At 40.1% G+C, this 286,545-nt stretch overlaps 2 protein-coding genes and 1 non-coding gene across 8 annotated transcripts; 2 read left to right on the forward strand and 1 right to left on the reverse strand.

Annotated features, from left to right (window-relative positions):
• Positions 1-15,110: 15,110 nt before the first annotated feature.
• Positions 15,111-110,467, reverse strand: RELCH (RAB11 binding and LisH domain, coiled-coil and HEAT repeat containing). Of its 5 annotated transcripts, none has more exons than XM_066246283.1 (29): positions 109,710-110,467; positions 87,671-87,760; positions 80,596-80,667; positions 80,430-80,485; positions 80,217-80,330; positions 75,119-75,322; positions 74,922-75,013; positions 74,212-74,508; positions 71,277-71,352; positions 69,808-69,903; positions 59,573-59,685; positions 54,519-54,609; positions 51,477-51,548; positions 47,832-47,972; positions 47,251-47,415; positions 45,676-45,823; positions 43,161-43,317; positions 42,443-42,566; positions 40,040-40,088; positions 38,174-38,244; positions 35,395-35,501; positions 34,414-34,513; positions 30,906-30,988; positions 30,059-30,122; positions 28,455-28,593; positions 25,825-25,941; positions 20,723-20,811; positions 18,453-18,523; positions 15,111-16,817 (listed from the first exon to the last, which is right to left on the reverse strand). In XM_066246283.1, the coding sequence occupies exons 1-29, from the start codon at positions 110,239-110,241 to the stop codon at positions 16,697-16,699; spliced, it is 3,651 nt and encodes a 1,216-aa protein (XP_066102380.1). In that variant the 5' UTR covers positions 110,242-110,467; the 3' UTR covers positions 15,111-16,696. The 5 variants fall into 5 exon arrangements, 4 of the variants coding, with proteins under 4 accessions (XP_066102380.1, XP_066102379.1, XP_066102378.1 ...); XM_066246282.1 differs by lacking the exon at positions 30,906-30,988 and adding an exon at positions 30,316-30,398 and having other exon boundaries at positions 38,174-38,253; XM_066246281.1 differs by having other exon boundaries at positions 38,174-38,253.
• Positions 99,748-99,893, forward strand: LOC136315762 (U12 minor spliceosomal RNA). The gene has a single exon (XR_010727562.1). It is a non-coding gene; the product is annotated as a U12 minor spliceosomal RNA (small nuclear RNA).
• Positions 110,468-110,702: 235 nt separating the features above from the next.
• PIGN (phosphatidylinositol glycan anchor biosynthesis class N) lies at positions 110,703-212,214 on the forward strand. Of its 2 annotated transcripts, none has more exons than XM_066246813.1 (30): positions 110,703-110,876; positions 114,954-115,026; positions 115,497-115,749; positions 117,042-117,163; positions 117,629-117,727; positions 120,805-120,911; positions 124,025-124,149; positions 125,682-125,812; positions 126,928-127,044; positions 128,857-128,897; positions 132,335-132,394; positions 134,090-134,182; positions 135,080-135,135; positions 153,593-153,671; positions 154,597-154,779; positions 157,347-157,486; positions 159,531-159,630; positions 159,730-159,822; positions 161,440-161,531; positions 164,409-164,517; positions 167,769-167,877; positions 170,484-170,586; positions 175,975-176,077; positions 177,718-177,804; positions 179,849-179,904; positions 180,186-180,261; positions 182,395-182,468; positions 187,408-187,450; positions 193,042-193,094; positions 210,832-212,214. In XM_066246813.1, exons 3-30 carry the CDS (start codon positions 115,529-115,531, stop codon positions 210,953-210,955), a joined length of 2,796 nt encoding a protein of 931 aa, XP_066102910.1. In that variant the 5' UTR covers positions 110,703-110,876; positions 114,954-115,026; positions 115,497-115,528; the 3' UTR covers positions 210,956-212,214. The 2 variants fall into 2 exon arrangements, with proteins under 2 accessions (XP_066102910.1, XP_066102912.1); XM_066246815.1 differs by lacking the exon at positions 110,703-110,876 and adding an exon at positions 114,024-114,216.
• Positions 212,215-286,545: the final 74,331 nt, after the last annotated feature.

Consider the following 286,545-nt stretch of genomic DNA (forward strand, 5'->3'; position numbering starts at 1 on the left):
TGAACCTGTGTGCATGGCTCCCACACAGAATGGCTGGAGTTCCATCTGACAAGCTTTGACATTTTGAATTTTTATTATTTAATAAAAACATTTCCTAATTTTCATTGTCATTTCTTCTTTTTGAAGCACAATGCTTACATTTCCAACGTATTTTAGTTTCTAGTCACCTTTTGGTTATTTTTGTAATTGTACTGTGGTCAGAGAACATATTCTGTAGGATTCATGACCTCATACCAGAACCAGACAGAGACATGAAGGAAAACGACAGACCAGCGTCCTTCATGAACAGGGACGCAGAAACCCTCCACACAATACTAGCAGGTGGAATCCAACAGTGTATAGAAAGAAGCATATTCTGGGACCAAGTGGGGTTCATTCTAAGTCTGTGAGGCTGATTCAACACTCAAAACGCAACTCATGCAACACACAAATGGACTAAAGAAGAAAAATCACGTGACCACATCAACAGATGCAGAAAAAGCATTCGGCCAAATCCAACACCCATTTCACAGTAAAAATTCTGGGTTAACTAGGAATTGAGTGGAATATTCTCAACTTGATCAAGGACTACAGAAACCCTACTGCCAAAATCGTACTTGTTCAAAGTTGGGCAGATTTTTAGAGATGCCCAAAGGACCCAATGCCTCGTCAGAACACTGGCTTTCTCAGGGGGCACCAGCCTGGTGCCATCATTGCAACCCTGCTTACCTCACTCACCAGAAGCCCAAGTGTTTGATCTGAGTTCTTAGCTGTGAGTACTCTGAACGTTCCTTAATGTGACTTAATCCCTAACCCTTCACCACGCCCTGGGCCCATGGGAACTCAGTCTGTCCTTGGATGTACCTCGTATATCCTCAACCTTGTCTCTAAGGGTCTGTCCTTCACCTCACACGCATTGAAGCCTGGCTACCCCTAACACACCCCTCTCCCTGCTAAGCTTCTCAAGCGGAGGGACTTTACTTTTGTTCTCACAAACCTCTGTGCCTAGAGCTTGCGGTAGAACAGGTGCCTGATATTTGCCTTTCATTTCTACTCCCCCAAAAAATCCATTCACTGACTTGAATTTTCTCACCCAAAATATATTTTTGCCTTTTTTGAGACCCGTCCTCAACTATTCCCTGCCTCACCTCCATACCTTTCCCTCTTGCCCAGGTTAGAGTCTGTGGCCTATTCCTTTGCTGGCAGCTTTAATATCCTTGTCCTTTCTCCTCTCCTTAAGCCTCTGAAAAGCCCCAGCCCTGGGTATACTTTATTCTCTGTATACTCTACATTTGCTCCTGAATCGCTGATCCCAGCTAGAGAGAAAAAAGAAAACATACACACACACTTGTTAACTGGCTCTCCTGAAATGCGTAACGCCTCTTCCCAGCGGGGCTTGGGAGACTGCCTGGCCATCCTGACGCCCCCAGCAATTCACTCTGCCATTCTTGGAGGCAGCCATACCCACCTCCCTTTTCCTCAGTCCTTTCAATATGCCAGCCAAGTTCACGTCTGCTTCATACTTCACTGAGAGAATAGAAGCAAATGGAAATCCCCTAACCTTCCCACCGCTGAATCTACCACCTTACCTCCAAATCCATCTATTCTCTGCTTTCTCCTCTATTACACAGGAGTCCCCCTTGGTCCCTGCGGTGACAGTGATGGCTGTCGCACCACGCCTGCCGTCCCCCCTGCCCTCCAGGACCATCCTAGCAAAATCATGCCTGGCACAGCTACCTAGCCATTTGCCAGAAAACAAACACATGTGGCGGAGTCATCCAGTTATCTCTGCTTTAGTAAGTCAGTGCCTTCAAAATGTTAATTCCACTTTCAACTTTCCTAACACTTTTTAAATGCTAAACCGCTTTCAGGTTTACTATCCTGTAGCGCTCATCCAGCCCTGTGAGAAACAGAGAGCATGTGAGACAAAAGAATTCGTTAGAAAAGGTGGTTGCATTGATAAAATCCATATAAAAAAATAAATGACTTACATTATGAAAACTATTCACCTTAGGTTTAATATTTAACACAGGACAGAAAGGCTTATGAACACTGAGAGCTCAACATTAAAAAAGTGTCAAGTAATTATCAGGAATGTAGATAATGCATGTAGGAAATAAAAGTCAATTAGATTTACTACTTAGCAATGTTTATTTTATGTATAGAAATATATAATATGTGCAGCTTCACTGAAAATGCATATCCTAAACATAGGATATGCCAACAGTTCAAGAAAGGGTTACTTTTCAATAAGATAGTTTGTTAAAAATGTAAAAAGCTTACTGCTATCAACAAACGACAATTATAAATAGCATCACTGGCAAAGAATTTAATACCTAAAATACACAAGACAAAATGCCTGTTTATGCACATCAAGACACCTATTTATGCAATGATCTAATTGAAATAACTATAATGGATTTATCTTTAATGGAATAAAAGGAACTAAAACAGTATTTAGTCTTCTATATAGACATGCTTTGGGTAGAATTTTTTCTTGATATTATAGAAGATGCTTTGGAAAAAGCTAATACTGTAATTTATATTCCTCACCACACCGAACCAAAGGAATGATTTATATAATTATCAAAAACACATAACAAAGGTAAAAAAAATTTAAATTTATTGATTTTAGAGGGAGAGGAGGAGAGAAACATTGATTTGTCATTCCACTTATGTATGTATCAACTCATTGGTTGGTTCTGGTATGTGCCCTGACCTGGGATGGAACCCACAGTCTTGGTGTATTGGGGACAACATTCTAATCAACTGAGCTACCCAGCCAGGGCAATACAACTTTTTTTTATATTGTGTTGTTTACATGAACAGTTGTGTACTTCATAATTGATAGGTCTTATACTGAAAAGGAATTTTTATTGAAATATTTTTCTTAAACGTGCAAAGAAAATCATGAAGAAGGCAATCAAAGCAAAGTTTCCAGCCGTTAGTCCTGAAGGGAAACTATGAATGACCAGACGCGCCCCTGAGATTACGACTGAAGCGCCACCCACAGCTGAAAGGCACGTGCTGCCCTGGTGGGGCATGAAATGTCTAAAATCCAATCATTCGGTCAATGTGCAGAGATCTCCCAGATGCATTTATTAGTTTTGATTAATAGCATATATCTTTAATCTGTTATTTTTTAAAATGCACTGAAATAAAATATATAGTAACAAAAACAAGGGGCACTGTAAAGTTACGAGAACTTTCGAACACATCTACTCACAGGAAAGGTTAAATTTTTCGTAGTTTGCTTATAAGAGAGTTAACATCCAACATAAAGATGTAAATATTTTTCCCATGTGGAGAATTTCAGAAATTAAAAGCTAGTTATAAAGCTCTTTAAATATACATCCCTTACACACACACACACACACACACACACACACACACACACACACTAGTTAAGAAATCAGTAACCAGCACAAAAGGTTAGCTGTAGTTAGCTATTGCAGACTATCTAGAGCGGTGTTTCCCAACATGGGGCCCACGCCCCACAGGGGGGCAATTCGATAGTTAAGGGGGGCAATTTGAAAATGGACTCGACATGACTTTAACTCCTTCGCCCCGGGCCATTTAAATGCAATGCTAGATATCGGTGCCAAATTTAACAAAAAATGCAATTCTTAAATAATTGCGGTAAATAATTATTAAGTATAATTTTGTTTGACGAGACCAAAATATAAACTGGATGATTGGCGTCGTCAAGTAAACTTCATCCTGGGTTCACTGTGGAGTGTGCCGTCTGCCGCAGGGAACCATGGACGTTTTAAAAACTCGCTAAACAACGCAGTTATTCTCACCTAATTGGCCCATCGCAACTTATGTAGTGTTTCACATCATTCAGTTGGTGTTAATTTGAAATAAGTGTCAGTCAAAATTGTTGTAAAAGCTCATTGATTTAATAAATATACATATATATATTGTATAGATATAATTGGTAAGTATTTGATTTTATTTTTATCAATATTAAACTATTAAGTACTTCTTGCATCGGGGCTCGAAAGCACTAATATTTTATAAATATTATTGGGGCTATAATAGTGCATGCACGACAATTTTAATTTTAGAAGCATAACTTTCCAGAAAATTCTGTCAAGTGGAAAAAATATAGATACCTTTTGATTTGCGGTGGTAGTGTAGTAAATGTTATATACATTTAAATAAATATGAATTTTTAGTATACGTTTACTCTATGTCACATTGAATATATTTTAACACATATTTTAATATTAGTTTTTAATTGATCTTATTTTTATTTCTTATAGCCCATAGTAAAATGAGTGCAAGCAAGAAAAAAACTCGTCAATATTTGGAGGAATATTTAAAATTTGGGTTCATACCCGCTGTTCACGATGAGCGGATTCCTTTTTGTCTTTTATGCCAGCAATACTTGACCAGCGAATCAATGAAACGAGGTCGCCTTGAGGCGCATTTGAAGGCGAAACATAGTGCTCATATTAATTCAGATTTGAGTTACTTTAAAACTTTAAAGAAAAATTTTGAAAAAAGAACATTAAAGTCTCTATTTAATGCTCATACCTCAACTAATAATCGTGTTCTTGAGGCTAGTTATCAAATTTCTTTATTCATCACTAAAACTGGAGAAAATCACACTATAGGAGAGAATTTAATAAAACCATCAATATCAGCATTTCTTAAAACGGTTCTTGAAAAAGATGACAAAGATGTAAAAGCTATGCCACTCAGTGACAATACTGTTAGCAGAAGAATAGATGAAATGAGTGAGGATATTGAAAAACAACTTATTGAAAAGCTGAAAACAAGAAAATTCTCCTTGCAAATGGATGAATCAACTTTGAGAGACAGTGAGGCAGTATTGATAACTTACGTAAGATATATTGATAAAGAACATTTTGCTGAAGAAATGTTGTTCTGTAAAAGATTAGAAAGCACCACTACCTCCAAAGATATATATAATAAGCTAAAAAAACTACTTAGATGTCAATGATATACCAATGAAAAATATAACATCTTGTGCTGCAGATGGTGCTCCCAATATGATGGGCAAGAAAAATGGCTGCTTAAAATTGATGAAAGATGCGAATCCAGAAATGATTCTTGTGCATTGTGTTATTCATAGGGAAAACTTGGTAGCTAAAAACATCTCGCCTGTTCTGAATGAAGTATTATATACAATAATAAAGTGTGTTAATGTTATTAAAGCTAGTGCCAAATGTGAGCGTCTTTTCAAGCTATTTTGTGAAGAATAAAATGAAGACCATGTGAGACTTTTACTTCATACTGAAGTAAGAGGCTATCTAAAGGAAACTGTTTGAAAAGATTTATGGAACTGTTTGATACTCTTAGTGATTTTTTAAGCGACAAACCTGAAATGAAGTATCTGTTAGGTAAAGCTGATGGTAAAGCATTTGAGTTTAGCCGATACCTTTGAAAAACTAAATATATTAAATAAGCAACTTCAAGGAACAAATAAAACTCTTGTCGATGCAAAAGTAAAGATACTTGGTTTCATTACCAATATTGAGTTATGTCAGAAACATATTAACAACAAAAACTTGAAACAGTTTCATTGGCTCCAAAAATGTGAAGTAACTGATACCGCTTTACTTGTTATTGTCAATCATTTGAATATTCTATCGGCTGATTTAAAAGAAAGATTTTCTGATTTAAAACAAATTGATTTCCCAACATGGATGATGCAGCCAATGTTAGTGGATTTGTCTGATATATCAAATATGCAGTATCAAGAACTCGCAGAATTGCAAAATGATGAGTCAGTTAAAGCTTTATTTAATATCAAAGGAGCGATGGCATGGCTTTGTGAGGAAACAGAAATCAAATACCCAAATTCAACCAAATGTGCAAGAAAACTATTGCTACCGTTTCCATCTTCATTTTTAGCTGAATGTGGATTTAGTGCTGTAAATGATTTACTGGTAAAAAAAAGAAATCGGCTGGATATAACACAACGTGGAGACTTGAGACTAAAGCTAACCAAATTGGAACCTAATATAAAATCTCTGTGCAGCAAGCATCAAGCGCAAGGATCACACTAAATTAAAATAATAGGAGTGACGTCATGGAAATGGCGCCGTGAGCAGCGCGTCCGACAGATCTCCCCTAAATCACAACAAATTTATCAACTAGAAACAGAAAAATTTATCCTCGGAGCATTCCGGAGTTCCACACAAACTGAAAGCGAAAGGACTGTTATCACTTGAATCTGAGAGACGAGGGTATGGAGGAAGCTACCGCAGGGACGTTCATTCAAGCCGCCAGGGAGTGCGCCTGTGGTGAGTCAGCCCACACTCAGGAGCCGCGAGCAGCCGCTGGCACGCACCCGGTACGGTTGCAGAGCGAGCACCGCCCACACTCGGGAACCGCGAGCAGCCGCCGGCGCGCCCGGTACAGTTGCAGAGCGAGCACCGCTAACGTTCCCAGCGGCCCGCGCACTGCGAGTGAGAGTCGCCAGCCACCGGTGCCTGGAGCACCCCATTCGCGCGCGTGCCCTGGGAATTCCACAAGCCCAGAGCGCCCTACTGGCCCGCACACCCAGGGTGCCCCATTATCCTGCGCCTGGTGCGATCCAGCCGCCAGCGGGAGAGGCACCAGGGTGGTCTTCTACTTGGGAGATTCTCTCCGTGGGCGGGGCACCTCACCCAGCCATTCAAGCTAACAATCAAGCGTTGGGGGAGGGGTGCGCGCAGGCAGCCTAAAATACCTTCGGGAGCACAGCTGTGACCCAATCACTGAAATTAGCTTAACCCATGAAATCTGCGCACCCTCGGTTCTAATTGATAAGATCTCTCTCAGTTCAGTGACCCAAGACAAGAGGCGTGATATTTTTTAGTGCCTCTCGCTAAAGGGGTGGGGGCAACTTCTGATTGATAGAGCCTCCATATTCAGGGATAAACGCTAACAAGAAGGACTTGGCAGATAATAAGATCTATACTACACTAGTCGCAAGCAGAGACTAGTGCCTCTTCTTCCCAGCCAAAACAGGCTACAAAGTGTGGAAAGCCTGGGTTGAGAGGTCCAACTGAATGCTAGGCGCTGAACAGTCACCTTGACAACAATTGACTCCCACCCCCGCCTGATTACACTGGAGGCCCTGACTGCCAGAGCCTTTCCCAAAGCCTTGCACTGAGTGGGGATAGAGTGGGGATTTCCCAGCTCTTTGAGCCTCTTACTCCCCAGGCAGAAGCAGTTGCAGCCTTATAGCTGGATCACCAGGCTGCTAATTCAGGAAGGGGGGACTAGGAGAGAGAATCCAGGAAAGCAATCTCTCTCATCGTTGGACCCTGCAAACGCCAACAAGCCTTGACTACCAGCAAGACTAAAGCCAATTATATGACATTGCCATAGAATCCCATCAACTGCAAATCCCTACCTAAGTGTGACACCGGGGCAGAGCCTGGGGTACAGAATCACCGACCAGGAAGAGGGAGAGAAAAGAAAAAGGAAGAAGTTAACCTCTCAAAATCAAGAAAAATCCACAGACTTTACAACTTGTTCCACTAATTTTGTTGTTGTTGTTTCTTCTTATTGCCTTTATTTCCTCCACCTCGGTCCTTCTATTCTCTGCCCATCTTATGCTTCCCTTTTCTTGAACTACACTACCCATAAGTGTTACATTTTATTTCTCTTCTTCATCCTCATCCTCCTTTAAGGTTATACTCCAAAACACTTAACTCTCACTCTCTTCTCTTTTGTTTTTTTTTTTGATTTGCTTTATTTTGTTTTTTTTCTCTTCCTTTTTTATTTCTTCCTTCGTTTTTCTCTTTTTCTTATTTTTTCCTTTCTATTCGTTTTTTCTTTTCTCGTTTTACTTTCCTCCCATTTAATCCTCAATCACGAACAAATTAGTTAATTTGGGACTCAAGGCTTTTTTTGGCTTTATTTTTCTTTTTTGCTTTTTTGTTTTTTTCTTGTTTGTTTATTATTGTGGCATTTTGGGTCCTCCCAACCCAAGGTCTCCATTGTATTTAGTCTTCGCTCCACTTAATACAACAGATTTTTACTTATTATTTTTATTTTTTTTCTTCTTTATTATTCTTTTTTTGGTCCTTTTTTCTGGTTCCCTCTTATCCCTCTCATTATATCTCTTAGTTGACCATCACTTACAAGCAAATCATCTTATGCTTGTCTAAAATTTTCTTCCTTTTTTTTTTTTTTTTTGCATTTAGTAGGTCCCTACTCCCTTTTTTTGCCCCTTGAACTCTTCACCCCAAATCAGGCCCTCCATTATAGGCACGATATTTCCCTGAGGAGGGGAGAGGAGGGAAAGAGAAGAAAGAAAAAAAGGGGGAAATAATAAATTATTACTGTTTTTTTTTGTGGGGTGTTTTACCTTTTTTTTATTTTTTATTTTTATTTTATTTTATTTTTTACTTTTTACTCTTTATTAATTCTAATTAGTGCTATCAACAAGACCACCCTCAGATGCCAATAAGAAAGAGGAAATTGAATATTATGGATACAAAAGAAAGAGAGGTAACACAAATAGATGTGGAAAAATCTATGGAGAAAAGACTTAACATATTGGAAGCCTTGGAGCTAAATGACAGAGAATTTAAAATAGAAATCTTAAAAATACTCAGAGATATACAAGAAAACACAGAAAGGCAATATAGGGAGATCAGAAAACAACTCAATGAACACAAAGAATATATTACCAAGGAAATTGAAACTATTAAAACAAATCAAACAGAAATGAAAAACTCAATTCACGAGCTGAAAAACGAGGTAACAAGCTTAGCTAACAGAACAGCCTAGATTGAGGATAGGATTAGTGAAATAGAAGACAAACAACTTGAGGCACAACAGAGAGAAGAAGAAAGAGACTCAAAAATAATAAAAAACAAGAAAGCCCTAGAGGAATTGTCTGACTCCATCAGAAAGAATAACATAAGAATAATAGGTATATCAGAGGGAGAAGAGAAAGAAAATGGAACGGAGAATATACTCAAACAAATAATAGACGAGAACTTCCCAAGCCTGTGGAAAGAACTAAAGCCTCAAATTCAAGAAGCAAACAGAACACCGAGTTTTCTTAACCCCAACAAACCCACTCCAAGGCACATCATAATAAAGATGACACAAACCAATGACAAAGAAAAAATTCTCAAGGCAGCCAGGGAAAAGAAGAGTACAACATATAAAGGAAGGCCTATTAGATTATCATCAGATTTCTCAGCAGAAACTCAACAAGCTAGAAGAGAGTGGACCCCAATATTTAAAGCCCTGAAAGAGAGAAACTTTCAGCCAAGAATACTATACCCATCAAAGCTATCCTTCAAGTATGAAGGAGATATAAAAACATTCACAAATACAGAAAAGATGAGAGAATTTATCAACAGAAAGCCCCCACTCCAGGAAATACTAAAGGGGGTTTTCCAACCAGATTCAGAGAACAAAAGAAAACAACACCACAAGTAACAGCTCCACCAAGAACACAATAAAACCAAACTTAAACTGTGACAACAAAGGAAAAAAAGGGGGGAGAGGATGGAGATTAACAGTAGCAAAGGACGATGAAGCGCAGAAATACTCACAAGAAAGGGTACTACAATGAATATGGTAGGTACCCTTTTCATTACTTAATGGTAACCACCCTTGAAAAAACCACCACAAAAACACTTGACTTAAAAAAGGTAGCAACAGAGGAAAGAAGTATGGAACACAAACAAACAAAAACAAATGATAGAAAAACAAAAGAGAAGAATCAAACTAGATACAAAACTAACAGAAAGCAATTTATAAAATGGCAGTAGGGAACCCACAAGTGTCAATAATTACACTAAATGTAAATGGATTAAACTTACCAATAAAAAGACACAGAGTAGCAGAATGGATTAAAAAAGAAAATCCAACCAAATGCTGCCTACAAGAAACATATCTAAGCAACAAGGATAAAAACAAATTCAAAGTGAAAGGCTGGAAAACAATACTCCAAGCAAACAACACCCCAAAAAAAGCAGGCGTAGCAATACTCATATCTAATAATGCTGACTACAAGACAGAAAAAGTACTCAGAGACAAAAATGGTCATTTCATAATGATTAAGGGGAAGTTGAATCAAGAAGACATAACAATCCTTAATATATATGCACCAAACCAAGGAGCACCAAAATATATAAGACAGCTACTTATTGACCTTAAAACAAAAACTAACGAAAATACAATCATACTTGGAGACCTCAATACACCGCTGACGGCTCTAGATTGGTCATCCAAACAGAGAATCAATAAAGATATAGTGGCCTTAAACGAAATACTAGAACACCTGGATATGATAGACATCTACAGGACACTTCATCCCAAAGCGACAGAGTATACATTTTTCTCTAGTGTACATGGAACATTCTCAAGAATTGACCATATGTTGGGCCACAAAGACAATATCAGCAAATTTAGAAAAACTGAAATTGTACCAAGCATATTTTCTGATCATAAAGCCTTGAAACTAGAATTCAACTGCAAAAAAGAGGGGGAAAAACCCACAAAAATGTGAAAACTAAACAACATACTTCTAAAAAATGAATGGGTCAAAGAAGAAATAAGCGCAGAGATCAAAAGATATATACAGACTAATGAAAATGAAAATACGACATATCAGAATCTCTGGGATGCAGCAAAAGCAGTAATAAGAGGAAAGTTCATATCACTTCAGGCCTATATGAACAAACAAGAGAGAGCCGAAGTAAACCACTTAACTTCGCACCTTAAGGAACTAGAAAAAGAAGAACAAAGACAACCCAAAACCAGCCGAAGAAAGGAGATAATAAAAATCAGAGCAGAAATAAATGAAATAGAGAACAGAAAAACTATAGAAAAAATCAATAAAACAAGGAGCTGGTTCTTTGAAAAGATCAACAAAATTGACAAACCCTTGGCAAGACTCACCAAGGAAAAAAGGCACAGGACTCAAATAAATAAAATCCAAAATGAAAGAGGAGAGATCACCACAGACATCATAGATATACAAAGAATTATTGTAGAATACTATGAAAAATTATATGCCACCAAATACAACAATCTAGAAGAAATGGATAAATTCCTAGAACAATACAACCTTCCTAGACTGAGTCATGAAGAAGCAGAAAGCCTAAACAGACCAATCAGCAGGGAGGAAATAGAAAAAACTATTAAAAACCTCCCCCAAAATAAAAGTCCAGGCCCAGACGGTTATACTAGTGAATTCTATCAAACATTCAAAGAAGACTTGGTTCCTATTCTACTCAAAGTCTTCCAAAAAATTGAAGAAGAAGCAATACTTCCAAACACATTTTATGAGGCCAACATAACCCTCATACCAAAACCTGGCAAGGATGGCACAAAGAAAGAAAACTACAGACCAATATCTCTAATGAATACAGATGCTAAAATACTGAACAAAATACTGGCAAACCGAATACAACAACATATTAAAAAAATAATACATCATGATCAAGTGGGATTCATCCCAGAATCTCAAGGATGGTTCAACATACGTAAAACGGTTAACGTAATACACCATATCAACAAAACAAAGAACAAAAACCACATGATCTTATCAATAGATGCAGAAAAGGCTTTTGATAAAATACAACACAATTTTATGTTTAAGACTCTCAACAAAATGGGTATAGAAGGAAAATATCTCAACATGATAAAGGCCATATATGATAAACCATCAGCCAACATCATATTAAACGGCATAAAACTGAGGACTTTCTACCTTAAATCAGGAACAAGACAGGGTTGTCCACTCTCTCCACTCTTATTTAACGTGGTGCTAGAAGTTCTGGCCAGAGCAATCAGACAAGACAAAGAAATAAAAGGCATCCATATCGGAAAAGAAGAAGTAAAGCTATCACTTTTTGCTGATGATATGATCCTATACATCAAAAACCCGAAGGACTCCACAAAAAGATTATTAGAAACAATAAACCAATACAGTAAGGTCGCAGGATACAAAATTAACATACAAAAGTCCATAGCCTTTCTATATGCCAACAATGAAATATTAGAAAACGAACTCAAAAAAATAATCCCCTTCACGATTGCAACAAAAAAAATAAAATACCTAGGAATAAACATAACAAAGAATGTAAAGGACCTATATAATGAAAATTACAAAGCATTGTTAAGGGAAATCGAAAAAGATACAATGAGATGGAAAAATATTCCTTGTTCTTGGATAGGAAGAATAAATATAATCAAAATGGCCATATTACCCAAAGCAATATACAAATTTAATGCAATTCCCATCAAAATCCCAATGAGATTTTTTAAAGAAATGGAACAAAAAATCATCAGATTTATATGGAACTATAAAAAACCCCGAATAGCCAAAACAATCCTAAGGAAAAAGAATGAAGCTGGGGGCATTACAATACCTGACTTCAAACTATATTATAGGGCCATGATAATCAAAACAGCATGGTATTGGCAGAAAAATAGACACTCAGACCAATGGAACAGAATAGAAAGCCCAGAAATAAAACCACATATATATGGTCAAATAATCTGATAAAGGGGCCAACAACATACAATGGAGAAAAGAAAGCCTCTTCAACAAATGGTGTTGGGAAAACTGGAAAGCTACATGCAAAAGAATGAAACTCGACTACAGCCTGTCCCCGTGTACTAAAATTAATTCAAAATGGATCAAAGACCTAAATATAAGACCTGAAACAATAAAGTACATAGAAGAAGACATAGGTACTAAAATCATGGACCTGGGTTTTAAAGAACATTTTATGAACTTGACTCCAATGGCAAGAGAAGTGAAGGCAAAGATAAATGAATGGGACTACATCAGAATAAAAAGTTTTTGCTCAGCAAGAGAAACTGATATCAAAATAAACAGACAACCAACTAAATGGGAAATGATATTTTCAAACAACAGCTCAGATAAGGGCCTAATATCCAAAATTTACAAAGAACTCATAAAACTCAACAACAAACAAACAATCCCAGAAAAAAATGGGAAGAGGACATGAACAGACACTTCTCCCAGGAAGAGATACAAATGGCCAACAGATATATGAAAAGATGCTCAGTTTCATTAGTTATTAGAGAAATGCAAATCAAAACTACAATGAGATACCACCTCACCCCTGTTAGATTAGCTATTATCAACAAGACTGGTAATAGCAAATGTTGGAGAGGCTGTGGAGAAAAAGGAACCCTCATTCACTGTTGGTGGGACTGTAAAGTAGTACAACCATTATGGAGGAAAGTATGGTGGTTCCTCAAAAAACTGCAAATAGAACTACCTTATGACCCAGCAATCCCTCTACTGGGTATATACCCCAAAACCTCAGAAACATTGATACGTGAAGACACATGTAGCCCCATGTTCATTACAGCACTGTTCACAGTGGCCAAGACATGGAAACAACCAAAAAGCCCTTCAATAGAAGACTGGATAAAGAAGATGTGGCACATATACACTATGGAATACTACTCAGCCATAAGAAATGATGACATCAGATCATTTACAGCAAAATGGTGGGATCTTGATAACATTATAAGGAGTGAAATAAGTAAATCAGAAAAAAACAAGAACTACATGATTCCATACATTGGTGGAACATAAAAATGAGACTAAGAGACATGGACAAGAGTGTGGTGGTTACCAGGGGTGGGGGGAGGGAGGACATGGGAGGGAGGGAGGGAGAGAGTTAGGGGGAGGGGGAGGGGCACAGAGAACTAGATAGAGGGTGGCGGAGAACAATCTGACTTTGGGCGAGGGGTACGCAACATAATTTAATGACAAAATAACCTAGACATGTTTTCTTTGAATATATGTACCCTGATTTATTAATGTCATCCCATTACCATTAATAAAAATTTATTAAAAAAATAAATAAATTAATTAAAATAATAAATTAATATAGAAAAATCTGTATTAAAATTATTTGGAATTTAAATGTTTTTCATTATATGTTTTGAAATTTTACTTACTGTGTTTTGTTAACAATTTCATAGTGATTTCTTCCTAGAACCTATCATTTATGTTTATTAAGTGAACAAATCAATTTTTTAATGTTAAAAATTATGTATGTTACATGGGAGGGGACATAAAAATTTTAGAAAGGTTAATGTGGGGCATGGCACAAAAAAGGTTGGGAAACACTGATCTAGAGAAAGTTATCTACTTAAGAGTTCAAATCATGGTCAAAAATAGATTCTCTTAAAAATCAGGGTTATGAAAAGAGTTCAATACATACTAATCTCACCATTTATTTGAATCCATTTTTTATTTCTGGAAGAAGAATCATAGCACCTTGAATTGAATAAAATTACCTGCTCACAATATCATTCAGGCTGTAAGTCAATTTGATGTTTGGCAAAAGTATCTTTCCGAAGCAGTGACTCATACAATCAAAGAGAGGTCACACACACTCATGTATGGGGACAGTGCTGCGGTTCAAGTGTCATTCATGGACTCATTCAGAAAAATTGGTGACTATGGGACTTCTGGGTTTTTGAGAAACTTAAAATCTCTGGATTGCCTTTGAAACACAGGCATAATTTCCGACTAGCCTTTCATTATTTTGCAAATAGTTTCCTGTTAAATTGTATACTTAAATGAGGACCATTTTAATTTCTGTTTAAAAAGAGTTAGTATGGGAGTTTATGGCCTCTTTTGGAAGAACACACTCAGTCTTAGTGAGTAGTGTCTGTCTTGTCTTTAAAGATTCCATATTTTAGTACAAAAATCAATATGAAAATGAAAATTAATGCGAAGTCTTACTGACAGATATTTAATGACACGAGGGAGACTCACTTGAAAGATATTGTAAATTCTCCCTAGCTGTTGCCTTTTGAAAACATCATTAGAGATTGGATAAATGGATTCACAAATTAATAAAATACATTTATTTACCTGGTAACAAACATACTTATTCTACTAGAGTTCAAAGTGAATAAGAACTTAAACATTTTTTCTTTAAATTATCACTAAAAATATATTAATTTTATAGCAACAATATTTTTTTAGTAAAGGTAAGTTAGAACAGGTAATTCATATAGATTGCATTCCTAAAATAACACATTAGTACATTTTAATAAATATATGCCTTCTCATTTCCTTTTTTCTGGATCTAGTGTTTCAAAATGAAAGTAATACACATAGCCAAAACCAAAACAAAAACAAGTATGCAAAAAACATTTTATTTATAATCTTGTTGACATGAAAGGTAGCCACTTTCAATTTCTCAGGAATGCCTAGAATCCACCAGTTTTCAGAAAGACTAGTTTGTTAACAATTATTTCACTGCAGGTCAAAGATATGATTTCAGAGTGAACTTTTTAAATGGCTTTGCCTACAGCAACTTGTTTTATGAGCTTGGATGGGCAATAAGGTAGCTTTCACAGGGAGTGAACGTAATCCAGCATGTTCCCAGTGCATAAAACAGTTTATACAACAAACATGAGAATCACTTAGTTGCATCAACTGTGCTCAAATGAGAATTCTCTTTATTAAAATATTCATTTTTTCAAAAAGGCCTCACATTATCCCCTCAAACTAGTCACCCCCCTTCTATGTCCAGTTTTCCTCTTTTCTACTTCAATTTGTGTTACTTTACAGACAATGGTCAAGTCAGGGGCCCTTCGGTGCACACTGACCTCAGACTCTATGTAATAGACATCCCACACAGACATCACCCACAGTCACTGACTTTAAGAGACAAGGTGTGAACCAACCAGTCACAATTCAGCCACTGCCATTTGTAATTTAGAGGGAAAAGAGGACCCCCAAGCGTCTTTAACTTATAGGTGCTTCTCTGTAACACGTAGAATGAAGAGACAATCTCTAAAAATAAAGTCATTAGAAAATTTCTTAAATTAAATGTCTTACATAAATAAGTGTTAAATTTCAGATTCGAACCATATTTTCTTCTGCTTTCAATTTGGGAAAAATTTTCATCATTATTAGCTCTTCTTTCTTATATTTATTTTTGAGGATTTAAATCTGCGACACCCAGTTTGTGACGTCACCTTGTTACCACTCCCCATGTTTGTGGGCTGTCTCGGCTCAGGTGAGTCCATTAGGTGCAGATGAGCGTTGGGGAGGTTTTAATAGCACTTAAAGAATATTCGTGAAAGCTCTGAAATGTTGGAGGTTTCACTATTACCTACCCACTGTGGGATCTGCATTTCCAATTCATCACAGCACAGTAACCACTGTGTGAACAGAATGCACGTAGTTCCCAGACACACAAACTGAGGTCCAGAAGGCACAGGGTAATGCTGGTGGCTCTTTCTCGTCAGTTAACAAACAATAAAAAGTTTGCATTATTCTTTCATAATTTAAATACTTAAGGAATCTCCACTTTTATTACTTTAAAACAATGACTTCAAAATTACATTATTTTAAGTACCACTGTAATAGCTTAGTGTATAATACAGATATTTACTAATATCCCATCCAAAAATTAAAAAAAAAACACAACTCTCCACTATATATATATATAAAAAATAATCTGAAAGACAAGAACACAGAAGAGGGACTTCCTTGATACAGACTATCAACTCGATTTCATATTACCACAGTTGTAACTCCAAAATTAACAGCTATACAGCAATAATCAAAAGCAGTGCAAATATCTTTGGAGGTTAGGACAAAATTATAATTCAAGAACATAAAAAAAAGAAATAAAATGGGCAAGTACTTCAAGTACAAGGAAGCAGTCTGCGTAAGGTCCATCATAGTGTCTTCTGGGGCTTCCTCCTGCTTTTACTTCTTTCTCTGAAACACGTTGGCCAACATGGCGCCTGACGTTGTCAACTGGCCCATTTTGTTCAAAAACTTGGTCTTTGTATCTTCGCTCACTAAGCTTGCAGCAATTGACATTGAGCTAAAGGAGAAATTTTAAAATTCATGTAAAGCAAATAAAAAATGAAAAGGTCCATTTTCCTCCCATTTTTTTGGTAAACACATTCTGAACTGGTATCACAGAAGGGAAACTGACCTTTATGGGGAGAAGGTTTTGTGTGCTATGCTAGGGTGGGAGGTTTCGTGTTCCCCCTTTCTAATAGCGGAAGCAGGGTTGTGTAGTGGTGCACAGCAAGCAGGGAGTGAGACTGAACCTTGGCTCTGTCATTTACCGGCTGTGTGACCTTCAGCAAGTCATTTAATCTCATCTGTAATAGAATCCTCAATTGTAAAATACAGTGTGTCCATTAAGTCATGGTGCACTTTTGACCGGTCACAGGAAAGCAACAAAAGACAACAGAAATGTGAAATCTGCACCAAATAAAAGGAAAACTCTCCCAGTTTCATACCTATTCAGTGCAGTTCGATGTGGGCTCACGCACAGATTCTTTAGGGCTCCTTAGGTAGCTATTCCGTATAGCTTCTACAGACTCGTCACTGACTGATGGCCTACCAGAATGGGGTTTCTCCACCAAACTGCCGTTTCCTTCAACTGCTTATCCCACCGAGTAATGTTATTCCTATGTGGTGGTGCTTCGTTATAACGCGCCGATATTCACGTTGCATTTTGGTCATGGACTCGAATTTAGCGAGCCACAGAACACACTGAACTTTCCTCTGTACTGTCCACATCTCGACTGGCATGGCTGTGGGCTGCTCTACTTTATACACGGTGTTAGGTCATCATCTGTGCATGCGCACATGCTGCCACATCATCCTACAGAAACTGGGAAGGTTTTCCTTTTATTTGGTGCAAATTTCACATTTCTATCATCTTTTGTTACTTTCCTGTGACCGGTCAAAAGTGACCATGACTTTATGGACACACTGTAGAAATGATTTTATTACCTAACTCATTGGGCTGTGTGTCTGCTGGGGTTGTGGAAGAGTGTGTGTGTGTGCGTGCGCGCACCTATCCCAAGAAGATGAAACACTTATTCCTGGTAGTCAGCTTTATCAAGCGAACACCTTTGAACTTTTGACATAACTGAGTCCATTTAAGATTAACTACTCAAGGTTACTGCAGCAAGAGCTAGGAGTACATAGTCTATTTGTAAATTACTTCCTCTCCTCAATGCCAAACTTCATTCTTTCACATCTATGCTCATATTCTAATTTCACCAGGTCTCTGAATTCTGATTAGTTTGGTTAGAAGCATGTGACTGGAACATTCACACGGTGACAATGCTTTACACAGTGCATCAAGTTTCAGCTTACAAACTCCTGTCACAAATTTTGAAGAAATCATTTGACTGGTGAATGCCAAATCTAGCATGTACCAGAACCGCTCTGGAAGCTTCTAAACATGCAGGTCTGTGGGCTGAATCGGAATGCTCAGAGGAGGCCACAGAGAATTGGGGAGCCCTAAATTTCTAATTCCCCAGTTACATTCTGATGCAGATGTTTGATGGACTAGCATCTGAGAACTGTGACTATAAAGAACTTTCTTGTCTTCCAAATAAATGACAACACAAAATAAAACACCATTATAGCGTATAGAAAAATTAAAAGAAATCAAGGTTAACATGAAGTCTTTTAAAAAGAACAAATGTCTTACCCTTGGGGCTCCTGGACAGCCTTATTCTCCACTTTTTGTTCACATTCTTTAATCATGGAACTTAAAATAACCTGATTAAAAAAATAATTAGTGAAATATCACTGACATAGAGAAATGCTATGGTTAAAGTTCTTAATTTAATTTTTAATACTCCCATAAGCTAGTATGTTCATTAAAATTTTAAAGTTTTGACAGTGACTTTGTTAAAGAATTCACATTAGATTGATTACTAGATCAGGTAAAGACAAAGCATTAAAAAGATCTCAATCTTGTAACTTAACAATAATTCATTTTGATTTTCACTAACCTTCCTTCTAAGTCTGATTCCCATTCTCCTGTAGTTTTCTCCACTATCTAATGTTAAAAGTAAACTTTGTATACATCTACACATTTAACAGATACATATACCGTGGCCACATCTGTTTTCCCAGTAAAAGTTGTTTTGTCTCCTATACTTTGCTTCCTCCAGGGTTACAAAAAGCAAGGTGCTCTACTTGATGTTGACAGCAGAGACCAGGCCCAGGGCTGGGCTACTCTAGTCTGGGATACCACCTGCTGGGTGTCTAAGAGTTAACATCGTTTTTGCAGGGAGACTGAGTGAGTTATGGAATGGACAGAGGGGTCGCAGAAGCTGCCGCTCCCAGGGCTAGCAATCATACCAGACAAATGGTTTTCCTGAATATTCTTGGCCTGTGTTTGGGCACAGACATCACTAAACAACAAATATCTGTCACCTACTATGGGCCAGGCACTTTTATAACCATGGAGAGTGCAGCAAATAAAAGATAACAGGCCCTGGCCGGTTGGCTCAGTGGCTGAGCGTCGGCCTGGCGTGCAGGAGTCCTGGGTTCGATTCCCGGCCAGGGCACTCAAGAGAAGTGCCCATCTGCTTCTCCACCCCCCCCTCCTTCCTCTCTGTCTCTCTCTTCCCCTCCCACAGCTGAGGCTCCATTGGAGCAAAGTTGGCCAGGCACTGGGGATGGCTCTGTGGTCTCTGCCTCAGGCGCTAGAATGGCTCTGGTTGTGACAGAGCATCACCCCTTGGTAGGCATGCCGGGTGGATCCCAGTCGGGCGCATGTGGGAGTCTGTCTGACTGCCTCCCCGTTTCCAACTTCAGAAAAATACAAAAAAAAAAAAAAAGGTAACACTCCCTCCTCGTGAACAGCTTATTCCTAGGTTCTAGACCAGGGGTCTCAAACTCAACTCAGCATGTGGGCCGCAGAGCAAGGGCACAGCCGTTTGGCGGGCCGCACTAGGTCTACAAAAGGCAACTGTTACGCAACACTTTTCTGGTCGTTACAAAACGACCAGAAACTGTAGTTCGTGGATTAGTCTGCGGGCTGCACAAAATTGTTCGGCAGGCCGCATGTGGCCCGTGGGCCGCGAATTTGAGACCTCTGTTCTAGACAATACACACAAAAGAACAGATTAAACAGATCGTACATGCAGAGGTGCTAAGGGCTTTGGCAAGAACGCTGAGTAAGATATGGAGTACTAGCAAGCCAAGGTAAAGAATGTCATGATTTACATGGAGGTTTTCTGAGTAGCCCTAAATTCATGGGTTAGAAATAAAGAAAAGTTAAACATAAATAAGTTACATTTAAAAAAGTAAAAAGTAAAGCTTCCTCCTTAAGAAACTAAGAAAATATAAACGAATTGAACGTAAAGAAAGCAGAAGGACATAAAGATAAAAATAAGACAATGAAATGGAAAATGAATACAGAAAAACCAACACAGCCAAAAGTTCAATATTAGAAAAGATTAATAAAAGTCAATAAATCCCTATCAAAAGTATTTTAAAAAGAAAGCAAGGAACAAGTTAACAATATCAGAAGTGAAAAAGAATAAGAAACAAATGATAGTGTTTTGGAGGAAATAGGGAGACACAGAATAGAATTTATGAGGAAGAGGAGACAGAAAATAGAAATCTCTCTTCTAAGAAAGCTGATGATCAGAGATAACACTACAGCATTTTAGAGATTAAAAGCATTTCATGCACATTTCTCAAATTCTAATCATAGTCAGTAAAGAGAGTAGGTTATCCCTACTTTAGAGAACAGGCTCAAAAATGTTAAAGCATTGGCTCAAGATCTCAAAACTAATGAATACATCCATAAAATGACATTGAACCAGATTTAAAGGACTGTATGATATATGGCACATCATAATCATGGCTCACATAATGAGGAATAAAATATCAATACAGGAGACACTGAAACACGAATGTGCGTCTGATGATCCCAGTGGCTCCATCATCAGGGTAGCTTACCTCGTGCTCTGGGGAAAGGTGCTCCATGTCTGTCCGTAAACATCTGAGACCAGGTAAGAAGTGATTGACCATTAAATCCTCTGAAATGACTTGAGACAACATAGTTAAGGAAATAAACTCACACACACACAGATGGTACGTATGACAGAACAGCAGAAGAGTATAAAAGCAGTAGCTCTCTTAAATGACGCGTATGGCATGCAGACCACCTGGAGTAATCCTCAAGTGTGATTCTTATTTGTTGAATTAGTCACTTACCAACGGTAAATTGATTTTTATCCCCATATGTGTCAGTGATATTCATTATTGTAACATTACATAATTATATGCTATGTCAACATATGAAATAACGTGAAAATTAAAACATGTTAATTTAATTGGATGTTTAAATGAGCAAAGTGGGGCTAAAAAGAAAATATTTCCATGACAACTAAGTTGAAAATAAATTTTTAGAAAAAATTTGATGGTCAATTGCTTAAAACAGTGCTGTTTAATTATGTATGTACAAGACAACTGCAAAAGATTAGTGAAGACACATAAAACTAGAAAAATTCTATATCCAGTATAATTAGTGTTTCCTGATCCTTTTTGAAAAAAACAAAACAAAACTGGAATTTATAATCATAGACAATGACATTACAGATGTGGTTTGTCTAAGACAGATGGTGACATTTAGCTCTAACCAGCAGACTCACACAAAAGAAATGGCTCAACTCTGCATCAAGACAGGTAAAATACATTTGTGTACTTGAGGTTAAAATAAGTCATTTTAGGTATATAACATTCTCTTTGTTTCTTGTTTTAATAATCCTATTAAATTGATCTACCATTGGTCCTAATTGAACTGGGTAAGACGGCTTTTACAGTAGTATTAGTACCAGTGATATTTCCTGGTTGCCTTTGAGTTTTCATTAATTATCTTGACATTCAAAGGAATCAGGAAAGTAGATGCATTTTTCAAGAAAACAATTCTCCTTTGTATTCACGTCAATGCAAACACATTCTCACTTTATTACAGTTGGCAGCCATTTAAAAAGTTATTTTAAATATTATATCATATTAAAAGTAAACAACACAGTATATGAGTTCCCTTGTAAAGAGGAGTCTTTTTGGCCCTGACCAGTTGGTTCGGTGGTAGAGCACACGCCCAGCATTTTGATGTCCTGGGTTCCATTCCTGATCAGCACACACAGAAGCAACCATATGCTTCTTCACTCCTCCCCCCTTTCCTTCCCCCAGCCATGGCTTGGTTTGAGTGAATTGGCTTGGTCACTGTGGCTGGCTCCTTGGCCTCCACCTCAGGTGCTAAAAAATAGCTCAGTTGCTGAGCAATGGAGAAACGGCCCCAGATGGGCAGGGCATGGCCCAGTATAGGGGGTTTGCCAGGTGGATCCTGGTTGGGGTGCATGTGGGAGTCTGTCTCTGCCTTCCCACCTCTCAATAATAAAAAAGCAAACATATAAATAAATAAAGAGGAGTCTTTTTGGAAAAAAATTATAATGAATTTCATTAAGTAGAAAGAAATCAGTATAATATATGTATATTATATAATTATGGCCTTAAAAAGTTATAAATAAAAATTGTTTTTAAACAAGGTTCCTATAAACCAAACCTATGGAGACACAGAGAAGGCTGCAGCTTACAGTCATGCTCATGCAGTCTTGTGTTCTAGATGCGGGGAAAGGACCACCAAGACGTGACTGAGCAACCTCTGGGGTAGTGGCGGAGAGTCTAAAAGTGCGTGCTGAAGCCGGCCTTTTATAGAGGTAAGAGGGAATTCACTCTCTTTTTCTACTTGCTGTTTGGTTCTTTTCTCCATGGAATGAAACAACTTTTCTTAAGGCTTTAAGACTTAGAGGTCACTTAGTCTCATATTAGGAACCAATTCTATCTCATCTGTGAATGATGGTCACGAGACCTCTGAACACTAACAATGACAGGCCATCACAGTTTCATAAGAGAGATCATTGCATTTTTAGATAGCTCAATTAGGAAGTTTTTCTAATACACAAAACCGGCCTGTCTGTGACCTCTGCTTGTTTGTGTTGCTTCCGCACCTTAGTTACAGTGTGCCTAACCTTTCTTCTACAATAACAACCTTTAAAATAATTTTTGAATTACCTTTTTATCTCCAAGCCATTTCTTATCCAGGTTAAATGAATTCAAATGTCTTTAAAAAATTTTTGAAGAATGATTTCTAGTAATGCTGAATGTTAAACATTCTAGTTTCTCTATGTCCCTATTAAAATATCATGTCAGTGTTGAGTGGAATAACTGTGTTCTATTAGCTCCCAATGCAATGGAGCAGAACAGATTCGGACAATGTGATTATCCAAACTGTTGAGTCAACTGCCGCTGACTCAAGTACAAGCTCTGTGACTCATGCAGAACTCACAATTTTAGTATTTGAACAGGGTCCACTGCTAAGATGGTTCTTCTCCTTACTGCACTGGTGTAAATAACTTCTATTGTATTTACTCTAGTAATATTGTGTGCATACTTAACCCATGATAACAGTCCTTCTATGCTCTTTAGAAACCACTGCCTTGCCCACTGGAGAATTTAGCTTTACAGAGCTATCACATCTGATCTTTTGACTTTCCCATTTTCCTTGAGGCATGTTCCTTTAGAAACTCTCTGCTATTTAAAAATACACATGACATCACTTCAGTTTTTAAACATTTACTTTTACAAAGTTCAGGGAACAGGTATAAACACACCAATATTTTCTTTCTTTGAAACGCAAACGCTGACATGCCTAAATGATGACTTTCTTATAAAGGTTCTGTCACTTCTCCATTACTAGAGTTCTTCCTTGCTAATTCAGAATGTTGCTTCCTCTTTTTGCTTCCTCTATCTTTAATAAGTTGAAAATGCCAACAAAATAAATCAAGAACAATAGTAAGTTCTCCTTTTAGTGAAACTGAACTGATAGAAAATGGACTAATGGATAGTTGAAGCACAAAATTATCAAACTATGGTGTCTCCACCCACTTTATAATCTGTTTAAAAAAAAGCTTATACCATCCATGTGAATAACCTGTAGTAGATTCCCAAAATAAAATGCTGTCAAGCATGGACCCAACTTCAAGTTTTAACATTTCCAAAAGTTCAAATAGCGCCTCAACAAATAGCTGTTTCTACTTTCTCCATTTGATTTATTCAGAACAAAGATAATCTCCCACTGGAACATTCCAGCCAAGAATTCAGTGCCAATGAGTTTCACTGGATTCTGAAACATTACTTCTCTTATTTACAGTGATCTATTAACTTGTTTATTGCTTCAACCTGGTCTAGAACAATATGAAATAGTGAGTTCTAGTCCTGAAACCCTTCATTTGTCCTGGCTCCTCTGAACCACTAAAAACCTCTCTCTACCGTCGTTTCTTTTCTGCCAGTCAAGTTCTCTGATTACGTTGTCCAGCGAGCACTTTTGCAGTTTTGCTTGAGAATCAGGTCTTCAATGCCCTTTTCAATCTCTTACCTCTTTTTATTTTTAAAAAGATTTTATTTATTGATTTTACAGAAGGGAGGGGGAGGGGGTTAGAAGTATCACTCATATTTGCCTCTGACTGACTGCCTGACTGGGTAAGGGTTTCACACTGGAGACTGGAGGCTGCAGACCGCACTGTTCCAGGTCGCTCTCAGTGCTACACACTGTGCCACCTCAAGCCGGGCTCTGACCTCCCCTTCCTTGAATTCACCTGCCTTCCAATGGGAAAGCCTAGAAGATGGAGTTCACCTTGCTCATTTTTATCTTTGCTTCCTTCTTAGCTTTATTTTCCTACGACTACAAGAGTAAAGAGAACACTTAAGAGGACAGCTCAGGTTTTCTGTTCTAGTTACAGTTTTGCTTTTTAATTATAAAAACAAGAAGTTACTAACATAAACTTTATTTTAATCGTTCATACAGTGCAGGGGTCGGTACGGCCTAGGCGATCTCTGAGTTCTCCTGTCCCACCTCTACAGGAGCCGAGCACCATGCTGGCTCCGCCCTCTCCAGAGAGGTGGCCCTCACGGGACACAGACGCAGATGGTGAAACGTTCACTGAAAACCCCAATGCCAGGACACAAACAAGGCTTTCTTCTGATTAACAGAAGCCTCAGCTAAGATTCATTTCTTGCTCAGTTACACAGCTGATTAACATAAATAAAAGTTAAGTCAGTGTTTTTAAAACTATAAAAGCACACAGGACTTAAAATTATCATGTAAAACTATGAGATGGTTAGAATAAGGAGTACAGCAAGTCAAATCAGTTTTTTCTTTTTTGACAGAGACAGAGAGAGTCAGAGAGAGAGGGACAGATAGGGACAGACAGGAAGGGAGAGAGATGAGAAGCATCAATTCTTTGTTGTGGCACCTTGGTTATTCATTGATTGCTCTCTCATATGTGCCTTGACTGGGAGGTTACAGCAGACCAAGTGACCCCTTGCTCAAGCCAGCAACCCCACGCTCAAGCTGGTGAGCCTTGCTCAAACAAGATGAGCTCACACTCAAGCTGGCGACCTCGGGGTCTTGAACCTGGACCCTCTGCATCCCAGTTCGATGCTCTATCCAGTGTGACACCGTCTGGTTAGGCAAATCAAATCAGTTTTAATTTTCTGCAATCCTCGTGTAAGGTGGAGAAAAAATATCCTACTTCTTTTTTTAAAAATTTATTTATTTATTTATTTTTTACAGAGACAGAGAGTGAGTCAGAGATAGGGATAGACAGGGACAGACAGACAGGAACGGAGAGAGATGAGAAGCATCAATCATTAGTTTTGTTTTTTTTTTCATTGCGCATTACAACACCTTAGTTGTTCATTGATTGCTTTCTCATATGTGCCTTGACCGCGGGCCTTCAGCAGACCGAGTAACCCCTTGCTGGAACCAGGGACCTTGGGTTCAAGCTGGTTGACTTTTTTTTTTTGCTCAAACCAGATGAGCCCGTGCTCAAGCTGGCGACCTCGGGGGTCTCGAACCTGGGTCCTCTGCATCCCAGCCTGATGCTCTATCCACTGCGCCACCACCTGGTCAGGCAAAAATATCCTACTTCTTAGAATCTTTGCTAACTTTAAGGTTGGTTATCTATACATAGAGACACATGAGTCAAGGATACAACAACAGGAAAGTGCACTGTAGGCTTCGAAAAGATGGGTAGCAATATCCAGTCTTTTGGAATCCACAATTTGTAAGTTGTTCACCAATGCTAACTTATGCAAATGTGGTATAACAACTAAAAAAAAGAAAAGAAAATTTTTACATTTTTATCCAAAACATGTACATAGAGCACTCATACATCTTTAAAATAAATTTTCATTTTAACTAATAAAATGTCATTTTACTTCTATGTGATATTCAAAAGATTAGCCACATGCTATGCTTGCGCTCTCTTACCAGGAAAGAGAGCATATTTTTCAGAATAAAGATTGATCTGGGGCTTAGGGGAATAGACCCAATGTCCTCTATTCTCTAAGAAATAGAGAAACAAACACCAGCTATACAATGTCCTTCTTCTAAGTGCCTGAAGGGAATTGTCTACAAATACAGATGGATAACACGTAGCATCCTTATTAATATCTACTTTCATCTTCCTCTACCTTATTAATATGACATTACGTTTCTCAGGGTAAAGTTTCGAAGTAAAAGGGAAGCCACTTGACTAGGTAGTAAGTACTAAAAAAAAAAAATTATCTTAAAAAAATAGTCTGGCCCTGGCCAGATAGATGGCTTGGTCCCCAAGTGCTGAGGTTGCTGGTTTGATCCCAGGTGAGGGCACACGTAGGAGCAGAGCAGATCAATGTTCCCGTGTCTCTCCCCTCTCATCCTTCCTATCCCTCTAAAAATCAATAAAAGAAACATTAAACAAAATGAAGCCTAGGTATGCCAGAATGGGAAAAAGACTACGTGAGATAGGCCTGTTGGGTGTATAGGGAGTTGAAGAGGTGACAGGGAGGACAGTTAACTACACCTATTCAAGCAGTGAAAACTTCTGTGTTTGGTCTTTTCCCAACCCAACCTTTCATTGCTCTTTTGGAACTATTATAAAAAGAAATTTGTTTCTTCTCTGTGATGCATAAATCTTTCTTTTGAATGTATGCAAAAGGTTAGATCATGCTTAGAGACTTATTAACTCAACAGGATGGTGCACAGCCAAGGCCCCTGCTGGGCTCACCAGCCCTGCTCTCCAGCCGAGACTTGCTCTCCTCACTGCAAGGCACCCACGGCCCGCACAGTCTGCCGGGGCGCCTCTGAGTCCTTCCTGCGGTCCTGCAGGGCGACCACGGCCCGGCCCGGACAGTCTGCCGGGGCGCCTCTGAGTCCTTCCTGCGGTCCTGCAGGGCGACCACGGTCCGGCCCGGACAGTCTGCCGGGGCGCCTCTGAGTCCTTCCTGCGGTCCTGCAGGGCGACCACGGCCCGGACAGTCTGCCAGGGCGCCTCTGAGTCCTTCCTGCGGTCCCCTGTATATCACTGTGACCCTGCATGGAGCCATTCTTCCCACAAACTGAAATACCAACCCTGCCTTGCTAACAAATGGAATAGTGTTATTTTCTCCTCATGCCGCCCAATGAAAAATAATCTTGTATGTGTGTTTCTGTATCACAGTAAGTGTTCATGACCTTGAAAGGCTTTCTGGACACTGAAGTCCAAATTCTGACAATATTTTCTGTTGACTCTTATCTTAGAAAATACCAGGTTGGATATGTAATAACCAGTCTGTGGGAAAATCCAATGTTGTACTAGAAAGCAAACTGACTTAAGAAGCCAAACTTGTGGTTCTCTTTAGAGCAGTGGTCCCTAACCTTTTTTGGGCCACGGACCGGTTTAATGTCAGAAAATATTTTCACGGACCGGCCTTTAGGGTGGGATAGATAAATGTATCACATGACCGAGACAAGTGTCAAGACTGAGTCTTAGACAGATGTAACAGAGGGAATCTGGTCATTTTTTAAAAATAAAACATTGTTCAGACTTTAATATAAATAAAATGGAAATAATGTAAGTTATTTATTCTTTCTCTGTGGACCGGTACTAAATGGTCCATGAACCAGTACCGGTTCGTGGCCTGGGGGTTGGGGACCACTGCTCTAGAGCATGTCAGACATCTAAGAATAAGAGGACTGAAGAACAGCAGCGGTGGCGGACGTGCGTCTGCAGGACCGGTTCCTGCAGCTCTGAGGCCTCCCAGAGGAAGGCGGAGGCCTCAGGAAAGAGATGCTACAGAAACATGAAAAAATGCTGCAGCAGATAACCCTGCAGATCGCTTACCCAGTCAACAAGGTATGGCTTGATGTAACGTATCTTAGCTAAATGCCACGCTAAGTGTTCGTAAGAATGTATCTAGAAACACAAAAATATTATTCTTTAACAATTTATTAATTTGAGAGCGAGAGGGAGAGAGAGAGACAGAAACGTCCATCTGTTCCCATGTGTGTCCTGACAGGGGATCGAACCCACAACCTTTGTGTTCAGGAGCAAGCTCTAAACACCGAGCTATCCAGCCAGGGCTACAAAAATTTCTTTAAAAATAAGAATTAAATAATAAGCTTTAAATATAAGGTAGTACAGTATTTTGAAATTAAGTTATTAATAAATGTTTTCAAAATAACCTGAAATTGAGTTACTTTTCATATTTGTCGGAATCATGAGTCCAGAGTACAAGAAGCCACCCAGACTGACTGCAGAGGAGCTTCTGGCTTTGAGCTGACATGGAAATTGAGGGAAAAAGGTAGGAAAATGCAACTTACACTCATCTCGGAACCTGGGTTCAGCATTCGGCCCAACTCGACCGAATGTTTTTATGATCTCAGTATGCAGAGAGTACTGGTCTTGATACTGCGGATCTTCCAGGAAAGAAGCCAACTGCATTTTCACTCTTTCCAGCAACTTAGATGGGATATCGCAGTCATTTTGTAGAATATCAAACATTTTTAAAGAGAAAGAGACACAGTGAGAATGACTTAAATGGGATATTGTAGTCATTTCATAGAATATTCAATACTGTTAAAGAGAAAGAGACATAGTGAGCATGACTTGCAGCGTTGGGGTCAAATGTCTTACATAGACATGGCAGGGGACACTTGAAAGTAAGTTCTTATTTAGCCCTTTGACTCAGATAAGGTTTTACATTTTTATGCTTATTAATTTGTTTTTGTTTTAGAAAATAAAAAATATTACCTGAAAAATTTGTTAAAAGACTCCACAATATTTAGTGAAAAAGAGACAAATGATGTTTTGTATCTAAATTATCATTCTTAAAACAAATCACAGTGTAAATTACCCAATTATTCTCCTTCCGAAAGCAATGAGTCACTAATGACTTACATCTTACTCACATTTCCCTAAAAGTCATTTTTATTTTAGGATTTAGGAACATGTTGAAATTCTGCCCAAACTGCAAGCTTGGCAGAACGCTGCCCTGCTGTGTGTTGCTTCAGCAGTGGGGTACTTCAGTGAGGAATGGAAGGCAGTCTTTCCACCACTCACAGAGTTATTTAATTTTTGTTATCAAAATATCCACACGACGAAGGAATTTTACATAACAGCTTTTTTTTCCTTGCAAATGTCTAGTAGATAGAAAATTTGTTTTGCATTTAGGTGGCTAAAAACAGGCCCACAAATAATTTATCTTCTAATCTACAGGGTTTTTCATTAATATAAGTACATGTTCAATTTGATGATAAAAAATGAAATTTAACACTAACTGAGAAGTGTCTTAGAGTCAATGTTGCAGATAGAACCTAACAAGCTTGAAATTAAATCATAAGTTTCTAAATCAAAATAAAATCTGAGGGAGGAAGACTTGGGTGGTATGTGGCCAGGCTGAGGATGGGCACCGTGGTGTGTGGGGCATGGAGATACTGGTCTACCAGATAACTTGCAGCTTTGCTCTCAATAACACGGCTAGGAGGATGCAGGTGCTCTCTAGCCTTCATTTGTGACACCACGGTAGGTTTGTGGTCCCAAAATGATGTGACAAAATAGGATTCACATCTGTACAAACTGACAATCAGGAGCTTATGTAGACTGTCCAGAAGTCCAGTGGGTAAGAGAAGGCTTTGGAAGTAGATCTGGTTTGAAGGATTATCCAAAACTGCGATTACCAACTAGTCTTAGAACATCTGAGAGTTGGTTTATATCATACTTAATTTTCTAAATGAGAAGAAAGACTACAGGTTTTCTTAGGCTATGACAATATACTTTGGGCAGACTATTATGTTTTCAAATACTGATCTTCTCCTCTGGCTACAACTAAAACATAGCAGGAAAGGAATGAAGGAACAGGTGTTGGTAATGTGTTATCACCGTCTCAGCAACACAGAGATAGAAATAAATCTCAATCATTTCCTACCTCTCTTTGAATAACTGTTTCCATAATAGTGCCAAAGGCTGGAATGGTGGCGATCCTGACAGAGCTGTTTGAAGTGAAAGAGAAAGAAACTGAAGTGATGAAAAACTATTATTAAAATGTATATCAAAGTAAGTACAATGTAAATATACTGTATTAGTCTCTAGCAATGACAAATTAAATTTTAAAAAAAAGCAGACCAAGAAGAATGCTCAAAAAGGCAGACAGGATAACTTAAGGTCGCAGTCTGTGAAACTCACAATTCAGGATCACTGGACAAGGTAACAAGGGCCGGAGCAACCCGCTTGTCAACTAACGCTCCACTCATGCCTCGAAGAGTCAGCTGTAAACCAGTCAACATGCAATAAAAAATGGTTTGGTAAACTGGAATGAGAACTGGGTTAGCTGTGACTGAGGATGGGCAGGCAGACTGGCCTTTCCTGGTTAAGGCACCCACTCGAGACATTAAAATGTTAAGCCTTGGTTCATGCCACTATACTTACTGGTAACAACATGTTAGTGAGATTAGCAAAGCATCCCTTCTTGGCTTGGAAGAAATAGTCCATCAGCATGTTTTCAGCTTTGGAAATGTTTATTGAGAACTAATACAACTAATATATCTTTTTAAATATATGGCCTTCATATTCAGCTTACTGTGAAGGCTGATTTAAAAGATACATAAATATCTTGAGCATGATAAAGTTGAAAATCTGTAAGCATACTCCAATACTATATACTCCAATATAAAGAGATTAGAACATTCTTCAGTGAATTTGAAAGCTGATGATTACTTCTTGACAGGCGCGGTAGGGAAGGGATGCTGAGTGTAAAAGGCAGGGACCACACTTACATTTCAGGGTCACTGGAGAGAGTAATGAGAGCAGGAACCACTCTCTGAGCTACCAGAGTCTCATTCACCCCCTTCACCAACAGCTGATTGGTCGGCGCAGGGGGTGTTCACAGGTGATGCATGTTAAGAGCAAACACAAGGCCACGGGAGCAAGAAAGAAATAACCAAGAGAAAGAGAGAAAACACAAAAGCAAAAACAAAATTAGAAGCTAAGCAAATATCGCTACCAGAGTGCTTTATAAAGGCAGAGAGTGCTTAGGAGGAAAATAAAGTTTAAATAGCCTGGCAGTCCACAAAAACAGTTTATCAATTCAACAGCAGTTTGTACTTTTGGTCAAATAGTCTATGCCATTTCCATGTTTGATTAAAATGCAATTGCAAAGAGAAAGATTTACTTTAAAGGGAAAAAAAAAGCTGAAAAGAAGACATGTACTGGGTTTTATGGTTAAAATTCTTTAAGTAAATCTGGTGTGATTTTTTTCTTATGACCAACAAGGTACAAACTGGCCTAGTTTTAAACAAAACTCAAATGGCTAGCAGCCACTACTAAATTGCTTCTGACTGTTCCATAGCAAGTAAATTTAAAAACAGCATAGGAAACCCCCAACCTTCTGCATAACGTAGCTTCTTCTGTTGAGGTGGAGTGATAGGGTACAGCCTATGGCATGTGGGAGTACAGCCTGGGTTCCGACTCGAGTTCCCCACTCATTAGCCATGTGGCCTTAGACACAGTTCTACATCAGCTCCTGAAACTCAAGTTTTCTCATCTGAAAATGGTGCTGCTGTCATTTGCCTTAAAGGACAGTTATGCTACTAATTACACATAATATACCTAATACATTAGTATATATAAGTATATGCTATTAATTCCACATATTATGCCTGACAAAGACTACACATTTAAGAAACATGAGTTTAATGCTAATCAATCTGTTCTCTTGCAATGCAACTAGTTCTCTTGCAGGATAAAAAGATGGCATGGGATTTTTAGTGAGAAAATGCCAACACTTTGTGCGTATGATAACACATGTCTCCTACACAACACATCAGAGGCAGCAGAGTTCACTTATGTGCAGATTCTTAATTGCATAATAATCTGTTACCACTTAACTGATTCACTTTAGAATCTACTTCAATATTCTGAAATATTTTTTATAGAAAAGCATGGATACTTAGGCAGGAATAAAATGGCATAAGGACTTTTTATACTACCTTAAACTTTAATGATATCAGCTACAGAAAAAGAGAAAAAGAAGTTAAAATACTGTTAAATAAAACTTATCTTTGTACTGTTTTAACTAAGTAGCTTAGATTTGAATCAGTCAAGTATCTTAAAATGTCTGCTAGCTTGTGCCAGTCAAAAAGTATAAAAAAGGACAATCTAGGGACAAGTTAATTTTTCATGCTCTGGGTTTTTAAGTCTAATTTCTCTGTTAAGCTAGAACATCAGAAAGGAAAATTTAAGAGCTATGAATTATTACATACTTTATATATACTATCTCATTTGATTTCTGAACCTGATAAGGTAAGTACAATTATTATCAATGTTCTTACAGATGAAGGAATGAGCTTTAGAGAAGGTAAGTAACCTAATTTTCTGGAGGGAAGCAGGCATAATTGGAAATGATAAGCTATTAGTATTCATTTGTTACTTTAATACAATTTTGTTTAAGGGTCGGTCATTGACAAAAAAAGTAATTTTTTCCTACTGGTGACTTTCACTAGCATGCTCCATCAACATCTGTTATCATAAATGAACATAGAGAAACACTGAAAGTCTCTCCAATTAGACTGAGCTCCCGACCGCGCTGAGGGGACCCCATGCTGAATAAACACAGGTACAGTTTCCAGAGCAGCGCAGACAGCAGACACAGAGCGCGCCTGACAGAGCCACACGTGAGGAACACGGCAGACTGGACTCAGAAACAAAGAGAGGATGCTTTGTTTTATGTATTTATTTCCAGTTATATTATCTGCTTCACCAGTGTCTACGTAATGTTTTAGAAACAAATGGGTTTAAAAGCAATAGCTTTTATAGTCTCAGAATAAAATCATATGAAGAGAGTATATTAAAGACATAGCTCTCTGTTTAATAGGATGCTTTTTTGTTTGTTTGAAAGATTTTCTTCTTTCATGGTAATGACTTTTTTCCAGCATACTGAATAATCAAAAATTATTTACACCCAGGAGGAACTTATACTAGACATCAAACTGACTTTTTAATTTGGCATTCACCTTGATGGAGAACACTTGATTACAGTTTTTTAAAAAACAAATATGTATAACTGAGGGAATAACATGGACAGAGAATTTCAACCTCCAGATAACAATGAAATTTTCTTTAAATATCACACATCTATTTTATATATTTAAATGTTTCAGAAGGTATATATTTTAAACATATCAGAGGCTCTATCTTTCAATTGCAATGTATCTTAAACTGGAAAAATTCCCAAAATCAGGAAGAAAAGAATTATCCAATTCTTGTTATGGAAATGTTTTAAGAAATTTTAAGAATGACATGCATATTTGGGACACTAGTTTGGACAAACATATGTTCCCTAACTATATTATTTTGTGAAGTAATAGCATAAATTAAAATTACTAAATAAGAATAATGATAGTTAACATTCGTTAAACTCTTATGCCATAACACGGTTTTAAAGGCTTTATAATATGAATTCTTAAATTAACATTAACAATATCAATCAGCATCTTCATTTTGTAGCTGAGGAAACTGAGGCACAGAGAAGCTAGAACTTGTCACTCAGTGGCAGAGACAGACACTGAACCCAGGTAGTCTAGTTCCATGGCAAAACTCAATCAATAACAGGAAGAAATACTCTAAACCAATTTTAGTACTCTAATACTAGTTCTAGAAATATATATATCTCTCTCTCCTTTATGATGGGTACAGAAGATAGGTATTTCAATTTTCATAGTTACCATAACTTGGGTAGGTGGCGATTTAAGAAAATGTGGTTAAATTATTTGAACAGTCTATTCTCTCTTATAAATCTTTGGGCAGATGATCTAGAGGGATGTTATTACAGATATGGTACATGAGGGCACAGTGAAGTAGGAATAATCAATAAAATAAATATTTCTATAACTGCAACAACTGATTTCTTTTAGTGCTACTCATGAATGCAACTATATTTTACAACTTTAAAAATGTCCTATATTGCTTTAGAATATTTTAGTAGCCATATACCTCAGTAAATAGAAAAGTACTGTCAGGAAGATTTACATAGGATGGAAATTAATATTTAAAAGAAATTTGAGAAATGGAGCTGATCAAGGAACCATTAGGCTAGAAAATATCCTTAGACATGTCAAAGGTAAATCTCTGCCCCATCACACAGCACACAACTAGACACTCATCAATATCATAAATTCACATCAACATTATATAGTATGCAAAGCCTTTTTTGTTTAATCATTCCCTCTTCCCTCTTCCAGAGAAAATCATTCTACCCTGATGCGACAGACGCATTTGTTTACACACCTCGAACATTCTGGCAGCGGTGCACCTCACGAGTGCTGAGGTGTGGACAACACCGTACCATAAAACCGTTAACAACAGCTCATGGTAGGCTGGATTTGCACTAAAAGAAAGAAATTAGTGTTAAAAGCCACAGCCACAGTTGCCTTACAGGTGTACTGAAAAATACTACAATTATAGTAAGCAACATTAACGATAAAACTATTGGTAAAACATGAAATTACCTTTAATAGATTATTCTAAGGCTTTTTTTAAAAAAGTAGTCACTATAAAACTTTCAGCATACTCAAAATTATACTTTTCGCCTCCTTAAGCTAACATTATGTATAAATTTCAATTCTTTAATAGCATAAAAGTTAAAACTGTTTAAAAAAATAAAAAAATAAAATTTGCCTATGAGGAAAAAAAAAGGAAGAGCACTGAACTAGGAATCAGATGGGTAACTTACAGCCTCTGTGGGTCTAAATTTCTATATCTGCCAGAACTGGAGAAGCAACACGTCCCATTTCTGTCATTTGGTTGTCGTAGAACCAAATAACAGCAGCTCGAATCATCTATACGGAAGGGTAGGTTGGTAGTGAAACCCATCATGATGCATGATAGTATTAGAGAATGCACAGGCTGTTTTCAGCGAAGGTGGGAATAACATCCCAGCAGCAGATGGTGTGATCATGACCTGGACTTCAAGTCAGATGGAATAGAAACAGGAGCCTGGCTTGTAACAGGGCTTTTTCAGTTTGGGGAACACTAAATTTTGTTCAAATCTGTATTTGATTTTTTCCCTCCCTTTCTCCACTCTATTAAATGAATTGATTATAAAATATTAAGAATACATAAATAAGCAAAAACAAAAACAAAAACATCTTAAGTCTCAAAACCAACAGAGCTGGCATGTCTGCCAATACTTTTAGACTGAAAATATGTACTCTATAAATCCAATGTCAAAACTTTATGTGACTGTAGAAAACCTGTGACTGTTTTTACCCCAGCTCCACAAAGGAAGCCTTCAGGCTATCGAGGGGAGCATGAGACAGTGAAAGCAGGGTCATGACATCTTCTAAGAAGCCAACCAACAGTTTCCGGTCTTCTTCCTACAGAGGAAAAAGACCGACAATGAATTTCTAAGCAATTCAGTATAACTAAAACCGTAACTTCCTATCTATCATAAGGAAATTTTACCAAATAAGGGAAAACACCCAATGTGGAAGCATTTAATTAAAGGTATTTATTAAGCATATCTATAATCAAAATGACATGAGGACAAAGACTATCTTAATTCATAGGTTTAGATCTGTGCTGTCCAATAAAATAGCCATAAAACATGAGTGTATTTATTTTTAATTTAAAAGAAAAATTAAGTAAAATAAAAGATTCAGTTCCTCAGCTGCATGAGCTACAATTCACATGCTTAACAGTCACATGTCACTGGCAGCTACCTTACTGGACAGCTCAGCTATAGCTTCTTTTCTTTTTTAAAATTTTTAAAAATTTATTCACTTTTAGAGAGAGAGGAGAGAGAAAGAGGGGGAAGGAGCAGGAAGCATCAACTCCTATATGTGCCTTGACCAGGCAAGCCCAGGTTTTCGAACCGGTGACCTCAGCATTTGAGGTCGATGCTCTCTACCCACTGTGCCACCACAGGTCAGGCAAGGTATAGCTTCTTTCTTTCTTTTTTTTTTTTTTTTAATAATTTTATTTTTTTTAATGGGGTGACATCAATAAATTAGGATACATATATTCAAAGATAACAAGTCCAGGTTATCTTGTCGTTCAATTATGTTGCATACCCACCACCCAAAGTCAGATTGTCCTCTGTCACCTTCTTTCTATCTTGTTTTCTTTGTGCCCCTCCCCACCCCCTATCCCTCTCCCATTCCCCCCTCCCCCCGTAACCACCACACTCTTATCAATGTCTCTTAGTTTCAGGTATAGCTTCTTTCAATCACTGCAGAAAGTTTTACTAGTCTGGGTTTAGAACATAAAAAGGTATATTCTCTCATTAAAATTTACTTTGTCAATTTTAGTTGCCATTAATTTTAGCTCTAAATCCTTGCATACAAACGACTAAAACAGCTATCCTCCTGACAGTAGAATATCCTATCTGTGACACCTCCATGATGAGAAACTGCACACCTGCCAGACTGTAGACAATAGCGATCTTAAAAGAAATGGCGGTACCCTGACTGAAAAGAACCTGGTACGTGCCTCCTAAAGCAGGCAACTCTGCAACCTGAGACAGCTACCTCAATGCACATTTCTAACAAACTGAACAGATATTTGGACTTCTACAGTGACTCAAAAGGCATATCCTTATGCATTTATTCACCAGATCTATACTGAGAGCCTACCATGAAGCCAACCGCATACCTGGCACATTAGTAAGCTTTAGAATATTATTTGTGGTCAAATCAACGTACAGACGTGCTGGGGCTATACAAGAGAGAGAAAAGTATTGATAGCATACTTGATATCACGCTGGAACAAGTTCCAAAATTAAAGGGAGAGGAGAGTATTCTATATACTATTGTGCTTGGCATGTGTGAGGACTTAATCTCCTGAATTGAAGAACAGTACACACTGTATTAGGAGATAGTCTTAAGAAACTAGTGCAGAAAACAGTTTAAAATAATACCATATTAGTTTAACAGAGTTGGAGCTTCTACTGCAAGATATTGGGTGATAATGTAGAACTCTATCTTAATATTATAAGATGTTTCAAACCTGTTTTGGAAGAGGAGTGCAATCAATATGAATTGCTGAACTCTGAATTCAAAGGGCAAAGGAAGTGCTACTAAAAAATAAGGAAAAAATCAGGAGAAAAGGTCTTCCTTTTTGATCCCCACACTCTAATTTCCAAAAAAGCTTTTATTTATCCTGAGTCAATATTTTCACCTTACAGGTGGGACTTACCTTACACTTAAAAATGACTGATATGCCTTAATACACAGCATGTGTTATTGACTTAACCAATGTGAGGTCGTCTGTTACATCGGTGACCATCAGTGAACCACACTCCCGCCTCACTGCCTTGTCTAGTTCTCTCCTCTCAAACCTGGGCAGGCCCGTGACTGCTTCAACCAACAGAATGGGGTCAGTCTAGTGATGCGCGAAGTCAGCCTAAGCCTTAGCCTAGCAGATTCTGCTCCTGCCCTCTGGAAGTCCTGAGCTACCATGTAATAGCTGTCCCTGCTGTCCCAGGGGCCGTAAGGCCCCATGAAGACTGATCAGCCGGCCACTCTGAGACCCTGCTGCTGAGCCAACCAACTGAATGCTGGAACACAAGTGACCACCAGCAAGACCAGCAGAGAGGACTCCTAGCTGAGCAAAGCCCATGGGCAAACAAACAGGTTACAATAAGCCATTATGTTTTGGGATAATTATGCAGTAACAATTAAGAAAAATAAAGTATGATTGAAAAGTATGTACTATGCTAAAATTGAGGAGAGTAGGCTACAGCATTCTGTGGTCTGCTTCACCTAACCATGCGCTTTCTCTGTTTATGAAAAAACTCATCATGAAACACAAGAAAACTTAAATATGTAATCTAACACTTCCAACAAAGTAACAACAAGTACACCATCTCTAAATTTATTTGTTCAACAAAGATTTTACTCAGACTAATTATTCAAATATGCTCTCCACTATAAATAATTTATTGAATGAAGTAAACTTTGTTTTTCCATACGGGTAACATTTTCACTCACACACACACACTAAGAAAACGACACTTTCCCATTTTCCAGTAGAAGGGTGTTTCCCTTACCTGAATGTAACACGTAAGGACTCCGGTTGCATAAATGGGGACCGTGGCTTTAGTGAGGACCCCATTGCCTGCTGAGGAATCTAAAATTATTAAAATCATTTTAAAAATTTGAGCATATTTTTAAATGTAAAGCAAAAAGTCATAATGCAAATTATATTTAACACAACTGGTTACAATGCTTATGAATAAAGATGATCTTTACTTTGCAAATTTTTGATTAAAGCACATATATACTGGTCATTGTAAAAATATAACTTAATACTTTTTACAGAGCCATTAGCTTAAACATTGTTGACAGAAAAGCTTTAAAACCAAAATGAGATGCTATACTCCTATTTCCATGATCAAGGCTTCCTTTACGAGCCTCCCACGTGACCAAATGGGCAGCTCTTCATGAATCTTTACGCTTTCAATCTGTAGTATTTCATAAATTCTGTAGTATTGCACTCAGCTGCAAGGAAGCACCTAGATATATATTATTTAATCTTCATATCTTCGTCCAGGTCTGAGATGTACCTAGCTTCCAGTACTAGCCTAGGTCCGGAGCCCTTTCTGCATCTGCTACTGGGGTTCTCAGCCAGACAGACGCTGGGCAAATTCACAGAGGAGAGAGGATTCAGGCTAAACAAGGCAGGGCAGGGGAAAGCACCCCACCGCTGATGAATGGCGTGTGAGCACTGTAAAGTAAGATTTTTTTTGTATCAGCTGTACATAATTCCAAAGAAAGGTTCCAGATATGATAACAGTTATTTATAGCAAACAGCTCTCGCTTACTGACCTTCAGGCACCATCTTAAGTGCTTTATATGTGCTTTCATGTACTAAGAATACTCTAATTACTTTTTACCTATTTTTTATATGGTTTTAAATCCTCTTCAGAAAGAAAATGAGTTGAAAAGGTATATTACCTAACCTCTCTGAAGGAATTCTAGCAAAAAAGTAAGTTTCATTTTCACATCAATTAGTATTTGAGATTTATTCTCTCGGTAAGAGTAATTTCTTTCTTTGGGGGAGTATGGATATGGCTGGGTGTGACTATGGCAGTTAAGAGGTAAATCTAAGCTAGGACCCTAAGCTCAGTTGACATAGGTATGGACAGTGTATACAGGGGTTAGTACTCACTTCTCATATCAACAGCTGAACACTTATAGCTAACTAATAATTATAAAAACTGTGAGTTTCTAAAATATGTAAACATTCTTCATTAATTTATCATCAGAATTGAGAATTAACAAAAGGTAATACCAACTATTAGGCATTCCAAGTGTTAATTCTTTATAAGCTATTAAATATACACTTTGGGAAGCATTTGACAAAAATAAACAAAAAAACAAGAACAACTCATCAATATTTTCAAAGTAAAAAAAATAGGATTTATTTATTCATTCTCTAACTACATCAGAGACAGCCATATGGAGTTCTCTAGGTCATTCAAATCTAATCACTAAGGTAGGACTAGAGGTAAGAATTATCTATACATTCTTCAAAAAAGGGGGGGGGCACGCTATACATATTCTTCCCTAACATTTTCCACAATGTATTCCTAAAAACTAGAGAAATGTGTAAGGACCTAAGCATCAGATCCACACACACATACAAGTTTGTCGGCCAACGGTTCTCTAACAAGATGTCCTAAGACAGATGGGTGAAGAGGGCCACCAGAGGGCCTGGGCGGCCCTGCCAGGACTGTCAGCACCTCTTGGGAAGGGCAGCAGATGCAACACCATGGTCAAAGCAAGAGCTTCATGGCATAAGTTTTTCTTTTCAATTGTACTTGTTAGTTCATTTATAAAATTTGCATATGATGAATATAATATTCTTCTTGAATAAAGAGACCGATTGTTTCTAAAAGTAGTAACAGACTTACCAATGTTTTCTTCAGAGAGTCTTAAAATCTCCTGGAACTGAGGTTTTACCTGAGCAAACCAAAGGAAAGATTGGTTCATGGACCAAATGATTAGTAAATAAATAAAATGTCTACTACTACTATTTATTTACTTATTTTGCTTTATAGACCGATTGTTCAACTGGTCAGAAATGTAATAATTCTTAAGAGGCTTAGGATAAAAAATGAGTCAAGTTACTAAAAATAACACCTTAGGAGAGCAAATATTTTAAAAATCCATTCAAGTCAGCAAGTATTTTCTGAAGAGCCTTTGGTTTCCTTCGCTAAATTAAATTCCAAGATGATTTTAAATGCTTGAAATGATTACCTCTTTAAACTGAACTTGACAGAAAGGTTATTAAGGTAGATATGATATGATCAGAATTATTTTTAAAAATTCGCTGTATTTAAAAGAAATGAAAAGGAAATTGAAGCCCTGGCTGGATAGCTTGGTTGGTTAGGAAGCACTGTCTGAAAGGTTGCCAGTTTGATTCCCAGTCAGGGCACATGCAGGAGCAGATCCATGTTCCTGTCTTTCTCTCACTCTTTCCCTTCCTCTAAAATCAATAAAATAAACATATATATATTAAATATATATATATAAAGGAAATCGAATTCATTCGGGGTATGCAATAAGTAACACAATCATTATGTGACATCCATTTGTTTAGACTAGTCCTTTATTTTAACTTCCTTAAAATTCAAGTGTAAATATCAAATACTAAATTTCACTTAAATATTTTAAGTTCGAGCAAATTGTTGTTTCAATATTTTGTTATTAATGTAGTCACAGACCTCAGTTTTCAGGCCACTAAAGCCAATTATTTACTCTTAAGTGCAAAGTGAGATCATACTTGCTTTTGTTAAAAAAAAATAAAAAAATGGTATCCACTTCTTTTGGAGATACCAAATAATTATTGCCACTACTGATAAAAGTAAAGTCAAATTATATTTGTTTAATAATTAAATGTTAGTGAAAAATGTAAAATTATCTTGTTTCTTTTATAGTAAGATTTGGTTTCTCCCTCCTAATGGCGGTTCATCCGTATTAATTTACATATTCAAATTAAACTGAGGTGAAGAACACTGCTGAAAGATTAATCTACAAAACCATACTTATAGAACGAAAAGACACCGTGGCAACTTCTTCATTTCACAAACATATTATTCTTGGTCACAAACATAACCCACTCTCCGAATTTTGTCCAGCCCACTATACCAAACTGTTTTTGCTTTAAATGTTCCAGTAGCTAGATTTAACAGCAAAGAGCTGCATAAAACATCTTCCTTTTTATTTTTTATTTATTTATTATTTTTTTCTTTTTTTTCCCCATTTTTCTGAAGCTGGAAACAGGGAGAGACAGTCAGACAGACTCCCGCATGCCCACCAGGGGCGACGCTCTGCCCACCAGGGGGCGATGCTCATCCTGGGCGTCGCCATGTTGCGACCAGAGCCACTCTAGCGCCTGGGGCAGAGGCCACAGAGCCATCCCCAGCGCCCGGGCCATCTTTGCTCCAATGGAGCCTTGGCTGCGGGAGGGGAAGAGAGAGACAGAGAGGGAAAGCGCGGCGGAGGGGTGGAGAAGCAAATGGGCGCTTCTCCTGTGTGCCCTGGCCGGAATCAAACCCGGGTCCTCAGCACGCTAGGCCGACGCTCTACCGCTGAGCCAACCGGCCAGGGCCTAAACATCTTCCTTTTTAAATGTCTTGTTTAACATTTGGTTATAGTAACTACCTATTTTTATGTTTCTAGGGGGTCTCTAAAAAACTGGCTTACCAATATGCCATAAAGACAAATGGATTAACAGGATTAAAGAAGAAATTAGGATCTAAGGACATCAAAGCTTTAATATCTAAAACTATAAAATCATCTGGGTAGGAAAATGTGACAAATGACACTTTTGGCAGTGACTGAAAATGCAGCATTTATCTCAGGTTTCCATGATGTTCTAAGAGTTGGTGTCCTTGAAGCAAGTCTTCCACAAAACCTCAGTCACCTGAGGTTTTGACTAAAGTGCGCTGAGCAGACACCTGCTTCCCAAGTCTGTGGCCGACGGTCAAGTACCAGCTGCGTATTAAGAGGACTGCAGCTAACTCCCCTACCTGGCGCTTTCGACGCTGAAACAGAGAGCAGATCTTCTACCAGATCTCATATCCAAACTTGGATACAAACTAAGTTTAGTCTACATCATCTTCTGAAAATCGGATATAAAGATAAGAATATTATTGACTAGAATTTTCTCTTACTAGCACAGTTTTCTAAGATATTAAAATAAATAGAATACAGGAAGAGCTTATGCTCTTATTCACTGTTGTAGCATTAATTCACACATTACATTTTTATGGATCTTGCATATAAGAAAACATGGAATACAAGTTTTTTACCTTAGTGTTTGTAAAAATTTTGCCAAATGTCCGGCAAAGGCGCCAGAAAAATCTGGAGAATTCATGGACACAGGCAGTTGAAGTAACATTAATTTTGCCAACTATTTCTATAAGTTGTGGCAACCTGAATATGAAAGGAAAGAAAAATAGGCAGGGGATACATGTAAATTACTGCTTCCTTGCCAACTTCTGAAACAATGCAAATCTAACAACCTCTTCTGCTTTGCTTTTCATAGACAGTGAAACCAGAAAACAAAGAAGCTGTTTGAGACTCTCTGAAAAGGTCTTCAAATAAATTTTAACTGCTTGCCAGAAAACATACGGAACTTTAATGGTACAATTCTGAGTATGGAGTTAGCGAGACTCAAACCAATCACTTCTGATGCTGACACAAGAGCTCGGCTAACAAGGCATCCATTCCAGGCTCAAAACTGAGAAGTCTGGATGTAGTTTAAAATCCATCATCACAATTAGTCAACAAGGCAACAGACAGATTTTTTTGACATAATGTAACAGCAGCATCTTCAAGGTTAAATCACTACATGTTCAGTGGTGTAAATCTCTCCTCCTAAATTTTATCAGAGATGACCCCACGTTGTTTTGTTCTATTTTTTATACTGGGTTACATTTTGTCCCTTAGGGCCAGGCTAAGTAGGGTGAGCTATCTTCCATTCAACCGATGGAGATGTACCAAATGATTCTGAAGGTGGAAACTTACAATTGATTGACAACCCACAGTAAACTCTCCCAGCCTGTGGTACCCTCGTGTTCCAGCTGGTAATCATAAAGTTGTAGTAGCACTGCTAACTGCTCACGGCTTCCAATAATCGTAGACACATCCTGAAGGGGTGACAAAGGCCGTGGGAACCTCGTCACTAGGAATAAGAAAAGCAAAAGACGTCATGTGGAAAATGGCAATTTGGAAAGTTAGGTACTGCGTCAAAAGTAAAATAAGGTTCGGCTTCCTAATCTTTGTTTAGCTTGTTATAAACTTTAAATATAACATTGAGATAAGCTAATCAAATCATTTTTAGAAAAAAGATAAATTGTTGTCACGTTTAAAATTCAAAAAGAAGATTTTCTAAGACTAAATAGTTATCAACAAATACCATAATAAATTAGTTTGCTAATAGAGTAAAATTTCATTCAGATTAAATTAAAATTGGCCCAGAGATAAGATCTTAGCTAAATATAAATTTAAATTTGGTTTTAAAAAACAGAAATAATTGTAATTCTATCAGACTGTTTCAGTCAATAAAACAGTAGACAGGTTAAAATGTTTCCTTTGGATAATAATAAATAAATACGTTACTAGCAGGGAAAGAAACTGTTTACTATCAGAGAATAGTGATATAAAATACAGTAAAGCTTGAGCTGAACAGATTTCTTAAGTATTTAATCTCTAATACTAAATGCTTTATTTAAAAACTTTTTCATACTTGATAAACATTAAGTTAACAGAAGGTACTAAAACCAGTAACCAGTACGATAAAGCATAATGTACTATAAATACTATAACTAGGGTCTCATGTATATAATTTCAAACTTACTTTTAAAATTATGTAAATAAAACATGAACACACATGATGATATTCTAAAGTTCAGACTTAGGGTCCTGCAGACCATGATTAGATCCTAGGTTACTAAGGAAACACTTCCGGGAAGGCTGGTTAATGACTAATGCATGCCCATAGCTCATATAGGCCCAACAACTCCTGCATGGAGGCTCACACCTTATAAAGACACAAATAAGGATGCAGCATTCTCAAAACATATTAATGGTTAACAATAACTATTAAAATTAAGGAAACATGAAATACACTTACTTTTAAAAATACTCAAAGACAATCTTAAAATGTGATTGTCTGCCCATGGTGTGCAAGGCTTTTACACAATCCACTGAATATAGTTAAAGGTTATCCCTTGCCAACCGAACACTGATATTTGTTACCATAATATACAAACAAACAAATAAATAAACTTGGGTAACATGGTACCCTCGCTGTCAGGTTTCTAGGTTTCTGCTCTAAGTCTCACCACCTCAACCAGGAATCAACTGGATTTGGATGGTGAGGAATATTTGCACTTCATACTTCTATATCATGTCAAAGCGTATCTGATATAATTTCAATCTACTGGTTACAATCTGCTACACTATGATGGAATTGTTATTTCTTCAAATGGTGGTAAATTATTTAGAAATAACGGAATAGTTTGATATGTCAAGATTAACTGCAGGGAGTGTGAAGTCCAAAGGTTCAAACCTAGGTCCAAAGGAAGGAAACAATGTCAGAGAGAAGCAATTACTCGGATAATTCAGTTATGACAGAGAAGCAGCCAGAGCGGCTCAGGGCCTTCAGCACATTATTCCATACAACAGACTTCCTAAAAAAATGTGAGCACCTAACAGAAAACAAAATAACCACAATTATCCAGCAAAGTAATAGCTATTGTGACTCTAATGTATTCTCTGTCATGAGAATGTAAGCTTGATGTTACAATCTCTTTGCCTCCCAGAGGGGGGGGGGGGGGAGACAGGGACAACTGCACAAATCTGGAAAAGCTGCGAAGGGACCCCACACATAGGAACAGCTTGTCCATGACCATCCATCCAGGGGACAGATGCACCAGGATGACCAACGGCCACAGACCAATGGTCACTCACTGGTTAGGTGGCATTGAGATAAGGAAATACTAGCTTTTGCTATCAATTTTACTTATTTCCAAAAATAAGTCATATTTCTTCTTTGGAAAAAAGAAAATTCTGTCGCATACGCTTATATTCTTTTCAAGAACACAGTAACAAAAAGTAGTACATTTATCTCCCTCTAAATATGATGCAAAAGCCAGGGAAGAAAAAAAGATCAAAAGAAAATGGAAAGCTTCAGAAACTGGCACTAGTAAGTAATGAGTAGATGTTTTTATTGAGTCAGCTTTATTAATGAAAGAAAACACTTACTTCAGCCACTGAAAGAAAGGTTACAAAAAGACCACAGATTAAGAATGGAAAGAAAGTCTCAAACTGTAAAATACTGCCATGCAGTTTATCCATAAAGGAAGAAGCAACACATTTCACCTTGGGTCCACGGCCACAAAATTCCACACATACGTGTTATATGTGTTAGTAATGATGCTGCCAGATAGAGTGACTTTTAAAATTTTAGTCAAAAACAATTCTTCAGGAAGCTGAGCTGCTCGTCCTGGCCCTCCCTCCCAGGACGTCCGCCCAGTACCTTCTATCTGCGGCACGTCGCCGTGGAGCCGGGCTTGGCTGGAGAAAGGCGCGTTCTGCAGCACCAGCGCGAAGAGGGCGGGGACCAGGGACTGCAAGGCGGACAGGTGCACGTGCAGCTTGTGCTCGTCCAGCCCGTGCTCGCCCTCCTGAAACACAAGGGGCGAGGGCTTGTGTCAGTCTCCTGAGATGGTGTGTCTCGACGCTCTTCCCTCCTGCGGCAACCACATGGCAGGGCCTGTCTGCCGGCCTCTAGCCTTACACCTAACGGGATGCCTATGAGTCTCCATGTCTGAGTGTGCGCCAACGTGCGGGGGCTCTAACGTTCCGCGGAAGTGACAGGAAGTTTTACAGGGGCAACTCTGGGTGAACAGAATCATTTCCAATGGTATGGAACTTCTTTCAGTTTGGTTCTTTGAAGGGGGCCTTATAAATCAGGATAAAGAAATGAAAAGGAGCTCGCCAAGGGGCTGCTGTAAATGCTCAGTGGCCAACCTGGCAGCAGAGCTTGGCCCTTTCCCTCCCACTTCCTGTAGAGTTCTGGTGACAGCTGCATTTGACAGACAGCTGCATTTGACAGACAGCTGTATCTGACAGACAGCTGTATTTGACAGCACTGAAAGTACTTTAAAACAATTCAATGCACAGATAAAATATGGAAAAAATTTCAAACAAAAACAAAACAGAAAGGAAACAAAAAAGTATGGTGCACAGAAATCAAATGTTAAAATAAAAACATAATCATTAGAGATAAAAGCATTTACTGCTGTTGAAATCTACTTGAGATGCCCTTACTATATTAGAAAGTAGCTGCTGTCGGATACGAGTTATTTACTACCAACAACGAAACTGGTTTCCTCACGGAAGCAGCACTGTCTGTGATGCACACGGCAGGGAGGTTCAGTAGCAACGTGGCGCCAGCCGTGCTGGGAAATGGAGCGAGGAAAGCCAGGGATGGATAACTCTTGGTAGAAGGAATGTCAACATTAAAAAAAAGTATTTAAAAAGGAACATTCTACTCTAGTTGTCTATTTATAGTTTTGCTTCAATACTCCTTCAAATATTTCTAGTAAAAAGTTAAAAATTTTTTTTCAAATTAGAAAAATTTATTTAGAAAGTTAGAGGTAGTAGAAAAAATGAGCCACAGAAAAAACAGCTCAGGAAACCAGTTAGAGAGGGAAAAGAAAGGCCCTTGTAGCTTAGCAGAGAGAAGGACAAAGGCAACATGCCTGGGGGGGGGGGGACGACTGGGGGATGGGGGAGCAGGGAGGAGGACAGGAAAGGTGCAGGTGTCCTCCTGAGAGGGAGAGTGCTGACAAAAACAGCTAGCTCAGGTTTTAGTTTATATATGTCTACTTCTTACTCTGGACATTCAGACCACGCCCCTCTCCTGGGGCATCAGCCAAGCAGGACGTGCTCAGACCTCCTGGCTCCAGCCCAGAAGAACCCTGATCTGGTCGCTTATCAGGATGTGCAGCTAAGGGGTGCTTCCTGCCTGTTCCTCAGTGTCCTGTGCTGATGCCTAGAACACACCTTTCGGACTCCTATTCCCTGCATAAGCAGGGGAAGCATTTACCCTGAGAAGCTTCTCGATCTTGCTCAGCAACGTAGGGATGAGGTGGGACTGCAAGTTTCCAAGCTCTGTTGTCCAGGCGGCGTAGGCTGGTAAAAACACCTGGTGTGTTGCGTTAACCACTCTTTCTGAGGGGTCGCCCAAGGCTGACAGCAACAATTCAAAACCCTGCCAAAACACCAATAAAAAAGAAAAAAAGAAAAAATGTAGATTTTTAATAAACTTTTAAAAAGTCCATGAAAAGTAATCAATATACATAACAGTACATTTAGAAAACATTTTAAGAAAGGCCATCCCTAAGCCCACAAAGAACAGGTCAGGTATGAACCGATGATGAGACAGAAAGGTGGCCAGCAGGCGTGCTTGTCGCCAGCTTCCAGCTACAGAACCATGGCAGATGCTGGAGGTGAATCATCGCGTCCTGTCCCCTGAATTGCACAATTGAAACCAGGCAGCCAACTGCGACTGGGTCAAGTCGACACAACTGCGACCCCTACTACCGATTACAGGGTACCTGCACCAGGTTTGGAAGACCAGCTGGAATTTTACAAGGAAAGAAATGGGGTTCATTCTGAAAAACGCACCTGTTGGTACTTGTCTGGATCATCAATGTATCCCATAATGATGCCCAGGCTTTTGATCACAGCTTCTCTTACCAAATCTGCCTTATCCTCCATTAACATCTGTTGTAACATTGAAAGAACCAAGGAGCTACGGATTTCTTTCTGAAAATACGTAAGAACAGGTTTTTGCTATTTATTGACATCAGCAGGAGAAAAACAGAAAATATGGCAGATATACACGTACTCAAAACGTAGATTCTACATACATTCACACTTTCCTATGTTTTTGCATCAGGTCTTCATTTTCAGAGACATAGAACATCACGAGGACAGCTCAACTTGACTCTCCTCCACCCTCTCCCACTTCCACCCTCCCTCTCTACAGGTAGTAACATCTACCCGGCACTAACTCAGTATTAATCATCTCCCAGCATGCTTCACATCTTCACTAAACATGTGTAAACCCTTACAGTGCACAGTAGCAGGCGCTTCTGGAAAACCCCGAGCCAACACTCTGCTATAAACGGACAATGACTCTGCCATCACTACCTGTTCAACTGAGGGAAAAGTGCCGAGAGTGAACCCAACAGGCAGGATTACAGAAATCACTCTGGCAACCAGGACATTCGCTTGGGGCAGGAATGTAGAAACATTATAAAATCCTAGTGTGTTCTTATTTTTTGAAAAACTGAGAAAAAAAAATTAAAACACAATGGTAAAATATGAGAGTCAACTTAAAAAGTACTTTAAGAAGAATTGCATTGTTATTTTCAGATGCTACTATTTACTATAATGTCAACTTCTGCGGTGTCTAAATTTCACACAATTTTTTTCAATTAAAGAATGTTCCTAGTTTAGCCTGGTTAATAGCTGAGTTTTGAATGAAGAGTTATCATTATACAAAGTTCTGCCCCTCCCTTTGCTGCTTTGTACCATTATTGTAACTTGATTAATTTAGAACAATTCTGTAAACCTACACTTGTTTAGGTCTTTTTTTTTTTACATATAATGGTTAGAAAAAAATAAAAATAGAAGATGTGACCATTTTCATAAATTTACAATTTACAGTGTGACTTCCTATACAGAGCAAGGTCTGACATTTTTAAATTTTTTATTTTATTTATTCATTTTAGAGAGGTGAGAGAGAGGGAGAGAGAGAGACAGAGAGAGAGAGGAGAGAGAGGAGAGAGAGAAGGAGGGGAGGAGCTGGAAGCATCAACTCCCATATGTGCCTTGACCAGGCAAGCCCAGGGTTTCGAACCGGCGACCTCAGCATTTCCAGGTCGACGCTTTATCCACTGCACCACCACAGGTCAGGCCTAAGTCTGACATTTTTAAATGATCTAGTTTTTGTTTTGACTTTTTAGAAACAAAAAATATATGTAATTTTAGCAAGGTCAGCGAATATACCTTCAGGTACAGCCTTGTTGATTTATCCTTTAGGCTAAAAACTGCTCCACCCCAAATACCTTAAAGTATCGTAACTTTGAGAGTGAGAGTGAGAGAGAGAGAGAGAGAGGGAGAGATTTGTTGCTCTACTTGTTTATGCATTCACTGGTTGATTCTTGTATGTGCCTTCAACAGAGATCAAACCTGCAACCTTGGCATGCCAGGACGATGCTCTAACCAACTGAGCTACCAGACAGGGCTTAACTTTAAGATTACTTTAAATATTAGTTTAACTATTGGTTTAATGAAAATAACTTCATAAAACAAAAAACTAGCAAGAAGGATGGTGTTGTTTTACATTTTTTTTTAAAATTTTATTTATTGACTTTAGAGAGAGGAAAGAGGAAGAGGGGAGGAGCAGGAAGCATCAACTCATAGTAGTTGCTTTTCATATGTGCCTTAATCTGGCAAGCCCAGGATTGTGAACTAGTGACCTCAGCATTCCAGGTCGACGTTTTATCCACTGTGCCACTACAGGTCAGGCGTTTTACATTTTCTTGAAAAATCTCTTTAATGTCTTTAAAATACGTAGATTTTCTTATCTGCTCTGCCTTTAATTACTGTGATATGTTGTTTTGGTTGAAGTATTTTTAAACAATATGGCCTCACACAGATACATAACTGAAAAAGGAAAGAGTATTACAATAGCTTTTCCTGATAAAAATGGACATGTTGAGTGATTCTATACTCAAAATGGCAAGTGGTAGTTTCAATGTGGAATCTGAAACCATGATGTAGGTCACTGCTAATAAGTTTTATAAACTCTGATACATTAAATTTCATCGGTCTACTTTTTTTTTTTTGTATTTTTCTGAAGTGAGGAGAAGCAGAGAGACAGACTCCCACATGTGCCCGACTGGGACCCACCAGGCATGCCCACCAGGGGGCGATGCTCTGCCCATCCAGGGCATTGCTCCGTTGAGACCAGCCATTCTAGTGCCTGAGGCAGAGGTCACAGAGCCGTCCTCAGCACCCGGGCCAACTTTGCTCCAATGGAGCCCCGGCTGCGGGAGGGGAAGAGAGAGATAGAGAGGAAGGAGAGGGGGAGGGTGGAGAAGCAGATGGGTGCTCTTCCTGTGTGCCCTGGCTGGCAATCGATCCCGGGACTTCCACACACCAGGTTGACGCTCTACCACTGAGCCAACCAGCCAAGGCCCGTTGGTCTGTCTTGAACTCTGCCTTTATCTTTTTACCCACACATGAGTATTATGCTGGTCATCTGAGAAAGCATGAACCCGTTATACAGATGCTCTTCAAGGCTGACACCTCTGAAATTACATTTGTTAGCATCACTACTGTCAAGCTCACAGTGGCAGATACTAGCTTTCCAAAATTCTTGTTCTCACTTAAAAAGTTCCAATTTTATCACAGGCAATAAATGCTGTCTGTTTGTTTTCCTGGAAGTGACAGACTCACTTAACTCATATTCATGGAAATGTTTGCCAAATCCCAAAGTATGAGTCACCACCGTCATGCCTGTCAATCAGTGCTCTGTCAATAAGACCAGCATCCCATGGGAAAGAGCTGCTCGTTCAGCTCACAGCTTAGACTGCTCGGGACACTTTTCATGAAAACAGACACTGAGCTCCTGTCTGCAGCATCAAGTCTTATATCAGTACTTCACATTTTATCACAAAGAATATTAAAAACATGACACACAAAAGTAAGATTTGGTAGAATTAATAATTTAACCGATTCATCCCAGTTATTTTTCGGAGACACGGGCTTTTCCTGCGAGTGCAAGGCCGCGAGGACGCCCGCATTCTGTGCACCTGGGCGCCACAACCGATCGGTGCTGATGCCCGGGCGTCAGCTGCCATTACAGTGTCTGCACTGACAGGGCAAAGGTCAACATGGAGACACAGACACAGCATGCTTTCACATTACTATAAAAGTAATTTTCACTTGATGGAGCTCTTTGAAAGAATGTCAAGGGACCGACTCTTCAGGGTCCTCAGACCACACTCTGAGAACTGCTGATACAACTGAATATATTTACACTCTTGCAAAATAAATGGTGAGTATACCTCACAGTATGCAAGTTTGCAAGGCCATCATCTTCTATCAATGTGACCCTTTCTTTTCTACTCATCTTTTTCTGCTATTAGGACAGCATGCCCTGGGAGAATTTGGATTAAAATGTGTAAGACACTTGAAAAACGGTTTCTCTATTATTAAAAAGGAAAAAAGTCTCTAAGAAAAAGTGACAGTTCTTACAGGAAGGTAGGGCGCCAAGGCTCCGCAGGACTCCGCCACAAGCAGTCGTCTCTCGGGGTATTTGTGATTAATCTAGAGTAAAAAGTATATCAAACATAAGCAACGCACTCTCCCTCTAACAGAGCACCCTTTTCCACCACAAATCCTGTTAACGGCTACAGAAGGCTTCTTCCTTCCCCACTGCTGGGAGTCCCGGGACACCTGGAGCAGGACTAAGGGGTCAGGGAAAGCCTACACTGAGACCACAGGAGTCATCTGTCAAAGAAAGAATGATTGAGCCAAGTTGGAAACCTGGTAAGGTGTCACTGTGCGCTGGCCCAAGACTAGGCTTTCCTGAGGATGTTGGGGACCACTTTCTCCTTCCCTAAAAACATTAGTATATTTCTATATTTGGAAAACACAGCTTCTGAAAATGACAGCTATGGTTTATAATATGCGACAGGAATAACTCACGAGTCCTTTTTTTACCTAACTGAGAAGGCAGTTAATTAACGACTTAACCAGAGCCCTTGACGAGTGATGGGATTTTGTTCTGAGCAGGCAGACCTCAAGCTGTTTGTCTGCAGGTGCATGATGAAGGGGCTCCGCCACTGTGGTGGCTACACTGCACCGTAACAAATACCAGCGACGAAAACTGACACATACAGGCGTTTGTTCCCATGTCTTCTTCACAGAATGTAAGTTTTCCTTTGACTGGGAAAAAAGTATATCTGTTCTCAAGTTCCTACACAGAAGGTGATACAATTCATTAATGTATTGGATGCCTAAAATTAAGAAATTATATAGCACTCTATGGGCAAAAAACTGGAGGTAGGCAGAGAGAAAGATCCCCGACATTCAAGTTTACTCAGGTTACAGAGGAGGTGGCGCACAGACGTTTATGACTGACACCTTTGAATTAAATTCAGAAATAGTAACCTCAGTGTAGAATGATTTGCATGTCAAAGTATGCTCTACGTAAATTTTCATTGTGTTTTTCTTTAGCTTAGTGAGTCTCAAAATTATATGTGCATACAAAAGTCAAATGTACTTGTATATATTAGCAACAAACAAAATTAAATTTTAAAAATTTTATTTATACTCATGTCGAAAAGAAAATGCTTAGGAATAAGTTAAACAAAAAAGTACATATATTCTGAAAACTATAAAACATTATTGAAAGAAATTTAAAAAGACCTAAGTAAGTGGAAGAACATCCTAAGCTCGTGGACTAGAAGACTTACAATTGTTAGGATGGCCACACTCTCTACAGTGATCTACAGATATAACGCAACCCTTATGAGCATCCCACCTGGATCCGTGCAGAAAGTGGCAGGTCGATCCTAAAATTCATACGAAAATTCAAGGGACCCAGAAGAGGCAAAGCAATCCTGAACGATGAAAAGCAAGTGTGAGAGGTCGGGGTTTCTGTCTGGGGTGATAAAGTTGTTCTGAGATTGACTGCGGTGAGGGCTGGTGACTCTGAGAATACACCAACACCCACTGCACTGTGTACTTCCAACGGGTGAACATATGGGATATGAACTGTTCCTCAACAAAGCTTAAAAAGAGAGAATGGAAAAATACTATAAAAAATTAACTGTATTTATGAATAATTGTACAGAATTGTATGTGTTGTTTTCAGGTTAATTTGACTTTTAGTGATTAAAGTTTCACCCTAAATTAGTATATACCAGGGGTCTCAAACTCAACTCAGCATGGGGGCCACAGAGCAAGATCACAGCTGTTCGGCAGGCCGCACTAGGTCTACAAAAGGCAACTGTTACGCAACACTTTTCTCACTGCAGTTGAAAACAAAAAAAAATCAGTACAACAAGCACAATCGTACATGCAGTTTACTCAGTGTCACAAAACGACCAGAAACTGTAGTTCGCATCACAACTGCTGTTAACTAAGCTAATATCTAGCTAGGATGCTAGAGAAATGAAAAATACAAGTAGGCCCCTAGGCTTACTTAATTTTATCCAAAATATTTTGAACTTCGTGGATTAGTCTGCGGGCCGCACAAAATTGTTCGGCGGGCCGCGTTTGAGACCCCTGGTATATACCATAATCTATAAGTGACACAAAAAAGTCAAATAATTATGACTATATGTACCATTCACTTTACATACTGAATCCAGGTATGGCTCCATTGGATTTTAAAGAAAAACTGTACTCAAAGAAATCAGAACAGAATTCTGAAAGACCATACACTTTATTGATATTCCAGAGACCAACATCTTTTTACGAATATTTATATGTACTATAAATAAGGCCATAAAATTTACCTTCATATGTAAAAAAATCCATTTTTTAAGATGGAAAAATAAGCTGCTTAATGACCTAAACATCAGGTGTAGAAAGTCAAGATTCTGAGTTCCACTGAGAACCGGAATATTAACTCAGTAAAACTAAAAGTATTGTTCATAAATAGGGAGTTGAATTATAAACACAAAAACCTCCTCCATCAAAGGTTTACACTTTATAGCCTCTCTGTGCTTTAATATACAGATATATACTATACCCAGAAGACATTATTCCCATTCCCTACCTACACACACACACACACACACACCCTTCCTGCTCTCCCAGCTCATCAGCACAGGCCCGTCTCAGGGCGTCTGTACCTGCAGTATCTCACTTCATCCAGACCTGTGCCTCCACCACGTGCGCAGTCCCCTCTCTGAAACAGCATCCCCTTCCCTCCCTGACCCTTTCCTGCTTTATAGCTTTATAGCTTGTAACATTACAAAATGTCGTCTCGTCGCTTTGTTAACTCTTATCTCCCCACTAGGATGTTGGTTTTATTCCCTGCTGTATCCCTAGTGACTGACTACCACAGTGCCCGGTGCTGGAACTAGTGTTTTCTAAGTATTCGACGGAGAATGAATAACCAGAGCATCCCAGAGCATTCTTAAGCACTAGTAAATAACAGTGACGGGCTACACAAGCAGGGGCATAATGCGCATCCCTCATGTTTCCTAATGGCATTTAAGAAGATAGGAACAGTTATGATAAACTAGAAGACAACAGCTAGAGGAAAAACCCAAAGGCATTTACCTGTTCCCAACACTGTGGTAAAAGTTCAGCTTCTACACGCGTTGGTCCAACATGACGTGCAAATGCCACACAACCCGTCAGTATCATTTGCCTGAAAATAAAAACAAGTGAATCAAGACTTGTATTTGGTTTGGAAAGTAGAACTAGTGGTTAAAAAGAGTTAGCTCTGTAGTTCACGTGAAGTACAGTATTTTTGTAAAATCAAAACAGACATTTCCAACAATAGACTAGACTCCAAGAGAGGGCGTTCCTTAAGCCGAGTCCCCAGAAGCAGCACGGCACCTGTGAGATATGTTGTGATGCGCTCTCTGCTGGCGGGGAGCTGAGAGTCAAGCCTCCTGAATGAACCTCCCACACGGGTGCTGCGAGAGTTCATGTCTAGTGCTTCAGCTGCCACTGAAACTATCCATTATCCCCCAGTATGTCTAGAATTTAAACCTATGGTGTCATATTAGTAAAATGGTATTTCTTAAATCAGAACTTTTGGCATTGCACCCAAGATAACTGGTAGGTAGCTCTCATGGCTCCCAAAGATGTCCATCTCCCAACATCCATGTCCTTGTGTGACACCATCTCCTTGCGTATAGACTGCATCTAAGGATTTGCTTTTAATGGACAGAACAATGCCAAAGTGATGGACACCACTTCAGAGATTAGGTTACAGAAGTCTGTGGTGTCCACCCTGTGGGCCTCCCCCCACTGCCTTCTTAGCGGGCATGCCTGATGAAGCACGCCACAGCTGGAGGCCTGTATGGCATGACTGAAGGCCGCCTCTGACCAAGAGCCCGTGAGGACCCAAGGCCCTTGGGCCACAGGGCCCAGAACTCTGAATCCTGCCAATGACCAGGCACGGGGCGAGCTTAGGAGCAGATCCTTTCTCAGCTGAGACTCGAGATGACTGTAGCTCCAGCCAGCACATTGACTACAGCTTCGTAATAGACCTTGAAGCAGAGGACCCACATTAAGTAACCCTCACAAGTTATATTATAAAACTAAGTTTATTTTATTTTATTTGTATTTTTCTGAAGTGAGAAGCGGGGAGGCAGAGAGAGAGACCCCTGCATGCACTCGACTGGGATCCACCCGGCAAGCCCACCAGGGGGTGATGCTCTGCCCATCTGGGGCATTGCTCCGTTGCAACCAGAGACATTCTAGCGCCTGAGGCAGAGGCCATGGAGCTGTCCTCAGCGCCCTGGCCAACTTTGCTCCAATGAAGCCTTGGCTGCAGGAGGGTGAGAAAGAGAGAGAGAGAGACAGAGAGAGACAGAGAGAGAGAGGAAGGAGAGGGGGTGGGGTGGAGAAGCAGATGGGCGCTTCTCCTGTGTCCTGGCTGGGAATCAAACCCAGGGCTTCCACACGCCAGGCTGACACTCTACCACTGAACCAATTGGTCAGGGCCAAAAATAACTTTATTTTATACCACTTTCTTTTGGGGTAATTTTTTTTTAACAGCAATATCTATCTATCTATCTATCTATCTATCTATCTATCTATCTATCTATCACAACTTCACTTGAATTGATAGACTTGTAACTTAAAAAGAGTATAAAATTTTAAATACAATTTTTGTCCTCAGAATGAAGTTCCATTTAAAATAACTTTAGGCCCTGGCTGGTTGGCTCAGCGGTAGAGCGTCGGCCTAGCGTGCGGAGGACCCGGGTTCGATTCCCGGCCAGGGCACATAGGAGAAGCGCCCATTTGCTTCTCCACCCCTCCGCCGCGCTTTCCTCTCTGTCTCTCTCTTCCCCTCCCGCAGCCAAGGCTCCATTGGAGCAAGGATGGCCCGGGCGCTGGGCATGGCTCTGTGGCCTCTGCCTCAGGCGCTAGAGTGGCTTTGGTCGCAATATGGCGACGCCCAGGATGGGCAGAGCATGGCCCCCTGGTGGGCAGAGCGTTTCCCCTGGTGGGCGTGCCGGGTGGATCCCGGTCGGGCGCATGCGGGAGTCTGTCTGACTATCTCTCCCTGTTTCCAGCTTCAGAAAAATGAAAAAAAAAAAAAAAAAAAAAAAATAACTTTAAATGAAGAATTGTGAACTTGTTCACTTTTGATTGCTAAGCCTTCAAAACAAAACCTGGTGGAAATAAAGGATATGTTCAATAAATGCCTAAAGTATCCAACCTCGAGGAAAACAAAAATAGAATGTTTCATTCATATTAACTATACAATCAGCACATTAAGCCCAAGCACTGCTCCCTGCTATTTCTCAAAATATGTCAATTTAACTCAAACTGCAGAATGACTTTAAATTTCTCTTCCATAGCCAAACCAGCTCTTCCTCTCAGGTGAGGGCAATGCGGACAGAGGCCACCTGGACGAGAACAGAGCACTGTAGGGCCGATGTGTCTTCAGTGCACACCGCAGCTCCTTCTCCCTTACTGTAGCCTGGTGACAGTCGGACTCCTTCTATAGGGTATCACTGTCTTCTGTGCCTAGTTCTCACTTCTCTTGTGCTTTTCGTTTCCGTCCACTTTAGGAGGGCAAATAAAGTGAGAGAAAGGAAAGTGGGGAAATAAATCCCCAAGCTTTACACACAGTGCCTCAGCTTCCTGCCCCCAGGGAGAATTTCCTGACCCCCATCACTGCTTCTCCCTACTAGTGTCTGAAAATAATGAGGAGGCATACATGCACAAACACAGGTTCCATAAATGTTTGATGATTACAATAAACAAACCTGGGTGAAACTTAAGCATTTCAAACACTTGTAAGAACTACACACTGTACAAGACCCTCATGAGAAACGAGTCACCATAGCTACACTGGAGATGTACAAACTTGCTGAAGTTATGTAAGGCCTCCCAAAACAAACTGCTTAGTCAGAACAGTGAAAAGTCACAATTCCAACACTGATGACTACTTTGAAATACGCCTGAAAGTGGACAAGGGCAGGTGGCCGGCAGGTTACCCGCAGCAGAAACAGGCTCCTGCGGCGGCCAAAATGAATGGTGTTCCTGCTTGTGGAAAACACAGGAAGGAGACTTTGTCTGGTTTCGACAAAGCTAAAAATGTGGTGTCAATTATGGTTGTTAGCAAAGAGCTGGCCCAAAGCACCATTATTAAGTTTTTCTTTGGATCCGATGAAAGAAGCCTGAAGTTCATCAAGGAAACGTGACAACTGATTATATGTCAAAGATATGATAACTTAAAAATTTTGATTTTTAAATTTCTTATTCCCATTATATATAGTTAATCAATTAATTATACTATTCTAATAAATAATTATGTTTCTGTAAAACGGAAGATTTAGTGTGGACACAGGGGCTTAATTTCTGACATAGCTCAACCATGGTCCTTTTGGCCACCAGGTGGCAGCTGTGAGTTTTACAAGGTGAGGATGAAAATGGGCTCTAGATCAAGAGGTTTTGCTCCTGCAAATCTAAAAATGACAATGTAATAAATGGTATTTAATTGTTAAGTTACCAAGATAGAAAATAATATTTTTCAAGGAGAAACTATATTAACTTCATGTACAGCATCAACAGTCCTTGAAAAATTTCAGTTTGCAATGCATGATACTAATCCAGCAAATTAATTTCCCTCATTTCTTTCTATTTGACTAGCACGTGTGCAATGCTGGTACAGATAAACCCTGACTGGATCCTGCAAGGAGATGTGTTTCTCTACTTGCTCAGATACACTGTGGAAGGAGCAGGAAAGAGAGAGATACTTCTAGTTATGATTTTCCAACATTCTCAGAGGAGGTAAAAACAAGTATTGAAATTACACAAACTTATTTAATCATAAATTCTACTGTTTTGCAAAAGTATAAGAAAAAACTCTTTTTAAATTAAGATTAAAAATTACAACAGAAAAACACTCAACTGCCCAATTTTATCCACCTGGTGCCTAGTCCACCTACCCACCCAGATGTTTTGTCCATGTTCACACTTATGCAGCTTCCCTTAGTATTTCTTTAAACATTTTTTATTTATCTGAGAGAGTGAGAGATGTCAATTTTTGTGGTTCCAGTTATTTATGCAATCATTAGTTGATTCTTGTATGTGCCCTGACCGGGGTTTTGAACCTGTGGCCTTGGTAGAGCAGGACAATGCTCTAACCCACTGCGCTACCTGGCCAGGACAGCTTCACGTATTATTTAAAGGTGCTACTATCTGAGGTCGACATCTATCATTGTTACTTGATCAGATTCCATTCCCCTCTGGAAAGTCACCTTGACGTGTGCGTCTTCCCCTCATCACACTCTGATAGCTCATGTCTCCACTCAGGCATCCCTGGTGTGGGCATCGGACACACGACTAAGCAAAACAAAACAATCACTTTAGCCACACAGTGACTGGTTTACAGAGAGCCCAGTGATGCAGAAACATGTAGTAAATATTGTATTTCGTGTAAAGCATAACTATTAAGAAGTGTGATATTTAGGCCTTTTTAGAGGTCTAATTATCACAAATTTGAAAAATAAAGGCAAAGAAACATTTGAATTAGAAGTTAAAAGCCTGATCAGGCGGTAGCACAGTGGATAGAGCGTTGGCCTGGGACACAGAAGACCCAGGTTTGAAACCCTGAGGTCGCAGGTTTGAGTCCAAGGTCGCTGGCTTGAGTGTGGAATCAGACATGATCCCACGGTACCCAGCTTGAGCGCAAAGGTCACTGGCTGGAAACCCAAGATCGCTGGCTTGAGTCATTGGCTCGGTTGAAGCCCATTACCCCCAGCCCAATCAAGGCACATATGAGAAAGCAATCAATGAACAAATAAGGGATCACAACAAAGAATTGAGGCTTCTCATCTCTCTCCCTTCCTGTCTGTCTGTCTGTCCCAATCTATCCCTCTTTGTCTCTCTTGCTTAAAAAAAAAAAAGTCCAAAGGTAACTGACATAAAAGTGTACAAATTCATGAGTAATTGGAGTAACAAGAGTGAAAACTGTAGAGCTTTGTGAATAGGCAGTGTTTCTTCTGTTTATTAAAGCAGTTATTAGAAAGAAGGCATTCAGACCAAAAAAAAAAAAAAAAAAAAAAAAAAAGGCTAATTTTGATGCCAAATTAGTAAAATTAATAGGTCAGCATTTTATTTCCCAAAGAAGCAGTCCTACCCACCTTTGCTCGTCATCAGGCCTCTTGATCAAGTTGAAAAGAATGTGGAGAAGCTGGTCTCTCTCCTTGGGCTCAGGGTGCAGGCAGGCTGTGCACAGTATGAGGGGGATCAACTCCTACAGAGACAGCAAGGCGGGAAGCGTCAGGGTAAAAAGGAAGTGCGCAGCAGCCTTCCTGCTCCCCAGAGCTCCTAAATGGACACTTCAGTGAAATCAACCTCAATACACAGGGCAATTTTAGTCTTGTAAGGTTTTATTATTCAGTAGAAAACAAAACATTTATATGTTGGCTGTGCAGAGGGTGCAAATCACAATGTAATCAAGTTTAAGATTCAACTAACTTTGATTGCTTATCTAGTACACTTTCCAAGAGTCTACTACTTTCTACATTAGCTAACACTCCGTCTAACTACAATTTGGTAAAGTAATTTTAAATTAAAGTGTGCCTGACCTGTGTATGGTGGGGCAGTGGATGGAGTGCCGCCCTAGAATGCTGAGGTCTCCAGTTCAAAGCCCTGGACTTGCCTGATCAAGGCACATATGAGTAGCAACTACTATGAGATGATGTTTCCGCCTCCTTTCCCCCCCCCCTTTTGTTTCTAAAATCAACAAAAATCTTTAAAAAAAATTTGAAAAGCCCTGTTCAGTTGGCTCCACGGCAGAGCGTCGGCCCAGTGTGTGGAAGTCCCAGGTTCAATTCCCGGTCATGGCACACAAGAGAAGCAAACATTTGCTTCTCCACAGCCTCCTTCTCTCTCTCTTTCTCTCTCTCTCCCCCACTCCCACACCCATGGTTTGAATAGTCTAAGCAAGTTGGCCGCAGGCACTGAGGATGGCTTCATGGCCTCACCTCAGGTACTGAAATAGCTCAGTTGCTAAACAATGGAGTAGTGGCCCCAAATGGGCAGAGCTTCACCTGTAGGGGGCGTGCCGGGTAGATCCTGGTCAGCGTGTATGTGGGAGTCTGTCTCTCTGCCTCCTTGCCTCTCACTTAATTAAAAAAAAAAATTGAAAGTGTTTTTTAAAAAACTTGCAAGCATTAACTATATTCTAAAACTTTTAAAGACAACTCTTCCCACTTCCTAAATATAATATAATCTGTCTTTATTAAGATTACATGTAAGAAATAATTCTGTATCCTTGGCACCTAACTGGTGACTAATTAAAAAAATAAAGGCCATTTCCATAGCTGTTAATGTTTTATGTTGAAATTGAAAAATTTAAACAATATTTTGTTTGTGGCACGTTCAACATGCAGAGGTAAATTCAGTATTTTGTAGGAAAGTATACTTAAAATTTCTCTCTTCCAAAGAAATATCTGAAAATTAAAGTTGTTTCATTCATTTATTTATTCACACCTTCTATTTGTACTACCCTTGAAATAATGAATTCTGTAAGTACGCATCTGCTGTGTATTCACAATTATGGATCGTGAATTCTATCTTGTTCAAGCATCTGAAGTAATACATTCACATCAGAATTTATTAAGTCCATATTTTCCATTTTCAAACTATTCATAAATTTATAAAGTTGAATCAATATTCTCCCTTTGGTATCATTGCTCCAGTTAAAGAAGTGTAGTGTTTTCAAAACTTAATAATTTTTAATAAAAGAGTTAAAAAGTGGTGGCTGAATTTCCTTCAGAAGACAAAGTGATAGTGGTTGTAAAAATATCTTTGAATGATTAAATATAAAAGAAATGTATTGAGAATAATCCAGCAATGTTAGAGATTACATCTAAAGCTTAAGAATTTTTCATGTGAAAAAATCCTTAAGCATATTCAATTTAGTATTGCATGTTAATAATAGCCATAGTAAAAATTAAAAAAACTGGCTTTGGTATTCCCCCGACCCCAATATAAAAAGTTACTGTGTCCATTATTTAAAAGCAACAGGAATCTCAAATACTTTAGAGCAGTGGTAGTCAACCTGGTCCCTACCGCCCACTACTGGGCGTTCCAGCTTTCATGGTGGGCAGTAGCGGAGCAACCAAAGTAGAAATAAAAAGATAGATTTAACTATAGTAAGTCATTTTATAAAGATTTATTCTGCCAAACTTAGCGAAAATCTGACATAAAGTACTTGGTAAGTAATTATTATTATATGCTTTAACTTGCTGTAACTCTGTAACTTTATAAATTTTATAAAGTTACTTTCCTACTTTATAAATCACCACTACTGTGGAACCAGTGGATGGTTAGAAAATTGTACTACTAACAGAGATACAAAAGTGAGCAGCAGGTATAAAAAGGTTGACTACCCCTGCTTTAGAACATGCTGTAGCACTTGACAGTACTCAATAAAGGCTGAGTGAAAAATAAAGTTAATTTCCTACTGATCATTAGAGAGGAAATCAGTGAAGTAATTACATTGTAGGAGATATTTCAATACTTCATTTCCATGTTGAAAAAGATAAACTTAAGGCTTTTAAAATTCATTCATCTAAAAGGCTTAGTAATTTGCACTTTACCTAAGTAAATGACTTTTGGTTTAACTATTTTGATTTTTGCAATTTTAATTACAAAACTAGTTCTCTTGACTCTCTCACCCCTTACAATTTAGATTACCCGTGGAATTTTGTACAGAATTAAATAGGAAAGGCTTTCCGGATTTTAATTCTCTTTTCCATTTCACAAGTAAAACAAAATTACTTTTGATGATAATTAATCATTTTAGAGATAGTAAATGTCATGAGATTTGATTTTATAAACACTTTTACTCAACTTTCTCAGTCCTGTAAAGATTAGTGTGCATTCAGATTACAAAAACATTGGGAAAAAAGTACCTTCAAGGGTCTAAAACAATGTGATTACAAGTTAAGGAGGCAGAAAAAGTAGGAAATGAGATGGAGTAAATTTTAACAGTTAAACAAGCAAGGAAATGTTGCTGAGATAATGGCTCCAAGATCAGAAAGGAATGTAAAACCAAAGGAAACATTACATTTAGCTCAGATACCAAAGGGAAATGTTTTGAGTATTTCAAGTCAAGAGGCAAAATTCTCCAGTTCTGGCAAGGTAACACATTAATCCAATAAATTATGGTTCACTGCTTACCCTCCCTGTTCCACTAAAATTATTTCGTGTAACTCAAACTTTGGTTCAAAATTTTAGATAGTTGTTATTTTAAATGTTTTCATCTAGTTTTTTTGCCTAGGAATTAAGCAATAATGAGTTATAATTTAAAATCAAGTATGACATTCTTTTTTTTTTTTTTAATTTATTCATTTTAGAGAGGAGAGAGAGGGAGAGAGAGAGACAGAGAGGGCGGGGGAGGAGCTGGAAGCATCAACTCCCATATGTGCCTTGACCAGGTAAGCCCAGGGTTTCGAACCGGCGACCTCAGCATTTCCAGGTTGACGTTTTATCCACTGCACCACCACAGGTCAGGCAAGTATGACATTCTTTGATTTAGATTTTCAGTTGAAACTTGTCAGGATATTGATGGTAACATGTAAAGAAAAAATGAACACTGGAAAGATTCACATAAGGAAGAAACAAGATTACTCACCTCTGGAAAAGTGCTAAACTTCAAGGGTGCTAAAATATCTATTCTCAGAATTATTAATATCTATAGTTGCTGGGGCTTGACCTTTAGGAGGCTTAACTGAAATACTTAGAAGATTTTAAAGCTGATACTGCTAAAAGCATGTGATTTACACACACACACACATTTCACAACAGGTAAGAATAGAGACCAAGTTTTTCGACTTTATAACTATCTGGGGCCATTATTATCATAAGTTAAAAAATTTACCACGGGGCAAATAGGACTGACAAGGTAAAAGAGCAAAGTCTGGATTCCCAGAAGATGGGCAGGTCTTTGGAGGGACGGTACTATTAAAACTTTCAGAGAATTGGTTCTCTCCTTTGCCCTTTCCTTTTTTTTACAGCTTTATAAGATATAATATATAAAATTCACACTTTCAGTATACTTTCAGTAATTTTTAGTAATTCAGAGTTGTGCAAACATCACTAATCTAACTGTGAAACACTTTCAGCATTCCAAAAAGAAAGCTTGGGCACAGTCACCATTTCCTCTGGCCCCACCCCCAGTGGAGCCCCCCCCCCCCCTTACTTTTCCAACTTAGCTAGCTGATGGCATACATTTCCTCGGCTTAAAATAAAAATAAAAGTTAAATTTAGATGTATCATTATAAAAATACTTTTAGAAGTAATCTTTTCTGAAATCTTTCTTTTAAATGATAGAATTTCCCCTTCAAATGCATGTAGAGATTTTAAAAAAATCAATGTATTTGGCCTATTTACTCTATACATATATCAAATGACAAATGTATTTATTCTGTAATTTGGTTTGAAAGATTCAAGATCCTCGACCACCCCAAGAAAGCGAACTACTATATAAGCCACATAAAAAAAATTAGTTCATCATATTATTTTTTTTCTTCCAAAATGAATAGGCAAGGAAGTCTTTTTAAATATAAGTTGGTAATAAGTGATTATAATTACTTCAAAGAACATAAAAAAAATAGTTTTGACTTTTTATCATCTCTAAAATTAGTATCTTAGTTTGGGAAGCATGTCATAATTTATCTGAAGTTCTTTGTCTTTCTTAAAGGAACATTAATTGATCATCAATAGACATCTTAGACTTGAAATATAGTATGCTGAATTTAGAAAATGTTATAATTGTGACCTGAAGGTTGAGTGAGGTTGTTAGTTTTATTTTAAAAGACTCAAACCGATAACACTAATATCTATATTCACTGTACCTTTCACTTTTATAAAAAAATAGAAAACTTAATTTATTAGACAGGTCTAATTAACCTTATGTCATTCCCTTTAAAACACTGGGTCACAAAATCAGTTGAATGGGTCAAGAAAAGCATTTTTTTATTGTTTATTTAGGTATAGTCTTTATTGTTTTAAAATATTTATAAAATTTTTGACTCTACCCTTTAATGTTTATTTATAATTAGTAAAAACAACATTTGATTTGTAAAACATTTATATTAATTATATATGTAATTACATGCTAGCACACAATGTAAAATGTCTTTCCTAAAGAGAGGATACATGATCAATAAAGTTTGAAAAACACTAATTTAAAAGACTAGCTGTTAGGCAGTCTTAAGAATGAAAAAGTTCTTTATATATTGATATAGAAAGAAACAAAAAGATAATATTACATAGAAAAATGCAAAGTGGAGAATAGTGCACACAGTATGGTATTACATATGGTAAAGTCATAAGAAAAGATCATATATTTGAGTTTGTTTATATATGCATAAAGTATCTCTGAAAATACAGTTCTACTATAATAGTTGAAGACATCAATATCCAGGTTCAATGACAGATAGAACATCTAGACAGAATATCAGTCAGAAAATACTGAACAACATAAAACGACTAGAACTAATAGACACACACACATATATATACACAGAAGAGTCTACCTAACAACAGCAGAATATACATTCTTCTGAAGTGCACATGAAACATTCAAGGATAGACTATGTTAAGCTACAGACAATTCCCATAAATTATAAAAAGACTGAAATCACACAAAGTATCTTCTTTAACCACAATGAAATTAAATATTAATAACACAAGGAAAACTTAAAAATTCACAAGTATGCAGATATTAAACAACACACTCTTTAATAATCAATGGGTCACAAAGAAGAAATCAGTAAGGAAACCAGAAAATATTTTAAGACAAATGAAAAGAAAACCACAACATACCAAAACTTATGAGATGCAGCAAAAGTAGCACTCAGAGGCAAATTTATAGCTATAAATGCATATATTAAAAAGAACTGAGATCCCAACTCAGTAACCTTGCTTTTTAACTTAAGAAACTAGATAAAAAGCAAAATAATGCAATGTCAGCAGAGAGAAGGATATAAAATATAAAAATTAGAGCAAAGGTAAGTGAAAAGCAATAGAGAAAATCAATAAAATCAAAAGTTCTTTGAAAAGATCAACAAAATTAAAAAAAAACTTTAGCTAGACTAATAATAAAGAGAAAAGATGCAAAAAACTACAATCAGAAATGGAGGAGACATTAGTATAAATCTTATAAAAATTAAAAGGATTATAAGTGAATACCACAAATAATAGCTCACCAATAAACAGATAATCAAGATAAAATGAACTAATTCTTTCAACAGACCTGTAACAAGCAATGAGACTGTATTATTAATAAAAAGCTTCTCAACAAAGAAAAGTTCCAGGATCAGATGACTTCACTAGTGAATTCTAAAACACATTAAAAGAAGAAGTACTAGTCCTACTCAAATACTTCCAAAAAAAAATTGAAGAGGAATGAACAATCCCAAACACAATCTATGAGGCCAGCATTAGCCTGTTATCAAAACCAGACAAAGACAGCATAACAAAAGAAAGCTATAGCTGATATCCTTTATAAGTTTAAACCCTAAGATGCACAATAAAATACTGCCAAATCCAATTACACATCTAAAGGATTATACACTGTGACCAAGTGGGATTTATCCCATGAATGCAAGGGTGGTTCAACATATCAAAACCAATCAATTTATTATACTACACATCAATAAGAAAAGAATATCTCAACCAATGCAGAAAAAACATTTCACAAAATTCAACACTCTATCATGACAAAAAACACTCAGTAAACTAGGGGAGAAAAAACCAAAAGCTTCCTTAATATGATAAAGGGCATTTAAGAAAAACCCACAACCAGCACCATACCTGATGGAAAGACTTAAACCTTTCCCCTTAAGATCAGGAACAGGACAAGGACATCTGCTTTCTTAAAACATTGCTATTCAATACTGAACTGGAAGTGCTGTCCACACCACATAAGCATGATAAAGAAAGAGAAGCATTCCGAATTGGAAAAGAAGAGGCCAAACTATCCTTATTTACAGATAACCTGATTCTCTATATAGAAAATCTCATAGAATTCACAAAAAACCTACTAGAGTTAATAAGCAAAATCAAAGTTGCAAGGCACAAGATCAATACACAATTATCAATTTTGTTTCTATATACCAGCAATGAGAACCCTGAAAAGGAAATTAAGGAAACAATTTCATTTATAATAGCATCCAAAATAATAAAATACATAGAAATAAATTTAAACAAGAAAAGTGAAAAATGTGTGCACTGAAAGCTATAAACATTGCCAAAAGAAATTAAAGATATTCATAAGTGAAAAAAATCCCATGTTCACTTAATGTTGTTAGAAAGGCAATACTCCCCAGAGTGATCTACAGACTTAGTACAATCTGTATCAAAACTCCAATGACCTTTAATGCAGAAAGGAAAGGTGAGCATCAAATTCATGTGGAACTGCAAAGGCCCTGAATAGCTCAACAATATTGAAAAAGAAGACAAAGTTAGAGGATTCATACTTCCCAATTTCAAAACTTACCACAAAGCTATAATAAACAAAAGTAAAGGACAGACATACAGATAAACACCAAGACCGATGGAAAAGAACTCTGATAGTCAGAAACAAATGCAAACATTGGTACAGCCAACTGATTTTTAACATAGGAGCCACGACCACTTCAACAAATGGTGTTGGGACAGCTGGACAAGCGGATGAAAGAAGAAAGCTGGACCTGTGCCTAACTGCTTATACGAAAAATAACCAAAATTGATCAATGACCCACATTTGAGATCTAAAGCTGTAAAACTATTAGAAGAAAACATAAAATTAGGTAAGTATCCTGACCTCAGATTTGTCAATTTTTAGATTTGACATCAAAGACACAAGCAACAAAAAGTATGAAAAAACAACCTACAAGATGGTAGGAAATATTTGCAAATCATTTATGTGGTATGGGTTCAATTTCCAGAATTGTAAGAATTCTTACAACTCAAAATAAAGACAATCCAATTTAAAAAATGGGCAAAGGACTGATAAAAATAAACTAGAAGCTAATAAAATTTATTGTCTGTGGAACGATATCTCAAGGACAGAAGAATAGAGTTTTTCTTGTGTATCATTTTATGTTTAAAAAAATGCTAAACCATGTGAACATATTACATAATCAAAACTTAAAACCTGCCTGACCTGTGGTGGCGCAGTGGATAAAGCGTCGACCTGGAAATGCTGAGGTCGCCGGTTCGAAACCCTGGGCTTGCCTGGTCAAGGCACATATGGGAGTTGATGCTTCCAGCTCCTTCCCCCCCTTCTCTCTCTCTCTCTCTCTCCTCTCTCTCTCCTCTCTCTCTCTCTCTCTCTCTCTCTCTCTCTCTCTCTCCCTCCCTCCCTCCCCTCTCTAAAAATGAATAAAAACAAAAACTTAAAACCCTGTTTCCAATGCTTTACTTATTTTATTAGCTAGGATATTATTCTGACCAATCAGTTTACTGAAGGACTTTTTAATTGTATTTCCATACCAATAAAAAGACTTATACTGATAAGAGAATATATAAAACTTGAGGAATTAAAAAAAAATCAAAATATGAACCCTTCACTCACAAGACCTTTTAAAAAATATAGATTTAAAAATCCAGGGTAAAATATTAAATAAAAGTAACTAAATATCAAAGGATCAAGTGAAATAAAAGTTTGGTCCTTTTATGCCCTGGCATAGGGTTTCAAAGCAAACCAAAGTTATAGTTCATTATTTACCAATTTAATTTCAAGGGAATACAACTTTGGTATACTATAAATGATAAATTTTCTGATAAAAGAGAATAGGGTACAACTAATACAATAAATAAAAGATAAATGATCAATTCTTCATGAAATTATATCATTTTTAAACATAAAAAAATTAAAATCAGCCAGAAGAGTAACTACAAATAAAATACTTGTATACATGAATGTATGTGTACATATGTTTTTATATATATTTATATATAATGTATCTGATTGTTGATGATGCAAGTTTATAAATACTTCGTGCAGTACAATCAGGTTTTAGTGAAGGTTTTAAAGATAAAAAATGGAAAAATGAAAATAAAGAAGCTTATACTGCATCTCATAACAACTAGGTTTCTGTGATAGTTTAAAGATTGTGTTAAGGACACACAGGGAAAGGGATGCAAACATTAATGCACTGCATGGATTACGTTACAAGCTGAAGGAGGAAGAGCAGCTCAAACACCATTCTGCCAGGCAGAACTGCAGAACAATCTGAAATTGGACACTGATCCTTCAAGACATAGAAAATGTTCCACACTTATTAAAATCTCATGACTATATTTGAATAAAATAGGTAAAATAAAACCACTAGTAAGAAAAGTCACTTTTATTATTTTTTAATTAAAAATGCCTATTGGAATAAAACTTTTAAAAGCTCTACATATCTTTTCTTGAGGATCAGTACAAATTTCTTGTGCTAAACAGATAAGGATAAGCTTTATATGGGTTTGCCAATGCATTGTGTACCTATCATACTGTAGGTCCTAAAACTTATGACTGAAATCAATGGCAAATATTGAGATAACAGAAGAAACTTATATGGTACATTTAAAAATATTCCTAACCCATTTTTTATAAAAAATTATGTGAACTAGAAGTTGATTTTATAAACTAAATAATTCAAAAAAACAAATTTATCTATTGTCATTTAAATGAAGTTAAATAACTTTTCATTAATCTTTTATTGGCTAAATATAATTGTAAAAAGAACTTTCTACAATACTTATGGCTCATAACAAAAGCTATGTGTACTACATATATTTGCTACTATATTTTGGATATTTAAATCATCTGTCAGTAATAGGTTCACTATAAGAAAAACAAAACAGCTACTTTCAAATGTTATTGTAGTCAATATTATAACTATTCTATCATCATATGACAAGTATGGTTATTTCCAAACAAATATAATAAAACTAACATTTATAACAGGTAACTATAAGTACATTTAAGAAAAGTTACATTTTTAGTCCCTGTTAATTTTCAGTACAGAGTGTCTATTTCTATAGACATATCAAGCATATCATAACAAGAGCAGACATAAATTAGTAACTCATAGTGTAAAAAACGAAGGGTGTTCATGGCACAGAGATGGACCTACAGTCATAGTTAGTGTTGCAGAAGCTCGTGATGCTTAAGCAAACTTGAAACAACATGAACACCATGCAGTCGTACTGAACTCACCTGACAGAGGTGCAAAACCATTCTCTAGGAGCAGAGATGCATGCATAAAAGTAAGAATATGATTGCAAGTAATAGACTTTAACAAAATAAAAACATAACACTAAACTTCAAAATGACAAGAATGGAGAACATGATGAGATTACTGGGATGAAATGCTCTTACATGTCTTACCTCTCGCTTTGCTAATAGCACATTAGGAACAATGTGTGGCAGGCAGCGTCCCAGCATCAACATGACACTTTTCTCACTGTCTGCAATCCGAGACACCTAGGAAACCAAAGAATTAATAAATGATGCCAGAGCGAACTTCGGTACATGATGGTTCAGGCTTTAAACCCTGCCGCCTCTGCTCCAAACACACATCTGAAATCACAGCTTAGGGTGACCACGATGGTAACAACAGCAGCATTGACAGCTGTGTTCCCAAACAAGAGAAACATTTCTGTAGGCCAGAAATGGATTAGAACCGAGTAAGAAGGAAGGATGAAGACAGAGAGGCCCACCACGCTTCAGTTCCGAGAACAGGGAGGGTAAGACCGGACTGGGGCAGCTTCACTAGTTCTTTTCTTTTTTTTTTTTTACAGAGACAGAGAGAGAGTCAGAGAGAGGGATAGACAGGGACAGACAGACAGGAACGGAGAGATGAGAAGCATCAATCATTACTTTTTCGTTGCGTGTTGCGACACCTTAGTTGTTCATTGATTGCTTTCTCACATGTGCCTTGACCGTGGGCCTTCAGCAGACCAAGTAACCCCTTGCTTGAGCCAGCGACCTTCGGTCCAAGCTGGTGAGCTCTGCTCAAACCAGATGAACCCATGCTCAAGCTGGTGACCTCGGGGTCTCGAACCTGGGTCCTCGGCACCCTAGTCCGACGCTCTATCCATTGCGCCACCGCCTGGTCAGGCTCACTAGTTTGTTCTTGAAAAGATGCCACAAAGCTACAATCTCACGTGAGGAGACAGTCTGTATAAGAAAGCTGCACGCACGAGGGCGATGGAGGCTCCCCCAGCTTCACAGTGGCGACTGCCAGAACCGCACCCAAACCACCCTGCGGGGCTTTCCCACCCTCAGGGGCACGGTGGGACAGAGTCCAGGGAGAGTAAGTGGAATCAACCATGAACAGCTAGAAAGGGATGTGTAAGTATTAAGAGGTGAAAAAAACTAAAAAATAAAAATACCCTCTCAAGATGACTCTGCAACAATTACAAAGCACTTGAGGAAAACAAATCTGAGAACAAACTCAGAAAAGACAACCATTCCGAATGAAATAAAAATAATGGAGAAGTCTAAACATAACAGAAATATAAACAATATGTACAGAAATATAAACAATATGTACAGTTACACTGGTTTTCTGAATTATACCTGAGAGAGGCATAGAACCATGTTAGTAGACATTACAAATGGACTGCAAAAGGTCACTTTAATACTAAACAAAGCTTTAATCTGAAGAATAGGAAAAATCAACTACCTTCTTTAAAAGTTAAATATTTTAGAAACTATGTCTTAGAGCATCATTTTAGATAACATTTAGATAACATTTGCATCTCAAATAGTCTTATCACAGCTGTTTTTTGAATGGGACATTAAGAAAAACCGATTATTTTAAGAAAGTTGCAAGAATATCTGGTATAATTTACCTCTGATCCTAAACGACTATCTGCAGACATCCGACAAAAAGAGAGCAGCGCTTGGTGGAAAGCAGGGGACAGTTTCCTGGAAGAAAACATGGGGTGAAAAGGGGACAATGCCAGGCAATGAGCACAGTGCTGAAGGAGGAAGCACGTCACGTGCCATCACCCCCACTCCTGCATCGATCCCGCCCCAGTGCTAACTGGATTTCTCAGCCACACTGAGGACCCGAAGGACCTCTCTCCAGAATTATCCTGGGAAAAATCAGCAGGAACGGCTGATCTGACAACAGCCCGAGGGTAAGTGAGTTACCAGTCTATAAACAACAGTGGATCAAACCTGACTTTAGAAAGTATCTGAAAAATCTGAAATGAGAACGTTTTTCTCCCCAGTTCTCCACGATCCCAGAATGGTAAACAGTGGAGACAAAGTGGTATGAGGCTGATAGGAATTCAAGTTTTGCAGATCTCTATGACAATAACGGTAATTTATCCTTCATGTTAGAGACTCATATAAAGGAAGAAAAATTCAAGGTAAGTGAAGGAGATGCTCATTCAACATTCCTGGTGTAATTTAAAGTAGTTTTCATAAATGAAATTATTAGCCTATCTATATTTCTAAAACAACACTCATCTCTCCATGTAGTAGTATTTGTAAACTGTGACTATGACTTGTACTTGACGTGCTCAGTCTACACAGAGGAGAGCTAAGACCTGAGTCCCATAGGCGAGGTTCCTGAGCGCACAGCACGGCGGCACTCGGGAGCCTTATGGTTAGAGTCAGAGCACAGCGCTGAAGCCCGGGCCTGCTCACTCACGGATGTCTCCTCCCATATTCTTTTTTTGGGGGGGCGCGCCCTCAGAGTCCACCCAACTGCCCAAGCCAGAAATCTCAGATCAGCCTTTACCTCCCTTTCTTTTAACCCTAAATCAAACCAATCTCTACCTTCTCACTATTTGAAAATCTATCCACTTCTTTCCAATACAGAACAGGCCTCAATCATTTTTTATTCCAACAGCTGCTGTCTCAGTCTCCTTTCCTCCTGTTTGCTACCCTCCAACTCCCTCCCCCCAGGAGTACTCTTTCTAAAACTGAGACACCGCCCTGTCCTAACTCATTCATGCGTCAACACGGCTTACGGAGTTCGTCTTTGCTTAATTCTCCAACTTCATCTCCTGTCATTCTTCTGACCGGCATGCTTTGTTGAAACCCTGTTCCCCAAATGCACTGCCGTCCTCTGGCACGGGCTGCTTCACCTCTTACCTCTGCCTGGTTAACCTGTGCTTACTAGGCAGGTCTCAGGAGGGAGGACACTTCTTCCCTGAAACCGTTCCTGCTGAGGACTAGGTCAGGTGCACTGACTGTTCCCACCGCAAGTTGAACTTCCTTCATATTAACCGGTTTCATACATCATTATAATTGTCTGGTTGTCATTCTTTCTCACACTGTTAAGTTCATGACTAAAGAGATTTCCACATATTTTGCTTTACATTCCTTGTTAACACTGTCTGATACATAGTTAAGAGCTGAAACAATTAGCTGAACAAATTTAACGATCATCTTGCTCCAGAGAGTGGCTTTTGAATATCAAAGGAAGTACTCCTAACACTAAAGAACTACTACAAATGCCATTATTGTTGAATCAGAACATAGATTATTTTATGACTAAATCTTATCCGTATTAAAGTAAATGCATTAGTTCAACTCTGTAAACTGCATAATACCTAAAAAATATAATATACCTCGTAGACACACTAAAAGTTGTGGTTCATGAGTGGAAAGCTTTGCTTAAAAACCATCCAACCAAACACCTCTCACTGACAATGAGTTCCTGTAAGTCAGGGATCGGGAACCTTTTTGGCTGAGAGAGCCATGAACACCACATATTTTAAAATATAATTCCATGAGAGCCATACAACGACCCATGTCCGTTAGGCATTATCCAATAAAAATTTGGTGTTGTCCCGGAAGACAGCTGTGATTGGCTCCAGCCACCCGCAACCATGAACATGAGTGGTAGGAAATGAATGGATTGTAATACATGAGAATGTTTTATATTTTTAACATTATTTTTTTAATTAAAGATTTGTCTGCGAGCCAGATGCAGCCATCAAAAGAGCCACATCTGGCTAGTGAGCCACAGGTTCCCGACCCCTGCTGTAAGTTGTGCTTTCCCACTCTATCCCAACACTGGGTACACTGTCTCTCTGTTTAAAGGAGAAGGAAGCATTACTTTGTGGCTCACATGACAGCACAGGATATTTGTGAGGATTAAAGATGTTGGTATATATACATAAAACATTTAGAACTGTGCCTGACATATTAAAGAGTTAAGTAAATAATCCTTCCTTAAAATGTTTTCACATTATAATGTAAATTATTTTTAAATTATAGTTTGTCTCCTTCACCAAAAAACATGATCATGAAGGGCAGGGCCCACGCTTTCGCCATCTGAGTTCAATAGCTGCGAGCCAATAAAAATCCAATCCATGAAGTAAAGAGACAACTAAGGATACGCTATTAGTAATGGTAGCAGACACAGGAAAAAGGACGAGGAGTAAAACCACTCCCTCTTTACCACAGGCAACCACATAGTCGCAAAACCACTGAGTCGGACAAGAACCAAGAAACAGCGGAAAGGAAGGGAGCTGGGGGAAACGTGTTTGCCATCCGTAGCAACATACACATTATTCATGGCTTTAAGTACTTAGCTGAGATAGACCCCGGCCCACTGATGGTTTATGCCTCTTAACGCAATTTAACTTAGCAATTAGTTTGCAATAACCCTTTCTGGGACATGTACTTTGCTATGTGTCAATGTCCACGTAAAACTTAGTGCATCTAATCGGCAAAAGCAGTTCAAGAAAGAACTGAAGCTCTTCCTGTCTGACAAAGTACTAAACGGCTGGAAGACACATTTCAGACTATAGGGCGCGTGCTCACCTGTTGGGTTTATCAAAATGGACTGCGTTTTTACTTGATGGAGAAGATGACGGCATTCTTTCTCTCTCTCTCCTGGGTAAAGAGTTTGGAAAATTCTCTTTAGGGGCAGTGGAATCAACTTCATCTGATTTTGAAAGATGGATATCATTGTTTCTTCCCTCGTCTGAACTGTTTCTAACTGGTTTCTGTCCACTGTCTTCAGGGTCTTTGTGCGGCGGAGACTGGTCCAAAGTAGGTTGAACAGAGTCACAAATGACAGGAATAGCAAAGTGTTCATTTTTGAGAAAGTCCATTTCACTGTAGAAGAAAAGAGAAATTATCAGGCAACTGTACCTTTAAAAATATGGGCAATAGCATCAGCCTTATAATGGGTTTCATGCCTTAACCACGTATAATAACAGAAAATGGTTTGGCAACTGAGCAATCTTTTCTGTGGCATATACACTGATGCTTCATGTCCCAAAAAGCAGCATAAAAATGCCCTTATAAACTCTGCTCTGGACTGACATGTCACTTGGTTCCTTTATTTGCAAAACAGGGTTAATTCCATCTACCCACAGGATCAAATATATAAAGCAATTATAAGACATTCTTTCAGAAGTATTACAATGTGAAAATTTATGTCTGACAACTGAAATGTTATGCTCTGTATTTATACAATCTTATATAATAAAGTTAGAATGTTTTAGAAATGATGAGTAAGTACTAACCTTTCAAGTCTTCGGATTTGTTCCATCAAAGACCATTTCTCACTATTTAATAAACTAACTTTATCTTCTAATTTCTGTACTAGCAAGGAGTTCTAAAATCAAAATGGGAGAGAAAGAGAAACTCAAGATCTCACAGTATGCCTTTCTGTAGTTTAAACACTTTCTGTGGACTGGCTGAGCTAGTTAACATCTCTCACCTCTACAGTCTGAGGACCTTCAAGGGTTGAAGGAAGGCTGCCTAAAATTGGCGTCAGGGCCTCTAATTCATCTTCTTCTACACCACTGGCCACGTCCACAAGGTCTTTCCCGGTCACCTGGTGGTTTCCAAAATCTCGGTAGAGTTGCAGTAAGTCTGGAGGTTTTGGAATGTTTAACCCTACATCATCCCATAGTTCAAAATCCTAAAAGATTAACAACATAAAAACACTCTATAAAGCAAGTTTGTCCTGCGTTTTTGAGATTTTACCCTTTAAGGTGATTATCCTGAAAACTGAACATCATTGTAATTTTGTTACAATGTTAAAGAGTTTTCTAAAGTTCCGGAGTCATCAATCACATGCAAATATACCGTCCTACCATTCTCTCATCCACTAATTCATCAGAATTTAGTATTAATTTGATATCTTCTAACTTATTTATAATTTGCATTCATTTGAATGTTCTAAATGTGATACCCTCAAATCTTTGAGGGCTTAATGAATAATGGGAATATCTATTATTGAGGGTTGAATCTGAAATAGGTATAAAATAGGTATTAAAAAACTAGACTCAAGCATAAAATTCATATCTGTCTCCACTTTTTATTATTGTTATAAATTAATTTGAAACTTGAACAGGTTATCTATCCAATGAGTATAGTACTTATCTCTCAGGGCTTTATTAAGGATTAAATAAAAGACACATTAACGCATTAACATAGTGTTTGGTTTACAAGAACAAAACAAATTTAATCTTTTAAAAAAGTATGAGATGACTATTACATATATTATTCAAATGTCCATTTATCCATCTATATTCATCCAATATTTATTAGCTATCTACCCTCTGCTTAGAACCAGGGATAAAATAGTCACCATTCAGGGAATTTGACAGTTCAATAGTAGAGACATAAAGATATAAGTAGATCTAAAGAATCGCATATTATGACGGAAGAACTGTCAAGAATTCAGAGAAAGGAGCCAATTCTGTCCTGAGGTGGGCGTAAGGAGAGGTTTCTGGAAGTTGATGACCTACACATCTTCTCAGAAAAGGGTCAGGTATTTCTGAGGCAGATGGAAACGAAAGCAGAGGGGACCTAATTATTTCAGAGCAGAAGGGACTTAATTATTTCAGAGACAAAGCTCCGAAGAAACCATTATGTTCGGGGAAAAGCAAGCCCTTGTTTATATCTGATTTAATGAATAGGCAAAAATGTGAAGAGGATAGGCTAAAAAAGCTGAGTGTAAATTTAGAATTGATAAGGAAGAAAAGCAGAAAGCAAGAGAGATGATGATGGGAGATACAGGGAGAGGTCAGGGAAGACGACAACGAGGCGGAACAGATGCGGTGGGAACGAGAGTGCCGTGGAGCACCGCCACTTCCTGCGGGGGGGGGGGGGGGGGCGGAGCACTGCCACAGGGCGGGGTCGGGAGCAACCACCATTAGACTGCGAAATGCGCCACCTCCTACTTGAAAGAGAAGAAACAGGGCCTTCAGCAAACAGACACGTCTTATTTAATGCAAAAAAGGGCATTCTCAGGAGAAGCTGAAAATATACTAAGTTTATTGAGGATTAGTAAGTTTCAAATAGCACATAGAAAGAGAGGATGGGAAGGAAGTCAGTCATAAAAGAAAGAGCACAGTGCTTGCCTTACAACAAGAACAAAAATTTAATCTAAGCAAAGAGCAGCATGAAAATGATGTATGCAGATGAAACTGTAAGAAAACTACCAGTAAGTATTTACTGAGTGTGTTACATGAGCACATACAGAGACGAACAAGAGGTTATTTTAGCTTCAAGGGCTTACAGCCTAGTCAGGGAGACATGGGATAATTTCAGGCAATTGAAAGTGCCTTTAAGAGGGTAAGATGGGAGTCTATGATAGAAAACAAAATAGGGTGAAGTCTCAATTTTGGTCAGAATCATAATGGAGAGGAGTGAGGACTTCAGATAGTTCTGATTTCAGGCCAGTTGAAATTAGCAGTAAATGTTGCTTAATGGTTAAAGAACAGTTATTAATAAAAACTTCCATTGCCTTTCTTAACAAAACAAAACACCAGCTTTCTTAAACCACACAAGTTAAATAAATTCACAAGCCAATATAAAATGCACAACTTGCTAAATTTTGACATGTATACATCCCTGAACAGATCACCCCAAACAAGAAAATGAATTTGTTCACTTCCAAAAGTTTTCTTAGACGCCTTTGCAATTCTTCCTTCTTATTCTTTACACCCTCCCTGTTCCTAGGCAAATACTATTCTGTTTTATTTACATTTCTTAGAATTTTATATAAATAGAATTATAAGTAAACACTCCATCTGGGTTCATTCAGATTAATGATTTTCAGATTGATCCATGTCGTATCAATTAGAAGTTCATTCCTTTTTATTGAGTAGTATTCCACTGTAAGGATATAAGAATTTTTTACCCCATCACCTGCTCTTGGATATTTGTGTTGTTTCCTGGATTTCAGTTATTATAAATAAAGCTATTAATATCACATCTTTGAATGAACATATGCTTCATTTCTCTTGGACTGTAAGATCTAGGAATGGAGTGATCAGTTCATATAGGAGGTGAATGTTTTAACTTTTTAAAGAAACTACCAAAATGTGTTCCAAAGTAACCGAACCATTTTTCATTCCCACTAGCAATGATGAGACTTCTAGTTGCTTAACATGCTTGCCAAGACTTGGTACAGTCTTAGTTAGACATTCTAATTAATGTGCTGTGTAATCTCATTGTGATGCAATTTACATTTCCGAAGCGATTAAAGATGCTGAGCATCTTTTTCGTGTGTTCTTTGTCATTTACATAATAAGTTCTTTGTTGAAGCATCTGTTTAAATCTTTTGTCCATCTTTACTGAGTTTACAGACCTTTACATATTCTGGATCTAAGTCTTTTATCAGCTATAGTACTTCTAAATATGTCTCCCAACCTATGGCACATCTTTACATTTGTTTTAGAGGGGCTTTTAAAGAGCAAAAGTTATTAATTTTGATGAGAACAAGTTTGAAATCACTATGGTTTTGGTGTTGTGTCTAATAAATCCTTGTCTACTTTCCAAAGTTGCAATAAATTTTTCCTATGTTTTCTTCTAAAAGCCTTACAGATTTAGAATTCATATTTAAATCTATGATTCCTTTGAATTATTTTTTGAATATGCTGTGAGGTATGGGTTGAAGTTCATTTCAGGGGGCATATAAATATCAAAGTGTTTCAGTACCAACTGTCAAAAGACTATCCTTGCTGCATGGAACTTATTTTGCATTTTGAGAGAAATCAAAAGATGACCCAGTATGAGTCAATCTCTTTACTACCTTATGTTCCATTCATCTATTTCTTTCTTTATGCCAAGAAGACTGTCTCAACTATAGTTGTCTTGAACTATTTTGAAATCAGGTAGTTTAAGTCCTCCAAATTTGTTCTTCTTTGTTAATGTTTTTTGGCCATAGTACTAGGTTCTTTCCATTTCCATATGGACTTTAGAACAAACTAATTAATAGCTACAAAAAATGCCGGTGAAGTTTTGATTGAGAACACACTGAAAATGCAAACTGATTTCGGAAAACTAACAATGTGACATCACGGAATCCTCTGATCTCTGAGCACATCTCCTTTATGTCCTTTAACTTCTCAGCATGTGTAGTAGTTTTCAGTGTACAAGCCTTTGCAGATTTATCCCTAAGTATTTCCTATTTTTTGATACTTTGTAAACAGCATTTAAAAATGTTCATATCTAATTGTTGCTAGCATACAAAGATACAACTGATTTCTGTTTACTGATCCTGTATCCTACAACCGTGCTAAAATCAATGATTAGTTCTAGTATCTTTTTCGGATAGTCTCTTGGATTTCCTTACATACACAACCCTGTCAGCAGTGAATAAAGGCAGTTTTATTTCTTCCTTTCCAAAATGTGTGCCTTTCCTTTCTTTGTCTTGCCCTGTGTTGGCTGGAGTCTTCAGTGTGATGTTCAACAGACGAGTGAAAGCATATACCTTGCCTTTTCCCTCATCTCTCAGCAGTTATGTATGATGTTAGTGATAGTATTTCTGTACAGGTCTTTTATGAGGCTGAGGAAATTCCTCTCTATTCCTAGTTTCTTTAAAGTTTTTATGGGGAATGTATGTTTGATTGTGTCAAATCTTTTCTTTTTGTTATCTTCTGAGATGGTTATTTAATTGTCTTCTCTTTTAGTGTCTTCAAGTAGTAAATCACAGTGACTGATTTTAGATATTAAATCAACCTTATATTCCTTGAATAAACCATTTGGTCATGATGTATAATATTAACCTTTTAATACAGTATTCTTGGATTTGATATCATAAAATGTTATATAGAACTGTTGTATAATGTTATATAAAATAACTGAGTGAGTAATTGAACTGCTGTCTCCATTTGAGAATGTTTATTTTTGTTTAAACTACCCATGGGATATTTTATGGACCAATGTAATATACCTGATTTAAATTGATGGCCTCCTGATTTCTACATAATAAACTCTTTGATATTTACTTTCCTAAGGTGCACGATTAAAACTAACTGATTAGCACTAAGTCAAAATATTACAGAGTTGAGAGCTAACACTAAAACAAGGTATCATTTCTTTGCTTATAATATTTTATCAGGAAAATAATGAGGCTTTAAAATTGGTTCCTATGATAAGAGACACTACTTACATTCATACTCTTGTTCAAAATATTCTTATAATTGCTGTGATCTATTGATCACCTTAATTATTATAGTGCTACTGAAGAGGTTTTTATTACTATATATTGACCTGTACTACAAAGTAAATGTTTAAAGGAAAAACACCCAGCACATTCTATAAACACATGAAAATATGAATAGATTATATAGTTACTGAGAGTTGTAAAATGCTACCTGGAAAGAATGCGAAGTCTTCGTGGAAGGAGAAAATATCTACAAGTCAACAGAATACTAGAATGGGTAGGCAAGTATATGTGTTTGGTAACTAGCCTTATGGAAGTTACTTTATGTACAACTTTAAAAACTTAAAGAAACAAGAGAAAATAAGCACACTTTAAGTTAAAAATGAAAATCACTTGTTAAAATAAGTTACTGTACCTGATCATCGTTTTCATCGGAAAAGGTTATTGATGTAAGCTTGTAGTTATTCTTTAATAAAAATTCATTGACTAAGAAGTTTAGGGCTCTCTTTTCAAGAGGTTTAATTGGCTCCTATAGATAAAATAAGATAAAATACCGTAAGTTCTCCTCCTTCAATACTTGTGCTACCATTTCACGTGGACAACACTTTCAGATCTGTCACTCACCCACCTGAATTTCAGGACTTGATTTGTAATTTTTTCGTTCCTGTAAAGGAACTTCATGTTCTGGTGGAAGAAAATATAAATAATATTTTACTATATTACATTTGAAAATATCTCAGCTACTTCTACATTGTCAAAGAAGGAATAGTTCCAAAAAATTTTATGTACACCACCTGCAGCCTTTGTCAGGTTGGCTCGGAGGGCCTGAATGGTCTCCTTGGCTTTCCGTAGTTCAAACTCCAGGACTGGACAGGGATTTGGAATAAACACACACAGGCATCCAACCAAGAAAAGGGAAACAAAAATAAAAAAATAAAAAGCAAGGATGGGTATGAAAAAAAAATACAATTTGTATTGAAAACAGAAAGCATGCAATCTTTATGAAACTTGTGAACGCATGCAGCAGAGTTGATTTGCAAGCAAACTAGTGAATGTTTTCCATAGTTTTAGAATTCAGGGGACTATCGATAAAATGTTCTAGCTGTCTGACAAGGAATAGGTTCATTTAAAAATAAAATCTATAGCATACTCTCATCTAGGTAAACAAAAATATTAGTTATCATGTCACTCAGTCTAGGTAAAAAAAGTTAATAAAATGTTCTTAGGTAGTATAATTTTAGGAGAAAAGATAAAAATTAGATGAAGTCCAAGCAAATATACTCAAAAAAAGAGAAAAAAACCTTAGGATTAAAAAGAAAAAGGTTTTTATAATTGCATTATCTAGAATAATGTTATAAATCAATACACAAAAATGTTAGTGAATATATTCCTTTATTAAGATGTTGAAGGAATATAGTTTAAATATTTAACAAATGTTGGGAAGTCTATAAAATATCCTACACACCATCATAGATATGTTAAATATTTATCTTTTTAAGAAGTTCCTTAGGGTGGGTTTATTTTAGGTTTCATTTTAAGCCAAAGGGTAGAAATAGTTTGTCTTTCAATTTCTAAATAAGATCATTTTAAAGCAAAAGATTGTGTATAATTCTAAAAGTGTAATTACCTAAGGATACTAACTAAAATTATTTAGAATTTCAAAGTTTCTCATAACTCTTCAAATAGCTATTTGTTAAAGAGGTACAGATGAAACTTGAAAATTTCTCCTTAATCATAATCTGATTATAAAATAAACATTAATATTGAGGAAACATTTTAATAAGCTCTTTAAAATGTTTCTTGATGAGCAAGATTTAACTGTATGTGTCTTAAGTGGAAATGCTCTTTTAAATATACGAACAGTGGTCTAAAATATAAATAAAGCCATTTCAGTAAATTTTCACTAGAAAAATTAAGTCATCTTGTCACAACTAAATATTTAAAAATTATAGTATTTAAATAGTTCTGCATAAAAACTAGCAAATTTAAAAAATTAAATATGCAATTTTTCCTGATTGACTAATAAACAGAAAAAATAAGATGGCAAATGAGATGCTATCTGAGACAACAAAGCTATAAATATATATGGAAAAATTAAGATTCACTCAGTTTGCATATTTTCATTAAAAACTTAGGATGTAACATCTAGTACATGAGGGCCAATTAGTTTGATGCACAGAATTTCACTGCAAAAACACGGAAGCACAACCGAAAATCAGATGCATGTATGAACTATTTCTTTTTTGGTAGTCAGCAATGCTGATCTGCAAACATCTCTGTGCAACAAAGTTAAAATACTTTCTCGAAAATTTATACTTCTGGAAACTCGGAGTTTGTGTTTAAAGTTGAACTGCACCCATTTAGTGTATAAGGTAAGTACAGAGTAGGTTCGCTTTTTTAAAAAATTTTGAAACTCCAGGTAATTAATTTTGATTTAAAAATACTGAACTATATATACCATGAGTACAATGAGTACACATATTACGTTTTCAGTATGACGATTTACTAAGCCATATTACAGAACAATTGCAGATCAGAAGTGCCCTGCACCAGAGACAGAAATATGAAAAAAGAAATGAAATAAATGGTCAAAACACAAACTGTGAAAAACTCAAATTCAACTGGTGAAAATTTAGGTGACCAGGAGCAAAACATTGAATGATCAAGGCACAGAAAGCCAGAAAAACCCATGTCAGACGGCAAGAATTTAGATTTTTATGCACATCTACATATACACTGCCAAATATTAACACTTAATGATTTGAGAAGATAGTGCTTATCAAAATGAATTCACTCTGCTGCATGTTTCTTAATATACAATATAGACTTTAAAAGACAGAGGCATATCTTTGAAGCTATAGCACGTCTCTATAAAGGCACAGTATGGTCAATTAACTGCAGTTATGTGAGAAGTTTCGCAAGAATGGCCTGAACAGCTGTAATTACACATATATGAGTTTGTCTCTTTTTTATTAAAAAATATTGGCTTAAAGCTCAAAATTAATTGTCATGTAAAAAGATACACTGTACCAAACAACATTCAAAATTTTTTCATTCTTGATTCTTCATAAAAATGTTTGAGGATGTGTATATTTTTAAAACACACTGTAGGAACCAAAGACCAATCTGCTCACTCCACTATCCCAACCCTCTAGTCACCCAACACTACTGAATGCAATTTTATTGGAACTAAAGTAACAACTTCCAAGAGGTAGGTATATTCTAATAATGCATGTTACAATCTTACCAAAATACTAATGATTAAGTCGGTATAAGCAACTCCAGATAGGCTGAAACATTATTTCCCAACAGGGTTGGATAATACTGCTATAATAGCAGAGGTACTTGGGTGCTAAAAGATCATGCTCTCATGACTTGGGAGACTGTACAACTGACTGTGGAAACACCAAAGGTGAAGTGTTCAATTTCAAAGCAGAAAAAAATATCAATCCTTTGATGCCCCAACTTAATATACCACTAATATTATCTTGAAATATTTGCTAATCTCAGTTCATTTTGGCACAAAACTCAAAATATTATTTTGGAAGACCTTTTCCATAACATTGATCAGTCAAGTATTTTTTCATTCCTATTCTTGTTAACTAATGAAGAGTTCAAATCAACAAGGTTGAGTCAAGAACCTTGCCATCTCATGGCAGACATAAAATTGCCTTCTTACAAGTCCTGGATGCTGTTTTTCTTATGAATATAAAGTGATCTGACTTGATAATAAAATACCATTTCCCCATCTTAACTACTTATTTTATTGTCCCTTAAACATTTCTAGGAAAAGCAAAGATTCTCTTAAGATTATGAGTTAGAATAAAAATCTGTTCTTAAAATATTAAAATCCTAAGACAATACCATCAGTACCCGTCCTGGGTTTAGAGAATTAGCAAAGGCATGTGCTGTTAGGCATGACTTGGAAGATAGTGAGAAATAAACAAATGAAAGCAAGATGCAATCTCTACAGTTTGTAGACTTTAATCTTCCATATTCATCATAACGGGAGAAAATCATCTTCCCTATGCACTAAAAGAAAACAAATTCTTTCCATTACTGTTTCTCCCACTCAAGTTCTTATATAAATTTCTCTATCACTCATTGCAAAGATGGCACTTCTCAGGGGGTAATTCTTGACCCTTTTCTTACTCTGCATACTCCCCTGGGATGATATTCAGGCTTATAATTTAACTATGAAAATCTCTGAAAATTCAAAAACCTTTATATCTTTTCCCCATGTACAGACTTACCTAATTATCATCTGGACAAGCCCAATTGAATGTCTCATAGGTTTTGAATTCAATCCTCTCTAAATGAATTTCACCCTCTTCCTCTCCAATCTGCTCTGCCTTCCCCTCTGTCATCTCTCTCCATTAATGGCACCACTATCTATGAGCTGCTCAAACAGGAAACCTGGGGGACTCTTCACTTACCCCTGAGCTTATTCCCATATTAATGAAGTGTCCAAGTCATAATGACTGCAACCCTTGAGTAACCCCTAAATAACCACTCATCTCAGTTGTCTCTGGAACTGTCCTAGTTCAGATCTTTATGATTTATCATATAAATTACAACCTATAAACCATATTAAAGGACTGTCACCTTTAAAGCTTTGTTATATACTGCTCACAAAAATTAGGGGATATTTCAAAATAAATATGAAGCAATAAAAAAAGCATTTGATTTTTTTTTATTAAACAAGAACATCAGAAAAGCAAATGACAAGTCAAAAGAAAGTTGTTCAATTATGCAAATGAGATGCAAAACTAACTTTTATTTCATTGGTGAAAATGCACTAGACAAAAGGCTGAAAGTACTGGAGTATCTGCATGTTCCCTGATCCCCTAATTTTTGTGAGCAGTGTGGTATCTATTCTATCTTACATCACACAAGATCATAAGTACAATTTAAGTAAGTTTCAAAATTAAAAAACAAAAGTACTGCTAAAGGAAGTACAAATATGTACTAGGGAAGAAACAGGTAATAGAAGGCAAATAGGGCGATGAATCCTGGCACAGCTGGATGTGTGCTACAGGCCAACAGCTGCTTCTTACCTGGAGCCCGGGGCAGGCCATCCCACAGGCAGACATCTGAATCTTATTTCAGAATGTCTAATAGATCATTTAAGCTTTAGAAAGGCTTCCTATGTCCCTTTTGTTGACCACTGTTCCCAGAACAGCATACTACCTTGAATACAGAGTAAGCACTCAAATACTCATTGAATGAATGAGCATTCTAATGCTTGATGTCACACGTAACAAATCTGAAACATTACTGATCTTACCAGTAATAAGGAGTGTCTTTCCCACACAATAGAAAGCAGTTTTTGGAGTTCTCTAGATCCCAACATAAAAGTTAAGGTGTGAACTAGAGAAGTAATACAGTAACAGGTAGAGCTAGGAGAACTAATACAGTTGGAAACAGATGCTAAAAGATACGAATATGAGAAAAAATTTATTTCATATTAGCATTGTAAGGAATCAAAAATTACTTTATCTCCCCAAAGTTAGAGACCGAGTGCAATCTTTAGATTAAATACATAAGGTGAAAATTACCACGTATTTAAAACAATTCATTCGTAGTTTGCCTGGTCATAACATTTCCTTTTAAATCAGTAATGTTTTCCCTAACTAGAAATGCTAAAATACCTAAATAAGGAGAATAATGATGACCCTCTTAAATTTGACTAAATTTAAAATTTAGATTTGCAAATGTAAAAAAAAAAAAGGAAAGTTATTTTCTAATATGGAACAATTTGAACAATAATACAACATAAAACTAGACATACCTGGTTAGTCTTAATAATCTAAAATATCATGTATTCAATATTTAATATATAACATAAGATATATAATACCTAATACTTACTATATAATTATATATAACATAAAGCTACTTAACATGAAATAATTAGTAGGACAAATTAGTCCTAAAATTATTTCAGAAGTTCCCATTTAATAGTTTTTAGATATTACTGATGTGATTTCCTGTTTTGACACATTTGTCAATAATAATGTTTATAACAAATCATGATTAGAGGGCCACATTAAACTCTTCCACTGACATCCCCATTCAAATGGTATTGCTATTGGTTAAACTTCTAAATCTTCTTTTAGCTTCTAGTGAACTAAAAACAATTACATCATTTTTAACTCAGATAATACTCTCTGAGGTTTTTAAGTATTAAATGTTGTTCTCAAGTAATGAATAAAAGTCAGGGATTAGAATATCACTTTAATCAGGTCAAATCCTCCATAAGAGGCAGCACATGGTACAGTTGTGGGCTCTGCTGCTGGGCTATCAGCATTTAAACCCTAACTCTACCACTGGAGTCCTAAATAATCCATCAGAGCACCTCAATTTCCTAGGGAGGAGGAGGATGATAATTTATAACTCAATGAGTTAATATACATTTAAGGCAGTGTGTACAATGGAGCGAATGCTATGTAAAAATTAGCACTCACTTTTATTCATAATGACCATGACAGGTAAACATTTGGTAGGTTTTAACTAACTTGTCCCAGTACGTGGAAGAAAAATTCAAGAGTTGTTCAAGAGAAGAATCCATATTATGGGTGGTTCCTGACTCCACACTGACTTCACATTGCCTCTGCAGACTCCATCTGTCTCACGTGCATCGCTCTTGTTCAAGGAGTACGCATCACTGTGGTGGATATCAAAACAACTAACTGTTGTCTGTCTGCTATCCCCGTCTACATCTGAGCCAATGTCCTATGAAAACCACAATTCCTACTAGGCATTCAAGAATGACTTCAGTGACAGATAGCTACAACCTTGAGGCACCAGAAGGTTACGAGGTATTTGACACTTAAAGAGCCAGAGCTGCTACAATGGTAATTCCAGGGTGGACCTGCAGCAAAATACAACTGGCTTTGACCCAGCCAATAGGATGGTGATTACCAGAGGAAAATGGGGGGGGGGGGGAGGGGAGAGAAGAGGGTGCAGGGGAGATAAATGGTGATAGAAGGAGACTTGACTTGGGGTGATGAATATACAATATAATTAATATACAGATGATATATTATAGAATTATATACCTGAAAACTAAATAATTCTATTAACCAATGTCACCCCAATAAATTCAATAAAAAACAACAAAAAAGAACACAACTGGCCTCACTTAATATAGGCAGAACATGAGATTCAAATTAGTCTTCTGAAGACTACACACATCCAATGGTGATGCTTAGAAGGCAGAACTGTAGGAGTGTATAGATGGGAAGAAGACTAGAATGAGTAACCAAGCAACCAGAAAAAAATGTTACTGGTCTTCTTATTGGAATGGGCAAGGTGCTGGAGGCCCCTGCTGTATGTACCAAGCATTAACTCTTTGTTTTCTGGATCATAGGGAAGTCAGGAAAAGTTTCTGGAGAGATGCTGGATGGTTAGGAATACTTAAGGAACTCAAGACAAAGTTTTATTCACAACTAGCATGAAAGTATTTCAACCAATTTTAGCAAACAGTAGAGTTGTACTAGTATACAATGCCTGAATTATGAGCCCTGATTTGGAGGATCAAAGGAATGAGAAGGCCAAGGTCCAACTAATTTTGTACTCAACAGTGGCTACCTTAAAGCTGTTTTACACCAATTTTATAACTACATGGTTGTAAACTGTTGGCTCTAAGAACTCAGAAAATTTTAGGTGTGCAAAACCAGGTACTCACAGCACCACTGAAAGTTAGGGTTTGAGATGTTCCCTCTAGCTAGTAAATCAGTCAATTAATTTTGTATAATAACTTTATAATTCTATTAACATACCAAATCACAGAAGGAAAAGAATTCCTTAAGTCACTTTATTATTCCTGAATAGTCAAAGAATCCAGATCTGTCTTCACACTCTTACCTGCGACTCTCTCATCTGTCTCCCTGTTACCATCATCGGAATATCTTGCAAAATCTAAAGAGTCAAGGGTACTGATGCTCCCCGCTCGATCTGCAATAAAGAGAAAAAGATAAGAATTAAACAGATTTTTATTTAATTATCAAAATAAGGGGCTGGAAATTAATTACTTACAATGATTTCCAGTTAATAAAACTATGGTTCTAAGATTTAGGAATTAAAATAATAAAGTAAAAATGCTCACACCAATTAAACTACTACAAAATAACTCAAGTTTCCCTGCCTCAAATCTTGGTTAACTCCTAAACAATGCATACACAGGGCACACTGCAACAAGACAATCCAAAGACAAAAAAAAAAAAAAAAAAAAAAATGAGCTGCTGCCCAAGAGTTTGTAGATTGAGTCCAACAAGATAATTTCTTACTTAAAAAAATAAAGTTTGAAAAAGTAGACTAGAATCCTGTCTCCACAATAATAAACATATACTGTATTGTCTACCATACAGTCCAAAATTACTTGATATAAAAGAATTAGTAAAATGTGACTCAGTCTCAAGAGAAAATACTATCACGAAGGACCAATTCCCAAATAATCCAGATATTAGAATTGGTAGAATAACTTTTCCTTAATTCTTTATTTTACCTCCTCACTAGACATTCACTCCATCTGTAGATGTATTTCCAAAATAAATCACACAACTTCTTACCACGTTCACTGTTAAAACCCAGCCTAAGCCACAACTATTACTAGCTTCAGCCAGGTATAATATCCTAATGGTCTTGGACTAGACAATAGCTAGACTATCATATAAAAATAGATATTATAACTATGCTCAGTGAAGTAAAGGAATATACGAATGAAAGGAGAGGAAATCTCAGCAGAAAAAAATAAAACCCTAGTGGAAATTCTGGAACTGAAAAATATGTCATTAGGCAATGTCACCCCTGTGTGAACATCATAGAGCACACTTACACAAACCTAGAGGATAATTGCTCCTTGGCTACAAGCCTGTACAGCATGTAACTATACAAAACAACATGAGATTAAATCAAGAACAAGAAAATGTGATCAAGAGACATAGTAAGCACAAGATGTAGGAGGCTGCTTGCTTCTGGTGTAACATGGTACACTGTTTTACAGCAAACTTCTTTCGTACATAGAAAAAAATGCCTTTTATTTGTTTTACTTTTTAAATTTTTATATTTATTCATTTTAGAGAGGCAGGGGAAGAGAAAAAGAGAGAAAGAGACAGCAAGACAGAGAGAGAGAGAGAAAGAGAGAATATGGTGGAGGGAGGAGCAGGAAGCATCAACCTTCATATATGCCTTGACCAGGAAAGCCCAGGGTTTTGAACCAGTGACCTCAGCGTTCCAGGTCGACACTTTATGCACTGCGCCACCACAGGTCAGAAAGAGTATATTTTAAAGTAACAATAAAAAACATACAATAAATACACAAACCAGTGACCTAGTCATTTATTATCATTATCAAGTATCCTGCACTGTACATAATTGTATATACTTTTACATGACTACATGACCGATAGCACAGGTTGTTTACACCTGCATCACCAGAAACACGAGTAATGAACTTCTACTTATGACACTGCAGTATCACAAGGAGACAGGAACTTTCAGCTCCATTATAATCTTACTGGACCACTGCTGCATCTGTAGTCTGTCCCCGACTGCCTGTATTCTCAATAACAAAGTACAAACAAATCAAATGCCCATCAATAACAGATGAATGAATAAAATATGGTATGTCCATTCAATGTAATATTATTCAGCCATCAAAAAGAAATAAAGTACTCATACATGATACAACATAAACCTTGAAAACATATTAAATAAAAAACAAAACAAAAACCCAAACACATAAGGTCATATATTGTACGATTCCATTCATATGAAATGTCGAGAATAGGTAAATCCACAGAAACACAAACCAGGTGAGTGCTGGCCAGGGGCTGGTGATAGAGAAGAATGGGTAGTAACTACTGCTGGGCATAGGATTTCTTTTAGGGGTGCTGACAATGTTCTGGATTGAGAGTGATAATGATGGCACAAGTTTGTAAACACATTAAAAACAACTGAATTATACACTTATGGTGAAGTTTTAGTATAAGAATTATATCTCACTTTAATATATAAATGAGAAATTGTTGGCCAGTATGTGTAGAAACTGGAACTCTCACATATTGCTACTGGGGATGTAAAATGGTGCAGCCACTTTAGAAAACAATTGGCAATTCTTCAAAAGGCTAACCAAGGCCCTGGCCAGTTGGCTCAGCGGTAGAGCATCAGTCTGGCATGTGGAAGTCCCAGGTTTGATTCCCGGTCAGGACACACAGGAATCAAACCTGCCTGTCTGGTTCTCCCCCCTCCCCTTTCTTTCTATCTCTCTTTTCCCTTCCTACAACCAAGGCTTCACTGGAGCAAAGTTGGCCCGGGTGCTGACGATGGCTCCATGGCCCCTGTCTCAGGAGCTAGAATGGCTCCAGTTGCAATGGAGCAACGGCCCGGATGAGCAGAACATTGCCCCCTGGTGGGCATGCCAGGTGGATCCTGGTCAGGTGCATGTAGGAGTATGTCTGTCTGCCTCCCTGCTTCTCACTTCAGAAAAAAAAAAAAAAAAAAAAAAAAAAAAAAAGAAAAAAGAAAAGAAAAGGCTAACTATGAGTTACCATATGACCTAACAATTCCTCAAATGTCCATTAACTGATGAATGGAGAAATAAAATAGTGTATAAATCCATACAATTGAACGTTATTCAGCAATTAAAAGGACTGAAATACTGACCCATGCTACAACAGGGATGAAGATAGAGAAGATCTTAAATGAAAGAAGCCAGTCATACTGTATGACTCCATCCATAAGAAATGTACAAAACTGACACATCAATCAAGGCAGAAAGTAGATTGGCAGTTTCCTAGGACTGGAGGGTATGAATGAATGAAGTGTTTGATAAGGGCTGATATTTTTTTTTGAGTGATGAATATAATCTATAATAAATTACATTAGATGATGGTTGTACAACTCTATAAACATACTAGCAAAGAAGCATCTTTAGAATGCAATGAGGAAAACTGCGACTCAAATTTCATATCCAACAAAAATAGCCTTCCAAAACAAAGGCAGAGGCTCCAAGGGGTCAGGCAAGCTAGGGTGTAATGAAGCAGGAAGGACACATGCAGGACTGGTTACTATTTTTTTTTTTTCTTTCCATTTTTCTGAAGCTGGAAACGGGGAGAGACAGTCAAACAGACTCCCGCATGCGCCCAACCGGGATCCACCCGGCACGCCCACCAGGGGCGATGCTCTGCCCACCAGGGGGCGATGCTCTGCCCATCCTGGGCGTCGCCATGTTGCGACCAGAGCCACTCTAGTGCCTGAGGCAGAGGCCACAGAGCCATCCCCAGCGCCCGGGCCATCTTTGCTCCAATGGAGCCTTGGCTGCGGGAGGGGAAGAGAGAGACAGAGAGGAAAGCGCGGCGGAGGGGTGGAGAAGCAAATGGGCGCTTCTCCTATGTGCCCTGGCCGGGAATCGAACCCGGGTCCTCCGCACGCTAGGCCGACGCTCTACCGCTGAGCCAACCGGCTAGGGCTGGTTACTATTGAACACTAAGTTTTTTAAGGTGGTTCCACCCTGGTAAACAATAACTCGGTCTTCTATTCTTTCCAAGATAGTAGATGACTACCTAGCTTTCTTACTCAGGACACACTGTAGGAGTCTGCAAGTGTTTTGGGTTGTTTTTTTAGTGAGAGACAGAAAAGAAGAAGAGAAGCATCAACTCGTAGTTGTGGCACTTGAGTTGTTCAGTGATTGCTTTCTCATACGTTCCTTGACCAGGGGACTCTAGCCAAGCCAGTGACCCCTTGCTCAAGCCAAGTGACCTTGGGCTCAAGCCGACGATCCTGTGCTCAAGCCAGATAAGCCCGTGCTCAAACCACATATTTCAAGCCCTTGACTTTGGGGCTTCAAACAGGGGTCCTCAGCATCCCATGTCAATGCTCTATCCATTGTCTATCCATTCAGTCAGGCTGCAAGTGTTAGGTTGTTATTATAAAAACCTACTGTTGTTTTACCGTATAGAAAACTTAAAAAATAAATTCAATATTCAAATTAAAGACTTATTAAACTGCACTTAATATCTGAAAATACTTACTGCCCTATTACTATTTGTCAGGCACTATTTTAAGTGCAGGGGATTCTGTGTCAGCACAATGACAAGGTTCCCTTTCATAGAGAATATTTTGGTGGAAAACAGCAATAATTAAGTTAGAAAAATCAGATAATGGTCAAAACAATGTAATATATATAGGGTACCTAAAATTTTCAGCTTTTCAAAAAAAAATTTAATCTAACCATATTTCTCCAATGTTTTATGCTATACCATAAAAGAGAACTTTCCCTTCTAATTAAATACACGTTATAAATAATTACAAAAATAAAGGTACACAGAAAACTAAATATCCCAGTCCCACTAAAATTGTGGATAAATCATGTATCATTAAAGTTTCCCCCAGAATTTCTACATATTCTTTTTTGAACTCTTCTTACCATGTCTAAGTATGTATAGATAGTTTTAAAAATATATATATCATACAATTTGTATTTTGCTTTTTAAAAATGAATCTTCTAAAGAAAATGTGCCATATCATTAAGGTTATTGATACGTACTGTTTAAACTGCTTTCCAAAATAAGTAAACATTGTGATCTGAGTTCCATCAGCAGCATGTAACAGCTGTTGTCAGTTATGATTTTTTAAATTTGTTTTAGATTTTATTTTTAGAGAAAGAAAAAACAGACAGAGAAGGAGACAGAGATAGAGAAGGGAGGAGAAGCAGGAAGCATCAACTCCCATATGTGCCTTAACCAGTCAAACTCGGGGTTTCAAACCAGCGACTTCATTATTCCAGGTCAACACTTTATACACTGCGCCATCACAAGTCAGTTAGTCATTACTTTTAGTCTCACCAATTTAACATACTATACAACTGTATCTTAATTAGACATCTGTTTGATTTCTGGTGAACTTGAACATTCCTTGAAAAATATATTGGCCACCTAACATTTTTTAGGGGGGAGGTGAATTTTCTATTCACATTCTTTGAGTATGTATCTAACATCTTGACTTTCCTGATATATTAGTTGTCTGGCCACTGCTGCCCTAACCAGAAACTCCACTTGAGTGCCACACTCTGCTCTTAGTCACATGTCTTAGCTACTCATTAGCCATTCTGATGCCTTTAACCTGTGTATTAAAACATGTACACCGAATAGGATGAACTTCTATCCACCAGTATTCTGGTGTTGTGATACCAGACCTCACCTTTTTAGTCCTGATCTTCATGGCACGTTAAGTTCATGGCATATTAAGTATTGATATTAGCTGTTGATTTCAGATATTTTTTATTATGTTAAATATCCACCTAATGCTAGTTTTCTAAGCATTTCTTTTTATCTATCTATCTATCTATCTATCTATCTATTTATTTATTTTTTACAGAGACAGAGAGAGGGACAGACAGGAACGGAGAGAGACGAGAAGCATCAATCATTAGTTTTTCATTGTGTGTTGCAACACCTTAGTTGTTCACTGATTGCTTTCTCATATGTGCCTTGACCGCAGGCCTTCAGCAGACCGAGTAATCCCTTGCTGGAGCCAGCGACCCTGGGTTCAAGCTGGTGGGCTTTTTTTCTCAAATCAGATGAGCCCGTACTCAAGCTGGCGACCTTGGGGTCTCGAACCCGGGTCCTCTGCATTGCAGTCCGACGCTCTATCCACTGTGCCACCGCCTGGTCAGGCTAGTTTTCTAAGTATTTCTTTTTCTTCCTCCTTCTAATATTTTTATTCTCATATAAAGGCATAGGTTAGAGCCCAGTTGATCACCATTTGTTATTTCTCCATTATACTTAGAAAAAAATCATCTATGCACAAGGAAAAGTCCTTAAAAAAGCACCATTTAATTTTATTAAACAGTTTAATAAAACACAGTACTAGTATGGCCATTGAAAAATCTATGCTAATTATTGGTTTAGTCCCAAGTCCATGACTTAATATTCTCCAAGAAAGAAAGCTCCGATACTTAACATTATGTCATAAAATTGTTAATGTCCCAATTCATTAAAATGTATCCCATCATGTTAGAAAAGATAATTATTTATGGAAGAAAGTAGTTTAAATTTCTATTGGACTAACCTATAACAGATTCTGTAAATAAAATGTACTTTGAATTTTAAAACTATTGGGTTGGGGAATAAGTTCGTAGCGTTTTTATATTTTCTTTTATTTTACAATGATTTGTTTGCTGTTTGGCAAAGGGTAAGTATTCATTCGATAAAACTCTTTCTGCTCCACAAAACTATATTAATTGTATTTTTGAGTTATTTAATTTTTTATTAGTTTTGAGGCTTAGAAATGGAATACCCAGGAGGCAAAATCAACATTTTCGACACCTGCTCTTCTTTGCTTTTCATCGAGGTCAAAAAGCTGCTGAAGCAGCCCGGGACATTTGCGACGTGTATGGAGAGTGTCATAGGCGAGTCTACAGCACGGAAATGGTTTGCAAAGTTCAAAAATGGCGACTTTGACGTCAATGACACGTCCCGCAGCGGAAGGCCTTCTGAATTCGATGAAGAACGTCTCAAATCACTTTTGAAGGAGAACAGTCGCCTAACCAGTCGTGAATTGGCGGAAAAAATGAACTGCGATCATAAAACGATTCTCAATCACCTTCATTCAATGGGATTTACCGAAAAATTGGGAGCCTGGGTGCCTCACGAGCTCAACAAAAAAAACAAAGAAAGTCGCCTTCAAATTGCTTCTCAGCATCTCACCCGCCATCGAGCAACACATGGTCATAAACAGCGCTTTTTGTACCAAATCGTCACGGGAGATGAGAAATGGTGCCTATACATCAATATGAAGCAAAGAAAGGAGTGGGTGGCTCCAGGAGATACGCCAAAGCCGAGAGTCAAACCGGACCTTCATCCAAAGAAGATCATGATATGTGTTTGGTGGGACTGGGAGGGCATGGTGCACTGGGAAATGCTCGAAAAGAATGCCACGGTCAACAAGGAGCTCTACATTGCCCAGCTACACCGCGTGAATGAGGCTATTCGACTGAAAAGACCTGAACGACATGGTCAAACCATACTCCTTCACGACAACGCCAGGCCCCATGTTGCACAAGTTGTCAAAGCCGCACTCCAAGAGCTCAAATGGGAGGTCCTTCAGCATCCGCCATATTCTCCGGACCTTGCACCGACCAATTACCATCTTTTCCGCTCCCTGTCAAACCATATGAAGGGCATTACCTTCGATAACAAAGAGGTCCTTAAAAACTGGCTCAACAACTTCTTTGAGACCAGACCAGGCGATTTTTGGCGGACTGGCATCAACAAATTGGTTGAGGTGGGAGGAGGTTGTAAACAGCAATGGCGAATATATAATTGATTAACTTATTGATATAATTATTGTTTTTTGTTTAAATAAAAGTAAAAACGCTACGAACTTATTCCCCAACCCAATAATATAAGGTAATATATATTATAATTCCAAGATAAATATGCTTCTTTAGATGCAGCCACAACTTTTTTCCAGGGCAAACAAATACCTTTCTAAATACTCTAATATAAAAGATGAGGTGGAAAAAATAACTCTCTTATTAAAAAAGAAGTTACCATATTCTAATATGAAGTATACCAGCATTTCTTCAAACTCCAGGATTGTGTAACTAATTCTTTTTTTTTTTTTGTATTTTTCTGAAGCTGGAAATGGGGAGAGACAGTCAGACAGACTCCCGCATGCGCCCAACCGGGATCCACCCAGCACGCCCACCAGGGGTGATGCTCTGCCCACCAGGGGGCGATGCTCTGCCCCTCCGGGGCGTCGCTCTGCCGCTCTAGCGCCTGGGGCAGAGGCCAAGGAGCCATCCCCAGCGCCTGGGCTATCTTTGCTCCAATGGAGCCTTGGCTGCGGGAGGGGAAGAGAGAGACAGAGAGGAAGGAGGGGAGGGGGGCGGGGGGGGGGCGGAGAAGCAAATGGGCGCTTCTCCTATGTGCCCTGGCCGGGAATCGAACCCGGGTCCCCCGCACGCCAGGCCGACGCTCTACTGCTGAGCCAACCGGCCAGGGCTAATTCTTTTTTTTTTTTAAGAGAAAGAGAGGAAGGAAGAGAGAAATGTCAATTTGTTGTTCCACTTATTTACACCTTCATTGGTTGATTCTTGTATGTGTCCTGACTAGGGATCAAAACCACAACCTTGGCATATCAGGATGATACTCTAACCCTGCGGTCAGCAAACTCATTAGTCAGCAGAGCCAAATATCAACAGTGTAACGATTGAAATTTCTTTTGAGAGTCAAATTTTTTAAACTTAAACTATATAGGTAGGTACATTCCTTATCAAGGTAGTGCCTGCACCTGGTATTTTGTGGAAGAGCCACACTCAAGGGGCCAAAGAGCCGCACTTTGCTGACCAGGGCTCTAACCAACTCAAGTACCGGGCCAGGGCCAACAACTTCTTAATACATAACAATTCACTTTATAACTCAGAAATGGAATGACCAGGACCCTTCATTATAGTTTGCAAACCGGTAAAACCTGTATGAATTTAATAAGTCTGGTAACTAAATGCATTATACACAATGTGACCATAAGACATGCAGAGTGATTTTATAAATCACATTAAGTAGTCTTATTTATACTTACATTGAATACTTTAGTACTGATGACAGAATGAACTTCTACAGTAGTTAAAAAAAAATTAATCTCAGACCCTTGAAAAGGTTATCTTGTATGGAAATTATATAGGACTTTAAAAGCTAAATGCATCAGAAAAACTTAGCAGTTGACTGGCAGAGTATTGGTTAATTCAATTAAACACTTATTGAACAACTACTGTGTACCAGGTTATTGACAGTAAGTACAGTAAAATATCAAAGAATAATTTTTTAAAGGATGTAGATATATGCTATGTTTTTATAAATATGTATAATAAGTTATTAATAGTAATTAACTCTAAGGAGAATCAAAGTTTTCATTACATACTCTGTAGTGTTTGAATTTTTTTGTATGTGTTTGATATTTTTCTTCCAAAGACATTTAATGTTTTATATTAGGGGTATTTTATAATTAAAAAATCTTGAAAGTACCCAATTCACAATTAAAGAATAGGAAGGAAAATAGTATCGAGCAATTAACTTTAAAATTCTATGCAGTAAAGGTCATTTATCAAACCATGCCTAGAAAATCTGTGTCATGGTAAATAATAAAGAACTGTAAAAAAATGTAATAAATAAAAGGTACTAAATTTACTTTACCTTAAAACCTCAGGTTGTATATAAACATTTAAATATGTTATCCACTTAAAAATAAATTTTAGAGTTCTATCAATGGTAAAACTCATGTTTATATTTTCCTATCCTGAATTATTCTCTAATGCTGAGGCTCATTTCACTTATCCCTATATTCAAAATATTTGAGAGTGAGAGGTAACCTTAGAGGTAATTCAACCCTCTCATTTTTACAGATGAGCAAAACTGAGCTATGTATTCATTCAATGAGTATTTTCTAACCCATGGTAGAGGTAGAGATAAAAGTCCTTATCTTAAATAAGCTTCCAAGCCACTAGAATTAAACCATGTACACAGAGAAGAACGACTCAATCAGATCAGTTGATATGAAAGGTTCAAGTACTAATCTGCGAGCAGGCTAGGAGAAGAATTCAAGTCTCCCAGTTTGCTGTCCATCTTTTCTTTGTTACAAGATTCCACCACGAGCTAAACTTCAGAGCCAAACGTTTTAAACTTAGGAAGAGACTTAAACACCAATTTTATTGACAAACTATTCACTTAAATTTCTATAATGCTGGATGATTTTATCATACAAATAGTTGTCAGGTTAATAGGAGGATTATTATTAATAACAACAGTTAATAGAATACTTAATGTTTTTGACCACTTTTCCTGTGCCAGAGACTTTCTGCAAATAATTTAACCTTTGTAACAACCCCCTGTAAGAGGAGTCACAACCGTCAGCATTTTATGGTAAAGGAAACAGACTGTCCACAGTTGTGCAAGCAGGAAGTGTTGGAGCAGAATATGCACTCAAGCTCTCTGGTGCCGAAGCCCAAGCCTGAAACCTTGAGTTCCCTTGAACAACATGTAAGAGCACGCAAGTCTGGATAGAGACTGCACAGAAGTTGGACTTAATTCTGAGAATGGCCTCAGAAAGACTGACTCTGATTCAACTTTGCTCAGAGCTAAGGAAACAGACTACAGAGGAAAAGGCTAATTATTCACAAGGAACATTTCAAGCTTACCTATTTCTAGGACCCTACTACCTAAAGACCATTTATTTAACATAACTTCAACATTTATTGAAAGCTCATATGCCAGGTACAATACTAGGCAGTGGTGACATAGTGTTCTTCTATACTTATGCTAAATAAACATTATAAATTATCTGCTTTAGGCATTTGTGCCATGTATGATAAATGACAAAGATATATGAGACATAAGCTCCAACTAAGTAAGGTCTTTAAAAAGAAATCTAGTCAGCTAATACAGTAACACAAAAATGTTCAATAACTCTAATACAGTCACAAGCCTATAACGAATTTCCATAAGTGGAAGAGACCAAAACACCAATGCAAGTTCAGAGGACATGGAGACAGATCACCATGGGCTGGAGGAGCCCCAGAGGGAAAGAAACATAACCAGGCCGCCCGGTAAGGCTACCCAGGGTCTGGAAAAAAGAAAAGGAGGACGCAGGATAAGCTTTCCAGGAGAAGGAAAAACAACACGAACAAAGGCACCGAGTCAGGAACGTGTAAAACATGTTCCAGGAACACTGAGTAAACCCGTGAGGACAACAAAGGTTTTATACACAGACACGGTTGAAAAGGCACGAAGAGGCAAATTTATTGGGAGAACTTTATTACATATATTCATAATAAAATATCTTAAAGAAATTTTTTCATATACTCCACAAAAATGAGATGAAAATCCCTAAACAGATTTATAAATTCTTTTTTCTGTAATATAGTTTTACTAACAAAAAAGCATTAGAAAAAAGTTGCTTTGAACAGGAGGACACAATTTTATTTTTTAATTTACTTATTTTTTTAATTTAGTGAGAGGAGGGTAGGCAGACAGATTCCTGTATGCGCCCTGACTGGGATCCACCCAGCAAGCCCACTAGGGGGTGATGTTCTGTCCAGCTGGGCTGTCATTGCTCCACTGCTAAGCAACTGAGCTCTTCTTAGTGCCTGAGGTGAGGCCATGGAGCCATCCTCAGCACCCAGGGCAAACTCACTCCAATCAAGCCCTGGCTACAGGAGAGGAAAAGAAAGAGAGAGAGAGAGAAAGAGAGAGAGAGAGAGAGGGGCAGACGGGCGCTTCTCCTGTGTGCCCTGACCGGGAATTGAACCAGGGACATCCACAAACCAGGCCAATGCTCTACCACTGAGCCAATCAGCTAGGGCCTTATTTTATTTTTTATTTACTGATTTGAGAGAGAAACACCAACCTGTTTCTTCACCTATCCATGCATCCACTGGTTGACTCTTGTATGTGCCCTGACTGGGGATCAAACCTGCAACCAGGCGTGCTGGGGTGATGCTTGAACCAACTCAGCTACCCAGCTAGGGCAGGAGGAAATGATTTAAAAGGTTTTAGAGTAACAGGAACAAACAGCTTTTAAAATCAAGTAAGAATACGAATGGAGAGATTAAAGGCACCACTTATTAGACTAAAACTGATGTAAGCTAAAGCTCTGAACTAAGGCAGCACACAAGCACAGAACTTGATAGACAGAAGTAACATAGAAAACATGATATCACTTCTTTGAGCAATCTTATCCACCTACAACAGGACCAGCTGGTTTCAAAAACAAATGTACATCGTTTCTGATTGCTGGGCATTTCTGAAATAATAGGCAGAAAAATCTGGAAGAAGGCTACACCCAAGACTGCACTGTGTGGTCTCCTCCTGAGACGAGTCATGCGCCATGACTGGACTAGAAACTCAGACATAAGCACGCAGCAAAGCTTCAAGACTAGAAAAGAGAAGACTTAAACTTATGAGTGAGAAAAATAGTGACTTGGGGTGACGCACAAGTCCTCACTAATGTGAGACAAAATTTTGAGTGGGCAAAGGTTGCCCCTAAGGTGGAACTCCCCTTTGCAGGATGCCTGGGCATTGTGATCTGCCCACTGGGGCTGGGGGGAGGGTAGAAAGAGAGGGCAAACTAATCCAGCCTTGTAAAATTATTTCATTCAGAAGAACAACTAGTGACTAGATTGGGATCTAATTGCAGGCTCGGTTGGTCCTAGAATCACACGTAGGATACGTATGTCCTGATTCAGATTAAGTTGAGATCTGGCAGTGTGGACACCTTGATGAAATTAAATGACACTTTAGGCAGATTATTCACCTCTGCCTTAGTGTGCTGCTATGGTCTGTCACTTTATTTTTCAAATAATCAATTTTGGACTACCTGACTTGCCTTCTGTGTTTAGAAGATTGGCTATTCTAAAAAGAAAAAAAGAAGATTGGCTACTCCAATTGAGTTAATAAGCTATACATACACTGAATGAATTACAAAAATACTTTGCTGGGTTATATACTAAAACGACCTGAGAATTTTGGCTGAGCTGTGTCTCAAAGTTGACATCAAAGAGTAGTTGTGGTGTGATGGGAAGAGAGCAGATTTTGAAGTTAGTGATCAGGGCTAGAACCCCAGTCCTGCCACTTAGAAGGTGACATGTGATAAAATACACAAGGGCCTACACAGAAAAGTGTCTAATGTAACTCGGTGATCATTCCACATCAGCACATACAGATTATTTAAACTAATTAATCCCTTACTATTAGACATTTCGGTTGTTTTCAATCTTTAATGCCTTTAACTTTAAAATAGTATTTTAGTGAACCTTGGTTTAAGTGTTTCAATGCAAACAAGCATGTCTATAATAAATTATAGAAATGAAATCGTAGATTGAAGAGTACAGAGAGAACATAGATTCATATATCATGTAGCAATACAGGTTACCTTTTTGCTATGGTCATCTTATTTAAAGGTTTAGTAGACAAAAATCAGTATTCTTACTATTGTGACTTAATAAAGGATACAAAATGCAAATATTCATCTCTAAGGACAACGATAACATGTGACTAGAGATTCGGGTGGTGCATTCATAACTCTCATCATTGCACATTACATTCTTTGGTCCACCGTCCTTACTCACACATCTACTCCTAAAAAAAATCAGTTCTCACCATGATTGTAAAAGAATGCTTATATAAGAAGGAGCTCTACTCAGAAACAGAAAAATTAGGAACTTTAAGACTGTTGATAGGTGCTTTACTAACGATAATTCTACTTCCATACTCACACAAAATACAAGTTACCCATACAACGCAATATAAAACTATTGGTATAAAAGTTTTGTTTACTTGAAACATGCTAAATATATTCTAAAACACAGCTGTGTCAACATTATACTAAAAATTATTAACTTATTCTAAGATTTTCCTTCCAAACAGAACTGATCCTCATGGTTACAAATGGTAACAGGAGACTGAGAATAGATAAACTGGTACATATGTAACCATTAGTTTGTGAGCAAAGAGTGACATTTTTTGCTATTTTTTTGGTACAAATTTACTTTATTTAACTTAAGGTACTGATATTTAATATAAGGTAACTGAAAGGGTAGGACACAGCCAGACACTAAGAAATAACTTATGCAAATATAATTTTTGGTTCATACATGAGAATAGATGGTATTTCATGTCCCTAAAACACTAAACTCTTTTCACACTGTACAAATTATAGGATTAGGTGCCCATTAATGGTGGTCTAGTAGAGTCATTTCCCAATACAAAATGTCTGGTTTTGCCATAACTGATCACATGCAAAGTTTGACAAAGCAAGTACATACAGTTTCACTTGCTTTTTAAAAAGGAAAGTGCAGAGGATGACACCATATAACCACCATCCAATTGACCTGGTAACATTTCTTATTTAAACTTCAAACTTTTAAAAGAAATAATACTTTTATGTCCCTAATGTTTCTATCCTCAAAAGCAATCACAATACCCACTGTAATTTAACACAGCAATGTGTGGTGATGGATTTAACTAAACTTGTAGTAATCATTTCACAATATATACATATATCAATCATTATGTTGTACACCTAAAGCTAATGTAATGTTATATAAATTATATGTAAAGAGTTGTAATAATGAAACAAATACCCATATAAGGGAGTTGAGTGAAACAGATTGATCACAGCCTTATGCAAATCCCAAAAAAGTTAATGAAAGAGGCACTGCATGCAAAATATATGCAAGTACCAAAACACTACTTAAGTATCAACAAGTGTATTTTCAGTATCAATGATTTAAGAAATCATAATTCATCATCAATTCCCACGGTAGGTAATGGCAGAAGCCAGTAAAAACAACTAGCTATAAGAAAAAAAGAAGGTTAATATAAAGGTGGGCAAAAATAGGTTTGCAGTTGTTTGTATGGAAAATAATACAATATTAATACATAATAATACAAGAATAAACTGTTCTGCGTACTCACAACTGTAAACCTACTTTTGCCCACCCTATATAAGCCCTTTCTCAGTTGATATTTGTAACTTAGGTTGAACAGTGTATTTTCAGACCAGGGTAAATGTTCTTTTTCAGTTCATCATCATCATACAGCCATGATGTTAAAAGCAATAAAAAACCAAAATTAACCAAACTGAGTTTTGGATCTAAAAATACTAATAAAATAAAAATTATACCCATTTCTGTAAGGCTTGTTTCCAACCAAGGTTTTTAAAAAGCAAATAAGCATACATTTTGGAGACCACCCTTACTTCCTTGTTTGAAAGTCAGAAAGTATCATTTTAACTTTTGACAAAAATAAGGTCTGCTCTCCCTGATTAACACCCCCCTATCTAGCTTCCTTTTAGTCAAAGTACCACAATGGCTTAAAAAACATCAACCTGCATTTTTACAACCATCCAAATGGAAACAATGAAGTGGAGAGCCAGATAACAGTAAACATGTTCTCAAAAGATGTTTCAAACAAGGCAAAATATAAAATAAACATTATCTTTTCTTTAACCTCACTTCCTTTTCCTTTCCTCACTCAGGAAAAAAAGTCTAAATTTGGCCATATAATAAAGATTCTATTTAGTCAAACTTTTGCCCATCCCTTGATGGTCAGATTTAAACTTTACTTTCTCCACAGGGCCATTTCACTTCCATAGTCAAGGATGATGTTTCTGTGTGTGAACGTTTACTCTACCATCTGCACCACAGAAGATGCTCCATAGCTCTTTCATGAACTAGTCTCGCTCCCCAATCAAGAACATGCAATGAACATCTTCTGGATCTCCACAATCCTTAATTACACAAACTAAAAAATGTATTGATCAATATAAAATACTGCACACCAACTATATTCTCAAGTCACTGTGTTAAGCAGTGAAAATATCTGAATAAATTTCCACAACAATTAAAAAGAATTTTGAAAGTACTGGAAAGACACAGGCAAGAAAAATGAGTTATACAACGAATAGATTAAGCAACGTATATAGTCCAGACGGTAGTGCAATGCTTCATTCAGCTAAAAGTAGTGGACCTAATGACTTTTAGAAATATTCTGTTGATATTTTCTCTTTCAGAAGACAGAGAAAGCACGAAGCCCAATGCCAATTAGGAACTATTCTGTAAAGTGGAAGAATTGGGGACTTCAGCAGATTGTAACTATGACACTTAGTACTGGTGATACCAGAAAATGAACATCGAGCACAATGAGATACATACCCTTTGAGAAAAGGTAGGCAGGATCATGAAACAGAAAATTTTAAAAAGGAAGAAGATGACTCAGAAAGATTGTAATCTCACAAGTAAAATTATCACATTCAATCATAAGTGACTGCCTCCAGATAACTTAGTTGATTTACAAAAATTTGAGGGCATGGTAAATACCCTGCCTAAAAGAAATCTATCACTGAAAAGCATACGTTACTTATCTTCCTCATTTGACCACCTACTGTATCTACTGCATAAAAACTAGGCTTAGCCTAAGAAAATACAGCCCCATTTTGATCAGAGCTTTAAGGCTTCATTCAATGGAACCAGCATTCCTGTGGCTAAGATACAGTCTGGTCAGTGCCAATCATCAACATAGCCACAAATTTTATCTGATAATCTAAAGAGAAAGCAAAACAATTACTAAATGGAAGTTATTTTGGCTCAATTGGCAAAAAAATACAGGGGGAAAATATATAAATAATGTATGTGGTATAGTTGAAAAGTAATATTAAAGATTTAATTAGTTCATTAACTAGATCTAGTAAAAACATTGTGATGAAGCTACAACAATTTATCAAACACAGATTTTCTCAGAGAATTCGGTAAAAGTAATTTTATTGAGTTGACAGAAATTCTTCCACTGAAAACATCAAACTTATAAAGCTATAATTCTTTTTAATATTTGAATGTTTTAATAATATGTATTACTCTTCTAGTCAAGCAAAATAATTAAATCCATAAGAAGAGTCCTTAAAGTATTTTAAAAGCACTACTATATAGTATTAAGCTAGGTCAACATACTTTGAGGTAAATAGTTCAATACATCTTGCAAAATTAAATTGTTTAGACACCATTAAATAAAGAGAACTACTCCCAGAAATGGCTCAGCCAGAGAAGTGGGGTGAGGACACAGATGATCCTCAGTTCAATTGGGAGATTTCACCAAAATCAAAACCCATTTACATGTGGGAATCAGGGGAAGGGAGACTGCAGCTTAAAGGAAGATCATCTGAAAACATGCAGATTGTTCTTGTGTTGCATATGTGACTGTTGAAATTCTCCCAATATCGCTTCTCGGCCTTTGGGCTAAGATCAAGTGAAATTCTCCCAATAAAGTTTTACAACTTTCTTAAAAAAAATAATAATAAAATAAACTATTTCTGATTACACATTTATTATTCTGAAGTTTTATAAATTTTCAGATCAGACACACAAAATTTATTGGTATAGATCAGGGGTCGGGAACCTATGGTTCGCGAGCCAGATGTGGCTCTTTTGATGGCTGCATCTGGCTCGCAGACAGATCTTTAATAAAATAAATAATAACGTTAAAAATATAAAACAGGCCTGACCTGTGGTGGCGCAGTGGATAAAGTGTCGACCTGGAAATGCTGAGGTCGCCGGTTCGAAACCCTGGGCTTGCCTGGTCAAGGCACATATGGGAGTTGATGCTTCCAGCTCCTCCCCCCTTCTCTCTGTCTCTCCTCTCTCTCTCTCTCTCTGTCTCTCCCTCTCCTCTCTAAAATGAATAAATAAAAAATTAAAAAAAATAAATTAAAAAAAAGGCAAATGTATGTTTAAAAAAAATATATAAAACATTCTTATGTATTACAATCCATTTCCTACCGCTCATGTTCATGGTTGCGGGTGGCTGGAGCCAATCACAGCTGTCCTCTGGGACGTCAAATTTTTATTGGATAATACCTAACGTACACAGGTCATTGTATGGCTCTCACAGAATTACATTTTAAAATATGTGGCACTCATGGCTCTTTCAGCCAAAAAGGTTCCTGACCCCAACCCCTGATTTAGATAATGCATACTATCAATCTTTTTATTGTTAATAATCAACCAAAAAGTTCTTACTAAGTATAAAATCATAACCCAACTAGCAACAATCAAAATGCTAGATTGAATATAAAGGATCTACAAAACAAGAAGTACTCAAATACTATAGAAAGATTCATCCTTAGAATTTCTTTTCTTTTTCTTTTTTTTTATTAAATGAGAGGCAGGGAGGCAGAGAGGTAGACTCCTACATGTGCCCCACAGGGACCCACCCAGTAAGCCCCCTACTGGATGCTCCGCCCATCTGGGCGGTTGCTTAGTTGCTCAGCAACTGAGCTACAGTATTTTAGTACCTGAGGAGAGGCCATGTAGCTATCCTCAGAGCCCGGGGGGCCAACTTGCTTGAACCAATCAAGCCACAGATATGGGAAGGGAAGAGAGAGAGAGAGAGAGAGAAAGAGAGAGAGAGAGAGAGAGAGAGAGAGAGAGAGAGAGAGAGAAAAGAGGGAGGAGGAGAGGGAGAGAAGCAAATGGTCACTTTTCCTGTGTGCCCTGACTGGGACTCAAATTGGGACTTCCATACACCAGGCCAACGCTCTACCACTGAGCAACCTGCCAGGGCCATTGGAATTTCTAAAGTATAATTTGTGTGATCAAGAGCTTAGTCAAAATCTTCTAAACATGGTATTAAGCATGGTTTTACAGACTCATTTTAGCATCTGTTTTCTAACTGTATTGACATTTATAAGCATTGGTATTTGTAGAACAGTACATTTGCACTGAAACTGTAATCAAGTTTGCTGTAAATGTTTGCATATTTAGTTAGAATATATAAAAATATTTCTTTTTTATGATACCTTTATTAAGAGTCCTGCCATCACAAATATAAATGTAAAAGCTGAAACTATAAAACTTCTATAAGAAAACATACAAAAAATATGCAACATTGGGGTAGGCAAATATTTCTTATACAGAACACAAAGAGCATGAATCATTAAAGAAAAATTTGGTTAATTGGACTTGATGAAATTAAAAACCTTTGTTCTTAAGACATGTTGTCAAAAACTGAGAAGGCAAACCATACTGGGAAAAATATTTACAAAACACATATTGACAAAGGACTTGAGTCCAGAATATATAAATAACTATAACTCAATAACGAAACAAAAACAAAACAAAAAGCATGCTACTTTAAAAAATCAGAGAAAGGACATGAACAGACATTTCGCAAAAGCAGGTAGATTAATGGCAAAAGCTCACAAGGAGCTCAACATCTCTAGTCCTTAGAGAAATGAAAATTAAAACCACATGACATCACAACTCTCTTACTAGAATAAGTTAAAAAGCCTGCAATTACCAAAAAAAAAAAAAAAAAAAAAAAAAAAAAAAAAGAAGCCTTCAATTACCAAGTGTTTGGGGCATATAGTGTATAAATTGGAACTCTCATACACAGGTCATAGGAATTTTAAATGGTTCAATAGTTTCTTATAAATTTAAATACATACTAACTATATAACCCAGCAAGTCTATTTCTAGGTATCACCCAAAAGAAATGAAAACATATGTTCATGCAAAATCTGTACAAGCATGTTCATGACAGCTTAATTCATACAGCCCAAATAAATAAATATGTCTAACAGAGGAATGGATAAATCAAAAAAGGAATGAATTACTAATACACATAAAAACACGGATGAATTTAAAAAATATGCTGAGCAAAAGGCACCATACAGAAAAGAACATATACTCCATGATTCCATTTATAAAATATTTTATTTTTAAATTTTTATTTATTGAGTTTAGAAACAGAAAAGAAGGGGGATAGGGAGAGAGAGAGAAAAACATCAAGTTATTGTTCCATTTATTTACATATTCATTGGTTGATTTTTGTATGTGCTCTGACCTGGGATTGAACTCACAGCCTTGGTGCATCAGGAGAGGTTCTAAACAACTTAGCTACCCAACCAGGGCTCACTTAGATGAAATTTTAGAACAGGCAAAACTTATAGAAATGGTTCTCAGTCAAAAATGTTGACCTCCACTTCCCTGGATGATGTTGGAGACATGTCTGGTTGTCACACTAAGGGGGATGGGATTGGTGGTGGTTGCTATGGCATCTGGAAGACCAAGAGGCCACAGAGCTGTTATGCATTCTTAAATATAGTGCGTGCACGTGTGTGTGTGTGTGTCTGTGTATCACCAGTACTTAAAACAGGTGCAAAGAAATGAGTACAATAGGAAAGCAGAGGTGCACATGAATATTTGATTGTACTTGTTGTTTTTTTTTATCACAGGATTTAAGTCATTTAAAAAACCTATAAAAATGTATAATGCAAAGGCAATTAGAAATAAATTTGTACTCAAACATTGCTACAATATTTAGTCTAAATTATAAACAACTATTTCTACAGAAATTTTCACTATAAACAGGGATATCAAGCCAGAATAAGGTAGAATTAAAAGGTTATGACATTCTTTTTTTTTTCATTAAGTGAAGAGGTGGGGGAGGCAGGCAGACAGGCTCCCACATGGCCCAGAGGAGGATCCACCAGGCAAGCCCCCTACCAAGCGATGTTCTGCTACTCTGTTGCTTAGCAACCAAGCTATTTTAGCACCTGAGGAAAGGCCATGACTGCAGGAGGGGAAGAGAGAGAGAGAGAGAGAGAGAGAGAGAGAGAGAGAGAGATAAGGGGAAGGAAGGGGAGAAGCAGATGGTCACTTCTGTGTGCCTTGAGTGGGAATTGAACTCGGGGCTTCCACACATCAGGCTGATCCTCTACTGCTGAGCCAACCGGCCAGGGCATGGTTATGACAATCTTTTAAATTAAATGAAGTTATAAAGTCAGGATAAGGCAGAACAGCATAGCTGATGCAATTCAATTATGGTCAATTGACTAGGGACTGTACAAAATGTAAATATATAAAGATGTCCCTGAAGAAGTGACTATCTAATCAGACAAAAATGATATTGCAGACGAATCAAATACAAAAGTGTTCAAGGCTGTGGCTGAAGTTTGAAAGAAAAAAGCAACTAAGTAAGCATGAGGAGTCTGAGAAGCATTTACAAAGAAGTCATCTGAGCTGAGTCTTGAGGAAGTAGTGGAATGTGTCATGTGAAAATCATTACTGTATTAGACCATTTAGAAATCTTCAAACAAACCCCAAACCCCAACTACATTGTGTTACACTGTTCTGTTACATTTCATAGTCTTCAAGGCCAGCAATGAGAAATCTCTCAAGAGAAAGATCATCTACATGTTGAGTAAGGAACTTAAACCAACTGAGAAAATTCCATATCCAAGAGGGAAATCGGCTTAGGATTCACCTTGACAGAAAATGTACCCTTTGCACTTTCACTACATCTAAGTGTGACATTGTAAGTCTCTGGCACCATTCAAAAATATGAAGACAAAAAATAATCAACTAGGCTACAATTTAAAAACTGTATATTTAACACTTGTTAGTAAATTCCAGTTGGTGTAAAGTAACAAGAGTAAAATATACTATTAGTAAGAGAAAAGCTAAGATGTCTTCGAAAAGGGGATACTGGGAATCCAGTATACATCCTTGAGAGCACTTCTTAAGCCATAAGAAAAGCTTATAAATACTTTATGATGAATGGGGTAAACGATTCCTTTGTGCTGCTAAAAGTTTTAACAAGGTAAAAAAGCAATTTTCTAACTTACGCAGAATAAAAAGGCTGCGGTGCGGTGGGGCCAAGAGATAGACAGCGGGCAGAACTTTTTCTGCCTACCCTGCACTTAAGACTTCCTGTAATTTTGGAAACTGCTGAAATAAGGCATCGAAATTGAATTAAATTGCCTATATGTAAACAGAACACATTTTAAGCAAATAAAAACCCAGGGTTTTTTCTTTTCTTTTCTTTTCTTTTCTTTTCTTTTCTTTTCTTTTCTTGTTTTTGTGTTACATAGTCATCCCAAAAACAAAGGATCTTTAGTGAATCTGATTTTGAGGACCAAGCAACACTATTTCCTATTCTCTTTCTCCCTGGACTTTCAGTCAAAGGATTACTACGAACAATTCAGGAAACACTATTTCCTAGTAGTGACGATTGAGGAAATCGGAGAAAAAGGAAAAACGATTAAAGCGATGAGCCAGGGTTCAAGGGAGCCAGCCGTCTGGAGTCCCGTAATAGCAAGTGAATTAGAAACGCTGGATATTTTTATAGGTAACCGACACCAACAGGGGAGCCAGAAGCCCGTGCAAGTTCAGCCAGGGGATGGAGGAGGCGGGCGGAGCGAGCAGTCACTGCCAGATCCTTTTGTGCCCCCGCAAAAGACCCCCGCGCCCTGCAACTGTCTCCCTAAAACGTTCACGACACTCAGTCCCCGCCCGGGAACGCCCTCCCCCACAACCAGAACAACCCCACGGGGGAGACCCGCTGCGTTCACTTACTGAGCTGGCCCCCGCCCGACGTCATGCTCGGCTCCCGACCTCCTGTGCCTCCGAGGCCGACGGCCCCCGGGATCCCCGGCGCCCCCATCCCCGGCGGGGTCCCACTCTGCCTCTCGAAGTTGCCGGGATTGGAGAAGTAGTCGCGCAGCCGAGGCAGCTCGCGGCCGCTCTCCAACAGCTCGGTGTGCAGCTCCAGGGCGGTCAGCAAGTATTGATCGCGCAACAGCTGGGCCGCGATCGCATCAATTGACAATCGGGCCGGGGTCTCCCCACTGACCCCTAGGGCCACCGCAGCCGCCGCCGCCGCTTCCCCAGGGAGCCCCGGCCGTGCACTGCTGCCTAAGGCCACGGGATCCTGGGGTGACAGCGAGTCCGCAGAGCCAGGATCGAGGTCGCCCCCGGAACCCAGCCGAAGTCCTGCTCGCCGCTCCTCGGTTGTCGCTACCTCGTCGTCATCCTCGTCCGAGTCACTGAGGAACGGATTCACGCCGCCGCCGCCACTGCCAGTCCCTCCAGGCACCATCGCCGCCATCTTATCCTGGCAGGCGTGTGGGTACCTCCCTGACTGGTTCTGACAGGCCTCAGTCTCAATTCCCCCGAAGCTTCAGCGGGCACTGTGCACTTGCACAGCCCCAGCCTGGCCACGTCCCGCCTCCCCACCTGGAGACCAGGCGTAGGCTCAGAGGCAGAAGGTCCAGATGCAGCAACACCAACTCTTCCAGCCGCTGCTGCACCAGCAGCCCGGCTCTGCAGGCGTCTTCCTGGTCTCCAGTATCGCGAGAAATGTAATTTGTCCTGCCCCCCCCTTCTCCCCGCCCCGTCCTGCGCCCGCCCCGCCCCGGCCCTGGCAGTTCCAAACACCCGCGAGCGAAGCCGCTCTCGGCTCAAAGGCAAAAGCCCGCCCTTACTCCTGCTTGATTGACCAGAACGATAAGAAAGAGGCGGGGTTACGGAGGACGGGTCTTAGAATTATCGCGAGAGCAGTTGCTGACCAGGTAGGTGTTAGGGGGTGTTTCCGGGTGGAGATGAGGTTTACAGCCCTGACTTAGGCACGTCCTTCTGGCTCTACTTTCAGCGGGCAGAGGAGAACTCTGCCAAAGAGTTGGGTACTTCCTTCGGCTGAGGAGGCCTCATTCCTGGATCAGGCCGGGCCGGGATAAGCCTCAGGTAAAATTCGGGAACCGGTGCACAAAAGCTAGGTGGCACCGAAACAGGCCCCCACGCCCGCAGACGCGTCGTTTCTTGAGCTCGCGCTTCACATTTTCATTCTATTTGCTGTTAATCGGTGACATTTTCCGTGCAGTTGCCAAGGGCAGTAGTTAGAATTTGGTCTCGTTTCTCTTCCTTCTCTTCCCAGCCACGTGCCTGCTTGCCTTGGAGGCCTGACAACACTGGGGAGCGCCGCCTCCCCTGGACTTAGTGGCGACGGCAGGTGGGATGGGGCGTGGGTAGCGCCGAGAGAGAATGGAGAAAGGATTTGGTTGGATCTCTGCGTACCCTGATAGCCTCCACTTGGATAACAAACTGTCAGGGGCTCAATAAACACTCAGAACTTAATACATAATTTGCACCACAGGGACCCTTCAAAATAATCCCATGCAGTCCCATCAAGTAGAGAAATAAATTTAAGCCTAGAAACGTTCTTTGACCTGGTCAAGTCAACGCTACTCATAAATATTCAACAGAACTAAAAATCACTTCTCTTAACATCCAGAGCCATTCTTCTCTCCCTGTGCCTTGCAGCCTTTCCATTTCGGCTGGAATTCAGGTACTGACAGTGAAACAATTTCAAAACTTAAATGCTTTAGACAGTTTTGATTTTCTTTGTCAAATGTTAGCATATAAAGTAAGTATAACGAATTTGGAAGTGCAACGTTTATCTTTTATGTCATTCCTTGATTACCATCCGAAGTGTAAAGGAGGGATTAGTTTCTGGCCAACAGTATTAGGTGGTATTCCTAAGTGCTTCTCTTTTCTTCACACATAAAATGCTACTTATGCAGGTTTAAGATTTCCTTTCTTTCTGTATAGCTTCCTTTAAGCACCAAAGTAAATAGGTAGCAGTAATTATGTTATCAGGTAAGTTACATATTACATCCAAGCCGTAAAGTATCCCCTTTAGCTCTGTGGAAAAATTAAAATAGAGCATTCTTAGGTCAGGTTATTGGTTTACATGCAAAGGTATGCCAAGAGTTAAGTGTAGGCTTTAATTTCAGTTTATTCAGGCTTAGTAAACTGAAGTTTTCATTTGAACGAAGCTTTGAGTTTTTCTGTTTCTGCCAGAAGTATTTTTGGACATTGTTGGTGCTAAGAATATGAGATACTTTTTATAAAACTTTAACGCCTAGTGTTTGAATGCTAAATATTTTTCTGTGACATATATTGAAGAAAAACATGGAAAAAAATCTCATCTTAGGAAAATAGTATTAAAAGTAACTATGAAGCTAAAAGTAACTATAAAACAGGATAATGTTGTATCCTGTTACATATTTCTTGGCAAAAGAATTGCTAATTGTTATTGTGATTGAGTTTGCCAGAGGGACTGAAAATGGAACCAATTTCTGGAATGGAGGAATGGGAAGGATTAGGAATGACATGGGAAGGGTGTGGTTAGAAATGGATAGTTTATATACAATCTTCCCATCTCTGTAATGGGGAATGTGAGAAATTTCCTGCACTTAAGGTGCCCGGAGAGGATTGTTCTTGGCAGGTGGAAGAGTCTAAAATCGTATCCCAGTTGTGTTTGCAGTGAGGCCTTTACTTCTCTCCTCTCACTTAATTCCTCTACCTGTCAAGGGGATAATGGAAGTACACAGAATTAGGGGTGTGCTTTTCACCATGCCTGGTGTTTAGTATACGTAAATGTTATTACAATCAGTTATCAATGAATGTAATATTAGTGTATATTGAAAATATTGCAGAGGGTTTTAAAAATAAAACAAATATGCACCAGTTAGAACAATTAAATGAATAGAGCCCCCAAAAACATAGCTTTAATTTAGGGTCTACTTCTAAAATATAAGTTTAACATAGATTTAAAATGTTTCCTCAGAGAGTTGTAAGAAATTATATGTAGGTTCTTCATGACTGGCTTCCTGTGCAAGTCTAGTTTCCTGATGCCACTGTGTACCCTATAACCATTGGCTTGTTTGTGTGACCCTCCCTGCCTTTAGCAAACCAACTAGCCAGACCTCTCCATAAGTACTTGGCTTTTCTACAATATAGAAGTTTACATATCAATTTAAAATGTTTAAGAAGTAGTACATATTAGGTTTTCATAATTGTTGAACTGTACTTAACAGTTTATCGTTACTGCCTTGGGAAATTTTTCTTTCTTTCTTTTTTTTTTTTTTTTTTTTGTATTTTTCTGAAGCTGGAAACGGGGAGAGACAGTCAGACAGACTCCCGCATGCGCCCGACCGGGATCCACCCGGCACGCCCACCAGGGGCGAAGCTCTGCCCACCAGGGGGCGATGCTCTGCCCCTCCAGGGAGTCGCTCTGCCCCGACCAGAGCCACTCTAGCGCCTGGGGCAGAGGCCAAGGAGCCATCCTCAGCGCCAGGCCATCTTTGCTCCAATGGAGCCTTGGCTGCGGGAGGGGAAGAGAGACAGAGAGGAAGGAGGGGGGCGGGGTGGAGAAGCAAATGGGCGCTTCTCCTATGTGCCCTGGCTGGGAATCGAAACCGGGTCCCCTGCACGCCAGGCCGACGCTCTACCACTGAGCCAACCAGCCAGGGCCAAGGGAAATTTTTCTACTTAGCAAGATTTGCATCAGTGTGGGTCCTTACAGCTAATGTTTCATTGAATAATTAGGATAATCATTGAAGTTTGTATCTTAGTAAAGAAAATGTAACAGATTATGTTTTCAGCACTTCAGTCTTTTTTGCATGCAAAAAAAAATATTTTTTTTGGCTTTGATAGTCTTAAAATAACCACAGGTAAAATTTTATATGCAAGTTGTGGTTGACTCAGTTTTAGAAATACCTAACATTTTATTATTTTTAATGTGCAGTAAACATTCCATGGGCATAAACTTTAATTGGTACCTGGATATGTGTCTTTTAACATTTTTAGTAGTTATTCATTTATTTTGACAGGTTTCTAAGTGATTGAAGCATGACAAAGTTTTCTTTTTTAGTATATCTGAATAAAATTTGATTCTGTTTGAAGAGAAATGTTAATAATATTGCTTAATATACATATGCCGGGCAATAATAAAATAAGTAGTATGTGAAGGATGATATTTTGGAGTCACTACAATTTTATGTATAAAAGTTGTATGTGTGCTCTTTTTCTTTTTTTTTTAACTATCCTGAATCTTCACAGTTTCTGTGTCTGTTCTGGAGGAATAAAAAGAGAAGCGAGGCAGCCTCTAGTGGCAGTAGTGCACATTGCATGTACCTTTGAAATGATCATTCTAAACATTTATTCAGTCAACGTTTGAGTTCGTACTAAGTGCCTAAGACAATGATGAGTGCTGGAGAAGCCCTGCTCTGATGAGATTATAGTAAGTGTTAGATGCAGACAGCAATCTAAATAGTCAAAGGTATAGCAAGGTAATTATAAGCTGAAGTAAAAGTTTTGGTTTCTGATTTGAAGAAAATTGTTTGCCTATACAGCATATCAGAGGCCTTAAAGATGCTCATAGCCTTTGACTTTGTGATTGCACTAACTGGCAGTATATTAAACATATCATGTGAAATGTCTAAGAAGTTAAATAAAAACTACATATACATTTAGATTTGTCACGCTGACTTTTAATAGTAAAAAAATGGAAAAAACCTCAATGCTTAACAATATGGGGTGATCAAGAAAATTAAGATTGCTATTATAAATTAAAATTGTTGTTATAGTTGTTTTTAATTTGCAGAGATTCACCAACAAAAGCAAATTTTAGACTGATTTGAAACATTCTGTGGACAGTTTGAGCTTGGCGGTTAATGGCAGACTGTCTTACTGTATTATTTAAATGTTTCATTTCACATTGCTTAGTTTTCCCTCGCTAAGTTACTTGTACACTCATCAGATCATTAGATCTGTGACTGTGTCTTCGTGGCGTTCTCTGTTATATGCCTGCACACAATTATGCACATAATATGTGCACAGAATGTTTTTATTGATTGAATGAATGTAACCTTCTGCTGTCTTGTTTTGGTGTTTAGGGAACCAAAGTGGTCCCTTAATGAATGCAAGTTTTCTGAAGCACAGATGAAATTTAATTACTTTTCCCTTCCTATAATTTAGCTAACTGGAAAAAAATGCATATTGTCTGCTCAACCTGGTGATGGTCGAGAGAAGCTAGAGGTCTCCTGAGCTGGTAAGCAAAACTAAAAAAAATCCACACACATTCAGACGATGTTAAATTCTGAGAATATTGATGGTTGTCAGTTGGGCTGCCAAGGGCACCATGAATTATATTTTCTCTTTTATACAGGATTTGATTTGACTGAACCCTAACTCACTTTAGGACTCATTTAGTTCTATTTTTTTTGATCCAATATTAGTTTTTAGGAGCTTAATGTTCATTTAATTTTAATATGAGTGGTTTGTTGACACTCAAAGTGCTTATTATACTTGAACAGCTTCTTTTTGCTTGAGTGTGCTTCAGCATTTATTTTATTTCGGTGTCATCTCATTATGAAGTAATGTTTATTGTTAGCGCCATAAATGACGTTGTGAGCTACATCATATTTTAAAATATGTTCCATCTACATGTAGTCATCCAGATGTGTGGAAATACATACCTGCAGTAAGGTTTGCCCAAATTTCACTTTGTCCCTCTTTCAGTGTTCCTTGAGGATGAATTAGTTCCACTGGACATGCTTCTCTTCTTTATCGTGGGATTGCTCATACACGTAGTGTTCTTCGCCTCCATCTTTGACATTTATTTTACGTCTCCTCTGGTTCACGGGATGGCTCCTCAGGTCACGCCACTGCCTCCTCCAGCAAGGAGACTGGTGCTCATCGTGGCTGACGGGCTGCGGGCGGACGCGCTCTATGACTTCGAGGACAATGGCAGTCCTAGGGCACCATTCCTCAGGTAAGCGTGTCAGCTGGACCAGAGACACCTCTGGAAAAAGTGTGATCTGAACTGATCAAATCATTTCTCCCTTTATATCTGATTCAATGGTTTTCAGACCTTTTACTTATTATGTATATACTTTACCGAAATTGGTTTTACTATGGGGTAAGTCGATACTAAAAGCATCTAAACCAGTACTTGTACTTTTATGTAGAACATATTGAGAACCCAGCAGTTGTTAGGAAAATGTTACCAGTGCAGCGTTTTCTAGGAGTGGCCCTGCTCGCCTTTCACCTGCGTTGGCAGTGCCGGTTGGTGGGTTTGCTTCCCCAAATTCTTCAAATCACTATTTAAAGAATCATTGAAAGATACCGTTTAAAGATACTATTTAAAGAACCATTTAAAGAACATTGATACATTTTAGCAAAAGAAACTTTCAAGTACAGGAAAGTTAAGGAGATTATATAGTGAACATTTATATACCTAGAGCCTAGATTTAATAGTTTTTAACTTTTTTATATTTACATTCTCTCAATACACACACTCACAGGCTTTTTTCCCCCTGAATCTTTTAAAAGCAAGATATTGTGGACTTCTAGATACAGAGGAAAAAAACTGCTGGTTGCCAGCTGGGATGGGTGTTGTGGGCTGGATGAAGATGGTAAAGGGATTAAGAAGTACAAAATGGTCATGGGATGTAGGATACTGCGTCGGGAATGTGGTTAATAATATTGTAATACCTACGAATGTTGCCGAGTGGGTATTAGACTTATCCGGGGTTCTTTTTGTAAATTCTATAAATGTCTAACCACAATGCTGTACACCTGAAACTAATATAAAATAATACCAGATGTCAACTGTAATTGAAAAGTTTTTAAAAGAATAAAAATTTGTAAAAGACATGCCTAACCACTTCAGCACATATCTATTAGGAACAAGGACTTTCTCCTACATCATCACACCTAATAAAATTTAACATTGATAGTATTTTATTGTGTTTATCAGTTACTTATTATGTAGCAAACCATTTCAGTACTTTGTGGCATAAAACAACAATGGTGTATTTTGTCTCATGAGTTTGTGTAGCGGTTGGGTGGTTCTTGTTCGTTCCTCTGGGCTCGCTATGCTACTGAATCCACTGATAGCAGGACTGGGACTAGGCTAAATTGGGATTAGGAGGATTTGTTTCCTTTTTAAATTCTGACTCACTTTTTTGGTTTTGACTCCTGTAAAAAGTCTTATTTTTCCAAAACCTTGACAGAACATTTCATTGTAGTCTATGTTCACTTCTCTTCTGTAATATCTCTTAGGAATATCATAATGCATGAAGGCAGCTGGGGAATATCTCACACACACGTGCCCACTGAATCCCGGCCCGGTCATGTCGCCCTTATAGCTGGGTTTTATGAAGATGTCAGTGCAGTTGCTAAAGGTATTGTCTCTTTAGACAGTTTTATCACGTGGGAAATTTATTATGTAAATAGTGCTTTTTTAACACTGAATCATGACCCAAAGCAAAGCATGTTTTGAGATACTTTTGACAATATTTCAGCAGTCCTTACATAAACACACAGTGGGATTGATTCAAGAATGAAGCTTTAGTCTTGTATCATCCTGTACTATTAAAAGAATGTGATTGGATGGATCTATGGTTTTTCTAGATGTTAACTCTCTAAAATTCAGAATAATTATTTTCATATGAAGTTACTTATCTGTTGTAAGCTTTGAGAACTTGTGGCATGGTACATGTAACAAAATCTGTTATTACTTTTGCATTTGTTGTGCAGTTAATCCTCATTGTTATTATTTGAAGATTTCTTTAGGGGTTATACTAATGCCTTGCCATGTATATATATTACTATTTTTATTATTTGATTTTTTTCTCAATTACTTGAAGGATGGAAGGAAAACCCTGTAGAATTTGATTCTCTTCTCAATGAAAGCAGGTACACATGGAGCTGGGGAAGTCCTGATATCTTGAATATGTTTGCCAAAGGTAAGAGTCATTGAATTTATTTCTTCAGATAGTAAATAAGTTAATAAATCAATGTGGTAGTTTTATATATACTAACTATATCATTGATTTTGAGATACATGTTTTACCATATTTAATGTTTTGAATATAGAGGTATGCTGCAATGGACAGACACGGCAATTTGATTTTCCCTTTTTAGTTATCCTGGAAAGGTTGGTGTATATAGCTGTTACTGTCTCGGGCTCAGTGAAATGATACATGGCTCTGACATCCAACAGCTTACAGTCGTGAGCAAGTTAGATAATTTCTCTGAACTTTAGTTTGCCTTTTATAAATGTGATTATTTTTATCTCATAGGTTTGTTTTTAGTATCAAATTAGATCATTCATGTGAAACATTTAGTGGAGTGCTTCTGTAGCTCCTTATGATGATGATGTTCATATCTGCTTCATTTTATATTGATAAACTATTAAGAAGTTGATAAATAAAATTGAAAAATGAAGCTAGTAGATCATCATGTAAAGATTCTTTTTTTTTTATTAAGTGAGAGGTGGGGAGGCAGAGACAGACTCCTCCGTGCACCCAGACGGGGATCCACTCAACAAGACCCCTAATAGGCGAGGCTATGCCTGCTGGGCAGCAACTCCATTCCTTGGCAACCAAGCTATTTTAGCACCTGAAGCCAAGGCCATGGAGCCATCCTCAGTGTTTGGGGCCAATTTGCTCATTTGAGCTTTGGCTGTGGGAGGGGAAGAAAGGGGCGGAGGGGTGGAGAAGCAGATAGTCACTTCTCCTGTGTTCCCTGACCGGGAATCGAACTTGGGACTTCCACACGCTAGGCCAACGCTCTACCACTGAGCAGGCTGGCCAGGGCCATAAAGATTCAAATATTAAAATTTATGCATATGATTCCTGTTTTCATATATTCAAGATCTTGCCATTTGGATTTCTTGGCTTTGTTTCTGTGTATGAATCTGCAAGATTTAGAACATCTTTTATTACAAAATTTATTTATATTTCTACTTAAATTTTATGTCATTAAATGCCTTTTAGTGGAAGCAGAATGATTGGTCATTTCCCTTAATGAAAAGGTTTTGTGGCATTATACTTAGCCACAGGTATAATTATAATAATTGGAATTATTATTATTTTTATAATAAGTTTTTATTAATTTTAATAGGGTGACATCAATAAATCAGGGTACATATATTCAAAGAAAACATGTCCAGGTTATCTTGTCATTCAATTATGTTGCATACCCATCACCCAAAGTCATATTGTCCTCCGTCACCTTCTATCCAGTTTTCTTTGTGCCCCTCCCCTCCCCCCTCCCTCCTTCCCTCCCCCCTCCCCCCATAACCACCACTCTCTTGTCCATGTCTCTTAGTCTCGTTTTTATGTCCCACCAATGTTTTTTTCTGATTTACTTATTTCACTCCGTATAATGTTATCAAGATCCCACCATTTTGTTGTAAGTGATCCGATGTCATCATTTCTTATGACTGAATAGTATACCATGGTGTATATGTGCCACATCTTCTTTATCCAGTCTTCTATTTTTTTTTACAGCGATTAAAGCCTTTAAGCAAACTCTTGGCCAATACAGCAAGAATCCATAAAAGAGTAATGTCCTTAACATGTTCACCAAGTCCAAGTTGGCCCCAACACCATGCCAAATCCCTGAAAAATACAACCCAACCCCAGTTCATAATTGGAATTATTGAAGATTATTGTGTCTTGAAAACAAAATACATACTCAGAATTTTACATCTGATATTCATAGAACATTATTATGTAGGGCAGGCCAAAAAACCACAGGCTGCTTGCCATTTCTAGACTCCCTCCTGTGGGCAGCAGTATAGCCTTAGGGAGAACCATTGGTAATGAGGACAGATGAAGTTGCTATGGCCTCCTAAACTGACCTTCCTACTCTGGCTACAGTTGATAGGACTGGACCAATGCCTGAATCAGAGACGGCCCTGTAGGAATGTTCCATTTCTTATGGTGACCAACAGACCACTCAGATCTTTACTTAGGATGGGGGAATTAGAATAGCTGAGCACAGAATACCTGATGTCAGTAGAGCTAAACTGATACTGTAAGCAATCTGCATTGCTAATTTTGATTTCTTCCTTAGGATCTGAAAGAGCCTATCTAACTCAAAAATTCAATAAATTGATTGGATTCTTGATAAAATAATTACAAACATGTAAGATTAATATATTTGTTTACTCTGTCAAACTGGCAATAAGCAATATGTTGATATGTGTATATTATGTTGAGAAATATACACATAGTCTATGAGTAAGAGAAGTGAATATTTGAATTTTTTTGCTTTAGGAAGTTTTTTAAATGACTTCATTTGTTTTAGATTATAACATCCTGACATAGAAATTTCTGAACAGTTTAATCCATATAAGGGAGACAAACTTTGGTGTTTACTTTGTGTATTAGCATTCTCACTTTGGAGACTTAGATAACTTACATGTAATGTATCTGTCAAATTATTTATTTATTTATTTATTTATTTATTTTTTACAGGGACAGAGAGAAAGTCAGAGAGAGGGATAGATAGGGACAGACAGACAGGAACGGAGAGAGAGATGAGAAGCATCAATCATCAGTTTTTCGTGGCAACACCTTAATTGTTCATTGATTGCTTTCTCATATATGCCTTGACCACAGGCCTTCAGCAGACCGAGTAACCCCTTGCTCGAGCCAGTGAACTTGGGTCCAAGCTGGTGAGCTTTTTTTTTTTGCTCAAGCCAGATGAGCCTGTGCTCAAGCTGGCAACCTCGGGGTCTCGAACCTGGGTCCTCACATCCCAGTCTGACGCTCTATCCACTGTGCCACCGCCTGGTCAGGCTATAAGATGTTATTATGAGAACAAAATGCAACAGCATGTGTTAAAGTACAAGCATGGTCCATATTATACAAAATAAATGTTAATTATTTCTCCCATCTTTCTCTTCCCTGTCATTATACAAAATGCTTTGTGAAAAATTCTGGGTATTCACAAAAATTTTTAAATGACTACTTCATCATTATAACAGTTTAAAAGAGTGTTAAAATTTTTTCTCTTCAAATTTTCTTTTCAGGTGCTACAGGAAACCATGTTTTTGCATACAGTTATGATGCTGACAATGAGGATTTTGGTGCCCAGGATGCAACAAAACTGGACACATGGGTTTTCGATAATATTAAGGTGCGTTCTATTGAGTGGTTAATTTACATCACAAATATTGTACCTAAAATACTAGATATTGATTCATCAGTAACTGCATCTTAGTTGCGTTCTATGGGAATGTATTGTAGCACACTATTTTTAAAAGACTGGATTCTAAGAAATTATACATTCTTCAATAACCAATTAATAGAATTTTTAAAAAGATAACCTTTTTATATTATGTGTTTTTAATAGTAAAATGAACCCTAGATTGGAATTTAGTTAACCTGTTTGTTTTTTTTTTCCTTTTCCAAGTGAGAGGAGGGGAGAGAGACAGACTCCCGCATGTGCCCCAACCAGGATCCATCCGGCAACTCCATCTGAGGCTGATGTTCTGCCCATCTGGGGCCATGCTCGTAACTGAGCTACTGTTAGCACCTGAGGCAGACACTCCAGGGAGCCATCCTTAGCTCTAGGGGTTAACATGCTTGATCCAATCAATCCATAGCTACAGGAGGTGAAGAGAGGGAGAAAGTGAGAGAGAAGGGGAAGGGAGGGGTGGAGAAGAACATGGTCACTTCTCCTGTGTGCCCTGACCGAGAATCAAACCCGGCACTTCCTCATGCCAGGCTGATGCTCTACCACTAAGCCAACCGGCCAGGGCACATTTAATCTGTATTTTATTCCTAGGCTACTGAATCGTCCTAGGTGTGACCTTTGACCAGTCTCTTATAGTCTCTTATAGTAGTAGCACCATGTGAGATGAGTAAAGGCCTTTTGAAAAATTTTGTTTAAATGTGATACAATCATAACATAAAGTAGATTATTTTTTTAAAAGCTAATACTTTTAAGAAAAAATAGCTAATTAATCAATAAAATATTAATGCATTTCCTTAAGAAATAAGCAGTTTTTGACTATCTGATAGTGACAGTTACACAGTTTCACCAGGAATCCAACTATATCAAAAATTGTGGGAAAAGCTTATTTGTGGCTATTGTTTCTCTTCTTTCTATCAATCCCTTGTTTCTTCAAATTATAACTTATAATTCATGTTATAGCAAACTTTCATTGATAGACCTCCTATGATTTTTTTGCCAGTGATGTCTTTTAAATTGACTTCTCCATAATGAGTCATTTTTATTAATTTTTGGTAAATAGATTCCTCAGTATGTGTTTGCATTTGTCTTGTATTTACATAGCAGGAATTAAGTGCTCAATATAAACTTTGATAAGTTCTATTTCTTTCATTAGACTCTCTCTTTGAAATTTTCTTATTCATGTAACATAGAGTTTTGTCCAGGGGAAACTTTTGAGTTAAATAAAACTTCTTTAAGAAAATAATTAGTGAATTCTTTTGCTAATCATCACCCTTTGCTATAATCTACTTATTTATAGCCTCTGTTTAAAGGCCCTCAGCTTACATAGCTAAAAATGCTTGAAAATTCTGAATTTGATTTCTTGTAGGTGGTCAGATATAGCTGGTGGCTGGCCTGATTTTATACTTTTTCCCCTTATTTCAACATTGCTAGTGTTAGTGATATGATAGTGAACAGAGAAAATAGATTTGTCTGTTATACTATAAAATTTCGCAGAGATAGATATATATGAATCAAGTAACAACAAAAATATGAAATCATCAACAGTGGTGTAATTAGTGGGAAGGAAAAATACAGGGACTAAGAATATGTCTTTAGAAAACTCTGGTCCGCACTCAACAGTTAGGGGAGGGCTCCCCTGAGAATTTTGGGATCATCCCTGAAGAAATGAGACAAAGGGAAAGGGTGGGTCAGGACCAGGACTGTGGGTAGAGGAGAGTATTCTTAGGCCAGCAGCGTTCTGTAAATCTTGGGCCCTGAGGAAGATCCTGCAGGGACTGGAGGAACTTTGAAGGAAGGGAGGTTAGTACGGCCGGCGGGATCGCCGACTGGGAGCGAGGTTGGAGATACACTAGAGAGAGTCAGATCTCACCTGGACTTTGTTCCCTGGCCAGAGACTCATGCTTAGTTCAAGCCAAACAGTTTACAAATCCCTGTAAATTGTTACCCCCCCCCCTTTCTTTTTTTTAAACTGTGATAAAATGCACACACAGAAATTTTGCCTCCTTAGCCATTTTTAAGTGTACGGGTTCAGTAGTGTTAAGTATGTTTACATTGTTGTGCAACCAATCTCCCGAACTTTCTCATCTTGCAAGGCTGGAATTCCATACCCATTAAACATTGTCCCCCTCGCCCCAGGCCCTGGCAGCACCTGGCAGCACCTGGCAACACCATTCTGCTTCCTTTTTCTTCATATTTGATTGCTCCAGTTACTTCCGTAGAAATGGAGTCCCACAGTATCTGCCTTTTTGTGGCTGGTGCATAATATCTTCAAAGTTCATCCATGTTGAAGCTCTCTGCTTTTTCTTTTTTGGCAGAAACAGAGTCAGAGAGAGGGACAGAATGGGGACAGACAGAAAGGAAGGGAGAGAGATGAGAAACATCAATTCTTTACTGTGGCACCTTAGTTGTTCATTGACCACTTTCTCATATGTGTCTTGACCGGGGGCTACAGCAGAGCGAGTAACCCCTTGCTCGAGTCAGCGACCTTGGGCTCAAGCTGGTGAGCTTTGCTCAAGCCTGATAAGCCTGCGCTCAAGCTGGCGACCTCAGGGTCTCGAATCCGAGTCCTCTGCGTCCCAATCTGACGCTCCATCCACTGCGCCACCGCCTGGTGAGGCAAAATCCTCTGATTTTTAAAACTCAAGTTTGTGCATCATCTCCTCTATCAGGCCTTCCATGCCTTCCTGTTCGACTTCTTTTATTTAGTTGTGCACTCAGTGAGTGCTTCTTGTAGGTGCCTTGACTGGGTGTCAAACCTGCAGACTCTGGTATGCCAGGTCAACACTTTATCCACTAAGCCACCTGGCCAGGACCCATTCGACTTAGATAACTCTTCCATGTTCCCCTCAGGCCACTAGTCCTGTTTATTTTTGGCTTTTGTCAAAATACTTCACAGATGTCTCAGAGGACAAGGACTTTGGGTTGGTAGGCCTGAGGACAAATTTAAAGAAAAAACTTTATAATTTAATGTATAAATTTAAATGTTTTCGTCAGAATTATTTTACAAATAAGATAAATGAACTAAAAATTTTTAACTGATTTGTTACATATAGGAATTCTTTCATGCTGCCAGAAACAATCAATCTTTGTTTTCTAAACTCAATGAAGAGAAAATAGTTTTTTTCTTACATTTATTAGGAATAGATACAAACGGACATGCGCACCGACCGACATCAAGGTAATTTTAATGCTGTGTTTAATTTCTTGTTTTTGTGGGAAACAACCATTCTGTTTGAACTTTTAAAGTAATGTAATATTTTTTTGTGTGTGATTAGTACAGCAGAACTTATATTTTAAGTAATTCTACAATAGAATAAGCTAAAATTACATGTCCTGTGGCCAGGCTGTATATCAGTATAAGTGAAATATATCCTATATTCTTCATTTATCTAGGCAGAGAAAAAAATGGTATAATTTACAAATTCAGTAAATTTTGAAAGAAAAAACATTTTTATGGTGTTAATATTTATATTACAAAATGATATAATTAGCTGGTCCTTACATATTCATTTAATCAGTATTATTTCTAGCAAATAACTGAATAAAGTTGTATACTACATTTCAGTAGCACTCCTTTATATAGAAGAGCAAATATTTTTCTTATTTTTGCCGACCATAAGGAAAAGGAGGAATCCATGCTAATCTTTCGTGCTTTATTTCGAATTTGATTTAGATGATGTAACTGTAAAGCTTGTTGGTTAGCTGCCAGCAAGGGACCCCTCAGGCCCCCGTCCTGCACGTGACACACACACTGTTTCAGATGGTCACTGATAGGGTTCCTCCTGAGCCAGCCTTGTTCAGCCTGCCTTGCCATTCTGGCTATTCTTAAGTGTATCCGTGTGGAAAGCTTCAATATAATTTGTTCCAAACATACTTGATATGGTACAGTATGATATTACGTTATATTGTAATATTTTACATCACAAACAGTCTAAGGGAAAAAAATTCTATACTTGAAACAGGTATATTCACCTATTAATATGGCAAGGACAATATCATTTGCATAACGAAAGACATGAACTCGAAAGGCATCATCACTGCATTTGACACTTAAAAAGCACTCAGCATCTTCTTAAGTCATTTCTGAAAACTGTCTTACATTCTTTCACTTCTTTAAACAGAACATTATTTTTAACAATCTAAAGAGCTCTGGTTTTGGCCCTGGCCGGTTGGCTCAATGGTAGAGCATCGGCTTGGCATGTAGAAGTCCCAGGTTTGATTCCCGGCCAGGGCACACAGAAGCGCCCATCTGCTTCTCCACCCCTCCCCCTCTCCTTCCTCTCTGTTTCTCTCTTCCCCTCCTGCAGCCAAGGCTCCATTGGAGCAAAGATGGCCCGGGCGCTGGGGATGGCTCCTTGGCCTCAGCCCCAGGCGCTAGAGTGGCTCTGGTCGCAGCAGAGCGACGCCCTGGAGGGGCAGAGCATCGCCCCCTGGTGGGCAGAGCGTCGCCCCCTGGTGGGCGTGCCAGGTGGATCCCGGTCGGGCGCATGCGGGAGTCTGTCTGACTGTCTCTCCCCGTTTCTAGCTTCAGAAAAATACAAAAAAAAAAATAATAATAAAAAAATAAAGAGCTCTGATTTTAAAATAATAGCAGTATAAAATCTGAAAGTATTTTAGGAGTTACTGACTTTGAATGTTGTAAGTTTATGTTAAATAAATTTGATTTTTTTTTTCAAATTAATGTAATTTGTTTTGTTTCTTTTTAAACAGGGAATATAAGGACAATATTAAAATAGTTGATGAGGGAGTGCAAAGAATTGTATCCCTGTTTAAAGAGTTTTATGGAAATGATGAGAAAACGGCATTTATCTTTACCTCTGACCATGGAATGACAGACTGGGGTTAGTTGGTCTTCAAGCCATGTGCACTTTATGGTTAAAAGCGGCAAATGGAGCTTGCAGATAAAATGTTGAGGATGATTACATGTCTTAGTGTATGCAGAGTGTCTAGCCCATAATTATATGCTTAGCATGTTAGTGTAAAAAATCCTTATCTGACATAAAGAATCTCCTAACTGTAGAAGGAATATATTCTCAAAATGAGAAATTAAAGACAAGTAGGGAGGGAAAAACAAAAACTACCAACAGCCCTCTGCCTAGGGTTAACTGCACATGATGGCAAAGGAGGCAGATGAAGGTGGTCCTACCGAGGGACCTGGGACCACTGCAGGTCCGCCCTGGCTGGTCCTGTCCTCCCTGTGAGGGTCCCACGGCCGACAGTGTGTGCACAGTGAACAAAGGGAGGCGGAGATGAGGTTCAGGCCCCAGATTACAGTACAGAATTCTCGTGAGCGCGTTCTACAACACTTTGCAAAAGGCTTTTGGCTGCACCGGCCAGAGGCATGGAAGGAAACCATCTAGACACTCGGCCATGCCCTCCAGAACAGACCTGGCCTCGGCCGCTTGCCCCAGACTTGGGTGTCCCTCCCCAAACGTGTCACTGCCCAGAGGCGCTGTCCCCGCTCTTTCTGGCTTCAGAGCTACTCCGGCGGCATCTTCAGGTCTTATGTTACTTTCTTATTCTCCTTTCAGCCAGAGTCACTTGGCAGACATTCTGCTTTTTTGTTTTTTGTTTTGTTTGTTTATGGCTGTTTTTTGTTAATGTTCTGACTTTAGGAATATTTTAAAACATTGTAATATGGTGACAGAACATGATTTGACTTTGGGTGATGGCACACAATGCCATCAACAGTGCAAATACTATAGAGCTGTTCACCTGAAACCTGTGTACTCTTATTGATCAATGTCACCCCATTCCATTTAATTTCAAAATCACAACAAAAACCTAATTGTTACACATAGCTGCAAACGTTTGGGACTGTAGTGGCTAGCATTAACTCTACATGGGTTAACTTTTTTTAAATGGAGTAATTTTAAAACTAAGTATTTAAAAATAAATATTTAGATCTAAGTCAGTTCACGTACACTTGTCTTACTCCTCTTGGTGTCCTCTGCAGGTTCCCATGGTGCTGGCCATCAGTCGGAGACCTTTACTCCCTTCGTCGCGTGGGGAGCTGGAATCAAGTATCCCCAGAAAGTACCAGCTCAGCAGTTTAATGATGCACTTTTGAAAGGTATAAACATTTATCTTTATTGTTTTTATAAATTTAACATTTTAAAATAAAACCAATGTTTAATTTTTAAAAATCACTTTTAAGTTACAATTTTCCTTTTGATATCGTGCCATTCCTGTTTCTGTGCATTACTTTTGTATAGTTCACAGTATTTGGTTTTTAATATTTAGCTTATATAGTATTAGTCATTTGCCTTATCAAAGTTCAAGTATAAATTATACTGTTGCTTTTTTTTCCACATGCCTTATTTTTACAGGGTGTAGATTTAAACCCTGAGACAGATCTTACCCTCAGAGACCATCAGTCAGATAAATCACACAAATGTCATAATTATGGTTCATGACGGCGGACAGATTTTGCCCTGTCTCTAGCACTTTTGAAGGCTCTCTGTGTCTCTCAGGCCTCCCCTGCTTCTCAATACATGAAGAAAAGGAATTCTTTTTTCTTGGAACTCTGCAGGTTTTTCATTTTTTCAGAATTCCAAAGTTGTTACTAGTTAGACAAAACAAATTTCTCTCAAAAGCCTTCCTCTGGCTTAGTTGCATCAGATTCATCTGAAGTTATACAGTGATACCTTGAGATACGAACAGACCAACATACGAATTTTTAAGATATGAGCTGCAACTTGGTCCGTATTTTTGTTCAAGATCCAAGCGAAATTCCAAGATATGAGTTGTGATTCAGGAAGCTGCCGCTAGTTGGCACGTTGGTACACGAGTACAGTATCGGCAGTTTGATACACGACTTGACGGACTTACGAGCTCGGTTACAGAACGAATTAAATTTGTATCAAGGTACCACTGTATTTTGTTAAAAATACCAATTTTTAAAAATATATGTCGACTTCCAGACCTTGTGACTAGGTGTTTTGATTCCATGAGTCTGGGTAAGCCCTAGAAATTTTCATTTGTAAAACCTTTTCCCGGGATTCAGACTCAAGCCATGTTTGAGTATATTTACCTTAGAAGGCTCTTTTTGGTTTGTATATTAAATTTCCTTAGAGGCTGTTCTGTTTTTGAACTTATTTTTTAATTGAGATACAATTCTTATATCATCAAATTCACATTTTAAAATTGTACATTTTATTTTTTTGAGTATATTAACAAGACTGTGCAGTCACCTCTACTATCTAATTACAAAATATTTTATAACACCCCCCCCCAAACAAAGAAACCCATTAATAGTCACTTCTTATTCCTCCCTCTCCCCATCACCTGTCAGCCGTAATCTACTCTATGACTCTGGCTTTGCCTGTTCTGAACATTTCATATAAATGAAATCATGTACTGTGTGGTCTTTCGTGTCTGGCTTCTTCCACACGGCATAATATTTTCAAGTTTGACCTACGTTGTACCATGTTCAAGTGTTACAGCTTTAAGCATTTTGCAAGCAGCTGCCATTACAGAGAAAAGAAAAGCTTAGGTCGACTAACGGACGTCCATGCCTGAATGCCTGGAGCGGATTGTGATGAGCTGTAGTCGTGCTAACAGTCGTTCTCATTGAGCCTTTTCGTCCCGGTGTTCCTTCCTTAGTCTCCTGATGTTTTCAAACAGTTATCTTCAAATGCACATTTTGAAAGTTTAATAAATTATCACAAAAAGCACCAAATGTATACTTTACAGTTATTCATTCAAAAGTTCTCATTTAAAAATATACAGCTCTACCTTTTTCAGCACTCTTTTGTTTCGTACAGATGTAAAACGGACTTTTCCAATCCTGTTTTTTAGTAAGCATTGGCCGCTTGTAATAATGAAATGATCCATTCTTTTTTAACCTTAACATCAGCTTTTGCGTCTAATTTGTGTCTTTCAGAATGGAAACTGGAGTACTGGAAAAGGCAGGATATCAATCAGGTATTTGTCTCAATTTAATCATCTTCAAATTTATCTCCTGTAAGAAGTTTAGACCAAAAAACCCCATGAAAATACATGTATCAAGAATAATGATGATAAATGACCTTTTAATTAACCCAGGGAAGTCCTTTCAGTGCAAATATTTTAACCCAGCTAATCTTTCTTTTGACAAAATATAAAAGCCTCAAGTAAAGCTAAAAGGAAAAGACTCCCTCCAAATAACATGGGCTAATTAAAGATTACATGTAAATTGAAATTTGTGTGTGTGTGAAATTTCTGTGATTTCCTGTCATGGTTGCCTTTAAGCACAGATTTAATAAAGCCTCATTATAGGTTTCTTTCCTGTAGTATGTCAGTTACCATTTCTTTTTTATTAGTACATATTTTGTGTTTAATGCTACCCAAGATCCTTATAAATACAGTGGGAAAAGGTGAAAAAAGTATAGATTACCTAGCTAGAAACCTTATATTACAGGAAAATGCATGGCAAACCTAATCAAGTTAGACTAGTAACATCTTTTGTAAATGGGAAGCATGGAATTTTCTTTTCTTTTTTTAATTGAGAGGCGGGGAGGCAGAGAGACTCCCACATGCACTCCAACTTGGATCTACTCATCAAGCCCCCTCCTGAGCGATGCTCTGCCCATCTGGGGCATTGCTGCATTGCTCAGCAACTGAGCTCTTCTTAGTGCCTGAGGTGAGGCCGTGGAGCTGTCCTCAGTGCCCAGGGCCAGCTTGCTTGAATCCATTTGAGCCTTGGCTGTAGAAGGATGAGAGAGAGAGAAAAGGAGGAGGAGTGGAGAAGCAGATGGACGCTTCCCCTGTGTGCCCTGGCCAGGAATCAAACCCAGGGCTTCCACATGCCCTGCTGACACTCTACCACTGAGCCAGCCGGCCAGGACTGGAATTTTCACTGTTGAGTATATGCTATGCAAGTAGCCTTCTTCACTATTTGTAGAAAGCTTGGCATCCCCGATACATGGCCTCCCAAGTGGCAGGAATGGCTCACCTTTTCCAGGCCAGCTCACAAGTGACAATCCTTTCTGTGGTGGGTGAACCAAAGTCTAGGAGGTCCTTGTCAGGCTGTGGTTGCAGAAGCCTGTCCTTTGTCAGCGTATTAAGAGCGCTTTCTTCTCTCAGTATGGATGTGCATTACACAAATGAATGAAAATGTATAAATTCAGAATAGCAGTCTATTCATTTGCAATAAAAAATGACTGTCAAAGGAATAAGAATAACTTGAAGACCATAAAAGAACATGTTTTACTTATAGCCAGACTGGGTTATAGTAAAAAAACTGAATTCAGCTATTGCTCTCTCAGTAATCCTACTTCAGATCTACATTAGATGAGAATTTCTTTATTCATTTCTTCCATAGACATTGTTATGTGCCTGCAGTATTGCTTAAATATTGTGCAGTTATCATCATTAGACATTGTGTCAAGGATAGAACGGTGAGTAAAAGCAGACGTAGCCCCTGCCCAGGGAAGCATATACTTTAGGGGTGAGGACAGATACCAATCAAATTACTATGCAGATAGATGTAAAATTATAGCTGTGATAAGTACTACAGAGGAGGCCTGTGAAGCCACGAGCACACAGAGCAGATGTACAGTGGCCCCTCCTTACCTGCAGTTTCACTTTCCACAGTTTCAGTTGTCTAGAGTTGGAAAATATTAAATGGATAATTACAGAAATAGACAATTCATGAGTTGTAAAGTGCACAGCATTCTGAATAGTGTGATGAAATCTTGCTTCATCCTGCTGCAATCTACCTAGGACATGAAACATTGTTCTGTCCAGCTTCCCCACATCCCACCCATTAGGCACTTATTAGTAGCTCTCAGTTATCAGATTGACTCTCGTGGTATCACAGTGCTGTGTTTGAGTCACCCTTGTTTTGCTTAGTCATGGCCCCAAGCCACAAGAGTAGGGATGCTGGCAATTCAGATATGCCACAGAGAAGCTGTAAAATGCTTCCTTTAAGTGACAAGGTGTGTGTGTATAGGAAAACATAGTATATTTCAGGTTTGGTACTATCTGCAGTTTCAGGCATCCACAGAAGGGTCTTGGAACATATCCCCTGTGGATAAGGGGACTCCTCTGTACCTGGTCAGCAAAGGCTTCCTGAGAAGTTGAGGATTGAGCTGAGATAGAAGAATAGGAGTTTCTAGGCCCAGATAGGAGGAAGGCTTTTCAGGCAGGGGGGGAAACGTGCTCAGGAATCTGGTAGGAGGATACAGGGCAAATTTAGGTCCTTGAAGAAAGCTGGTGTGCAAGCAGCAGAGGCTGGGTGACGGGGGGCGGGAGAAGGCAGCACTAGGCCACGCGGGGCCTCTCTTAGTAAAGAGTCTAGAGATAGAGAGTGAGGAGGATTGAGAAGCTGGGACCAACCTCCAGCTTTAAATGGGGGCTGAAGAAAATGCCTGGAAAGGAACCACAGTGAGACTGACCATACTCAACTGGAGGGGGCGGGGGTCCGGAGGCCAAGAGGGGAGTGGCCGCTGCCCAGAGGTCAAGTGTAACAATCACGATAGCATTTGCAGCCGCCTGCTACTGTAGGACGATTGTGTGCCAGGGACTTTACAACTTTAATCTCATTTAATCATGCTATAACTCTGTAAGAGAAAAACTCTTATTTATTTTTTTAAATGCTAAGGAAACAGGTATTGGAGAAGTTAAGTAACCTGCCCAAGATCTCAGAGATTACAAGCAAGAATTTGACACTGGGCATTCTGACGTCCAAGCACTTTGCTGCCTGGAAATTTATAAGGACTCATAAAAACAGGCAATAAGATTGAAAACTGGAGGCTATAGGCTCTTTTAGGGGGATGGTCTATGGATGATAAAAGGTCAAGTTAGAGTGGGCTAAGGAGCGATGGGAGATGAGGAAACGGAGGCAGACAGCGTGAATACCTCTTCTGGGAGACGGGACCGGAAGGGGACCTAGCCGAGACGGTGGTGGGGTCTTCTGTCTAACCAGCCTCTTCCTGGTTTATCTTCTCTGGACTTCACTGGTTAGCCAGACCTCTTTCCCATACATTCCTTCTTTGGTTAATATATACATTTCAACTGTTAAAGTCTCATAGTGCTAGTTTTTTTAATCTAGTTAAGGCATCCTTTTCATAATATTGAGTATCTGTTATATAAAGTGTTCAAGTTTCTAGCTACTAAGATAAATAATTTTTTTTGATAACTTAAAAAATGTTTTACATTCAGAGCTCTTAATGGTTTCTTTTCAAAGTTATTTTTTCATAAGGTCATGCACCTGTAGCAAATGACATTTTTAGAGATCAGTATCTAATCATATTAAATAAATGTGGATAATAAATAATAACAGACTTGCTGCTTATATTACAAGATAAAGTTGCATGAAATTATTTAATATTTTGTTGCTGTCTGTAGATTTCTTAAAATTGAACTTTACCTGTTTGTAGGCCGATATTGCACCGTTGATGGCTTCTCTTATTGGAGTTCCCTTTCCGCTTAACTCAGTGGTAAGGAACAAATTTTCTTATCAACTCTCAGAATAAAAACATAATATTGTAGAGTAAAATTTACTTTTCATTTGTTTCGGAATATTTGATTCTATTTAAAACTGTATTATCCTTTATATTTCCTTCTAAATATGTAATACTTTATGAATGTGTATTATAATCTATAACATAGAGTACAAGCCTGATAGTTTTTTTAATGATTATTATTTATTTTTAAATTTTATTTAGAAAATTAACTTTAACATGGGGACATTGATCAATAAGAGTATAGGTTTCAGGTGAACATTTCTATAGCATTTAAACTGTTGATTATGTTGTATACCCATCACCCAAAGTCAGATTATTTTCCATCACCTTATGTTTGTCCCTCTTTATACCCTTCCCCCATAGCTTTCCTTTCAAATATTTTATCTTCTAAATTGTATATAGATTTATATTTGTATTTTAGTTATAAGAAATGGAACAGATAAATAACTTTAGTTTGCAAATAGCAGAAACTGAATCCATTTAAAGGAAATTTATTTTAAAAATACTGGTTACTTATTAATTCAAAGGAGTGTTCAAAAACCAGGGTCAGAAGTGAATAGGAACCGAGAGAGCTCTGGAGACTGGGAAGAAAGAACCATGGTCTGCCTGAGGGGAGAGGAGTGTCACCCCATATGTTTTATTCCTCTGTGGTCAAATTCCAGTGCTTACCATTTGAGTGGTCTGCCTGGGGTATTTGTCTTAAGGTTCAGTAAGGGTAGACAGGGCCGCCTTAGAGATTCTCTATATCATTTACAGTGGGGGAGAGTTCTCCAAGAATAGGAAGTGGATTCTGAACGCCAAAACAAACAAAACAAACAAATCTTAACTTAGAATGCTGAGTAATATGAGCCCCGTAGTCTTGTGTGTGTTTCTGTGTAACTGAAACAAAAGTTTCACAATATAATCCTTACTCTTATATGCACATATTTCTTATGAGGTCTTTTTTTCTTTTTGCGTATGCTGGTTGTGGTCCACCGTAGGGATATTTTGCCTGTGTGAAGCACTTAGTTCACTGCCTAGCATGTAGTAATTTTTCAATAAATGTTAGGTTTTATTGAACTTACTTCATTGTTTGCTTTAATTACTTTATTATATACTTTGAGAGAAAAATAAGAGAACATTTTTCTATTTATTTATTTGTTTGTTTGTTTTTTTTCTGAAATGAGAAGCAGGAAGGTAGTCAGACAGACTCCCGCATGTGCCGGACCGGAATCCACCTGGCATGCCCACCAGGGGGCGATGTTCTGCCCATCTGGGTCATCGCAAGCAGAGCCATTCTAGCGCTTAAGGTGGAGGTCATAGAGCCGTCCTCAGTGCCCAGACTAACTTTGCTCCAATGGAGCCTTGGCTGCAGGAGGGGAAGAGAGAGACAGAGAGGAAGGAGAGGGGGAAGGGTCAAGAAGCAAATGGGCGCTTCTCCTGTGTGTCCTGGCCGGAAATCGAACCCAGGACTTCCACACACGGCCAACGCTGTACCACTGAGCCAACCGATCAGGGCTGAGAACATTTTTCAGTTCTAGTTTAAAGGAAGATTTGTTTTATTTTATATTATTCTAGCAGTTTATTTATGCATATGTCTTATACTTCATTCTTCCTTTGTAAGTCTACTTTTAAGAATAGCCTGAGCTTTGTTCATACTAATATTAAACCAGTATTTATTATTTATAGGGAATTCTTCCTGTGGATTATCTTAACAACACTGATGTCTTCAAAGCAGAGAGCATGTTTACAAATGCAAAACAGATTCTTGAACAGTTCAAGGTAAAGTAAGACACACACAGAACAGGACACTAATTTAAAAGTCGAATATTGGAAATGAAGACATTTGATTTTATGTTTTAAGAAATGACTCTCTGTAAGTTATCTTTAAATTCTGTGTATTTGACTAGTATCCTAGTTTCACATTTCTGAGGTCCAGGTTCCATGAATCAGAGTGAGGGTGTGAAACTACCTTTGAAGAGTCTCCCGAATTGTAAGACTATTTATGTATGCTTATAAAGACTACATACCAAATCTTTATTGATTGGAGTGTGTCCCCATAGAACAGGCGTCCCCAAACTACAGCCCGCGGGCCGCATGCGGCCCCCTGAAGCCATTTATTCAGCCCCCGCCGCACTTCTGGAAGGGTCACCTCTTTCATTGGTGGTCAGTGAGAGGAGCACTGTATGTGGCGGCCCTCCAACGGTCTGAGGGACAGTGAACTGGCCCCCTGTGTAAAAAATTTAGGGACCCCTGCCATAGAAGCAGCATTAGTGATAACAACATTTCTTGTTATTCCATGTTCGTACATTGTTATATGCGTTAAGAACTTAAAGAGGCAACCATTTAACTGAAACTTTCTGTTATTCTTAATGTAATTGTAATTCTTAATTACAATTAATGCAGCTTAGCTTATTTTGTTTTTCTGGGCATTAAAGTACAGTACAGAATGTTCTTTTGCAGACTTGATATCCCTAATTCTCAGTTTATTGTGATACAATGATAATGTCAAATTTTTCTTTAAATATTTATGAAATAATATAGTAACACAAAATTCCATTTATTTTCAAAGCAATTAACCATACCTGAAGACTCATTTTAATGGATGTTTATATTTCAAAATAGAATTAGTTTACTGTTTTTCTCATTTATAATAACATTTTCATACTTGGTTCCCAGGTGAAAATGACTCAGAAAAAAGAAGTTACTTTACCATTTTTGTTTACACCATTTAAGTAAGTATTTTATGTGTATTAGCTTGTAGGAAAGAATTTTTCAATGAATTTAAATATTGACAGTATAAATTAATAACTTAGAAACTTTATTGTTTTTATTCAACATATCCATTCGTGCAGATCCCAAAATGAAAGTCTCATCTGTTGTTTTTGTCAGTAATGAGCCAGATGCTGGATCTCTTGCACGGCGGGTGGAGGAGATACAGGGTGTGGGTGGACACGGGAACACGAGATCAGTTCACCAGGGCCTGACTGGGAAGGTGTTGGAACTCTTGGCTTGGGGGACTAGGAAGGGCTGGCACCATTATGGCTTATCAAAAGGAAAAGAGCTGGTTTGAAAGGCAAGGATGAATGGTCAGTGTTCAACTGAAGGCATCAATGGGTTGGTTAGATACAGGGATGTGGATCTCAAAATAGAGACGAGAGTTGATGGAGATTTTGGAGCTGTCGGCATAAAGATGGTGGAAACTGTTGCTTAGTTGTTCATTGATATGGGAGGCTCTAGGCAGGAGGTAAAAAGTGACAGGAAAAGGCCAATGATACAATTCTGCGAAATGCTGACAACTACTGGGTAGGCTAAGAGGAGAGCAGATGGGGGGCTACAGATTTTTCTCTTAGATCCCAGAAAGATGTATTGTCCTTGAGTTAGGAATGGGGACATGGGGACATGGGAGTCGCAGACCTGACTGCAGGACTGTCTTGGACAGGTTTATTTTTTTATTTAGCAAGAATTTTGCTCTTGACCAAAATAAATAGAAAGTATTTGAAATATGAATGTTAGGGATATGATTGAATGATTTATTAGAATTATATTTGACAACTTATGTAGCATGAGTGCTGTATTCATAAATTACAAAGGCTTAAATATTGCATTGCCCTGTGAATAATGTGACTGCATATGAGTGTATTTGTGTGTGTGTGTGTAGGGGAGCAAAAACAAAGCAAAATTATGATTTTGTAAGTTATGATTATATGCAAATAATTACCCCGAATATTATACATATATATCAAAAGTAGAATTACCTTTGTCCCTGATTATAAGATTCTGACATGCTTATAAAGACTATAAGCCAAGTGTTTATCTGTTAGAATTTGCCTCTTAATATATCATATATATATCATGTGAATCTGTATATTTATAATGCAGTGGTAGAGTCAGACTATAACAAAATAAATAAATGAACAAGAAATATATTATCAATGCCTGGTATGAAGAAAATACATAGGACACCGAAACAGAGAATTACTGAGGTATTTTAGCTGCACCACTTTAGAGAGACTGGGTAAGGAGGCGCTCTTCTGTCGGGTTCAAGTGCACACTACCCACCTTCCGGTACTTGGCCTGTTGCCTCACTGGGAACTTGCTCTGCTCTGGGGCTCAGCAGGCCGGCTGATTCCCACCTGGAGCAAAGCCACCAGCCCGCCTGCAGACTTAGAAATCACCATTTGTTGAAAGCCTGCAATATAACTAAAGGAGCCTAAGATAAAATGAAGAATGGACTTTATTTATTTATTTATTTTTTACAGAGACAGAGAGAGGGATAGACAGGGACAGACAGACAGGAATGGAGAGAGATGAGAAGCATCAATCATCAGTTTTTTCTTGCGACACCTTAGTTGTTCATTGATTGCTTTCTCATATGTGCCTTGACCGTGGGCCTTCAGGAGACCAAGTAACCCCTTGCTCGAGCCAGCAACCTTGGCCTCAAGCTGGTGAGCCTTGCTCAAACCAGATGAGCCCACGCCCAAGCTGGCAACTCTGGGGTCTCGAACTTGGGTCCTCCATATCTCAGTCCAACAATCTATCCACTGCACCACCGCCTGGTCAAGCAAGAATGGACTCTTGAAGAAATAAATAATTTAAGGAACTTAAAAGAATTTAAAAACATTAAAATCCCCTATTTTATGAGAGACTATTGCAGGTGCAGGAACCTATGGCTCACTAGCCAGATGTGGCTCTTTTGATGGCTGCATCTGGCTCACAGACAAATCTTTAATAAAAAAAAATAATGTTTAAAATATAAAACATTCTCATGTATTACAATCCATTCATTTCCTACCGCTCATGTTCATGGTTGCGGGCAGCTGGAGCCAATCACAGCTGTCATCTGGGACAACACCAAATTTTTATTGGATAATGCGTAACGGACATGGGTCATTGTATGGCTCTCACAGAATTATATTTTAAAATATGTGGCATTCATGACTCTCAGCCAAAGAGGTTCTTGACACCTGTACTATTTTATCTCAGACACAGTAAGTAATAAGCAGCATAAACTTTACAAAAGGAAAGAGTACAGAAGGCATTGTCTTAGAAGGGTAATACAACTAAAAACTTAACAGAGGCCAAATTGCAAGAATGGTCCGCATGGGAGCAAGTCCTCCAGGTTAGAATCGACAGTGAGTAGGCTTCAAGTGAAATGATGAGTTTTAGGTAATATATAGATTGAGGAAGGAGCTGGGGGAAACAGTGACTTACATAGAAGGCATACGTTTCCTCCTCCAAAACAATGACAATTGGAAAGTTCAGGGAAACGAAAACATTTCAAAGTATACAGAAAGCGTGCTTTACTTATGGAGCTACCTAAGGTGTGCTGTGATTTTGAACAGTTGTTGAGAGTACGAGGGAGGGAATTCATTCAAACATTGGCACGTGGATCAAGGAAATCTACTTAGAGTATAAAACTTGGCTACTCAGCGAACAGTATCTAAATAATCATAATGTAAATGTTGGATTTCAATTTTAGTCAAACCTTAGACAAAGTAAGGAAGACCTAAGATTACAGAATAGAATGCACATGTTACCAGCCTTGCCGGTACAGGGCTACAGGTTGGGAGGTAGAGGGGGAAAGAAACGACTAGAGTCGTAGTGATGCTGCTGTCCTCGTAAAAGAGTAGTGTGTGGAGAGTCTGGCCATAGTTGAGAGGAGAAGACAGATTGTTCAAGTGACCAACGTAGCCAACAGAGGGTAAAAAAACTAATACTGCCTACCTTCTTGAAGGTGGAGGAGACAGCAGGGACAGCCAGTCAGTGGAGAGTCACCACCAAGTTCCTCAGGTCATCAAGTCAGGAGATAGTAATAAAAGCACATTATTAAGAGAAATCGAACTAACTACCAGAATAACTTTAAACAGACTGTTGGAAAGTACTTGTTTCTGGTTTGGGGACATGGGAGGTGAGAAGAATGGGACAGGGATGTTTTGGTTGTCGTTATGCCTTCCTGTTCTATTTTTTATTTTTAAAAATTGTATGCATTTACTGCTTTGATAAATGTTTATTTTAAAAAGAAACAAAAGTATTTTAATCATTGGCATGAATCAGAAAAGCATAAAAATCATGGGTATAAAATAAAAATTTACTTTTCCATATATATTTTAGAATTATCTTGAATGATATGAAGAATTCTTGGTTTATTATATAATATTTAGGAAGTAATTTGGAGGGAATTGACAGTTTTACAATATTGAATGTTACCATCTATCATGTATTTATTTATGTCTTCTGTTATGTCCTTAAGCAAAATTTTAGGTTTTATCCCACGATATTTTGTTTCTATTCCTGTGTGGTATCCTTTTTTTCCTATCTCATGTGCTCAGTTTACAAGAAAACCACAGTCATCACCATTTACCATCTGAGTACAATGCGCTCTTTAGTTTTCTTGAGTGAAGTTTTTCATTTTTACACCATCTATTTTCTTCCACTCAGTGTTATATATGCACCCAATGTCAACATTGTCCACTTAGGAGTCATGTGAGGTAAATTGGCACATAAATATCATAAAAGGTGAAAGAATGTTGTGGTCACACATCCTTTTTGCAAAACAGATAGTTCAGTTCGTGTTACAAAAAATAGTGTGATGAAGTCCTTTCCTTTTGAATAAGAACCATATTTTTTTTTCTTCTTAAAAGAATATTGCTCAGTCACCAATTCTTAAGTATAAGAAAATTTAGCTAGCATATTGATATCAATATTTGTAATCTTGAGATTTTACTTACATGATCGATTTCATCACTAGATTTTAGTTAAATGGTATCTGTTCACCATTCCTCCATTGTCTTAGTCTTTTCCAGCATTAATAATTGATGAATAAGTAATAATTTCATGGGTGATAAAATAGCAAATGTTTCAACAAAGAGGAAAAATATGATTGCTAAAATTCTATAGCATATCTTAGTCTTGTAAAAGGGTCCAGTGGATTCATATGGTAATTGTATTTCCTGTTTTACTCTATTATTTAAAAAAATAAGTACATTTTAGTTTTGATATTGTAAAGACCTGTGTGAAAGAACAGAAGTCATAAAATAACCATTCCCACAAATGCAACTGCTAGAAAGAGAAACAAAGCTAAAATGGGTCCAGGAGGCCCCAGTGCTATGGCAAGGGATGACCAGCAGGTGGAGGTACATGACTAGGAGAAGCGTGAAAGGTTTGCTTCTGTGGAAGCATCTTAAGGAGGAAAAAGGCTTTATATTTGAAGTGTGGACTACAGAGGTCAAAAGAAGACAAGAAAAGCTTTTCAAGAAAAATTCATGAAATGAAAAAAGAACAAGAAAGATCTAAGAAATATTTTTTAGGAAAGTGAAACAGGAAGATTATTGTACCTTGCAAATAGAAGCAAAAGCAAGTTATCTTTTATTTAAAACTCACTATGTAAATTCAGAGAACTTGACCTAACAAAATATCTAAAATCAGTTTTTACTAAAATGGCAAAAAATACTTTGGTTTCTTTTAATATATTTGTTTCTTTTAGGCTGTCATAATTAAAAGTTCCTTCCTTAGACCAATTTAAATACTGGTTTTAATGTCAATCTTTCTACCACTTCACCCATCAGACTTACTAATTATTTGCTAGAAATTTAGTTTTCTGCCTTAAAACTTTACAAAGGTAACGTTTACATATCACATACATACACACATAGGAAAATATTCATTTACTCAGTTATGACACGAAAAAAGATGAATTTGCATCATTGGTCAGTCTGAAGAATGCAAATTATTCTAAAAATAATATTTTATCCTGCCTTCTCTGTCTTTATCTTGCTGAAATAGTTTTTAAGACATTCCAAAACAGAATGCACCAGGTATCCCTGGTGTCTCTATTGTGTGTAAATGCAAGCAAAATATTTTTGTAATAAAAAATATGAGTAAAGCCATAATACTTTAAAGGGCAGTATTTAAAGGGGATTTTGTCCTTCAAACACTAGTTCACCCTGAATAATTCTTGATAACATTTTTATAATCCTAAAACATGGCTTACTTTTTTCTTCAATGTTCAAATAATTATGGGAAAAAGATGGACTAATACCAATCACAGCAAAGAAATGTGCACAATTCATACTAATTTCTTGTTTTCTTTTTACTTAAGCATAGCATGCTACCAGTAAGTTCTTTTAAAATTTGACATATTTGCTTGACCAGCAGTGGTACAATAGATAGACTGTCAACCTAGGGCATTGAGGTCCCTGGTTCGAAACATGAGGTCACTGGTTTGAGTAAAGGCTTGCCAGCTTGCATACAGGGTTGCTGATTTGAACGTGGGATCATTGATGTGATACCAAGGTCGCTGGTTTGAGCTCAAGGTCGCTGACTTGAGCAAGCTTGGGTCCTCAGTCAAAGCACATATGAGAGGCAATCAATGAACAACTGAAGTGCTGGAACTATGAGTTGAGTTGATGCTTCTCACCTCTCTCCTCCCCATCTCTTCCACACCCCCACTCCTGCCTCTTTCTCATCAATTAAAAAAAATCTTGATGTTTTCAATATAAAAGATTTGTTGAATAAAGGAATTTTTCCCATATAAATTGCTATGTAGAAATGTTGTGTTGCCATTATCATCAAATGTCACTTCTGCCAGATTCTCTCTTCTGGGGTCCCAGTTACGTATCCCAACAGGGAAATATATATCGTGTTCACAATGATTTGTACTTTTTAAATGGTCTTTCTGCTCTTCATGTTCACACAAGATAATTTTGCTGACCTGTCTTCTTCCTAAAACACAAAATCTCTCAACTTTGTCCAGTTTGTTGCTATTGAATTCTTAATTTCAGTTATTACATTTTTTAAATTCTAAATTTCCATTCCCATTCATTAAAAAAAAGATTCAAGTTCTTTGGTGCAATTTTTTATCTTATTCTCTACTGAAATATATTAACCATAATTATGTTAAAGTCTGTACTTGATAACACCAATGACCATATTGTGAGGTTTTTTTAAATTTGTCTTTTTTTAGTTGGTCCTATTGTTAAGTCTGGTAGTTTGTAAATGAGCCTATCATCGTATATCAAAAGTTTTAGAAGCTCTGAATTCTCCAGAGAGTTTCCACCTGCCTCTCTGACAGGCATGGAGTGGTCGCTGACTCACAGCTGCATCTATTTTGTTTGCCTCCTCTCCCCGCCCCATCATCTCTGTTACCTCCTAGGGATCTCAGTTGACAGCTTGTTGAATTATGTAGAGCCCATCCTTTTTGGTGACTCCTAAACACCAAGTTTTGTCTCTTTCATTTCTTGAGACTACCAAAACTTCTGTCCACTTTTCAGAGCCTTTCTTCTTAGCTTTTTGTCCTCTCGTAGAATTCAGCTGAATCTCAGGCTCACTGCCCCTTCACGTCCTTCTCATTAGGATGTGGCCTCTGTTCTTTACCTGAGTTGTTCCTATAGAATAGAATATAAACTCTTGCTAATAGAAGTTCCTTCTCTCATGCTTCTCAAGAGCTCCCAGAATCTGTATTAAACTAGTTTAAATAATTCCAGATAGCTTTCTTGTCTTTTTTTTTCTTTTTGATCCAGAATGAAAATTGTATGTTGTTATTTTTCTTCTCTTTTGGGTCCTGAAGTCTTGGCTGCATTGGCGGCCACAAACTTTAACTTTTATCTCTGTGGTTAAACCACAAAGGCTCTGCTGGATTCGCTATCTCCAGTAGCAGCTGTATACCCAAATTCTCGGTCTCTCGCCTTTGCCAAGAATAAGAATGACAAATGCCTTAACAGTTACAGTTCATAGAATATTGGATGAGTTCTCTGGTTTCCTTCTTTCTAGAATTTTAACCCTTCAACTCTTGATGATCTCATCAGCTCTCTAGTACCTGCAAATCAGGCTTTCTAGTTGTTCCTGGTGGGCGAATATGGTTATTGGGATCAGTAACCATAGTTATTGGTTTCTCCATCATAGCCAATAACTATATGTTAAAATTTAATGTTTTAATTAAAAAAACAGCTAGTAAAATGTGCATTAAAAAGAAATCCATATATACAATAAGAATTACATGAACAGTAATAAAGAGTTACCTCTCCCATGTTTAAATGTCCCAGTCTTTTCCCTGGGACACAACTGCAGTATTGTGTGCATCTATCTGCCTGTATATATCATGTATACATATGTGCATGTACACATATAGATCCTTCTTGCTAACATTTTAAATTTTAATTTTGAAATACTTGAAACATGCTTAAGAGAATGGAGAGTATAACAGAAACCCTGTACCCACAATCCGGTTTAAGAAGTATTAACATTTTACCATGTTTCTTTAGATCCTCATACTTTTTTAATCCCTATTTTTAAAATTAACAATTTTTTGCATTCTTCCTTTCATTCAGTGTGATTTTCAAGATTTATCCCTGTTGACACACGCAGGTCCCTTTATTCATCCTAACTTACTGATGCTGTTCCTCTGGTTGCACTCCTGCTGGCCTCCCTTGTTCTGCCCTTGTGACCTGTTCTGTCTTCTCTACATAAATGTTAACATGTACCTTTTGTTCCGGACTTCACTTTTTTTTTTTTTTTAATAATGTATTTGTCTTTTTTTTTTTTTTTATTCATTTTAGAGAGAGGAGACAGAGACAGATAGAGAAGGGAGGGAGGAGCAGGAAGCATCAACTCCCATATGTGCCTTGACTAGGGAAGCCTGGGGTTTCAAACCAGCGACCTCAGTGTTTCAGGTCGATGCTTTTACCCACTGCGCCACCACAGGTCAGGCTGGACTTCACATTTTTCACAAAATATTTTTATGTTTAAAATATATGATATTAAGATTTAGACGGAAATGGCACCGTGAGCAGCGCGTCCGACAGATCTCCCCAAAATCTCAACAAATTTATCAACTAGAAACAAAAATTTATCCTTGGAGCATTCCGGAGTTCCACACACACACTGAAAACAAAAGGACTGTTGCTGAGGAGAGAGTACACCTGTGGTGAGTCAACCCACACGTGCAGCTGCCCACCCACACTCGGGGACGGCAGCCTGGGCACTGGCGGCCGCCCCAGCATACCCTGAGAAACCGCGCGCACGCCCTGTGCCGCGGTCCCCAGCCACTGGCGTGCGGAGAAACCCCGCGCGCGCCCTTTGCCGCGGTCCCCGGCCACTGGCGTGCTGAGAAACCGCGTGCGCGCATGGTCCCCGGACACTAACGTGCGGAGAAACCCCCGCGCCCCGTGCCGCAGTCCCCGTCCACTGGCGTGCTGAGAAACCGCGCGCGTGCCCCCGTGCGCCCCGAGCCGGGGTCGGGAGGGGCGCCAAGGCTGTCTTTCCTAGTCAGGAGATTCTCTCCGTGGGCGGGGCACCTCACCCAGCCATTCAAGCTAACAATCAAGCGCTGGGGGGAGGGGCGCACAGGCAGCCTGAAATACTTTCTGGAGCACAGCTGCGGATCCAATCACTGAAATTAGCTAAACCCACGAAATCTACGCACCCACGGGGCTCTAATTGATAAGATCTCTCCCAGTTCAGCGATCCAAGACAAGAGGCATGATATTTTTCAGTGCCTTTCGCTAAAGGGGCAGGGGCAACTTCTGATTGACAGAGCCTCCATATTCAGGGATATACCTAACAAGAGGGACTTGGCAGATATTAAGATCCATAAAGCAAACAGCGACTAGTGCTTCTTCTTCCCAGCCAAAAAAGGCTACCAAGTGTGGAAAGCCTGGGTTGAGTGGTCCAACTGAATGATAGGCGCTGAACAGTCACCTTGACAACAATTGACTCCCAGCCCCACCTGATTACGCTGGAGGCTCTGACTGCCAGAGCCTTACCCAGAGCCTTGTGCTGAGTGAGGATAGAGTGGGGATTTCCCAGCTCTTTGAGCTTCTTACTCCCCAGACAGAAGCAGTGGCAGCCTCATAGCTGGATCACCAGGCTGCTAATTCAGGAAGGGGAGACTAGGAAAGAGACTCCAGGAAAGCAAACTCTCATTGTTGGACTTTGCAAACGCCAACAAGCCTTGACTACCAGCGAGACTAAAGCCAATTATATGACATTGCCATAAAATCCCATCAACTGCAAATTCCTACCTAAGAGTGACACAGGGGCAGAACCTGGGGTACAGAGTCACCGACCAGGAAGAGGGGGAGAAAAGAAAAAAGGAAGAAGTTAACCTCTCAAAATCAAGAAAAATCCACAGACTTTATAACTTGTTCCACTAATTCTTTGTTGTTGTTGTTTCTTTCTTCTATCTTATTGCCTTTATTATTATTTCTATTTCTTCCACCTCGGTCCTTTTACTCTCTGCCCATCTTATGCTACCCTTTTCTTGAACTACACTACCCATGAGTGTTACATTTTATTTCTTTTCTTCATCCTAACTCTCCTTTAGGGTTACACTCCAAAACCCTTAACTCTCACTCTCTCCCCCCCTTTTTTTTTTCCCCTTACCTTTTTTTCTTCCTTCGTTTCTCTCTTACTCTTATTTTTTCCTTTCTATTCGTTTCTTCTTTTCTCCTTTTACTTTTTCTCCCATTTAAGCCTCAATCACGAACAAATTATTTAATTTGGGACTCAAGTTTTTGTGGGTTTTTTTTGTTGTTGTTCTTTTTTTCTTCTTCTTCTGCTTTTGTTCTTGGTTTTCCTCTATTTGTTTGTTTTTGTGGCATTTTGGGCACTTTTTACATTGCTTTTTAACTCACTAGCATTCCTCCCAACCCAAAGTCTCCATTGTATTTAGTCTTCGCTCCACTTAATACAACAGATTTTTACTTATTATTTTTATTTTTATTTTTTCTTTTTTAATTATTGTTTTTTCTCTCCTTTTTTCTGTTTCCCTCTCATCCCTCTCATTATATCTCTTAGTCGACCATCACTTACAAGCAAATCATTTTATGCTTGTCTAAGATTTTCTCCCCCCCCCCTTTTTTTTTTGTATTTAGTAAGTCCCTACTCCCTTTTTTGCCCCTTGAACTCTTCACCCCAAATCAGGCCCTCCATTATAGGCAATTTTTGTTCCATTTAGCATAATATAATTCACAGGTCATCACGATATTTCCCTAAGGAGGTGAGAGGAGGGGAAGAGAAGAAAGAAAAAAGGGGGAAATAATAAATTATTACTTTTTTTTGTGGAGTGTTTTCCTTTTTTTTTTTCCTTTTTATTTTTTATTAATTCCAATTAACACTATCATCAAGACCACCTTCAGATGCCAATAAGAAAAAGGAAATCGAACATTATGGATACAAAAGACAGAGAGGTAACACAAATAGATGTGGAAAAATCTATGGAGAAAAGATTTAACATATTGGAAGCCTTGGAGCCAAATGACAGAGAATTTAAAATAGAAATCTTAAAAATACTCAGAGATATACGAGAAAACACAGAAAGGCAATTTAGGGAAATCAGAAAACAACTCAACGATCACAAAGAATATATTACCAAGGAAATTGAAACTATAAAAACAAATCAAACAGAAATGAAAAACTCAATTCACGAGCTGAAAAACGAGGTAACAAGCTTAGCTAATAGAACAGCCCAGATAGAAGACAGGATCAGTGAAATAGAAGACAAGCAACTTGAGGCACAACAGAGAGAAGAAGAAAGAGACTCAAAAATAATAAAAAACGAGAAAGCCCTACAGGAATTGTCTGACTCCATCAGAAAGAATAACATAAGAATAATAGGTATATCAGAGGGAGAAGAGAAAGAAAATGGAATGGAGAATATACTCAAACAAATAATAGATGAGAACTTCCCAAGCCTGTGGAAAGAATTAAAGCCTCAAATTCAAGAAGCAAACAGAACACCAAGTTTTCTTAACCACAACAAACCCACTCCAAGGCACATCATAATGAAGATGACACAAACCAATGACAAAGAAAAAATTCTCAAGGCAGCCAGGGAAAAGAAGAATACAACATATAAAGGAAGGCCTATTAGATTATCATCAGATTTCTCAGCAGAAACTCAACAAGCTAGAAGAGAGTGGAACCCAATATTTAAAGCCCTGAAAGAGAGAAACTTTCAGCCAAGAATACTATATCCATCAAAGCTATCCTTCAAGTATGAAGGAGATATAAAAATATTCACAAATACAGAAAAGATGAGAGAATTTATCATCAGAAAGCCCCCACTCCAGGAAATACTAAAGGAGGTTTTCCAACCAGATTCAAAGAACAAAAGAAAACATAACCACAAGTAACAGCTCCACCAAGAAAACAATAAAACCAAACTTAAACTGTGACAACAAAAGAAAAAAAAAGGGGGAGAAAGGATGAAGATTAACAGTAGCAAAGGACGATGAAGCGCAGAAATACTCACAAGAAAGGGTACTACAATGAATATGGTAGGTACCCTTTTCATTACTTAATGGTAACCACCCTTGAAAAAACCACCACAAAAACACTTGACTTAAAAAAGGTAGCAACAGAGGAAAGAAGTATGGAATACAAACAAACAAAAACAAACGATAGAAAAAAGAGAAGAATCAAACAAGATACAAAACTAACAGAAAGCAATTTATAAAATGGCAATAGGGAACCCACAAGTGTCAATAATTACACTAAATGTAAATGGATTAAACTTACCAATAAAAAGACACAGAGTAGCAGAATGGATTAAAAAAGAAAATCTAACTATATGCTGCCTACAAGAAACTCATCTAAGCAACAAGGATAAAAAGAAATTCAAAGTGAAAGGCTGGAAAACAATACTCCAAGCAAACAAAACCCCAAAAAAAAGCAAGTGTAGCAATACTCATATCTAATAATGCTGACTACAAGACAGAAAAAGTACTCAGAGACAAAAATGGTCATTTCATAATGATTAAGGGGACACTGAATCAAGAAGACATAACAATCCTTAATATATATGCACCAAACCAAGGAGCACCAAAATATATAAGACAGCTACTTATTGACCTTAAAACAAAAACTGACAAAAATACAATCATACTTGGAGACCTCAATACACCGCTGACGGCTCTAGATCGGTCATCCAAACAGAGAATCAATAAAGATATAGTGGCCTTAAATGAAATACTAGAACAACTGGATATGATAGATATCTACAGGACACTTCATCCCAAAGCGACAGAGTATACATTTTTCTCTAGTGTACATGGAACATTCTCAAGAATTGACCATATGTTGGGCCACAAAGACAATATCAGCAAATTTAAAAAAATTGAAATTGTGCCAAGCATATTCTCTGATCATAAAGCCTTGAAACTAGAATTCAACTGTAAAAAAAAGGGGGAAAAACCCACAAAATTGTGGAAACTAAACAACATACTTCTAAAAAATGAATGGGTCAAATAAGAAATAAGTGCAGAAATCAAAAGATATATACAGACAAATGAAAATGAAAATACGACATATCAGAATCTCTGGGATGCAGCAAAAGCAGTAATAAGAGGAAAGTTCATATCACTTCAGGCCTATATGAACAAACAAGAGAGAGCCGAAGTAAACCACTTAACTTCACACCTTAAGGAACTAGAAAAAGAAGAACAAAGACAACCCAAAACCAGCCGAAGAAAGGAGATAATAAAAATCAGAGCAGAAATAAACGAAATAGAGAACAGAAAAACTATAGAAAAAATCAATAAAACAAGGAGCTGGTTCTTTGAAAAGATCAACAAAATCGACAAACCCTTGGCAAGACTCACCAAGGAAAAAAGACACAGGACTCAAATAAATAAAATCCAAAATGAAAGAGGAGAGATCACCACAGACATCATAGATATACAAAGAATTATTGTAGAATACTATGAAAAACTATATGCCACCAAATACAACAATCTAGAAGAAATGGATAAATTCCTAGAACAATACAACCTTCCTAGTCTGAGTCATGAAGAAGCAGAAAGCCTAAACAGACCAATCAGCAGGGAGGAAATAGAAAAAAATATTAAAAACCTCCCCAAAAATAAAAGTCCAGGCCCAGACGGTTATACTAGTGAATTCTATCAAACATTCAAAGAAGACTTGCTTCCTGTTCTACTCAAAGTCTTCCAAAAAATTGAAGAAGAAGCAATACTTCCAAACACATTTTATGAGGCCAACATAACTCTCATACCAAAACCTGGCAAGGATGGCACAAAGAAAGAAAACTACAGACCAATATCTCTAATGAATACAGATGCTAAAATACTAAACAAAATACTGGCAAATCGAATACAACAACATATTAAAAAAATAATACATCATGATCAAGTGGGATTCATCCCAGAATCTCAAGGATGGTTCAACATATGTAATACAGTTAACGTAATACACCATATCAACAAAACAAAGAACAAAAACCACATGATCTTATCAATAGATGCAGAAAAGGCTTTCGATAAAATACAACACAATTTTATGTTTAAGACTCTCAACAAAATGGGTATAGAAGGAAAATATCTCAACATAATAAAGGCCATATATGATAAACCATCAGCCAACATCATATTAAATGGCGTAAAACTGAGGACTTTCCACCTTAAATCAGGAACACGACAGGGGTGTCCACTCTCTCCACTCTTATTTATCGTGGTGCTAGAAGTTCTGACCAGAGCAATCAGACAAGACAAAGAAATAAAAGGCATCCATATCGGAAAAGAAGAAGTAAAGGTATCACTTTTTGCTGATGATATCCTATACATCAAAAACCCAAAGGACTCCACAAAAAGATTACTAGAAACAATAAACCAATACAGTAAGGTCACAGGATACAAAATTAACATACAGAAGTCCATAGCCTTTCTATATGCCAACAATGAAATATTAGAAAATGAACTCAAAAAAATAATCCCCTTCACGATTGCAACAAAAAAAATAAAATACCTAGGAATAAACATAACAAAGAATGTAAAGGACCTATATAAAGAAAACTACAGGGCATTGCTAAGAGAAATAGAAAAAGACACAATGAGATGGAAAAATATTCCTTGTTCTTAGATAGGAAGAATAAATATAATCAAAATGGCCATATTACCCAAAGTAATATATAAATTTAATGCAATTCCCATCAAAATTTCTATGACATTTTTTAAAGAAATGGAACAAAAAATCATCAGATTTATATGGAACTATAAAAAACCCCGAATAGCCAAAGCAATCCTAAGGAAAAAGAATGAAGCTGGGGGCATTACAATACCTGACTTTAAACTATATTATAGGGCCACAATAATCAAAACTGCATGGTATTGGCAGAAAAATAGACACTCAGACCAATGGAACAGAATAGAAAGCCCAGAAATAAAACCACATATATATGGTCAAATAATCTTTGATAAAGGGGCCAACAACACACAACGGAGAAAAGAAAGCCTCTTCAACAAATGGTGTTGGGAAAACTGGAAAGCCACGTGCAAAAGAATGAAACTCGACTATAGCCTGTCCCCGTGTACTAAAATTAATTCAAAATGGATCAAAGACCTAAATATAAGATCTGAAACAATAAAGTACATAGAAGAAGACATAGGTACTAAACTCATGCATCTGGGTTTTAAAGAACATTTTATGAACTTGACTCCAATGGCAAGAGAAGTGAAGGCAAAGATAAATGAATGGGACTACATCAGAATTAAAAGTTTTTGCTCAGCAAGAGAAACTGATATCAAAATAAACAGACAGCCAACTAAATGGGAACTGATATTTTCAAACGACAGCTCAGATAAGGGCCTAATATCCAAAATTTACAAAGAACTCATAAAACTCAACAACAAACAAACAAACAATCCAATAAAAAAATGGGAAGAGGACATGAACAGACACTTCTCCCAGGAAGAAATACAAATGGCCAACAGACATATGAAAAGATGCTCAGCTTCATTAGTTATTAGAGAAATGCAGATCAAGACTACAATGAGATACCACCTCACCCCTGTTAGATTAGCTATTATCAACAAGACGGGTAATAACAAATGTTGGAGAGGTTGTGGAGAAAAAGGAACCCTCATACACTGTTGGTGGGAATGTAAAGTAGTACAACCACTATGGAGGAAAGTATGGTGGTTCCTCAAAAAACTGCAAATAGAACTACCTTATGACCCAGCAATCCCTCTACTGGGTATATACCCCAAAACCTCAGAATCATTGATACGTAAAGACACATGTAGCCCCATGTTCATAGCAGCACTGTTCACAGTGGCCAAGACATGGAAACAACCAAAAAGCCCTTCAATAGAAGATTGGATAAAGAAGATGTGGCACATATACACTATGGAATACTACTCAGCCATAAGAAATGATGACATTAGATCATTTATAGCAAAATGGTGGGATCTTGATAACATTATACGGAGTGAAATAAGTAAATCAGAAAAAAACAAGAACTACATGATTCCATACATTGGTGGAACATAAAAACGAGACTAAGAGACATGGACAAGAGTGTGGTGGTTACCAGGGGTGGGGGGAGGGAGGATGCAGGAGGGAGGGAGGGAGAGATTTAGGAGGAGGGGGAGGGGCACAGAGAAAACTAGATAGAGGGTGACAGAGGACAATCTGACTCTGGGCGAGGGGTATGCAACATAATTTAATGAGAAGATAACCTAGACATGTTTTCTTTGAATATATGTACCCTGAATTATTAATGTCATCCCATTAACATTAATAAAAATTTATAAAAAAAAATAAAAAAATAAATAAAGATGTTTGAATTCTATAAAAAAAAAGATTTATTTTGCACTTATTAGAAAACTAAAAAAAATTATAGGGGGGACAAGTTTTTAATAAGAATCTTTAATTTCATAACAATGTAGGTTTGTACAGAACAGAATGTGATGAATTCTAGACACATTCTGAATCTTTGATGAGTCCAATGGTTTATAAATAGGCCATTTAGGAAGAATGTAAATTAGTCTGATCCTGGTTTTTTTCCCTAAGTACTTCATATGTAATATAATGTAATATAATTAATTAGTATAACATAAATATTTCTCATGTAAAATGTTATTTCTCTCATTCCTTTTAGGACTTTAAAGTAATTTAGTTCCGGACCAGCTTTTTTTTTTTTTTTCCACTTTTTAATTTAATTTAGCAAATGATTAGGTGTGTATTATTCTCTTATTTCTCTTCCTTTTCCAGGCTGGCAATATTTGTCAGCATTTTAATCAATTAAGATTTATGGATTCATTTTATGTGCTTAGCACTTTGCTAAGTATTGTTGTGGATATTAATGGAAATAATTAATGGCCCACGTGGAGGTTAAAATTTAGTTGAAGAGAATTAAATTGCTCATTAGACCACGCTGAAGTGCTAATGGTGTGAGGTGAGATTTGGAGTGGACCATAAAGGTGATGAAGATTAGATTTTGGAAAGGGAAATGGGGAAGATCTTTGTGAACAAGAATGCAGATATGCATACAAGGTCGGTGATGAAGGAAGCATTTAACCATTGTATAGCTGAGCGTATACATTCGGGATAATGGGAAATTCAGTGGAATAGAGGATGGTCAAGAGTCCAGGAACTTTAGAATGGACAGTAGGAGTGGACAGTAAGGCGCTGATACTGATTTCATGTAACTTAGAAGATGCATTTGGTATGTTTGGAGGCTGCGTAGCAAGGGGAGGGAAATTAACTAGAAGTGTTTTCTCAGAATTTGGGAAATTCAACTTAAATATAGCCTTCAGAGAATTCCTGTGCCCTCCGGCCCACTAATGCCACTTCTAAGATTTATAGGAAAATATCCCAGAATGTGCGGAGTTTGAAGGACAGAGAACTGGGTCGTGGCCACATTTGGAAATAACTGTTCTTTCATATGGACGTTCTCCCCCCCCAGATTGCAGTGAATCCGGGGTGGTGACTGTTCCTGTAGTCTGAAACAGCGATGGGGTTCCCCTTAGTGGAGAGCTTGGGGAGCCCTGGGTGTAGGCACAGATTCTCAACTAGAGGCTATGGGAGAACCTGAGAGGGTTTGTAGATGAGCCTCTGGAGTCCATGAAGTTTCCAAAATTACATGTAAGCATTCAGTTAATGTGCATTTTCTAGACAGAGTTTCAGATTCTGAAAGAAGCCTGTGATCCCACCCAAATGAATGGCCTTGCTCGATTTACTTCCTATAAGTCTTGGTCTTCTCTCTTCAGAGACTGCTAGAACCAAATAGAGAGAAGACTAGTGTGATCCTATAATGTTGCACCATATGAAATTGCCAATATTTAATTTAGTAGTTTTTGACATAGAAATATATCAACTTTATATGATCTAACCTGATATATCCTTAAATAACATTTTTGTATTTTTTAAAAAATATAAAGGTATTCAGTTTAGGAGTATAGGTTTTAGTTAAGCAGTGAATGTTCAATTTTGTGTTTAAATATTTATTTCAGTAAGGTAATTGAGTTCTGCTTATATTTCCTTCGTTTCTACATTCCATAAACTTAATGTCTTTAGCTATAGATTTTTTTCAGTTTATGTAGTATTAGGAGTATTTCTCTTGTAGTAAAACAAGGACAGGGAAATGATGGGAAGAGAAATGAAAGATAGGGGGACCAAAAAAGGCATATGGTATAGAAGCAGCATGGCAAATAGGTTCCAAGTGTTTGCCGAGTTTGGTTGTTGGTTAGGCGCTGCCTGGGGCTCTTTGGTAGACAGTGCTCAGCCCACCAGACTCGGAGCACAGCGCACGGTGGCTGCCTTGTCCCGTCCTGCCCTGTCCTGTCCTGTCCTGTCCTGCCCTGCCCTGTCCTGTCCTGTCCTGTCCTGTCCTGCCCTGCCGCAGCCTGGAGTGCTGAGCGGAGGGACTCCTGGTGTCCTGCGCCGGGCCAGTCACCGTGCTCAGCCCGTCGGCATTTCCTTTTAGGCAGAGTTACAGTTCTTCAAAATGATGTACTTTATCTGACTATCAGAAGTGCAGTTTGGCAGTTGAAGCTCTGAGTCAAGAAAATCAAATTTAACTTTAAGCTATTTCTTGAAAGAATTCAGATAACCAGCAGTAATACAATTGAGCTTGAGGTTAATCTTTTTTCTCTCAATTTTTACTATCCTTTAATTTTCAATTAAGGAAAAAAATATATATATACATATAACTGAAATGAGGAAGCATTTTATTTTTCCCCATTAATTTTTGAGAGAGAGAGATAAGCATCAACTCATTGTACTGCTTTGTTATTCCATTTAGTTGTGTCCTCATTGATTGCTTCTCATATGTGACCTACCCCGGATCAAACCTGTGACCTCCGTGCACTGGGACGATGCCTTATCCACTGAGCCACCCAGGTAGGGCCAAAATGAGGAAACATTTTAAACCTAACATTTTCCTTTTTTCTTTTGTAGGTTGCTTTCCGATTCCAAACAGTTTGACATTTTAAGAAGAGCAAGATCTTATATCAAACAGAGGCAGTACGATGAAGCGGTAAGTGTACAGGCCTCGTGTGTATAAACAGCTTATCGCCATTTCGGGTGGGGCGGAAGGACAAGGTGTGGCAGTGGAGAGAAGGTGGGCAGGCCGGGAGCTCTCCGGAACCCTCCAGGAAGGGTGGGTTTTCCTGCGTAGCTGCTATCGCCAGGTACACACTTCTCCTGTTTCAGGTGGGGGTGTGGGCAGGTGTCTTTGAGTTAGCATGGGGAATGAACAGATGCTATTCTCTATAATGAAAAGGTATGATCCAGGTTTCTGTCCCCTACTTATGCACAGTGTTTAGATTGTGATATGTTTGTCCACTTGGATTTATCAACACAGTCTCAGGAGTCTGCTGATTCCTGTGGAAGCCTTGACTTTCTCCGGCTCCTGCCCCACTTTGCTTTTCATACTTTCCTCACTGTTACGTGGCCATATCATTTTAAGTAGGAAAAAATTCTATGTTTAGTTTCTAAAACTGCCTAAGCTCTAATGCTTATTTTTGTCATGGTTTTAAAATGATAAGGTATTCCCCTCTGAAATACTAACCTATTTTGATGATGCATTATAACCAATTTGGGTATTCTGATGTGAGAAAGTCAGAAATGATTTTCATGTTGGCATTTCCATTATTTGAGACCAATATTAGAGAGCCTTTATTTTTCTTTAATATGTCATCTGAAGATAATTTTTACAAAATGAATCATTTTGAATCACTGCACATATCATAGTTTACATTTAAGATGCCCTTTATTATCAAGATTTAAAAATTCGTTTTATTCAGTAATTTTTCTTGTACTTCATAAGAAGATCCTAGAACAATTAAAATCTGTTTTTGATACATCATCTACAGTTAGTCTAATTTTAATAATATTTCTTCCTTTGAAGTTTGGGTTTCTTATTCATTCCATGTGGCAAGTTACATTTTCTTTCTCCCTAGGTTCTCCTTTGCAAGGAGCTGATTCATCTCGCGTTGGAAGGACTGTCCTATTACCACACTTATGACCGATTCTTTTTGGGCACCAGTGTTCTGCTCGGTTTTGTGGGATGGTTATCTTATGTTTCTTTGTTGATCATCAAGTCTCACTCCAGCCTCACCAGAGGTGTCAGTAAAGAAGTGAAGGTATGTTTAGAGAATCTTATGAAGATTTAGATGATGGTGTTAAGTCACTAAGACTGAGAAAAGTAATTGAATCAGCTCAACTCTGATTAATTTATACATTGTGCAAGTTGTGCTAAACTAACATTCGTTTGCTTTTGTCGTCTTGGGTCTTTATTTCTCGGTTATCTTTCTTTGGTTGAAAGGGTGTGTTATTAATAATGGCTCCCTATGTTAACAGGACTATAAAGATAGCTGTATAATTTAAATTCTCCTATGGTATTAACTGTTAATTTTCTGGGTTTTAAAAAATAGTTATTTAGCATGTAATAATTATTCTATAACTAGTACTGGTGTTCAGAAAAGCACTTCAAAGCAGTATATTTACCTGGATATGATAGTAAAAGTTTAGGAGCTGGATAGCAATAAAATCACTTACTCGGAGTGTCCCCTTTTTAAAATGTGCTTCTGTTTCCCAAAATGCCCTGATCCCTCTTCAGCAATTTGGCAATCTGGTTAAGTGACAGATCTGTGTGGGTCTGAAGGCAGGCTCAGGAGCCAATAGTCTGTGGCGTTCACTGCGGGGGGGCCCGAGTGCACTCAGGAGCTACGGAGACGGCAGCCAGGCACATATAAGTGTGCTGCACGCCGCTGGGCGCAGGGAGGCTTCCCAGGGGACGTTACTGCCCAAGTGGGATTCAGAGGGTGAGCAGGTAGCCCAGAGGGGAAAGGCAAGAGGGTGTGCAGGGACAGCAGCGTGTGCGGCCGGTAGTGGGCTAGCTTGGCTTCTTGGGAGAGTTGGGGTCTCTGCTAGGGCTGCATGTCGCCGATCTCCAGGTGAGTAAAGATGACCTTGCAACGAGTACAAGTTCCTTGCTCCGTCACCGGATGAGGAAACGGCTTTAGACCCGCTGAATGGCTTAGTCAAATTGCTAGGCAAATAGAATAGCAACACTGATTTAGATTTAGGTCTGACTCCAACGTTCATGGCACTTCTGCCTGACAGTGACCCCAGCTTATGCAGGTGGCCTCTCACTTGTTGCTGTTACAGGCAAGTCTATAGTGATAGTCTCTTTTCTTTAAACATAACTTGCCACCCTCCTCTCAATTGAACTCTACATGTGACTTTTGTGTCCTCCTCTTTGCATTTGCCAGTTCAGATGTCTTTTGCTTTAGAACTGTCCTTATTTGCTACATGTCTTTGCCTTCTTACTTAGCAAAATACTAAAATATTAACCCCTTAAGTCAAGTCCCATAATTCATTCTCTACCTGTATGGTTTAAACCCCTTGCAAACAATCCCAGAGTGTGCAACTTAACCCATGGTTTGTTGGTGGAAGGGGTGATTACGGTGTACACAGCATGGCTTACCCCCATCAGGTGTCTTTGAGGGTCGGGGACAGGAGGCAGGAATCAGTTCATGATGAAGGAGAAAATGTCCCCTATGCTTGTTATTTCAAATCCTTTTGATTTTTACTTCAGCTGAACCAAATTCTGTACGATTTAATTTCCTACAGGTAGATGCCATTTGTAATGTCTATTACACTATTTACCAAAGGTTCAGATAATTATTTTATGTTGTTCTGATTCTAGACAATCCCTCCAGTGTTTTTAAGGTGCTCTTTTAAACTTCTTTTTTAAAAAAAATTTTACTATTCTCAAAATGATGTGAGACAGGTCCCAACTCTTTTACTGAATCCTGGCATCAGTCACCAGCTTTCGATACCTTGCCTGTCCACATGGACCTGAAATTCATCCCTTGTCCTACCCCTTTGCTGTGGGGCCTCCGGGGCCAGCTCCCATCTCTCCATTTCCAGTGCTATTTACTGATAGGTTTTTGTAGCAACTGCTGGGACTGATGTGGAGAAGAGAGGAAAGAAGAAAAATAAAGGTGAATTTAGTAAGCAATAGTAACATTGCAGTAATAATTTTATTAAGCTCTTTACATAATCTTATTTAAGCACTACCAACCTTGACAAGCAGATATGGAATTATTGTTCCCATTTTACAGAAGGAGTGAAATTACCTCTAGAAAAGTTTTGCACTTGGTTCATACTCACTGTCATACAGTGAGCCAGTGACACACCCGCAGGCCACCCCTGGGGACTGAGGTTGGGAAGGGAGCAGTGACTGAGTGAGCCCACTGTAATGGGCAGCGAGGAGAGGCGTGGGCAGCATGTCAAGTTGGAGTTTGAATAGATGGGAGCATTGTTCCAAATGAAGATTAGGTCCCACAGTTTATTGTGGATTAAATGGGCTTCTGTGAACTAGTCACAGAACTCAATCAACATTTGTTCAATTATTACTAAGGAGAAATGTGTTCCAAGTTCTGAGCACCTTACTCGCAAGCACACATTAGGAACATAGTCACTTTTAAATTGAGAATCGCCTTATTGCGACCCTCTCGTGCTGTCCAGCTTTTTCTCCTGTACTGTGCTTCTCTAGTGACAGATTTTTAAAATGCGTTTCTTAGGTTAATCCTCTAGTTATAGAACCATTGGAAGAAATAATTTTCTTCATTTTATAAAATCTCTTGAAAGCCTATCAATTAACATGAGTTGGAAGTATTTCAATGTTTCATTTGATTTTCAGAAACCAAGCCATCTCCTGCCATGTGGTTTTGTGGCTGTTGGCATTTTAATAGCATTTTTCCTGCTGATTCAAGCCTGTCCCTGGACGTACTACGTGTATTGTCTGTTGCCACTGCCTATATGGTATGCCGTTCTAAGAGAGTAAGTAATGTGCCTGGCTGCCTTGTCTTTTACTTCACTGGTAAACCTGTATTTAAAGTGATTTGATTCCTGAAGCCTAAGTCATCAGTGGTATTTATAATACCCTCTAGTCCCCAGACCATCTCACGCCATTTACAACAGCATCAATGTCACATGTAAGTGTCCTGTGTGTTTTACCTACCTTCCTTTTCTGACTTCATCTTGATTGCCTTAGGGAAGCACTGACCTTGTTTTCTTCTTTATGTGTCTTTTATAAGAAAAATCTGGGGTAAAAATAAAATAATTAATGTTGATTGGACTATGCCAGGAGTAACTCCCATTTTGAACTTACCTCATTATCTCAGTGTCTAGTGTCTCTTCCCGTGTCACAAAGAAATTTGCACTTTTTTTTCCTGTACAGTTTTGTCCCTCCTTTCCTAGCTATTATGTAAACCTAGATAAATGAAACTTTGTAATTAAATCAAGTCTACTAATGCATGCACACAAGATTAGCGGGTGTCATTCACACTTGCTGTGGTTCTGCCTTTAAGAACCACCTGGCAAGTTGTACTTAAATGAGGTATTACCATTGTAAAAACATCAGAGCTACAGACCTCAGGTGAGCTTTAAGCACTTTAAAATAAGACCACTACTGTGTCAAGTTGGTTCACATTCACAGGCAGCAAAGGTCAAGTTGTGGATCTTGTTGATTTATGTATTTGTTCATATATATAATCTAGAATCTAAACTTAGTCTTGGGCATGTAAGCATCCTCTGAGCAAGCCAGACCCTGCAAGCCGACCAAGAAATGAGAGCCCAAAGTGAAGGTGCTTTCAGGGTGGGCCAGCAGTCTGTCCCAACACAGTGTGTATTCTTGTTCTAATTTTTGTTATCTCCAGCTTTGACCACCTCTTCCATCCTTTAAAACTGTTTAGTATTCAAAATAGTAAAATGTTAAAAGTGTCAAAAATAAAAATTAAGAAGTTTAAAATGTCAGCATTTTAAAATATAAGGCAGAATGGCACAGACAAGAGAACACACTGTTACCCTTCATTTGAAAGGAATGCGGTTGCTGGGTATACATATTTAACTCAGATTTCTTTCTAGTGTCATTTACTCTGTTTTAAAATTTTTAGAATGAAAGGTTTTGTTCTTGCAGAAAATTCTATTGCAGAGCCCCTTGAGAATAAAACCTTTCATTCTAAAAATTTTTAAACAGAGTAATGACACTGGAAAGAAACCGTCTCCTATTTCTCTCTGCTTATCCACTATCAAGAACAAAGGAAACATTCTTCTTTGGTGTTAGCTTTTTTTCCTACTTGGCACCTTAATAGTTTTGATAACATTATGTAGCCATTGTTTTAAATTGGAAAAAAGGTCATAAATCAAATGATACTAACATTTTATAATTACCTACTTAATAATGCACTACAAGTGCTAAAAATTTTTTCCGGTAATTTAAAAAGTACTCAAGTATGTAATACATTTTAAATGGTTATGAGTTCATATTTAATTATAATTACTGTATAATTAGTGACATCTTAAACTGGGTTTGAAAAAAGGTTATTTAGCTCAGTAAAAAAGTGCAATTAAGCTATACTTTACCTAGATGAGGAAAACCTACCTTTATTTTTTTAACAGTTGAGATTTCAATATAAGATTAACCTTGGTGAATCAAAAATTGTTTTTCAGGTTTTATTCATTTGGGTTTACCGTTTTTTATTTCTGATTTATCTGTAACTATATAAAGATGGGTATGGTTAAATTAAGATCAAACAAGACTCATTTATTATCATTTTTTGAAAAAGCAGATATTTGATTATGACAAGTTAATTCTGAAATTGTATTTATTTTCCTAAAATACTTCTAGGTTTCAGGAAAAGATTTAGGTCAGCAAAGCCATTGGAACTTAGCGATTCACTTGGTTTTTAAGTAATCTATGAATTGAAAATTTTTGATCTGTAGCTTTGCACAGAGTTTTTATTCTTTACTATAGTATATATGGCCTAATTTTTAAATTCAATCTAGAACGTAAATAATCTTTTTATAAATAATCTTGCAACAGATACCAAGTTATTCAAGACCTTGTCACATCACTGTTGACCTTTCCCTGGAGGCGTTTGGTTGGATGCCTGTTGGCTTGCGTCCTGGGCATTGAAGTCCTAGTAAGTAGTCGACCACTTGACACCGTGCCGTCTCTTTCATGTGTATGTACGCCTTTTCAGTGACCTCAGCTCTTGTTTCTCCTCTGCAATGCACGATAGGTTCTCAGTTTTTTCTACCGCCACATGCTGACTGCCGGACTGGTTATGATGGCTGGCTGGCCGTTGACCACTGAGCTGTGGACTCGGGCGAAGGTATAAGTCCCCATTTTGACATTGGACAGTCTAGTAGCTACTTTGTTTTGATATGTGTTTAACTTGGGGAACTGTGGATTTTAAAGGAGAGGGTGGAGATGTCCTTACCTAAAGCGTCTGGTCGTTTGATGGGAAAACTGAGGTTGCTTTACTGGTTCAGTGATTTACATAGACTCTCCTACCAGAATGAAACTGTCCTGTCCAGGGGAAACGCTCCAGAATCAGAGCCTCCGTGTTGTCCTCTGAGCACCTGCTGGATGGCTATGGCCTCTGGTGTTGGAGCGGTGGGCCACCTAGAGCCCTGGCAGTGGTGGAGGGCCACACCCTGAGCTCAGACCAGAGCAGTCACCTCCCCTGGGTCCTGAGCCACCCCAAGCCCAGAGCAGTCACCTCCCACCCAGCCCTGAGCCACCCCGACCTCAGAGCAGTCACCTCCCACCCGGCCCTGAGCGACCCCGACCTCAGAGCAGAGAGGTCACCTCCCGTGGGTCCTGAGCCACCCTGTTCTCAGAGCTGAGAGGTCACCTCCCACGGGTCCTGAGCCACCCCGACCTCAGAGCAGAGAGGTCACCTCCCAAGGGCCTGAGCCACCCTGTTCTCAGAGCAGAGTAGTCACCTCCCGTGGTTCCTGAGTCCCCCCTCCCCCACCTCAGAGCAGAGAGGTCACCTCCCGTGGTTCCTGAGTCCCCCCCTCCCCCACCTCAGAATAGAGAGGTCACCTCCCGTGGTTCCTGAGTCCCCCCCTCCCTACCTCAGAGCAGAGAGGTCACCTCCCGTGGTTCCTGAGTCCCCCCCTCCCCACCTCAGAACAGAGAGGTCACCTCCTGAAGGTCCTGAGTCCCCCTCCCCCACCTCAGAGCAGAGAGGTCACCTCCCGCCCAGCCCTGAGCCACCTGCATTTTTGTTTTTGTTTTTGTTTTTTTCTAGAGAAGTATATATCTATGATAGATTATTTTTTAATGTAATTACTCCTGATTTTCCCTTCAACTAGGTAGGGAATTACAGTATGCTGCTATGAGAAATGTGCTCCTGTTTCCATTTTGATACTTTTTGATAGAGGTAGCAAGGAGGTATAAGTACCTTCTTTCCACCTAGGAGAACTTGTAAAATTCCTCAGTGGGGTTATTGATCTCTTTTGTCTTAATGTAATTACAAAAGTTGTTCTTGCTAATTTCCCTCCTGGGCTCAATCGTTTGATTATGCTTGCAGACCAGATTGCTTATAGATCTAATCAATATACCGGGTAACATCAATTACTGAATTGACTGAAGCACTTGCTTTGAAATACTAGGCCCAGGTTAAAATCCTGGCTGTTTCATGTACTGGTCACAGAAGGATGCTCTTTATACTTCAGCATCTCTGAGCTCGGTTTCCTCATCTGAAACTTGGTGAATAATATCACCTCCCTCCCAGGTTATTGTGAGAATTAAATGAGATAATACTCATTATACTTAATATGCTACCTGCTCCATACCGATCCTTCACATATAGTAACTCCATTGCTTTTTCAAGTAAGCAGACACAAGGCTTTGCATTTTCTGTTTGTTCACAGCCATGCAGCCTGTGGAACGCCGATAAAGCTTTCTATATTTGTCTAAAGATAACTTTGTTTTTTAGAGACTCTCGCTGAGTTGGACTTCCTTCTGCTTGCTCCTGGCAGTGTTCCCACTGATGCCTGTGGTAGGACGGAAGCCAGATCTCTTTCTAGTGTATGAACATTTTCATTCATTTTCTGTTCTGTACAATTATTTTTCTCAGTCAGCTCTCTGAAATATGAACCTAATCTTAATCATGAATTTAAAATCACGTGGACGAACTAGAAGTTAAAACAGTAATATCAGACCATTAGTCATAATTTTGGCCCAGGCTCTGGGAGGCGCTAGAGCTCCCTGCGCTGCCTCTGGCCTTCACAAGAATGACATTGTGCCCAACAACGATCACTTGCGTGCCTCCTCCCAGCCCCACCCCCCAAGAAGTGCAGAAGTTTCTGGGTCTTGTGTATTGGGGAATCTTTCGTATTGAAAGAAGTTCTGTTTTCAAAACAAAAAGGTTTAGAAATTGATGTGATCTCTGTCCTTGCCTTCGAGCATGTCCATACTTTAAGGCTTAGAAAAACGAGATTCCTGTTCTAATCTGAATGTAATAAAGATCTTCATGGAAGGAAAGTCTCTATATACCTTGATGATTGTCCCACGTTTAATCACTTTTTGAGAAAATTCTGTATACTTTCCTTGAATTCTTCATGCTATTATATTTCTTTATTTCTTCTTTATATATCCCAAGTAAATCTGTAAAGTAATTGTTACCTTTGCTTTTAACTTTACTTTTAAATTATTATCAAGTAATCTACTGACTGTGTGTGTGTGCTTGGTGAGCTAAATGATCATTATTTCATGTAACATTTCCTGTCTTATTTTCTCATTATGTAATCACCTTTGTTACTTCCTTTAGGGCTATGTATAAGCAATTGTATTAGCATTTTATTCTAATCTTTAATAGGTGAGGGTTTGTCTTTTTTAATTGAAGGAAGATTAGATAAATATTTTAAAAGTGTGTGTTAATTTAAAATTATGTATGATTTATAAGTTAACACAGTGGTCCCCAACCCCCGGGCCACGGACCGGTACCGGTCCATGGGCCATTTGGTATGGGTCCTCAGAGAAAGAATAAATAACTTACATTATTTCCATTTTATTTATATTTAAGTCTAAACGATGTTTTATTTTTTAAAAATGACCAGATTCCCTGTTACATCCGTCTAAGACTCACTCTTGACGCTTGTCTCAGTCATGTGATACATTTATCTGTCCCACCATAAAGGCCGATCCGTGAAAATATTTTCTGACATTAAACCAGTCCGTGGCCCAAAAAAGGTTGGGGACCACTGAGTGAACACATTAACTTCTGTGAGAATGCCAATATGGAATAGATCAGGAATCCCCAGTATTCTAGGGGGTCGATTTATTAGCTGAGCCCAAAATCATTTTATTGAGTTCTAAGACCATACTCACTAAGGCATACTTTATTAGTGTTACTAAGTAAAAACCTTTTGCAGCTGTCATAAACTACAAATCATGTGTGAGAAGATGAATTCAAACTTTCATTGATTTCTTGCTTCCTACAGCTCTGTGGGCTCTTCGTTGTCTCTGACGCCCTTTGCCTCCTTTGTCTGTCTCTGCCTGTCTGCCTTGCTCAGGAGAGCAGATCTGATCATAGGCTAAAAGCAAAAGAAATCGTGTTAAGTGGTCTTTATTAAAATGTGCCACTTGCGTATTCTAGCACAGATGATTTGAGGTAGTTAAAACACTAGAGAAGTCTAATTTGTATATTTAAAGACTTGTTTCCCTCTATACTTCTTAAATTCCTCAATGATTTAGTTTGAGTTGGTTTCCTTGTATTTATATTTGCAACTTCTTTCGACTCTTGGTTCACAGAGAAGTTTCTACTCTCCATTGGATCTCACACCAACTCCCTTCTTTAGCAAGTTAAATAATAGATAGGTACATGAAATGTATAAGGATAAAATTAAAGAAAAAGCAAAAATGTATACAACACAGCTATAATATCCCTGTTACTCCATTTGCCTACAGTGAAAGCATATTTGCCCATGAATTAGAATATCGAATTAATTTTTAAAAAGGGGGGGAGGAAAAGCAAAGACAAAGTATCTTGATAATACATAGCTGTTTCTCCTGAGTTCTAATGGTAATTCGTGTTGAACATATTACTGCATTTTCCCCTGTGATTCTCGAAGAGACTATTAGATGAATCCAAACAAAATCAAAATGGAACCAGCACTCTCCTGGGCTCCTGCTCCGTGTTCTCGCGGGCATGGCCTTCTGCTCACTAGGACTCCTCTCAGACCGAACCCTTTCCTCTGGGCCTCGCTAGATTGCTGTGTTCCACACACTTTCAGCATAACTGCACTGGGCCTCTGTTACTTAGATAGTTAGAAGGTGAGAAATAGAACTCAAGACTAGTGCCCCGTTTCCTTGATATTTATTCAACTACAGGACCATACTATTTACATGGTGTCCTTGAAAAAATATAATTTGTTTTTGGATTACTGTACCAATGTGTCACCTGCATGCTGCCCTTGTGAGCACTGTCCTAGCCTTCCTTTAGCCAGGGATAGCTGAGGAGAACAACAAGGTCATGGAGAAAAGAGCAGTCTGTCCTGCCTGGGATAGTATGACTTAGAAATGCAGGTCCTCTGTATGAGTAAGTGCTCATCGTTAAGAACGTATGTTTTAAATACTGTTTAGCTTTTATATTGTTTTCTATAAATATGTCCAAGTCAGAGTAAGAAATATGGTAGTTGGTATGCATAAAAGTTTTAAAAGTCAAATTATAAAAATAAGATAAAAATACTTAAAATGTATTAGAAGCTACAAATAAGCCCATGCCTATATCTTTATCCTAAGATTTTTATTCCTGTTATACCTGTGTATCCATTTTCTACTTCATCTTGAGTAAACCAGATGACTGAGAGGTTCTTTGTTAGAATGGAATGCCTAGTATTTTCGTATGTTGTGTGTTCAGTAAGCATCTTAATATTTGAAATTGTGAATTATGTTTTCAAACAGAATGGGTGCAGGCATGCTGGTCCTTCTGCTGTCCCTGTTTGTTGTGACAGCTCTCAAAGAAAGAAAAGACAGTTTTGTAAATGAGAAGCTATTGTTACATCTATTACAGGTTAGTTACAGATTGTCAACACTCTTATACTAATGATGTACCACAATGTATCTTACGATTGTACTGAATGACATTGTTCTTAAGATGTCATCATGTTTAAATTACCCAATACCTACTAGTTAAGAAGAGGACTTTCTATTTAAGATATCATATGGAACTATATTCTCTAAAAGGTATGAAATAGCAAAAAGGTCAACAGAAGGCAGCTCAGAAATGCCTGGAGAGCAGAAGTTCAGGAGGCATGAGAGGCATGTGCACTGATCAAAAAGTTGAGCTGAAAAAGCTTCCTCTACCTGAAATTCTGCGTCATACTTATTTGGGTCAGGAAGAAGTATGCTTCTTGAAGTGAAGGCAGCCTCCGAGTATACTGATATGAAGAATAGCCAATTTAAGGCTTCATACATCCTAGGAGAAAAGAAACTTCACCTTGGTTGATGGCTTTGGTGTTTTAAAGAACTGTGAACTTGATGTTTCAAAATTCTAGTTATACTACGTGTGTGATTTTCCATAATAGAACTTTAGTCTGTTTATTTATTTATTTATTTATTTTATTAATTGAATATATTGGGTTTAGTCTGTTTTTAGTTTTTGTTTTTAATCTGTAGAGATAATATCTAATAGAATTAGAGGTATGTCATATTCTGTAAAATGCTAGCATTTTTGGAGATAATAGTGAAAACTACATTTTTTTTCTTCTTTAAAAAATTTATTGATTTTAGTCTGATCTGTGGTTGTACGGTGAATAAAGTGTCAACCTGGAATGCTGAGGTCACTGGTTTGAAACTCTGGGCTTACCCAGTCAAGGCACATATGGGAGTTGATGCTTCCTGCTTCTCCTCCCTTCTTTCTCTTTCTTTCTCCCCTCTGTAAAATGAATAAAGTCTTTAAAAAAAAAATTTTTTTTTTGTACTGTTCTGAAGCTAGAAACGGGGAGAGACAGTCAGACAGACTCCCGCATGCCCCCGACCGGGATCCACCCGGCACGCCCACTATGGGGCGATGCTCTGCCCCTCCGGGGCATCGCTCTGTCGCAACCAGAGCCACTCCAGCGCCTGGGGCAGAGGCCAAGGAGCCATCCCCAGCGCCCAGGCCATCTTTGCTCCAATGGAGCCTCGCTGCGGGAGGGGAAGAGAGAGACAGAGAGGAAGGAGATGGGGAGGGGTGGAGAAGCAGATGGGCGCTTCTCCTGTGTGCCCTGGCCAGAAATCGAACCCGGGACTTCTGCGTGCCAGGCTGACGCTCTACCACTGAGCCAACCAGCCAGGGCCAAAAATTTTTTTAATTAAAATTTATTGATTTTAGAGAGAGGAGAGGAGAGAGACAGACAGAAACATCAGTCTTTTCCTGTCTGTGCCCTGACCAGGGATCAATCCTGCAACCTTTGTGTTTTGGGACAACACTCTAACCAACCGAGCTATCTGGCCAGGCCCATTTCTTTCTTTTAAACAATAAAAAAATAAAAATTAAACTACATCTAGAACACTGACCAAAAAGACTTTTATAAGTCTTCTCAAAAATTTACTTAGAATAAAACTGGGATAATAGCAACTATTTCCAAGAACACTCTGAAATAAGTATATGCAACACTTAAGAGCTGTCATTCTTAAACAATAGAGAGCATATTAGAAGAGAAATAGTTTTTCAAGGACCCTATCAAGGCATTGGAGTGTACAGTATTTTTCATTTTAGACAGTACACTGACTGGCTTTGCACTAATGCCCGTCATAAGTGACAAAATCCACCTGTAATAATGAGTACTTTAACAGAAATGAATGTTTCTGAATCTCACTCTATGGGAGCAAGGAATATTATGTGGAAATCTTTATGAACTTTGCTAGAAATACCCCTATGTATGAGGTAAATCTGTTACAGAATTTTTCTTTATATTAACTTTATTAATTTACATCAATTTCTGTACTGTGCACCATATTTTTCATTGATTTCCAACATATGTATCATTTTGCATTGTGGCATTTATGAAATGAAAATGTGGCTTACTATTGAAAGGATTCTAAGATTGTGTCATTTTTTTATTGACACTTTTTTTATTGATAGCATTTTTTTTCCTTCTTAATTTACTGAGAATAAAAGAGTAAATTAAACATGTCCCTAGGATTTGGTGGTGAGGTTGCTAATCTGATCTTTAAGAGAGTTTACTTTGCCCACAATCATAACTTAGCTCATTTTTTTTCTTTTTTCTTTTTTTGTATTTTTCTGAAGTGAGAAGTGGGGAAGCAGAGAGACAGACTCCCGCATGTGCCCGACCGGGATCCACCCGGCATGCCCCTGAGGAGGCGATGCTCTGCCCATCTGGGGAGTTGCTCCACTGCAACTGGAGCCATTCTGGCACCTGAGGTGGAGGCCATGGAGCCATCTCAGTGCCTGGGCCAACTTTGCTCCAATGGAAGCAATGGAGGGGAAGAGAAAGATAGAAAAGAGAGGGGGAAGGGTGGAGAAGCAGATGGGCGCTTCTCCTGTGTGCCCTGGCTGGGAATCCAACCCAGGACTTGCACACGCCGGTCTGACGCTCTACCGCTGAGCCAACCGGCCAGGGCCTTTTGCTCATTTCTTAAAGTGGCAATTAATCCACCAGTTCAGGGCCCAGCAAACATTTCTCTTAAGAACCAGATTGTAAATATTCTGGGCTCTAGGGCCATATAGAGCCTGCTGTGAATTCTCTTCTGTACCACTGCAGTGCAGAGAGAGCTATAGACCTCATGGAAATGAACGGGAGTGACTGTGATCCAATAAAACAGTATTTCTAAAAACAGGCCCCCGGCCTATAAGCTGCGGTTCACCAACCTGTTCATTTACACTGCTGGTACTCCCAATGCCGAGTGCAGGCTCAGGCCACGCACACATGCTGAATGAACAGTGGGCATGGCTGTGGGTGCCACTGGGGGTGGCGGAGGACACTCAGCCACGTGTGCTACACTCTGTACCTTCACCCTCCACATCTCCATGACTCAGGACAGCTTCCCGGGTAATAATGAATATTTCTAGGCAGAAACAGTGGGGTAGCTTATGCCAAAATACTCTGGAAAGTGTTAAGTGCCTCATCTCGTGCTTGTGAAGGATGACCTTTGCCAAGTGTCAGAGTCCTAATGCAGCCTTGGCCACTGGGGCTGAGCGGGTCCAGTTTCAGTGGCGTTTTGTCAGATTCCAGTTGTTCAAGCCCTTTCTGAAGTGTCTTACAGAAATTAGTCTCTCCCTGCCTTCTCTTTATTTGCGTGTTTTGCGTTTGTTTTCAGATGCTGAGCATGGTGCTTTCCATGTGTGTTGTGTACAGTACCCATAATAGTCTGCTTCGGAAACAGGGACTACCCCTTACTAATCAGATTGTCAGCTGGGCAGTACTAGGTAAGCGGTCAATCAAACGAAATGACGTAACTTTACATCAAGTCATAGTATAAAATTATTCATTTACATCTAGATAATAATTTTGTTATAGGAAAATAATAATAACCAGCTGTTACTTCTGTGTCTTGCTGGCATTTAACAAAGGAAATTAGAACTTTTATTAACATTCATGTATTAAGAATTACTTTATAGAGTATTTGTGACATGATAATAAGGCTGTGTATTTACATTTGATAAAAATCTATGTAATCACCGAAGCAAAAACATTATATTTTCTGTTTTCCCTCTCCCTTGCAAAAAATAAGCTGTCTGTGGGGAGATAAGACCATCAGAAATCCTTCCCATTAACATTTCTCCCTAGATTTAGCATCCATTCCTAAGTCCTTTCAGAACTGTTTTTACAACATCCCATAGGTTTGTGTATATTGTGTTATTATTTTTATTGTTTTGAGAGTTCTTTTCTCTTGATTTTTTCTTTGATCCAGGGTTTGTTCAAGAGTGTGTTATTTAATTTTTATATATATGTAGATTTTACAGCTTTCTTTATGCTGTGATTTTTAGTTTTATACCATTATCATCAGTAAACATACTCGGTATGATTTCAGCAGTCTTCTTAAGTTTGCTAAGGCCTGGTTTGGGGGCCTAGTATATGACCTATTCTGGAGAACGTCCCATGTTATGCGCTTGAGAAGAATGTGTATTCTGCTGCTGTGGGGTGCAATGTTCTACAGGTTTCTTTTTGGTCTGTTTGATAAAATATATGGTTAAGTCTAATGTTTTATTGTGGATTTTCTCTCTGAATGATCTATTTATTGCTGAGAGTGGGGTTTTGAAGTCTTCTACTGTTATCATATTGTTGTCTGTTTTTCCCTTCAGATCTGTTAGCATTTGGTTAATATATTTAAGTGCTCTGTTGTTGGGTGCATATGTATTTATGATTGTTATATCTTACTGGTCAACCTCTTTTTTATTATATAATGACCTTCTTTGGGTCTTTTTACCATTCTTAGCTTAAAGTCTATTTTGTCTCATAGAACTATTGCTACCTTTTGCTCTCTTTGGTTTTCACTTGAGTGGACTATATTTCTCCATTCCTTTATGTTGAGCCTTTGTATGTCCTTAAATCTGAAGTGAGTCTTTTGTAGGCTGGGCATATATTCTAAACCAGATATTTCCTCCTTGGAATTAGGAGAGCTAAATATTAGTGGATGCCTACCAAATGGCATAGGCACGAAATAGTTGACTTATAGGTAGGTCAGCAACATTTCCAGGGAGCTCTGCCAGGCTCTGATTTACTGTAGTCAAGCTCCAAAGAGCATTTTTTACTGACATTCTATGATCCACAAATAGGTTATTTGTTATGAAGCTGGTTCTAACTTTTGTCCTTCCAAATGGGGACTCTATTTCTTCTCTAACACCACATTAATTCTTTCCACAAAAGTACAAAATCAGGGTTGAAAATACAATTTTACAGAAGACATCTCATTTAAACTGGCTTTTTAAATAGAAATATTATGTTATTTCCTTGGGTTAAAATATGTATTAGGTAATGATAACCTTATAAGAACCATATAGCTGAAAAAAATAAGCCATTTGTCCACAGGTATCATAAATATATAAGTTACATGGTCTTAAGTCTTGCTGTGACTTGACTTTGAATGAGATTATCTTTACATTTAATTTAATAGATGTTGACTAGTAATAATAACAGCTGCCAACAGGTAATTAAGCACCTACTATACCTGAGGCACTGTGCTCAGGGAGCATTTTATAGGTGAAATTATATTTAAACCTTACCACTTTTTGTATTATCTCTACCTGCCAGATGGAAACATGGCTTATGTGAGTTAATAAACGTGCCTCACAGTTAAACACTTAATAGTGATTCCGACAGGATTCCGCCCCGAGTCACCTGTCTCCGTATTCTGGGGTATTCAGCTGCAGGCATGCTGCCATCCTAAATAGGGGCAGTAGGAAGTTATGTACATCTCCATTCCAAAATGAGGAGAGGGAGTTTACATTCTGCCGCCCCTCTGTTTCCATCTGTCCTTCTCCCATGGAAGCAGTTGCCTCCTCCTGCTGTGGGGAAAGATTCTTCATTTCCTGTGGCCATTCTTACCACAGCTCTGGTGCGTGATATGTTGTGCCCCTCCCCCCCCCCCCCCCCCACTGTCTTGGGCTTCCTAAGGCGCACACTGCAACCTTCCATGAGGATTTCGCAGTGGGAAATCTTGGTGGAGGAGGGGGTCAGAAAGCATTCCATTTCTGGGGAGTAATTGGTCTTTAGATCTAAGTTTCTAATTAAGAGAAGAATTGCTGAATCTCGACCCATATTTTTTATTATTTTCATTAGAGCAAATGTTACTCATTTAGGAGTTGGTATTACAGCTAGTGAGGGTGCACATACATTGAGGAAATCTGTACCAAGGTTTGGTTAACACAATGACATGTCATTTTAATTAAACATGGGAAGTTCTGGAGTATTTTCCGGAGGTGATGGGGGCAAACATAGCCTCCCGTTAAAGGTCACGAGCACCGCGGGTGATGGTGGGATTGTGTTGGTCGGTGCCCCTTGCCTGACGCTCACCCCGTCTGTCTCCCTGCAGCCTCTTCGCTCGTCTTGCCCCTGCTGAGCCCCAGGACCCTGTCCAGACGGCTCTTCAGCATCTTCGTCTCCTCCATGTCGACCTACCTGCTTCTCAGCACAGGGTACAGACGTGCTACCGTTTCATGTAGAGTAGGAGTTTTAAATGATACAGTGACATTTCTCTCTGGGAATTGAACCTCTGAAAGTGAAAACTGTTGCATAAATCTTGAGGAAACAATTATAAATATTTTCTGTCTGTAAGAACTGGATATGACTTGAATCCTAATCTTTAGTTTTCTTTTTCTATTTTCACAGTAATTACCTCTTGCCTGGGTCTGTTTATTTCCTGAAATTGTTAAAATGTCATTTTACTTCAGTATTAGAAAACCTTGATTGATTACAGAAGTATCTAGTCTCAAACAATGACTTGGAAGAATTTTAGTTTCTATTGCATTTATTTCATGTACTTTAAATTGTGCTTTGATTTATTTACTCTTCTTTGAATTTAATATTTTCTTTTTATTTTTACTCTTATACATATCATAGTCCAAATATTCCTTTTGATTCAGCAGACTTTTAGAATATTGTTCCAAAAGTTAAGGAATGCATTTTTATCTAAGACAGAACAACAACAGAAACTAGCAGCCTAACTTGGGATGGATCCTGAAGCGCTCTCTTAAACTCAGTGAAAACAGTGATATGTGTCTTCCCATCTACTTAGAAGAAAAAAATTCTCCACTTGCTTTTGGATTTTATTTCATCTTTACTTAAATCCTTACGAGGATGAGAAGTGTGCATGCACATTATAACAAACATGGACTAGAACAGACAAACCAAATAGCTGCCACTCATAGTTTGGCCCAAATATAGGATTTGTTTCAAATAGGCTCACCAGGGGCTCATCTTTGTGCTGTCAATGAATTATTCCCGCCTTAGATGATGTTGTAAAGCCATTTTGGGTCCCAAGACTTGGGTTCATTTTGGGGGCAACTTAATTGTCCTAACTCAGAATTGAAAGGGATATTCTCAGCATCTTCATAGCAGACCCTAACAGCCTAAGTGACCTAGATCCCAGGAGTTCTTACATTCCCCAGGTAGGAGGTGACCAGTGGGGTGCTAATCCTCCTTCTCTGACCCAAGCTCCCACACCTCCTGTCTTTTCATTTCTCTGCATGAACAGATCCAGGACATAGCAGTGGAGATAGATTGTAAGTAACATGGACATTTTCACCAATCACCTCATAAGATCTTTTTCTTTTTCTTTTTTTTTTTTTTTTTTTTTTGTGAGAGAGACAGAGAGAGGGACAGATCGGGACAGACAGACAGGAAGGGAGAGAGATGAGAAGCATCAATTCTTTGTTGCAGCACCTTAGTTGTTCAGTGATTGATTTCTCATATGTGTCTTGACCAGGGGCTACAGCAGACCGAGTGACGCCTTGCTCAACCCAGCAATCTTGGGCTCAAGCGGGTGAGCTTTGCTCAAACCAGATGAGCCCACACTCAAGCCAGTGACCTCAGGGTCTCAAACCTGGGTCCTCCGCATCCCAGTCTGACACTCCATTGACTGCGCCACCGCCTGGTCAAGCAAACCTCATAAGAACTTAAAATGGGCTTGCTTTCAGACTTGGAACTTTGAACTTTCAAATAAAACTTGAAATCTATCAGATTACTTGAGTGATAAATATAATGAAACCTTAAACTCTTCACCCTTTCCCCCTTTATTGGTGAAATTAGAGAATAAATAATTTCATTATAATTAGAATCTATCAGTGTATAAATGTATGTATGAATTAGAACAAGCACAGTTTTTAGTCTAGATTAGAAATTAGAATATAAAGTCATTTCGATTCGGACTCACCATTTTGAGGAGACACATGAGCTCCATTAAGAGCTCACACCCAGAGGTTGCCTTCACAAGTAACGTGTGAGAGGGTCCCGAAATTTGTGTGTATTCTACACTGTCACTTAATAATCAGTAAGCCCTTTTCTTTTTTGAACTTCCAAATTCTAAAGCACTAGGCAGATTTAAAGAAATATGTAGTAGATTAAAAAATACAGCATGACCAGGTGGTGGCACAGTGGATAGAGTGTTGGATTGGGGTGTGGAGGACCCAGGTTTGAAATCCTGAGGTCACCGGCTTGCGCGTGGGCTCATCCAGCTTGAGTGCAGGGTCACTGGCTTGAGCATGGGATCATAGACATGACCCTGTGGTCACTGACTTGAGCCCATAGGTTGCTGACTTGAGCCCAAGGTCACTGGCTTGAACTAGGGGTCACTTGCTCTGCTATAGCTCCCCAGTCAAGGCACATATAAGAAAGCAATCACTGAACAACTAAGGTGCTCAACGAAGAATTGATGCTTCTCATCTTTCTCCTTTCCTGTCTGTCCCTATCTGTCCCTCCCTCTCTCTCTCTGTCTCTGTCACACACACAAAAAAGAAGTATATCTTTCAACATCAGAGAGTGTATTTATTTACCTTTGCAGAAACATTCAACAGAGGTAGTCTGAAACAGTACAGTCTAGTAATTTTGATTAGTACATTTTTCAGTGACCAATCAGTTTTGCATAGTCCACCCGTCATCATACCACTTCACTATTTTAGTCAACCTGGAGGGTTCTCTATAGAAATTAGTGAATAATCAGAACTATGGGGTATTTAACAGAAATGCAGTTTTATTACTTTATAGAAATACAGTAATTATGATCCTAAATTCTAACTAACAAGGTATCCTTGATTTTATGAATAAAGAAGACTTATTTCTTTCTTTTTTTTTAAGAGGACTTATTTCTAATCAGCATTTAATTATTTTTATGCAAATGAAAGTTATTGTAATACTTGAAAATAGTTCTAAGTTGGTTAACATTTTCCCCTGAAATTTTATGATTCTGTATCACACATTATTAATACAGAGCTAAATGTCTTTTTAGCCCTATTTGATTTGCACAGAGACCAAACTAGCAGATCCTGATTTAGTATGGTTTTATTGTGCACACTGTGAGCCCATGATGACATTTACTGGTGTTTCAGTTTATTAATTCACCTATGCAGACTTTATACAAGATATTGATTGTCTAAAGAAGCAAAGTCCCATAGGAGGAGTGTCATTATCAGATTTATTCATCTATATTTTATAAAAGGAAGTAACCATAGTTCATAGTGTTTGAAAGGACATAAATCTGTAGCACTATTTGTAGAACTGTGGTATTTAAGAGAGAGAAGAATAATTCAACATATAATTGCAACTATTTAAAAATTCACAATCCTCTTTTATTCAGAGTGTATACCAGGGGTCCCCAAACTTTTTACACAGGGGGCCAGTTCACTGTCCCTCAGACCATTGGAGGGCCGGGCTATAAAAAAAACTATGAACAAATCCCTATGCACACTGCACATATCTTATTTTAAAGTAAAAAAACAAAACGGGAACAAATACAATATTTAAAATAAAAAACAAGTAAATTTAAATCAAGAAACTGACCAGTATTTTAATGGGAACTATGGGCCTGCTTTTGGCTAATGAGATGGTCAATGTGCTCCTTTCATTGACCACCAGTGAAAGAGGTGCCCCTTCCGGAAGTGCAGCAGGGGCCAGATAAATGGCCTCAGGGGGCCGCATGTGGCCCGAGGGCCGTAGTTTGGGGACCCCTGGTGTATACCTTCCGGATTCAGTTAATCAACGATTGTCTTTTTCTTTCACATCACAAGTGTCCTGAGCACTAGACAGATATACAGGTAGAATAATTAGTGTACCCTAGGTGTAAGCTGCTATAAAATAATGATTTTATTGTACAGCGTGAGGCGATTACAAAATGCAATGATTAAGTTGTTGTGAGTTACTTAAGTTGTGAGTTGTGTGGAATAAAGAACGAAAAGAGAAAGAGTTACAGAAGGGAGCTGAATTGGTACCTTCGAGGACTGGCTAAGGTACAGGTATTCTAAATCCTTGTCTTTCAGCCTGACCTGTGGTGGCGCAGTGGATAAAGCGTCGACCTGGAAATGCTGAGGTTGCCGGTTTGAAACTCTGGGCTTGCCTGGTCAAGGCACATATGGGAGTTGATGCTTCCTGCTCCTCCCCCCTTCTCTCTCTCTGTCTCTCTCTCGTCTCTCTCCTCTCTAAAAATGAATAAATAAAAAAAAAAAAAAATTTAAAAAAAAATAAATAAATAAATAAAAATTAAATCCTTGTCTTTCAGTTATATTTTTTAAATCATCGTAAAAGTAGTATAATCACATTTTGGAAGTAGGGATAAGGAAGAAATCATTTATTAACGCCCCCTCTCCTGTTGATGTTCTGGTGGATTCCTTCCGGTCTCCCCTGAGTTTGTCATAGTATTATTCACAATTCGTGCACGATTTTGTATCTTTTTTTCCTACTTAACATTACTTTAGAAACATTTTCCCAGGTGGCTCATAGGCTTCCTAACCATCATTTTAATTGACATTTAATATTCTATGATATGATGTTACTTAGCCACTCTTCTACTTTTGATTATTATATTTCTTTCCATATTTTATTATCATAAATGATGTTTTGAGTTATGATGTGATGCACAAGCTTTTTACATAGTTTAGATTTGTTCACTTCTCAGATGTAGTGTAGGTGGGTCATAGAGTATGAACTGTTGTTTCCTTTTTACTTTTGTCTTAAGAACAGTGCCAATTTATAATAGAACTAAGAGCCTATGATTCATTCACTTTGGAGACGGCTATTGTGTTAACTGTTGTCATTTTTAAATTTGATAATCTGAGGGAAAAGAGGTTGAATATTCTTGTGACACACTGGTTGAAAATTGCATTACAAGTATATGAATATAGTATATGCATTATATATAGTATGTGAATATTTCTGAGATTTTTATTGCATAGTGTTACATTGCCTTTTCTTCCTGTACAGAGACAATTAGAGGGTTTATTTTTTTTTATTACACTCCTGTCAACATTATTATTTTTTTATTTTGGCCAAATGTTAGTGAATATGGATCTCCCTATTTAATTTCTAGAGCAGTTATCAGTAAGAGCTAACATATTTCTATGATTTATTGGCTCTTTATTGTTTTTGAGAGTTTTGTGTTCCTCATAGTAACCGTTTTTTTAAAAAATTTTGAAACATTTTATCTTGCTCTTTTTCTATATATATTAATAATTTTAACTTGGAAATTGTCCTTTTACCTTTGTCTTAGTATTTTCTTTTGTGTGTACCTATGCAGCTGTCATTTACTTTATGGATAACTTTGAAGTATCTCTACTATTTTAACACATCATGATCTCAAGATTTAATACATTCCAAAAGGAGTTGGTGTTGGAGTTGATATTTAAATGTTGCTTTCCTTTTCTACTTTCTTCTTCTGGAAAACATAATAAATTTAAGTTTTGTGCTATGGTGCCCTAGAAGTATTACTATTTTTAATTTTGAAAAAGGTTTCTCAGTATAAATTTGTATTTGAATTGAATGTTTTTGTCTTTTCATTTCTGCCCTCCCACTCTCCCCCGCCCCCACCTGTCCCTTAGTTATGAAGCCCTCTTTCCATTGGTATTGTCGTGTTTGATGTTTGTCTGGATACACGTGGAACAAGGAACCCTACAACAATCTGGGGTTTCCTGGAAACAGAAGGTAGCTTGTCAAAACTGTTGTATTTATTTGAGAATTTTAAATGTTCTTTGTTCTCTAAGGAAGTTGCAGTGTTATTTTATCAGAACTCCTTTGTACTTAAACTTTAATACTACTTAAGTCATTAATAATTAAGTTAATAATTGATAAGTTAAACAATTAGTTTTGTAAGGAAATTTTTTACTTATAACAGAAAAGCACAATTTTATTATTTTATAGGCATTATGTAGGATGGGCTTTTTTTAGAGGTTATTTGAGAATCACTGATGTAAAAACCATTAATATAAGTAAAGGAATGAGGAGGGGAGTATTGTTTTATCTACTTTCCTCCATCTTTACATCTAATTTTTCTTTCAATTTATTTTATTTGGAAGAATATTTATGTTGTTACAACTCAATTAATGAATTTGATCATAAGGTGACATGTGTTCCCTGTGTTGTTTTTCTCTTTCAAGTCATTCTAATCCAAAATGTTTATTGTCACCTTAGTGACTGTGGCCTCAGACCAAATCTTGGACTGTTTATTCACACAGTATACATTCAATTACCTAAAAGCCAATCAGATTTTAAGGACACCTTTATTATCCTGAGATAGTTAAATTGATGTTTCTTGCCTCTATTTTAGAACCAAGGTAAATATGAGAAATTGGTGATAGAATATTTACAGTTTTACTGGGATCAGATAAAATTAATATTGCAGAAAATTTCTTTCATAGTTGATCTATCCTTAACTGGTTCCGTTTGAGTTTCTAGAGATTAATTGATAATTTAGAACAATTTATTTCAGTAAAGAAGAAGGTTGAAATATATTGAATAATTACTGGTTTTTAACTTTCAGTCCTGGAATATTAAAACAATACATTTGATCAGATTTAAGTAAATGGTCAGACTTCCCTTAATATTAAATATTTAACAATTTAATATTAAACACATATTAAATATTTAAAAATTTAATATTAAATACATATTAAATTTTAAAATGAGGTTCATGTGTCATTTTTTAACTTCTAATTTTTAACAGAAAGCAGATCTTCCTTTTCTAGAAGAAAAATATTAAGGCATCCTAAGGTTGGACGATTAGATGGGGAGTGGGGGAAAACTTACCCATTATTTTTTGATGGTGTGGAAGGGATTAAACAAGAGGACACCCATCTTCTTGGCATTGAGTGACTTTCTATCTTACCAAAGACAGAAATATTTTGCTTTTTTATAAAGAGGAAATTATTTCTCTACAAACAGAATTAACAGCAGAACAGACAAAAAGATGAATATTTAATCTCATCATGCTTTTTAATATCATGCCATATCTGGGTGAGAGAAGATCAGAACACACTGAGAATCAGGTCTTAGAAAAATGGAGAATTCTATAGGGATTTAAAAGTGAAGCATTTATGTAGCTTTAGAAGAAGCTCAGTTCTCACTTTTGTTACACATACATCCACACTACAATTCTGTTCAGTATATTATTAGCAACGTATTTTTTGACAGACTTTATTAAGGTGTGATTCAGCTATAGGAAAAGATTTGTTGTTGATTTTGTTATTGTTTGTGTAAGGCATCTTCCTAGCGGTTGTAACTTAGATGGTAGAAGTAAAAGTAAGTGAACTGTTATTGTGCATTCACAAATCTCTTATCCCTCACAGGTCACTGGTGTGCAGTTCTCCTATAGTGCTGACATAACCCAGTTCCGACAGCTCTGTCTGGACGACATCCGTAGGGCCTTGTTCCTTGTATCCTTTGTTTGGGCTTTTGCTTTAAGTTGCTGAATCTCCCATTTAATGGAGTAAGAGGACATGAAAGTTGTTTCTGCCTATCTCTTAATAGTGGAATTACCACAGAAGACATTTAACCCCCCTCACACCATATTTTTTCTCATAGTTCCAATTTAAAAAGATTTTTGAAACCATAGAAAGCATGAAGAATGACATAAACAACTATATATTTGTGCATTCCTACCATTCGTAATATCAACAGGTAATATGTTGTCACATATGTCACCCATTTTTTTAAATATTAAAACAGCTAAAGTCCAAGTCTCAACTCCCAATTCCAGTCTGATTTTCTTCACTGTTGTGAGTTTGGTTTGTACCTTCTTACGTGCATTCTATACTAGACTCATGTGACATCTGTCTCACGAGGGCTTTGAGTGACACTTGTTCTCCTCCTCTGGCTTCCGCTGTCAGTCTTGTCTTTTCTTTTTCTGCATGCTCCATCCGCTCAGCAGATATGAGCAAAATACTTCTTTCCTTGAACCCTACGTCCTCCTAAATTACAATTTCATCGTGCCTTTCTGTTTACTTCCAGGCTCCTTGAAAGAAAAATCTGTAGTGGCTGCTGCCATTTATGTACTGTATCCTCCAGCCTGCACAGTGCCTGGCACGGTGGTGTGGCATGTGGCAGCTCTGTGAACCTTTGCCAGATGTCTCTACTGAAGCTGTGCTCTCAGCGGTCCGCAGGGCTTTCTGACTGCACAGTCTAATCCACTCTGGTTTACGTAGCCACTCTCTAATGTTCAACTCCACTGATTTCTGTTTCTCTCTTCCCTTGACTTCCAGGACATGACCTGGGTTCTCTTCTTAGCTTGCTACATCATCTCTATTCTCCTGCCCTTAAATTTACTCTTCCTTTGTCTGATTTTTTTTTCCCAGCTCTGTCATTAACCTCCTCTTACTGTGCCTGAAAAATGTCATCCTTTCCTATAGCTTTGACTGACACCTCTGTGAACACAACTCAGATCTGCTTTTCCTGCCTTGACCTCTCTCCCGACTTCAAGAGCCATATTTCCAACATTCTGCTAGGCATCACCAGATCTCTGTCCAAACCTGGCTAGCCACTGCCCACCCCTTTCCGAAGTTGCCTTGTGGCAGGCCTCATTGCATTTAATGACGTTGCCATACTTAGCATAGGAGCACTTGGAGACTATTTTATTCATATTTCTATTCTCAGTGCCTAGCTCTTCCTCTGCTAAACGCCAGATAATAAATGTCAGTTGATTAGTTGATTGGTTGAATGGATGGATCTATGAGTGCATTTAAGGTTCAAGTTACCAACTCAGATATCAATTTTCACTAAACGTTGTCATGATTCCTACCTCCTCTTCTTTGTTTCTGTACCACTTTTGTGCATGTGTCTATAAAAGCAAAATCACTAACATTTATCGAGCCCTTTCAGTGGGACAGGTACTACTTTAAGTACTTGACTATCAGTAAGTTCTTAGACATCAGTAGGATAAATACCTACTTTTTATTTCTGTACTGATACAAATGCAAATTTAAGAAATGTCAAAAGGATAGTTCACATTTTCTCATGTCTCATTCTCTATTGAATTATTTTGAAACATAATATCTTATTTCCTTGTGTAGTGGGCACAGCAAGCATATATGAACTGAAATAGTATTTCAGCTGAAAATGTCTACCACAGCACGAGGTCTGCATTCTCCTTTTGAAAAAATCATTAGCAGCCTACTAGAGGCACACGAATCCTCCTGGCTTGTGTTAGAGAAGGGGAGAATAGTGACCTCCCCAAGGTTACTAGTGACAAGTGAGGGTGGCCTCCCCGGCCTCACTGTTCTCAGCACATTGCTTCTGCAGTCGGGTCCCTTCCGGATGCATTCCTGGGAAGACAGATGGAACAGACATTTCCAGTGATTTATGATCAAACATACAAGGGAGAAGGCAAATTACCCTCAGAGTAGAATAGGCTTCTCTTTTTTAAATGGAAAAGAAATGTGTATGAATTTTGTCTTGTTTTGGCATTTCCTTAATTCTGTTTAGGTTTTCTTCTTAGTGACAGCATTTTTTGGAACTGGGAATATAGCTTCTATTAACAGGTAATTTCAAATGGAAAGAGCATATATATAACCAAAAAGTAACACAAATTGGGATTTCTGTACTTGCTTTTTATACTAAAGGATATATTTTGGAGATTGATCTGTATTGGCACATAGCTCTACCTCTTTCATTTTAGTGGCTTCATAATGTTCCTTGATGCAATGCATGCTTGTGTTTTAGTAAGTATAGATTTGAGGAAATTTCTTCTGACATTTTAGCAGACATTCTTTTAAAGTTGCAGCATGAATTCTAAAATCATTTTTCTCTGTTCGTTCCCTAGCTTTGATCTTGCCTCTGTCTACTGCTTTCTGACCGTGTTTAGTCCTTTTGTGATGGGAGCCCTGATGATGTGGAAGGTTAGCTTTCTTATTTCCTTAAGATACTGATTAATTAATATGGAGAACTCATTGTATGGAGGATTATGTAACCTGTGACCTTAAGATTGTATATAGTCATTGTGACAAAGTTAAGTAACATGAAAACGAGGTGTCATCTCAGACACCACAGGATGGGGGGTGGGACCTGCTAGCTTTTAATGCAAAAATTAATATTTTTGCTTTGCTCTTACGCTCACTAGTTTCATAAGAGTAGAGAGTCTATTTAGTGTTGGGAAGTGCTGTCAAAGGTGATTAGAGCCTGTGGGAAGTGTAATACTGATCCAAATAGCATGGCTCCTCAAGATCCAAGGCCCCCGAACACATGTCCCCACGCACAGACCATCAGCATGTTATAATCTCTCGTAGTCTGTGTACCTAGAACTGGATTCATTCATTCAACAGATGTCACTGAGTGCTTACACTCAGGAGCATGCCCCACCAGCTGGGTGCTGAGGATACCGATATAATAACTAGCTTCTCAGCCTCTCAGGGGTGCATACTTTGGTGGAGTTTAATGCGTGTGCTCGCCCTTCTTCTCTGGGGGCATTGTGCTTGTCTGTTCCCTCTGCCATGGTGCCTGGCACAGTTTACGTAGTTAGTACAGTCCTCCCCTGGAATCTGAGGGCCATTGGTCCCAGGACACCCCCACCCCCACAGTTAACCAGCGTCCATGAATGCTTCAGTTCCTGATGTGATATGGTGTGGTATTTGCATATGACCAGCACTTCCTCTTGATTACTTTAATCATCTCTAGATTATTTATAATACCTAATACAATGCAAATGCTATCTAAATTATTGTTATAATGTTTTGTTTAAGGAATAATGACTAGAAAAAGTCTATACATTTTCAGCACCAGTGCAACTATTGCAGGCCTAACTACATAGTATGTGTCAGCAACAATGTAACTTCTTTTCCCCCAAATATTTTTAATCTAATGTTGGTTGAACCTGTGATACAGAGGGTTGACTGTATGTATTTGTTTCATTAAAGTAACTAATATCCACCAAACATCTGATTGCCTTCTATTCAGACCACAGAAGTAATAATTGTAAATGTATGCATCTCTTAATAGGATTAACATCCTTTTTTTTGTTACTGCACTAATACTAATGTAATTTTAAGAAATGTTAAAAAGATACTCATGTCCCATTCTCTATTGAATTATTTTTTTAAATGTATTTCTTCCTTAATCTTAATTAAGATTAAGACTGGTGGTTGTTCTTTTCTTAGTCTAGGAAAGAGTATGGACCTTTTAATTTAAAACAAGAAAAAAAAAGAAAAACAAAAGTTTTGATGAGAGTGCTGGGTCTCTAACCTCTATCCTCATTCAGTGAGCATCACAGGCACACCCTCGCTGCCCCCTTTCGCCTGGCGGGCTGCAGTGAAGGTCCCCTGATCCCTGTTTGGGTCACAGAGCCTTCACTTGAGGAAGGGGCTTCTGCAGTCTTGAGCATTTCTTTTCCATGTCTTCTCACTCTCCTTTTTTAAAAGGATCAAGTATTATCTTAAAAATTGCTCACCGGAAAGCAGTATATCAAGATGTTATCAGTGTTAGCTTTGGATTATGAATTTTCAACCACTATGAATTTTTTATACCTTTCTCAGTTTTTTATTATTTTTTCCAGTGAGTATGAATTTTATAAACATAAATAAATTGGTACCAAAATAAAACAACCAAAAGCAATGGTAGAGCCGCTAAATCATGTTTATGGAGTTACAGTATCAAGTAACTTGATCTGTGAATCAAATTATTAGGCTCCATAATTTATTTGATTTGGCCATTTTGTGCCTTTCACACCCTCTTGAAATCATTTGAACGTGGTCACTAAAACAATGAATTAAGTGGAACAAAAATTAGCAATAGGTTTTATTTGGAATGTGTGTGATATTTTTTAATGCGACACAGGCTGTGGACGCAGTTTTAAGATCGGCACCAATGCTGTTCTGTATGTCGCTGCTATGGCTTTATTCCAGTGTTGCTCTGCACTAATGTAGGCCACATTTATGAGAGAGACTGAATATCCCATAAACACAAATAACACTTATTTCACCAGGCTTTTCAGAAATGCTCCAGTGACCCCAGGCATTATTTGTTCTTCTTTTAAACAGATTCTCATTCCCTTCGTTCTTGTGATGTGCGCTTTCGAAGCTGTTCAGTTAACCACCCAGTTATCATCGAAAAGGTAAGGTGACTGTTTGTGAGCTGTTGGATTGGCCCACTTTTTGGCAATGAGAGTAAGCATTTGAGGCTAGTTCATGTGATTGCTGTTAAGAAACTATAACATAGATTGTTTATTATAAAAATGAGAAAAAATCCTTCACCCTTTAATCAGAGTTCAGTTTCATTAGAGGAAATCAGTCCAGAACCTTAGGTAGACAGATGACAAATACACTTTCTCAGCAGTGACGTATTATTACAATAAGATTCAGACTGGTGAACAGCCTCTTTACACAGCAGTAAAACCTAACAGTTAAGTTGTAGTGAATAACTTTTATGTGGTAGATTTCACTGTGCCTGGAAAACAAACCAGGGATAGCATTCTGCTTTTTGGGGGTAATTTCTTAAATATGTATTAGACCAGTGGTTGTCAACCTGGTCCCTACCACCCACTAGTGGGCGTTCCAGCTTTCGTGGTGGGTGGTAGCAGAGCAACCAAAGTATAAATAAAAAGATTTAACTATAGTAAGTTGTTTTACAAAGATTTATTCTGCCAAACTTAGCGAAAATCCGACATAAAGTACTTGGTAAGTAATTATTATTATATGCTTTAACTTGCTATAACTCTGCTTTATAAATTATAAAGTAAAGTTACTTCCCTACTTTATAAATCACCATTACTGTGAATCCGGTGGGTGGTTAGAAAATTGTACTACTAACAGAGATACAAAAGTGGGCAGTAGGTATGAAAAGGTTGACTACCCCTGTGTTAGACAAATGTGTTAACATTTTATTTTTCATGGCTTGAAATTAACTCTTCTAAGTGTCAGTAATACATGTGGTTTCTCAGTCTTGATTTCTACACATTTGACAAATGGAATAGAAAGTATTTTTTCTGAGTTTGGGGGAATTTCTGAGTTTGGAGTACTCAGTTGTAAGCAGTTCAGTTCCTAAAAGAGAAGCTGTCAACTCTACTATTTACTTTTCTTAACCAATAAAATTGCCTCATCAGCACTGGACTGGTCAGCCTCTAAATGACATTGGAGCTAGATATGAAGCTTCCTAGCAGTTCTGTTATTCTTGAGTCAAACTGGCACATTCAATGCTAAAAGAAAGAACTAATATTAGCATGAATTTGCATATTCTTCTTGATGAGTTTAAGCTAGAACTGGGTTTAGCATATTATTAATGCATGTGCCAAAATAATAAAAAAAGAACATATTTTTTTCACTGTTTAAAAATAGAAATCTGGTTTCTAGTTTAATTTCTTATGTTTTTGCGGGATATTTACATAAATCTAGCATTGAAAGCATGTATACATTGTCAATATCTCATAAAAGATAGTTATTTAGATGCAATGAAAAACTAATAACTAATGGTACTTTCTTGCATTTATAAATGGATACATTTTTTAGAAGAGATTTTACTTAGTTTAAATAAAAAAGATCTGGGTAAACATGGAATGAGAAGTAGAAGGCTCATCAAAGTGTATGTGTTACGTGTATTTGTGTGTATAAGTAGTGTAGTAGTAATTCTGTCCAGAGACTAGTGCAGTGAAAAACTTTTATATGGTAGATTTCACTACCACATAGAAAAACTTTTATGTGGTAGATTTCAACATAAAGGGAGAGAACTGAGGCAAAGGTGACAAAGCTGAGGCTTTATAAATGGCTTCTCTTTTGGCCACTAAACTTTTATAAATCACTAGCATGTCCCCCTCAATGTCACATGGACTCCTCAAATCTAATATGTTACAACATGGAACCTTGCCATTTTCTTTCTTCCTTTTGGAAACGAGCTCATCATCCTGTCTCTATCCATTGCACAAGCCTGAGTCCATCCATCCCTCCAGGTCACATCCCCTTGCTAAATATCACTGATATCTCCTTCCCCTTCTACCCACATTTTCAGTCTCATTATTTATGTTGCTAAATATTTTCTTACAACAATTGTTAAGATGGGGGTGGAGTTCACACTAGTGACCTACTCATTGTATCCCTAACGCCGAGAATGAGTTTGGTGTAACAAACCATGAGACGATTCTGCTTTTCTTTCTTCTCATTCCTTAAGTATGCGTTGAACAAAGCTGACTTATAAAAGCTGTGTTAGCATTATTTTATTTCACATGACTTTAAAACCATCTTTTCTAAATGTCAATAATTTAATTTACCTAGCTTCTCAGTCTCAATGGCTGGCTTTACCTCAAAGGCTTGTGTATTTTGGGTAGAGGCTACAGAAGGAGGCACATGGCCATGAGGTCCCCTAATGGTTGATCCACTAGGAACGTTCTTGCCTGTAAGCGATGCACACCTGTCAGCGGCTCAGAGAGATCCGGCTGTATGTGTCTCACATCACATGGAGTCTGGAGGTCGCCACGGAGGTGTCTCAGCAGCCCTGTTTTTCTGCTCTCCCATTCCTGGGGGGTTGGCTCTTCTCCGCACGTCTTCATGTGTCATATCTGCCATGCAGACCGGAGGGGCTGATGGGAGAGGAAAGCTCTGTGTCGGCTGGCTCCCCGTGCCCGTCAGGGGAGCTGTGTCTTTCCCCACTGCCCCGGTGGGGCTGTCTCGGTGACAGCTTTGGGCTGTCTCGGTGACTGGAACTGCAGCTGGTTCACGTTCATCCTAAGCTGACACGTGTTAGCCAGAAAGCTGCTTTCCTCGTGCCCTACACTAACTGAAATAAATATAAGATGTTTTGATACGTCATTTTGAATATACTGTTTTGTTCTGCTAGGTGTTTTGAAAAACATTTTAAAAATCAAAAGAACTTTTAAAAAGATATTTTTAAAATATCTTAAAAGATTTTTAAAAGATCTTTTGTTGCATTCAAATTGTGTTGATTCTTCTTCTCTTGTTCCAAAAGAACTGGATTCATAGGGTGAAATTGTTGTTTCAGTGATTAGATGATTGTAAGAAGGAAAGCAGTTTGTAATAATCGGAGCTCTGGGACCACGAAAGCTAGTGTAGACAAAGCCTTCACTGGAATTGTAACTTTGGGAATTCATGCTGGGTGACCACTGTGTTCTCTATAAACTCTTAACAAAATTAACATATTTTATTGTATGTTTGTTATATCAGATTTGTTTTAATGATAATACTTCAGTAACATATGATCAGTCTGACTTTTATCTGCATATGTGAGATACATATTGAGTTACATTTTGATATTTTCAAATCTATAGCGAGAAAAGTAATTACTTCTTAGAAAAGAGTCATAAACCTTGACCAAAATGTCAAAATGGATTTTGGATTTCAAGTTTTAGAAAAAAACATAAAATCTTTGGGATTTGGGCTTGGCCAAAAGAATTAGACTTGACACCAAAACCATGATCCCTAAAGGGAAAAACTGATAAATTGGACTTCGTCAAAATTAAAAACTTTTTCCCTCAGAAAGCCCTGATAAGAGAAGAGTGAAAAGACAAGCTACATCCTGGGAGGAGATATTTACAAACCACACGTGTGACAAAGGGCTACTATCTGGAATGTGTAAAGAATGCTTAAAATTCAACAATAAAACTAATAACTCAATTAGAAAATGAGCGAAAGACCCGAGGAACATATATGTTGACAAAGAAGCCAAAAAAAAAAAAAAGATGTTAATTTTAGCATTATTAGCCATTAAGGAAATGCATATTATAACCACAGGGAAGTATCATTATATGACTATCAGAATAGCGAAAATAAAAAATAATGACATCACCAAATGCTGGTGAGGATGCAAAGAAACTGTTCTCGTTCATGGCTGATGGGAATGCAAAATAGTACGACGACTTTACAGTTTCTTAAGAAATTAGACATGCTACTTACTGCCTTACAATCTAGCAGTTGCACTCTTAGGCATTTTTCCTAGAAAAATGAAAACTACTTTTGCATTAAAACTCGACACAATGTTTTGACAGTTTTGTTTGTAATAGCCACAAACTGGACACAGTCCGGGTGCCCTTCCATGCTTGGAGGCTTAAGCAGACTGGTAAATCCACAGTGGAGGACTACTCAGCAGCCAAAAGGAACAGACTGAGACACAGCATCTTAGATGAATTTTAAGGGAATTGTGCTGAATGAAAAAGGCAATCCTAAAAGGTTACAGTGTTATATAAGTGGTTCCACTTGAACAGCACTCTTGAAATAGCAAAGTGATAGCAACCGGGAGCAGATTGGTGGTTCCCAGGGGCTAGGGCAGGGGTCAGGAACCTGTGGCTCGCCAGCCAGATGTGGCTCTTTTGATGGCTGCATCTGGCTCGCAGACAAATCTTTAATAAAAAAAATAATAATGTTAAAAATAGAAAACATTCTCATGTATTACAATCCATTCATTTCCTACTGCTCATGTTCATGGTTGTGGGTGGCTGGGGCCAATCACAGCTGTCCTCCAGGACAACACCAAATTTTTATTGGATAATTAATGCCTAACGTACACGGGTGGTTGTATGGCTCTCACAGAATTACATTTTAAAATATGTGGCGTTCATGGCTCTCTCAGCCAAAAAGGTTCCCAACCCCTGGGCTAGGAGCTAGGCAGCGTTTGGAGAGAGGAGGGTAGGTGTGACTGTGAGAGTGTCATGAGGGCATTGTGATCACCGTCACTATCCTGGCTGTGATACTGTACAATGTACTATGGTTTTGTAAGATGTTACCATTGGGGGACACTGGGCAGAGGGTACAGAGGATTTCTCTGTATTATTTCTTGCAATTTCATGTGAATCTGCTATTATCTAAAATTTTTAAAATCACAGTTCATGTCCCTTTCATACTATTGAAATAAGTATTCAGAGTGTTAAATAACATTTTTAAGTCCAGCCCAACACTGTGGAACAGTTGTCCATGATAATCTAAAAAGTGCTTCTGTCAAAAGTAATCTTTTCAGATGGAAAAATGCTAACAGACTATTGGGTTATTTTGATTTTAATGTGCTTTAAAAATATGTCTGTTGCATTATGTGTCATTTTTCTTTTCTTTTTGCAGTCTTTTTCTCATGGTTCTCGTCATATCAGACATTATGGCCTTGGTAAGACATTTTTGAATATTCACTATAAATAAGACTGAGAAGCCAAGCACTGAGTTAATGCCCTCAAGATAAATGAGTGTGCGTTTCTGTGCATGAATTCTCTAGGTATTGAGTTATAAGTGCTAGGATAATTTACACATATAAACGACTTTCTGTATGACTCATATAGTAAGAGTGCTGTTGTTAAGGTGTCAAAAGTCTTCTTAATTTATTCTAATCTGTTACTTTATACGTAGTTTTTCATTGTGCATTGTGTGTGAAATGAACTTCCATAGGAGGTTAACAGAATAGCTAACTTCAGATTTAAGCAATACATTATTTTCCTACTTGAAATGTTGATTTTTTTAACCCTTTTCTCAGATTGAAAAAGAAAGGAAAGGTGGAGGGTAGGAAGGTATGAGGAGGAAAGAGGAAATAGAGCTTTTCAAGTGGGTTCATGTTATCAAAATGATAGAGCTAATAAATGAACTCTGAGTGAGGAGCATGTAGTGGGCCTCTTGTATGTAGTGTGTTAACAAAAAGAAGAAGCTATTTCACACCTGTAAGTTCAGGGGCTTCCCAAAACTACCCTCAGGTTTGATAATTCACTAGTGGACTCACAGAACTCACTGAAGACTGTTACATTCACAGGTATGGTTTATTACAGGGAAAGGATGCAGGTTAAATGCTGCTAAGGGAAGACACAGAGGGTGGAGTCCAGAAGGGGTGGAAGAGGATCCAGATGCAGAGCTCCGGTCGTCCTTGCCCTGTAGAGTAGGACAGCGTTACTCTTCCAGCACCAGTGTGTGACAGTTTACAGAGGATTGCCAGCCAGGGTCACCAGCGCCTTGGTGTCCAGACCATTGGAGCTCACCCACATATCATGCCCATGGCTGACCTTTAATCTCCAGTCCTTATCTAGGTAGAACTGGTAACGTGGCCCAAAGCCCCCAAAACAGTCACATTATTAGACTGTTCAGTGACAAAGCCCTCCCCCACCAGCAAAACATTCCTTATCAGGCGTGATGGTCCAGGGGCCCAGAAATCACCTCTCAGTAGCTGAGGGTGAAAGACAGACCTCTCCTTGGATGCGGTTAATTCTGCACTCCACACCATCCTATGCCAGAAGTAATTACAGGCAGCATTTACAGTCACTTCTCACATCAGCTTCCCAGTCTTTTGACTGAGATGGGAACATTCTGTGTTGTATTTAGCTGATGATAGTCAGTAGAGGCAGACTTGAGATATTGTGGGTTCCGTCCCACACCACCACCATAAAGTAGGTGTCACCATAAGTGAGTCATAATCTCTTTGCTGGTGGAGGCCTTCTTGCCTTCAATTTATTAAACACACACACACAGACACACATAACTGTGAAGTATAATAAAGCAAAGTGCAATAAAACAAGGTATGCCTGAAGACTTACCAAGGAAAAAAGAGAAAGAACTCATATAAACAAAATACAAAATGAAAGAGGAGAAATCACCACGGACACCGTAGATATACAAAGAATTATTGTAGAATACTATGAAAAACTTTATGCCACTAAATTCAACAACCTAGAAGAAATGGATAAATTCCTAGAACAATACAACCTTCCTAGACTGAGTCAAGAAGAAGCAGAAAGCCTAAACAGACCTATCAGTAGAGAAGAAATAGAAAAAACCATTAAAAACCTCCCCAAAAATAAAAGTCCAGGCCCTGACGGCTATACCAGCGAATTTTATCAAACATTCAAAGAAGACTTGGTTCCTATTCTACTCAAAGTCTTCCAAAAAATTGAAGAAGAAGCAATACTTCCAAACACATTTTATGAGGCCAACATAACCCTCATACCAAAACCAGTCAAGGATGGCACAAAAAAAGAAAACTACAGACCAATATCTCTAATGAATACAGATGCTAAAATACTAAACAAAATACTAGCAAATCGAATACAACAACATATTAAAAAAATAATACATCATGATCAAGTGGGATTCATCCCAGAATCTCAAGGATGGTTCAACATACGTAAAACGGTTAATGTAATACACCATATCAACAAAACAAAGAACAAAAACCACATGATCTTATCAATAGATGCAGAAAAGGCTTTTGATAAAATACAACACAATTTTATGTTTAAGACTCTCAACAAAATGGGTATAGAAGGAAAATATCTCAACATGATAAAGGCCATATATGATAAACCATCAGCTAACATCATATTAAATGGCACTAAACTGAAGGCTTTCCCCCTTAAATCAGGAACAAGACAGGGTTGTCCACTCTCTCCACTCTTATTTAATGTGGTACTAGAGGTTCTAGCCAGAGCAATCAGACAAGACAAAGAAATAAAAGGCATCCATATCGGAAAAGAAGAAGTAAAGGTATCACTTTTTGCAGATGATATGATCCTATACATCGAAAACCCCAAAGAATCCGCAAAAAGACTACTAGAAACAATAAGCCAATACAGTAAGGTCGCAGGATACAAAATTAACATACAGAAGTCAATAGCCTTTCTATATGCCAACAATGAAACAACTGAGAAGGAACTCAAAAGAATAATCCCCTTCACGATTGCAACAAAAAAAATAAAATACTTAGGAATAAACATAACAAAGAATGTAAAGGACTTATATAATGAAAACTATAAACCATTGTTAAGGGAAATCGAAAAAGATATAATGAGATGGAAGAATATACCTTGTTCTTGGCTAGGAAGAATAAATATAATCAAGATGGCTATATTACCCAAAGCAATATACAAATTTAATGCAATTCCCATCAAAATTCCAATGACATTTTTTAAAGAAATAGAGCAAAAAATCATCAGATTTATATGGAACTATAAAAAACCCCGAATAGCCAAAGCAATCCTAAAGAAAAAGAATGAAGCTGGGGGCATAACAATACCTGACTTCAAACTCTATTATAGGGCCACGACAATCAAAACAGCATGGTATTGGCAGAAAAATAGACACTCAGACCAATGGAACAGAATAGAAAGTCCAGAAATAAAACCACATATATATAGTCAAATAATTTTTGATAAAGGGGCCAACAACACACAATGGAGAAAAGAAAGCCTCTTCAATAAATGGTGCTGGGAAAACTGGAAAGCCACATGCAAAAGAATGAAACTGGACTACAGTCTCTCCCCCTGTACAAAAATTAACTCAAAATGGATCAAAGATCTAAACATAAGACCTGAAACAATTAAGTACATAGAAGAAGACATAGGTACTCAACTCATGGACCTGGGTTTTAAAGAGCATTTTATGAATTTGACTCCAACGGCAAGAGAAGTGAAGGCAAAAATTAATGAATGGGACATCAGACTAAGAAGTTTTTGCTCAGCAAGGGAAACTGATAACAAAATAAACAGAAAGCCAACTAAATGGGAAATGATATTTTCAAACAACAGCTCAGATAAGGGCCTAATATCCAAAATATACAAAGAACTCATAAAACTCAACAACAAACAAACAAACAATCCAATAAAAAAATGGGAAGAGGATATGAATAGACACTTCTCCCAGGAAGAAATACAAATGGCCAACAGATATATGAAAAGATGCTCATCTTCTTTAGCTATTAGAGAAATGCAAATCAAAACGGCAATGAGATACCACCTCACACCTGTTCGATTAGCTGTTATTAGCAAGTCAGGTAATAGCAAATGTTGGAGAGGCTGTGGAGAAAAAGGAACCCTCATACACTGTTGGTGGGAATGTAAAGTAGTACAACCATTATGGAAGAAAGTATGGTGGTTCCTCAAAAAACTGAAAATAGAACTACCTTATGACCCAGCAATCCCTCTACTGGGTATATATCCCCAAAACTCAGAAACATTGATACGTAAAGACACATGCAGCCCCATGTTTATTGCAGCATTGTTCACAGTGGCCAGGACATGGAAACAACCAAAAAGCCCATCAATAGATGACTGGATAAAGAAGATGTGGCACATATACACTATGGAATACTACTCAGCCATAAGAAATGATGACATCGGAACATTTACAGCAAAATGGTGGGATCTTGATAACATGATACGAAGCGAAATAAGTAAATCAGAAAAAAACAGGAACTGTATTATTCCATACGTAGGTGGGACATAATAGTGAAACTAAGAGACATTGATAAGAGTGTGGTGGTTACGGGGGGGAGGGGGGAATGGGAGAGGGATAGGGGGTGGGAGGGGCACAAAGAAAACAAGATAGAAGGTGACAGAGGACAATCTGACTTTGGGTGGTGGGTATGCAACATAATTGAACAACAAGATAACCTGGACTTGTTATCTTTGAATATATGTATCCTGATTTATTGATGTCACCCCATTAAAAAAATAAAATTATAAAAAAAAAAAAAACAAAAAAAAAAAACAAGGTATGCCTGTATAGTTCTGAAATTGACCACACATAATGTAGAACAAATCAGCTTTCAGTTTTTCTCATAAAATGGCAATTAGGCAAGACATATTAATAGGGGAGAACTTAAAGTCCCTGGTTTCAGGTGTTACAGAGAGTCAGGTTGCCTAATTTAACTTAGAAAGTGACTTGGGTCCAGATTCTGCTCATCGGACAGGCACCCTCTGACCTGTCCCCAGCACACCTGGGACCTGCCCAGCTCTTCCGGGACCATTGACACTTGCCCGGTTTGCCGCCTCTGTCAGAAACATGCTCCTCCCGCATCTGCCCAGTCTCCTGTTGCATCTGATTCTTTAGACTTCCTATTGGGGTGGCCTTCCCTTTTGCTCCTGGTGTGGTGTGCGCCCCTTCCTCTGTGCCCCTGTAACGGCCCACATTTTCTGGTGATAGCACTCATCACACACGCGCCTGGTGATTTGGAGTCGTTCACGAGATTATACACCTTGAGAGAGCAATTATCTCCAGAACCTAACGGTGATTAGCACAGAGTAGGAGGTCAGTAACTATCAGTTAATGAGTGGGTTATAGCTTAATGAGTGGGGATGTAGCTTCTTTTCCTTGAGGTCTTTGGTATTATTTAATGCTTTTTTTTAAAGTTGGTCTTTGCCTGACCAGGCAGTGGTGCAGTGGATAGAGCGTTGGACTGGGATGTGGATGACCCAGGTTCGAGACCCCCGAGGTCGCCAGCTTGAGCGCGGGCTCATCTGGTTTGAGCAAGGCTCACCAGCTTGAGCCCAAGGTTGCTGGCTCGAGCAAGGGGTCACTCCATCTGTTGTAGCCCCCTGGTCAAGGCACATATGAGAAATCAATCAATGAACAACTAAGGTGCCACAACGAAGAATTGATGCTTCTCATTTCTCTCCCTTCCTGTCTGTCTGTCCCTGTCTGTCCCTCTCTCTGACTCTCTCTGTCTCTGCCACAGAAAAATAAATAAATAAAATTGATCTTTATTTCTGCTTATTCACAAATTTCACTTTTGTGTTCATTTGCTTGAATGGTAATGCTATTTCTGGCTTTTAGATTCTTATTTTAGTCCAAGAAAAAATTTCAATAAAAGGCATATTCTTGTTGATTCCAGTGGTAAGGTGGTTCTGAGGGGTCAGAAATATGAAATTCATAATCTAAAATAACATTGTTTTTTGTCTGAATCTAAACAACCTTTTTTTCCCCATTATATTTTGTTTTCTTTTACAGCATTTTTTCTTCTTAGTCAAGGATTATGGCAGCTGGCTTGATATTGGAACAAGGTATAGTATATATTCACACAGAAATTCTTAAGAGTACAGTAAAAAAAGTAAATTGATGTCTTAGTATGGAAGATGCCAATTTGGTTGTCGAGGTAAGCATAGCATGTAGCAATTATTCTAAGCCTCTGGTAGTGAGACCCGCCTTTCTGGTTCTTGTGCTGAGGATGCTAGCAGATGTTTTCTTAGGATGGTGTGTTTCAGGGTGTTAAGTGTGGAGAGAACAGGATGGGAGTGTGGGGGGTGAAGGGATGCTGCCTGAATTGGGGTGTTCAGGGAACATCACTCCCCTGTCTGTGTTCTCATAATTTCTTCATCTGTCTTTAAAAAAAACAAACTATTTAGGTTATAGTGTTAATGTGATGTGACAGCTTAAATTGCATGTAATCATTATCTGCCTCTTAGAATCTTTAATATAGAAACATTTTAGCATGTGATACTGGTAACATTGTTATATATAGGATGATCTGAATGAGAGCTCAAGTTCTTCTTTATTGTGATTTGAATGTCAGTGATTGCCTTCATCTGATACATTTCTTCCTTTTGCCCTTTGTTTTCAAATGCATTCAGAGACAGGTGTTTTTATAGACCGGTTTTATTTCATTCGGGCAATATTTATTCAGCTCTTGTGTTGCCAGGAATTGAGTGGGTTTGGGTGAGACATTCTGTGTTAGACTTTCTGTCTGCTGTTCTTAACCTCTTTAGGACGCTCCGGGCTTGTGCTGCCTTCTTAGTTCCACCCTGTCTGCTTCCCCGTCTGACCTGAATCACCTTCATTCCTACGTGCTAGGTGCATACAAGAGACTCCATAGATCATAGATTTTATTACTCTGAAGTTTGAGTGATTGAGAACAGTTTTGATGGTTATTTTCACCAGACCTCTGATCCAAGCCGAGACAGGCTTTAGACTACTGCACCGGGGACTGAGCTGTTGATTTCTGCCCCCTTTACGCTCTGAGACACTGGCACGTGGTTGCATCCCTCCAGTCTCCCCCCGCCCCCATTTCTGTAGTCACTTTGAATGAATGAATCCCCACGAAGCACTTGGCTCAGTGCTTGGCAGCTCAGCGCTTCCGTAAGTGGAGGTCGTCATAACGCTATTCCGTAACTGTGCTGCTAGCACTCATGGTGTTTCTCGTGTTCGTGGCACCTTTCCTGACTCTGTCCATAATTTGCTGGGTTTGTATTCATTTTAAACATAGGTTGGAATTTTGTTTGGAAAATGCCCTCATAAAATATAGCATTTTTGTGTGTAAGACATTTTGATTTTACTTTGGTAGTAAAATGTACATAATATAAAATCTACCACCTTGACCTTTAAAATGTACAATTCCACGGCATTAAGTACATTTTGACTTTGTTGTGCAAAACCATTGCCATTATCTGTCTCCATGACCTTCCTCATACCACACTGACGCTCTGTGCCTGTGAAATAATAGCCCCCACTTCCCCTCTGGGAGTTTTGTTTTGTCTCTGAATTTGACTGCTCCAAGTTACCTTATATAAGTGAAATTATACAGAATTGAGCCTTTGTGCCTGACTTCTTTCACTTAGCATAATGTCCTCAAGGTTCATTCGTGTTGCATCACATTTCAGAATCTCCTTCCTTTTGAAGACTGAGTAATATTCCACTGTATGTCTATGCATTGATGGACACTTGGGTTGCTTCTGTCTCCAGGCTCTCGTGAATGGAGCCCCTTTGGACAAAGATGGAAGGCTTTTTGATGGCAGAATCGATGTTGGTTTGGCTCTAAATACATGCCAAGGAGTAAAGAGGAGATGACTTTTACGTGAAAATGTGCATCCTCAGTTCTGCACAGCATCGCTGACTTACATTACACAAATGAAGAATTTGATTTTCTCTGATCAGCTTGAGGTTTATCTTTACCTGGCAGATCCTTTCTTCAAACTGCACATTTTACCCTTATTACTAGTAATACATAAAACACAACACATTTTTAAATATCCATGATTTAAATTCAATCCAAATATTTATTGATTAGCAATTGTATGCTAGGGGAGCTGCTGGGAATGGAAAACAGTCCTGGGCTCGCAGGGAGCTTAAAGCTGGAGGAGGGAGTAGCTGCATGCCTGGGCAGTCTGGGGCAGTGTGGGACCTTCCAGAGGGGTCTCCCAGGTGCACTGGGGGCCTTAGGCATGGCACCATGCAGCCTTGCAGGGTGGGCAAGACCGTGGAGGGAGCACTGTTTACACACTGTAAGTGGGGGTCACTGAGCCCGGCGGAATGCGTCAGGTGAGACAGTTGAAGATCCACAGTGACACCTTGCGGGAACACTGATATCTAAAGGCAGAGAAGAAGGAAGGTGGAAATGAGACTGAAGAAGTGACCAGAAATGCAAGAGGAAACCGGGAAGAGTGGGAATGTGGAAATCAAAAGCGTATTTCAGGAAGGAGAGTGACCCTGCGGCCCCCCCAGGGGAGATGGAGTGGGAAGGACGTGAGGGCCGCACAGCCCAGGACTTGGCTCTGGAGCGCTGGTGTATTTAGTGCCAGACTGCCACCCTAAACCAGCACCATCTGTCCCCGGGCGGGGACTGTGAACCAGAGAGCATCATTGTTCTCCCTACCAAGACCCCAGTAAACAGACCCAGCAAAAGTGAGAGGCTGGAAGAAGAACCGTCAGTAAATGCTAGTTCAACAAATTCCGGGGATATGGGTACTCAGAGAGAGGAAGGAGCAGCTGGAGCCTGTCAGCCGGCTCTGCCGAGGGAAAGGGGGCCCTGGAGCTCCGGCTGCAGTCACCACAGTCACCCCGGTCACACCGCAGTCACAACCGCAGTTACCCCATAGTCACCCCGGTCACACCGCAGTCACTCACTCCGGTCACACCATAGTCACTCACCCTGGTCACTCCGCATTCACTCCAGTCACACCACAGTCACCGCAGTCACCCCACAGTCACCGCAGTCACCCCACAGTCACCGCAGTCACACCCCAGTCACCGCAGTCACCCCACAGTCACCGCAGTCACCCCACAGTCACCGCAGTCACACCACAGTCACCGCAGTCACCCCACAGTCACCGCAGTCACCCCACAGTCACCGCAGTCACACCCCAGTCACCGCAGTCACCCCACAGTCACCGCAGTCACACCCCAGTCACCGCAGTCACCCCACAGTCACCGCAGTCACCCCACAGTTACAGCAGTCACCCCACAGTTACAGCAGTCACCGCAGTCACACCCCAGTCACCGCAGTCACCCCACAGTCACACCCCAGTCACCGCAGTCACCCCACAGTTACAGCAGTCACCACAGTCACCCCACAGTCACCGCAGTCACCCCACAGTTACAGCAGTCACCACAGTCACCCCACAGTCACCGCAGTCACCCCACAGTCACCGCAGTCACACCCCAGTCACCGCAGTCACCCCACAGTCACCGCAGTCACCCCACAGTTACAGCAGTCACCCCACAGTTACAGCAGTCACCGCAGTCACACCCCAGTCACCGCAGTCACACCACAGTCACACCCCAGTCACCGCAGTCAGTCACCGCAGTCACACCCCAGTCACCGCAGTCAGTCACTGCAGTCACCCCACAGTCACCGCAGTCACACCACAGTCACACCCCAGTCACCGCAGTCACCGCAGTCACCCCACAGTCACCCACAGTCACCCCACAGTCACCACAGTCACCACAGTCACACCATAGTCACCGCAGTCACCGCAATCACACCACAGTCACACCACAGTCACCACAGTCACACCACAGTCACCGCAGTCACACCATAGTCACCGTAGTCACACCACAGTCACACCACAGTCACCGCAGTCACACCATAGTCACCGTAGTCACACCACAGTCACACCACAGTCACCGCAGTCACACCACAGTCACCATAGTCACCACAGTCACCCGCAGTCACTCCATTCACACCCCAGTCACCACAGTCACACCACAGTCACCATAGTCACCACAGTCACACCACAGTCACCCGCAGTCACACCACAGTCACCGCAGTCACACCACAGTGTGGACAGAGGGAGTGAGGAAGGGGCAGCCAGGCGGATTTGCAGGGTGGCCGTCTCCCTGAGCATGGTGTCAGGAGGCTCTCTGCAGCCTGCCTCCTCCCCTCAGTCCCGCAGAAAGAGCTACATTTTACCTACAGGGAGAAGCCAAAGGACACCCGTGCAGAACCTGGGGGGAAGGCCCGGGAGAACCCCACTGCTGTGATAGATGTGAGTCCGGCGCAGAGTAAAGCTCCGCCCCGTTCTAGCATTGGTAGCCACCTTCCACTCACCCAGAGGGCAGAGGCAGGCACGCTCCTGCTCCTCCCTAACGTGACATAACAATTTCTGTCACACACGTACAACTTATTGGCCACTGTCCTATTTGTGGGTAACCCCCAGATGAAAAAGAAATTTCTTAAAAAGTGAAATAGACACTACCCTGTGGCCCAGCAATTAGCGAGTTCATGACCTCCCACTTGCAGAAAAAACACATGTTCAGAGAAAGTCTTGTGTAGGAATTTTCATAGCCGTGCTGTTCATAATGGCCAGAGTTGGGAAGCAACCCAGATGTTCATCAGCACATGAGTGGGTACATGAATTAGGTAGGCCACATGTCCATACAAAGGCGTTACTTCTTACTATTAAAAAGAAATGAAAGGCTGATGAACTCAACTGCATGGACGAATCTCATGAAACTTCATATTGAGTGAGAGAAGCCAGAGAGAACAGTGTATTATTCCATGAAATGCTAGAATAGGCAGGGTTGACCTTCAGTCACAGAAAGCTGATTAGTAGTTGTGTGGGGCTGGCAGTTGAGGTGAGCTTGATTTTATGGGGAGCACGTGGGACCTTGGGGTGATGGAAGTGTTCTGTATGTTGATGGTGACAATGGTTGCAGGTCATCTGTCAATACTCATCTAACTGGATCCTGAAAATGGTTTCATTCCTTGTATATCAATTATATTTCAAAGCTGATTCATAAGGAAAAACAGAAGAATTAAAATCACTATCTAAAATTGAAATGAGAAGGCTGTCGTGTAAGTAGCTAAATCCTCTGTCCCTGCGGGGACTTAATCAATAATCTTTTAAATGGATGCATCATTAAGCAGCAACATAAAGACATGCGTGTACGTTAAGGAGGTAACCACCAGGAAGTGGTCAGAGCGGCTGCTCTGAGAAGCAGGAAGAAGGAATGGGGGATTGCTGCTCTTTATTATGAATCTGCCTCCATCATCGGAGCACGGCACGTGTGATGCTGATGCAAAATGAATGAAGGGGAAGTGCATCAGGGAGGTGGGAGGTGGGCGGAAGAACTGGGTGGGTGGACAGCTCTTTCTTGCGCACCTGGAATAGGGAGGGAGGATGCAGGCCGGGCCGGGAACACCCTCGCACCTTTCTGTGCGGCACTGTTGCCATCATTTTGTTTTGCCTGGGAGCACAACAGTATTACAGTTGGAAGGACGAATGTCCCTCCTTACATCAATTCTGATTACCTTCCGGCAGTGCTGGACTTCTGGAGCCAGTCTTGGGGCCCAAGTGGAGTAAGCTCGTTTCCAGGGCAGAGGCAGGTGCTCTCCACGGGGCCCGGGCCAGGCAGTGCATTGCAACGTGAGGTCCTCGCTGCAGCAGCTGGTTGCGGAGACGTGGGCCCTGAAGGCCATGGTGAAGGCAGTTCAGAGACCAGGAAACGCATCTGTATCAGGTACAAGACCAACAGGAAGAAAGCTCAGACTTGAGTAGGGGGCCCGAGGTGTCAGAGGACCACCCTCCGGTCACAACACAGATAAGCAGTGTTTGTGTCATGGTGCAGTGTTCACGGTGCCTTCCAACACTTTCTCTTGTGTGATCTTTGTCATAACACTGTGAAGTAGATAGTATTTTCCACCACAGATACAGCCACTGTCTTGTTCTCCAGATGAGGACGTCAGGGGCCCGAAGAATAGTGTGACTTGTTCATGCCCCAGACCTGAAAATGGCGGGGCAGGTCTGGGCGGCTGCCCTCGGTAGCCAACGCTGCAATAGTCCCTTTGCCTCTCACTGCCTCTGCTATATAAAGAGAATTTCCCAAAATGTTTGTCTTGTAACTCAAATAAGCTCATTTTTTAAAGTGGTATTATAGCTAATCCCACATTTGTAGTTGTTGCAAAGGAACCATTCACTGCAGTGTTTTGAATAGAATGAATTTAGGATTTAAAGGAAAAATATTGATTAGGAGTGAATGAGCCAAGAGGAAGGGCACCTTAGGTCAGAAAAGTCCTATTTGGGGCCAGAAACCTTTGTTAAATATACAGAGTCCTGTCTTCAAAGAAACTCTGTGAGACAGGGAGTGGCTAGAACGTTGTGACCAGGAAAGGCTGTCCCGGGTGCAGGCGGTGACATGCCACGCGACCCTGCACACCCTGCACAGTTGGCAGAGTCAATTCTCGGTCATGTCAGAAGATGGAAACAGTGAGTCTCACACTGGTGGGTGAGGGACAGCCTTGTGAAATAACTCTATTGCAAGGAGAGCTGTAAGGTATGGTCTGAAAGTCCTGCATCCCTCTTTGTCCAGAAGTTGCTTTATCTCCTTCACAGGATTTCTATTGTTTACTTGAAAACATTCACCAGTGTCTTTGGAAAAATCTGGAATGTCCTTTTTTTTAATGTTAAGGTATTTGGTGTAATTTCATGCAATTGTGTTTGTCTCTTCTGGGACCCCAGCAGTTTCCAGCAGCTGTTTGGAGGAGAGTTATTTTGCCACAGAAACACTTCTAATCAAACTTGGGCAGAAGCCAAGTTAAGCAGTGACTGAGAAAAGTTAAGGATTATAAAGGAAGGTATTAAACTGATACCATAATTAGCATTAAAATGTCATTTATTACACTCTGTGAGTTGTACATATGTTATTTCATTAATTCTCGTGACAGTGATACAAAGAAAATGATTTCCATTTTACAGAGGAAGAAACGCTCCCAGAGGCCAGGATTACACAATTAACTATCTCATTCCTTGCATCGTCTGTGCATTTCAGATGCAGATAATTTTTTCAGAAAGTATCACATAGTGAAGACTCACAATGTGGAAAGTGTTCCCCGGCATTGGCAAGAACCCAGAAATGAGTGAGGTTGCTGGTCGCAAGGCTTCGTGATGCCCCGTCTGCAGAAGATCCCAGCCTGGGATGTTGTGTGGGGAATCCACGCACTGAGTGGGGGGTTCTGAGGGACGTTCTGGCCCGGGGAGCGTGTGACTGAGCGTGGCCCTCAGGGAGGGTCTAGCGCAGGTTATGAGGTGTAATTGTAATGCAGGCAGCACCCAGATAAGGGCTGTGTGAATTCAGAAGGAGGGCCACTTCCTTCAGGCCTCAGTGGTTGAGAAAACATTCTGCGGGTCTGCGTTTAAGCTGGGCCTCCAGTGAAGGGTGTACTTTCAGTTAGGGGGCTTGGAGGTTTGGGAAGATAGTTCTAGACAGAATGGATCTGAGCAAGGCTGTCGAGGTGAAAGAGCCCAGTGCATATGTTTGTGAAGTGTGATACATCACTCAGATTTCAGAAACTATCGGCTTTCTGGGAATTTGTTAAAAACGGCCTTTGAGAGCCTCAATTTGGACAACCTTGAATGCAGAGCGACGGAGCCATATTCTTTGGCTCTACTTGACTCTGGTACTTAGCTGTTAACCACCCCCAGTGAATCCCTGCCTAGGAGCCAGGAATCCTGACTGCCTTTGTTACTGGAGTTTCCTTCAGAGACTGAAGGGAACGGAGGCACTCGCTCGCTGTCAGGGTCGTTGTGGCGTTGTCCTGTGTGTCCCGCTGTCATCGCCTGGGCAGCCTGGCTACAACGCTCCTACGGTCCCCAGTGGTCACTCTGTGCCACCAGCCGGGCCTGGCCCTGTCCTGCTTCTGCAGGGTCCGTGTCCGGCCGCAGAGCCCTCCACCCCGTCGGAGTGCTTGGCAGCAAACCCAAGCTACCAACTTTCCTCTGTTTTTCCTTGATAGGGTTCTTTTTATCTTTTTAAAAATTATGGCTGTATATACTTACATAACATAAAATTTACCACCTTTTTAAAGTGGTATTTACCATATTTAACTGTATAGTTCAATATTAAGTATATTCACATTGTTGTGCAGCCAATCTCTAGAACTTTTTTCTCTGGAGAAACTGAACTCTGTATCCATTCACCAGCAGCTGTTTACCCTTGTCCCCAGCCCCTGGCCACCACCATCCTGTTTTCAGTCTCAATGCATTGGGTACCTTATCTAAGTGAATGACACTATATTTGTCCTTTTGTGACTGACTACTTCCACTGAGCATACTGTCCCCAGGGTTCAGCCGTGCAGCATGTGTCAGAATTTCTTTCTTTTTGAAGTCGATAATAGTGTATATGCAGTGTGTCCGTAAAGTCATGGTGCACTTTTGACCGGTCACAGGAAAGCAGCAAAAAACAATAGAAATGTGAAATCTGCACCAAATAAAAGGAAAACTCTCCCAGTTTCATACCTATTCAGTGCAGTTTGATGTGGGCTCACGCACAGATTTATCAGGGCTCCTTAGTAGCTATCCTGTATAGCCTCTACAGACTCGTCACTGACTGATGTCCTACCAGAACGGGGTTTCTCCACCAAACTGCCAGTTTCCTTCAACTGCTTATTCCACCGAGTAATGTTATTCCTATGTGGTGGCGCTTCGTTATAAACACGCTGATATTCACGTTGCACTTTGGTCACGGATTCGAATTTAGCAAGCCACGGAACACACTGAACTTTTCCTCTGTACTGTCCACATCTCGACTGGCATGGCCGTGGGCTGCTCCGCTGTATACACGGAGTTACGTCATCATCTGCACTTGCGCACATGCTGCCACATCATCCTACAAAAATTGGGAGGGTTTTCCTTTTATTTGGTGCAGGTTTCACATTTCTATCGTCTTTTGTTGCTTTCCTGCGACCGGTCAAAAGTGCACCATGACTTTACGGACACACTGTGTATGATATTTTGTTTATCCATTCATCCATCAATGGACCCCTAGGTTGCTTCTTGGCTATTGTGATAATGCTGCTGTGAACATGGGCGTTCATTACCTGTTCGAGTCCCCACTTTCAGTTCTGTCCGATGTATAAACCCAGTAGTGGGATTGCTGGCTCATGGTCATTCTAGTCTTCCTTTTTTGAGAAACCGCCATAACATTCTCCACAGGAGGTGCACCATTTTATATTCCTACCAACAACAGTACATAAAGAGTTCCAGTTTCTCCACCTCCTCGCCAGCTCTTCTGTTTCTGGCTTTTGTTTGTTTATTGATAGTCATCCTGATGGGCAAGAGGTTATCTCATTGTCATTTTGATTTGCATTTTCCTCATGACTAATTATGTTCTGCATTTTTCTTATGCTTGCTGGCCACTTATATGTCTTTGGAGAAATGTCTGTTCAAATCCTTTGTCTATTTTATTTATTTTTTTAATTTATTCATTTTAGAGAGGAGCGGGGGGAGAGAGAGAGAAAAAGGGGGGAGGAGCAGGAAGCATCAACTCCCATATATGCCTTGACCAGACAAGTGCAGGGTTTTGAACTGGCAACCTCAGTGTTCCCATGTCTACGCTTTATCCACTGCGCCACCAGAGGTCAGGCTCCTATGTCTATTTTAAAATGGGTTGTTTTTTTACTGTTTAGTTGTAGGAGTTCTTTATATATTCTGTACATGAATTCATCAGATATAAGATTTGCAAATATGCTGTATTCTACAAGTTGCCTTTTCCTCTGTTAATTGTGTCCTTTGATGCACAGGAGTTTTAAATGTTGATGTAGCCCAATTTAACGAGTTTTACTATTATTTTTTACCTGTGCTCACTTGACTGTCGAGGAGGCCTTGTGCCATTGCAGAATCGCATTTAACATTGACCATGATGTTTTTAGCACTGGGACAGCCCTGCCAGCCCTGTTCCATGCATTCCTGTATACAGCTGTTGTGAGAATCAAGTGTCCATCAGAGAGGATATAATAGCAAAAAGAGGGACTGCGGCAGCACAAAACAAACATTGAGCATCGTCAAACCAAAGGAAATGGCATGAGCAATAGCACTCGTGGGCTGAGAGTGCTGTGACGGCCCCACTCGGCAGGACAAGCCACAGGAAAACATTGTGAACACCATGTGTCAGCACTTCACTGACTTAGGATTCATAATAACATGCTGTGTAATTAATAATGGCTATACAGGGTCAGAACTGTGTTAGAAACATTTTGTGGTAGTAACGTTGTTTTACAGTGGGAGCTGACTGACACCTACTGTGACCATATGTCCACGTTTACCTGGAATGGTCCCCGTGTAGCCATGACAGCCTCACCTATACAACAGGAAAAGCCCAAAGCGGGTAGGGAGATGATGGAGGCTTGGCCGGCTGATGAGTTCTGTGTGCCACTGTTTCTCAGTCTCTGCGCTGCATCCTCACGGTCTACGCCCTTCAGGTGAATGGGGCGCTCGCCCTGAGGGCTGTGGTGACAGAGGACTGCAGGCTCAGTGCCGGCCAACTGAAGGGGCGGAGGGCGTGGAAGGGGCCTGCACACAGTCCTCACGCGCTCTCCTGGGAATTCCTGCGAACGGCCCCTTGCCCTGCTCTGTCTGGGTCATCACTGTCACCATCCAGTCCCAGTGAGGCCCTGAAAGGAAGGAAGAAGATTGCAGAAGGCAGGGAGGGAGTGGAGCGGTCGGGGTGGAGAAATTAAATGAAACCGCGTTAGTGAAGTGGACTTTCTGCAAGGTGAGGTTTCCGTTCCTGCTGTCGCTCTTAAGTCAGAATTCCAGAACCTTCCCTCTGTGTCCTGTACAGCAGTCGTGGCATGTATCGCCACAGGGAGCCAGGTGGCATGGTGTAGGTTAGGAGTGGCTCCTTCATCTTCATAAGCATCTAACTGAATGTCAGGGAAAGGCTTGGATGGGGGAACATGCTTTAAGATTCACAACCAGAGCACCATGTAAGAGGGTTCACATATCAAACCTGCATTATTCTACTTTTCCCTGCTTTTTATTTGTGAGAGTGTTGGTTTTCAATTTTGCTTTGCTAGTTATTCCTGTGTTAGTGCCTGTTTGGAAAGCTGAGATACTTTTTGTCATGTTGCTGGTATTATTAAACTTGCTAGCAGAGCGCCATTAATGGGAACCAGGGTGATCTAAACTGGGCTGCTGCACTGGTCTCGCTCTGTGACACGTTTTATTTCTGAACTCTTTTGTGTTAATAATACAGTTAATAACGCTGGCATTCTGTGCCTATTATTCACAGCAGTGGAATGTTGTTCTACTGTCCTTATGATTTATTGCTTTATAAATACGAAATGGTGAGAACGCATCCCAGAATTTTGGAGAGGGATGGGAACTGACCGGCCCCAGGAACGTGGTCTGCATGCATCTGTCTTGTTTACAGTCGCGTGGAGACTGCAGTGGGTTTTTGGAATAGGTTTAAGATTCCCTAGCTGTTCATTTCAGGTTAACAAACAGTAGTTTCTTTAACAACAAAGGCTACATACAGTAGGAGGGCATGAGACAATCTGTTTACAGGGGTAGTCTAATAGGTTTCAAGTGCATCTTCCAAGCAGATCTTACCAGAATGAAACTGAGACTTTGAGAGGGACGACCCCGGTCAGCAAGATGAGCGGACACGGGTGTGAGTTCCTTGTCTGGAAAAGCCAGGGTGCCAGGTGTTTACCAGCTGTGGAAGGATATCCTGCCCAGACCAGGAGATGGCGCTGGGCCGACGGAGTTGTTATGTAGCATTCTCTCCTTTTGATCTGTCACACTGTGTCTTCATTTGTAGCAGGTCATAAACTCTGCAGAGCATGCCTTTATTAGGACGTACTGAGAGAAGTGCATTTTTTATACTAGAGGAAAAAATGCCTTTGAGGTAATTTTCATAACTATAAGAACATATTTAAATTGATGTTCTAAATGTATTTGATAGGAGGTGAACTGTAGTTTGATTTTATAGTGATGTTGATTTGGACTTTGATTGTTTTCTACATGCACTGTTGTTATACATTATTAAAATACAAATGATAGCTAAAATATCTTTTCTCTTTAGATAGAATGGAAACTTATGACTGTGCTCAATAATATGTTAATACCTCCTAAATGTAACTGCTAAGTACCACAAAATATCTCTACTCTTACAATGAATACAAAGCTCTGTTAAAGTCAGCAGTTCCTGACCTTTTTCTTCCCTGGCACATCTGACAGATACACCCTGCTCTGTTGCCCAAGACCTGGGCTGGGGCTGATACAGTCCTCCCCATCATCACTATTGTACCGGGCCAAGCCTGCCTGGTGAGTCCATGGGCCCTCCCCACACCGACCACGCCTTGCTGCCCTCACACATGTACACCTTGAACACTGCTGGTTTAAATGATGTCAAAAGAGTCATGCAGGGAGCATGGGAACAGCTGAACTCATTTCAAGTTGAAGTTTGGTGCCCCTTTAACTGCTGTGCCCAGGTGACACCAGGCTTGATTGATGGGGAATACCCCGAGCAAATGCCTGTTGGCTTCCTTTCATGCAGATGTGGGCTTCCCAACTGTTCCCTGCCAGAGGTGTTGGCTTACATGAGCAGGAGTCAGTCACTTCAGACCACCAGAAGGAGCTGAGCGATCTGTGTCTTTTATAGACAGACTGTCACTAAATCTGAGGTTGGGTCACCTACTTACTGCCTTTACAAAACTTTCTGTGTTAAGGGATTGTTATATTTAATATTTTAAAATACTGAAAGTGGTAACAGCCTGACTAGGTGGTGGCACAGTGGATAGAGCGTCAGACTGGAATGCAGAGGACCCAGGTTCGAGATCCTGAGGTCACCAGCTTGAGCGCTGGCTCATCTGGTTTGAGCGAAGCTCACCAGCTTGGACCCAAGGCAGCTGGCTTGAGCAAGGGGTCACTTGGTCTGCTGAAGGCCCACGGTCAAGGCACATATGAGAAAGCAATCAATGAACAACTAAGGTGTCGCAACGAAAAACTAATAATTGATGCTTCTCATCTCTCACCGTTCCTGTCTGTCTGTCCCTATCTATCCCTCTCTCAGTCTCTGTAAAAAAAAAAATTAAAATACTGAAAGTGGTAACAGTCTAAAAGTGATACCAAATTTAGCAACAAAAATCTAGAATGTAATCCTTTTTTATGGCTTTATCAAGGTATAATTTACATGTCAAAATTCAAACATTTTAATATTATAAATGACAAGTGATTTTTAAAAAATCAGTTCAGTGATTCTTAGTAAATTAATGGATTGTAAAATCTAGTTTTTGAGCATTTCTGTAACCCAAAAAATTCCCCACACCTGATTACATTCTATCCTTATTCTCATACCCAGCCCCAGGTAACCACTAATCTGCTTTCTGTCTCTACAGACTTGCCTTTTCCAGAATCAGTATACAACATGTGGTCTTCTGTGTCTGGCTTCTTCCTCTTAGCGTATTGATCTTTGGCATTGATGTTTATTGCAGCATCTGTCTGCACCTGCTCCTTTTCATTGCCGAATAATGTTCCCGTGTGTGGGTGTGTTGCATTTCGTTTACTTTCTGTGGTGTAATCTCGCACAGTCCACATGACTCCCTCGTCCGTCTGGCCCCTGACCTGCTTGCCTGGTCTCCCTGTGGAACCAAGGGTGAGGCTTTCCTGGAGTTGGTCCCCGTGGCTCTGGGTGGGGCCGCCTGCACCACTCCTGCACCTGTTCGTCTCACCTCCAGCTCCACAGCTCAGGCCCTGGGCTGGGGAGTAAACCATCTTAGAATATGCAGAAGTTGTGATCATTAATCCAGTTCATTGGGTTGAGGCTTTTGATCTCAGGAACTGTTGTAGATTTTGAAATGTCCTGTGAGAAACTGGAACGGAATAGAGTTAATATTTCTGTGCTAATTATGAACACAGCCTCAGAATTCTGTGGCTAAACAGAAATGTATCGCAGGCTTATCATAGAAAATACTGAAAGCATATAGAAAAAATAAGAAGTCACCCGTATTCATGACTCAGAACCTCTGTTCAACATGTTGATGTTGTATCCTTTTAGCCTTAATTTATGTGTGAACATACACAGCGCAAGATTTTGGTTTGTTGGGGGTTTTTAAGTTGGCTTTCTGTAAGAACTGTTTCCCCATGTCAGTAAATACTTCTGCAGACATGAAGGTTGTTGTGATTAGAGTGGTGTGAGGGAAAACATGCAGGGAAAGTTCAGAAGGATAAACAGTTGATGCCACTTATGGCCTTGAAGGTCACTGTAAACAATTAGGAATTTATTCCAAGCGTAAGGCAGAGCACTAGACTCTTGAGCAGGGAAGTATCGATATGCTTGGCATTGAGAAGCCACACTCTGGCCATGGTGTGGGGAACACACTGCAGGGACCAAGGGGCAGCGGGAAGCTTGGTTAAGAGGCTGTTGCAGGACTGAGCGAGCAATGATGGCAGCTTGCACTAGGGTAGCAGTTCAGCGGTGATGAGAGGCTAGAAGTGACAATAGTTTGACAACGAGGGGAACAGGCTTATTGATGGATTAGATGTGCTGGGACACAAAAAGAATCGAGGGTGACTCCATGTTGTCTATCTTGAGTAACCAAGTGAGAGGCAGAGCCATCTCCTGAGGTGGAGAAGGTTCTGGGAGGAGAGAGTGTGATGAAGAAAGGTGTGGGCGATTAAGAGCTGGGGTTTGGGCCTCTCAGATCTTGCATGACTTAGAGCAGGTGCCATGGGGTCTTTGTGAAGTTTCCCGTTTGTTTTTACGATGAGAGAAATGACACATCTGTGTGGTGAAAGCCGTGCCCACTTTAGAGAGGGAGATGCTGGCAATATAGGGGGTGGGTGGGAAAGTAGAGCCCATACAGGAGAGTTGAAATGGGATCCGAAATAAAAATAGAGGTGATTGTTTTAGACAGAGCATGGGGGTAGGGGGTGGACACGGACATGGTGCATCCGCAGCTTTAAGGCTAAAGGTTCTCTCTTAGTTCTATCAGAATTTTCTCATAAAATAAGCAAAGTCACCCCCAAGAGGGGAGGAAGTGATAGACCTTGGAGGGGTCAGGGCTTCAGGTACTTTGGGAGACGGAGATCGTGACTCACAGCGCAGGGTCAGGGCTGCGGCATGGACCGGAACCAGATCCCATTGTGACCCCAGTGGGCCGTGAGCCTGGAGCAGCCGTGCAGTCCATGTGGCAGGGCTGTCCACACCTGCCCTGGGTGACGCCGTTTCTCCTGCTGGTGTCACACCCACTGTCACATTCATCTTTGTGTCTGAGCGTCTTGTAGGGCTAGATTTACTTCATTTTGGTAGCGACTCTCTGATTCTTTTTCTTTTCCTTCTTTTTCTACAGAGACAGAGAGAAAGTCAGAGAAAGGGATACATAGAGACAGACAGACAGGAACAGAGAGAGATGAGAAGCATCAATCATTAGTTTTTTGTTGTGACACCTTAGTTGTTCATTGATTACTTTCTCATATGTGCCTTGACCGTGGGGCTACCGGAGACTGAGTAACCCCTTGCTCGAGCCAGCGACCTTGGGTCCAAGCTGGTGAGCTTTGCTCAAACTGGATTAGCCCACGCTCAAGCTGGCGACCTCGGGGTCTCGAATCTGGGTTCTCCGTGTCCCATTCCTACGCTCTATCCACTGCACCACCGCCTGGTCAGGCTCTCTTTGATTCTTTAAACATTTTGGGATTTATTTTTTTTTAGCATTTCATTTTGATTATATGTTTAGGATTTCTATATTATGGGAGTCCAGTTTCAGTCCAGATTTAATCTGCCAGGGTAATATAAATCAAAAGAAGTTTTCCTTCTTTTCGTTACAAATGACTCACCGTAATAGTTCCCTTAACAGATACTGATTGAAGGCCCACAGGGCCTCGCACTGGACCCTAGCAATGCTGGAGGGGGGGCGGGAAACAGAGCTTGTCATCCCTGTCCCCCTGGCCCGGGCAGTCTAGGCCAGAGGTCACAAATCCAGTGTCCTGTCACGTTGTTTTTACAGTGAAAGCAAAACTTACAAAACTCTTACTTAACGTTACTATTTGTTTAGCAATTAGGAATCTGACTGTTGTTTCCTGTTTGGATCGGGAACCTGCCCCCGACCAGACCTGGGTTTCTCACATAATCAGTCCAGTTTTTGTCTTCTCTCCTTTTTAGTTCACATTTACTCTCGAAGATGGACCCAGGGAGACACCCCAGATAAGAGCGTCCTAACGGGCCCCCCCAAAGGCGCTCCTCTCAGACTGTAATCCCTTACAGCTGGAGGCGCTTGCTTCGAAGCTGTAACAATAGCAATAACAATAAATCTTCTTAGGGTAGGAGACCCTTCTTTCCTGGCCTGGGGGGTCCTTGCCGATGGGCAAAGCTCTGAGAGCATGCAGAGCTTTGCTTGCAGTTGACATTTGGGGAGCTGGCCACCGATTGCACTGGATTTATTGAAAAGGTGGTGGGGCGACCTTCCAGCCTCCTTTCCAGTTTTCCTTTAATTTCCCATCCCGCTAGGCAGTCGGCCTGTGTACAGGCCCCCAACAACCACCACTCCAGCTGCCAGAGGACGAGTTCCCTGGGGTTCATGCTGGGGGCCATTCCTGGGGCAGGGCTTCTGTTCCCCACACCCTGAGGTCTCCTGTTTGCTGGGGACAGAGGCGAGCACAGGGGAGAAAATATGGCCTCCCTTCATCAAGCCGGCCTGAGATAGGCCTGCTGATCACCCTCCGTCCCTCGTTGAAGGCTCAGAAACGTGACTCTATTACGAAGGCAGACAGTGGAATGTACTCTGGCAGGCACGGTAAAAGCCCGTCAATGTGCCAGGCAGTCTGCACTGGTGTCACTGGTGTCAGTGCACGGAGCCTCTGCTTTCTTGTACATTTGTCAGATCTATATCTTAAATTTTTTCCCATACTTCTAAATTTATCATCAAACCACGTTCTGTGTGGACAGTACAATTTCTATGTTTAAAAAGACAAACAGAACATAGACTATTGCTGATAGACGAGAAATGGGACTGAATGATTTTAAGAATATCTATTATTCTTTTTCCGAAAGTCTGGGAGACAGTGGCTTTGACTCTGAGATTAAAAAAGAGGTGTAGATATTTTTTTCCCTTTGTTTAGATTCCTTGACTAAAACTTTCACTTTCCTGAATTTGAGTTTGGGTAACATTTTTATTTCTTTGTGGCTGGTAGTTTTGAGAAAATACCTCTAACTTACATCAAAGCACAGAATGGTGTGCTCTAAAAGGTCAGAATACTTAACCTGGGGCATGCTGGGGAGTCTGGGTATTATTCGGGGGGGGGGGGGTCCAAGAATCAAGGAACATTATCTTTATTTTTCATAAAGCTAGATTTTGAAATTCAGTTTCTGCTGGTAACACAGACACAGTCATAACTGAGACCAGTCAGGCATTTTTGTAACATGCCCCAGTTGTTGGAGAGATCACAAAATATTACTTATGTTCCTCGCTGTTTCTGTACCAGATTTGCTTAACATTTTGATATCTATTTCAAAATTATGGGCATCCTGCCTTACCTGTGGTGGCACAGTGGTTAAAGCATGACCTGAAATGCTGAGGTCACTGGTTCAAAACCCTGGGCTTGCCCGGTCGAGGCACACACGAAAAGCAACTACTATGAGTTGGTGCTTCCTGCTGCTCCTCCACCCCTTCCTCTCTCTCTTCCTCTCCCTAAAATCAATATAAGTAAATAAATAATCTTTGGCAATCCTCTGTAATTCTGTGTGTTTACAGGAACCCAGGACTTTCCTGCCTGTTCTCTCTGCCTGTAACATCTTTGTCTCCTTCTGCAGCATTAGCCACTATGTGATTGTCATGTCCATGACCATCGTCCTGGTGTTTCTCAACGGCCTGGCGCAGCTGCTCATGACAAAGAAACTCAGACTGTGCGGCAAACCCAAACACCATGTCATATGATGCTGCTGAGGCCGCGTTCTCCTGCCAGCAAGGAGCCAGCGGGAAGCTGGACACTGATGTGCGCCGTGTTTTGCTCCCGTAAAGGAAACTGCCGTGGAATTCTGGACATGCTGGCGTCTGGATAAGAGAGCTTCATGTTCTTCAGGTCACACATGCGTCATACGGCGGCGATTATCCTGTGGGCCAGCGCCACACACGTGCTCCTCCTTGCCCTCCGCGGCTGCTCTGCTCGCTATGACTCAGAGCACCTGTGAGATCTGCCACACTGGGCAGCTTCACGCATGCGCGGAGGAGGAGGAGCCCTGACCACGTCCCAGTGTGCGAGTCTAGCCCACGTGTTCTGTATGTAAGCTAATTCTTATGGACAAAATATGTTGAGAGTGATCTTTTTTGGCTTTTTCATCCAGTGATCTTTACATGTCTAGTGTTGGCCTTTTGCCCGTGGTAATGCCAGAGATTTTGGCTGATATTAAGCTTCCTGGTCCGCGTCCCATTATTTAAAAATAACTGCTTTTGGTTAAGTTTTAGCATTTCTAACTCACATTGATGACAAGGGCTTAGGCCCTCTATAAATGACTGAACTTTTCAGATCAGCAGGTTAGTGAACAATGTAGAAGATTCAGAAATCAGTTTGGCAGTGTGGAGTTTCTTAATTTCTATTTATGATGAACTACAGTTATAATTTATTTGTGGTAGTTACTTCATAGTATACCAGCAAAAGCATGACAGTGTAAACAGGAAAGATTCAGTGATGTCACTGTAGACCTCAGGCGTCAGCCTGCACTGTGACCTCTAGGAGGGGACAGCTGAGAAGCTGGCGTGGCAGGCAGTGACATTGGCAGAGACCCCCAACTTTCTTATCACCACAGAGGGCGTTTGATCAGCTTTCTCACAGCTCCTAGAAAACTGACTTTCTAAAACACTTACTTAACCTCTTACTCTGTACGTTTTATCTTTTATTTGTTTCCAGATTTTTCACACGGTAATTAAGGACTATTTTTTTACAACACTGTGAAAGGTACTCAGTGCTTGATCTTTATTTTGCTGTTGGAAACATGTCCTTTTCTTCATATATGAGTTGCTGTGAGTCGACGAACAGGAGCCCATGCCTGCAGCCGCGGGCTTGCTTCAGCATCTCCTGCGTTTGCCAAATGGGCCTTTTTGGTTGCTCAGCGTATCAGATATCTGAAAGTGTTTTGAAATGCTTATTTTTATATTGAATAACAGAAAAAAAATAAAGAAGATTTAAGGAAAATGTATTTCTGCTTAAGGCGTTTACTTTTTCATTCTGACTGTGAATACCAGATTTCCAAATGAAGATTTAAGACGTTTGCTGAATAACATTATTTAAATTAGGGAGTGCTGTAAGAATTAAAGTGGGCATATCGAGTTAAAAGGATATTAAACAACAGAACAAGCCATGTTATGCCACATGGACCGCAAATAAATGTTGGAGGAAACCCTAAGGACTCAGGACAGTAAGTGCAGCCTGTCCATAATTTACCCACTGGGTGTCACGATGAAAAGCGTTCCCTGATGAAATATATTTGAGAAACACCTGTCAAAGTTAAACAGGTATGTTTATCACAGTACTTAGGAATTTAACTTGGTATATGCATTGTGAGGAGAGCGAGATGGCAGTAGGCCAAATACGTCCACTTGCGTAACCACGGGCCCTACCTCAAAGTCTCCCTTCCAGCTGATGAATATATTTCAGAAATGCCCCCTTATACTTTTGCACTTAAATCCTCAATTTGTTCACACTGTTTTGAAAAAGGGCGTGTATGCTTCATTGAATCTTGTTTTCCCAGGAGCTGGAAAACCATTTTCATCTTTACCTACAATGTGGGAAAAAAACGTTCAGATACACTAGCAATTTTACCTGCCTCTGTATACATTTCACCCGTTAGCATTTGGTCGTTGTCTATGCTTCTGTATTGGAAGCAGTGGGACGCATGGCTCGCTGGGCCCCCTGCAGGCCCCTTTGGCTGCCTCCTCTCCGGCCCAGTTCCCTTGGTTCCTCCCCAGGTATTCTGTGGGCCATTTGTTTCCTAAAAGTTTTTGTCAGCATCTCTGTTACATGCCACCAAGAACTTCACCTGCTATGTATGATTTGAAATGAAAGTGTCTTGTAAACATTTCACTTTGATGTTTAGTACAATTTCTCATGGTTTTTAAACTATTTGTGATAAAACTTCTAGCCCTTTTGATGTGCCAGGCATTGCTCTAAATGCTTTACAAGTTCCTATTTAATCCTTGTAACAGACCTGTGAAGTAGGCTGTATACCATTTTACAGATGAAGTTCTATAAAGACCTCGAAGCCCAGGGTGCACTTAGTAGAGGTGGAACTGTGGCTCCCCCGCCCCAAAGATATGTCCACATCCTAACCCCAGAACCCGTGAATGTGACCGTATTTGGGAAAAGGGTCATTGCAGATATAATTAAATACCTTGAGATGCGATTGTTCTGGATTACCCAGGTGGGCCCTAAATCCAATGGCAGGTGTCCTTAGAAGAGACAGGTGGAGAAGAAGGCCGTGTGACAATGGAGGGGAGACGGGGGGTGACGCTGCCACAGCCCAGGGGCAGTGAGCCCCCAGATGCTGGAGGAGCAGGAAGGACCCTCCCCTGCAGCCGCGGAGGGCGGGCCTCTGGAACTGGGGATACATTTCCGCTGTCTCAAACTCCCCAGTCTGTGACAATTTGTTAGGTCAGTTCTAGGAAACATACATGCGGGGAGATGAGTTCTCCAGAATCGTCAGCTTCATTTCTGACTGCCTGGCTATCTCAGAATTTACTAGGTCACTCATTTGAGACCACAGTTCACCCTGACATGCGAATATAAAAATATCCGCTTATAAACCTGAAGGCAGGGCTAATGACTCTTTAATGTCAAACTTGCTGATGATTTGGCTTTTGTCTGGAAGGAGAAAAGAGATCCTGAGACTTTTTTTTTCCCTTCAGTGTTGTTGGTGCTCAGGTGTTGGGGCTAAGTTGGTAAGTGAGAGTTGAAAGCTTGTGTTCTGTCTGGTTGTCTTTTAAGTGCTGCCCTGAGGGGCTTGCTTGGGCAGAGCCTCCTGCTCCTAATGCTACTGTCACTGCGTCCACGGCTGGTCCAGGCTGCGGTGGAGGGGATGCCCCCACGGGAGCCCCACACAGCCTTCTCAGTCCTGATCCAGATGTAAGTCAGACCTGCCACCACAGGCCCCTGGTGGCCTGGTACCCCCACTGAGCATTCCCTGAGCCCAGAGCGAAGCCTTCTTCTGTCAGGCTGTGACCTCGTATAATGTTGACTGACACTGTGTTGTAAGATCTTCCCTCGTGTCAGTCTGAGGGCCGGAGCTGCTGTCCTGGAAGCTTCCAGGACCCCGAGAGCTGACCGGGCTCCCTGAGGTCTGAGCGGGAAGAATGATGAGATGAGAGCCTGTTAGCCTTCCCCCGGGTCTCTGCATTCGAGAGGCCTTGGTTTGTCTCGTGGTCCTGCCCCTCCAGGAAGCTGCTCACATTGGCGAGGAAGACTGTGAGGCTGGGAGCCTGCTTCCTGAGCTGGGCCCCATGCGGCAGACACCAGTGGCAGGCATGTGACTCCTGTCGGCCAGCGAATAGGTGTTTAATTAAAGGCCAGTCGGTCCCTTTTCCTGCAAAGGGCTCTGCTCTCTCTTCCCATTCCTGATGGCTGCACCCCCACCACCCAGCCCCCAACTTTTGTGACTGGCAATTGGAAGTTCTGGCCTTGCCCGTGAAAATGCCCTGGGGTGCGGGCGTTGCTTGTGCTAACACCCCCTCCCTGCCTCATTAAGTTCACCTTTTTAGATTGAGCCAGTTCAGTGGCTGTCAACTGGGCACAGGCATCTTCCTTCAGGAAAAGTCACTTCCTTCCATGCGCTATCTATGCGGCTGTCCTTGCATCCCTCCCTGCATCTCCCTGCCCTGCGCCCTTGCATCCACTCTGCAGTTGGATTAAGGAACGTGAATAGTTAGAGATCCTACCCTGACTTTATAGTCACCTCTTCTGACTTCGCAGGGGGACAGAAAAGACTAGTGAGGGTATGGGACAAAGGAAGAGGCTCAAAAAAGGTTGAGTCCAAAAGGTTCTCTGGATTAGTTTACAACAAAGGGTGAGAAAAAAAAGTGGTCTAAAGCCATCAGAAGAATGGGACGTTCCTCATCGTCCGCCAGTCAAAATCCCCTTCCTGTCCCAATGCAGATGTGTGACCGCACGGGGAGCACTGTCGGAGGGAGACAGACAGGGCTGGTGGAAGCGGTCTCAGCAGTCACCAGGAGCCTGCAGGGCCCTGAACTCTCCATGGCCTTTGCCTCTGGTGACCATCTCAGCTGTGTAAACTCTGGGCTGTTTCCACACGGGGAGATGATGGCACTCACCTGGGACCAGCACGTGGATGTGGCTTTTGGAAAATCGGGTACATTGCTCTCAGTGAAGACTCTTCTACTCTCCCCCGGCCCCTCCCTTACTTGGGAAGCAAACCCCAAACCTTGGCTTTATTCATTCCGTGTTCCAAGGAACTAAGAAAACAGGCGGTTGGTCAAGAAGGAACAGTGGCCTCCCATACTTGGCAAACTCCCGCGGCTCCACAGGTTTTTATGTAGATCCTTTTCAAAATGGCACGTTGTTCAGAATTGTGACCTTTATTGCACAATGCTTTACTGTTTGAACAGTTAGAATCATCATACTAGCAAGAAGGAGTGGACGAAACTCGCTTCCAAAACATTTAAGCTGAAAATTCCTGCCGCTCTGTCGAGACCACGTTTGGCCTGCTCTAGCCGCCTCAATGACGGGCTTCCTTTCAACTAAAATATTTGTGAGGTCCTGTACTCACTTCTGCTTCCTTTTAGAGCAGATGGTCTCGGTGGTCTATGCCCGGCCGGGGGGGGGGGGTTGGTTTTATTTCTTCAGAGTGGCTGACACCTTAGACGGACCACAAAGCCAGCAGGACACCCTCCCATAGAGACCCCCCCCCCCGATTGACGCCACTCTGGATTTCTGCCATCACACCTGGCAGAGAGGCTCCCAAGGACCACCAGGTGCAGAAGGCAGTGCGGCACCTTTCAACCATGGGAATGGGCATTGCCATCGTTACCCTTCACAGGAGCCAGCAGCACGAGTGGGAGGGGCTTTTCCAGCATTCAGCAGAACCTCCCTGCAGGTTGTTGAGTCCAGGGCGCCCAACAGCCTGGACAGCATGGAATAAGCAATGCCATTGAAATGTAACACGTCCTGTTGGGGTAAAAAGGTACATTTAATTAGAAATAACTATCTTCATACTGTCTTCCTCAAAGTTCCTCCCTTTGGGAAAAATCCTTCTCAGGCCCCCCTGACTCTCACATTCGCACTAGTTATGGCTCCGTGTTGGTCCATAATGACAAAGGGGTCACCTCCTTCTTCCTTCTCTGGCAACTTGTGACGTGCCTGTCACGTCCCCAGAGCAGGCTCGTGCTGGAATGTCTTCAGACTGTGGTGATAACAGACCCAGAGCTGTGGAGGCTGCTGTGATTCTCCGTGTCAGAAAAGCACGTTGGGTACATGGTGAAGTGATACGTAACTGTTACCCAAGGCATTAGAAAAGTCGATTCCTCTCCAATGGAAAGGTTTGGCGTTTTATCTTTGCTCTTGTGCTGGTTGGTTCGTGGGGCTGTAGAGTCTATTGTAATGCAACACAAAGTGAGACTTTTTCACCTGCTCTGACGTTCAGTGAGGGCTGGGTCACTTAAATAGGTACCGTTCTTTAGAATTGATCATCCTGGGTCTTGTTCACGTTGGCTGCTCAGACCTTCTGTTTTATTTTTCTGTCCACTTTTAAGTTATCTATCAAAAAAGGATGTTCTAACGTTAACCTTGTCCTGTCATTTATATCTTAATACTCTTGTTTCTGGAAGCGGGAATACTCTTCCCGATGACCTGACTAGTCTGTGTGATTCTTCTGTTTGTCCCCTTCACAGAGATTTCCTGAGTTCTTGTTCTGTGCCCCTCACATCTCACGAAATGACAGAGGTATATAAACAGATTATTGGGCTATCCTGATCTATGTGACATATGATGTATGACATATATATGCCCCGAGAGGGACAGCAGTTCACAAGAGAGGCTGGAAACCCCGACGAGGTGGAGGGGTTGGGGGAAGATTTCACAGACGTCATATTTGAAGGAGGTCTCAATGGGACAGGACTCAGTGGTCCAAACTTCCCAGTTCTGTCTCATCAGCTCAGCAGGATCACCGAGCTCTGTTTTGGTTCCTCCCTGTGCCTCCATCTGGGAAGTGTCGCAGTCTAGAAAGGACACTGTTCAACTCCGCTTTTAGGGATCCCCATCTTGTGCTGCCTTTTGCCCAGCTTCTGAAAACGATGCCGTACACTTTGTCCGGTGTTCCCATCGGGTGCTGCAGGGACCTGGTTCAGGAGCCGTTAATCTGCCCTCAAGTCAGGATTTGGGACAGAATCCCAGATGTGCTCTAATGGGGGTTTCATATAGGAAGGCAGGTCAGGGGGGCTCCCCTGTGGAGCAGTTGATGACGGGGGTGACCCACGGTAGAGCAGCGGGGTCCCCTGATAGGGAGGCAACAAGGTGAAGGGGATGGATTTACAGACATTGTGCCTTGAGTTTGGTTTCCATCAAACTTGTAAAACTACCATGTATCTGGGGCCACTTCCTGGTAAGTTCCCCTAAACTCTTCACATTCGGAATGGGACTTTTTTTTTTAAGCTATCTGTTTTGTTGGCCTAAAAAGTAAAAGCCTTAATATGGTTAAGGAAATGTCTTGAAGGCACATGAGTGATTGAAAAGGATGCCTATCTCTGGCAAATATTGGAGCTCAGCAGCTATAAGGCACTGCGGGCATTGAATATGAGGGCATCATTGGTGTCCAAGAGGTGGGATGAGGGGCTCGGAGACGGTCAGGGCTTCACTGTGCTCTTCGTAACTGTCACCCTGGGGCAGGCTCTGACACCTCTGGGGTGTGTGTGTGTGTGTGTTTCTGGCTCCAGAGTTTTTATTACAAGCACACGATGTCAGAATCCAGCCGGCAGCCATGCATTTGAACCCTGGCCCGGCCACTGACAGTCCATGAGGCCTTGGAGAAGGACCTGGAGCTCAGGGCTTCTCATCTTTAAAACTTCCATGATGTTTAAGGTCATGGTGAGGGTCAGTGATACAACAAGCCATGTGCTCAGCCCTGGGCCTGGTGCAGGGTAGGGTCTGTGGTGGGCCACAAGAATGTGACATTCCTAGAGTCATGGGTGGTCAGTAACGCTGCGTCCCCATGTGCACTGACGGCAGCTAACGCCGCGTCCCCGTGTGCCTGGACGGCAGCTAACGCCACGTCCCCGTGTGTACCGATAGTAGTGGTTGCACAAGGTCAGGCCGACAGCCCTGGGTAACCCTAGTGAGTGTTGATCTGAAATAGAAAAACAATCATTTCAAGCACTTACAAAGCAAAGGAAGCAGTGATTTTTGCATGTGTGTGGAGGACATGGAATTTTCCCCCTGAACCTGCATAGCCATCCCCTCGACCTCCCCACTCCCAGCCCCCCTGCCCCTCCAGGCCAGCTGGTGGTCCCCTGGGTGCCCTTGTCAGACTTCCTTTCCCAGGGCAGCCGGAGTCTGTTCCACTTTGTCTACGTGTCCATGGGGATTCCTCTGTTCCTGACCTTGTGCCTGATGCCCATGGCTTCAGCCAGTTCAGGTTGGGCTCCTTACGCTTTGAGCTGTTGCTAAAGCCTCTGACTGCACTTCTCTCAAAGCAGGAAGGGTTAAAATAAGGGAGAAGAAGCTGAATTCTCGTGGCAGACGCTGTTGGTTGCCGACCCAACATCACCTCTGTTTTTTTTTTTTCTTGTTTTTTTTTCTGAAGCTGGAAATGGGGAGAGACAGTCAGATAGACTCCCGCATGCGCCTGACCGGGATCCACCTGGCACATCCACCAGAGGGCGACACTCTGCCCACCAGGGGGCGATGCTCTGCCCCTCCAGGGCGTCGCTCTGTTGCTACCAGAGCCACTCTAGCACCTGGGGCAGAGGCCAAGGAGCCATCCCCAGCGCCCGGGCCATCTTTGCTCCAATGGAGCCTTGGCTGCAGGAGGGGAAGAGAAAGACAGAGAGGAAGGAGAGGGGGAGGGGTGGAGAAGCAAATGGGCGCTTCTCCTGTGTGCCCTGGCTGGGAATTGAACCCGGGACTTCTGCACGCCAGGCCGACAGTCTACCACTGAGCCAACCGGCCAGGGCCTCACCTCTGTTTTTATTACAAACCGAACCTCAATTTTGTTCCAAATGGCTCGATAAAACACCAAACTTCAACTGTTGTGGTCAGAAGAGGCCAGGTGAGATAGACTGACCAATGAAATGTGAGAGCCAGTTAGTTGCCTGGTGAGGCTTTTGGGAATGCTCTTTGGAAAGGAGCCAACTCAAAGGGCCATGCCTTTTGCCCTTTCTCCTCTCCTGGAGACTTCTTACAAACATAGGTGGATGGCCACGCCCCACCCAGGAATGAAAGCGCAGCCAGCCAGAACTAGAGTGGGTTACTGAGGGCCTAGCACGCCCCCAGTCCCGGTGGCTACCTCGGGACACCATATTATATGGAAGAGTAAAACCCCTGCTTTGTGGAAGCCACTGTTTACTTGGCTGTGTGTTATTTCCAGTCTAAAGCAAACCTAAGTGATAATACTTTACGTGTGAAAATGACATAAATACTGGTTTCTGCCCATGGGAGAAGGGATAAGCCACCCTGTGTAGGAGGTATTCAATTAAGCAAAGGCTAGGTGGTCATTACTTGCGGATGTCTGAAGGAGGTGGAAAATGGAATTTGGCAGAAAAGCAGAATCTTGACTTAAAAGCAAAGTCCTTTGAGATAAAGGTGGCTTCCAGCACCTCAAAGTGAAATTCCCATTATCATGAAATACAATTTCTTTATTATTTTAACACTTAAGAAGCTACACTTCTGTGTGTATGACATATTTCTTTTTCTCACATTTATTTAAATCTATGAAGATGAAAAAAAACTTGCACAAAGAATGGCCAATTTAGGAAGCACAGCTGAATTTTTATACAGTGTATTAAGTATGCCTTGATTTAAAAATGAATTTTTTTTTCATGTCTGCTCTTGTGGAACTTCTAATTAGGCATGGCAGATTGAATACAAATTTATCTTCATTCTTTCTTGAAACCTAACTAAGCTAAAGAAATTTTTAAAAATGTATCAATACACAAAGACAAAGAAACCATAAGAGATTTAAAAATACAAAAGAAGTTGAACATATTTTTATAGAAGATGAATAATGGATGAAGGAGAAGAAGGAAAATTAGTAGAGGAGAAAAAGTTAAAAATTAGTGCTAGCAAGCTACAGCTCACGCCATATTTAATAGTGAAATAGGACAGATTTCCTGCCTATGATTGTGACTGAGACAATAGCACCTGATTCTGCCTTCTCTGCTTCTATTCAGCATTGCCCTGGAGGTATAAAGAAACTTAAAATAATACCACTTATGATAGAAACTCAAAACATCAGGAATAAATCCATTAGAAGTTTTTAAAGATTGCCTTATTTAAAAAAAATGTTATTAGAAGAAATGAAAGAAGATCTAGATAAATGGAAGAATTTACCATGTTCATGAATTGGGAGAGAGACCATTGTAAAGAGGCAATGCGTAAAATTGTAGTTCTTCCGAAATTGATCTGTGGGGTCAGTGAAATTCCAATCAAAATCCCATCAGGTGATTTTTGTGGATATTGACAAGCTGATTCTAATCTGTATATGAAAGCACAAAGGGTCAGCTACAGGGAAAACCATTCTGAAGAAAAACAAAGTTGGCGAATTTATTCTCAACCCGCACGGACTGGGATGCTATTCCAAGGTACACCAATAGAAGAGTAGGAAAGAAGATTCATAAACAAACACATAGAAGAGGAGCCCTTGACTTAGGAGAAAGTGACCCTGCAGAAACATGAGAGGAAGGCAGTTCTTAATATAAATGGTGTTGGGTCAATCGTATATCCATATGGGGAAAAAATGCATCTTAACTCCTACCTCACACCGTATTTTTTAAAAATCAAGTAAATTGTGGAAACAGAAAAGCACAATGCTTCTAGAGAATGACACAGGCACAAAATTAATTAAAAGGGAAATATTGATGTTTTGGATTTACATTAAAATTAAGAAGTTTTATTCATCAGAAGTCCCCATTATGCTAGTCCAAGGGATGTGATTAGACAGACTGCTGGCTTCACATTCCACCCGTATTCTCATGACTCACACATTGTAATCTCTGCCTGGCTTTCTCTGATCCAGACTTAGATCCGACTCCCTCCTTCAATTCCTGCTTGGATATTTAATAGGCTTTCAAACTTAACATATCCAAAAACTGAGCTCCTTATCTCCTTCTCTAACCTCTTCTTTCTAGACTTTGTCTAAGGAAGAGTCCTAATGTTCAGTCCAAAAATCTTGGGATCACCCTCTCTCTCCCAACCAGCAGGTAATCTATCAGAAAATCCCATTAACTGTTTCTCCAAAAATCCATAATCTACTACTTCTGTGGTAGGCTGAAAACTTTCCCCCCAGAAGATATTTACATCTTCATTCCCAGAGTCTGTGAAGGCTCAAAATGCGGGCAGGGGTCTTCAGGTGGGAGATTATCTAGATCAGTGGTTTTCAACCTTTTTACATTTGGGGACCTGTGAAAATAGAACTATGGTGGACCGCTAAGGCAGAAATCACCCTGAGCATACGCAAATTCGACTAAGATCATTGGGTCTGTAATCTTTGTACAACATCAGGGCAATTAACTCTTTCACAGACCCAAATGGAATTTCTGGCGGACTGGTCTGCAGACTGGCAGTTGAAAAACACTGGCCTAGATTATCTAGGTGAGACTTACATATAATCACATACATTCTCCTAAGAGGGAGGAGAAGGAAGAGTTGATACACAAAGAGAGAAGGGGGTGTGGAGACGAGACAGAGGCAGACAGGAAGGTGCCGGCCTTGAAGCCTGGAGTGAAGTGGCCACAGGTCAAGGAAAGGCAGCAGCCACCAGAAGCAGCAAAGGACAAGGAATGAAGTCTGGAGACCACACAGCCTTGTTGACACCCAGATCTTTGGCTCAGTGATACTGATTTTGGACCTCTGTCCTCCAGGGCTGAGAATACACTTCTGTTACTTTTAAGCACGAAGTTTGTGATGATTTGTTACAGTGGCGCCCGGAAACCAGTCCGACATTTTCCTGCTGTCTGTACAGCAGTCCCATCCCCTCCGGCTTGGAGTGTTGCAGCAGCCTCCTGTCTAACTGGTCTCCCTGCTTCAGGCCTTGCCCCACTCCCTTATGGTCTAGTCTCGACACAGAGGCCAGAGTGACCCTTTAAAATGTAAATCGAGTTATGTCACTTCTTTTTCAGAAGCCTTCCATTGCTTCCCATCTCATACAAAGTAAAACCCACCATTCTCATCATAGACTACAGAGCTCTATTTCATTTGGCCCCTTTTTAGCTGTCTGACTTTATCTCCTACACTCCATGTTAGTAACAGTGGCTTCCTTGATGGCTCTTTCAGCATACTAGTTATTTCCTGCCTCAGGACCTTGATACATGCTATTCCAGCTGCTTGAATAGCTCCCCATCCCTCCCATAGCCACAAGGCTTACTTGTTTACCTGAGAGATGAGACCTTCTCTGACCACTCTTTTTATAATACCAACTCTCCAAACTCACTCACTTTATGTGCTAATTCTCCTTCCTTCTTCCTTCCTCCATGCTACATATTAAATTCTGACATATATTTTCATGCTTAGCTGCTTAATTACATCCCCACACCCACCCCATTAGATTATAAACTCTCTGAAGGCAGGGATATTGTGTCTCCAGTGCTTAGAAAGAGCTATGGCACATAATGAATGCTGAATTCCTTTGTGGAAGGAATTAATAATTCAAGAATCCCAAGTTAGTTTTATATTTACAAACATTTGACTCCATTAACAGGTCATGCATTGAACTGTAATAAGCGATCACTGAACTCATTCCTGAGTTTCATGAATAGGCTCTGGAGACAGTGTGCAGCCACTTTTTCAAACGTTACTCTGGTGAGCCACAGAAGCAAAGGTAGGCCTCATTTGTAAATTCATATGTAAATAGCAGGACACTCTTGCCTTCCAGAAAGGCAGGCCTTCCCTCCATTTCTGGGCTTCTCCTTTCCCCCTACTTTAAACGGGAAGTTCGGAATCTGCTGGGAATGTGGTATTCTTTGAAAGGGCGTTTCCAATCCAACAGTCTTTGACCCTGGCTGTGGATTTAATAAGCAGCACCCCGCTCATCCACCCCCAGCTTTCTGGTCCCTCTCTTCTCTTTCCTCCTCTCCCCAGTCACTTCCTGTCACAGCAAGGCTTCAAAATTAAACACCAATTCTAAAACAAATGAAGCAAGGCGGGAAGGCGGAAATGAGTCAGGAGCATATGGGAACCGTTTTGTTTGAAAGCAAGATCGGCATTCTTTGCAAACAAGCAGGGGCCATATGTGGCAGGGGCACGTAGGAGTGTTTAAAACACAAGTGATAAACTGTGATAAATGTCTGAGTTTGAAAGAGAAAGTTCACTAATGATTGGCTTGGTAGTAAGAAGTGATACCTCGAATGAAGCTAACGCCAAGGAGACAAGATATTTCTCTGTTGTTGGTGTTGTTGTTGGTTTTAATCAAAGACCCCTAAAGGGTAGTGTGTGGCAAGTTAAAATTCTTGCCATGTATTACCAAAGAAACTATGGACAGTTGGGACTTGTTTCTTGGTTAAAGCCTAGGTCACAAATTTATTGGTATAACCAAAGGGAAGTCATTAGACCCAGATCTGTAGCCTCTAGGTACTCATTCTAAGGAAGAAAGGAAAGGGGTGTGTGTCTGTGTTTTGTCGACTGACTCATTGAATATACATTTATTGAGTTCTGACCACATGCTGAGCACCCTGCTAAGTCCTGGGTGGGTAATCAATGGTGAGCAAAAGTCCTGGGTATTAGATGGTAAGCAAAATTCATTACAGTCCCTGCCTTGTGGAACTTGCAGACCAGCTGGAACATGGTAATTCAATGGCCAAGCTAACAAACGAAAAGGAACAGCTGTGGTTTGTGTTACCAAGGAGAGCAGCACTGTGTGATCATGTATTCAGGGAATCCAGAAAAGAGCAATGAAAAGCCATATACCTCTGGCACTTGGTGGTGAGAAGTCAAGAGACAGGAAAGAGCCCGGAAGGGGCATGACCAGCCGGTGCCTTACAGGTGGTGTGAAGGGTTTTGGTCTGACTCTCAAGGAGAAGCTGTTGGAAAGGGGGTAGGCAATTAATCAAGAGCACGTTCCCCCAGGCTTTCTCCTATTCCCCTCTATCCTGGGGCACAGAAACCATGCTGGAGGGTGTTAGAAGTGGTAAAACTCAGGTCAGCGGAATACATCTCCCATTTGACCAATGAGTGGTTATCAAGTCGCCAGCGCTGTTCTAGGTTCCCGGGGACAGAAGGCAAATCAGCCAGCAACCGATCTCCTCTCCTAAGGTTTGCAGTTGGGGACACAACACACATTATATAGTCACACGAGTAAATGATAAATTGCAGGTGGCATCCTGCAACAGAAGAACAGTGTAGGATGCTCTGAGATCAAATAACAAGGTCCTCCCCTTGGTGGGGAGTGGGCGGGAAAGCCTCCAGAAGATTTCCACTGAAGGCAAAGCTGACTAAATGCTCTTGGTGGGGCTTTTATTGGAAAGTCACTGGGAACTTCTCTTAGGTCCCTGATTTGTGCCTGCAGTCCTTATTGCACGAGGTGACCTTGACTCATCCTGTCTCCCTCAGTGTGTGAACACTGGTGAGCGGGCAGCAAGGCATCTGTGCCAGCCTGACACACGTGCTGGAAGATGAAACAAGTCACCACATCACTGGGCAGCCCTGGTTTTGCTTGGTTTCTGTCTGGTCCCCCAGGAGGGTAGCAGTATTGATATTTCTAAATTAACACACTTTCCTTACTGAAACCAATTACTTCCAACATGCTACAGTTCATCACCCCAGACTAAGTTTTTCCCCCCCCAGTCAGTTGAATACAGAAAACCCATACACAGTTTATCAGTGAGCAACGCTGCCATCAGTCCAGGCTCTGTCACTTTTTGTACTCTGAGCCCCATCTCTCCACGAATGATGGGAAAACAGGCCACAGTTCCCATTTATGGGTGTCGTCTAGGAGTCAGCCAGAGCATACTTGCCAGAAACCCTGGGTGTGGTTGGTTGTTCCAGAAGATTAAGCCCAATGTGGTTCCTCTGAATTGACCTAGCCCTTTACTGAAAGCACACCAACCCTGATCCACAAAGCGCGATTGTGGTGTGGGCTTGAACTCTACCTGGATCACTTAACAGTACTTATCTGTGTGCTACACTCGATCATTCTGGTGGGGCTCCCCCTCAGTCACCTAACAGGATCTATCTTGAACATGTTAATTAAGTTCTCCAGGTTTCCCCTCTTTATCTTCAGTAAAGTAGGAATAATTATATCTGCTCTGCCTATGCGGTCTAGTTGTGGAATTATGTGAGAAAATACGTGTAAACTCTAAGTCAGTATTGGTGTGTCAGATGCCATCGTGATTATGCATGGCAAATCGCGTCACTGACCCCGTCCCTCACCCCTTCCTGTAACTATGCCCTTCACCCTGTGACTTTGCATGTACTCTTCCAAAGCAGGAGGGTATATTTCCCTGCCTCTTGACTTTAGTCTGGGTATGGATATATCACGTGCTTAGGCCAATAGAATGCAGCAAAAGTGACACTGCCCAGGTCCCGAGAAGTGTGTTTTGCACCTGCATGCTCCTGTGTGCTGACAGTTGCCGTGGGAAGACCATGTATCTGGGCCCAGGAAGAGAGTTGAGGGGCATGTGGAGCAGAACCACTCTAGTCTGGCTGCCCGAGCCCAACCCAGCCTGGGCCAGCCTACTCCCAGATACATGGGTAAGTCCCACCCATGTGAGCAGAACACCCGGCCAAACCATGTGAGCTAAGTAAACATGTATCGTTACATGACTCTGAGGTTTTGCTGTCATTTGCTGTGAGCATTAGGACAGTAATCATTGACCCATCCCACCAATCAAACTTCCATTGGTTCGTTAAGAGTAGGTCTCTCCTGGGGTCAAAGACAAGAGAGGTCAGTATTGAGCAGACTTTTCCTTCTCTCCCTTTCTCCTCTGTTTTCTTTGTTCCTTGGCCTAATTTTCAAAAGGAAACCATTCAAGATGTACAGATATGAAATTCTCTGTACAGCACCCCAAGTTATCTGGGTAAAAGGCTTGATAGAAATCTAACACATAATATTTTAATGAAAATGTTTACTTCTAACTGACACGCAGGTGAGGAGGCTGCTAGGACTGCATGCTTTCTTTCTTCGTTGTTGAATTTATAGACTAGACTGATCTATAAAGGTATGCGAAAGGCAGAAACAGACTATGAAATTTCACTAAGAGCCTTAGTGTCACCCAGTCTGGGAGTCTCTTACTACCATCCTAGGCTAAAAATTTAGTGTAACACACACATGTTAAACAGCTACCACACGTAGGCCTAGGATAAGGTCCCGAGGAAACAGAAATGAAGAAGGCACCATTGCTCCCTCTTAATATCCTAATAAAGGAAATGAAATGCAAACTACTCACAATTCTATATCCATCACATTGTAACACACACCTTTTCTTTAGTTTTACTTTTTCACATGTTCACATCAAGATGGAAGGCCTGTTTTCTTTCTTTCTTTCTTTCTTTCTTTCTTTCTTTCTTTCTTTCTTTCTTTCTTTCTTTCTTTCTGGCATAGAGAATAATAAGGCAGATTATAACTGATAGCATTTTAGAGCCAAGAAGATACACAAATAAGTAAGAACAGCATATACTGCATGTCATAGGCTCACGAGGGAAGGGAGGTTACTCCTCTCTGATAATATAGGGGAAGATTTCATGGAGGGAGACCATTTATAAGAGTTGCCAAAGACAGGAAGGATTTCAGTATGAAAGAGTGAGCCAATATAAAGACAGCCGTCAGTTTCTAAGTGTCTGTCACCAAGGAGTACTTTCATGACCTATCCCCTCCCCCACCCCATGCTGTTTAAAATTTTTTTATCATTATAAATAAATTTGTATTCATTAAAACTTAACATTACTTCTCAATTTGATAGGAAAAGCCACATATTCCTAGTAATCAGAGCTTATCATCAAACAAGATAATCAGTATTCTCATACTGAGTTAGCGTTTTTTGGCCAAAAGCCAAGAAACATAATGTTTGAGTTAGTCTAGGAAGTTATTATTTCAGGTTACTGTTTAATTTCTATTGGTGACTTCTGAAATGTTGACAAGAATTAATCTTAGATGGGCACATCACTCCCATGAAAAGTCACCGTATGTGGCCATGGGACCCACAGGCTGTGATCTGTACCATGGTTTGCCTAGTGCTTTGAGCACATGAGGAAAGGTGAGGGGAGAGAAGCTGGCAGTTATTAGCAGACCAGCTCACAGAGAGTCCTGAATGTCATTGTTAGGAACTGAGACTTTTATTGTAACCATCACTGAAGAAATCGTTAGATTGAATATAGAATGACTTATAGTATGAATTTAGTTACCAGAAAAAGGGACAGGGGGAAGGACTTATATATATATATCACAGGCAAAGGAAGTGAGACCTGGATGACTCAATATCCACCAAAAGACAGACAAGCCACAGCTTGTAATGCTCCCGAGACAGTGGAACAGCTGCCAACAAGCCAGGTTCGGAAGGAATGTGTGACCTTTACCACCACGTCTACAGTTCTTCTGTGAAGGGTCCCCAGGGCTTGCATTCTGGAGCCAGACCACCTAGGTACACGTTCTGACTCTACCGCACTTGAGCTCTGTGATCTTAGGCAAATTCCTGAAGATTCAGCCTCCAGCTACCTTATTTATAAATGGGACAAATAATATCCATGCTAGAAGATCTTTGAAAGGATGACATAATTTTTGTAAGTTGTCTCACTCATAGTCAGCAGGACTTACCTAATAAGTTTCTTTTAGATTTGCTTGGAAATCCAAATGCCAAGAGACTTGATGGTCACATACAGCAATAAAGTCAGTCAGTATCATCATCTGGTAAGATGCCGTGCTGGCTGGTGTTCAAGCCCCTCAGGAGAAATGTGCTCCGGACTCCAGCCTCGGCTTGGCCGTGCTCTGTGTTTGACTGGATGGCGAATAGGCAGTGACAGGGGATCCTGGCACGGAGGTTCCAGGAGGGCAGTTTTCCTGGGGGACTTGACCCGGAAGCTCAGTGGTGACTATTGCCGATAATCACAATGGTGGTAAATACGTGAGAGTAGGGGCCAGAGGAAGCGTCCTGCAGCAGAGAGGCCCAGAATTCCTGGACAGGGCTGAAATGGAAATGGAAGCATGAGACTGTGGCTACCATCACCACCTCTGCTCTACAAGTGTCTTATTTTATTTAGTTTTTTTAATTGATTGATTTCAGAGAGAGAGTGTGAGAGAAACATCAGTTTGTTGTTCCACCTACTTCTGCATTCACTGGTTGATTCTTGTATGTGCCCTGGACGGGAATCGAACCCACAACCTTGCTGTATCAAGGTGACACTCTAGCCAGCTGAGATACCCCACTAGGGCTCCACAGGTTTCTTCAGCAATTCATTTTAATCAGTCATCTCTGAAATTAGCAATGCAGAAAATATTTCTTTTTCCCCATGATTGTGCTTAAATATATGCTGAATGATAATAACAAAACCTTATTTTTGTTGTGTGTTTTTGAAAGGTTCCAAGTGCTCTCACATTTATAATGCCATGTTTTCCACAATGACCTTCCAAAAAAGGTAGGAAATTATTATCCCCCTTTTCAGAATAAGGAATCTGAGATGCCAGGTGGCACAGGGACCTTTCCTAATGCGCACAGTTAGCAAGTGGAAAGGACCCCTTAAGTTGAAGTCTACTCTGTCCCTGTCCCTATATGAAGATTTGTAATTACTTTGCCCGTAAACTATGATAGCCACAATCCTGTCCCATTCGGGAGAATTTTACCCCCCTGAGTTATATTTTCTTACTCACCAGTTTTATATCAGGCTTTGATGCTTCTGGAGTCACAGGAGACCCCCCCCCCCGGCCATTTCTCATCCTGCACAGTTTGGGTGGTAGGTACGGAAATTCGGCAACCTATCTTTTTCTTTACCCGGTTTAATACAGAGCTCTCGGAAGATGAAGGCTTGAATTTGTTGTGATGAGAGTTGAATTATTGAACACCTAGTCAGGGTCAGATCTCATTTTTCCCCCACACCTTAGTCTCTTCACCTTCTAATCTCTATTGACCAGGATGTCAGCTGTAGCAATCAGTTCCCTTCCCCTTTCTTCCCGGGGGGCTATCAAATATAATAAAATCCACTGTCCTTCATGAGAAACAAATCTCTCTTCTCCGGTTCAGACCATCTCACATTCCTGCCTAGTTACTCAACAACGCACAGTCATTTTAAGGCACAGAATGCCCCCCTCTTTTTTCCTTTCTCATTTTAAACAGGAAATCAACTTTGCAAAACTCTAGGGTGAAGAAAAACAATTTTATGAAATCCTGTGTAGGATGCCTCAGGAAAGTTACCATACCTTTTTGCAAAAACCTCAGTGTTTTCATCCCTTTGCAAGTAATTTTATTTACATGTTTAACAGCATTTTATTAGTAGTTCAAGTCAATCATTACTTGAATCGCCTCCCTACTGTTTCAGAAGGACTGCCCTGGTTTCCTTCCGGTCTCACACCAGAGTTGTGACCCCAGGGGTGGCCCGGGGACCTGTACTCTCATTCTCTGGCTGCTAAATTGCTCCTCTGCATCCCCTGTTTTGTGGGTGTCTGGGTCAGCCACACTGAGTCTCCAGTCTACGGCTTATGGAAGACTGGGCAATCTTGTTTCAGGACAGAAAAACACGTGGCAATTATGGAGTTAAATAAGCAGAAGTGTTAAATTAATTTGCATAATCCATTTCCTAAGAAACTAACAGAAGCATGGACAAGCTTTTTCAGGGAAGTGCAAGATCTCAAAGGTAAAGGGTCCACTTGGGACGTACTTGCTGTTGAATTACTTCGAGGGCATGAAATCATGCAAATTCTGTTATGATCCTTTTCCTGGCAGACAAATTCATTTTTTTTTCCACTTGGAGAGTTTTTAATTTCATTTCCCTTTTATCAAATAAAAATTAAATGCACGGTCTCTCTCTTTTTGCACATGGGGTTGTTTTTTTTTGTTGTTGTTTTTGTGCAGAGCTACATCTTGACTTACCAAAAACACTATTTTTTCATTCATCCCTATGGAATCTTGATATTATTATTATTATTATTATTATTAATGGCCACAACTGCATGCCCTCTGACCTCACATCTGTTACTCTGTTGAAGGACAGACCTGCTCCTCAAACACAGCAGGCTCTCTCCTGCCTCAGTTTCCGTGCACTTGCTACCCCAGTGTGTGCAGCGTGTCCCTCTAGATGTGCACACAGCACATGTCCTCTGGCCTTTACTCAGTAATCTCAATGAGACGCCGCTGCTGGGATTTAAATCCGGGCCATCTACCTCCAAAACCCCCACCCTACCAGTGTACACAACTTCACGGCAAGGCTGAGAACATCACTTTTTGTTCTGTAATTATTTTGAAATCTTCTACGAGTGGATTCTTAAAGTTGAAAAACCAATTATCTGTTGTTACACCATGTACTACGATTATTGTCTCTTCTGGCGAGTCCTGCCTCCTTTGCCAAGCAGGGAGACTGTTCCTAGCCAATGTTTTCCTTGATGCCCAACTTTGTTTCTTTCGTTTCTCATCCTGGAGACTGGCCAGGCCGGAGAGCTGGTCTTTCCTCCACCCAAGTGCCCAGCTCTCCTCGCTTCACCGCCGTGACTTGGGATCTCCAGGGGAGTGGGCAACGTGGCAGAAAGGGGCACAGCGAGGCCGGGGCAGCCACCACCACTGCCCAGCACTCCGTCTTGAACTAGAAGCCCCAACAGTATCATCTTTGACTTTTTCTTCTACAATGAGAATCTGTAAAGGAGACGATGTGGTATTTATTGAGCAGACACTATATATAGTAAGGACTTGACATACATATCAGCTAAATGAATTCTCTTTGCCCCCATCATATGTGGGTACACTGATTTCCGCTTTGTGAGGAAGCTGGAGGTTACCTAGAAGTTTAAGTAACCTGCCCACGATCCCAGTCAGAAAGGCTAAAGGGCTGATGATGGAATAAGGGAGATTTTAGAGGCTTGACATCTTTTCTTCATGCCACCCATGTCACATGCAGGACCCTTCTCTGACCTCTCACAAGGAAGATTCTGGACAAGAGTCATAGGATTCATGTATTTGGGGCCAGGTAGGCTATGGATCCCTTGAGGAAGAGGGCTGGGTTTTGCTTGGAGCCTCCTGAGCTCTCCAGCAGCTGGTCTGGAAGCAGTAGTCTTTGCACCGTCCCATGTTGTGACCCCAGACAGAAGCTGCAGGTCTTTGTGTTTACTCTCTTGAAGGATATCTAGCTTTTATTTTTGAGGGGTAGAAATAAGTAGATGATTATCTATTCCTACGTTAAAAGTGATGAAAATTGATACACCCATGTACTTCCAAACCCCAGTGCTTTCTGAAATGATTCCGTAAAATGATTCATCTCTAGGTCTCTACAAGAAGCCTGAGGTTAACTGCACATATGGTTCATTGGATTACATTATTGTTCAAATTTATTTAAAATGAAGTAAAAAGACTTGCGAGCCCCTAAAAACAAAGCTGGACTCTGTCATTTTAAATGCTATTCTGAAAGTTCCTAACTGTAGCTCAGATGGACGGGGTTTATTTCCCAAACTGCCTTAAACTTTCTTTTAAGCAGGACCAGTTAGGACGGGGGAAAGATCTTGCCTAAGATAGAACCGGAACTATGGGAACAAAACCTGGTAGATTTCATAAAACCCTTCAGGCAACTACAGAATTATATTTTATAGCAAATACATTACAGTGACTTCCAATCACTGTTTTATGGGGAAAATGAATTGCCTCTGTGCTGTCTTCAGAAATTCAAATTAAATTCTTTCACAAAGGGAAAAGAAGTTGCATAAATGCTAAGGTTGACTACTTTCTGATAAGCTGTTTCCAAGCTGACAAGTTTATTAGAATTACTGTGGGAAGACTTTAAGAAGGCTGTCAGCTTTTCCTTGTTTTCATCTAAATGAACTCATAATATAAAAATGTTCTTGATTTAGACTTTGGTAGTCCCCAGCCTACCGATGTATTGAGTTCCCCAAATTGGATTCTAATCCAGTTGTTTGGAAATACAAATACATTATTTTGCAGTGGGACAATGTTGCAAATTAGAGTCCCAGGCCAGCACAATCTATTTAACTCCCAGTGTTCTAAAAAGAATATTATAGGCCAATGTTTCTCAAATTGAAAGCCACAACCAATTAGTGGGTCATAAAAGCAACTTAATGTGTGGTGATCGCCTTTTAAAAATAATGAAATGGAGCCTTGGCCCACTAGCTGAGAGCACTGAACCAACGCACCAAGGTTGCGGGTTCAATTCTCAGTCAGGGCACATACAAGAAACAACCAATGAATGCATAAATAAGTGGAACAACGAATTGATATTTCTCTCTCTCTCCTCTCTCCTTGCCTCTCAAATCAATAAAAATAAAAAATGTAAAATAATGAAATGTCACTGAATGGAAGAGAAAAACATCAGAATGCATTGCATGAGGGGTACTTTTCATGTAATATCTCTGTTTTATAGATGTATGTATGTATGTATTGGGTAATAAGGCAAATTTCTTTTTTTTAAATTAAATTTATTGGGTGACATTGGTTAATAAACTTCTATAGGTTTCAAGTGTACATTTCTATGATATATCATTTGCATATTGCATCATGCATTTACCACCCAAAGTCCAATCCCCTACCATTGCCATATATTTGGGCCCCTTTACCCTTTTAATATTTTTCTAAATTTCTTCAGAAGTTACCTATAAAAGTGTATATTTAAAATCAATACATTAAACAAAAACAACCAAAAGCCAAAACAAAGTCTCGCTATAAAAAATCTTGCTAGTTGGAACAACAAGCCCTTCTTTCTGTCCCAGGAGATGTACTTCTGAACTAGTCTCTCTTTTCACAAATGCTGGGCCAGAGACATAATGGCTGTATTTAATATGCAAACACTGCAGGTCACCCCTCCAATGGCAGCTGTCCCAGCAGAAAGGCCCTTTCTAGCCCCATTAAGTTGTTTGGCTCCTTTCCTTCTCGCAGTGTGTAGATTACATTTGTGCTTCCAAAAATCCTTATGAAAACACTCTTAGTCCTGGATAACAAGTAGTCAACACAATTAATCATTTTGGCAGGTTCTGAAGGCCCACTATTAATGTTCAAATATTCCTGATGAAAAGAACACCCTTCAGTTGAATAACTATCACAAATCATTGCTTTAATAACCCAGATATCAAATCAAGGGCGACCAACTCATTTTTACATCTGTGCTCTCAAACTTGAATGTGCATCAGATCACCTGGAGAAAAGGCTACAACACGTCTCAACTGGGCTCCACCCCAGAGTTTCTATTCAGTCAGTTTGCAGTGGGGACTGAGAGTGTGCATTTTTAACAGGGTTCTGGGTGACCCTACTGCTGGTGTGGCTGGAATGGGGAACTCACTTTGAAAACTACTGTTTCAGGTCCTTAGCTGTGGCTTAGATGTCTTTTTAAAATTATCTCTTTTGTTTCATTCTCATGGAACTTAAATGCTGATTTTAGGCTTAAGAACCAATAGATTCTTTCCTGGCTGGTTAGATCAGTTGGTCAGAGCAGCTTCCTGATATGCCAAGGTTGCAGGTCTGATACCCAGTTAGGGCACATACAAAAGTCAACCAATGAATGCATAAATAAGTGGAACAACATATCAATCTCTCTCTCTCTCTTTCTAAAAACAAATAAATAAATAAACAAGTAAAATCAATAAAGCCTGTTGTCTTCTGCCCATGTTCTGTGCCCTGAAAAGATGTATACTGTGCATATGGGGCCTTTTATCCCTTGCCTCCTTCCCCTAGGCGTTGAGAGAAGAGCTCATAGGATTTCAATGTCAGATTGTTGAGATATAGTTACCAATGAACCTGTCAAAGATTGCTACTGTATCTTTTTACTATCAAAGATTGCTATTGTATCACTTTTTTATTGTCAAAGATTGCTACTGTATCTTTTCAGCAAAATTGCAACTGTATCTCTTTTCAGTGTCAAAATTGCTACTGTGTCTGTTTCCTGATCTGCCTTAGTGAATCTGGGCTTCTCATTTGGACATGTGCCAGAGGTAATTTTTAAATTACAGTATAGAGAAATTACGCACACACGCACAGACAAAAATGAAAAAACAACACTGCTCAGGGCTGGAATAGGGGTTCTACACTATTAAATGGTAACTAACAATATGTGAGGGAGAGTGAAGAGAGGGAGAGAATTTTCCAGAGGGGAGCGTAATAGCTCAAAGTTGGACATGGTCCAAATTTGTATCAACAGACGAAACAACAATGTGGTCTGTATGCACATACTATGGAATATTACTCTAGCCATGAAAAGGACTAAAATAGTGATACATGCTACTACCCGGATGAACCTCAAAAACTTTATGCTTAAGTGAAAGACGCCAGACACAAGAGGTCACTATTTTATGATGCCATTTACACACAAAAAAATCCAGGATCGATAAATCTGTAGAGACAGACAAAGCTTGACGGTTGCCAGCGACTGGACTGGAGGGAGAGGAGCCAAAGAGGGACTGCAGCTGGGCGTGGGGTTTTACCAGAGAGGACTGGAAATGTCCTGGCACGAAGTAGAGGCGGTGGTTGTGCAGCATTGTGAATGAGTACATTATACATCACTGAACTGTTCACTTTTCAGTGGTTAATTTTGCTATATGAATTACACTTCAATAATTAAAAAAATAAATAAAGAGAAAAATTTATTAAAATTTCCCACTTCACTTCTCTTGGATTTTTATATGCTCCCTCTCTGCCTTTCTCTTTAATTGTATCCTAAAGAAAGCTTACATTTAACACAGATACCAAGCGAGGTGAGGTCCCAGACTGACCTCCAAATTTCAAGCGTTACAGCGATCTTCAATGAGATAGCCATGGGAATAATCAAGTCACCCCATGAGTCAGTGACAGAACTGGGAAGAGATCCCAGCGCGCCTTACCTTTTAGTCTCTTCTAAATTCCGTCGCTATCTCAGCATGTCCCTGAAACCCCTGACATAATGGGAGATGACTTGTCAATGATGTCATCCACTCAACCAGGAGAAAGAGCACTGTGGAGGCTTAAACATGGGTTACAGAGCGCCGTGCCCTCTGGAGGCTGTGGCCCTCAGATTCCATTTTGCCCTCAGCAAAATCATGGAGCAATATCAAATTTGTCTGGGCTGCCCTTAAGTGATTTCTTTCTGTATCTTGTTACCTCTCTGGCACTCTTCCCTTGAACCTGTAGGCACCTTGAGAGAGCTTCCACTCTTTCATCCCTCCTTTTCTTTATTGAATTTATTGGGGTGACATTGGTTAATAAAATTGTATAGATTTCAGGTATACAATTCTATAATACATCATCTGTATGTTGCATTGTGTGCCCACCACCCCAAGTGTGTCCCCTTTTCTTATTCTTCCATCTATACCCATATTTAGAAAAGGGGTTGACATCCTTTCTTTCCTGAGAGTGAATTTTGTGTAAGTACCTTTGACTAATATGGTCAGAGCTCTCTCCGCTCTAATACCAGACGTCTTTGCAGGGCTGCCCAGTGTTCTCAGGGTCCACATGGATTGCAGTTCACTGTCAAGTTTGTTTGACATCTAGGTACCACAGGCAAGTAGTGACATACTACAGTTAGGGCAGCCTCACAGGTAAACTGACTTTCAACAGAACGGATGGTAGAAAATTCTAAGTATATAACAGTGATTAGGATTCTAGCGTTCACTTCACTCAGAGGCCAAGTGCTGGGTTTCCGTCCGTAAAAGGATCAAAAAGAACAGTTGGCCCAGTGGTGCAGTTTGGGCCAGATCCTTTTTTAACTAAAAATAGTTCACCCTCAGGGAGTTTGAGTCATTTCTCTATTCTCCTGCTCACAGCACATGGCATGCACCTACAATAACATGTACCCATGTTATGCCTGCTTATTGAGGTCACCAAGACGGGTGCCAGGCTATGGTCATTAAACGATAATCAGAAAAGCAATCAATGCCTGGGTTTACAAATACCTCAGTTTTAGCCCCTCACTTTGTTAGCCCAACCTTTCCTTTTCTTTCTTTTTTTGCAACTTCAAAAACATTAATTATTATTCATTTTCAAGGAAGCATACCCATGTTTATGTTGTTGGTTATGACTGTGTACCTCTTTCTAGGAACACAGATGATGCAATTAGTGAGTGTTGTGGGTTGCTGGTCAACCAAGGTGTCCTTGGGGCTTTGCCAGCTGTCGGGTGCCTCTCAGGGACTTCAGCTGGCTGTGTGCACTGCCCATGCCTATCCGCTAAGTCACCACCATGCAGCAAAAAGCCAGAAGCTAGAGCAGAATTAGTTAGGCCTATATCTCCGTCTCACTCCTAATTCTCGTGTGTTTTAAATGCCGACAAATAAAATCTACAGGAAATATTGGCGAAGTCGTAGTAACAAGAGGCCTTTTCAGGATTCCTACTCTTTCAGCAGAACTTCAACATTCTTCCCTGTCTGTTCCTCACATTGTGCTTGCCGGGGTCTCACAGGCTGTTCGGCACTCATTTTACCAATCCTCTCTTGGGGGTGGGGAACGACACTTTTTCCCCTTCTTATTTTCAATATTTATTTTTCCATGTGGAGTTCAGTCTTTGAGGGGAAAGTTCGTTAGTCCTTGTTTGGGAAAATTACTTTTGGGGCAGATGCCAAAACTCTGGGTGACTTTGAAGTCCAGACAGTACCAACTAGGTCAGAGGCCTTTGGCTGCTGTTTGTGTGTGTGCCCATCACGTTCAGCGCACCCAGGCAGGCCTGGGGAATCTTGGGAATCAGATTGTTCCCGGGGAGAGGATGAACTCAACAATACGGCACAGATCAAATCAACAGGCTTTTGATCGTAGGGATGAGCGTTTGTGAATACGCTTTTAAATTTTCCAAATCACATGGGCTAAAGAGGTGAAGTCATTATTTTAAAATCTTCTTTATTTTTCAGTTACAGTTGATGTGAAATAATTTCAGGTGTACAACATAGTGATTAGACATTTATATAACTGACGAAGTGATCGCCTTGATGAAGTCTAATACTGACCCGACACCATACGTAGTTTTTACAATGTCATTGACTGTATTCTCTCTGCCGTATAGTATATCCCTATGACTGTTATTGTCACTGGAAATTTGTCCTTCTGAATCCCTTCACTTTTCACACCTATTCCCTCCACCTTAGTCCCATGTGGCAACCATCGGTTTGTTCTGTAGCTATGAGTTTGTTTCTGTTTCGTTTGTTCATTTATTTTATTTTTTAGATTCCACATATAGGTGAAACCATATGGTATTTTTCTTTCTCTGTCTGACTTCCTTCACTTAGCATAATACTTTCCATGCCCATCCCTTTTGTCATAAATGGTAAGATGTCATTTTTTATGGCTGAATAATATTCCATTGTGTGTGTGTGTGTGTGTGTGTGTGTGTGCGTGTGTGCGCCACATCATCTTTATCCAACCGTCTATTGTTGGACACTTGGTTGGCTTTCATGACTTGGCTATTGTAAATAAGGCTGTGATAAACAGAGGGGTGCATATATCTTTTTGAATTAGCGTTTTAGAATTCTTTGGATAAATAGCCAGAAGTGAAATTGCTGGTTATATGTTAGTTCTGTTTTTAAATTTTTAAGGAACCAATATACTCTTTTCCATAAGAGAGAATTAGAGAGAAATTCAACAGGGAGACAGAAGACAGTATGTCTTTTATGGCCTAGCATGGAAGACATAGACCACCAATTCTGTAACATCCTCCTAGTATCTCTGGTCAATCCTATTTGTGTGTGTGTGTGTGTGTGAGAGAGAGAGAGAGTATATGGAGGGTACATGAGATGTGAATTCTGGAGACAAGAATCACTGTGGCCATCTTGGAGACTGGCCATCACACCTAGATATGCCTTGTCACACTGTCTTGGGCCAGGTGGAATCTTGGGGCTGGGGGGGCTGGCAAGGCCTCTGTTTCCTGTGACCTCTCTGTGAACTAGAGACACTCCTGCTTCCCAGGGCCTATCCCTTGTCTCCTTGACCAGCTGCTTGCTTTGTTTCTAAGCCTTTGGAAAGTTCTCCTATGGCTGGACTACAACCTAAACCTCCTAGGACCCATGGCAGAGCTAGATGGGTCAACAATGATCTGCTCCAGTTCTCTCTTTTTATAATAAAGAACTGTCATTATTTATTAATAAAAGACTAAGCTAAGAGGGTTCTTGGGCAAGTTAGACCTCAGAGATCAGTGAGCGTTCATGGCTTAATGAACAAAAGATGAAAAAGACAGATGAGACAAGACTAAAATATATAGCTGTTGGCTTGGATTGGCATATTACTGCATGACTACTGAATTATAAATCTATTGGAAAGCAAATGAGTATTGGGAGAGGATGGCCAAAGAAAACATTTGGTGGAATAAATAAATATAACCAGGACTTCCCAATAGGTGGGTGGAAAATAGCAGCGTGGGCCACTGGCCCTGCTCGAGGACCCCTGGGCTAGATGTGTGCAGGACGACACTTATCTCGGAAAGTATTTCAAAGGGCTGGATATCAAGATGTAACCACAAGAAACAAGGTGATAATTCACTCCCCACAGAAGAGATATAACTGGATAGGGCTGGGCCTGAGGGGTAAGAGAGAGACCAGTACCCAGGCCTGCAAACTTGCAAGACTGCTGGGATGAGTAGAAAACGTATATGCGTGGACTTGGCCAGCAGAGGCTGTGGGAAACGAAGGACTCATGCCCTGTCTCCTTGATGAAGGGCTTATCGATTATCTTCACGTGGAAATGCAGGCTCATCGTGACCAAATCCTATCACTTTTAGGAGATAAGACAAATTCAACACCCTGAATTTAAAATGTTGTAATTAATGTACATTAAAAAAATTAAAAGTAGGTAAAAAAAAGAATTGATAAACCAGATCGATAAGCCTTCTATTTTTATGTGTATTCTTAGAACAGCCTGTAGCTTCCTTCTGTCTCCTCACTTCCCGTTGGGCCAGTCCTCCCTTGCTGCCCACTAAGGACATTTGCCTTTAAGTTCCTTCAACGATTCCACTTCAGGTATGCTTTTCAATCATTCTTTTTGTTTGGTTATCTGTCATTCATCTCTGAGGTCTTAACACCCATAGATCCAAGTGGGGACTCCGGGAATTTTCTGTAGTGACTCGGTTACTAAGATGCGGAAGGTTGAGCATTAACAGTTACCTCTACACTGCTTCCCTCCTTATTAGAAGGCTCTGCTATCTGCCATCCTGTGTTCCCCTGCATGTCCAGGCCCTGGTGCTTGTCTGAATGAATAAAGAGAGGACCAGGTTTTAATAAGGAGATGGGAGAACTGCTTATGGCCATTGTAGCAACGAGTGTAGAGGTGGTGAGAGACCAGAGGGAGTTGGGGGGTTCTTTATTCTCAGTTCAGCCCACTCTATGCTCCTCCCTCTAGTTTGGTGGGCATGTAAGTCATGCCAGGCTCTGGAGGGATAAGTGGGCCAATCCTCCCCGACTCAGACCCACCCTTCCTTGGGCCTCACTGTCACATTGCCAGACCAACGGTCCTCTCTCAAAGGGGGCTGCAGAAGTCCCTGTCGTTCGCTCCTGCCACTGGCCCTGTGAGTGTGACTGCTAGCAAGGTCAGTGGGATGGGAACAAAAGCCGCCCCTTGAGCCTGAGCCAATCTTGAGCGGAAAATTGAAAGATGAACAGTTATATTTCTTGAGAGCAAGGAGTCAGAACTGAGAAGGCCCTGTGGGGCTTTCTCTTTAAGAATGATGTGGATTCCAGGGCCGGCCCTGTCCCGTCTGTAATAATACATATTAATGCTGCAGTGAATGCAGACCCGCTCACATCAGAGCACCCGCAGTCTGCTCAGGGCTCTGCTAATCGGCCGGCTGACGATGCCTGAAGAAGGCGACAGCAGCGTTGTTCTGGGGGATAGCCGTCAAACCGCTGGTGTGCACGATTAAGATGTGGAACTCATTACCCTGGTCTCCCCTTCGATATGGAAGCATAGCAGATATTTTCCACCATGTTTGGCTGGCATGGTTCTGTCCATTTGAACCTGGGCCAGAGGTAACCACTCTCATCAAGAATGATGAAAAGCTGACTCGGAACAGTGCACACTTGCATCATTTTCTCACTGTCTGGCAAAGTGTCTTGAAAAACGTGAGCATTTGAAGATTGCAAACTGTTGACAATAATAGGACCTTCTGTTTCCAGAAACACTGTCAGGCTTTCAGGTCTTGTTGTTTTGCTTAAATTATACCGGAGGCTGCCCTGGCCGTGCAGCTCAGTTGGTTAGATTCTAACTGTTAGAACATTGTCCTGATGCACCAAGGTTGCAAATTTGATCCCCGGTCAGGGAACATACAGAAATCATCCAGTGAATGCATAAATAAGTGGAACAACAAATCAATGTTTCTCCCTTTCTCCCTCTCTCTCTCTCTCTTTCTCACTCAAATCAATCAATCAATCAATCAATCAATAACAAAACCAGCAGTATTTCTAAGAGTGTCTCCTAAGTGGGGTCCGAGACTGGGCAATGTGTGTGTGAGAAAGAGACAGAGTGCAGCACCGGGAGGAAATCCCAGAGGCAATGGCACTATTTCCAGAGCATTGCAGACAGGAGTGGAAGGATTAGCTGGGGGTTGGTTGAAAGTCAGAAAAGCTTATGGGAAGAAAAAACAGTATGGACAGGGAGAGCTTAAGGAATATTGTCCAACTATTCCAGGACAGGAAACAGTCGTATGAAAAACAATAGGGACTTCAGACAATCTGCCTAGTGGTGAAGACCTCCTACAGGAAGAGGTTGGAGAATGTCACTTCCCAGAAGAGAGGCCACTGGCTGAGCATGGAAAGGTGCTTCTAAGATGGTGGCCCTGTGCTGTGACACCCGGCCCTCCCACCCCTGCCATTTTCATGAGAACGTCAGGGAGTCTGCGCAGCAAAGGGTGCAGTGTGCACACAGCACACATCTTGTAGCTTTTCTCTGATCCAGTTGGACCAAAGGAAGCCCCGAGAAACCTAGGTAAGCTGATTATGTTGGGTCACATTCATGATGGGCTTAAGGAATGGAACAACAAAGCTCACCAAAGTGGAAAGAGCCTAGGATGTGTTAGGGAATGAAGAGGGCCAGGGGATCGATGCTGGGTGATGCTTGCCACCAAGCCACTAGTAAAAGGTGACGATGACAATACTTGCCTGTCCCAGGTTAAAAAATAAAATAAAGGACTGAACAAGTCACCTTTTGTATTATTTTTATCTTTCCTTAGGGTTTTAAGGACTTCATAGAAGTAAACGTGTTGCAAAAAGGAGTATTTCCAAATGCCTGATTTGGAGGCAGCTTGTACCACGGGCCGTGCTCCCTGAGGCCTTCCTCCCCACGGACCATGAACTTGAAGAGTATGAATGGTTTTCTGATACGGATTGGCATGGCTGAGGTAGTGGCTGGCTAAGTGATGGACAAGCTTAGACATTTTATAGATCCTATGATTTCAACAGCAGAGGAAGTGAAGATCTTTGGAAAGGAGAAATCATTTAAAGGAGACTATGTACCAGGGCTGGTCTGCTCTAAATGGTGACTCTTTCAAACCACATCAACACAATAAATCAAAAATAAAAAATTTAAATTAAAAAAATAAAATAAAAGGTGACCCCTTTGCCCTAAAATCTCTTCCTCTGATGTGCCCTAAATGGGCTGGTTCATTGATGAGGGACTGTACAGGATCAGATGTGTCTTTGGTGAGGAGAATGTTGCAAACTATCAGTCATTCACATGTTAGCATAAATTAGTTTTATGCAGATTGCCTTTTCTCTATTATAGCTGGTCTTGGTTATGCTGAGCACCAGATCTCATGATTTGAAAGCAACTGAAGAGCAATTGGGTGACTGTGGAGCCTGGAACACTTTGAGGGGACAAGAGGGCCCTGCACAGAGTGCTAGAGTAGGAGCCAGAGAGCAACTTGAGACACTGGAGACTAAGGATCTAGGGAGGATGCCAAAATGGGGGGACAGGTCTGAGAAACTTCTCCCGGCCACAATGTAGTTGGAATAAGAAGTAATAATATGGCCCTGGCCGGTTGGCTCAGCGGTAGAGCGTCGGCCTGGCGTACGGGGGACCTGGGTTCGATTCCCGGCCAGGGCACACAGGAGAAGAGCCCATTTGCTTCTCCACCCCCCCCTCCTTCCCCTCTGTCTCTCTCTTCCCCTCCCGCAGCCAAGGCTCCATTGGAGCAAAGATGGCCTGGGCGCTGGGGATGGCTCCTTGGCCTCTATCCCAGGCGCTAGAGTGGCTCTGGTCACGGCAGAGCGACGCCCCGGAGGGGCAGAGCATCCCCCCTGGTGGGCAGAGCTTCGCCCCTGGTGGGCGTGCCGGGTGGATCCCGGTCGGGCGCATGCGGGAGTCTGTCTGACTGTCTCTCCCCGTTTCCAGCTTCAGAAAAAAAAAAAAAAAAAAAAAAAAAAAAAAAAAAAAAAGAAGTAATAATATATTGAATAAGTCTGAGGATGGGTTTCCTAAGGTATGTTCTTTAGCACATGTTGAAATAAGAAAGTTCACGTTAAATAACTGAGATTGGAAGTTTCTTCACTGCAGAACTTCTCTGATTCTTTAATATGCTAATGAGCATCATGAATATCCAAAGAGGACTATAGTATACAGTGTTTGATAAGCTTATTCCACTAAACATTTAAAGTATCTCTTATGGGACTAGTGTTCAATAGGACATATTTTGGGGGGAATAAATATATTGTTTATTCAAAGCAAAATAAAAAATCTCAGGCAGTGTTTTTACCCCTGAACCTCAGCTAAAAATTCAGGTGTTGAGTTGGGCTGTGTGTTTCTTCCTAATTCTCGGGTCGACAGCCCAGGAGAAATGAGAGCAGATACCGTCTGAATGCAGAGTGACTGGGCACTGGAAGGCTGTAGAAACAGCAGCAAAACTCAGTCCTTAGGAAATCTTTTCAAAGCCCATCTTACTCTAAGAACAGGAAAGTTGTCCTTCTCCCTATACTCTCCGCATGCTACTCGGCCCTGCCCCTGGGACCCAGAGCTCAGTGTGTTCCACGCTCCAGGTATTAATTTTTCCTCTCCGCCCAGGATGCTCAGACCTGCCTAGCTTGTCTCGGGTGAGCCCTGCCAACTTTATTTCCTAAACAGCTCTCAGATCTGTCCTTTCCCTCCCACTCCACCCAATTTCCCAAATCTGTTGTCATCTCTGTATGGCCTTCCATGTCTTCTTCAGCCCTGTTCTAGTCCATTCTCCACCCTGCAATCAGTTGGAAACCCATATCAAATCACATCAGCACCACCCAGCACCTCACTCCATGACCCCCAATTTCGTGTCTTCTTATTTTTCTTCCAGAGTGGTTGAAACACTTCATTGAGGGTTGAAAGGCCCTGGGTGCTCTGTACCTTACCCACCTCTCCTGCCTTATCTCATCCATGCTGTCTTTACTCTGCAGTCCAGCCATAATGGCTTTCTTCAATCCCAGACTCCCTGCTGTCACTTGCCACAGGGCCTTGGCACATGCTGCCCTCTTTGACTTTGTGATCAACTCAAGGCCCTTTGCTCCTAACTCAAGGCCCTTTTCCTCAGAGGATGCTTCTCTGATCTCCCTGAGTCAAGTCCTTGTAGCATCCTGTACCTTTTTGCTTGCTACAGTTGCATTTTATATTTCTGTCTGTGATCATGTAATTAATGTCTGTCTTCCACATTCAACTGACTAGTCATATGCTCCATTAAAGCATACAGTCTTCACTCATCATTGCATCCCAAGTGTTCAGCATTGTGTCTGCATGTGGATAGCCTGTAGCTCAAGAGCCAATCCTAGAGGGCAGCTGAACGGGCTTATTCGAGTTTACAGCTTGATTCTGAAGGGGTGAGCAGGAAGCCTCATACCTCTTCAGAATCTGGGATGTAAAGACACACTGTTTCATGACAGCCTCCCAGGTGGGGGGCGGGGGAGAGAGAACCTCGGAACAGCCCTCACGAGCCTCCCAGGGAGACCACCACGTATTGGGCCAGGACTCTCAGGGGAGCTGTGGGTAGAGTCTCACCTGTGTGGCCCACGTGGCTATGTGCAAGGTCATTGTTTCCTTACACTATGTCGGCAATAGAGAGTAAATGTTTCCAGGTGGTGTAAGAGAATGATTTCAGCCAGTCAAACCATTTGACATGTAGGCAGCTTATTTCTAGCCAAGACCTCTCTCCTGGCATCACCTGCCCGAAAACCTGCCTCTAAACACTGAGAATGTCTCAACGCTGGAACATGTATTTACCTTTCTTCCCCGTAATGCTTCTCCTGACAGTAGCAGTGGGCCAGAACCATCTGGCTGTAAGAATAACCATTGTGGGGATGCAGGGCTGGCACTGCTATGGAGAGGGACAGTGGGGTGCCGTCTGCATTTCCAACAACTGCTTTAAAATGAACTTTTCCAAGGTGGAGAGCTGTTTGTATTTAAGAGGCGGCCCCAGGGGAATGGGATGGAGCCCAGCTTTTGCTGAGAGGGAAGGATGTGCAGCCTCGGAGAATCACGGGTCAGGAACGACAGTCCCGCCTACCCGCCACGTCTGGTGAGCTCAGGGGAACAAGCCTTCCAGCAGAGGAGCAGAGACCTGCTGAATCTCCTCGGAAGAGATGATAGAATTTCAATCTCCCCCCTTCACACAGCAGTGTGTGGTCCATTCTCTGACAACTGGGTCTTTAAGGCATTGCCATCTGCGGAGCATGAAGTCAGTTCCTCCCTCATTGGAGGGCTTACTTCAGGTTTCAAGCCACTGACAACATTACCTTTTTCTCACCTGGCAGTGTGTTTGGAACTTCGCCATGAGAGAATGTTTTGGGGAATCTCGACAGGCATCCTCTAGTTGAGATAAATATTCATGTGTGTCCAAGCAGATGTCCGCCGTCTGTCAGAGTTAACCATATGCAGCAGAGACAGCGTGTGTCATGAGTCCCCGTGTTTTCTTGAGTTCATGTAAAAAGAATTGGCTGTGGCATTGAAGGAGAACTTAATACACAGGACCTTTGAGGGCTTGGCTGAGTACAGTGTAACCAGTCTCTGCGGAATGCCGGAGAGAGAGAGAGCGGATCAGCACAGAACTGGTCGGGCCGGACCATTGCAGGCGGCTCATCTTCAGGAAACTTTCGACCTCCACTGAAGAACCCTGGATTTCCGGTAGGGTCACTATCCCCTCTGGCTTCCATGGAGTCATGGTGAGTGACATCCCCAGTGATGCTTTGGGGTGGCTGGTGGGGAAATAATGAATGTGAAGTCATAGTAGTTGGTAAAACTTAAGAAATGATGACATGAATTGGAATTTCAAGCCATTGGTTCTAAAACGTTTTCTCAGACATGATTTGCTAAGTGACCTTGACTTGTGTTTACTTCACCTATGCGATGGGACTATAATTCGGCTCTGACTTTCAAAGATGCCACAAGGTCTAACAAACTAAAAGAATGTAAATCATGTTTGCAAATATAAAATTCTGATAAAAATAAAGAATGATTTGCTTGACCCTGCTTAGCTGGTGAACAGAATTAATATGGACACAGAAAGCTATTATATTTCAGTGGTTAAAAATGAGAAGCATTTCCTTTCTGTTTGAGTTTTCATTTAAACCTAGGGCTTTACAAGAGAACACCCCCAACTGAGCAGAGACAAGGACCATTATTTGGAGAGAAAAATATTATTTTGAGGCTCACACACCAGTGCCAGCACTCTGAAGACACACACGGGTTTCAGAGAATATTGCCTGCTCTCCGAGAGTTGCAATGAAGATTTCCTTTGCTCCAGGACTGGAGTATGAAGCAAAAAGTAAAATACAAGTGATTATTTTCCTCAGGTCTCAGAGTTGTTGCAAGCAAGGAATTTTGCCAAGAGAAGAAAACGGATGGGAAAACTTCCTCCACTCCCTTTAAAAAATGTCACCATGAATATCATCATGGTACTTTTCCTGCAATATATCCTTGCTTTTAAGATTGACAAAGGACATCTTCAAACTCACCTCTTTCCTGCTTAAGCATCCCAGTCCCGATGCCTAATGCGCTGATGGCGTCCCCATACTGCTATATTTATGTTAACAGAAACTCAATCACGGAGAGCACAAGTCAGATCTGAGAGCGTGAGTCACTGCCCTCCCTGCGCGGGGACTGTTGGGGAAACGGTCTTCTCCCACCACGCCCGGGACAAGCGCTGAGGTCTGGTCCTCCTCAGACTCAGAGACCGAGACTCAGGTTGAGGGGTTGTTGTTTTTTTTCATTCCTCTTCTGATTCAGGTCCTATCATGCTCGGTGACTCATGACCCAGGCACCAATTAGCACACGGATATTATGATTAATGAAGGAAAATGCATTAACTAAAACAGACAGCTTTGTGGGTGGGCCGTGCTTCAGGGGCCACTGCGGTGTCAGAAACAGTGAGTGGTTTGCGGGCAGGACTGCACCAGGAGGGGCATGTATTTCTAAGTGGAAGTGGTGGGAGGGACGAGGGTGCAGGGTGAGGCCAAACCACGCCCCTCGTCTTGATGGCAGCCACCCTGCAATGTCTTTGTCACAGTCGGGCTGGGTGAGCACACAGGGACGTGTGCACGTTGGCTGTGTGCCAGCATTCCTTTACAATATATGGCCAGTAGGTGCTACTGTGAGGGGCCACGGGTGACATTGGGCTATGCTGGGTCTATTCAGTGAGAGGAGGGTCAGAAAATGGGGTCCCACACTTGTGCTTAGAAGTGGAGAATGGTCTTCTTATCCCCAACTTGGAAGCCAATTCATATAGTTATTGGGTTTTTCAAAACATTAAAAAGTCAAGGCATGAATTATATCATGTCTTAGTCCATTAAAACTGCTCTACCTAAATATTTCAGACTGAGTGGCTTATGAACAACCGAAATTTATAGCTGACAGTCTGGAGGCGGGAATTTCAAGATCAAGGCACAGACAACGTTGCTTTCTGGCAAAGGCTGTCTTCTGGGTTCACAGCTGTCTCCCCGTGTCTCTTCTGGGTTCACAGCTGTCTCCCCCGTGTCTCTTCTGGGTTCACAGCTGTCTCCCCCGTGTCTCTTCTGGGTTCACAGCTGTCTCCCCCGTGTCTCTTCTGGGTTCACAGCTGTCTCCCCTGTGTCTCTTCTGGGTTCACAGCTGTCTCCCCCGTGTCTCTTCTGGGTTCACAGCTGTCTCCTCCGTGTCTTCACATGGTGAAGGGGTTAGGGAGCTCCATGTGGTTGCTTTTCTAAGGGCACTAATCCCCTCCTGCAAATAAACAAGGGCAGCAAGCCCATTCAAGAGAGCCCCATCCTCAGGACCTCTCAAAGGCCCTACCTTCAAATAACATCACTTTTGGGGGGTAGGGGGTAGGATGTCAATATATAAATTTGGGGAGAGCACAACACTCAGACCATAGAACACAGCAACATCGCATACAGTAAAACTTGAATTTTGCACGTGCATATGCCCGTGTAAACAACCATTTTTTTGTCACATGGGACTCCTGGTCAGTGATAGCACTCAGAGGATACCACTTCCCGATGTCTATCACCACACATAGAATTTGCCTGCCCTTGGACTTCCTACGAACGGAATCTTAACCACGTACACTCGCTGCGTGTCTGTTGTGTCCACTCGGCAGCATGGACTGAGCATCATCCTTGTTGGAGGCGCTGGTCAGGAGCAGGCCGAAGGACATGCTTTTTTCTGCCTTTCGTCTTGATTTCCCTTTTCCTGAGATTGCTGCTAAGTGTCCAGAGGACGGATGTCGTTATATGTAAATTCTGTAAACTAGAAACAAAGATCTGTATGATGATTTCTGACAGTGGGGTGTACGGGACGCGACTGTCCCCATGACACACCGCAGCAATGATGCCAGCCTTTCACGGAGCACAGTTTTTATACTGTGTGTGCCTCTCGGCTTCCTGCTGCAGCAGAAGCACCCACCCCCAGCCCTGTCCTGCGGAGGTGGCCTTTTGTTCCCTGAAGAGCCACAGAGCTGCTCTTGGCTAAATCACAGGGTGGTTAAGGCTGTGATTGAAATTGAGGAGACAACGTTCAATGTCACCTTTGATGGGCTAAAATTGCACACAGGTAGGCGGGAGCCCCTGTGTGACAGACAGCACGCAAAGGCGCTTTTCGGGATGGTGTGCTCACAGGGTCTGGCCACGCTGACTGATGTTATTAAACTTTAAGGGCCCCTCTGAGAAGGATATTTGGCTCCGCCGAGCAGTGTTCTTGGGGAGACAGTGACCTGGTGACCGCACACAGTTGCATCCTCGTTTTGTAGAGAATCTGAAGCTCAGGCCATTAAGCTGCCCCAGAATAGCAGTGCGGTTTTCTTTTCTTTTCTGCTTTAGCACATTCCAGGGGGCCAGGGGCTGTGCTTCCTGCGTGTAACTGGGGCAGGAGCTTGTGGCAAAGTCATGGGGGGAGGGCTGCACAGGGCGGAGTCTACAGATGCCGCCTAATGAGACACCAGGCAAGGCCCACCGAGGGTCCCCTTCCATTTGGTAACAATAGCAGAGAGATCTTCATTCGCATAGACCTTCCCCTGCAAACCACCGACCTAATAGCCAACGAGCCCTCAGCTGTGACCTGTGAGCTCTCTTGGCTGTGGCCCTCCAGTCCGAGGCTCTGGTGTTTCTGGGAGGGGAGAAGGAGGTGGCAGCCAGGCAGCCTCTTCTGGTGCACAAGGCTGTGCGCCCTCAGAAACATGCCCTGAACAGAAGACGATCCCTCATCTATAGGAGTGGCTGCTTAAGGAAGCGTGGCAATTTTCTTTGAGTTGTTGATAAACCAACAGACAAAAGCATTTAGAAAAAGGAACCAAGTAAACGTTAATGTCCAAAGAGGTGGAGGGAATCAGGTTTCAAAAGGACCAATGCCCCTGCCCTCACCAAGTAAGAACCAAATAAAGGAAGAACAGCACAGGATGACCAGTCAGTCAAATTCATTTTCTTTTGCTCGCGGTGAAAAACAGTAGCTTTCACCTGATCATTGCTTCCACATACCTTGGCATTATGAATATCAGGCTACCCAGAGGTGGGCAAAAGAGGGTTTACAGATGTCAGTACGTGAAACACAGTTTATTTTTGTATTATTATTTATTTTATATTTTCCATATGAGCAGCTGGAAACCTACTTTTCCCTACCCCTATGTTTTGCTTAAGGAGTTCAGGTGTGGAGGAACTGCTCAAGCTTTTATTATCTTGTGAACCAGATGAAACCAGAGTGACCCTGTTATTTTTGGTTTATCACACGGTGCACATTCTTCTTCTTTTTTCTTTTTTCTTTTTTTGTCTGTCTGTTTGCTGACTGTGGTCTGTCATAGCCTTAATCATAATGGAAGGAGAGCAAAGTATCAGTTTTGCTTCCAGAGCTCCTCCTTTGTCCAAGTTCCTGCCTGTCAGGTGCGGGTTCACCCATCACACAAGATGCTCAGTGGTTGTCTGACTCAGTATCACCGACGTGAGCTTGATGTTATCTGATAGGTTTTATTTTCACAGGAGTAAAATAAAGAACCTCTTCTATATTCAGAAAAACTAGAGCAACATAATATTTAAACTTAAGTGTTACTTCTATCTGGAGGTCTTGTCAAGCCCCTAGGGGTATAAACTTTATGTCTTAGAAGTACTTTATTGTCCTTGTCAGGTGGTCCATTGAGGTCATGAATCAAGAAAAGTCACATTCACATCTAGCAGACTTTTCCCACAGTACCTTTAACTTTTGGATGTATGTAATATTCTGGGTTCTCCAGAGAAACAGAACCAATAGGAGACTGATAGAAAAATATATAGATAGGTAGATAGGAGCTAGCTAGCTAGCTAGAATAGATAATAGATGATAAATTAGGTAATAGATTGATGATAGATTAGATAGATAGATGATAGATAGATAGATAGATAGATAGATAGATAGATAGATAGAAAGATAGATAGAGGAATTGGATCACATGATTTTGGAGGCTGGGAAGTCCCACATCCTGTAGTCTGGAGATTGGAGAAAGCTAATGGTTTTCGAGTCTGAAGCCCTGAGAACCAGGAGCACTAATGCTATAAGCCGTCTCAGTCTGAGGGCAGAAGACTGATGTCCCAGCTCAGTCAGACAGACAGGGAAGATTCAGGCCTTCAGCAAGTGGACTAAGGGCCACCTGAATGGGGGAGAGCCATCTGCTTTACTCTGTCTAATCTCATCTGGGAACACCCACACAGACACACCCGGAAAGAACAGTCCTCAAATCACCTGGGCACCCTGGGACCCAGACATAGAATTGACCATCACAACGTCTCAGGACCTCACATTTCCTGGGCATGCCCTTGACTGTCAGTTCCAGGCCTGCCTCAGAGCAGGTGGAGTTCAGCCATGAGAAGACATGGACGGCTCTGTTCCCCACGCGGAGGCGTAGTCCTTGGACTGTCTTACCTCATTAGATGAGATTTTCTGGTATGATCATGGTATAGATTTGATTTGATCTGTCCCATTGTGTTCGGGTTGGACAAAGAACACATTCTTATTGTACCGGTGCAAATTGTACTATGGTTACAGAGACTGCAGGAACTTAGTAAAGGCTCTTTGAATCATATTCAATGTTCATTGCCATTGTTTTATATTTTTTATAGAATCATTATTCTTACATTTTACTTCATGATTTGTTAACTTCTAACTTGTGTTAAGATCTTTCATAGGATTTCCCTTACCCCTCCAAATCTGAGGGTTCAGTTGGAACAAGTTACCATTAAAAAGAGTGTTTTATACCAGTTGAACAAGTCTAACTGGTTAAATTGAGGGTCGGCACTGGATTAAGAAGAAAGCAAAGCTTTGCTCACGCGTACACGTAACATAGGACACTGGCCACAATTAAGGTAGTTCATTCCGTTCATTTAGTTCTAGGGAACTCATTTGTGTTTTGCTGATCTCAGACTGAACAGTTTATTTCCATGAAGTCGTTTGCTTTCTGAGGGGGAGGTTTTGGCAATCCTGACTCGGTTGCTTGATCGCCTCACAGAGTGTGGTGAAGCTGTCATCCTATGAGGGGAAGCTCATGCCCATGAGTCTTGGCTAGTCCTTGTGGTTTCTTTCAACTGATGTCTGCTTCACCCCTTCGCCGAAGCTCTTTTGATTTTTTTTTTTCCTCAGAAGACTCAATTTCTGATCTGTTCTTGTAGCAGGACTTTGCTTATGGATAACAAGAGTCAAGGGTCTGGTTTATTATAATAACCAACAGTATGTGAGTGCAGAAAAGTAGAATCCTCTATTGAGAGACAATAGCAATCAATTTATAACCATTTCATTATTGCTTATCCTGAGGGTAAGAACACCTTATAAAAGTGGGGGCTTTGGCCCTGGCTGGTTGCTCAGTGGTAGAGCGTCGGCCTGGTGTGCAGGAGTCCCGGGTTCAATTCCCAGCCAGGGCACACAGGAGAAGCACCCATCTGCTTCTCCACCCCTACCCCTCTCCTTCCTCTCTGTCTCTCTCTTCTCCTCCTACAGCCAAGGCTCCATTGGAGCAAAGTTGGCCCGGGCACTGAGGATGGCTCTGTGGCCTCTACCTCGGGCGTTAGAGTGGCTCTGGTCGCAACAGAGTGACGCCCCAGATGGGCAGAGTATCGCCCCCTGGTGGGCGTGCCGGGTGGATCCCGGTCGGGCGCATGCGGGAGTCTGTCTGACTGCCTCCCTGTTTCTGGCTTTGGAAAAATACAAAAAAAAAAAAAAAAAAAAAAAAGTGGGGGCCTTGTCAAAGCTTCAGGGTCTTTAATTTCTCCCGGAAAGTGTTTTCTGATTGTCATCAGTTGGCAAGAGTATTTTTTTTTAAAAAAAATGAAGATGTCTGTTTTAAAAATTATTCTATTTATTGACTATTATGGTATCCATCTTTATGAACCTAAGTATGTTTCTGATAGATGTCATAATTTCCAAAACATCTATACTAATAAAATTTTTTGATGAAAAAAATGAAACTTGCTAGTTTTTCATCTTGTCAAATCTGTGTGATGCCCAGGTGACATCTGGAATATTCCAAAGATAGTGTAAGCATAATAGATCTCTCTACAGTTTTTGAATTCTGATTTTAGGTTCTGAATTTGGGCAAGAAAATATCAAAAAGAGTTATCGGAAGGGATGTGATGTGAGCGTTAGCCATAGATGCCTGAAGATAAAAAATGGTTTCCAGCAGTTACAGGAAAGACAGCCATACATAAGAATGATTATTTGAAACTCTATTTTAAAACTAAAGGCATTTGTTAAAATTGATTCAGAGGGGTGACTAAAACAACAGGTTACAGAACCTTTTTTTAAGAAAGAGAACCAATGATACCGGGGAAAAGAACACCTTTTCACTCTCCCCTTCTTTCTTTGTTTAAGGAACTTTTTATCTATTTAAGGATCAATTTATTACCTTAACAGAAAGAGACCCAATTTCTTATTTTATTCTTTGTGATTACCATCTATCTACTAATTTGCAGTAAAGAATGCACAAGCTTCTTTTCACCTCATGAATAAATAAAAAATCATTGAGCCAACCTTGCGGAAATTTTCACCATATGCACATATTATAAGTGCAGGTTCTTAAGTTTACTTCTTTCTTTCTATATTTGTGGTCTACCTTCAGATTGTCTTCTAGCACCTTCTTTCATTTGCTGAAACAAGCAAACAATTTAACTTAAATACATCTTTTAAAAAATTATTTAAAGTAATACATTTTTACATCTATTTTATCCTGCTAAATGATGGCAAGCGTATAAGTAATACTAGTGTTTTCAGGTGTACACGATATATACAAATGACTTAATGTACTCTTATTTAAAAGTCTTTAAGTTCATTGATGAGGTGTGAATTGGTGCAACCACTGTGGAAAACAAATGGATTGTTCCTGAGAATGTTAAATATAGAATTACCGTTTGACCCAAAAATTTCATTCAAAAGAATTGAAAACATGTACTCCAACAATGACTTCTAATAGAATGTTTGTAGTTGCATCATTCACAGCAGCCGAAAGGTGGAAACACCTAAATGTTCATCACAGATGACTGGATAAACATAATGTGGTCTACCCATACAATGGAATACTACTCAACTGTAGAAATAAATTACTGAAATATACTACAATGTGTTAACCTCAACAACATTATACTAAATGGAAAAAGCCAGATAAAAAAGGTCACATATTGTATGATTCCATTTATATGAAATATCTCAAACAGGTAAATCCCAGATACAGAAAGCAGACTTGTGGTTGAGTGGGGCTCAGGAAAGGGATAAATAGGGAGTGACCACTTAGTGGGTGTGAAGTCTTCTTTTGGGAGGGGATAAAACCTCCATATAGTTCTGGAACTAGGTGGAATTGGTGATGGCACAACATTGCAAGTATCCTAAATGCTGCTGACTTACACACTTCAAAATGGCTCATTTTATGTTCCAGAAATTTCATTTCAATTTTAAAAGTAGAAACTGCCTTTATACATAGGATTTTACATGCATTTATGATATATAGAACGATAAGCATTTAACAAGAGTGAGCCCTTTTTAAAGAACATTAGTTACTATATTTTATTTAGTTGAACAAATAGTTTTATGTTCTTAGAATAACAAAAGCTTTATTGACTCATGCTTTAAAGCATTCAGATTATTTAGGTTTTTCATGGTAAAATAAACCCAAGTTTTGTACAAACTAGAATATTATTGCTTTTGTATTGTGAAAAAGTCTGGGAGAATTACTCTGAATTAAAATTTTCTGGCCCTCGCTGGTTGGCTCAGTGGTAGGTAGTGTGTTGGTCCGGCATGTGGAAGTCCCCAGTTCAATTCCAGGTTCAATTCCCGGTCAGGACACACAGGAGAAGCAACCATCTGCTTCCCCTTCCTCCTTCTCTTTCTCTCTCTCTCTTCCCTTCCAACAGCCATGGCTCAGTGGTTCAAGCAAGTTGGCTCTGTGTGCTAAGGATGGCTCCATGGCCTCGCCTCAGGTGCTGAGGTGGCTCAGTTGCCAAGCAAAAGAGCAGTGGCCCCAGATGGGCAGAGCATCGCCTGGTAGGGGGCTTGCCAGGTGAATCCTGGTCAGGGTGCATGTGGGAGTCTATCTCTCTGCCTCCTGCCTCTCAATTTACTAAAAAAAAAAAAAGAAAATATTTCTCCTTGAACAAGACTATTTCTTAAAGTTTTAAATAGATTTATACTTTATAAATGTCTATGTTCATTAGAGGAAGTGAGAAAGAGAGAGAGAGAGAGAGAGAGAGAGAGAGAGAGAGACAGGAACATCAATCTGCTCCTGTGTGTGCCCTGACCGGGCATTAAACTTGCAACCTCTGTGCTTCAGGATGATGCTCTAACCCGGTGTTTCCCAACGTGGGGCCCACGCCCCACAGGGGTGCAATTCGATAGTTAAGGGGGGCAATTTGAAAATGGACTTAACACAACTTTAACTCTTTCGCCTCGGGCCATTTAAATGCAATGCTAGATATCGGTGCCAAATTTAACAAAAAATACAATTCTTAAATAATTGCGGTAAATAATTATTAAGTATAATTTTGTTCGACGAGACCAAAATATCAACTGGGTGATTGGCGTCGTCAACTAAACTTCGTCCTGGGTTCACCGCGGAGCGTGCCGTCTGCCGTGGGGAACCCCGAATATTTTAAAAACTCGCTAAACAACGCAGTTATTCTCACCTAATTGGCCCATTGCAACTTCTGTAGTGTTTCACATCATTCAGATGGTGTTAATTTGAAATAAGTGTCAGTCTAAACTGTTGTAAAAGCTCATTGATTTAATAAATATACATATATATTGTATAGATATAATTGGTAAGTATTTGATTTTATTTTTATCAATATTAAACTCTTTATTAAGTACTTGCATCGGGGCTAGAAAGCACTAATATTTTATAAATATTATTGGGGCTATAATAGTGCATGCACGACAATTTTAATTTTAGAAGCATAACTTTCCAGAAAATTTTGTCAAGTGGAAAAAATATAGATACCTTTTGATTTGTGGTGGTAGTGTAGTAAATATGTTATATACATTTAAATAAATATGAATTTTTAGTATATGTTTACTTTATGTCACATTGAATATATTTTAACACATATTTTAATATTAGTTTTTAATTGATCTTATTTTTATTATAGCCCATAGTAAAATGAGTGATGCAAGCAAGAAAAAAACTCATCAATATTTGGAGGAATATTTAAAATTTAGGTTCATACCCGCTGTTCACGATGAGCGGATTCCTTTTTGTCTTTTATGCCAGCAATGCTTGATCAACGAATCAATGAAACGAGGTAATCTTGAGGCGCATTTGAAGGCGAAACATAGTGCTCATATTAATTCAGATTTGAGTTACTTTAAAACTTTAAAGAAAAATTTTGAAAAAAGAACAACATTAAAGTCTCTATTTAATGCTCATACTTCAACTAATAATCGTGTTCTTGAGGCTAGTTATCAAATTTCTTTATTCATCACTAAAACTGGAGAAAATCACACTATAGGAGAGAATTTAATAAAACCATCAATATTAGCATTTCTTAAAACGGTTCTTGAAAAAGATGACAAAGATGTAAAAGCTATGCCACTCAGTGACAATTCTGTTAGCAGAAGAATAGACAAAATGAGTGAGGATATTGAAAAACAATTTATTGAAATGCTGAAAACAAGAAAATTCTCCTTGCAAATGGATGAATCAACTTTGAGAGACAGTGAGGCAGTATTGATAACTTACGTAAGATATATTGATAAAGGACATTTTGCTGAAGAAATGTTGTTCTGTAAAAGATTAGAAAGCACCACTACCTCCAAAGATATATATAATAAGCTAAAAAAACTACTTAGATGTCAATGATATACCAATGAAAAATATAACATCTTGTGCTGCAGATGGTGCTCCCAATATGATGGGCAAGAAAAATGGCTGCTTAAAATTGATGAAAGATGCAAATCCAGAAATGATTCTTGTGCATTGTGTTATTCATAGGGAAAACTTGGTAGCTAAAATCATCTCGCCTGTTCTGAATGAAGTATTACATACAGTAATAAAGTGTGTTAATGCTATTAAAGCTAGTGCCAAATGTGAGCGTCTTTTCAAGCTATTTTGTGAAGAACAAAATGAAGACCATGTGAGACTTTTTCTTCATACTGAAGTAAGATGGCTATCTAAAGGAAACTGTTTGAAAAGATTTATGGAACTGTTTGATACTCTTAGTGATTTTTTAAGCAACAAATCTGAAATGAAGTATCTGTTAACAATAGATGGTAAAGCATTTGTGAGTTATTTAGCCGATATCTTTGAAAAACTAAATATATTAAATAAGCAACTTCAAGGAACAAATAAAACTCTTGTCGATGCAAAAGCAAAGATATTTGGTTTCATTACCAATATTGAGTTATGTCAGAAACATATTAACAACAAAAACTTTAAACAGTTTCACTGGCTCCAAAAATGTGAAGTAACTGATACCGCTTTACTTGTTATTGTCAATCATTTGAATATTCTATCAGCTGATTTAAAAGAAAGATTTTCTGATTTAAAACAAATTGATTTTCCAACATGGATGATGCAGCCAATGTTAGTGGATTTGTCTGATATATCAAATATGCAGTATCAAGAACTCGCAGAATTGCAAAATGATGAGTCAGTTAAAGCTTTATTTAATATCAAAGGAGCGATGGCATGGCTTTGTGAGGAAACAGAAATCAAATACCCAAATTCAACCAAATGTGCAAGAAAACTATTGCTACCGTTTCCATCTTCATTTTTAGCTGAATGTGGATTTAGTGCTGTAAATGATTTACTGGTAAAAAAAAGAAATCGGCTGGATATAACACAACGTGGAGACTTGAGACTAAAGCTAACCAAATTGGAACCTAATATAAAATCTCTGTGCAGCAAGCATCAAGCGCAAGGATCACACTAAATTAAAATAATAAATTAATATAGAAAAATCTGTTTTAAAATTATTTGGAATTTAAATTTCTGTTTTTCATTATATGTTTTGAAATTTTACTTACTGTGTTTTGTTAACAATTTCATAGTGATTTCTTCCTAGAACCTATCATTTATGTTTACTAAGTGAACAAATCAATTTTTTAATGTTAAAAATTATGTATGTTACATAGGGGGGGACATAAAAATTTTAGAAAGGTTAAGGTGGGGCATGGCACAAAAAAGGTTGGGAAACACTGCTCTAACCAATTGAGCTATCCAGACAGGGCAAAATAAAAGATCTTTTTTTTTTTTTTTGTATTTTTCTGAAGTTGGAAACGGGGAGGCAGTCAGACTCCTGCATGTGCCCGACTGGGATCCACCCAGCATGCCCACCAGAGGGCGAAGTTCTGCCCCTCTGGGACATTGCTCTGTTGCAACCAGGGCCATTCTAGCACCTGAGGCAGAGGCCATGGAGCCATCCTCAGCGCCTGGGCCAACTTTGCTCCAATGGAGCCTTGGCTGCAGAAGGGGAAGAGAGAGACAGAGAGGAAGGAGAGAGGGGGAAGGGTGGAGAAGCAGATGGGCTCTTCTCCTGTGTGCCCTAGCCGGGAATCGAATCCAGGACTCCTGCACGCCAGGCCGACGCTCTACCATGGGCCAGAGCCCATGAAAGATCTTTATAACCAGTTAATTTCTGGAAGATTTTTGGAGGGGAGGAAAAAAAAAAGAAAATTGGGAGAAGAGAGGGAGGGGTAGCCACAAATACAGAATGTGATCAAATAAAATATTTAATTACCTTCCTTTTGTAAGGGTAGAAAAAAAAATTTTTCTCCCATACAGAAGAGCTGGTAGCTTTAGTTTTATAATCTCAGCTAGAGGTAAAAAATAAACAAAACATGAAAGCTCACAGACCCAGCTACTGTAAATCTCACAAGGTTGTTTGCCTTCCCAGTGGGCACAGGAAGTCTTCTAGAGTGATGTGACCGCACAGAAGGAGGCCAGCCCGGTGACCAGCCCCGAGCCCCTACCTGCTGACAGGCTCTTTGGGCCCATGATGTGACCGCACAGAAGGAAGACTAGCCCGGTGACCAGCCCCGAGCCTTCTCCCTGCTGACAGGCTCTTTGGGCCCATGATGTGACCGCACAGAAGGAGGCCAACCCAGTGACCAGCCCCGAGCCCCTACCTGCTGACAGGCTCTTTGGGCCCATGATGTGACCACACAGAAGGAGGCCAGCCCAGTGACCAGCCCCGAGCCCCTACCTGCGGACAGGCTCTTTGGGCCCATGATGTGATCGCACAGAAGGAGGCTGCCCGGTGACTAGCCCCGAGCCCCTACCTGCGGACAGGCTCTTTGGGCCCAGGTTAATCTTCAACTGGGGCCCAAGAAAACTGATTCAATGCAGGTTAGCTGCATCTTTGCCCAGGGCTGGATGGTACTACTTTCTATATCACACCTGTGGCCAGCCTAGAATATTTCTAAAACACGTCTCATTTGATAGGATGCTTGTACTAAACATTTCAACAACAGAAGAGACCAGAATTCTCAGGTCAACAAGCAAATAAGGCAGGGACACCAGCTCCCCTGTGATGTGGCACCTGACGGAGGTCACAGAAACATGAGTTTCCTACTTTTCAGCCATTCGTAGGGAACAGATAACTGCGCCTGCTCAAACCAGAACTGGAACCAGACTTGATCCACACACACAAGTAGCAACAGCCAGAAAACTACAGTTTGGAAAAGAAGACAAAAGAGCAGTAGCAAAGTCCTAACCCTCTGTGGGACTCACTGTGGAAACCAAAACATGCATGTCTGGTTCGCAGAGCAGTGAGCTAACTGCGTTCTTCGGTGACGTCATGTTGGGTCAGCTTCCGCCCGTGAGGCCCCTTCCTCAGGTGACGCTGCCTGGAGGCCCGGAACTGCCAAACAACTCGGAGGCAAAAGCTTTGCGAAAGGAAGAACATATCTTTTCTTTACTCAGAGTGCGAGGTCGTCAGACTTCAAAAGGATTGGTATGCCAAATAAAAACACAGTGTGTCGTTAGCGGAAAAACACAGTGTGTCGTTAGCGGAAAAACACTTAACAAGATTATTACATTTAGAATATTGGTTTACGTTCGTGTTATAGTTATTTATGATGTGATTTATGTTAGTTTTTATTAGTCTATTTGTGGTGACAAAAATAATTTTTATAGGATTATCATACTCTCAGAATTTATATTATACCTCTAAATACCACTGTTACACAAGTCAAAGATAAAGCACCCTCTACTTTTTATAAAAAAGAGAACTATGGTTTAAAGGACATACTCAAGTTTTGGTATCTTGGGCACCATAACTAAGCAGGATGACTTTGTTAATTTTGGTTTATCTCAAGGGGCAAAGATTTTCTTTTCCCCTAAGTTATACTTAATTATGTTGGAAGCAGGAAAAAGTGTCAGTTTTCCTATCACACTTGTTACTGGTTGACTTGTGCCTACCCTAAAACTCCTATGTTGCAACTCTAACCCCCAGTACCTCAGATGTGGCCATAATCTGGAGATAAGGCCTTTAAAAGGGTGATTAACCTAAAATGAGGCCTTTGGGTTGGGCCCTAATCCAATCTGACTGGTGGAAATTTGGACGCACAGAGAGACACCAGGTCTGCTCATGTAGGAGAGTGACACGAGGGCACAGAGCGAAGGAAAGCCATCTGCAAGCCAAGGACAGCGGTCTCAGCCGAAACCAGCCCTGCCAACACCTTGATCTTGGACTTTCAGCATCTGCAACGGTGAAAAAATACATCTGTCTGTGGGACTTGGTTCTGACAGACCAAACTGACTATTGTTATCACCTGCAAATCCAAAGGCAGGGTGGCAGCTGGCTGTTGGGACTTCCAGCTGGCTCTTTTAGGACAGTGTTTCCCAATCCTGCCTGTACCTTAGAAAGGAAGTTATTTTTGTTATGTTTTAAATTCACAGTTCTCGGGCCTCACCTCTGGAGAATGTGACTTAATTCTCCTGGGGTGGGCTTGGATCTTGGTAGGTGGCGCTGTAAGCCCCCTCATGTGATTCCACCGTGCAGACAGGGCCTGGAGCCCACGTCCACAGCCCCATGTTCTGCAGAGGTCGCTTTGATCTACCTGGCGGTCGCCTACCCCAGCCTCACAGTGAAGCCAGGGTGTGCTTTTTAAGCTGCATCAACATATTTCCCAGATCCTGCTGGGAAACAGGAAACCAAGCTTGTGTTCCAATTTGTAAACCTAAAGTAGGGCACCCTAAGGGCAGCAGAGAGAGTCTGGTCCTGGGAGCTTGGAGAGATAGTTTGGCTATACACATTTGAACCAGGAAGACATCGTTAAAAAATAAATATACCAACCATCCTTTCTTGATCTTTGAGATGGATGCATAACCTTCTGTAGAAGCTTAATATTTGGTCATTGAGATCAGTGAAGATATTGCGAGTGTCTATTCCGTGTGCATTATGTGCCGTTGGGTCAGCTCTGACCCCTGGAGACCCTGTGCTTGAGGGGCGTCCACTACACCCTGTCCTTAGCAGCCCTGCACAGCTCCTGAGGTGCTCTGGCCTCTTTATTGGAGTCAGTCCATCTCATAGTTTCTTCCTCTTCCCCTGCTGCCTTCTATTTCCCCAGCATGGTCTGTTCCCAAAAACCCTTTGTCACAATGCTCAGCTCTGTACCTACAGGGAACCTGGGGTCTTCCCCCTGGAAGGGGCGTGGCAGGGGCTTGGGGAAGCTCTGGAGCGGTACTTCTGAGTCTGTCCGATGAGAAACACGTTCCTTGACAAAAAGAAACCTGAAATTAGTGAACTCTGGGAACTAGTGCATACTGTATCCTCTCCTGATGATTCATAACACACAGGAACATTTTAAGGGATCCAGGAAATCCGATGTTAATTAAATCAGCAGTTTGCAGACATCAGTGACGGGGAATTCCCCTCTCTTTCCTTTTTCTTTTTCCTTCAGATAACAGCCATCACCATCCTGCACAGTGGTCCACGGAGCTCTCCTTGGGCAAGGCTATATGACAGGATTTACCTCCATTTCGGCAGGGGAATGAGTCTCTGGGGAAGGGAGTGCGTCATGCTAAGGCATCTTTGAAGCTTCCAAGCTTGATTTGGGGGCTATGGCCTGAGCCGAGGTCAGAGGCGCCGCCCTGGGGGACTTGTGTGTGGTATTGAATGTCGTGGCGTGTGCCTGGTATGTGCTAGGTCACATATGTTTGTTGAATGAATGAATACATGAATCATGTTTCGGCTGTGAAGAGGTTTTTATAGCTGTACCACACCCCCTCCACCATCCTGATTGTAGGCTCTTGTCTTCTTTTGTCCCAAAAACTAATCTACCTCACTTGCTCTAATGGTTAATTACATGGCATGAAATCTGGTTGAAGAGTTCTTGGCTGGTGGCTGACCATGGGCCCAGTCTCCCCGAGATGCTGAGGGAGGAGGGGTAGGCAGGCCTGCCTTCCCAGGACCTCAGTTAATCTGCGGTCGGATCCTGAGAAAACTGGCTCCTAGGAAGTTAGTGACACTCTTGCCCAGGGGCCTGATGGCATTTCCTTATATAGCCAGTGTCATTGCCAGTTTAAAATATTTGCAAAACACGTCTCTCCTCCCTTTATAGGGTGTTTGTACTAACGTATCAACAGCAGAATCTTTTCAGTGTCTTACTGAAATTACTTCTATCTTCCATGTTGTTGCGGAGACAAATGGTTCGCAAGATTATAAATCTCATGAAACGGTAATGTCAAGGCAACGGCAATCTCATGCAAAATGCATAAGTATTGTCTGGAGGAGGATAAGGCCACGAACCGAGATAAGATGATGAGTGTCGTCGTCGCTGCAGGTGATCATTATTAAACATCATCTCATATGTCAAAATTATTTGATACTTGCCCAAATAATTAATTGATGTGAGTTACCTAGCACTGGGCATTTATTAGGAGCTAAGCTCTGCACTAGAGGATAAAATAATACACAAAATAATTTCTGCCCTTGGAGAGTTTCCAATCTAGTTAACAAGACGAAATGTGATACAAATAATAAACACGTGCAAAAGCAACTTGCCGCTAAGTGGTTTAGGCTTAAAGATACATTTGTGTTTAAGGCCTGTGAAGGGAAGAATGGGTCAGGAGAGGGGAATGATCATGGGAGACGGAGCAGGTGGGTTTTAAAGGATAAATACAGGAGCCATGGCACTGACGGGTAGGAGAAATAAACCTCTAAAACAGGGGTCCCCAAACTACGGCCCGCGGGCCACATGCGGCCCCCTGAGGCCATTTATCCGGCCCCCGCCGCACTTCTGGAAGGGGCACCTCTTTCATTGGTGGTCAGTGAGAGGAGCCTAGTTCCCATGGAAATACTGGTCAGTTTGTTGATTTAAATTTACTTGTTCTTTATTTTAAATATTGTATTTGTTCCCGTTTTGGTTTTTTACTTTAAAATAAGATATGTGCAGTGTGCATAGGGATTTGTCCATAGTTGCTTTTATAGTCCGGCCCTCCAATGGTCTGAGGGACAGTGAACTGGCCCCCTGTGTAAAAAGTTTGGGGACCCCTGCTCTAAAACATACAGGGACCTAAGTCATATGGGAATTGGAGATTTATGAAGTGCATTGTTTGGAATAGCACGTGTACATCGAATAACTAGAAATGTGTCACTTTTCAAAGATTTTCAATCTTTGAAATCTTATGCCTTCGGTTTGGGAGTGGGAATGGGATGGTGACTGAGGGTCCGAAGAACATGGCATCCTGGTGCTGTCATGTTTGATGTCTGCTGAGGAATGAATACGGCCACGCTGGAAGGAGTAAAATCATTTAAGGTCACGGTTTCTGTCCAATGACTAAGGGGACGGGGGTGGGGGTGGGGTGGGGGACACTGGCTCTTAAATGGTGATTTGCAGCCCAAACCTGCATTTCTTCCTAAAACTCTTGTCCAAAGCAAATATTTTTCTCTAGACTCCAGATTTAATGCACTAGAACTAGGAAATGGTTTAAAACCTACAACGAGGAAATTGAACCTGAGAACTCAACCCTTTCAAGCTGTTGATAACTTCCTAAATTGAGTCTCTAGATGGTGAAAATCTTGTAGGAGAGAGCAGCGCTCGCTCTCCCGGTGGTGGTTTGAGGCATTTGCAGTCAATGTGCGCAGGTGGAAATGTGATATTTGAGTGAAGAGAAATAGTGGTAAATGCCAGGACAGGCCTGGGATTGGAAGGGAGCAGGAGAAGTAGGAGATGGGGCGGGGGGGGGGGGGTGTGTGTGTGTGTTCTTAGCTGCATATTCCGGTCCATGTAGGGAAAATTCAGGAAGGGTTTGTGGACTCTGAATATATTGGTTTTCCCAAAATGTTTTCCATCTTGTGTGATGTGTGATGCTAAAACAAAGTCTTTGCATCACTAAAGAATGTTGGATTCAGAAAAAGAAAAGAATTATTGGTGTTGTTTTATAGTTGCAAGGATACTTACTCTAGGGAGTAGATTGCCGATAGTCATAGGTTTTTTGTTTTCTGTTTTTTTTCTTTGAGGATGATCTCAAAAGTCACAGATAATAGGACAAAGCAATATTTAAAGATTCATATCAGTGTCCAGACTACTGAATCCTCGGTCAAGGCTAAGACTAACTGGAACCACCATCAGCTCTTTCCAAACATCCTTAGTGCTGGCAAATCTTTGCCCTTCGATGACTATTGTAAAGGTTAACGAGGATAATATTCTAAAGTAGTGAGTGCAATTTTAAGCCCTGCATATATGTGGGACATTGTGGGGCTTGTTTGTTTTGACTATTACTAATATTAGATATGATTTTTTTCAAGCAGTCAAAAGTACTTTAGAGGAAGTCTAATGCATAAGGAAAGGGGTCAAGCCAAGACCTGATATGTGGAGCCCAAAATGCAGGCAAAAGAGATGAGATTGTTTCATGTGGTTTGTAGGCTGAGAGCAGAAGGTTGTATTTCACTAAAAGCTACTGGGAAAGACAAAGCTTCCAAAACATCTCTTATTTTGGCAAGCAGGGCAGGGTAAGCAAATTTAGAATTGGCTAGTTTGAATAACTTAGCAGACTCTGGGATCATAAGGACGATCTCTGGTTATCTTGTATCTGGGCTTGGAAGGTAGGAACCTCAAGGAGAATGCAGAGAGATGTTGACTCTGGATTGGTCAGGATGAATGACAGGTGTGCTCAAAGGTCAGGATGCAAGGACAGGTGTGCTCAAAGGTGTATTTCTAGGAATCGATTAGCCCGGGAGGGGCAGTCTCCAGATCAGTAAGGCTCCAGATGTCAAATATCAGTATAAAGAGACATGCTCAATACCCAAGACATTGCCTATTGTACCCCCACGATGTCATTTATCTTTCTTTACCTTCTGTATTTGCTTTCAATTGGTAATGAAATTTGGTGGCTTGATTGGATTCAAGTTCTATTTTTTTTGTGACTTGTATCACAAAGAACATAATACCCAATTATCTCTTTTTCTGTGAACGCTAGCAGCCTCTGATGATCAATGGCTAGATGTATTATTTAATTAGGGATTCTAATTCTACCATTCCTTTTTTTATTATTATTAGCTTGAAAGTTTCTGTTGTTGTTTTATTTTAATTTTTCCATTGATTTGAGAGAGAAAGAGAAAGAGACAGGGAGAGAGAGGAAGGAAGAGAAAGAGAGAACCATCAACTTGTTCCATTTAGTTGTGCAATTAATTGCTTCTCCTACATGCCCTGACCAAGGGTCAAACCCATGACCTTGGCACGCTGGGACGACGCTCTATCCAGTGAGCAACCGACCAGGGCAAACTTGATAGTTTTTTCTACAGAGAGAAATATCTCATCAACTATTTGTTAACCCAGAGATAGATTGTACAGGAAAGGTAGAGTAAATGCTTGTCTCTTTCCCTTTGTCAGTTTTCAAAACCAATGTGTTGGTGATAGCATCCTCTGAGAGTGACCAGTGAGTTTGTATCATAGATTTAAACATATTTGATTAGTTTCAATCTACTGTAGTTATTTTTACTAATGCTGAAATGCCCCATTTTGGCCACTGGGAGCTTATACAAGTTGGCCCCTGACTTATTCTGATAGAACACCTATGGTCTATCTACCTGTCTTTTTAGGATGAGACCAGTTCCAGGCTTAAATTACACATTTCCTGTCCCAGACCTGGAGTCAGCCATGTCTCTAAGAAGCCTTGTTTCTTTTAGCAACCAGAATCTCATCACTTGTCAGTGCTCATTGCTTCTGAGTTGGTCACAGGTTTGAGGTCTTATCAATGGATAGAAAAAGGAAATGCATGTATAAATAATTGGTTGTCTGTTAATTCTCTTTTAATTATTGGTTTCCCTTCTTATTTGTTTTTTCTTCACTTAGGTATGCTCTCCTTTCCGTTTGGTTTTGACTTCACATTGACATTTCCAACTAAAATATGGGTCCTCAGGTTCCCCTAACTTCTGCAACAGTATATCTGCATCACCTTTCCGATGCTGAAAACCCTGATTCCCGCTCCAATCAGCATATTTACCCATTTGCTTTATCTCAAAAGACACAGACAACAGTCTCAGAATAACAACGGCCACGCTACTGCCAACAATGTGGTAGACTGAAAACAGTTTAATTTTTTAATAGTTCTTTTTGTCCTTAGGTTATATTTCAGGAAGGGATGTTTGTTTAAATTCTGGGCTGCAGAGTCACTGAAATATTTCCTCTCAGTGGGGTTCTGCTGTAGTTCAACTCTCCACTGGCCCATTCATTGGCTTCATTTCGGCGTAGCTTCTTGACAGGAATTTTTAAATTTTAAATTTGCTTTATAGTCAAGGTATACTCAGAGAAGGCTGTCTTTATCCCGGACTTCTCCACCCTGTTCCTCTTGCTTCCATTGTGTTAGTTTATCTTTTTTTTTCTTTTCTTTTCGTATAAGCAAATTTTAAAAATATAAGCAAATACTCATCCCTTCCCCACCCCCTTCATTAAGGTAGTATGCTATAATATATATGTACATGCTTTTATCTACCTTGCTGTTTTCAGTTAATATATATATATATATATATATATATATAGAGAGAGAGAGAGAGAGAGAGAGAGAGATCTGTGTGTGTGTTGCAGATCACTACATAGGCATGTTTTAAATACTAAATAAAAACAAGCCCACAGACTCTTATCCGTAATTCCCAACTTCTCAGAGTCCTGGAAACCCAGAGTTTTATTATAAGCTTGCAGCAAAGTCATTTGGGAATAAACAAATCAGATCTGAACACACATAAAATTTATTGTCCTTATTTTTATACATACGTACATTTATACTTGTACATTTTTATGCTGAAATACTTAATATATTTGATTATGGGTTCAGCCTCAGAGCTTGATAGTGGTGTTAAATAATATATAGCCTATACACTGAATTACCTTTCTGAAACCTGAAAACTAGGAATTCTAGAGCATGTCTGGCTCCGAGGATTTCTGATAAGGCATTCCAAACCTGTAATATAACATATCCCTTGTTTTTACCTTTTAGTCCTTTTCCTTCTCCCAACACCTGTTTTTGGATTTTAAAAAGCGATCCCGACTATGATGCTGCATCTCCCATTTTAGTACGACAGGGTAGATCAGTGTGAACTGAATGGGAACCAAAAACGTGGGTTTTCCTCCCACAAGCCAACACTGGGGTGGGTTCTACGACTTCGTAGGCAAAGCAACCTCAGGGGAAGCAAAGGTTTCTGGCGAGAGGCTTGGAAGACTTAGATTGATATTTTAAGTATAAGTATGAAGCAGACACATTTTAAAGGAAATCCTGGTTAGTGCATTTTCACAAAACTCCCAGACTTTGTGGACCCCTGATGTGTTAGAGAACCATAGCATTTGGGGGTAGAAAGAATATTGGTCATTGCCAGTAAGCACCTTCCAGAAAAACAGGGCTGACTGGGACTTGAGTAAAAAGCCTTCCCTCACTTCGCTTGTTGCTTTCATGAGGACAGGTACAAAAAATGCTTAGAGTACTGCCCTCTGTATTGCTAACTGGTTTATAGAATTATTACATCATAAGCTCTCTCTGGGAGATCAGTTAGGCCAAGTTTTTCCCCAAATGAGAACACAGGTCTCTCACTGTGATGACTTATAATGCTCACAGTACTGGCGTTCATCCTCGTGAGAGGATGATGTATCCCTGTCCCATTGACTGAGCCTCTGAACTTGCTCTGGCCAGTAGACTGTGAGTGGAAATGACACGGGCCACTCCTGAAGAAGCTGTAAGGGCCAGCGAGTTATTTTCCATGTTCTCTTTCCCTCTGTCACAAGGCTGATCAGATCCAAGATAGAAACTGCCCCATCAGCTGCGACCTGAGAGCGAGGGTGAGGTGGCACACAGCCATACCACCCAGTGACGGACATGTGATGTGAGTGGAGAAGAGACTTTAGTTGTTATAAACCATTGCTGTTACCCAAGCAAAGTCCTCGTTCCCAACGCTTCCAAAGGTCACAACTCCAAACGTCAGGGTTTGCAGTACAGAGAGATTTATCAATGAGAAAGCACCAACTGAGAAGATGGGAGACCTAGTGGTACCTCAGATCCATCCTGCTCGCTGGACCAGGGGCTGCGGGAACAGCTGTGGGGAAGTGCTGGCAGGACAAGTTTTAATTGGGGGCCTTGGAACTTGGTTATATATGGTAATGGGGCATCAAAACTGGATCCTCCTGGCCAAAGAACCGGTGGTTTCTGAAAGGGTTCTGGTGTTCAAATTCTGGTTGTGTCCTGATCCTTTAGTTCTGTGGAGGGGGGGAGAGCGAAACCTTGATTCCGAGTGTACCTGGAGGTCCAAGTTCTCCCCTCTGTGCGTGCCCCAGCTGCTTGAACAGCAGTATTGATCTGTTGTCTCTTAAAAGCAACTCAGCACCTCATCAGATAGGATAGGACTGTTTCAAGCTGGCTCTGTGGTTACATTGTAGTTTTGGGATTGTTTGTTACCAGAGCATAACCTAACTTGTACTAACTGATGCCCTTGCCCATGGTCATGTAGCCAATAGTTAAATGTGATATAGAGCCCCAGTGTCTAGGTAAAATCGGCACGTTTTTACCAAAAAACAAGAGTTATCTTTTTGATTTTTCCAAAGTTCTCTCTCCTTACCTATTCTAAGGAGGAAGACGCCTAAATAACTAAAAGTTCTTTGAAATCCTATGTATGTGGCACATATTTACTACTAAAGCACCAGTATCTTTAGATACAGAAAGTATTATGTATTATAAATATGCTCACCCCCAGACAGCGAGTGAAAACAGGGTGCTGAGAGCTTAGTAATTTAGGGTGCAGAAGAAAGGTGGGAAGGAAACAAGTAGATTTGTTTGGTATTTTCATTTTTCTTGCTCCACACTGACAGAAGGGACTTTTGAAAGAGAGGTGCTTTTGTTAACCTTTCTCATTTCTTTCACCAGAATAAAGAGATGGAAAAGTTTCATTTCATGGGGGTTGGGGGGAAGAAGATGAAGACCATTTCTAGGATGGAATTTTAAAAGTTGAATTTTGACATTGCATCACTTTGCTCTTATATACTCCTATGAATATGCTAAGTATAGGGCTGAAGTTCCCTCTATTCTTCTCTCTTTTCTCTTTCCCTCACTTTCCCTCCCCCCCCCCTTCATTTTATTAAAAGAAAAGCCCCTAGGACCAAGCTATTATGCTAGTATCTGAGTTCACACAAGGGGGCACATTACAAAGACCTTGTCGCTCAGGCAGTGACAAGTCTTGGATAGATTACTGAATTGTTTATCTTCAGGGCAGTGTAAGGCTCCAGCGTGCTGGTTCTCATATCCATAGCTCTGTGAGGAAATCCGTTCAGAATGGAATATGATATGATGATAAAGAAGCCAGGAGAACTCACCCCTTCCAAGAATTCCGTTTAGTGCTCCCCATTATCACAGCGACCTCGAATCTGTGTGTCACAGGCCAGGCATGTCTTGCTTCTACTATCTATTGAAAATAGAAATCATCTCAGTAAAATAATACCACGTGTATATACCAGGACTTCATAAACAGATCATGAGTGCCTACTGTGTGCCAGACTTTCTAATACTCCTCTCTGCCCCCAAAAAAGCAATTTGGAATAACATCAGGATCAGCACAAGATTCTGAGTCACCTTGGACTTCACTCATAATTGCAGAACGATGGAAGCGATTGGAATAAACCCTTGAACTGCACCTATTTGACCTGGCTTATGGCATCTCCATTTCAAGTGTAAATTGGGAAGGTGAGAAAGACCCACCGATGAGCATCCAAATGGAAGCAGCTCACACTGGGCCCTCCTCAAGCGGCATCTGGACTTTGGGGCAGCTGAGTGTCCCGGATCAGAGGTGCAAAATCAGCACCTGAGATGCTCACGAGGTCACTGACTCACCTTGAGAACTTCTATCACCAGATAAACATGTTTTGTTTTGTTTTGTTTCTCTCTGAAGGATGATTACAACGCAGTAACTGTGGTGAGCCACACTCTAATTGACTTGGACGTTCCAAGTCATTCAAACAATAGTTTTTGAGAACACGAGCATATATATGTAGACCCACGACCAGCATTCTGTTCCGCTCTCTCGGTTCTGACAAAACTGTAGGGGAAAATATCCTCTTTCCATGCTGGTGTCAGCGTGAATTCAATTCTTTAGTCACTTATAATTTGACGACAGCCAAGTATCCCTTCTCTTCCATCAGCCTTTCCTTGCTCATAGATGTTTAAACAGGTATGACAAAAATAAGTTATGGCAAGCAGTAACTTGCAACTGCAGCTGTTTGGAGGGGGGAAAAGAAGGAAACAAGGTAAATTCAATGTACCGCGATGAGAAGCCTAATGGTTGTTGTCAGGGAAGCGGGAGCAAGAGCCAGCTCTCCCCCCCAGCCCTGATTTGCGGCTTTATTACTCCCCGTGCTCAGCCTGGGAGGTGCAGGGAACTCTTGCCTTACGGAGAAACACTTCTCAGCTCAAACACTAATTGGCTGGGGTCAATAGGGTTGGCTGGGCTGTTTCTTACTGTTTTGTTCACAGGCAAAGACAGGAAGACATTTTTCTTCCCTCCCTCCCTTCCTTCCTCCTCCCCTCCTTCCCTCTCTGCCTTCCTTTCTTCTTTCCTTTCTTTCTTTCTTTTTTTTGGCCAGAACCAAAAATCATTTGGGAAAGGGGCTAGGAAGAGAAATATTAAAAAATTATTAAGGAAACGTATGAAAATGAAGCCTCCCCCCATAGCCCTGACTGCCCTGTTCTAGTTAGGAAATGTACCCTGCAGCGATTAGAGCCAGGCTGTGGGCAGGCACTGATGGGGTTCCTGTCCTGGTAGGGCAACTCGAGGCCGTGTTTACCATGTTTACATTGCTGAGGTTGGGGGAGGGGGCGGAGCGGGAGCAACATGTGTAATTCAAGAAATGGTAATGGAAAGTTATTGGTAGACAATTTAGAATTTCATTAAGAACTAGAGGGAAATGGAGGTTTCATGATAAGGCATCGCAAGAAAGAATTCTGCCATTTTTTGGTAAAAAGCTGACAATTTTTGATTGTCTAACAAGGCCAATTGGCCATGCGTGCATTCTCCACATCTCAGTTATCTGTCACTGTATCGTGAGACGAAGTTCCCCAGGACATAGCAGCCGCAGACATGTATGATCTCACACGGTCTCTGGGGTTCAGGAACCCAGCTGGGCTTTGCCAGTGGTCCTGGCTCAGAAGCTGTCATCAAGATGTCAACCAGGCCCTGGCTGGTTGGCTTAGCAGTAGAGCATCGGCCTGGCATGTGGAGGTCCCAGGTTCGATTCCTGGTCAAGGCACACAGGAGAAGCGCCCATCTGCTTCTCCACACCCCCCCCCTTCTTCTTTATCTCTCTCTTCCCGTCCCACAGCCAAGGCTCCATTGGAGCAAAGTTGGCCCAGGCACTGAGGATGGCTCCATGGCCTCTGCCTCAGGTGCTAGGATGGCTCCGATTGCAGCAGAGCAATGCCCCAAATGGGCAGAGCATCACCCCCTGGTGGGCATGCTGGGTGGATCCTGGTCGGGTGCATGCGAGAGTCTGTTTGCCCCCATGCTTTCAGGATAACTCGTTCCTATTGCTCTCCTTGGCAGGAGGCCTCTATGTCTTGCCACATGGACTTTACCATGAGGCTGCTCCAGTGTCTTCACAACATGGCAGCAGGCTTCCTGACAGAGTGACCCGAGAGGGGAGGGAGGAAGCCCAACACCTTCAATGACCCACTCTCAGAATTCTCACTGGCCCCTTCTGTCACATTCTTTTTGTCAGAACCAAAGTGCAACCCATATTCAAGGGGAAAGAAGTTAGGATCTGCCTTCTGAAGACTAAAGTAGCAAAGAATGGTGAACATGTTATAAAACCGCCACAGTGTTGAATCCCAGGGAAGAATTCTATCACTTTGTGGCACAAAGCTCACACTTTTTTGATTATCTAACATAAACCATTTTTTCATGCATTCTCCATAATTTAACCTTGGGTTGAACTTTCTTACATAACAGTGCACTAAAGAAGAACATGCTTTTGGTGATAGGTGACAGGGAAGGAATGATAGGTCTGACATTTTTAAAGAACAGAATTTCCCAGTAACCTGGGGATGGTTCTAGTGAAAGCCATTCAGAACCCCATGAGCAAACATACTACGTCAGGACCACACCAAGCTCACTCCATGGTTGTCAAATTTGCTTAAATCCTCTTAGCTGTTTTCATGGCTCAGCCTGATTGTGTTTTCTTCCACCCTTGACCAATGACAGTGCCTATTCTGTGTTGTGCGTGCCCTTTCCAGGACCAGAAATTTGGGGGATGAGAAGGCAGGACCACACGGAGTGTCATGTTCAGTTAGGGCAAGACCATCTGATGAAGTAGGATGGAATAGCCCTCAATGAGTGACTGAGGGGCCCTTGCACAGAACCCCAGCTTCCTTGCCCTTGTGTGGGGTGGCACTGAGGCCCGGTTCTACATTGGCTTCCGGAGTTGCTCAAGGATTGGGCTCAGGTGTTCTGCAGTGGTGACGGGCCTGATAACACACACTCAGTGTGCTCCTTCCGTCCCCTCTAGTTCCCTGCTCGCTTCCAGGTGTGTCCCCCCTCCCCAGGCAACTAGTGCGTGTATTTGAATAAATCCTTGTGCCATCCTGCTTCTGCCCTGGGAACCCAGGGTAAGGCAGTGGGTGGCATGGCCACTGTCTTCAGATGTCTGGGTGACCGGCCTGTGGGACAGTGATGCAGTTTACTACTGAAAGGGGAGACTTATGGCTATTGAGTAATGGTTATTCGGATACGGTTTAGTTTAGCATTAGGAAGAATTCTGTAATAGTAACTTGAGACACCTGTGGTGGTTCATTTTATGTGTGAACTTGAGGGGGCTAAGGGGTACCCAGGTGGCTGAAAAACGTTATCCCTAGTGTGTGTGTCAGGGCATGTCAGAAGAGCATGTGGGCCGAGGAGAGACTACCACCCTCCCCATGTGGGGGGCATCACTCAGTGCACGAAGGGTCAGACTAGAATAAAGGGGCAGAGGGAGGGTGAATTCACTCTCTGCTTGAGCTGGGACACTCTCTCTGCCCTCAGACATGGGTGCTCCTGGTTTCAGTTTGCAGATAGCAGGTGGACACAGATTGTGGGACTTCTTGGCTTCCACAACTGCATGAGTCAATTCCCTATAAACACATACATACACACACATATAAATATGTGTGTGTGTGTGTGTGTGTGTATTATTACTTCTGTGTCTCTGGAACCTAAAAATGGAATGCATTGCCTTGGGAGGTAGTAAACTCAATAATGTTTATATAGAGGCTGTTTAACCACCAGGGATGCATGATTGATATGAGACCTAACCCGTGACTCTGAAGGTCAAGGGTGGGTTTACCATAACGCTAATAAAGTTGAAACTTTTGGGTCCTTCTCTTGCACACGCCCCTAAAGCATGCTTGTGTGGGCATACGTCTCCATAAAGGTGCAGATCTTCATGATACAAAGATCTATCACAATTAAGACTGCTGACTGTTTCTATTGCAACTTATATATTTTCCCCCTGGGACAGAACTTACCAGAATCCCAGGGTTTGTAGGTGGACACGTGTGTTGGTGCTGTGAGCCCAGTTCTGTGGGAAGTTGCGTGTTTTCATGCGTTCCCAACATATCAGGTGGCATTTTAGAGCACCTTGTCCTGACAAAGTCTGGTGGTTCCAGCTGAGAGAGCATGAGAAACTGCCACCAGTACAGTGGAGCAGCCTAAAATAGCAAATGACAACAGCAAAAAACAGGTTCCAGGGACAAAACTCCTACACTCAGAGTCGTCTGATGACACAAAACATCTCTCTTTTCATAGAGCAGCAATGATAAAAGCTTTAAATTACTTTTGTGCATTCTTTAATTTTAGATCAATTTTTAATATTTTTTTCTCAATAATTAACCAGCCAAAAAATTTTAACTAGAAAGTAATCTGAAATAAAATGCTTGTGGTATTTCTCAGCTTTTAAAGTTTCTATCTGTTAAGACTTCCTTTCTCATTTGAAGTAAAATTCACATTTGCACCGACTTCTGCATTTTTAATGTGCCTCTCTTGCGTGCCTTCTCTTACTTTAAGGTCCACATGTAATTGGGACCTCCTGCCGTCTGAGGGACTTCTGGATTGTGGCATTCTGAGTCATGAATCCTTCTGCTCCCGTGAGCCTACGGTAACCATTGTCTTCGGTACCTGATTAGGCATATTTTGTAGGAGGCAATAATGAGCTGTGTGGTCCCCTAGCTCAGAAGGGCAGAGAAAATTCCCAGCCATGCTTCTCATAAAATCTTAAAATATTTCACTTCCCCGTGGAGATAATCAGTGAATATATTGCTCCGAGAGATGTCCGAGAGCTTACTGCCTATGTTTTCTTCTAAGATGCTTATGGTTTCACGGCCTACATTTAAGTCTTTTATCCATTTTGAGTTTATTTTTGTGAGTGGTGTAAGCTGGTGATCTAGTTTCATTTTTTTGCAAGTAGCTGTCCAATTTCCCCAACACCATTTGTTAAAAAGGCTGTCTTTACTCCATTGTATTTCCTTACCTCCTTTGTCAGATATCAGTTGTCCATAGAGCTGTGGGTTTATTTCTGAGTTCTCTGTTCTGTTCCATTGATCTATATGCCTGTTCTTATGCCAGTACCAGGCTGTTTTGAGTATAATGGCCTTGTAGTATAACTTGATATCAGGAAGTATGATACCACCAACTTTACTCTTCTTTATTAAGATTGCTAAGGCTATTTGTGTTCTTTTTTGGTTCCATATAAATTTTTGGAATATGTGATCTATATCTTTGAAGTATGTCATTGGTATTTTAATTGGTATTGCATTGAATTTATAGATGCTGATTTATCTCCACGGGGAAGTGAAATAAAAGACAGGATAAACAAATGGGACTATATCAAACTAAAAAGCTTTTGCACAGCTAAAGACAATAAGAACAGAATAAAAAGACAAACTACACAATGGGAGAACATATTTGACAATACGTCTGATAAGGGGTTAATAACCAAAATTTATAAAGAACTTGTAAATCTCAACACCAGGAAGACAAACAATCCAATCCAAAAATGGGAAAAAGAAATGAATAGACACTTCTCCAAAGAGGACATACAGATGGCCCATAGGCATATGAAAAAATGCTCAACATCTCTAATCATTAGAGAAATGCAAATTAAAACCACAATGAGATATCCTCTCACACCAGCCAGAATGGTGCTCATCAACAAAACAACACAGAATAAGTGCTGGCGAGGATGTGGAGAAAAGGGAACCCTCTTACACTGTACACTGCTGGTGGGAATGCAGACTGGTGCAGCCACTGTGGAAAACAGTATGGAGATTCCTCAAAAAACTGAAAATCGAACTGCATTTTGACCCAGCTATCCCACTTTTAGGAATATACCCCAAGAACACCATAGAACGGCTCCAAAAGGAGAAATGCACCCCCATGTTTGTGGCAGCATTGCTCACAATAGCGAAGATCTGGAAACAGCCCAAGTGTCCATCAGAGGACGAGTGGATTAAAAAGCTTTGGTACATATATACTATGGAATACTACTCAGCCATAAGAAATGATGACATCGGATCATTTACAATAACATGGATGGACCTTGATAACATTATATGGAGTGAAATAAGTAAATCAGAAAAAACTAAGAACTATATGAATCCATACATTAATGGGACATAAAAATGAGACTCAGAGACATGAACAAGAATGTGATGGCAATGGGGGTGGGGGGAGGGGAGGATGGGGCGAGGAAAGAGAGAGGGGGTGGGGGAGGGGAGGGGCACAAAGAAAACCAGATAGAAGGTGACGGAAGACAATTTGACTTTGGGGGAGGGGTATACAGCACAATCAAATGTCAAAATAATCTGGAAATGTTTTCTCTCAACATATGTACCCTGATTTATCAATGTCACTGCATTAAATTTAATAATAAAAAATAAAAAATCTTAAAATATAACACTAAGTCTGGCGAGACCCTCTGCCGCCTCTCTCTCTCTGTGGCCTTGTCCCCTCAGGGGCGGCATTTGGGATGTGCATACACACTTTCTACCAAGAACCTCAGAAACTGATGGCACTCTCTAAGTGTGTTGTTGTGTACATATCATTGTCAAGGGCTGCTTTCACGTGAGGACTGCAGAGCTGGCGTGACAGCGGCGATGGCCAGACCCACAAATTCACAGTGGAAGGGCTCTGGGTGTTGTAACAGAAGAAACTTTAAAATTAAAAGAACATTGGCTCTGGGAGTTGGAGCTTCTCTATGCTGAGGTCAGGCTGTTAGAGATGACTGAGGAAGACTGATTAGGTTTGAAGGGAAGGCTGTAATGTTCACTGGCATCAGGTGTTAGCTTAAATGGCAAAGCCTCTGGCCTCTATTTCAACTGCAGTTAAGAGAGAAAAACTTCCTCTTATCTCCCAGGGCTGGGTCTGTTTCAAATGCAAGGCTAGTTTACAGAGGAGGGTTTCCTTCCTGGCCATCCTCCTCCCAACCTGCTCCTTCCCAACCCAGGCCATCTGTGTGCCTCTCCAGTCAACGCTTGAGCTCAGCTGCACCCCTGTATCCCTCCAGCCTCCTCCGCCAACCCTGCCCCTACGACTGCGCATGTGTGTGTCTGTGCATACGTGCCTGGGTGAGGTGAACATATACTCTCTCTCTCTGCTTTGGCTGCACTAACCCCCAGCTCTCTACATACCCTATGAACTTTCATCCTCCCTTCTCTGGTGTTTGCTGATTCCATGTCTGTGTAAGCCTGTTGAAACCACTCATTTGCAACTGAAATCTAGCTGTGAAGAACAGAAAACCAAATTCATTTTCTCTTCCTTGGAGCATGCTTGGGAAATGTCCTTTTCTGTTTCAGGCTTATGTTGGTGAGTTTTCACTCCCTTGCCTTTGGGTGAGTGAGAAGAATTTCAAAGGGTCCAATTAGTGGTCTTCTTCCCTGAGTCTTCTGAGCTACATTTTTAATACTTAGAGGAAAATCCTAAATTTGTAAAGGGCTGGAGTCTGCAAGACACAGGGAGGTTGTCTGACATTTTCAAGCAGGGACTAAAGCCTTTTTAACTTCAATCACAACTTCCCAGTCAGTCTTGGTGTGGGCAAAGCCAGTGTTTTGTTCTCTGAGTAGCCTCTGAAGGACTCAAGACAATGGCTAGTATATGAAGCCATGTAGCGTGTGTTTATTATAAGAAAGATGAATGAATATGGACACGTGGACATAGAGGAATGCTTCGTAGGAAGGTGAACTATGACAGTCGAATGGCTACCTGACATTTTAGTGGCACATTAAATGACGCTGACATGTCTGGCAATTTCTCTTCGACAACTTGTCTGTGCAATGGTTACAGTTCCATGATCCAGTGTGGGGCTGCCATGTTGCACAGCCTGTGACATTCAGTGCACAGGCCAATCTGTCATCTGCCACCAGCCTGAGGTGGTGCAAAAAAGTACGAGTCTCGAGGTACACTTTCCCAGATTGGGTTCCCAGCTTCAGCATGGACTCATTTAGGGATTCTGCAGAAGTCCCTTCAAGTTCTCCATGCCTCTATTTCCTGTCTTTCTAATGGGAAGACTGACATAGCATTGTGTTGTTAGGAGGATTAAATGGAGTAGGTTACAAAACTGAAAAAAAATGGCACATGCTTCCCAAACATGCTTTGTGTGGTGCGTGCTTGTGGTTACCTGTGACTCTTCACGGGGGATGTATGCCCCTGTAAGCGGTCAGCACAGAATGGGTTTTGAGGCTGTTACATGTGAATGTGACCACTAATTTCCTCCAGCTGCATAATAAACTACCACTAACAGGGTGGCTTACCCAACAGAAATTTATTATCTGACAGCCCTGGAGGCTGGAACTCCAAGGTGTTGGCAGAGCCACGCTCTCTCAGAAGGTTCTAGTGGAGGGTCCTTCCTGCCTCTCGCAGCTTCTAGAGCTTGCCTGCAGTCCTTGGCATTCCTTGGCTTGTGGCTGCCTCACTCCTCCCTCTGCTTGGTTGTCATATGGTCTTCTTCCCTCTGTGTCTCTGTGTCCAGATTTTCCTCCTGGACCAGTCCTGGGATTAGGGCTCACACGAATCCAGTATGACCCCATCTCAACTTCACAACATCTGCGAAAACCCTATTTCCAGATAACATACCACGGCTTAGGACTTGAATGTATTTTTGTGCTGACACTATTCAACCCACAGCAGTGACCACAAACATAGTTTGAGGTGCTGGCAGGGAGGAGAAGGTTCTCTCCAGGAACCTGCTATCTGACTTAGACAAGTCATTTGACATCTTTGCCCTCAGTTTTCCCATCTGTACCATCTGTGAAATGAGGAGATAGGATAAGGCACTCACTCCAATCCCTCCAACATTTTATAGTTTCATGAAGTCTCTTTTTAAAATTTTTTAAAAATTTTACTTGTTGATTAAGAGAGAGAGATATATAGAGAGAGACATCAATCTGCTGTTCCACTTATTTATGTATTCATTGGTTGCTTCTTGTATATGCCCTGATAGGGAATCGAATCTGCAACCTTGACATTTGGGGCAATGCTCTAACCAACTGAGCTGCCTGGCCAGGGCTCATGAAGTGTCTTGAATTCCAAATTCACTGAACCTGAATTCATGTTATTTTTTGTTTGTTTTGGGTTTTGTTGTTTTTCTGTAATGGGGGCCTGAGATAAGTTAGGAAAGGACAGCATTAGCCCTCAGAGGGCAGTCTCCTAAGGTTGGCCAGGTTGGGTTACTGATAGCAATCTTTAAAACCATGAGGGCTCTTTTCCCACCAAAATTTGTTCTCCATTCCCTTCTTTCAGTCCTAAACCACTGATACTAAAATGTATTTTCACTTTTACAAAACCTGCCTCTACCTTAGTAGATTGTTATAGGACTCAACTTTATTTCAATCACAACTGTGGGTAATTTTTGAACAACATTAAAAGCCAGAATAAATATTTTTTAAAAAAATAGGAAAACTCACACAGGGGACTCCAAATGTGTTTGTGTTCATCTCAAGTCTTGAGAGCCCCAGCTCTTCTGGGGGGACTGCTGATGTCCCTGTGGTTCATGGGCTAAAAATGAGCCCGGATACTTACCTCTCAGGTGAGCCTAGAAAAGGGGGGGAAATCCTTTAGTCTAGCAAATACTCCATAAAGGAGACTATTTGTTTCAGACTTATGAAGCAATTGAACATAATTTATAGCCTGGAAGAACCATCAGGGTCTCCCTAGAGCTTTATTGTTAAATAACTTCTAAATTTCAACGCCACCCAAGTCTTAGAAGTTGGGGTTTCTGTTATGAATGTCTTACCTAGGAAATAACCACCCAAACCACATTATTTGTAAGGATTACATTGAATGCACCACAAAAGTATACATTTTCTGTGATGCCTTAAATAACATATACTTGCTAAATTGATTATGTAAATTTTGGAAAATAAGCGAATATTTGCTGCATCAATATTTCTAATACCTAGACTCTATAGTACATATACTAGGAACTATATTTTGCCTTTCTTTAGGTTTTGCAAGTGTGACTTCAGGATAATAATGATGATAATAGAGTTGCAATGCAGAATTTTAATTGAGAATAATAAAGTACTCTGGAACCCAATAATGAATGTAAATCTCACATAACCGTACAATTAATTTCTTGATTTATTAGAAAAGACTTGGCGAAGGTAAAATTCATAACAGTGGTTATGAGTTAGTGGCGTCTGAGTTAACAAGGTATTATTTTGAATGAAACTTTATTACTTAAAAAAAAAATTTGTTTCAATTACATAACATTTTTGTGCATGCATGATGTCTGCAATAACTGCAAGTCCCACTCATGGGGCCCAAAGATATCACCCCGAGGGCCATGTTCTCGGAGGCATCATTTCTGAAGACATGTCTGACTCATTACTTGTGACCATTGCAGATGATCTTAATGCTGAACCTGCGGTCTGTCCCCCAGCAGTCTGCTGTCACGATGGCTGGAGCTGCCTGGGGCAGGGGGCAGAACCCTGGAGGCAGACAGACCTGCATCCAAATAACATTTTCAGGGCTTCCAAACACGTGACCTTAACTCCTCTAGGTCCCAGGTTCCACATCTATAAAATGGGTCCTCCTTCCTGGATAGCTAGCAGGAGGATTTCATGGGATAAAGCAAGACAGGGCTCCTCGATGCACCGTACAAATGTCCGCCAGTGGCATGAGCTCACTGCAGGCCTTCTTCTCCTGTGCCTGGCAGAGTCCAACATCCATCATTGGCTTAGGAATTGTTTATGGAACCAAATTGAAATCACCATGATACATGCTAGGGGGCTCATGTGAAAAAGACTTGGGCCTCATATGACCTTCCTGTGGCACAGTTGGTTTGGATTTAGAGGATCTCACAGAGCCCTTTTAGGTTTAATGCTACGTGGTGTAATCAGAGATATGTGTTTGGTCTTTGTTCCAGGTTCCTGGCACAGAGCTCCTCAATCCTTTGGTATTTCCTAAGGGACGGGATGATAGGACCATTTGTTGTTATTCATAATGAGCAACTATAGGGACAATATTCAAGAAAATAGGGACATTAGTTACCATGGCCAAAGTCATCCTTGAACTGAAAGAGGGAAGCTGTGTGTATGACTTCCAACGGGTACCATACTTGGCACAACGGCCTTCCGGATATGTTCAAACCACTGCCTGGTCCAGACCAAAAATATCCCCCTCCTCCCCAGGATTTTCTCACTCACGGCAAATTCTTTCCGGGAGCGGGGAGAGTACAACAAATATAAATAACTAACATATTTCCCCATGTATAAGATGCACCCTTTTCCAAAAAATTTGTGGTCTAAAAACTGGGTGCATCTTATATAGTGGTTGTAGATTTTGTAGATTTTTATAGTGGTTGTGATTTTACTTGCATTTCCCACTTTTTCACGCTTGTTTTTGCGCTCATTGTTGAAGACAGTGATTTGTCATCAGACACAGATGAGGACAAGCTAATGGAAGAGAGTTTTGAAAGTGATGAGGAGTCGTATGAATTTTATAATGAATAAAACTTGTGTTCAATAACTTTATGTAATATATATTTTTTTTCAAATTTTAGGCCCCCAAATTAAGATGTGTCTTATACATGGTATCATCTTATACATGGGGAAATACAGTATGTCTTACCCTAGCTGAGTAGTTCAATTACTTAGAGCATTGTCCAGATACACCAAAGTTTCAGGTTCAATCCCCAGTAAGGGAACATACAAGAATCAACCAATTAATGCATAAAAGATTAGAACAACAAATCGAGGTTTCTCTCTCTCTCTCTCTCTCTCTCTCTTTTCCTCTCTAAAATCAATCAACCAAAAACAAAACCAAACCATGTCTCTTCTTTATTATCTTGTAATGTCACTAGGATGAATCCCATTCTCATGTGTTTATGACTATGGTTCATATTTTCAATATTTTTAAATTTATATTTATTTATTCTAGAGAGGTAGGGGGAAGAGAAAGAAGTGAGAGAGAGAAGGGGGAGGAGCAGGAAGCATCAACTCCCATATTACCTTGACCAGACAAGACCAGGGTTTTGAACCGGCAACCTCAGCATTTCGGGTTGACACTTTATCCACTGCGCCACCACAGGTCAGGCATATTTTCAATTTTGAGAAGCTTTCCCACACAGCGTTTTCTTCCAGTTCTGGGCCTATGAAGAAGCAAAATTAATTTCCTTGCCTCCTTTCTGGGATGTGAGCTCTACCCTGTGAAGTTGGCTGCTAGAGGACATGAGTTGTAACACTCCATGAGAACTGCAGAAAACGTTCTCCAGGTTGTAAATTGCTTTTTGTTTATTTAAGTTTGTCTTTCATGGACTATATATCCTGCATATGCCTCTGGGGTCTTTTCTACATTAACAATTCAAACACCATTGACCTATAATCATATCCTAGTTCTCGTTTTACCTCCAGTTTACCCATAATAGAATCTTCTTATATGAGTTTGGGCAGAAGCCTGGAGAATAGATAATCTCGCCTCTAAAATGCAAGGGCTTTATAGAGTAAGCAGGGATTGTAAATTTAAATTGTGGGCCATTTTATTATTGTAGATTCTGTCATTACTATACAGTTAGGAAGCATTCCAAATTTTATTAGTTAATCCGGTTAGCCATCTCCTGATCAGTTTTATTTTATTTTATTTTGTTCCAACGGGTGAAAAATGAAAGCAGTTTGCAGTGAAAGAAGCTGCTTCCAGGTCCCCCCAGGAGTTCAGTGACATCCTGACTTCTTAGCTATCCAAGAGCAAGAGGCCACTTCACAGTCACCTGGGGGTGGGCGGGTTAGATCATGTCACTCGAGCATCTCGTCTTTACAAGAAGTAGTTTAAGCTTGGGGCATTTGATGGCTTAGCTGAAGTTTGTTTTTCCAGCTAAACTTTGTCCTTCTTCGTCGCTGAGGTTAGACCCTTGTCCTGTTGCGAGTGAAAATCCAAAAGTGTTTATCCTAACGAACAAGTAGGCTGAACGTCTGCCAGGTTTTGATTATCCAGACAAGTCATAATGTCACATTAATAATAGCTTGATCTAAATTTCATTATTCCGTTTCATTGGGGGGTTAGATGACAAGAACAAAGGGAGACAAGTCTAAAGCTGTAGCTAGTTAGACATGGCCATTCAGTCAGCCATCTACCTGGCTGTTTATTTTATGCAATTTTTACACGATTGTTTGGAATACAATGAGGTTAAGCCAACTGGGTCATTACATCAGCAAGCAGAATCAAGTATGCAACAGCTTATTTATTTTGGCCACAAAGGACAGATGAGATAATACTTTAAGTCCGTGTAACCAGTTTGGTGGTTGAGATGATCTCAAGAGACACACACAGAACGTGTCGTTATTTGTTTCTCCCTTCGCAGCTCTGTCGGATCTCTGTTACCTGACCCATGATGGCCCTGTGAGTATGTCTCATTGCTTCTGAGTGGTTTTCAGTTATCAGAACAATCTCACTCGATAGCTATGACTCACTTGCAAAGAGTTAAAAATACTTCCTCTAGTGTAAATCATAAGTTGAGTCTAGGGGCCCAAGTTCTTCCGATTGAGGTCCCCCCCCCCCCACAAAAAAAGAGAACGTTGAGTCTCCCATTCAGGCCCAAGCCTCTTTCCTCCCCACTTCTGCCTCAGGCTTCACAGGGCACACAGCTGAAAGGGGCTGGTTCCATCACGCCTTCCTGCTTTCCCTGCCGCCCCAGTGTCGTCTGTCTTGAAGACCCCCCCCCCCCCAGCCATGAGCCAGCCTCGGTGGCTTCCCACTTCTGGCTAGGAGTAAAAGGAAGCTGTCATCGGGACACTTGATCACTTTTGCTAATTACTCTTCCCTGTTTTTAATCTTTCTTGAATAAACTGGGGGCAGATTCCTGGGACTTTTCTCCCATTGTTCTCAGCATTGGGGGCTGTATTCACCACCTACGACAAGAAATGTCCCTCTAAACATCTTTTTTGGATACATACATCACAGCACAGGTAGATTTCCATACAACTTCCCTTTACAAGAGAGAAGTGAGTGCAGACAGTGAATGGGAGAGAAGGGCCAATATGGATGTTGGATGCTCTTCTTTTATACCCAAGGGCCAAGAGGACCTGAGTGTCCTGTCAGCTCTCTCCCTTGTGCACACGATAAGGCAACATTGGTGTCCACATTGACATGGGGGTTCCCGTTGGTCAGAGACAGAACCACGCCCTCTCTGTCTTCTTGGTACCCCCTCTTGGGTCGTGGGTGGTCTGCATATGGAGAGGCATTCCGAGCTTTGTTTGTGCTGTCTCTAATTTGTTTATATTTTTATTTAACTACTCTGTTGGGAACATTAAATCAATGTGCATGATTTTTTGAAGAATATAATCAAGAAAATTCAATTATTTAGTGCCTGGAAGCATTTTTTGAAGTTTAAAATGCTGTGTAAAAAATGTGTAAGCTTTTGTTATTAAAATTAAATGAATGTTTGCTCCATGCAATTAAATTGCATTGTCAAAAGGGTTTGTATAACTCTTCAAAACACATTTTGCGTTATTTTTGTTTCAACTTTCCCTAATTCCCCTAGGCAGAATTGGAAACTGCTTTTCTCTGTTGCTCCTGAAGCTTTTTCTCTGTACCACGACATTAGCTAGAGTCAACTCAATTTGTTTTGATTTAGTTTGAAAGAACATTTATTAAGTGTAAACTATATGCTGGTTACTGTGGTAGGCTCTGAGGAACAACAAGTTGAGCTGTAACTTCCTTCTAACATCTAGAGTGCGTAAAAAACTTGAAGATGTCAAGGAAAGAACGTCCAGCCTAAGGAAAAGTCTTATAAGAACGTATCTGAGCCAAACTGACCACAATGGTTGGCAAGCAAAATCTCAATGGATTGAAAAAATGCTCCAGAGAATGGCAGTTTTGCACCTTATTTTATACAATAGAAGCAACGCAAGAAATGTAAGGAGGGTTACGTGAAGTTCAAAGTTCAAGGCTGACCTTGCCAAAGAAGCAGCCAACTTGGGATGTGACTACATACTATGGCCCACATGTAGTCCAAACTTTTTATGTTCAGACCACCCTGGGTGGTTACTTTGGTCTCTGAAAAGGAGGAGAAAAACACCTTCTTTGTTTATGTGTTATCTATAAACATGTGGCAGCCTATCCAAATTCAGACTCAAAAACCACTTTCTAAACCATTTTTGTCAGGCAGCCAGTTTGATAGACTATGAGGTTAGCTGAGTGTAAAGGCCCAATAAAATAAATAAATGCTGAAAAGTAAGGGCAATGGAGAGTGGAAGGGAGGGATTACAAAGTTAATGGAGTAATTTCTGTTTTTTCCATGCTCTGGAGCAAATGATGAAGGATGTAAATTTTTATTCCTTGGGACTTTGAAAGACTATTAGTAAAACGATCTGGTGGTTCTGGAGACTTTTTTGGAAAATATATTTTGATTGCTTTTTTCTAGCTTAGTTTATTGTTTTTTTTTTTAATAGAGTACGTTTTGTATTTCTGGTTTCAATTTTGGAAATTTACAGTTTTCAGACCATTGCTGGAGCTTGAAATTTATTAGCATAGAGTTGAACATGATACGATAATTGCATATCCAAGTATATGCCCATCTATTTAAATTCCCCTCCATATTAGTTGTTGCATACTTTACCATTTCCAAATTTGTGTTATTTCTATTTTTTACTTCCTTGAAATTTTTCAGCCATGGTCTATGTTGTTTATTTTTCTCTCAAATTTGTGGACCACAGTTTGTTCAGTCCTTGGATCTCTTCTCTTTCTTTATGGAGTTCCTTGGTGATCTCATTCACATCTAGGATATTAACCAATTTGTGCCTGGAGTGCTTTAAAATCTAACCCAGACCTAACATCAGTCATTCAGCCTCACATCTCCAATTGCTGGCTGGCCTTTTCTACCTGGATATGCTATCAGCATCTCAAATACTCCAGGCTCCTATATTCATCTTCCCCTCCAGCCATTCTCCTTAACTGACTGCCTCAAATTTCAAGGATAGCACTGCTGCCCTCCTCACCATTGTAATCGCAAGTTCCACAAGATTCTCCGGAGGAATTAAAGAGAGTTTTATTCTGATATGATTTGCAAATCAGAGAACATAGCCTTCAGCAGGAACTGAAGACAAGCCCAGAGGTGGGAAGACTAAGGCAAGGGTTTTTAAAAGTGAGATTCAAAGGGAAGGGTTGCTAGGGCAACAAGATCATAAACTTGCATCTTTCATTTTCTGGTTGCCGGGGGCAACTGGACTTTCAGGGCTCAGCTGACTCAGTGGTCAGCAGGTGAGGTTGTGAAAGAAGAATGATGGGTAGTTTGATTGACTTGTGGTCACCAGGGGGAGGTGATGGTCACAGGCAGGGGTGATATCTTGAAGTCTGCAAAATAAACTAGAAAAACAGTTTTGTGGTGAAACGGATATTGCCAAGACTGCAGTCCACCATCAGATATACAGGGTCAGAATTTAAACAGCAAAATGGCCTAATCACTCCAGCAGGGTCAGTCCAAATTGCAGAAGGGTCCAGATATCTGGTCACAAAATGATGACATTAGAATCCTCACCATCCAGGTTATTTTCCCATGGGCCACTTATCTGAGGACAGCCGTGGGAATCCAAAGGGGAACTCCCGTGGGAGGTTTCCAAGGACACATTTCATGCCACTGAGTGGCAGTCCAGGGGCCGATCCAGAGGAAGCATTGGCCATGTCTCTACTTTATAGTCGGCCATCCTTTGCCCACAGCGTTTGTCATAGACTCACTCACTACCATCCGTGGATGACTGATGTCGGTCACAAGGAGCGATTTTCTTTCTATTGATTTTGACCCTGAATGCAGCTGTTGTGGGTGTAAAGCTGCTGTTGGAGCTTGTTGAAGTTAGCTCCTTAGGCTTAAAACTTCTCCATCACGTTGGTATTTCTTTACAAATACTTGTCAAGTCTCCTCCATACTGTCTCCCCATTGTCTCCAGTTTTTAGCCAAATCCTCCCCAGCCCCCCAAGTGGTCTGGCTGGTGCTGCTGCCCAGAAGTTCTTCAACCTGGCTGCCAATCAGACTCTGCAGAGCTTTTAAAAACTCCGTTGCCTGGTTACTACTCAAGACCAATGAAATCAGAATGTCTGTGGTGGAGCCTCACTGTTTAAAAGTTCATCCTGAGAGGCCAGACCTGTGGTGGCGCAGTGGATAAAGCATCAACCTGGAATGCTGAGGTCGCTGTTTCGAAACCCTGGGCTTACCTGGTCAAGGCACATATGGGAGTTGATGCTTCCTGCTCCTCCCCCCTTTTCTCATTTTTCTCACCTCTTTAAATAAATAAATAAATAAAAACTTAAAAAAATTTTCATCCTGTGCTTCTAATGTGCAGTCCATGGTGTCCACTGGTGAGGAGGAAAGGCTTCACCTTGGGATCTGCCGCTGACCTGCTCTTTAATCACTCTGACCTGGGGAAATCACTCATGTGTTGTGAGAATCGATTTCCAATT

Source organism: Saccopteryx bilineata, chromosome 11, assembly GCF_036850765.1.
Source record: "Saccopteryx bilineata isolate mSacBil1 chromosome 11, mSacBil1_pri_phased_curated, whole genome shotgun sequence".
Classification (NCBI taxonomy): Eukaryota; Metazoa; Chordata; class Mammalia; order Chiroptera; family Emballonuridae; genus Saccopteryx; species Saccopteryx bilineata.

Coding starts and splice junctions, on each gene's coding strand:
- RELCH (XM_066246282.1), bottom strand. CDS start 110,241: ATGGCGGCGATGGTGCCTGGAGGGACTGGCAGTGGCGGCGGCGGCGTG. Junction 54,610..59,572: donor AGGCCTGATGACGAGCAAAG/GTGGGTAGGACT, acceptor TTTTATTTTCAG/GCAAATGATACTGACGGGTT. Junction 47,416..47,831: donor ATCCAGACAAGTACCAACAG/GTGCGTTTTTCA, acceptor GTGTTTTGGCAG/GGTTTTGAATTGTTGCTGTC.
- PIGN (XM_066246813.1), top strand. CDS start 115,529: ATGCTTCTCTTCTTTATCGTGGGATTGCTCATACACGTAGTGTTCTTC. Junction 117,164..117,628: donor TGTCAGTGCAGTTGCTAAAG/GTATTGTCTCTT, acceptor AATTACTTGAAG/GATGGAAGGAAAACCCTGTA. Junction 153,672..154,596: donor AGAGGCAGTACGATGAAGCG/GTAAGTGTACAG, acceptor CTTTCTCCCTAG/GTTCTCCTTTGCAAGGAGCT.